At 38.4% G+C, this 270,920-nt stretch overlaps 1 protein-coding gene, 1 long non-coding RNA gene and 1 other non-coding gene across 3 annotated transcripts; 2 read left to right on the top strand and 1 right to left on the bottom strand.

Annotated features, from left to right (window-relative positions):
- Nucleotides 1-38,717: 38,717 nt before the first annotated feature.
- On the top strand, nucleotides 38,718-166,563 carry LOC145521995 (uncharacterized). Its single transcript, XR_014065827.1, has 3 exons — nucleotides 38,718-39,389; nucleotides 138,771-138,805; nucleotides 166,320-166,563. It is a non-coding gene; the product is annotated as an uncharacterized LOC145521995 (long non-coding RNA).
- TRNAA-UGC (transfer RNA alanine (anticodon UGC)) lies at nucleotides 56,243-56,314 on the bottom strand. The gene has a single exon. It is a non-coding gene; the product is annotated as a tRNA-Ala (tRNA).
- A 33,349-nt stretch (nucleotides 166,564-199,912) lies between the features above and the next one.
- HTR1B (5-hydroxytryptamine receptor 1B) lies at nucleotides 199,913-204,104 on the top strand. Its single transcript, XM_081529088.1, has one exon. It carries the CDS (start codon nucleotides 202,228-202,230, stop codon nucleotides 203,395-203,397), a length of 1,170 nt encoding a protein of 389 aa, XP_081385214.1. The 5' UTR covers nucleotides 199,913-202,227; the 3' UTR covers nucleotides 203,398-204,104.
- Nucleotides 204,105-270,920: the final 66,816 nt, after the last annotated feature.

Raw genomic sequence — 270,920 nt, 5'->3', positions numbered from 1 at the left:
AAGTGTTTGGTATATGGCTTACTCAGGTTGCCTTATCTGCTTCTGGAATATATAACTTGAAACTGTTGTGCCATGGGGCCTTGGAATGATTGAAAACCCTGTATTCATTTCTTGGTGACCCATGCTGGTTAGACTCCTATGAGGTGTTATGCAAAAACACTGGGCAAACAATGCAGAAATTGCTTTTAAGGACCTTGGTGTCTAGGGGAACACAGTTAACAACCATCACAGTGCCGCATTGCTTTAATGATAGCCAACACTGGTTGCCACGGGAAATATGGGAACAGACGCCAGACTTAGGGGGAGAGAATTAGCAGTGGCTTTTTAGAAGAGCTAAATGTCAAATGTGAATTCTGATAAGAGTAAAGCTACGCCAAGGGAGAATAAACACTGTTTTGGGGGAAAAGTGCCCAGTCCCAAATCCCAAGCCCAGTGGGGTCTGATGTATGTGACTGTGTATCAAATTATATCTATTAAAAGTGTGATAATATTATTCAGTTGTGTCCAATTCTTTGTGATCCCATGGACTATAGACCACCAGACTCCTCTGTCCATGGAATTCTCCAGGCAAGAATACTGGAGTGGGTTGCTATTTCCTCCTCCAGCGGATCTCCCTGACCCAGTGATCAAACCCAAGTCTCCTGCATTGCAGGCAGATTCTTTACCGTCTGAGCCACCAGGGAAGACCTAATTGTTAGCCCTGTGAAACAAAAACACTTTCCAGTTCATATCACTGATATATAACATCAAAATAAACTAAGCTGTGCTGGTAAATTAATAACACCTGAATATTCTTCTCCTTACCTACTACTTAACTCCCTGCTGGAGATGAAAAGTCATCTTCAGTTGTTTATTGTGAAAAGATCTTTAGCCTTTTGTAAGCTCTTCAGAAATTATAGTTTTCTTATTTGTTCTAATTCTTACCTGTCCTTTCAAGTTGTACTTTTCAGACCGAAAATCAGTAGCTTTTGTTCACAAATAATAATTCATTTTAAGAGTTCAAACTGAAGATCTGATGCTGTATTTTGAGATAACTAAGGCTCTTTGTCCTCAATGATTTCACTATTTGACAATCTTTTAGAAATGCTATCCTATTGAGGATTGGTTTTTATGCTATTCAATGCCTCAACCAGATAAACAAATTTTAAAACCCCAGCTGGAGGTGAGTGTTTGCCTTCCTGGCAGACTCATCAGAGGCTTATTGTCTTTATCCTTTTCTTACTCTAGCTTAAATCCATCCTCAAGCAAATCCTCTCCTTTTGTTCGTCTCCTGGTTTGCTGGGGCATATTAAGGGAACAGATGCAGCAACAGTGTTCAAATTTATTTGGGAGAGCTGAAACTTCATTTATAAATTGTTCTATGCTAACACTTCATAGAGTTGCCATGTCTTTGTGTATTAAGAAAAGAAGCCTCTGCCATCCATAATTGTTTCTTCCAGTTCTGAGAGACATGGGGTACCAGCCTTGGCTGTGATCTGTCATACATCTTTATTCGAGCATCTCTAGAGATGAAAGGAATAAAACACAGAAAATGTCCATTGAAATCTCTATGCATGTGTCTCAGAATTAAGGAGGAGTAAGAATATTCTGGAAACTACTTTAAACATCAGTTCAGTCTCTTTGCTACCCCATGGACTGCAGCATGCCAGGCTTCCCTGTCCATCACCAACTCCAGGAGCTTACTCAAACTCATGTCCATCAAGTCGATGATGTCATCCAACCTTCTCATCCTCTGTCTTCCCCTTCTCCTCCCACTTTCAATCTTTCCCAGAATGAGGGTCTTTTCCAATGAGTCAGTTCTTTGCATCAGGTGGGCAAAGTATTGGAGTTTCAGCTTCAGGATCAGTATTTCCAATGAATATTGGGAACTGATTTCCTTTAGGATGGACGGGTTGGATCTCCTTGCAGTCCAAGGTACTCGCAAGAATCTTCTCCAACACAACTGTTCAGAAACATCAATTCTTTGGCACTCAGCTTTCTTTATAGTCCAACTCTCACATCCATATATGACTACTGGAAAAACCATAGCTTTGACTAGACAGACTTGTTGGCAAAGTGACGTCTCTGCTTTTTAATATGCTGTCTAGGTTATTCATAGCTTTTCTTCCAAGGAGCAAGCATCTTTTAATTTCATGGCTGCAGACACCATCTGCAGTGATTTTGGAGCCCAGAAAAATAAAGTCCTTCAGTGTTTCCATTGTTTACCCATCTATTTGCCATGAAGTGGTGGGATGCCGTGATCTTAGTTTTCTGAATGTTGAGTTTTAAGCGAACTTTTTCACTTTCCTCTTTCACTTTCATCAAGAGGTTCTTTAGTTCTTCTTTGCTTTATGTTATAAGGGTGGTGTCATCTGCGTATCTGAGGTTACTGATATTTCTCCCGGCAAACTTGAATCCAGCATGTGCTTCATCCAGTCTAGCATTTCTCATGATGTACTCTGCATAGAAGTTAAATAAGCAGGATGACAATATACAGCCTTGACATACTCCTTTCCCTATTTGGAACCAGTCAGTTGTTCCATGTCCAGTTCTAACTGTCGCTTCTTGACCTGCATACAGATTTCTCAAGAGGCAGGTCAGGTGATCTGGTATTCCCATCTCTCTAAGAATTTTCCACAGTTTGCTATGATCTATTCAGTCAAAGGCTTTGGAATATCCAGTAAAGCAGATGTTTTTCTGGAATTCTCTTGGTTTTTCGATGATCCAGTGGATGTTGGCAATCTGATCTCCGGTTCATCTGGCTTTTCTAAATCCAGTTTGAACATCTGGAATATCATGGTTCACGTACTACTGAAGCCAGACTTGGAGAAATTTGAGCATTACTTTTCTAATGTGTGAGATGAGCGCAATTGTGCAGTAATTTGAGCATTCTTTGGCATTGCCTTTCTTTGGGATTGGAATGAAAACTGACTTCTTCCAGTCCTGTGGCCACTGCTAAGTTTTCCAAATTTGTTGGCATACTAAGTGCAGCACTTTCACAGTATCATGTTTTAGGATTTGAAATAGCTTCACTGGAATTCCATCATCTCCACTAGCTTTGTTCATTGTGATGGTTCCTAAGGCCCACTTGACTTCGCATTCCAGGATATCTGGCTCTAGGTGAGTGATCACACTTTAAACATCAAATCTATGCAAATATTATTATATCAAAGTGTTGCTTCAAAAAGGAGTACTATTTTTCAAAACATTCTAATTTCCACTTGAAATATTCTGAAGAAGCAAAATGGAGTGATTCCTGCTAGAGAGTAACAAAGACACTCGGGTGTTTTATAAAAAAAGGAGAAATAGCAGTGCAGATTGACGAGGTTGGTAAGAGAAAGTTATGATATTAACAAGTCTCTTATTCTTATGTTAATTCTTGTCCAAATGCATTTAAAATATGATTAACAGGAGAGAAATGTTTCAAGGGAACAGTAAGGGAATTATGGAAAATTCTTCTTCAAATTGGATCCTGCTTTAACCTTGAGGCACATAGCTCTTCTCTCCAATTAAGTGGTCATTTCTCTAAATGAGGTAAGAGTTTCTAAGGTACTGGAGCCTTTCAGCCCTGGTTAAAAATGCAAATTCTAGAATCAGACAATTTCAACTCAAATGCCAGCTTTGCCACTTGCTGACTCTGTCACCTTAAAAACTTAACTTTTCCAAGTATCTGCATAGCACAGGGAACTCAGCTCAGTGCTCCGTGGTGGCCACGGGGTGTGGGATGGGGAATGGAGTGGGAGGGAGGCTTAAGAGGGAGAGGCTATGTGTACACTTACAGCTGATTCACAGCTATAAGCAGAAACCAACACAATGTCATAAAGCAATTATCCTCCAATTCTTGTACAGCAGAAACCAATACAACATTCTAAAGCAATTGTTCTCCAATTAAAAATTTTTTTAAAAAAACTTAACTTTTCCAACTCTCAGTTTCATAATCTATACAATGAAGACGGCGATAGGTTTATCATGAAAATTAAAAGGTAGTAATTCACTTGAAGCATATAGAGTCTGGCACACAGAAAATGTCCCATATGTTAACTATTATTAACAGAAGCAGAAGATATTAAGAAGAGGTGGAAAGAACACACAGAAGAACTGCACAAAAAAGATCTTCACGACCCAGATAATCACGATGGTGTGATCACTCACCTAGAGGCAGATATCCTGGAATGTGAAGTCAAGTGGGCCTTAGAAAGCATCACTATGAACAAAGCTAGTGGAGGTGATGGAATTCCAGTTGAGCTATTTCAAATCCTGAAAGATGATGCTGTGAAAGTGCTGCACTCAATATGCCAGCAAATCTGGAAAACTCAGCAGTGGCCACAGGACTGGAAAAGGTCAGTTTTCATTCCAATCCCAAAGAAAGGCAATGCCAAAGAATGCTCAAACTACTGCACAATTGCACTCATCTCACACGCTAGTAAAGTATTGCTCAAAATTCTCCAAGCCAGGCCTCAACAATACGTGAACCGTGAACTTCCAGATGTTCAAGCTGGTTTTAGAAAAGGCAGAGGAACCAGAGATCAAATTGCCAACATCTACTGGATCATTGAAAAAGCAAGAGAGTTCCAGAAAAACATCTATTTCTGCTTTATTGACTATGTCAAAGCCTTTGACTGGGTGGATCACAATAAACTGTGGAAAATTGTGAAAGAGATGGGAATACCAGACCATCTGACCTGTCTCTTGAGAAACCTGTATGCAGGTCAGGAAGCAACAGTTAGAACTGGACATGGAACAACAGACTGGTTCCAAATAGGAAAAGGAGTACATCAAGGCTGTATAATGTCACCCTGCTTATTTAACTTCTATGCAGAGTACATCATGAGAAACGCTGAGCTGGAAGAAACACAGGCTGGAATCAAGATTGCCGGGAGAAATATCAATAACCTCAGATATGCAGATGACACCACCCTCATGGCAGAAAGTGAAGAAGAACTAAGGAGCCTCTTGATGAAAGTGAAAGAGGAGAGTGAAAAAGTTGGCTTAAAGCTCAATGTTCAGAAAACTAAGATTATGGCATCTGGTCCCATCACTTCATGGGAAATAGATGGGGAAACAGTGGAAACAGTGTCAGACTTTATTTTTTGGGGCTCCAAAATCACTGCTGATGGTGATTGCAGCCATGAAATTAAAAGACGCTTACTCCTTGGAAGGAAGGTTATGACCAACCTAGATAGCATATTGAAAAGCAGAGACATTACTCTGCCAACAAAGGTCTGTCTAGTCAAGGCTATGGTTTTTCCAGTGGGCATGTATGGATGTGAGAGTTGGACGGTGAAGAAAGCTGAGCGCCACAGAATTGATGCTTTTGAACTGTGGTGTTGGAGAAGACTCTTCAGAGTCCCTTGGACTGCAAGAAGATCCAACGCGTCCATCCTAAAGGAGATCAGTCCTGGGTGTTCATTGGAAGGACTGATGTTGAAGCTGAAACTCCAATACTCTGGCCATCTCATGCGAAGAGTTGACTCATTGGAAAAGACCCTAATGCTTGGAAGGATTGGGGGCAGGAGGAGAAGGGGACGACAGAGGATGAGATGGCTGGATGGCATCACCGACTCGGTGGACATGGGTTTGGGTAAACTCCAAGAGTTGGTGATGGACAGGGAGGCCTGGCGTGCTGCGATTCATGGGGTCGCAAAGAGTCGGACACGACTGAGCAACTGAATTGAACTGAATTAACAGAAAAGAGGATATTAATACCTTTACTATGCTCAAGACTGCCTACAGAGTGTCTATTAGAGCTGTGAGTGGCATGTAGTATGTATCAGGGCAAATGAATGTGAACCAGCAGAGATGGTATATAACAACATCCCTATTTTCAAACCATCTGTGATATTCAGCTTTTTTTCCCCTAGGCAATACAGTTGATTGTGATTTTTTGCTTATTATGTCCACAAGCCCAACTTATTTTAGAAGTTTGGATTTGAAATATTATTTCTAAATTTAGACCAGAACAATGGAAGAGAAATTAGGTATAAATGTTCTGTACTTCAAAAATTATCACCGGAGGCATATTATAACTATGAACAGAAAAATTGCTATATTAAAAATTCATAGCTCAACACATTAAGGTTTTATATTGTCTCAGTAGCTTGTCAATTTATTGAGTCAATCTCAAATTACAAAGATTGTTAAATAACTAGTCATTTTTAATATCAAAAATTGATAAGCTATAATTCACTCATTTGTAAATTAAGACAAAATATAAATAGTCAAAGAAAATATTTCCACTAAAATGTAAAAAGAGAAGACAAAATAAGTGTATGTTTTAGGGTAGTGCCATGCACATGGTAGGTGGTTAGTAAATGTTTGCTAAATTGAACTGAAATATACAAAATGAGGTTCAGAGTAGCCAAAGTAGATTGAAGAAGGAAGATTTAAGGGTGAGAGGCAGTTTGGCAAAACTTTAAAACTGGACATATAACCCTGGTCCTGTGGAGAGCATTGAATTTCTAATTAAATTTCTAATTTTGCAAAGAAAGTCAGATGCATTCAGCATGTGTTATTTTAACTTTTAAACAATTAACAGTGTACTTTTAATCCTGATTTTTAACCACTCCAGGTTTCCATTTTGCCTCATCTGTAAAACAGGATGACAATGATGTTCTGTGCTGCTGTAAACCCCTGAATCAGGAGCACCTGATGGGGTTTGTCAAGCACATCCCAGGGCCCCGATCAGCCCTCCTGAATTGAAATCTCAGGCTGGGCCTGGGAAGCTATCTTTTAAGAAGCTCCCCGTTTGGTTCTTAGGCAGTCTAAGCTCTGAGAGTCACTCGTCCTCGGAGTTTTTGTTAATGATGGAGTGAGGGAAGAAGCCAAAGCATCTTTTCCTCTTGGAACAGAATTCAGAGACCTAAATACTTTGTTAAAAATTAAAGAATAAAACAATAGGGACTTCCCTGGCAGACCAGTGGTTAGGATTCCAGCCTTCCAACGCAAGAGGCTCAGGTTCAGCACCTGGTCAGGGAACTAAGACCCCAGGTTCCTCATGGTGTGGTAAAAAATAAGTAAATAATAAAATAAATAAAACTTTAAAAAATTATAAAAATACCATCACAAAATGGAAGTAAAAATAAATAATAGTTTATAAACTATTGATTACTGCCTCCAGAATCAGGTAAAAAGCAAGGAGAAAGAATATTTTTTCATAGAACTAGTATATTACAGGCATAGAAGTTTATGGCTATTCCTTAAAATTCGGGTCTCTAATTACCCTACGTCCATGAATTTGCTATTGTGTCTGTATTTTTAGTTTTCAAGTTCATACAGAGCACTTGCTCTGTGGCCAGGTATTGTTATAAGCTTGTTACAAATTCTAACAGATTTAATCATCAAACAGCAGATATGCTGCTTGTTTTGATATAATATGAGTTTCCATTCCCAGAATATGTTCATATTGGCTTATCAAAAGAAAGAATAATAGAAAATTGCTTGTCTCACACAGTAGTCTGTCTTCAAAATAGGAATGTGAGCACAAAAATGCATTTCTGTTTGAATCAAAGCTTTTGGGTACTTGGCTGCCTTGTTACAGTAAAAGCGAAAAGACTTGCACACAAAATGATTCATTACCTGCAAAAAAGAAATCCAGAGATACAAGGGAAAATAATTCAGAAAGAATTCACTCCAGAATTCATTTTCTAGGAGAAATTAAAAAAAATTGCTGAGATGCTTTAGATAATTTAATGCTCCTGAATTTTCAATAATAAATGCTTTGAATAACGATTGTATCTGAATTTTTTCTTTTCTTTTCAGAATAGAATAAGCTACTCACTGGCTCTGCTCCAGGAAAAATAAAGGAGAGTCACTTTTGCTCAATGCAGCAAAAGCTTTGAATAAAGTTACAAAAATGCAGCACCTTTTTAGGGAGTCTGACTACTTCTGGGCAGTAGCAGAGGAGATGCTTGAAAGTGAAAAGAAAAACTTTATAGTTTTAAATTAAATCAAAAGATCTTTCTGTTGGCAAGTGTTTCCTCTCTCCTTGTAATAGAAATATGTTTGATTTTTCAGAGCTTTCAGTGTCTATGTCTATTATCTTTGTCCAAAAGACAGGCTTGGGTATAGTGTTCTAATAGATGTCTGAATTGAAGTCTGAAAATCAGGTGGATGTTTTCCCACCCTTTATTCTTTTTCTCCCCTTGCTAGTTCTACTGGTTCACAAATCATTTGACTCTTTTGATTCTCACTTTACAATCATCTTTATTCATTGATTCAACAAATTATAAACAATATATGGCAATACATTAGGTAGAGTAGGTAAAAAAATATGAAGTTTCATTCCTTCAAAGAGTTGATCCTTCAATACCCCCACACCTTCCACATTGCTTTAAATAAATTGGGTTGAAGCAGTCAGGTTCCATAAACACGATACCATATTCTAGTCCATGCTGCTTTTATTCCTAGCGCTAATACAGTGTGTAACTATGCCTTAGAGTTTCATATACCATGTCCACGCATTGAAATTCATTGCTTATCTAAATACCACCCTTATTTTGTGCACAGAAAATGTCTCTGCAAAGCAATCAGTACTCCTGACTTAACAACGTTTGAACTATCCTGAAAATGGCAAACTGCAACCCAATGTGTATTTCTTTGGAATTTTGACATGTAATCAATATATTGACAAAGTTTTTAGCCAACTAAACACATAATTATAAACACTTTTTATCTATGTTACCAGTCTGTCACTTCAGCTTATTTTCCATCAGTAAAAAGAATGCTATTTTAAAATTAACAATAGTAGCATTTAAAGGTTGGTTGTAGGAATTTAGGCTTTTAAGGGCTTCCCAGGTGGCTCAGTGGTAAAGAATCCATCTGCCAGTGCAGTAGACACTGGAGATGTGAGCTTGGTCCCTGGGTCAGGAAGATACCCTGTAAAAGGAAATGGCTCCTCACATCTGTATTCTTGTCTGGGAAATCCCATGGACAGAGGAGCCTGGAGGTCTCCAGTCCATGGGGTCACAAAGAGTCGGACACAACTGAGCGTACACGTGCACACACACACACACACACGGGAGGGTAATTCATTCTTTAAAACATTTTTGGGCAATATCTTTATTAGAAAAATAAAATTTTGAAAACAGACAGTGCCTAAAGTCTGTAAATCGTCATACATGTTTTAAACATCTGTTAGGTTACATAGCTTCCTTGGAATATAGACAGGGAAGAGTAAAAAATTTGTTATTACATGTTGGTTTGGTTTGTACTTCTGTAGCTCAGTAGCTTTTCACAGTATTTTCACCTCAAAACATAGAGAATGATTATTTGTGGCATGGATAAATAAGATGAATTATCCTGAACAGTGTCTAGAAAGCTAAGTATCATTGCATCATTTTAAAAAACTGATAATTTTTTACATTCTGTTATAGGAAATGAATATAACTTTTATAAGACTATACCCTTCATTCCTGCTATTATTAATAGAGCCAGTGTTTACTCTCTAATCCTTAGCTAGGAACCAAAACTATTCACCCCAGTCCTTTACCTTTAAGACAACCTAATATCTCCTCCCCTCCAGGTGGCGCTAGTGATAATGAACCCGTCTGCCAATGCCGGAGACCTGGGTTTGATCCCTAGGTCAGGAAGATCCCCTGGAGGAGGGCATGGCAACCCACTCCAATTCTTGCCTGGAGAATCCCCAAGGACAGAGGACCCTGGTGGGCTACAGTCCATAGCGTTGCACAGAGTCAGACACGACTGAAGGAACTGAGCACAAGAACAGGCAGATGAGCCCTGTTCCTTGTCCGCTCTCCCTGACAATCAGGAGGCCGGCCTGCTGTTCTGACAGTGACCGCCCCCACCACCACCCCCAACCTCTACTAACTATTCTCCCTTCATTCTCTCTCCTGTCTGGAAATTCTTTTACAACCTGCCCATGCACCACGATAAACAGGGTGTTTATAACTAGCGTGGATTTCGGAATTGCTTCAGTCAGCAGTTGAACAGTGTGTTTTAGGGAACAAGATTCTTTCCATCTCTCACTTCTCCCTTTCCTAATGCCGGCTTCAGGCAGAGTTTGTGGCTATAAGACTGCTCTCAGAAACAGTCAGTGCCATACAGTTTCTTATTCAAGGTCAGTGAAGGAGAAAGTTGACTTCCTCCGTTTAGGAATTCTACTCAGTACTTGGTGGTGACCTAAATGGAAAGGAAATCTTAAAAAGAGGGGATATATGTGTACATGACTGATTCACTTTGCTCTACAGCAGAAACTAACAGGACATTGTAAAGCAACTATACTCCAATAAAAATTAGTTTAAGTATTTTGTATATCAGTTTGTATGTAGTCTGCCCGAATACCTTTATGTATTTTAATAAGAAATCAGACACTGGATGGACCAGCAGGGTTTGGTACACTTAAAAAAAAATCATTTGGTCATGAAAAACAATAAAGAAGTTTCCCAGATTCCTTCAGAAACCTCCTATTTGTATCTGTACCTATGCATAGATTCTTCATTTAAATTTCACAACAATCCTATTAAATAGGCGCCATTCTCATTGCCGTCTTACAGATGCCTACCCCAAGGGGCTGAAACTAAAGCAATGCATTTTCTCTGGGAATTAATGTCACAAAATTAAGTGCAACAGTAGTACCAGTACCTGCTTAACTACGTGACAAGATGAAATAAGGGTTTTGAGGTCCACCCTAGATTTCAAAGGATTCTTTCCAGAAACCATTCCTATGGGGAAGCACATTCTTGTGTTCAAAAATGTTAGAGGAACCACGGACTGAAACCTCTTGCTCTGGTCAGGCATCATAGTAACCACTTGCATGCGTTATCTTAAACAGGAGTTCCTGTAAGGAATGTGGAAGTAACAAGCTATACTTACTAACCAGAAGAATTTAAGAAAGGTCAAAATCAGATGCCAGTCCATATGTCCTACTAACCTCCCAGAGTCCTTGCTGGAATCCATCTTGGCTGAGTGACTCACACACCATTAGGAAGTATCTGAATCAGAGTGATTGGCCAGAGACAATCCGGAAACCAGCCCAATTACCATAAAACCCCAGACTTCAAGCCATATAGCAGGGCAGGTCTCCTGGGTTCCCTTACCCTACTGCTCTCTGCCCAGGCACGTCTTCCCAATGAAATCTCTTGCTTTGTCAGCATGTGTGTCTCCTCAGACAATTCACTTCTGAGTGTTAGACAAGCGCCCATTCTCAGGCCCTGGAAGGGGTCCCCCTTCCTGCAACAAAAAGACTAACTAAAAAAAGCAAAAATATAGAATACACACCTCAAAGGTTGAGAGAGCCTGCTTCATAATTGAGTGCTAGGCTAGAGAGAGGAAAGAATAGTGTGATGCCAGAGGTACAAAACCAAACGTTAAGTTAAACTCCAATTTCCTTAAAAGCAGAGAAAGTACTTGGACTTCAGGAGATTATCTGGGTTGTTGCTGGTTGTATTTTGATGAATTATGGCTTATTAAATGATGAAAATTATTTGGGAAAATTTTCAAGTCTGCTTAATTTCAAATGTGCCTCAGTAGTGTTGAAATAGATTTCTAGACTTAAAATGGAGCCGTTCCAGCTGAGGTGTCTCATCAGTCTACTGAAACTTATATAACCTCCAAGCCACTGTAAATTCTCTACTTGACCAGAAACACAAAGTATCCGTACAACTGATCCCCAGATGCCAAGCCAACTCTGGGCTCTAAATTTATTTCCTTGCTTCTTATAACAAACAAGGATTTCTCTGTGGCCCCAGCCAATCAGATTCTTTTGATTAGGTGCTTCTTTTTCTTTGTTTATCCTGTAAGAGTTTCTTGCCTTCTACCCCATTCAGCAGATCTCTAAAAAGAGACTGTCTACTTCATGAAGTGTTAAATAAAGTTCATTTGTATCACCTAATTTATCTTTCTTTATTTTAACAGTAGGAATAAGTAAGTAGACACGAATAGTGTAAATGGGATACATCTGAGTGAAAAACAAAACTAGCAAATAAACTAATCACAAAAACTGAAGTGGGAGTACAATTAAAAACAAGAATGAAAAGGGGTTCCCTGGTGGCTCAGTGGTAAAGAATTTGCCTGCAATGCAGGAGGCACAGGTTCCATCCCTAGGTCAGGAAGATCCCCCCCAGGAGGAGGGCATGGCAGCCCACTTCAGTGTTCTTGCCTCAAGAATCCCATGGACTGAGGAGCCTGGGGAACTACAGTCTTTAGGGTCACAAAGAGTCAGAAATGACTGAAGTGACTTAGCACACAAGAATGAAAACAATGCAATAATTATGCAATCTGAAAGACTGAATGGGAATGAATTAAATGATGACTTTAATGGGAAAATTATTTTTATATACATATTTTAACCACCGTGAAGTTTGATAGCATACATGGCATGAAGAGAAATTTTTCAAAAATCAAAATGGTCACATTAAAATATGTGTGAAATTTTCCCAGCAATTACTTCTTGGACAAAGGGACAAATTTCAGAAGTTTCCTGAGGGAAAAGTAAATTTAGCCAAGTGAGATGAAAGAAAAATGATCAAAGGTTGCCCCTGATTTGCTTGTTTAAAGGCAGTAACAATAGTGGGTGGGAAAGATGAGATGAAAAACTGAGTAGAATCTTGTTTATTTTTTCATTTTTTCTTATGGACAGTGGGAAATGCAACCTGAAAAAAGCAGTCAAATCTATAAAGGTAGAATTAATGTGGGCCATGTACAACTGTGACTAAAACAAATCAAAGGGTAGAAGATTGTAAGCTTCAGTTTAAAAAAATTGGTTTAAAAATTTCTACTTAGAATATCAGCTGTCTCAAAATAAATATCAAGATTACATAATGGAAAGGATACTATATATGACTAAATAAAAGAAATTAAAGAGAAAAAAAGATGAAGATTGTTGGAAAGAGTTTTAAAATTGTGTCATAATTGAAATCAGAATATTTGAAATCAGAAGAGTTGGGACCACTGTTTGTTAAACTTGCTATTAATGATCTTTTTTTAACAACAAATTTTAAGTAGCCGATTTAAAAGTTTCTGTCACTGTAAACAGTTGCCGTTAAAAAAAATAACAACACTTCTTTTTTTGATAAAATCTTCTTTGAAAAAAATTATTCTTGTTTGTTTGCCAGCATAGTAGACTCTTTTTATGTTTAAAACAGTCAAATTACATACGTTATCAATGTTTTCTGCAGAAGGTATTTCTTAATTGATGGCTTCTAGTTTATGTTAAATCTTGTCTTCTTAACTAAAATTTCCAAAAAGCAGATAGCTATTCTATCATTTCAGATTGAAAGCAAACTACTAAATTCTTTAAAAAATATTTTTACAGGAGAATAGAAAGTCTGATCCGTGTTGTTTTATGAATTCTGCCCTTTTTGGTCAACTTTATTAAACTGATGGGGAAAAAATACTCTGACAACCCCTCTGGCAATGATTATGGATTTGATATGCTATATTAGTTGAATATTCCAATACTTCACACAAGTTATTAACAGTAGTCCAGAATGTAATATCCCTGAAGTATTGCTTCAGTGATTTTTCTCACATAAAAATTTTATGAACTTCAAAGTAAAACTGATACATTATTCACACTTTCTTTCCTCTTACTATAAGAATTTAGGGAGGAAATTGGAAAACATAATTTTGGATGTAGTATTTCAGTAGATAAAATTTGCAAAATCTGGCAATCCTAAATATTCAAATTATGATAATCAGTTACTTGTTTATAATGGTAATAATGATGTCATTAAAAATAGTCTATACTTTCACATTTTCCCCATTTGCATCTCACAAATCATTTTCTTACTTGTTTTACACATAGGAACCTGAAGTGCCAAATGATTTGTCGAAGGTCATTCATATATCTTCAAATTGAGCATCTTATGTTGTTTGCAAAAGGATCACCTAAGGATTATAATTAAAAACATTCTTCAATGGAAATGAAAGTCCCTAGTTTAATTAAATACACATATCCATATTTCCTCCTGGACAAATAATTTAGTTATCTCACCAAAGTGGCTCACTCTGATAGCAAGAGACAGGAGAATCAATTTCAATTTGCCATGTTCCTAAAAAGTTCCATGTGTAATGATATTTCCTAAATTAATGGAAGATGCCAAATTCAGACTTAAATGAAAGAAAGGAGGGAAAAGCACTAGACCATTCAGATATGACCTAAATCAAATCCCTTACGATTATACAGTGGAAGTTGAGAAATAGATTCAAGGGATTAGATCTGATAGACAGAGTGCCTGAAGAACTATGGACGGAGGTTCGTGACATTGTACAGGAGGATGATCAAGATCATCCCCAAGAAAAAGAAATGCAAAGAGGCAAAATGGTTGTCTGAGGAGGCCTTACAAATAACTGAGAAAAGAAGAGAAGGAAAGAGAAAAGGAAAAATATATCCATTTAAATGCAGAATTCCAAAGAATAGCAAGAAGAGATAAGAAAGCCTTTCTCAGTGATCAATGCAAAGGAATAGAGGAAAACAACAGAATGGAAAAGACCAAAGATCTCTTCAAGAAAGTTAGAGATACCAAGGGAACATTTCATGCAAAGATGGGCACAATAAAGGACAGAAATGGTATGGACTTGACAGAAGCTGAAGATATTAAGAAGAGGTGGAAAGAATACACAGAGAACTATACAGAAAAGATCTTCATGACCCAGATAATCAGGAAAGTGTGATCACTCACCTAGAGCCAGATATCCTGGAATGTGAAGTCAAGTGGGCCTTAGGAAGCATCACTACGAACAAAGCTAGTGGAGGTGATGGAATTCCAATTGAGCTATTTCAAATCCTAAAAGATAATTCTGTGAAAGTGCTGCACCCAATATGCTAGCAAATTTGGAACACTCAGCAGTGACCACAGGACTGGAAAAGGTCAGTTTTCATTCCAATCCCAAATAAAGGCAATGTCAAAGAATACTCAAACTACCACACAATAGCACTCATCTCACACGCTAGCAGAGTAACACTCAAAATTCTCCAAGCCAGACTTTAACAGTACATGAACTGTGAAATTCCAGATGTTCAAGCTGTATTTAGAAAAAGCAGAGGAGCCAGAGATTAGATTGCAGACCTCTGCTGAATCATAGGAAAAGCAAAAGAGTTCCAGAAAACATCTGCTTCTGCTTTATTGACTACACCATAGCCTTTGACTGTGTAGATCACAATAAACTGTAGAAAATTCTTAGAGAGATGGAAATACCAGACCACCTTACCTGCCTTCTGAGAAATCTGTATGCAGGTCAAGAAGCAACAGTTAGAACTGGACATGAAATGACAGGCTGGGTCTAAATTGGGAAAGGAGTATGTCAAGGCTGTATATTGTCATCCTGCTTATTTAACTTTTATGCAGAGTACATCAAGTGAAATGCCAGGCTGGATGAAGCAAAAGCTGGAATCAAGATTCGGGGAGAAATATCAATAACCTCATATACACAGATGACCCCACCCTTATGGCAGAAAGGGAAGAGGAATTGAGAAGCTTCTTGATGAAAGTGAAAGAAGAGAGTGAAAAAATTGGCTTAAAGCTCTACATTCAGAAAACTAAGATCATAATATCTAGTCCCACCACTTCATGTCAAATAGATGGGGAAACAGTGTAAACAGTGACAGACTTTATTTTCTTGGGCTCAAAAATCACTGCAGATGGTGACTGCAGCCATGAAATTAAAAGATGCTTACTACTTGGAAGAAAAGCTATGACCAACCTAGACAGCATATTAAAAAGCAGAGACACTACTTTGTCAACAAAGGACCATCCAGTCAAGGCTATGTTTTTTCCAGTAGTTAGGTATGGATGTGAGATTTGGACTATCAAGAAAGTTGAGGGCCAAAGAACTGATGCTTTTGAACTCGGGTGTTGGAGAAGACTCTTGAGAGTCCCTCGGACTGTAAGGAGAAACAACCAGTCAATTCTAAAGGAAATCAGTCCTGAATTTTCATTGGAAGGACTGATGTTGAAGCTGAAGTTCCAATACTTTGGCCACCTGATGCAAAGAACTGACTCATTTGAAAAGACCCTGATGCTGGGAAAGAATGAAGGCGGGAGGAGAAGGTTGGTGAGATGGTTGGATGGCATCACCAACTCGATGGAGATGAGTCTGGGCAAGCTCTCGAAGTTTGTGATGGACAGGGAAGCCTGGCATGCTGTAGTCCATGGGGTTGCAAAGAGTCAGACATGACTGAGTGACTGAACTGAAGTGAACTGAACTGACAATATTTCATCACATAGCGCCTATCAATTTTAGAATATTCTGTCTTGCCATTCTGCGATGCGGTGGGGGAGTAACTTAGCCCTTTGTACAGAAATTTTTCTTTAATCAGAGCTAGTTTTTAACATTAATTCTCCAAAAATATTAGGACATACACATTTGCTTTGATTCTCAAAATAATAGTTATATATTTCATATTTTTGCTTTTCATTTTTAATGTTAATATAATTGTCATTCAACATATTACTTTTGATCCAGTGATTCCACAGCTTAAGAAATAATCAAATATATTCATCATAGCATTTTTAAGAATATAAAAAATTCTACATGTATTACACTAGAAATAAATTCCAAGAGCCCATGTCATAGAATATTATTGCACTATTAAAAATAATTTCAGGTCTTTTTGTGATATGGAAAAATTCTTAGACTGCCATACTGTAGGTGAAAACCAGGGCTCCAAAGGGGATATATTAACATGACATGACCTAAACTGCCATAAAAAAGTATGTGCATAGAATAATATACTAGACCCTCTCCAGTGATAATAGTAAGTGATTTTTTTTTGAGTGGTGAGAATTGTGAATAATCATCACTTTATTCTCAGTCCTTATTGGATTTCCAAATTGTAATTGAGTGGGTATGCATTTCATTTATAACCAGAAGCAAACTACTTTTAAAAAATGACTATTGCTCTTGATGTAAATTTTTAAAAAGTAAATTAGTTTCTTTCTACTACTATTCATATTCAGCACCAGTCCTTCCTGTGACTACACATAATTTTAGTTCCTTCTGAATGTGGAAATGAGAGGCAATATCAAAGAAATCCATAATTATTGTTATTTCTGATAAGATCATTTCATACTTTAATGCTTCCTTAGCACTTTCAAAAAGCATGAGTCTTCATAAAGTCCATGAAACGCGGTATGGATGATATATGAAAGGAAAGAAATGTGTTTAGTATCAAGAGAATAAGAGTTCATGCCTTCCTGCCTGAGTTCCTTAAGTAGTTTAGTTTATACTATGAGTTTTATTTCAAGGCAGGAGTTTCTATTTTAAAATTCACATAAAATGTAAGAGATTTGAAGTTTGGGAAAGAAAGTCAGATACTGGAACAAAATGATACAAGATTGCACACAAGTAATTGGGTAAAATCTTTTATTCCTCCCTGCAAAGATATATTTTATGTTAATGTGGATGCACTGTGAATGTCAACTTGATATTCCTCCATTGCTGTATTAGTTTCTTGATGCTGCTTGATAAACTACCACATGTATAGTGACTTAACTCAACAGAAATTAACTTTCTCACAATCCTGGAGGCTGGAAGATTGAAATCTAGTTGTCTTCAGGGCCATGCTCCTTCTGAAGACTCTGAAGAATAATCCTAGCTTCAGTTCAGTTTTTCAGTCATGTCTGATTCTTTGTGACCCCATGGACTGCAGCACGCCAGGCTTCCCTGTCCATTGCCAGCTCCTGGAGCTTGCTCAAACTCATGTCCATCATGTCAGTGAGGCCATGCAACCATCTCATTCTCTGTCATCCCCTTTTCCTCCCACCTTCAATCTTTCCCAGCATCAGGAGCTTTTCCAAGGAGTCATTTCTTCGCATCTGGTGGCCAAAGTATTAGAGCTTCAGCTTCAACATCAGTCCTTCTAATGAATATTTAGGGTTGATTTCCTTTAGGTTTGACTTGTTTGATCTCCTTGCAGTCCAAGGGACTCTCAAGAGTTCAAAAGCATCAATTCTTCAGCACTCAGCTTTCTTTATTGTCCAACTCTCACATACATACATGACAACGGGAAAAACCACTGCTTTGACTGATGGACTTTTAGCAGCAAAGCAATTTCTCTGCTTTTTAATATGCTGTCTAGGTTGGTCATAGCTTTCTTCCAAGAAGCAAGCATGTTTTACTTTCATGGCTACAGTCACCATCTGCAGTGATTTTGGAGCCAAAGAAAATAAAGTCTGTCACTCTTTTCGTTGTTTGTCTATCTATTTGCCATGAAGTGATGGGACCAGATGCCGTGATCTTTGCTTTCTGAATGTTGAGTTTTAAGCCAACTTTTTCAACTCTTCTCTTTCACTTTCATCAAGAGGCTCTTTAGTTCTTCTCCACTTTCTGCCATAATGGTGGTGTCATCTGAAGTTATTGATATTTTCCCTCAATCTTGATTCCAGCTTGTGCTTCATCCAGCCTAACATTTTTCATGATGTACTCTGTATATAATTTAAATAATTAGGGTGAAAATATACAGCCTTGACATACTCCTTTCCCAATTTGGAACCAGTCTGTTATTCCATGTCCAGTTCTAACTGTTGCTTCTTGACCTGCATACAGATTTCTCAGGAGGCAGGTAGGGTGGTCTGGTATTCTCTTCTCTTGAAGAATTTTCCCGTTTGTTGTGATCCACACAGTCAAAGGCTTTGACATAGTCAGTGAAGCAGAAGTAGATATTTTTCTGGAACTCCCTTGCTTTTTCTATGATCCAGCGGATGTTGGCAGTTTGATCTCAGGTTCTTCTGCCATCTGGTTCCAGGCTCCAAATACCGTCTATTAAACCTTGTATTTTAGAATTGCGTGAGACTGGACATCAAACCATTTAACTATGCATTACTATGCATTCATTCTCTGGATAATATTATTAACCTCAAGATTTATCTACCAGCAAAAGATTCTCAGACTTAATGCATCTCCACTCTGTTTTCTGAGCTACAATTTCTTTTCCACCTGCTCATCAAGCATCTCTCTTTGGTGTCTCATCTTAAAATGAGCATGTTGAAAATTCATCCTAGAGTGCTCTATATCCCATTGCTGAGAAGTTTCCTCCTTTAATGTTTTCCATCTCAGAAATGGTTTTCACTCAGTTGCTGGCAGTTGGAATTGATCTCACTTAGTTGATGCTTTAATCGCATTTCTCCTGGTTTGCTGCTAAGTTTTGGTGGAGAAGAAGAAATCCCAAGGAGCCTAAAGTTCGGGGCCAGAGAGGCAAGAGAGTGGAGAATCAGAGGAGGGGAGGGAGGGTGTCTTAAGAAGAGATTCATCAGCTGTTTTAAATGGTACAACATTTCCTACAGTGAAAAATAATTTTTAAAAATTTCCTTTAAATGAAAAAATATGAAATCCAGCTGAGCTTTTAATGGAGATATCATAAAATGGATTGAGGCATAAAGTGAAAGTGAAAGTTGCTCAGTCCTTTCTGACTCTTTGTGACCCCATGGACTGTAGCCCATCAGGCTCCTCTGTCCATGGAATTCTCCAGACCAGAATACTGGAGTGGGTTGCCATGCACTCTTCCAGGGGATCTTCCCAACCCAGGGATCGAACCCAGGTCTCCAGTACTGCAGGTGGTTTGGTTATCATCTGAGCCACCAGGTAAGCTCCTGAAGCATAAACGGAGGGCAAAGAAGTGGAGAGGGATGACATCTAAGATCAATTCTTTGGAGAAACTTGGCTGTGAAGGCAAGTTGAAAGATAGGGTGATGGCTTTCTAAGAGGTGTGGGGTACAGGGATACATGTGTTGTTTATTTTTTATTGCTTTTAATTTAGAAGCAAGCATATTTAAATGTTCATAGGAAAGGATCCATAGAGCTATCAGAGGTGGATAGGAGGCAGGATACTTGATGGAACAAAAATCCTAAGAATGCAGATTGGGGTAGAATAAAAAAGTATATGACAGATTTGACCTTAGGAGGAAAGACTTGTACTTCTGAGATTGAAACAGAAAACTCCTTCCCCTGAAATAGTTGCAGGCACAGATAAATCTGTGCATGAAATGATGGGAAGGGGAGAAAATTTCTGATGTCTTCTGTCTATGTTGGGGATTGTGAAAGAAGGTCATCCACTGAAAGTGATTGGTAAGTGGTGGGGCATGATGTTTGCTGTGAGTGAAGAAGAAGAAAGATACCTTCCTTAGATTTTGGAAGAGTAAACTGATCAGAGAAGCATGGAAGGGTATCTGGCAGTTTGGGGGGCCAAACTGCAGCTGATAATCATGAATTCAGAGTAATAGCAACATTTACGTTTTTAAATATGTTGGTGTGACCTAGACGCTGATACATCACATGTGTGTTTTAAGGAAGTAGGAGAAGTGGCCTTGCAGAGGTGGTATAATAGCCTTGACAATGGGTACCGTTTTGCCATAAGGCCAAAGATACCAGTTGGGCCAGGGTACCAGTTTTGGACGGCAGTGACTCTTGCACACTCAATGCGTGTTCACCGCCTCAACTTGTTCTCAGCTTTCCCAGCTTGTTTACCTCCTTCCAAATGACATATTTTTCTGTTTAAACTAATTTAACCTGAGTCCCATTATGTAACACCAAGAGGTTTTGCCTGTCTCTACTTTGTTCCTTTATGGGCGGATTCATAATTAATTCTCACATGGCAATCTCAACCTTCCTCTTTTCCACCTTCTTGCAATATAGATTGCCAAATGAGATCGATCATGTCTCTACTTTAGCAAAATCGGTTTATGATGCAGATAATTCAGTAACGTAATTAAGAAATGTCATAATTTTTTAGTTCTCCCCTAATTTTACAGCAATTAGTTATTTTCAGCTTGTGACCATTTAATGAGATGATAAAATTTACAAGTGATAAATGAAGACTAAGTTCAACTGTTTTCCTTAACATGTATCAACAACTTCTAGAAAAATAATATATGAAAAACTTACTGTCCATTAGCTCAGTTTACAGAAGTAAATACACAGTACTGTTAACTACAGAACAAATCACATCCTGCTAATTAGCCTGATATATACAAAGTAAGGAGAAGGCAATGGCACCCCACTCCAGTACTCTTGCCTGGAAACTCCCATGGACGGAGGAGCCTGGTAGGCTGCAGTCCATGGGGTCGCCAAGAGTCGGACACGACTGAGTGACTTCACTTTCACTTTTCCCTTTCATGCACTGGAGAAGGAAATGGCAACCCACTCCAGTGTTCTTGCCTGGAGAATCCCAGGGACGGCGGAGCCTGGTGTACTGCCGTCTATGGGATCGCACAGAGTCGGATACGACTGAAGCGACTTAGCAGCATACAAAGTAAACACACTGTGCTTTTAACTGTAGTTATAATAGTTTAATAATGAAGTGTGACTATATAGCATTTCATCCCTTGAGTTTTTCCATACTGTAGGACTAAAACATTTTCAAAAATCCACTTTAAAAAATTTAGTGGTCATAGGAACATACTAAAAATCACTAACCTGGTCAGAGACAGATTTCTGGAAGTCTTTTGCAGAGGCCTAAAGAGTATTTCTGTTTCTATTAGTCTTATAATCTTACTCTGTTCCTTAAATCATTTCAGATATTTTTACGCTCCAATTATTTCTTTCCTGGATACATGCTAAAAGACTGTTAAGCAGAAATCTTCCTTTAAATATTCTCTTCTAGAGGCAACAGAGAGACCTAATTTCTGATTTTTTATAAGGCCATTGCTATAAGCCAAGCCAGAAGTAGTCAGCGTGCCGCACCATTTCCACCAATGACCTCAATATCAAGTGTTTGTGCTCTGTTACCTTAAGGACAACAAAATTACTGGGGTAATAATGATACTGATGCTACTTTTCATTAAGTACCCGCGAACCAAGAACTTTGCTTGCATTGTTTCATTTAATTCTACTTAACCCTCAAAGCAAACTTTTTTGGAGTTCAAGGGCAAAGAGAAGCCTGGTAGCACAACTCGTAAAGACTTCTGAGTAAGTGTTCATCATTCTAGTTCCATCCCTGGGAGTTCTTGAAGCTGCTTGGACCAGGCTCTGTTAGCCTGGGGAGGCTGCTGAGAAACGATGGGAAGTTCATTCAAGCCTGACTAAATATCACATATATAATTCCTGGGTTGATGAGGAGCATCTAGCTCAGGTAAAAAGGTTTTCAGCATGTCCCCAAGCAGGGCAGTTCATAGGATGACCCTAATTTTGTATATGTAAGGCTATACTTGTAAGAAAACACTGACCCCTGGGCCTCCAGCAGTTGTGGTGTTTCTTTACGTCCTCACTGCATTATCCACCCCATATGTGCATCCTCCCACCAGTTGGAACAGCACCACTTTGTTTCCCATCCTACCTCCAGGATGAAGATCTCCCTCTGCCCCAAATGCTGCTTATCTGCCAGGTATCTTCACCATACCACTACCTTCTGGATCTTTTAGATGAGGAGATTCTATTTGATGTGTCCAAGTGTTTTCTCAAATTAGATCTTTTCATTAATCTGAGCCTACTCTTAGCATGTGTATACAGAACGGTTACACAGAATTATCCCTCTGTTCATTGATTAAAGAAAAAAAAAAACTGGAAGGCAACATGATTGAATCAGCTGACACAGGCACCTAGCACTCAGACAAAGGTCTTGTGGTTTAAATTATATCACCCTATATGTCACTGTGACCTACGCGTGACATGACATTGGCTATGGGAACCTACTTTCTCACTGTTGAGGGATCAGGAGGGAATCACTCTAACTATACTTTGCAACTTAAAGTAACATTCATAGCCCTAAAGTAGTGGTTCTCAACCAGGGAAAATTTGGTCTCCTGGAGCACACTTGGCAATACTTTTAGTGGATATACTTTAGGGGGTGCTTCTGGAAACCAGGGGGTAAAAACCAGGAATGCTGCTAAATATCCTTAGTGCACAAGACAGTTTCTTACAACAAAGAATTATCTGATCTAAAATAACAATAATGCCACGTTTGAGAAACCCTGCCCTAAAGTTTTTGGTGTTCTGTAGAAATACAATACTTTGAATATTTGTGTGAAGTACTGACTATTTGTGAAACAAATGTGCTTTATCTCTGACAGCTCCTCATCTCCACATCAGACAGCTCTGGTGGAAGTGCTGTTTTTTTCTCATTTACTTATTTCTCCAGGACGATAGGATGACGTTCACTTAACAGTATTCACGTTCATGTATTGGGTGTTTATCGTTTAGCATTTATTGTTGCAAATATTTTTTAAAGCGACCATGATAAATATGTTTTTCAAACCTCTCCAAAACCATAAGTGGGAAAAAATTCTAATTCAGGTATTTTTAGTTTACAATCTATGGATTGTCGTCTGTTCCAAACACATAACAATAATGGATAGCATGTGAAAGAAAACAGCAACAATTCATTACTGTGTTTAAAATAAAATTAATACTTTTGTAGATCAGAAATGAGAGGAATCCTACAGAGATAAATGGACTGTTTTCTTAATGCTACAGAGCGAAGCAGAATAGAAGAATTCTAGCTTTATAGAAAAAAAAAAAGGAGATTAAAAAGGCTTCTGCCCCAAAAATAACAAAGAAGAACCTGAAAAATGTGGGCAAAGGACTTGAATAAATATTTCTCCAAATAAGATATATGAATGGTCAATAAGTGAATAAAAAGATGTTCACCATCATCAATCTTTAGGAAAATTCAAATTAAGACTGTAATTAGATACCACCTTACATCCATTAGGATAGCTATTACAAAAATAAAAACAAAATCAAATATTGGCAAAGATATGGAGGTGTTGCAACCTTTGTGCATTAAGAATATGAAATGTGGAATGTAAAATTGAAAAGCAGAATGATAGGAGTGTAAAGTCATGCAGCCACTGTGTGAAACAATAAGGTGACTCCTGAAAGAAATGAAACATAGAATTACCGTATGATGCAGCAACTCTTCTTCTGGTTTTATAGCCTCCACAATTGAAATCAGACTTAGGTGGTTGTAAATCCAAGTTCATAGCAGCATTATTCACAATAGTCAAAAAATGAAAGCAACTGAAGTGTCCATCAAATGGATGAAATAAACAAAATGTAGTATATACAATGGAATATTATTTTACCTTAAAAAGGAAGAAAATTCTAATATGTGCTTCAACATAGATGAATCTTGAATACTTGTCAGACTTGAATAAGACGGTCACAAAAGGACAAATATATGATTCCACTCGTATGTGTTATGTAGAATAGTCAAATTCATCAAGGCAAAAAGTAGGATGCTGGATGCCTGGGACAAGGGGAAGGAGGGAATGGGGAGTTATTGCCTAATGAGTACAGGGCTATAGTTTGGAAAAATGAAAAATTTCTGGTGATGAATGGTGGTGATGATTACACTACAATGTAATTATCTTTAATGCCGCTAAACAGTACATATACAAATCATTAAAATAGCACATTTTATGCTATGCATTAATACATTTTACCATGAAAAAAAGTTCCCAGTCCCAAACTGGAAACAACCAAAATGTCTATCAACAATCGAATGGATAAATAAATTGTGAAAAATTCATACAATGGAATACAACACAGCTATAATACAGCAGCATGAATAGATTCAGACATAATACTGAGTTAAAGAAGCCAAAGAGTTCACTATACTCTCATTTATGTGAAGTATAACTTCATATAAAACTAGTCTATGGTCATAGAAATCAGAATAAAGTTTACCTTTGTGGAGAACATTGACTGAGAAGGGGCAGTAGGGAAATTCCTCAGGCTGGAAGTTAGATGCATCTTGATCTGTATGGTAGTTGGCAGGGTGTCTACATATCTGTACTTTATTGTATATGTTATACCTAAATTTTAGTAGAAAGAAAAATTTCACCATGTAAGGCTGAACACCTAAGTCTGTCTCATTTTCTGAAAAGAGTTAGGTAACATTCTTTTACTTTGAAAAAAGGTTGGAAAGATCTACATTTGACTTTGCCTGATACTATAGAGTTGCTGGTATCAGAAGGTGGGACTGAAGCCAATATACAAAGATATAAGAGGATATTGATGCTACTTGAGGCCAGTCAGTTTCACTAACTCGGTGATATACAAGTAGAATTCCCAGTGTTACTGGAGTGATTGCCCTGCACTATCTATCCATCCATATATATATATATTGGTTGGTTTAGTCACTAGGTTGTGTCTGACTCTCTGTGGCACCAGGGACTGTAGCCCATCAGGCTCTTCTGCCCCTGGAATATTCCAGGTAAGGAGACTGGAGTGGGGCGGCATTTCCTACTCCAGGGGAATCTTCTTCCTTACCCAGCGATCAAGCCACGTCTCTTGTGTCTCCTGTATTGGCAGGCAGAATCTCTACCACTAGTGTCACCTGAGAAGCCCACATACATACGTGCGTATACACACATATTCTTTTCATTTGTGATTTATCACAGGATAGTGAATATATTTCCCTCTGCTATACAGTAGGATCTTGCTGTTTATCCATTCTACATATGATAATTTGCATCTGGTAATCCTGAACTCCCAATCCATCCTTCTGTGTTGTCAACCATAAAGCTGTTCTCTAGATCTATGAGTCTGTTTTGTAGATGTATCATATCTTAGATTTCATATATAAATAATATCATATGGTATTTGTTTTTCTCTTTCTGACTTATTTTACTTAGTAAGATAATCTCTTTGCTGCTGTTTAGTCCCTAAGTCATGTTGGACTCTTTGAGACTCCATGGACTGTAGCCTGCCAGACTCCTCTGTCCATGGGGTTTTCCAGGCAAGAATACTGGAGTGGGTTGCCATTTCTTTTCCCAGGGGGTCTTTCCAATCCAGGCATCTAACTTGCGTCTCCCAGGTCTCCTATATTAGCAGGTGGATTCTTCACCATCTGAACCACCAGGGAAGCCATCATTACCACTAGTAAAAAAAAAGCTGGAGTCTAAAAAGGATAAACAATATCTCTCACCAAAAAGAGGCTTTTTTCCTAGGTGTACTATGTACAACTTTACTCTTAGATATAACTTCTATAAAATTTCTTGTTTAAGTAAAACTTTAAAAACTTAACATTTTCATTGTCAGAGATAGAAAACATATTAATTAGAATTTTAATTTCTTTCACAATAATGCTTTTGGTTATCATTTTCTTCCAAGCAAACACAAAATGACTGCAAATTTATGTGCTCAGTATATTCAGCCTTCTCTTTGTGTTCTTTATTTTTTTAAGCACAATTATCTCGGGCAAAAATTTTGCTCACGTCTTCTCAATTCATAAAGTCTTCTCTTAGCATTAACTATGGCAACGAATAAATCATTTACATATAATATCTGATTTACAAATGCCTTTAAACTTTGTGGCTCAGCTGGTAAAGAATCTGCCTGCACTGCGGGAGACCTAGGTTTGATCCCTGGGTTGGGAAGATACCCTGGAGAAGGGAAAGGCTACCCACTTCAGTATCCTGGCCTGGAGAATTCCATGGGCTGTATAGTCCATGGGGTCGCAAAGAGTCGGACACAACTGAGCAACTTTCACTTTCAAACTTTTAATTTAAATTGAAATTTCATTAGGTAGTTGATTTCCGTGTTTCACTTTCAGATGGTGTCAACATATGGATCAAATAAAGAACACTTAGTGATTAATGGAGCTATTAATAAGGTATTATTCACCATTCAGTGATTAGACACATTCTTCTCAAGAATACGTTGGCACAAAACATTGTAGACTTCAAAAGGCTGTTTAGATTATGAGATATTTCAAGCTAGGAGCATTTGACGAGTTCACCCTTGTGGCAAAATTGGCTGTGACATGGTTCTCAATTTGTTATTAATAAGATAAGTAAACTGCATTGACGGGGGAGTCCAGAGACAGAAAGTATATTTCTCAGGATTCATTCCATTGTAAATAACAGAGAGCTAACTCAAACAAGTTAAATTAAAACCAAAACATGGGCTTCCCTGGTGGCCTGTGATGAAGAATCTGCCTGCCAATGCAGGAGACACGGGTTTGATCCCTGATCAGGAAGGATCCCACATGGCGTGGGGCAGCTGGGTTGTACGCCGTATCTATTGAGCCTGTGCTCTAGGGTCCATGCTTTGCAATGGGAGAAGTCACTGCGATGAGAAGCCCGCACACCACAACTAGAGATTACAGTCCTTGCTCACCTTGAAGCAACAGAAGACCCAGTACAGCCAAAAATAAATAAATAATAATTTTTTCAAAATCCCCAAATCTATTTTCTGACAAAACTAAAAGAAATCCAGAGTTCCAGGAGCTCAAATTATCCTCCCTCTCATTTTTCTTTCCTGGTTTTCATGTCTATTGTTAAATTGAAATACAGTTAATTCACAATGCCATGTTAGTTTTAGGTGTACGGCAAAGCAATTCAGCTATCCATATGTATTTATCTATTCTTTTTCAGGTTCTCTTCCCTTATAGGTTATAGTCTTTTTTTACAGTTTAGGTATGATTAGAACAACTTTCATCTCTATGACTCCCATAATGTGATGAGAAGAAAGCTTGATTATATTGGTCAGATCCTATATTACACCTCTGCACAGGTAATTCAGAAGAATAACAGGCATGTGCTAGAAGAGTAAAATAGAATCATGTAGAAGGTAAACACACTCAGTTGTTTGTGCTTCTGAGTGGTTAGGGCCGTGTATCTGTCTCCTATGGGCTTCCCAGGTGGTACATGGTAGAGAATCCACCTACCAATGGAGGAGACACAAGAGACATGGGTTTGATCCCTGGGTTGGGGATTTCCATGGGCAGAGTCCTGGCAGGCTACAGTCCAGGGGGTCGTATAGAGCTGGACACGAGTGAGTACAAACACACACACACCCACCCTCACATCTGTCTCCTGCAGGCTGACAAAACAGATTTTATTAACACCTTTGCTTTAGGCTACTTATAGACACACGCCCCCCTGTCTTAAGTTTCATGTTCTATATACAAAAAAATATTTTGTTTTTCTAAAACTGAAGCCTTCTGCTCTCTTAGTCCTTATAGATCTATGTAGCATTCTCACATACATCCCAAGTACACTAATTGGTAGAGAATATTATGAGAAGAGAATCACAGTTCTATCAAAGCTAGAATCTCAGCCTCATAGACCATGGAGATTTTTGACTACTCTGCCTTGAAAGTCTAGACAAGTCATAAAAGGAATGTAACAATGCCTTTTTTCTTAATATATTATCAACATCCTGTGTTATTATGGAACATGTGTGGAGAGTAGCCAGAGATATTTTATAATTAAATTTTTACAGCATTTGCATGATAATTCAGAAACAAAATCAAATATTTGTGCCATATCTGGTATATACTGGAAATTTGTTATTGTTCAGTTGCTGAGTCATGGCCCACTCTTTGTGACCCTGTGGACTGCAGCATACCAGGCTTCCTTATCCTTTACTATCTCTTGGAGTTCACTCAGATTCATGTCCATTGAGTAGGTGACGCTATCTAACCATCTCATTCTCTGCTGCCTTCTTCTCCTTTTGTCTTCAATCTTTCCCAGCATCAGGGTCTTTTCCAATAAGCTGGGAAATTTATGACAGGCTTTTTATAGAAGTTAATTGTTTTTGTAACCAATAAAGTTCTAAGAGTCTAAAAATTTTAGTGGTAACTCAGATGGATATAAAACTTGAGCAGAAGATCATTTAAAAGTTGAAAAGTTTTATACCTGCATATTTAATGAGAGAAAGGCTAAGTTATTTACCCTGAGTAAATGCTTCTAGTTGTAGTGACTTTTTAAACAAAAGAAAGTTTCTGACATAATAAATTGTGGGTTTGTATATGATCAAAGTGTTTAGTCTGATGGTCTTAGCTGTATGACTTGGGCAAGCCACTTAACTGCCAGGGTCCTCATTTTTCCGTGGGCAACTAGGATCTTATCATCTCTGCAAATCTCTGAAACTCTTAAATTCTAATATCTTAAAAATGAGAGTGTCGCTTTTTTAACCTGTCACTAGACAGAATTGGATTTAAATAGTTCTGATCAGATGGAGTATACCATGTTTAAAAACAAAAATGAAAAAGTGTGAAAAATGAGAAAAGCTTTTCCTGAACTTCTGGTAACTTTCATCATCTTGAGCTTGCACCCCAGGGGAGGGAAGAACTATAGATTGAATAGTTCCCAGACAAATTCATGCTGGCTGGCTCTGCCCCTCATCTTGGTATCCAAAAATTGAAATTATGTGATTTATGAACATAGTTTGAGCTCTCATATGCAGCTGAAACCAAACTAATGTCTGGAGAAGTAATGGCATTCTTTATCTTTGGGAGTTTCAGCCAGGGTTTTTTTCTTACATTTTTTATGGTGTAGAATTGAATCGTAAGTAGTGTACATATAGCTGTGTTGCGTTCTGTGCTTAGTCTCTCAGTCATATGTGGTTCTTTGTGACCCCATGGACTGTTGCCCGCCAGGCTCCGCTGTCCACGGGATTTCCCAGGCAAGAATGCTGGAGAGGGTTGCATTTCCTTCTCCAGCGGATCTCCCAACACACACCTGTTGCGCTTCCAGCATGGCAGACTGATTCTTTACCACTGCACCACCTGGGAAGCCTGATATGTGGATACATACAGCTGATTCACTTTGTTGTACAGCAAAAACTAACACAACATTGTAAAGCAAATTATATCTCATTTTTTTTAAAACGGGAACTGAACCAAACACAAAATTCAAGAGATTTTTCCTTTTCCTAAGGATTGATCAAATCTAGATTGACAATTCCTAGGACTTCCCGGTAACAAAATGAACTCTTCTGTGTTCCCATATAAGATGAAGTCTCATTTCTCAAATGTTTCCATGGATTCATGTAAGGCAAAATCACAGTGCAAGTAATAAAGGCAATTGATGTGATTTAGCATTGTTGGTGTCATTTTACCTCCAAATGGATAAAATTTGTGAGAAAAATCAAGTGAGAAAGAGAAAGGGCATCATCAACTCATATTCTATGCTTTGATTCTGGGATATTTTCCTTCTAAGGGATACTAAAGTCAAATGATAATTTATCCATAGAAATCTTTCAGGACTAAAAGCTTTATAGAATAGTACCAACACTAATAATTTTTCTAAACTTTACCACATTCTTCTAGAAAGTATTATGGACAGTTGCTACACAGTTGGTTGATTTAAGACTGGTTCTATACCTTTTATTCAATTTCTCCAGGGCTAAATTACATACTAAGCTATAGCTATAGGCAGGAAATTAACACAAAATTTACATATTTTATGTATTAATAATTATTAAATTTTGGAATGTATTTGAGGCACATTTGATATACTGTAAATGATTTGATTTTGTGATTACTTTCCCTCATTTTAAATAATGCAAAGGACAAGAGATAAAGTGTAGTATTTAACTTTCTATACCTGTACTATTTGACAACATGAATATTTTTTGTGGAGATCAGTCAGGAGAACTGATCAGTCAGGTTGCAATGTGATTTTCAATGATTGTGCTACTCATGTTAAATTTGCCTTTCAATTATTACTGCATTTAAAGATTTTTGATTGTCACAGTGATATAAAAATAATCAGAATGCTATCCATAGTCTTTATAAAATTGTCACAAACTTTAAAAATCAGATAGGATTGATAATCCAAAGTGACATAAATGTCAAGAAATTTCGGGTATACTTTGTTAAATGATTACCGCAGGTAATTAACACATCCATCACCTCACATAGTTGCCATCTTTCCTCCCACCATGGTTGATATTAGCACTATCCTAGGTTAAACCCTAATTATCTCCTGTTTTGCTCATTACAGAGACTTGCCCAACTGGTCCTCTTACCTCCAATATCTACAAAATGTGACCATATCATATTCATCTTTGCATCTCTTTGTAAACAATATCTAGTTTACATTATCCATTCTTTCATTCCCAGGATATTTAATTGAGCACTCGTGGTGTGGCATACACAATTTTAGGTGCTTGTAGTTAAATAGCAAGCAGGTTATAGGGCTAAAAAGTCACATGGGAATTGTATAAATGTTTATCATTCAGTTGTATTTGTCTGCTGTTGTGTAAGTCAGCCAGAACACTGTCTCTCCATAGCCCTGACACTGTGAAAGCTTTCCTTCTCTTTATCCTATACTTCACTTGCTATACTCCCTTATCAGTGATTCTGATTTAAAACTAGAATAACTATTGTTGATCTTGTCATTCAGAGAGATTTCTTAGAAATGAAATAAACTCCTGATCGAAAACTCTTCTAACAAAAGACAATTCCCCTGACCAAGGTGGAATATGACAATCATAAATTATAATGTGTAACTTGGATTAAGCGTTCCAATGAAGGAAAGGATTTTAATTTGTTTTGTTGACCTCCATATTCTGTGAATTTTAAATAGTGACTAGCATATAGTAATTACTCAACAAAAAGTTGTTTACCCTATACCCCAATAGAAAATAAAAAGTTTAAAAATAAAAACATAAGAACAAAAGTTGTTCACCAATTAATAGAATAATCATGTTCATATCCAAGAAAATTTTTATCAATGAAATATTACTTAGAGTGATTTTCTGTGTGGAAATAATATTAGTCTTGGGAACAAAAACGTACAACACAGAATGTAAAAGAAGCTGAAAAATTCAAAGTGATTTTACAATGAAAAAATTTCCAGGGATGGGAGGTGGACAACTTGGGCTCCAAGTGTTTTGCCATTAACTTGCAATAATATGACCTTTGACCATTTTAAACTTTGTGAACCTCAGTTCTCTCTTCTGTGAATTAGGGGTGTTAAAAGATACCTCTAAACTCTCTTCCAGTGTGTTAAATCTACAGGATTAATTGTTTAAAAGAAATGTTACCTCGTTGGAATTTCGTAAAACCTTATTTGATTCATTTTTAGACTAGTTCCATCAGTTGCTGGTCATTTTTTTTTTATATATTCTAAATGTATTAATGTCTCAGACTGGGATGCTGATGGTGAATGGGCAGGCAGTAATACAAACAATGCTATCAACTTACAGGAAAAATTGTTTCCACCAGATGAGGCTTTATCAGAAATGAAATAAAAAGCTAGGAGATCGGAAAGTAGTAAACACAATAGGATGATGAATTTTTTATCTTTGTCTTCTCTGATGTATTTGAATTCAGGTTGTGAATAGCAAGAAGCAGGTTAAATTGACATAGATTGATCTAGGAAGACTGAATTTCTTTCCTGAAATATTTATCATAGAATTTCACATTTCTGTGTGTGTGTGTGCTCAGTCATGTTCAACTCTTTGGGACCCCGAGGGCTGTAGCCTGCCAGGCTCTTTTGTCCATGGGATTTTCCAGGCAAGAATATTGGAACAGCTTGCCATTTCCTACTCTAGGAGATCTTCCTGACCCAGGGATGGAATTTGCATCTCTTGTGTCTCCTGCGTTAGGGGGGGAATCTTTACCTCTGCTGCACCTGGGAAGCCCTTCACATTTTTACCTGATATTAAATTTATGATCTATATTTTTAATAGTGATATGCCTTAGATCTATTACTTATGTTGGATTTAAATAGTTTCTAATAAATTTGCATAATTTGGTTAAACAATATATTTGATTAAATAACATTGAAAGAAACTATCAATATTTATCATTGATGGTTATTAATAGTTTCTTTCTGTGCCAAGCCCTCTTGAGAGTTAACAGTTATGTAAAACATTATAACACATAGCTCACTTTATCAAGGATTGCCATGGGACATGCTGCTCTTGTTATTTATCCAAATATACAGCTTTCCAGGGTTTTCAGTGGGAACTAAAATTCTTGGACAAAAGCAAATATTAACCATAGAGTCTGAATCAGGCAGACAAGCAACTTAAAGAGTAGATAGTTTTTTCAGATTGATCTTTCTTTTGCCCTCATCGAGAGTCAGTTACTGATGCCTGCCTAGGGTTCATGACATGAAATCTTTATCTTAAGAAATATTTATTAAAATAGATAGAAAATATTTAATATGTATTTTTATTATGTGATGCCTATAGTATAGCACCAGGTATTTTGTTATACCTACCCATAGTTTATCTAAATGTAAGTTTTTAGAGGACCTGATTCTGTCCTCTTTATAATGTTTTACATAACTGTTCATTCTCAAGAGGGCTTGGCACAGAAAGAAACTATTAATAACCATCAATGATAAATATTGATAGTTTCTTTCAATGTTATTTAATCAAATATATTGTTTTACCGAATTATGCAAATTTATTAGAAACTATTTGAATCCAACATAAGTAATAGATCTAAGGCATATACAGATCTAAGGCATATACAAATACTTAAGAATATCACAATGACTTGTGTTGGGCTAATTAACACTAGCCTAAAATTACTACTATACTTCAGACTAATTAATGAAAGGAGTGGAAGGACTTGTATAATTCTGCTAAGTCTTTTTAAAAAACTAAATGAAAAGTTTATATCCACAAAAGCTTGACCTCTTAGAAATTTCACAGCACTATTTTTTTGAGAAAAACATGTAATTTGTAAGTAACAACTATAGTAAAAATTAACTTTAAAACATAAGTTTAAATAATTCTAAGTTTAGTGTCTCATCATGAAGCTGTCTGCAGTGAATTTGCCAAACATCATCTCTGAACCTAGTCACCAGTGCCCAAATGCTCGATTATGACGTAAGTATGAAGTACTAATATTGCATGTTAATTTCTTAAGACATCTCCCTGATTATAGACTTACGTCATTTTCGACATTATGTCATCAAAATTTATATTAATATGTTGCACTTTTTAATCCAAATTCTTTAACTCCAGTCTTCTTGCCACAAAATTACCTCATTTAATACTAGTATTTTCTTCTCTGTTTATGCAGTTTCTCAAAGAATTCATCCAGTGCCAAGTCCTCAATTCTAACCTCTAAGCTAGTTATCATCAAATTCATTCAGTTATCAATCACATCAATGGATATTTGTTGAATGTCTTCTGACCTGTGACGGACTGTGCTGAATACTGTGGTGAGATTCTGTCTCCTCCTGGACTTTCTCTGCTCTCATTTTTTCATTCATTCTTTCATTCAACAAATATTTAATGGGCTGCTATTTGGTTTCAGGGAAGATACTAAGTGGGAGGAATGATAATTTCTCGGAAAAGAGAGAAACAGATGATTTCAAATTCATGAAGTAAGTGCTATTAAGATAAAGGTTTTTTACACAGGAAGTTGTGGAAGATTGATGGGTATGGGTGTTCAAGACAAGCTTCTTCATTCTCTACTGTCTGGTGTAGGACATACTCAAGCCAGTTGTCCTGGTTTGGGTTTCCCTAGACACTGACCCCGAGACAAGTGCTTTATTTGGGACACTCGAAGATGAACAGGGTATTAAGACAGGGAGGAGAAGGAAATCGATATAAAGTGTGTGTGACCAGACCAGGTACTATCAGCCTAGACTCAGTCCCTCTCAGGAACTATGAGGAAAAATTGTAATATGCAGGTTGGGGTGACCCACCTCCTTCCTCTCCCTCCTCCAGGGTGAAGAAGCTGGTTTTTATCCATCAACCTCCTGCTCATCCTAGTTTGCTTCTGAGGACCCTGACTCTGTCATTTCCTTATGCATGATTGAATGTGTGCCTCCGGATAAATACAACTTTAGATCTGTAAGTGCAGATAAGCATTAAGCAGCCTTCATTGTGTGTAAATGAATGTTGCAGACATAGGCACAGGGTGGCAGCATCATCTGTTAAGTTAGTATTTGAACAGAAGGAGTTAACACAGGAAATTAAAGACTAACTTTTCAGAACTGCTAAAAGGACAAACAGGAAAAGGCGAGGAGAGGTCAAATCTAGCAAATACAAGACGCCACTTGGACCCCTAGGGCTAGAGGAACACAGGGATGATTGTCTGAGCCCAGGAGCCAGCATTGTGTCCCAGAAGTTGGAACCACTGAGGGAACACAGCAGCTGCTGGAGATGATGACTGAAGAGGAAGAGATAAGGATATTCTGATTTTGTGCACGCTCCTGTTCTCCAGCATCTAGCCAGTACTTTCCATTGACCAAACCCACCTAAGAAGACTTAGTCAAAGAAGCGTAGCAGTGTGGCTTGAGGGATCGAGCCCTGTAACACACAGTAGAACAGAGAAGGGCAGGGGACAGACCCGAGAGCCAGCAGGCAAGTAGCTAGCATCTTTAGGATGTTGTCTAAGCAGAGTTTTCCGGATTTCCCCCTCCTAATTTTATTTTGCACCATTTGCCGCAAATCATCTCTATTGCCTTGAAGGTAGTCTCTTTCTTAATCCAAAAAGAACCATATATTCAAGTTGTTTTCCCCATCTACAATCTTCCTTTCTACATTCTAACCATCTTCCGAAGTCCAGGTTGTGTCCTTCCCCACCTATTGCAACTAGCAAAGATGATGTACCCTTCTGTGAGATGTGTGTGTGTGTGTGTGTGTGTGTGTGTGTGTGTGAGAGAGAGAGAGAGAGAGAGAGAGAGAGAGAGAGAGAGACATTAGTCCATGCTGCTGGCATTGGCTCCTATTTATTTAATGTTTTGCTTGCCCCTTTCCACGTCCCTGGAGACTTCAGTTCAGTTCAGTTGCTCAGTCGTGTCCAATTCTTTGCGGCACCATGAACCGCAGCACGACAGGCCTCCCTGTCCATCACCAACTCCCGGAGTCCACCCAAACCCATGTCCACTGAGTCGGTGATGCCATGCAACCATCTCATCCTCTGTCATCCCCTTCTCCTCCTGCCCTCTATCTTTCCCAGGATCAGGGTCCTTTCAAATGAGTCAGCTCTTCCCATCAGGTGGCCAAAGTATTGGAGTTTCAGCTTCAACATCAGTCCTTCCAATGAACACCCAGGATTGATCTTCTTTAGGATGGACTGGTTGGATCTCCTTGCAGTCCAAGGGACTCTCAAGAGTCTTCTCCAACACCACAGTTCAAAAGCATCAATTCTTCGGCGCTCAGCTTTCTTCACCGTCCAACTCTCACATCCACACATGACCACTGGAAAAACCATAGCCTTGACTAGACGGACCTTTGTTGACAAAGTAATGTCTCTGCTTTTTAATATGGTGTCTAGGTTGGTCATAGCTTTTCTTCCAAGGAGTATGTGTCTTTTAGTCTCATGGCTGCAATCACCATCAGCAGTGATTTTGGAGCCCAAAAAATTAAAGTCAGCCACTGTTTCCACTGTTTCTCCATCTATTTGCCATGAAGTGATGGGACCAGATGACATGATCTTAGTTTTCTGAACGTTGAGCTTTAAACCAACTTTTTCACTCTCCTCTTTCACTTTCATCAAGAGGCTCTTTAGTTCTTCTTCCCTTTCTGCCATAAGGGTGGTGTCATCTGCATATCTGAGGCTATTCATATTTCTCCCGGCAATCTTGATTCCAGCTTGTGCTTCCTCCAGTGCAGCGTTTCTCATAATGTACTCTGCATACAAGTTAAATCAGCAGGGTGACAATATACAGACTTGACATACTCTTTTTCCTATTTGGAACCAGTCTGTTGTTCCATGTCCAGTTCTAACTTGCTTCCTGACCTGCATACAGGTTTCTCAAGAGGCAGGTCAGTTGCTTTGGTATTCCCATCTCTTTAAGAATTTTCCATAGTTTATTGTGATCCGCACAGTCAAAGGCTTTCGGATAGGCAATAAAGTGGAAATAGATGTTTTTCTGGAACTCTCTTGCTTTTTCGATGATCCATTGGATGTTGGTAGTTTGATCTCTGGTTCTTCTGCCTTTTCAAAACCAGCTTGAACATCTGGAAGTTCACAGTTCACGTATTGCTGAAGCCTGGCTTGGAGAATTTTAAGCATTACTTTACCAGCGTGTGAGATGAGTAGAGACCTGTAAAAATTAAGATGACAGTATACTGTTTGATGGGACTTCCAGGTGGCTCAGTGGTAAAGAGTCTGCCTGCAATGCAGGAGCCGCAGGAGACACAGGTTCGATCCCTGGGTCGGGAGGATCCCCTGGAGGAGGAAAAGGCAACCTACTCCAATATTTTTGCCTGGAGAATCCCATAGACAGAGGAGCCTGTCGGGCTACGATCTATAGGGTCTCAGTGAGTTGGACACGGGAAAAGTGACTTCGCAGCAGCCGCAGCAGCCTACTATTTGTTAGGAAAGCAAAGATAGCACCGCTGACCATTTTCTCCTGGAAACAAGGATCATCTACGCCGATATGACAGTTTCTCTGTCATCAGGGAACTGTAACCTTAATCATAAGTATATTACTTCTGTTTTGTGATCCTGGTTAGCTGCTGTGGATCTACACATTGTGCCTCCATTCCTGTTAGTGGGATGTAGACCAGGGGAAAGAAGATCTGTCAGATCCCTTCAAGGCTGTTATACACCAGATCCACCTACTGCCACATAGTTACCTGGTCACACCTGTATGCCAGAGAGTCTGGAATATTGCTTATTGCACAAAGTCCAGTTATGTTTTGGTGGGTCCTTTAAGAAAAAATGCCAAGATGGGATGAGCCATGCAAAATCTTTACCAAGGGGAATGCCCATGAAGGCTAAAGAAGAGAGAGGGCTGGAGAAGGCAGGGAAAGCTTTCAGTCAGGATTGGTGTAGGCCTGTCATCTGTGAAAGGGAAGGCACTGGATATAGAGACCTCTGCAAAGACTTCCAAGCAAAGAGGTGTTATGTTGGGCAGGAACTGCCTAGCTTCAGGGCCCCCACCACGCTAGCTCCTCCTAGCTGTTTGCCTCAGGAATGGAGACATGAGGTCACGTCGCCAGGTGGTTATGACAGGTAACCTGCTTCTCTGTAGAATCTTCACAGGACCCTTCCCCACACTTCTTTCCTACTCTGTTGGCCTCCGATGCAATATTACCTACACTGGGGCAGAGTATTATATGCACGTGATTCTGAGTGATTCACTCACCTTAACTGTCACTCGGTAGATTTCTCATTTTTTCTTCATGATCTGAGCAAAGCCACACCTGCGCACATGAAGATTTTTAGAAACAACAAAATTATGAGTTCCAATGTTTCTTTGAAACCTAATAATCATTTTCTAAGAGATGAGATTGTGTCAGTTTTTAACGGACTTCACTGGGGCTTCCCAGGTGGTGCTAGTGGTAAAGAAGATGCCTGCCAATACAGGAGACGCAAGAGACGGGGGTTCAATCCCTGGGTCAGGAAGATCCCAAGGAGAAGGGCATGGCAACACACTCCAGTATTCTTGCCTGGAGAATCCCATGGACAGAGGAACCTGGTGGGCTACAGTCCATAGTGTCATGACTGAAGTGCTCAGCACACATGCAGTGGAATTCCATTAAAGAAGATGATGATGGGGTGTCCTGAACACTGCTAAAAGCAGCATAAAATAACGGGCTCATAAAATTCAGAGCTGAGGAGGAGAACGCAAAGAGAGGAAATCTATTTCCACTTCTCCTATTAGGTGACAGATGAGGAAAAAGTTACCTCAATTCACCCAAACATGGAGGCATGATCAGGCCAGGTCCCAGGTATCCTGACTTCCCAATGTAGCCTGTGCTCTGCTTGGCCTCTGCACTTCTAAAAGAGGCGCCTTTTGTATAGGTTTCTTTAAATGTTGAGCTAGTCATTTTGTTTTTATTTGGCTACAGCACATGGCATGTGGGATTTTATTTCCCTGACCAGGGATTGAACCCACACCCCCTGCATTGAAAGTACCAAGTCTTAACCACTGAACCACCAGGGAAGTCCCTGTGTAGGGTTTTATCACCAAACTTTGCTAACTAATGAATTCTCTTTGGAGGTCCTATCCTACGAAAGAAACTGAAAAGAAACAAAATGATTTGGGATTTGAAATGTCAGGCCAAAGGGGCTATTTTCCTGGAAAATGAGAGGCTTTGTTATACCCATTAAGCATCATAATTGGGGACTGATGGTCATAATGCCTTGTGCTCTGGTGAACCTAATCAACAGAATCTGTAAAATATCAGTCCATTCACTGTTTACCCTAGGAGGTGCTTTTGGAGAAATGTTAGGCTTTCATATTAGTTGGAACAAATTACACATAATGAGTTTCTCTAAATGGTCTGATGCTCAATACTGTCAAATCTTCGCAGTCCAGATTGGGAGCATCACTCTCTTGGGTCTAAAGATACAAACAGCTTCATCTTCTCCAAGTTGTCCAGCTGAGGTGTACGAGGATTGCCGCATGCATCACAAGTGATAGGGGTTTGCTACTCTTTCTCCCATTATTGTTAAGCAGAAAATAAACCACAAGGATAACACTTGGCCCAGGATTACGTACATCTTCATTTTCTCACCTTTGAGAATTGAGGTGCATTTTCAACAAGTTTACAGCCTCACAAGACGTTAACACAACCCTTTGGTTGCAGTCATGCCTCCAGGCGCAATGCTCTCAGACCACTAACAGTGCATTAAATCTCTCTCCGCCCCTGCCAGCCTCCATGATCAAGGCTATTACAGGGAAGCTATTTGAAGAGGTTGCGGTGATTCTCAGTGTCAATAACAAGGAGACAAGGCTGAGGGCTGCATTCAATACTGACACGGTGTCTTGTTTTGCAACAAAAGCCTACAACTTTCTTCTTTGTTTTGGACCCTGATGTCTTCTAATCAGAGAAGGATCTTCAACAAAGAGAAGGTAACTGGTCTAATTAGGTAACAATCAGTGCATTATATAAACTCCAGCAACAAGATAAAAACCAATTGGATCAGGGATGTGCTACTTTCTTCTGACTTTTCTGCTCTGTTTCCCAATTATACTTATAAAAAAGTACCCAGGTTATTATAGTATCTTTTATCAAATAACAAGAGTTTAACTGCAAGTTATAGAATATTCAGATAGAGTGACTCATTCCATAAGAACATTATTATCTTATATAGTAAGAAGTCTGGAAATAGGGGGATACAGGATTTATATAGGGTTTCAATGACATCATCAAGACTTAAGGATCTTTCTATTTCTCCAATACTATGCTAATGGTCATTATTGTTGGTCAGATACCATGTTGATTGGTTATTAAACAAACACAAACCTCTGATTCACAGTGGATTAAATGTCAGCTTAAACTTTGTGAAAAATAATGAAGCTAACATTTTTTGACCTTATCCTAAGAAAGGAAGAAACTCTTTCAGAAGTCACACAAATTTTTGAAAATCATAAAAATATTAATATAACTGCATTAAAATTATTCTATATTCAATATCTTTTAATAACCTGTAATGGAAAAAATCTGAAAAATTTATATGTACATAACTGAATTACTTTGCTGTACACTTGAAACTAAGAAAATACTGAAAATCAACTGTACTTCAATAAATAAAAAGAATTAAAGTATTCTGCTAGTAAAATTATTGTAAAACTATGTGCCACAAACTAAAAATTATTTATAACATGAATAGCTAACACAGGAATAAATTCAGATATATATATATATTAAGTATAATGTCTGTGAGCTAGTAAGAAAAATACAAACTTTACAATAGGAAATGAGTAAAAGATATAATCAGGCATTTTAAAGCAGAGGCAAAAATGGTGCTTAATCATACAAGAAAGATATTCAACTTATTTAGTAATTAGGTAATTTAGCAATTAAAACTATAGCTGCTATGATATTAATATTTTGTTCCCCCTCAAATTACTATGTTGGAGCCCTAACTCCCAACTTGAGAATATTTAGAGAAGAAAGGTTTGAGAGGTAACCAAGGTTAGGTTAGCTTATGAGAATGGGCTTTCATGATAAAAGAAATTAGTGGTCTTCTAAGAGGAGGAAGAGAGAGAGATTCCTTCTCTTGCCGTGTGAGTACATGGTGAGAAGTTGGCCATTGCTAAAGCAGGTAGAGCTCTTATCAGAACCCGACCATGCCAGCACTCTGATCTCTAGACTTCAGGATTGTGAGAAAATAAATTTCTGTTTTAAGCAGCTGTTGAGCTATACCCCACAGGCCTACAAGGCCTGTACTTGCCCAGTTTCAATACTAAAGAAGGGCTCAGAGTTAGCAGCAGAGACATCAATGGTTTAATGGAAGGGGTGATCTTATGCACCTGAATCAAGGTCTTGGAGGGACATCTCTCCATGCGCAGTGGATGGCAGGCAGGACACGGTGGCTGTTGGTTCATCATTTACGAGGGAAACCAGAAGAAGGGCACACCCCTCATGGCTCTTTTGATAAGCAGAATGGAGCATTTTGATCTAAAGTTAGAACAGTCACTAACTAGGGAGGAGACAAGTATACAGGAAGGTCAGTCATGTGAGTAGGATGGGGGTGAAGCAGGCACTCCTATGGGTTATGTGCAGAAAGGAAGAGAACAGCCACCTTGAGTGGTCTGACCATAGAGCTGCCAAGTGCATGGTAATGTGTTACAGCAGCCCAGGCTGGCCAAGGAAAAAGTATACATCAGATTGTCAGTTTTTAAAAATCAGATCATATCATGTGTGTTAGCCAATCTGTAGACTGAAAGAACTCTCATCCGCGTCCAGTTTTGGGGAAACAGTGTGGTGTCTCTGAGAAAAACTAAACATGCAAATATGCTACATTTTACTCCTAGAAACAAATCTACCCAAGGAAACACTTCCAAATGTGCACTAGGGGACAAGCACATAAATATATAAAATAGTGCTGTCCACAATGGCCAAAAAAACTAGAAAGAGCCTGAATTTTTCTCAACAGCAAAATGGATAAACATATCATGATACATTTATACACAAGAACAACATACTACACTGAAAATAAAGTATAACTTATCAGTCAACAGAATGAATGTCAAAAAAGATAATGTGAAATTTCACAATTCTTACAAAGAATTTTTACAATATGATGTCATCTATTCAAGGTTCAAAAAAACAGGGAAAACAATTATATTTTAATCACCATTATGGAGGCAAAATTTACATACAATATATTGCATATATTTTAAGTGTAAAATCTCATAGGTATTGTCATATGCATACGTCTATGAATCATCACCACAATGAAGACAGAGAAGATATTTATCACTCTCCAAAATTTCCTTCTGTCCCTTGTAATCCTCCTTCTCATCTCCTTCTGTGCCATGTCCTCACATTCCTAAGTCACCAGGGATCTGCTTTTTATTTCTATCTACTAGCTTGCCTTTTCATACAAATAAAATAATACAGTGTGACTAATTTTTATGTCTATTTTCTTTCACTTGGCATAATTATTTTGAAATAATTGTGCAGTTGTGTCTGACTCTTTGCAAACCCATGGGCTGTAGCCCACCAGGCTCCTCTGTCCATAGGATTCTCCAGGCAAGAATGATAGTGTAGATAGCCATTCCATTCTCCAGGAGATCTTCCCAATCCAGGAACTGAATTTACATCTCTTATGTCTCCTCCATATATATGTATATGTATATTCAGTTCAGTTAAGTTGTTCAGTTGTGTCAAACTCTTTGTGACCCCATGGACTGCAGCATGCCAGGACTTCAACACAATATCCGCATTGTTTATTCCTATTTTGCTAACTAGCATTCCATTATAAGGATACACCACAATTTATTTTATTCATTTACCTGTTAACTGCCATTTTGATTGTTCCAGGCTTTGGTCATTGCAAATAAAGTTGCTCTGAAAATTTCTGTAAAGTATTTGTAAGCACATGTATTCCCTTTTATCCTCAAGTAAAGTAGCTGAATGTATGCTAGGTATATGCTTAACTATTAAAGATACTGCCAAATTATTTTCCAAAAAAGGTTGTACCATTTTATATTTCTCCCTGGAGTAGGAAATGGCAACCCACTCCAGTATTCTTGCCTGAAAAATTCCACAGACAGAAGAGCCTGGTGGGCTGGAGTCCATAGTGTCGCAAAGAGTCAGACATAACTGAGTGACTGAGCGTGAACACATTTTATTAATGTATTTCTACCAGAAGAATATGAGCATTCTATTTTTTCACATCTCCCCAAAACCTGCTGTATGTAGCTGTTGATGTTGTTGGAAATGGCAGGATTTCATTTTCCTTATGGTTAAATAATATTTTATATTATTATATTTAATATTATTTATATTTATATTATTTATACACACATACATATATACATATATGCAGACAATATCACTCTAATGGCAGAAAGTGAAGAGGAACTAAAGAGCCTCTTGATGAGGGTGAAGGAGGAAAGTGAAAGAGCCGGCTTAAGACTAAATATTAAAAAAACTAAGATCATAGCATCTGGCTCCATTACTGCATGGCAAATAGAAGAGGAAAAGGTGGAAGTAGTGACAAATTTCCTATTCTTGGCTCCAAAATCACTGAGGATGGTGACTGCAGCCATGAAATCAGAAGACACCACAGTTTCTTCTTGGCAGGAAAGTGATAACAAACCAAGGCAGTGATTTGAAAAGCAGAGCCATTACTCTGCCGACAAAGGTCCACATAGTTTGGGCTATGGTCTTCCCAGTGGTCATGTATGGTTGTGAGAGCTAGACCGTAAAGAAAGCAGAATGCCCAAGAATTGACGCCTTTGAACTATGTTGCTGGAGAAGATTCCAGATGGGAAAACAGTGGAAACAGTGACAGATTTTATTTATTTGGGCTCCAAAATCACTGCAGATGGTGACCGCAGCCATGAAATTAAAAGACGCGTGCTCCTTAGAAGGAAAGTTGTGACCAACCTAGGCAGCTTATTAAAAAGCAGAGACATGACTTTGCTGACGAAGGTCTATTTTGTCAAAGCAGTGGTTTTTCCAGCAGTCATGTGTGGATGTGAGAGGTGGTCTATGAAGAAAGCTGAGCACCGAAGTATTGATGCTTTTGAACTGTGGTGTTGGAGAAGACTCTTGAGAGTCCCTTGGACTGCAAGGAGATCCAACCAGTCCATCCTAAAGGAGATCAGTCCTGGGTGTTCATCGGAAGGACTGATGCTGAAGCTGAAGCTCCAATACTTTGGCCACCTAATGCGAACAACTGACTCATTGGAAAAGTCCCTGAACCCTGGAAAGATTGAAGGCAGGAGGAGAAGGGGACGACAGAGAGTGAGATGGTTGGATGGCCATCACTGACTCAATGGACATGAGTTGGAGTCAACTCCAGGAGTTGGTGATGGACAGGGAAGCCTGATGTGCTGCAGTCCATGGGGTCACAAAGAGTTGGACATGAATGAGTGACTTAACTGAAGTGAATATATATATATGGAGGAGACATAAGAGGTGTGAATTCAGTCCTTGGGTTGGGAAGATCTCCTGGAGAATGGAATGGCTACCTACACAAACATTCTTGCCTGGAGAATCCCATGGACAGAGGAGCCTGGTGGGCTACTGCCCATGAGTTTGTGAAGAGTCAGACACAACTTCAGTGACTGAGCATGCATGCATGTCTTTTTTATCCTTTCATCCATTGGTGAACATGCAGATTTCTTCCATATCTTAGCTATTGTAAATAATGCAGCAATGAACACAGAGGTGCATTTATCTTTTTTAATTAGTGTTTTTCTTCAGGGATAGAACTGTCAGACCATATGGTAGTTTATTTTATTGTAGTTTTAATTTGCATTACCTAATTTTTATAGTGACTGATGATATTGAGTATTTTTTCATATGATTAGTTGCCATCTGTATACCTTTTCTGGTGAAATATCTGAATTTTTGCTCACTTTTGAGTTAAGTGTTTTTTTTTTCTTATTATTATTGAGTTATAAGAGTTCTTTACATATTTTGGATACAAGTTCTTTATCAGATACAAGTTTAGTAAATATTTATTCTTCACCTATGGGCTTGTTTTTTAAATTTTTTTGATAGTGTCTTTTAAGGAGTTGAAGCTTTTGATAAAGCCCAATTTATCAATTAGTTCTTACGGATTATGCTTTTGGTATTCTATATGAGAAGCCTTTTTCAAACTTCAGGTCACAAAGACTTCCTCGTATGTTTTCTTCTTTAACTTTTATAGTTTTATTGTTAAGTTTATGAACCATTTTGGATTTTTTAATATGATATGCGGTATGGATCCAAGCTCATATTTCTTTTGGCATCTGGACATCCGATTGTTCCAGCACTATTTGTTGAAATGATTTTCCTTTTTCCACTAAATTACCTTTGCTTCTGTTGTTCAGTCACTCAGTCATGTCCAGCTCTTTGTGACCTCATGGACTGTGGCGCACGAGACTTCCCTGTGCTTCAACATCTCCTGGAGCTTGCTCAAACTTATGCCTTTGAGTCGGTGATGCCATCCAACTATCTTGTCCTCTGTCATCCTCTTCTCCTGCCCTCAATTTTTCCCAGTATCATCTTTTCTAAGTGAGTAGGCTCTTCGCATCAGGTGGCCAAAGTATTGGAGCTTCAGCGTCAGCATCAATCCTTCTAGTGATAATTCAGGATTGATTTCCCTTAGGATTGACTGGTTTGATCTCTTTGAAGTCCAAGGGACTCTCAGTCTTCTCCAACACCACAGTTCAAAAGCATCAATTCTTTGGTTTTCAGCTTTCCTTATGGTCCAACTCTAACATCCATACGTGACCACTGGAATCTTTGTAAAAAAAAATTGGTCCTCCCTACTTGTATGAGTTTATTTCAGGATTGTCCAATTGATATACTATTTCTTAGCCTCAGACTCGCTTCTTATATACTTTGCTGTGTGATGCTGGGGCTATGACTCTGCAAATATTTCTGCTTTGCTGACTTCTTCTCTGTTAGGCTGACGTTAGAGGGCACTAGACGGAGACTGGGAGGCAGACGGGAAAAATTGAAGCTTACTGTTAGGTACTCTTTTCCTGTCAGCATCTCTAGCAAATAGTTCTTTCTATAATTGATTCTACAATTTCTTTCTATAATTGATTCTATTCCCCCCCCCCCACACACACTTGCAGACTAGTCTCAGAGTTTCCAGCACTTGGGCAGTGACTCCTCCTCCAATATCTAAATCCAGCTCTCCTCCCAATCACCTGAGTTCTGATAACCTAAACTCTTCTCTTTGTTCCTCTAAGACATGGGGCTGGAGGCTACCTTTTGTGTTTTCTCTCATTGTTACCCGACTGTTCCCATGTTGCTTGTAGTCTCCCAGTTTCCTGCAGTTAACAATTCTCTGTATCGAATGCACTATCTTAAAATAGTTGGAGTGGTTTTGGTTTTGCTGACTTGATTCTATCAGTGTTTCATTCACATTCATTTTATTTTTCTGGAAAATATGATAGTTTCAAAGGGGAAAAGATATATGAAGTCCATCACACAACCTTTCTTACTTTTTGTTTAATCAGGTGATTTGTTATAATAAAAGCAAGTCTTAGGCTAAATTCCGCTACACACTCCAAATCCCTTTTTGACCAGCAGGAATAAAAAGCGTCACCAATTTTGGAAGCCAGTGAAGTCCCAGTTCCTACCCTTTTAAGTACTTGACAAGAACACTTTGTAAGGCAAAATTCATAAAGGCAGATACAACATATTATAATGGCAGAGTCCTGCTAATCTTCTGGTCACTTCAGATGAGAAGATCTTCCAAAACTACTTTCACACAGTTCTGAAGCCTAAATTATGGAATAAGCTTTAGTTCTAAGGACTGTGGGCTGACTAGACTCATGTAGCATTTCCATGCCATGTTTAAAAGGCCAGTCTTCACATCTTGAACAACATGTTTCACAAAGTATTATTTTTAACAAGCATGCTGGTACTTTTTAGAGATAACGGTAGTGAAGACAGTTACAGTAAGTACTCTGAAATGTGGGCACCTGATTAGAATCTTTTCAATTCTTATTATTCATACATAGATTTAGGGTATTTTGAGTGATGACTAACTACCCCTGGAGTGTAATAAAGAATACATACACCTGCCCACATAGTATTTCTTGATAACGGAGTGTTACATTGTAAATTATAGTCAGCATAACACAGAGCCTGGTTCATATCCTGGAAGAAGAGAATTCTTTCTCTGAGCTCTTTGCTTTTCTTTCCATAAATATTACTGGGGTTCTAGTACCTCGACCAATGATATGTGCCTCAAACCTAAATCTGTTAAGTAGATTTATAAATATTTTATGGTAGGTTCCTAAAATTTAACATTATTGAATTACACAAAGAAGGTTAAAATTTTATTTGTGACTTTTGTGTTTATGTAAAAGTTTTCTTATTTCCCCCAGGACAATTCTGCTTGATTTTTATTGTCTTAGTGTATTATTGATAACAATTCTTTTCATACCACTCTGGCTAATAATCAGGTTTGGAGAACATAATATTTGATAATTCTAGTAAATAGAGTAATGAAATGAATCATGTTCATTTTCACTGTCAACATGCTAAATTAGTTGTGTGAACACATACAATGCAATGCTCTGTAGTTTTCTAACAATGTTCTTTATTAAGGTTGGAGGGTAGATTGTTATTTAAATCATTTTCCAGAATTGCTTTAGATTTTGTTACCTTCTCTTCCTAACCCTCTACATGGATGTATGAGTTACATGTATGAATTGAAAATATTTTTTCTGTGCATATTGGGGTATGTAATTAAAATGAAAAATGAAAATTTGATGAGAAAAGTATTTTAGAGAAAAGTGAAACATCCATTTATTATTAGATTATAGATGAGAATTTTCAATCAGGAAATGTAAATTTCTAAGGAGTTATTTAGTGTAACTTACTGCATTAGTCTTAATTATACAAAATGAGGAATCATATTTACATAGAAATTTGAAAGTCTACTGCAGTGCTGTTGAAAGCATTAGTACACAACTAAAACCGCTGGCTTTTAACTGACTTGATCAAAGCCATTTAAAGGAATACAAAATAAAGTATAAAGAACCAGAGAATCACTTAAAAGTTCAAACAGTAGGAAAGAAGTGTGTGTGTTCTAAGCACCTTGAAACTACAATAATTAGTCTTGAGTTAACAGCTGAGCCCAAAACTGAACCTGAACCTGAGACAAGATGACTGTACCTGACTTCTGTGAAAAAAATCATACTCATAAAAAGCTTCTACAATGAAAATTTTCTCCAGTATTTGCATACAAGAGAGACTGGAAATCTTTCCAGTGTGCATTAGCTTTAGATATAGAGCTCTTGAATTTCTTAAAGGTGCTTGAGAGAAAATTTTTTGTAGAAGCTCTAAAGAGGATTTGAAAATAACCCCAAGAGATGGAGTTATATGTTCTTGGGATTCAATTGAAGATCATACCTGATAAATCTAGACTTGTCAGGATAATGGATCTGGAAATATTAAATCTGACACAACTTCCAGTTCTTACTCTCTGTTCTTTCTTGCATAGGGCAGATGAAGAATAATCTACAATCCCTTTCCTTTTATCTTAATTATAACGGTAACAGGCCATTCTGCTTATCTTGCTTCATCAGGCCAGCCTTGCAGATGGTAGGTTTTTGTCTAATTCTCAGCTCTGGGCCAGTAAAGTTCATGGATGACAAAAGGTTTTGATTACCCCTATTCACTGAAGAACTATTTACTGTACAATAACCCTATAATTGAAATTTAAAGAGCTTTACTTTGTCTAGCCTTATGAAGATAAAGCTTAGAGAAGTGATTTAATTTGATTCTTCACTCTATTCAATAACAGTGGTTTTTAGTTCCATTAAAGGTCAGGGCAAAAGGTATGGAAAAAGAACAAGATAAATGTAGGGTAGATGTTAGAAATTTTGCATTTTGATTTGGAATTAATTAGGGTATATTTGCCAGATATTTGCTATTCTGAAGCTATTTAAGCAAAGGATATCCATAAATCATTTTCCTGGGAAGGCTGGAGTGCAATCTTTGCTGGACCAGCGTAGTGCTATGCTTAGTTGCTCAGTCATGTCCAACTCTTTGCAACTCCATGGACTGTAGCACCAGGTTCCTCTGTCCATGGGGATTCTCCAGGCAAGAATACTAGATGGGTTGCCATGTCCTCCTCCAGGGGATCTTTCCAGCTAAGAGATTGAGCCTAGGTCTCCCTCATCGCAGGTGGATTCTTTTCCATCTGAGCCACCAGGGAAGCCCATGAATACTGGAGTGGGTGATCTTCCTGACCCAGGAATTGAACCGAGGTCTCCTGTATTGCAGGTGGATTCTTTACCAGCTGAGTTACCAGGGAAGCCTGGATCAGGGAAGCAGTGGATAAATAATAAATAAAGATATTCTTCTGAATTTGAGTATGTCCTTCATCTCTATCTGGGCTTCCTTGGTGGCTCAGACGGTAAAGAATCTGCCTGCAATGCAGGAGACCGGGGTTCAATCACTGGGTCTGGAAAATCCCCTGGAGAAGAGAATAGCAACCAACTCCATTTTTCTTGCTTGAAGAATTCAATTGACAGAGGAGCCTGGTGAGCTCCAGTCCATGGCGCAACAAAGAGTCAGACTGTCTATCATCAAAATTTATCGTTTATATTTTTTATAATTGTAAGTGTACTTATTAAGTTTAAATGTATAAAACTTACCTAGCAATCAGTAAGAACATCTTTAAGAAATCTAATTCTTCAAATGATATATTTGAAGCTTCATACTAGCCTGAATTTTTAGATGCTGTATGGCTGAGGATGTGAGTGAGTAAATGTATATGTGTTTTGAAAGCACATCAAGAAAATCCTGTTTCATTTAGCTAAGTAGCAACAAAATCTAAAAACAACAACAATGTCCTTTTTTATGCTGGTGAGGAAACTTAGAGGGGTTCAGGCAGTGTAAGTAATGTAAGGAAATTATTCTTTCAAACTTGATTCACTAATTTATCTATCTGATGACTCTCTCAGTGGGTCAGATTTTAATCTGGAAGGTGATAATGACTCATTTCTCCACCAGTTTAAATCTTTACTGTTTCAGTCAGTTCAGTCTCTCAGTCATGTCTGACTCTGCAACCCCATGAATCACAGCACACCAGGCCTCTCTGTCCATCACGAACTCCTGGAGTTTACCCAAACTCATGTCCATCGAGTCGGTGATGCCATCAGACATTTCATCCTCTGTCATCCCCTTCTCCTCCTGCCCCAATCCTTCCCAGCATCAGGGTCTTTTCCAATGAGTCAACTCTTTGCAGCAGGTGGACAAAGTATTGGAGTTTCAGCTTCAACATCAGTCCTTCCAATGAACACCCAGGACTGATCTCCTTTAGGATGGACTGGTTGGATCTCCTTGCAGTCCAAGGGACTCTCAAGAGTCTTCTCCAACACCACAGTTCAAAACCATCAATTATTTGGTGCTCAGCTTTCTTCACCGTCCAACTCTCACATCCATACATGACCACTGGAAAAACCATAGCCTTGACTAGACGGACCTTTGTTGGCAAAGGAATGTCTCTGCTTTTTAATATGGTGTCTAGGTTGGTCATAACTTTCCTTCCAAGGAGTAAGCATCTTTCAATTTCTTGGCTGCAGTCACCATCTACAGTGATTTTGGAGCCCCCCAAAATAAAGTCTGACACTGTTTCCCGATATATTTCCTAAGAAGTGATGGGATTGGATGCCATGATCTTAGTTTTCTGAATGTTGAGCTTTAAGCCAACTTTTTCACTCTCCTCTTTCACTTTCATCAAGAGGCTCTTTAGTTCTTTTTCACTTTCTGCCATAAGGGTGGTGTCATCTGCATAGCTGAGATTATTGATATTTCTCCTGGCAATCTTGATTCCAGCTTGTGCTTCTTCCAGCCCAGCATTTCTCATGATGTACTCTGCATATAAGTTAAATAAGTAGGGTGACAATATAAAGCCTTGATGTACTCCTTTTCCTATTTGGAACCAGTCTGTTGTTCCATGTCCAGTTCTAACTGTTGCTTCCTGACCTGCATACAGGTTTCTCAAGAGGCAGGTCAGGTGGTCTGGTATTCCCATCTCTTTCAGAATCTTCCACAGTTTATTGTAATCCACATAGTCAAAGGCTTTGCTTTACTGTGTGGCAGAAACTAATAAAAGATCTTTTGCCATTATAAGGATGTTTAATGTGGCCATTAAAAACTCAGCTCCCTCAGTGCCTGCCTCTAGCAAATACTCTTTCCAAGTATTAAAAGTAGGCACATTTATTTAGTTTTGTCTAGTGAGTCTCATATTTAACTTACAATTTCATTGCTCATATTTTGCCTTCAGTTGTAAGCACAAAAACATTTCACGTGCTACATTACCACATTCAATTGAGTCATTGTGCTAGAATATCAGCAATGTGCTAGCTACTATGGTCATGTAATTGCTCAAAAATACTTAGTTATTAGAGTTTCTTTAACATAAAAAAGATAATTTTTGTTGCTTTATTTCAAATAGCCTTACCAGCATCCTGTTTCAGTATAGTCTATGAATGATGTTATTAAAAAGCAAATTCCAGATGGTGCAGTGGTAAAGAGTTCCCTGCCAATGCAGGAGATGCAAGAGATGCAGTTTTGAACCCTGGTTTGGGAACATCCTCTGGAGTAGGAAAAGGCATCCCCCTCCAGTATTCTTGCCTAGAAAATTCCATGGACAGAGGAACCTGGCGGGATACAGTCCATGGGGCCGCAAAGAGGCGGACACAACTGAGCACAATCACAGCACAGCATGTAGATTACATGCATGTTATTAGATTAATAACAGGGCACAAATGAACATATATTATATATTTTTGTAATAAATCTAGAAGTAAATGGGTGTTCTTGACTTTTCTGAACTGTTCTAGAAAATGAATCAAACCCAGATTGACTTTTAGTCAGTCTGTCAGAAGAACAGGTAACAACGTGGACCTGGGACCAGCACCTGAAGTGGAAGAAGGTTTTGTGGAACTGAGCCCTTTACTGTAGACTCTGACTCTATCTTAGGGTAAGCAGTGTCAGAACTGAGTGGATTCTGGGACTCCCTGTGGGTGTCTGAGAATTGCTGTTGGTGTGGGAAAGCCTATACACACACACACACACACATTACACAGTTTCATACACACATTGGGGTTGGTTCTCGGAGCTCTTTTACAAGGCTCGTGGAGCCATTTCAGATCCTCTGAGGAATCCAGAAAGATACGGAACATGACATGTGAACTGGTCTAGGTGAAACCTCAAAGCATTTTTTATTTAAAAACGCTAGACCACATAAACATCTATATCTACACCGATGTTCTCCTATTTTATATACAATTAAATGTAGTATCACTCCCTAAACTTAAATATATGAAGTCAGTCCATCAGTCCTTAAGCAGGTATTAATAGAATATACTTATTTTAGGAAAGATGATGGGAGTAACTGGCAAAGTTACTCTTAAACAAAGTTACTACAGAACTTTAGACACTAACTATGAGCTTTCTAACATCCCCAAAGTTAGTGTGACCTTAGAGCTTCTACAGGGAAACTTTATCAATTCATCTCCAATAAACCTTCTCCCCTGTAGCTGTATACAGTCTCTTCATATGGAAGGAAAGCTCTACTCAGCTCATTTTCACACTGGGAGAGAAACAATTGAGGTAAAAGCAATAGTCTTATCCCAAGGGCAGGACTAGTCTATTGATTACAATAGAGAAATGAAATCATTAGCAGAATTTTTTGTTTGGTTGGATCTATGACATTAGTATTGAAAGCTTAAAAATTTATATTGAAATATACTACTAATGCACTTGCTCTGAAAACAGAAAATAAAAGCATAATCTCTGTTTACAAATAAGGACAGTATTAGTCTAGATTTAAGTATATAATTCAAATACATAGAATTTGCCACCACTTGCTTTTCAGTGCAGACTTCTGTTTGTTTGACAGAGGTATGAGCAATCTGCAGTTTAACATGGATAATTAAAGTTTTTAATGTTCTGTTAATATTATCTAAAGCTGTGATTGCCCAATCAATCAATTATTTTTAGGTAAAAAGAAGTCAGCTTCCATTTCCAAATGAAAGAGAAGCTAAATTTGCTCTATAAAAGCAAAAGAGGGGGAAAAAGTAATAATTAAAAATAAAGTACTGATGGGTTTGGTCCCTTAAACTGAATTACTGTTAGAATTAAAGATTAGAAAAGAATATACATGGTATTCCCTTTGCCTAGAATTCTCTCCTAGGACTCCTTCGATGGTAAAATCTGATCAAATCGTAAGGTGCAGATTAAGAATAAATTCTTCCGTGAAATTTTCCTGACATTTACTAGCTAGAAAAAGTACACAACCTAAAAGTTGAGAATTATGTTTTATCTGATGGACAAAACTGAGCTCTTCAGCCTGGAGGACAACCTCTCAGATCGCTCTGAGGGACTGCTCCCAAGAGGTAAGGGAGGAGCCACGATATATAAAACTTTTGCAACTAAAAACCTGGTAATCAGAACACCAAAAGATTACTGCTCAATGTTCTGTAATAACCTAAATGGGAAAAGAATTTGAAAAAGAATAGATACATGTACATGTATTAAACAAGAAAACCAGATATTTCAAGTTAAAGGCTTTTGTACCTTTCTGGGTATGGGAAGATGCAAGAATCTGGGCTCATTGAAATCAATCCTTGCATATGCACTGTAACTACCTTGGGCCAGTATCCTGTTTTTCTGCACCCTGAATATCCTCAGGGCGCACAGGTGAGGGTAGCTGCAGTGGTTGCTGGCTTCAGTGCATCCTTTGTTTACTGATGAGGCAGGCAACATTGTCAATCACACAGTCAGTTAGATACTTTCCTTTGTGCTCATAAATCCAGATTGGACTCAGATGGAGTTCAGATGTATCAGATAGTATCTGGTAAAGTTTGAGGCATGGATAGGGATGGAAGAGCAGGTTAGATTAAACATTTCAGGCTGTGTATTAGTTTCCCAGGGCTACCTTAAAATATTGTAAACTGGGTGGATCAGAACAACAGAAATAGGTTCTGTCACAGTTTAGGGCCTAGTTGTTCAAAATCAAGGTGTCAGCAGAGCCACATTCTCTCTGAGATTCTGGATAAATCCTTTCTTGAGTCTTCCCAGCTTGTGGTGGTGGCTGGCAATCCTTAGCATTCCTTGGCTTGCAGCCTCATCACTCCTATCTCTGCCTCTGTCTGTTGTTACAGGGCCTGCTCACTGCATATGCCTGTCTCTTCACAAAGCAGCCTTCTCCTGTGTCTTCACATCTATCTTAAAAGGACACCAGCTATTGGGGAATAAAGGTTCACCCTATTCAGTGTGTGCCACATGCGTGCTAAGTCACTTCAGTTGTGTCTGATGGCCTGTAGCCCGTCAGGCTCCTCTGTTCATGGGATTCTCCAGGCAAGAATACTGGAGTGGGTTTCCATGCCCTCCTGCATGAGATCTTCTTGACCCTGGGATTGAACCCATGTGTCTTATATATCCTGCATTGGCAGGTGGGCTGGTATCATCCGGGAAACCCCTATTCAGTATGATCTCAGCTTTAAAAATTTTATCTGCACCAACTTTATTTCTAAAGAAGGTCAAACTCTGAAGTACTTCAATATATCCTTTGGAGGACACAATTCATCCCATAACAAGCAGAAAGGAAAGGGTATATTTTGTTGGGGACCCTGTGTCAAAACTTGGATCGGTTGTTGTCCATCTCACATGTTGGCCCTTTAGCTTAGCTTTTGGATTTGTTTCTGAGCTCGGTGAGGAGAAGGCCTGTAAGCAGACATGGGAGGGGAAATTCAGGTGAGAATGGATATCTGTGCATCATAGGGATGGACCTGAGAGTCTAGGGAAACCAGGATGGCTAAGGATCTCAGGCCAGGTTCCAAAGAGAAGACAGCTGGACAGAGAGAGCAACACTGAAATCTGCAGATGGCCCCTTGCAGTATTCAGCTGAACACTAATCAGTTCATGTGTATTAGGAAACTGTCTAAGGCTGGAGAAAGAACCACCCGGATTACAGATAACAATGCATTAGGACAAATGTTAAAGGTCGTCCTTCAGGCAAGGAAAATGGTGACCCATGGGAATACAGATCTGCACAAAGGAACAAGGGGCTCTGAAAATGGTGATTCCAGCAGTAAATATATAAAGACTTTACAATTACTGTTCAAATCTGTTTAAAATATAATTTCTTAAACACAAATATTCAAAATGGGTGGAGTTTTCTGCTAGAGAAAGCAGTTATTAAGGACTCTGCTTTTCTTTAAAGTTTTTATTGGAATTTGTTGGTTTACACTGTTGTGTTAGTTTTAGGTATACAGCAAAGTGCATCAGTTATAAATATACATATATTCACTCCTTTTTAAGATTCTTTTCCCATTCAGGGCATTACAGAGTAGAGCTCTCGGCACTATTGCTTGTAAGAGGGTAGTTCTGAGAAACTGGGGGGCTTATGGATGATAAAAAGTAGGTAAATCTTTATAGGAAGAGGGACTAAGAGCTTGCCAAAAGTTTGCTCCTGACAAGATAGGACTGTGGTCCCTGTCAAAGGGTTCTGAATCTTCCACTTCAACCTTGAAACATGTCCTGAGAGCTCTTTTAAACTCCTTCCTTGGACAGCTTTGGAAAACTGGGAATACTTCACTAATGTAAAGTAGCTTTTAGCTGTTCTCCCATAAGAGATCTTGTAGAACGATGTTTGTAAAGGACATTTGCTTAGGTGCCCTTATGGTGAACTCAATGACTTATGACTTATGAATGCTTATTCAAATAAATTTGATAGAGATATATGGCCTCAGAAAAGAATAGATAAGAAATCAGGAAAATGGAATTTCAAATCTATTTGAAACCTGATAACTGACATGAAAATGATATCAAGTTTGTCATCCAAGCAGATGTTTATTTTATGAAATCAATAACATTTAAAAATCTTTTTTAAAAAAGAGGAGGAAGGGGTAGGAGACAAAAGATGAAATCAAACTAAAATCAAGAAACAGAGTTCTAAGAGAGTAACAGTTTTTATTATAGACACCTTGAGTATGGTTTCAATCGTGCATTCCAATTTATGAGGTTGCCTTTCAATTAGAAACCTTGTTAATGAGAAATCAAACTATTTCTATTTCTTTTCTTATTTCTTGATTTGGCCTGAGAGTGTAGAGGACAATTTCATAACAGTTCTATAAGAAAAACAGTTTTAGAAATGTTCAACTTTTATTTCTGGGATTAATTTGGAGTTTATCAGTTTCAAAATCATACGAGTAGTACTGTATCCTGTATCATGGGTATGTGAATTGCAGCGAGAGTGTGGCAGTGAATGAGGCTGGGCAGATAATCGGAGTCAATGCACATAATCAGAGTCAGCGCACAAGGGCATGTGAACACTTGACTGTGCAGGTCCCTAGTTCATTCTTCAGCATTGGCACCAATGTGCCAATTGACCTGGAAGTAAAAGAATAAGTGTACTGCAGCTTTCTGGAGCAGTGCTTTTACTCAAAATCTGCTGGGATGAAGTGTTACATGCAAAAAGTTTAAAAGATTAATATTATAACAAATATTGTTCTTCTGCGGAGCATGATATTTATGGTAACGTTAAGGTTTAAGTACAGTGGATCTGGCAGCAGATGGTTAGGATGTATCATGGTGGCTGTTTACTCTTCTCTGCTTTTTACAATATTTTTGAGAAAGGTAATTTGGAAGTCTAGACTGAAGGGAAATGATCAAAATTTGTTTCTGTTTTATAAGAAGAGGATAATTTTTGTTGTACTGCTTAGCTTCAAGGGCATTGTCATGTTGAAAAATTTTAGCTGTGAGAGAAAAGCACAGATGGAGGTGCTGGGAATTGAACCCAGGGCCTTGTGCATGCAAAGCACATGCTCTACCACTGAGCTACACCCCCTGTCTCTGTGAGAGACTGTTAAGCAGCACCTTGTAAGCAATAACAAGACTCCTGAACTGTAAGGGAACGCAAAGCAGCAAACATGGTAAAATCAGAAGAAAAATATTCTGGAGGATAATGAACAATCTTCAGATTCAGGGAACAACGCCAGTGTTTTCTATTAGATTCCTCTGTTGTCACCTAGAACCCAGCTGCTTCTCTTGCTATAGGCTTCCGAGGTGTTAGAATCCTACCCGGGTGTTTTGGTTACTTTCCGAGTGTAAATATTAATTCTCTCTTGAGTACCTTCCTTTGGTTTCTTAGAGCTTTTCCTTCAACTACTCTTCCTGTCCAAGAGACAGACAGTTTCCCATTTCAACTGCTGAGCTTCACCTACCAAGCTCACCTGCTAGCTAACAACAAACAAACAAAAAACACCCCCCTAAACACTACTCTCTCAATCACTTCTGGAAAATATGCTCCAATTGCAGACTTGTCAAATTTTTGCTTCTATCATGGTCTTCAAATTAGACTTTATCTCATGAGCTGTTCATATGTCTGTATAACTTTCACTCTCTTGCTAGATCATAGCAACAAATGGCCAAATTTACAAAGCAAATAGTTTAAAAGGAATCCTCTATTTCCTGCATTGGCAGGTGGATTCTTTACTAGAATACTTGGGAATATACAACTTGGGAAGTGGGGATATACTTGGGAAGCCCCTATTCTCCCCTGTTTCTGTTTTTCCAAACAGGTCTTCCTCCTCCCCTACATGTGGGGGATTTTCTGATTTTTGTCACCATAGTATGGTTTTGCCTTTTTAAAACTTCACAGAAATAGAACCATTAGAAAGTGTACTCCTTCATGCTAGGCTTCTTGGGTGTATTAAAGATTCTTACCCATTGTTGGGCTTATCAGTAATCCATTTCTTTTTTCTTTTTTTTTTAAATTAGTTTATTTATCTATTTTTTAACTTTACCATATTGTATTTGTTTTGCCATACATTGACATGAATCTACTGAATCATAATCTATCTGTCCATTCACCTCTTGTGAGTATTTGAGTTTCTTTTATAGTCTTTGGATACTATGCTGCTGCTATGAACATTCTTGTACCATGTTCACAGAGACAAATCTCTTCACTGGGATTGAGTAAATAACTAGTAGTGGACTGTCTGAATCAAAGGGCAGGTGTATGTTGAATTTTATAAAGAAGGCCCAATAGTTTCCCAAACTGTTCTACATCTCTACACAACAATATGTGAAAGACCTACTGATTCCATATCCTTGTCAATACTTAGAACTGTCATTTACACATATTTTAGAATTGCACATATTTAAAAAGTAAAATTGATGTTTTGACACATGTCAACTATGACATTATCACTGTAATCAAGATAATGAGCATATTCATCCCACAAAGTTTCCTTGCGCCCTTTTGTAAGCCCACCTTGCCCCTCTCCTTCCCATCCCAACACTTGAAATTATTGATCTGCATTCTGTTACTAAGCGTTAGTGTGCATCTCATAGGATTTTGCACCATAGGATCATACAGTAAATATTGTTTTTTGTTTGGCTTATTTCACACAAAATAATTGTTCTGACATTGGTCTATGTAGTTGCTTATATCAATATTTTCTTCCCTCTTGTTGAGGAGAACTATCCCATTGTATATACTACATATAAAACACCTTTGTAAGTCTGTTCAACACTGTTTCCTTTATAAATGAAACTAGAATGAATATTCACATATAATTCTTCCTAGGGATGAATGCTTTACTTTTTTCTGTGTAAATATGTGGAAGTGGAATGACAGAGTCATATGATGTTTTATATCTAAATTTTTAATAACATTTTCTTACATTCCAAAGCAATTGTCCCATTTTACATTCCCACCAGAATCTTTTTTGAAAATCAATTGACAACATATGGTTTGAGTCTATTTCTGGATACTCTATTATAGTCCACGGATCTAACTTCCCTTATTTAAGCTAGTACCGCATGTTCTTAATTACTATAGCTTTAAAATAAGCCTTTTAAAAGGTACATATAAAAGATATATGTATACCTATGGCTGATTCATGTTGAGATTTGACAGAAAGCAACAAAATTCTGTAAAGCAATTACCTTTCAATTAAAAAATAAATAAATTAAAAAAATAAGCCTTAAATTCATGTAGTTTAAGTTCTTCGACTTTGTTCTTCTTCACAATTGTTTTGGCTACTAAAGATCCTCTGCATTTCTGTGTGAATTTACAAATGGCTTGGCAATGTCTACAAGAAGCCTGCTTATATGTTAACTAGTTCAGTTCAGTCTCTTAGTCGTGTGTGACTCTTTGTGACCCCATAGACTGCAGCACACCAGGCCTCCCTGTCCATCACCAACCCCCGGAGCTTGCTCAAACTCATGTCCATTGAGTCAGATATGCCATCCAACCATCTCATCCTCTGTTGTCCCCTTCTCCTCCTGCCTTCAATTTTTCCCACCATCAGGGTCTTTTTCAGGGAGTCAGTTCTTCGCATCAGGTGGCCAAAGTATTAGAATTGCAGCTTCAACATCAGTCCTTCCAATGAATATTCAGGACCAATTTCCTTTAGGATGGACTGGTTGGATCTCCTTGCAGTCCAAGGGACTCTCAAGAGTCTTCTCCAACACCACAGTTCAAAAGCATCAATTCTTCGGCGCTCAGCTTTCTTTTTGGTCCAACTCTCACATCCATACATGACCACTGGAAAAACCATAGCTTTGACTAGATGGACCTTTGTTGGCAAAGTAATGTCTCTGCTTTTTAATATGCTGTCTAGGTTGGTCATAGCTTTTCTTCCAAGGAGCAAGTGACTTAATTTCATGACTGCAGTCACCATCTGCAGTGATTTTGGAGCCCAAGAAAATAAACTCTGTCACTGTTTCCATTGTTTGTCCATCTATTTGCCATGAAGGGATGGGACTGGAAGACATGATCTTGGTTTTTTGAATGTTGACTTTTAAGCCAGCTTTTTCACTCTCCTCTTTCACTTTCATCAAGAGGCTCTTTAGTTCTTTTTCACTTTCTGCCATAAGGGTTGTATCATCTGCGTATCTGAGGTTATTGACATTTCTCTCCCAGTCTTGATGACAACATGTGCTTCATCCAGCCCAACATTTTGCATGATGTACTCTGCCTATAAGTTAAATAAGCAGGGTGACAATATACAGCCTTGATGAACTCCTTTCTCAGTTTGGAACCAGTCTGTTGTTCCATGTCTGGTTCTGTTTCTTCTTGACCTCCATACAGCTTTCTTAGGAGGCAGGTCAGGTGGTCTGGTATTCCCAACTCTTGAAGAATTTCCCACAGTTTGTTGTGATACACATAGTCAGAGGCTTTGCCGGAGATAATAAAGAAGAAGTAGATGTTTTTCTGGAACTCTCTTGCTTTTTCAATGATCCAACAGATGTTGGCAATTTGATCTCTTGTTCCTCTGCCTTTTCTAAATTCAGCTTGAACATCTGGAAGTTCACATTTCACAATCTGTTGACAACTGGCTTGGAGAATTTTGAGCATTATTTTGCTAACATGTGAGATGCGTGCAATAGTGCAGTAGTTTGAGTATTCTTTGGCATTTTGTTTCTTTGAGATTGGGATGAAAACTGACCTTCCCCAGTCCTGTGGCCACTCCTGACTTTTCCAAATTTGTTGGCATATTGAGTGCAGCACTTTCACAGCATCATCTTTTAGGATTTGAAATAACTCAACGGGAAATCCATCACCTCCACTAGCTTTGTTCGTAGTGATGCTTCCTAAGGCCCACTTGACTTCACATTTCAGGATGTCTGGCTCTAGGTGAATGATCACAACATCGTGGTTATCTGGGTCATGAAGATCTTTTTTGTATAGTTTTTCTGTGTATTCTTGCCACCTCTTCTTAATATCTTCTGCTTCCTTTAGGTCCATACCATTTCTGTCCTTTATTGTTACCTAAGATCATGTGTAATCTGTAGTTCAGCAGTAAAGAGTCTGCTTGCAGTGCAGAAGATGAGAGTTCAATCCCTGGGTCGGGAAGATTCCCTGGAGAAGGGAATGGCTACCCACTCCAGTATTCTTGCCTGGAGAAGTCCATGGACGAGAAGCCTGGCAGGCTACAACCCATGTGGTCGCAAAGAGTTGGACATGACTGAGCTACTAACAATTTCACTTCACTTTCAACGGCATGATATAGAGCATCTTTCTTGTGATTGTTTGCCATCTGTGTATCTTCTTGCCCATTTTGAAGTCAGATGTTTTCTTATAGCTGAGGTTTAAGAACGCATGTATTAGGTGACACTCTTTTATCAGATGTGTCTTTTGTAAACATTTTCTCCTATTCAGTCTCTAATTTGTCTTATTCTCTTGATAACAACCTTTGAACTTTGTGTTATTTTAATTTTGAGAGGCAATTGATCTTAAGTCTTTATGTCTTAAAATTTGAGACTTTTGGATATTCTCTAAGATTTTCTGTCATGTCATCTATAAACAGATTTACTGCATACTTTTTCTTTCCTCACTTCCTCTTTTCCGTCCTTCCTTCCTCCTCTCTTCCTTCTTTCTTTTCTTTTTTCCTTCCTTCCTTCCTCTCTCCATCCCTCCTTCAATTCTTCTTTCATCTTCCTTTCTTCCTTTCTTCCTTTTCTTCTTCCCTGGCTAACACTGCCATACAATTTCTAATACAAATTATGAGCACACATACACATTCTTGCCTTGATCTTATCTTAGGTGGAAAACAGTTTTCTGTGTTGAGTATGATATTATCTGTAGGTTTTTGGTAAATATACTTTACCATGTTAAGGGAGGTCTTTTTTATTTTTAGTTTTTAGAGAATTTTTATAGATGAATGTTGGATATTATCACAATCTTTTCCCTCACAAACTTAGATGGTAATATTTTTCTGCTAATGTGGCAAATTACATTGATTGAATATTGAGTGATAAACTAAACTTGCATTTTGGAGTCAAACCCCACTTGTAATACTACCCTTTTCTTATATTTCTGTATGTGTTTTATGAACATTTAGTTAACAATTTTTGTAGTTAGGTTTTGATCATTGAATATGGCTATAGTTTTTGTTTTTCCTTGCAGTGTCTTTGTCTAATTTGGTGTCAGGGTTATGCTAGCATCATAGAATGAGTTGGATAGTACTGCTGTTGTTCAATTTTTTCAAGAGTTTGTGTAGAATTAGTAATTCTTCCTTAAATCATTGGTATAATTCACAAGTGATACCAGATGAATCTGCAGTTTTCTTCCAGGTCATGTTCTTAATGCTAATTTAATGTATTTACAGATATAGGACTTTTGAAGTTATCTATTTCTTTCTGAGTTAGCTCTGTAGCTTTCAAGGAATAAGTAAATTTCATTAAGTCTTCTAATTTATTGACATAAAGCATTTCATAAAGTTAGTTATTATGTTTTTATCCAAAGGAGAATCTGCATTGTCATCCTGATGATTATTGATATTTGTGTCTGTCCTCTCTCTCCTGATCAGTCTGGTTAGAAGTCCATCAACTACATTGAGCTCCTCAAGAAACTAGCTTTTGGTTTCATCAAATTTCTCTGTTTTTTTTTTTTTAATTCCATTCTAATCTTTATTATTTCCACTATTTTGTTGGCTTTTGATATAATTTATACATCCTTTCCAATGATGAAATGACTCTCTTTGAATCAATTTTAACATTATAAGTATTTTTTTATTATTTTACTTTGAACTTATGTGTGCCTTGATATAGGGGTGGATTTATTCTGGGAAACGTATAATTGACTTTTCTTCTCTACACTCTGATAACCTCTGCATTTTAATTGAAGGATTTAGATAGTTTATTAATTTGATATTGTTCAGTCTCTAAGTCATGTCTGACTGTTTGCAACCCCATGAACAATAGCACTCCAGGCTTCCCTGTCCTTCACTATCTCCTGGAGCTTGTTCAAACTCATGTCCATTGAGTCGCTGATGCCGTCCAACCATCTCATCCTCTGTTGCCCTCTTCTCCTCCTGCCCTCAATCTTTCCCAGCAACAGGGTCTTTTCCAACGAGTTGGCTCTTTGAATCAGGTGGCCAAAGTGTTGGAGCTTCAGCTTCAGCACAAGGATTGATTTCCTTTAAGACTGACTAGTTTGATCTACATGCTGTTCAAGAGACTCTCGAGTCTTCCCCAGCACCACAGTTTGAAAGCATCAGTTCTTAGGTGCTCAGCCTTCTTTATGGTCCAACTCTTACATCCATACCTGACTATTGTAAAAATAGCTGTGACTATATGCAACTTTGTCAGCAAGGTGACGTCTCTGCTTTTAATTCACTGTAAGAGCAGAAATCTGCCATTTTGTTTTCTACTTTTTCCATCTCTGCTTTGATACATTCTTTCCCTTTTTAGACTTCTTTTGAATTAATTGAGTGCTTTTGTGATATCATTTTTATCCCTTTTGTTGACTTATTAATTTTCAAATGTTACTTTCAGATTTATAGCAAACACCTTTAATTTATCACCATCTACTTTCAAGCAATATTATACCATTTCACTTAATATGTAAAAAACTTAAGACATTATGCTTCTTTTACTAAGCTTCTGGTCTTTGTTCTATTCGTGTCATGTATTTAACTTCTGCATATGCTGTAAATCCCACGTTGCATTGCTATCAAATTTCCTTAAAAGAAATGTAAGTAATGAGAAAAAATTTTATATACAAAAACTTTTACTAGCTTCAAGCCTCTCCATTTCTTTGTCTCTATCCAAATACATATCTGGTATTATTTTCCTTCTGACTGAAGAATATGCATTAATATTTCTTGTAATTCAAGTCCACCAGTCTGAGGGTACGGTACTAGAAGGATGAGCTCCCAGAATGTTTGGTTTTGAAAATCATGGGGCTTAAGTTTGGGAGAGCACAAGAGGAAATAGAGACTCTGCTTTTAAATGGTGATGAAAAATCTCAGATACTACAAGTCCCAGCAGAGCTGTATAAATTTAGAAAAGGACCTGCGTCACACACTTGCTGATTTACACAGCCTTCCTGAGAGGCAGGAGGCATCTGGGACTCCTTCTAGGGAGGGAAACACTGGTAGCAGACTTTTGGGTGATATTGTTCTACCACGCTGATCCCATTTTGATCTACCGTGCTAGCCATTTTGATATCCTCCTTTTAGCCTATTAGTGCTGAAGGCTTTCTCCACCTACTGGCAGGCTAGCATCAATTGCATGAGGTAGGACCTCACAGCAGCCATGCCAGCGGCCAGCCTTGTCTATCAGCACACCTACACTGGTTGACTCTCCCACAGCCTAAGGGTACATGCAGCCCATGGAGGGAACACCCTTGGAAAATTAAGCCCTACTGGCCAAAGGGGAGGGTGCTGCTGGATCTAATAGGATGTCTCATTCATAAGATCACTTATCCAAGTTCAGGAAGAGTTTTGTAGAAAAGCAAAAGCAAAAAAAATTCAGCACCACTGGTCAAGTTATACAGAAATGTTTAAAAGAACTCTTCTAAGTAGAAAAGAAAATATAACTAGAAATATGAAAATTATGGAAAAAAAGGTTGGTAAAGGCAAACATAAAGTAAGGGTAGTGGTGTGTGTGTGCTCAGAAGCTCAGTCATGTCAGACTCTTTGCAGCCCCTGGACTGTAGCTATCCAGACTCCTCTGTCCATGGAATTTCCCAGGCAAAAATACTGGAGTGGGTTGCTATTTCCTTCTCCAGGGGACCTTCCTGACCCAGGGATTGAGCCTGCCTCTTTTGTTTCTCTTGCACTGGTGAATTCTTTAGCACTGCACCACCTGGGAAGCCCAAAGGTAATAGACTAACTGCTTATAAAGCTACCAGGAAAGTTAAAACACAAAGGTAATAAAACCATCTCTATCCACAACAAGTATTTAAGAGATACATATACACACAAAAGATGTAAAATGTAACATCAAAAACATAAAACCTAGTGTGGGGACTAAAACTGTAAGGTTATCAAAATGTGTTTGAACTTTGGAAATCATCAAATTAAAATGAACAACATATCTGTGAACCTCATGATACCCACAAACCAATAACCTGTAATAAAGCATTATAAATATGCAAAAGAAAAGAGATAGGAATCCAAACATAACACAAAAGATAGTCAAGTTATAAGGGGACAGAACAAGAGAAAAAAGAAACAGAGAAGAACTATACAAACAATCAGAAAATAGTTTAAAATGACAATAAATACATGCATGCAGGCATACTCAGTCACTACAGTCGTGTCTGACTCTTTGTGACCCTATGAACTGTAGCCAGCCAGGCTCCTCTGTCCATGGAATTTTCTTGGCAAGAATACTGGAGTGGGTTGCCACACCCTCCTCCAGGGTATCTTCCAAATCCAGGGATTGAACCCATGTCTCCTGAGTTTCCCATATTTCAGGTGGATTCATTACCACTGAGTTACCAGGGAAGCACCTCAATAAGTACATATCTATCAATAATTACTTTAAAAGTAAGTGAAATAAATTTTCCAACCAAAGGATGGAGTGGTTGAATGGATTAAAAAATAAATATATGTGCTGCCTATAAGAGATTCATGTTAGATCTAAAGAAAAACAGCCTGAAATGAGCAAGTACAGGAAAGCATTCCATACAAATGCAAACAGAAAGAAAGCTGGGTATGAAATATATATATATATATCTCAGACATAACTTTGTTTAAAAACAAAAACTGTACAAAGAAGGACATTACATAATGATAAAACAATCAATCCAACAACAAGATATAACACTTGTAAGTATATATGCACCCAAGCACCTATACATATATATGCAAAGCAAACATTAACAAACATAAAGGGAGAAATTGACAGTAAAATAATTTTAATAGGAACTCTGATACTCCATTTACTTCAACGAACAGATCATCCAGAGAGAAGATCAATAAGAAAAATCAGGCTTTGAATGGCACAATAAAGCAGATTGACCTAATGTTCCAACCCCAAAGGGCAGAATATAGTTCCTTTTTAAGCACATATGGTATAGCCTTGGTGATATAGTGGTGAGCATAGCTGCCTTCAAAGTGCATATGCAACACTTTCTAGGATAGAACACGTGCTAGGCCACAAAGAAGTCTCAATCATTTTAAGAAAATTGAAATTATTCCATCATATTTTCTGATCAAAAAGGTATAAGACTGCAATAAGAAACTGCTAAAAAATACAGCATGCAACTAAACTACCAATGGATTACTGAAGAAATCAAAGAAAAAAAAATTTAAAAAACAGAATATAAATGAAAATGGAAATGCAACATGACAATATTTATATGATTCAGCAAAAACAGTTTTAAGAGGGAAATTTGTAGCAATACAGAGTACTTTAGGAAACAAGAAAAATGTTGAATAAACAATCTAAACTTTCACCAAAAGGGACTAAAAAAAGAATAAACAAAACCAAAGCTAGTACAAAGAAATTAATAATAAAGATCAGAGAAGAAATGAATAAAATAGAAACTAAAAGAAGAAAAGATTAATGACAGCAAGAGTTGGTGTTTTGAAAAGAAAAAAAATTTGATAAACTTTTAGTCAAACTCCTCATAAAAAGAAGAGAAGGCCCAAAGCAACACAAACAAAAATGAAAGAGGAGGAGTTAGGAGCAAGAACACACACAAAAAAGGATCAAAGCAATTACTGCAAACAACTGTTTGACCACAAGTTGAAAACCTAGAAAAACTGCATAAATGCCTAGAAATGAACAATATGCCAAGAATGAATCAGGAAGAAATAGAAAATGTGAATCAATCAATAACCAGTGATGAAACTGAGTCAGTAATCAAAAAGCTCCAAACAAATAAGTCCATGACCAGAGTGAATTCTACCAAATATTTAAAGAAGAGTTAACAATTTTCAAACTAATCAAAAAATTAAAGAGGAATGAATGTCTCCTAATTCATCTGTGAGGCCAGCATCAAGATAGAAAAATAAAACAAAGACACCACAGAAAAAGAAAATTCCAGGCCAATATCACCGATGAACATACTCGTAAAAATCTTAAACAGAATACTAGAACACCGAGTTCAACAATACATTAAAAAAATTCAAACATCATGACCAAGTTGAATTTATCCCAGGAATGTAAAGATGGTTCAATAAGTGCAAATAAATTAACAAGAATCACCAATGTAATGAAATGAAGAATTAAAATCTTATGATCACAGTAGAGACAGACAAATCATTTGACAAAATTCAAAATCCACTTAAAATAAAAGCTCTCAACAAAGTGGGTATAGAGGAAATATACCTCAACATAAAAGTCCATACATGACAACACATAGCAAATATCATATTCAATGGTGATAAACTGCAAGCATTTCCTCTAAGATTGATAAAGAGTAAAAGATTCTCACTATCGTCTCTTTTATCCAGCACAGTATTGAAAGCCCTACTCAGCACAATCAGACAAGAAAAATAAAAGGAATCAAAACTGGGAAAGAAGAAGCAAAACTGTTACTCTCTGCAAATGATGTGATACTACGTTTAGAAAATCTAAAGTTTCCACCAAAAAACTATTGCAACTAATAAATGATTTCAGGAAAGTTGCAGGATACATAGTTAACATACATAAATCTGTTATTTCTATACAGTAGCAATATATTATAGAAAAGAGAAATTAAGAAAACAATATCATTTATAATTGCACCAAAAAGTTAAAATATCTAGTAATAAATCTAGGAAGTGAAAGGAAGTGAAAGGAAAAGAAAAAGGAAGTGAAAACCCTTATCCTAAAAACTGTAAGATATTGATGAAAAAAGCTGAAGAGAACACAAACAAATATAGATAATACTGTAGTAATGGACTGAAAGAATGAACATTGTTAAAATGACTATTCTATCCAAGGCAATCTACAGATTGAATGCAATCCCTATCAAAACACCAATGGCATTTTTCACAGATTTAGAAAAAAAAATGATACTAAGATTTGTATGGAACAAGAAAACCCAATTAATCAAAGCAGTCTTGAGAAAGAAGAGCAAAGCTGGAGGTATCATGCTCCCTGATTTAAAATATACTACTAAGCAACAGTAATCAATATAGTATGCTACTGGCACAAAATCAAACACATAGATCAAAGACAAAATAGAGAGCCCAGCAATAAACCCATATTTATATAGTCAATTAATATGTGAAAAAGGAGGCACAAATATTCAGTGGGTGAAAGACAGCTTCTTCAATAAATGGTGTTGGGAATACTGGAGAGCTACATGCAAAACAAACACAGTAAATACAAAATAAATTCAAAATGGATTAAAGACTTAAATATAAAGTCTAAAACCATAAGACTCCTAAAAGAAAACATAGGCTAGTACATACTTTGATATCAATCTTAGCAGTATATTTTTGATCTGTCTCCTCAGGTAAAGGAAACAAGAGCAAAAATAGACAAATGGTACCCAATTAAGCCTAAAAGCTGCTGTACAGCAAAGGAAACCATCAACAAAAAAGAAAAGACATCCTACTGTATGGGAGAAAATATTTTCCACTGGTATGGCAGATAAAGGGTTAATATACAAAATATATAAACATAATACAATATATTAAAAAAAATCAATCTTGTTGTAAAATAGCCAGAAAACTTGAATAAATATTTTTCCAAAGAAGACATAGAGAAGACCATTAAACAAATAAAATGATGCTCAATCATCAGTTCAGTAGTTCAATTGTGTCTGACTCTTTGTGACCCCATGGACTGCAGCATGCCAGGCTTTCCCTGTCCATCACCAACTCCTGGAGCTTGCTCACACTCATGTCCATCGAGTTGGTGATGCCATTCAACCATCTCATCCTCTGTTGTCCCCTTCTCCTCCATCATCATTATCAGGGAAATACAAATCAAACCGATGAGATATGACCACAAACCTATCTGAATGGCTATCATCAAAAAGACAAGAAATAACAACTGTTGGCAAAGCTGAGGAGATAAAGGAATATTCCTGCACTGTTGCAAATTAATGTAGCCACTGGAAGATGGTATGGAGAATCCTCAATAAATTAAAAATAGAACCATAATACAATTTAGCAATTTTTCTTCTGAGTATTAACTGAGACAAAGCAAACAAAAAATAATTTGAAAGGCTATATGTGTTCCTATATTCACTGCAGCATTATTTACAACAACCAAGATATGGAAGCTTCTTAAGTGTCTATTGACAGATGAATGGATACAAAATTGGTACATATATGTATTTGTTGCTGTTGTTGTTTATTCGCTAGGCTAAGTTGTGTTCAACTCTTCACAACCCCATGGACTGTACCCCATCAGGCTCCTCTGTCCATGGGATTTCCCAGGCAAGAATACAGGAGTGGGTTGCCATTTCCTTCTTCAGGCTATCTTCCTGACCCAAGGATTGAAACTGTGTCTCCTTCTTGGCAGGCAGATTCTTTACCACTGAGCCACCTGGGAAGCCCATATATATGTATGCTGCTGCTGCTGCTGCTGCTAAGTCACCTCAGTCCTGTCCAACTCTGTGCGACCCCATAGATGGCAGCCCACCAGGCTCCCCCGTCCCTGGGATTCTCCAGGCAAGAACACTGGAGTGGGTTGTCATTTCCTTCCATATACTTACTATCAAATTGCCAACATCCGTTGGATCATAGAGAAAGCAAGAGAATTCCAGAAAAACATCTACTTCTGCTGCATTGACTACACTAAAGTCTTTAACTGTGTGGATCACAAAAAACCGTGGAAAATTTTTGAAGAGATAGGAATACCAGACCACCTTACCTCCTTGCCTCCTGAGAAATCTGTACGCAGGTCAAGAAGTAACAGTTAGAACTGGACATGGAACAACAGACTGGTCCCAAATTGGGAAAGGAGTGTGTCAAGAGTGTGTATTGTCACCCTGCATATTTAACTTACATGCAGAGTATATCATGGGAAAGGCTGGGCTGGAAGAAGCACAAACTGAAATTAAGACTGCTGGGAGAAATACCAGTAACCTCAGATAGGTAGATGGCACCAACTCTTATGGTAGGCAGCGAAGAGGACCTAAAGAGCCTCTTGATGAAGGTGAAAGAGGAGAGTGAAAAGTTGGTTTAAAACTCAACATTTAAAAACGAAGATCATGGCATCCAGTCCCATCTCTTCATGGCTTGTAGATGGGGAAACAATGGAAACAGCGACAGACTTGATTTTCTTGGGCTCCAAAATCACGGTGGACAGTGACTGCAGCCATGAAATTAAAAGGTGCTTGCTCCTTGAAAGGAAAGCTATGACAAATCGAGAAAGTGTATTAGAAAACAGAGACATTACTTGGCTGGCAAAGGTCTGTCTAGTCAAAGCTGTGGTTTTTTTTCAGTAGTCATGTATGGATGTGTGAGTTGGACCATAAAGAAGACTGAGCACTGAAGAATTGATGCTTAGAAAACAGAGACATTACTTGGCTGGCAAAGGTCTGTCTAGTCAAAGCTGTGGTTTTTTTTCAGTAGTCATGTATGGATGTGTGAGTTGGACCATAAAGAAGACTGAGCACTGAAGAATTGATGCTTTTGAACTTTGGTGTTGGAGAAGACCCTTGAGAATCCCTTGCACTGCAAGAGATCAAACCAGTGAATCTTAAAGGAAATCAAACCTGAATATTCATTGGAAGGACTGACACTGAAGCTGCAATACTTTGGCCACCTGATGCAAAGAGCCAACTCTTTGGAAAAGACCCTGATGCTGGGAAAGATTGAAGGCAAGAGGAAAAGTGGGCAGCAGAGGACGAAATGGTTGGATGGCATCACCGACTCAATGCACCTGAGTTTGAGCAAGCTCTAGGAGATGGTACAGGGCAGGGAAGCCTGGCGTGCTGCAATCATGGGGTCACAAAGAGTTGAACATGACTGAGTGACTGAACAGCAACAACTATAAAATATATGTAATGGAAGATTACTTAGCCATAAAACAAATAACACCTTGTCATTTGCTACAATAAGGATAGATCTTAGAATGTATCATGCTAAGCAAATGTATCAGATAGAGAAGACAAATACCATATTATTAACATCTATATGTGGATCTGAAAAGCAAAAAAGAGGAACAAGGAAACATAATAAAAACAGAGAAGGAAAGAAAGCTTAACAGATGGGACTGGGGTAGGGAGTGGTGAATGAAATAGATGAAGGAGATTAAATACATGTTTCCAGGCATAAAGTAAATAAGTCACAAGGATATGTAATATACAGCCTAAGGAGTATAGTCAATAGTATTGTAATAACTTTGTATGGGAACTGATGACTTACCATGATGAATTCATAATGTGTTTAAGAGTTTAATCACTATGCTGTACACATGAAATGAACATATATTGTATATTAGCTGCAATTTTAAAGAGTGTGAGATATCTACCATATCCCTCTAATATGTGAAATCTGAACCCCAAACTTTGTCTCCTTAGTTGAGGCAATAGGCAGTGATACTTCTGCTAAGCTCTTTGCGATTTTTAGTTGTTTTCTTCTTGGGCTAAGTTCAGTTTCCTTCTTACATGCACATTTCAAGAATCAGGCAAGGATTTAAGAAAATTTATATGCAGATTTTGGGCTCTCCTCTCAGTAGATCTTGCTTTCTGTGTTTTTTCCCTTCAATTTCCTGCCCTTCTGGCAGCTCAAAACACTTTAACATATGTTTTCTTGGGCCAATAAGACTGCTGTTGTTGGCTGAAATTTATCTGTCTTATGCTATATTAACTGAGGAGTCTCTTTAAGGATAAAGAAGCTTGAATACTCACATGATTTTCTTCTTTCAACTGTGGATTCCCCTGTTTTTCCATTTTTGACCAGCTACCATGAAATGCGGAAGTCTGAAGGCCAAAATCATCTAATAATCTATGAATATTACGAAAGGAAGGAATTTCCAGTAGAATGAGAGATCAAGTTTTACTTCAGTATCTGTCACATTGTGTTCGAGGTGAAATATCTGGACATTTATCAGTGCTGACTAAGAATTAAGTGATGTTAAGGAAAGAAAGCAATGCATTCCTTTTGTTTTGTTCTGTCTCTGAGAATACTCTGAATTCTATTTGCAGGAAGTTAGAATTTCCCCAATATCTACCAGTAAACAAAATATAAAGTAAAGTGGCAATAAAGATACAAAAATAATTATACTTTCATTTAAGGAATACTCTTTATCGTATTTGTAAGCAAAAGCAGTAGATTCCAAACATGTTTTATTTAAATGATCTTCTTTTTAGATAGTGATTTCTTTATGAATGGCTGGAACAGTCTGTTACTTTCAAGGCAAATAGCTTAAACACAAATGCATAAACCTTTATGTCCTGTTCATAGCATATGGTATTTTACTTAATCTTATTTTTCTTTCTTTCCTTTCCTTTTCCCCCTCACATAGTCGCAGAGATACAGTATAAGACAGGGTTTGTATATGCAAAGGAAAATATTAATTTTATTGAAGAGAAATTCAAGGGCTTTTATGCCTCCAATCAATCACTATGGTCTCCTGTTGATGTCTGAGCCTGAAACAGAAACTAGATACTATGTAGGGCACATTGTGAGCAAATGGTTAATATATAGGACAGCATGCGCGACACCATTTCTGGGTCTCTGTCAGGACAGTGGACTACAAAGTATATGATACTGGGGTGAGTTCAATGCAGTCCTCAGTCAACTGTTTCCAACGGGAAACTTTTTAAAAGAAGAAAAATACACAAAGAAATCAAGAGAGCAAAATAATCTCCTTCTAGAAAACATTTGTCAAAGAAAACATACCTCTAACTACATTCCTTTAATCAATTACTGAAAAATAGCAACCTGTGTGCCAACAAAGATTTAATGCAGAATACAGCCACAAATACTGCCTACTGTATAAACAAGCGTACCTTCCAATGAGGGTTTTCAGAGAACCTCACTTTCTGCCCCCTCTGAAGGACAGCAGATAAGAAGGAAAGGTCATGCTCTCCTTTTGAAGGACTATCTGCTCTCTTGCTACAGTGGGAAGAACTATTAAAATAAGTTTATCTCATATGAGAACCAAGTTTAATCAAATATTTGCATTTAAACATTTTCCCCTCTCTCTTTTAAGGACAATTTTTGGAGACCAGAGAAAAGGAAACTTCTTTGAAAAACATTTTTTAATAAACAAGTTAACATTTTTGTTCAACACATTTTATTATAACTTACATTTGTTTTGTACCAGGTTAGCCATCTTAGTGGGCTTCCCAGATGGTGCTAGTAGTTAAGAAGCCACCTGCCAATGCAGAAGACATGAGATGCAGGTTTGATCCCCGGGTCAGGAAGATCCCCTGAAGGAGGGCAGTATTCTTGTTTGGAGAATCCCATAGACAGAGGAGCCTGGCAGGCTACAGTGCATAGCACAGAGTTGGACATGACAGACGTAACTTAGCATTCATGCAGCCATCTTAGTGGCTGTAAAGATAAATAAAGCACAATTATTGCCTTCAAGCTATATGTGGTACCAGGTAGAATGCAACCCATATTATTTTAGATGCTATAAGAAATGTCTTTATAAGAGTCTATGTATATGTTATAGAAGGAGAGCTTAATTTTGGTTAGGAAACTAGAAGAAAATTCACCAAGGATGGAGCTTTTGGGATGAGACTGGATGGGATATTAGATTCGGTTCATAGGACGAGAAGAGAAAGGTCAAGTTACAGAGGCAGAAGGATGACAGGTGTACTCAGAAAGCAGCAAGTGAACTGGTCTTGCAAAGAAGCAGAAGCATAAGTTATAGGAGACTTCCACTAGAGGTTTAGTAGCACTCACCTCAAAATTGCTCTTGGCATGATGTCCCATTCCCCCAAACAGATTCAACTCCTCAACACATTGACTGAAACATGAAATTAAGTGAAGATTTACAAGGGGGACCCTTCCCTGGTGGCTCAGAGGGTAAAGTGTCTGCCTGCAGTGCAGGAGACCTGGGTTCAATCCCTGGGTCAGGAAGATCCCCTGGAGAAGGAAATGGCAACCCACTCCAATACTCTTGCCTGGAAAATTCCATGGACTGAGGAGCCTGGTAGGCTACAGTCCATGGGGTCACAATGAGTCAGACACAACTGGGTGACTTCCCTTTACAAGGGGAGGTGAGGAAGGGGGTTTCCCGTCACACAAATCAGAGAATGAGTCAAATTCCCCAACAGTAATTCTGGGTTTCACAACAGTTCTTCTCCACTTGTTGCTACCACCTCATCTCTCCCACACTCTTTCTCCTTTTGGATCAAGTTTCCAACAAGCCAGACAGTTTCTTCATCATTCTAGACCCTTGGTGACTTATTTTTCCACTTGAATTTCCTGTAGCTAGGCTAAACCATGGGACCCCATTATGCTCAGGCTGGCATGACCATTGCAGAAAGGGTAGAGCACAGTAACTTTATTTAATGGATACAAGGATGAGTCAGCTTTATTTATTTTATCTATGTGTGGCTTTGCTTATTTAATAATCTGCCTGACTGCAGATTGGCCAGGTTTTCCCCCATTCTATTCATCCTATAACTCTGGCCGTTACAGGACACGTGGTAGGACACGTGGTGGCCCTCAGCACTTGTGTATTCTCATGAAATGCATGTGTATCCAAGTGTGTCTAATGATTTGCTGGGGAGTTAGATAAATTATGGGGCTTCCCGGGTGGCACAGTGATTAACAATCTGCCTGCCAATGCAAGAGATGTAAGAGACTTGGGTTCGATCCTGGTTTGGGAAGGTCCCCTGGAGGAGGAAATGGCAACCCACTCCAGTATTCTTACCTGGAAAATTTCATGGACAGAGGATCCTGGCAGGCTACAGTCCATGAGGTCGCAAAGAGTCGGACACAACTGAGCATGCATGCACTGTACATAAATTATATTATATATAATAAATTATGTCGTGTTATGTTGCACTATATATCATGAAAACACCAGGGCATGTGATGTCCTGCTTTGAAGGAAGTATGTATTTCCCGATAGAAGAGCCATTATGGATTCCGAGGGTCACTGATACCATGCCATTGGTCTTGAACACTATCAACAAAGGCCACAACTTTATATGCTAACATTTGTTTAGAATATTCATCCATTACTAAGCATCACTTCCCTTCCTTCCAGCAGTTTGTTCCAAACTAAAGCATAAAATGTCACATTATTGATGTGGCATTATCAAGTTTCATCATGATTGACCTGATGTCACACTGTTTTGTAACAGAACTGGTTGCTGTCAATCAAAGTCTCTTACAGAAACCCGTTATAAACCGAGGGAACCATTTGTGCCGGCAAAGAACCATCTGGTACACTCTTCACTTTGAGGATGATCCTTGTGGTTATTTAAAATTCATTAAAGTCTAAATGTGGATTTCTGCTATATCGATGCCTTTGCTTGATCCTTGAAATGTTCAGCACTTTAGCAGTTCTTTGAGGTAGGTAAAAAATATTTGGGATTTTTCTTTACATGAAATTCACTTTTTTTTTAATGTAGGAGTTAGTTGAGCAGGCAACCCATACCAGAAAGACAAAAGCCCAGGAGACCTCCATAACTCTCTCCTGGAAAAGGGAAAACTCTTCTTGATGAGAATGAAAGAGAGAGAGAGACAGAGGAGAGACATAGGTAGAGACAAAGAGGGAGAGACTGAAATACAGAGTCGGAGACAGAGAGATCCTTTGACTAAACCACAAAAAAAGGAGAATACCCAGAAAAAGTGAAGAAAGGACTAATGCTGAAGCTCCGGGAAGCAAGCCGGGTTTCACTGAGTGCTCAGCTGTAATCTCGGTTGTGAAAACTGACCCCTGTCCTGCTGTGCCGCTTTCTGCCTGACACATCCTGGAGTTTCTACAGGAATTCTCTTCTCTGGGTTCCTCAAGGCTGCCATTTCTGCTGCTGTCACTCTGCCTTAAAGTGACCTTTTTGTGTCTGAGTCTTTGAAGTCAACTCTCAGAGAAAGTAGACAGAGCAGGGGGTAGAGTTTGGGGTGAATGTGATAGAAAATGGGGGTGTCTGTCCACTGATGCTTTTTCCTACTCCCTTACTAGACAAGAGGTCTTTGTTTGGATGGTTTGATTGTAGGGGAAAACTCTGCTTATTTCCATGAAAATAACAAGGAACGACTTCTCTTTTTCTCTCTTTGTCACTCTTTGGGGCTTCCCTGGTAGCTCAGCTGGTTAAGAATCTGCCTGCCATACAGAAGACCCTGGTTCGATTCCTGGGTCAGGAAGATCCCTTGGAGAAGGGATAGGCTACCCACTCCAATATTCTTGGGCTTTTCTGGTGGCTCAGCTGGTGAAGAATCTGCCTGCAGTGTGGGAGACTTGGGTTCGATCCCTGGGTTGGGAAGATCCTCTGGAGAAGGGAACAACTGCCCACTCCAGTATTCTGGCCTGGAGAATTCCATGAACTGTATAGTCCATGGGGTGAGTATCTTGAGTGTTTTCCCTGACTGAAATCCTTCTGCTTCCATGGATATAGACTGATTCTTCTTTCTCCTAATGGTACATTCTTGCATCCTAAAGAAAGTTTTCAGGATTGGTCTTGTACTATCTTTGCTTTTTCTCTTTTTGTTAAATCTTACCAATCTCATAACTGCAATAATGACTCCTACCCAGGTGGTGCTAGTGGTAAAGAACCAGCCTGCCAATGCAGGAGACATAAGAGAAATGGGTTCGATCCTTGGGTCAGGAAGATCCCCTGGAGAAGGGCATGGCAACCCATGCCAGTATTCTTGCCTGGAGAATCCTATGGACATAGGAACTTGGTGGGCTACAGTCCATTTGGTTGCAAAGAGTCAGACACTACTGAAATGACTTAGTATGCATGCAGGTACCTAAAAGGTTTGCTTAAGCCTTGAGCATGATCCTTTATGGGGTTTCCCAGGTGGTTCAGTGGTAAAGAATTCGCCTGCCTGTGTGCGAGGCACAAGAGTTATGGGTTTGATCCCTGGGTCAGGAAGATCCCCTTAAGTAGGAAATGGCAACCATCTTCAGTATTCTTTCCTGGAAAATTCCATGGAAGAGGAGCCTGGTGGGCTACAGTCCATGGGGTCACAAAGAGTCAGACACAACTTAGTGGACACACACACACACACACGTGCTTCTTTATGTAGAAATCAATGCTCATAATTTGTAATTTTCTAGTGCTCATTATGTAGGGTACAGCGAAAAAGTGGGTCATATTAAGAGTTATAGGGTAAACAATAAAAATAATAAATCTCAATTTTAGCTTCTTGATCCATGCTATTGTAGAATCTTTTCTTCTCTTCATATTGCTTATCCCTCTGGAAGGATAAGATTTTAATACTTAATTTTTCAATGAAACACGGTGTCCTAAAAGCTAGAGATGAAAAATATTCATCAAAATGTCACACATTCTGCGGCTGTTCCCACAGTTAAAGCATTTTAACACTTATTTAAGATTTTAAAAGTACAATTACTCGAGTAGGGAATTCCCTTGTGGTCCAGTGCTTAGGACTTGGTGCTCTCACTGACGGGGCCCTGGCCCTGGCTGGGGAACTAAGATCCCACAAGCTGTGTGGTGTGCCAAATATTTTTTCAATAAATAAATAAAAGAAGTTTTGAGTAAATGTGAGGCTTCAAGTTAATATTTCAGTTTTTTTATTACGTACACTGTAAAATCAAATCTTTATGGCACCTCACTCAATATTTCATCAAAGATTTAGTGACAGGTTTGATAAAAAATTGTAATACATTGGAAGGCAGAGAACAAATGACATGGTTTGTATCTCTCGCAGTTCCCCCCATTCTATAGACAAGAAAACAATACAGCACAAAACTTCAAGCTCACAGAGGTGAATGTGTGTTTGACTCTTTTCAGCCCGTGGACTATAGCCCGCCAGGCTCTTCTTGTTCAAAGTTATGCAGCCAGTAATGATGACTGGAGGACCAGAATCCCGAATCTAATCCCCCAATAGCTGTTTGTTTGATTATACAAAACACCCTTTTCTGGGTGTTTTCTCAAAGATTTTATCAGTATCTATGGCTCCCCTCTGTTCATCCGATTCTAATCTTCTCAGCTACTTTCCAAGCATTCCCTGAAGGAGGATAGGTAGACTCGAAAAGAAGAGGGGAAAATGGGAAGCCTGAGAAAACTTATCCCCAGATTAAAATGCTGCATAAGGGTCACTCTTCTTGAGAACCGCTTCCAGCACCTGTTCCTATAAATATGGCTGCATTTGATCCCTCTGTTACTTTTAAAACTATGTTTCTTAATTTTTGTGCATGTGGGTTCTAAGTCACTTCAGTCGTGTCTGACTCTGTGTGACCCTATGGACTGTAGTCCGCCAGGCTCCTCTGTCCATGGAATTTTCCTGGCAAGAATACTGGATTGAGTTGCCATTTCCTTCTCCAGGGTATTTTCCCAACCCAGGAATCAAACCTGTGTCTCCTGCATTGATGGGCAGGTTCTTTACTACTGGCCACCTGGCAAGCCCTTTTAATATTAAAAAATATGTATTTGATAATTATTTTTCTTTATATTTGCTACCTGGCTTTATTTATATTTACATAACTTATCACATTTTTAACTTTCAAAATTATGTGATCAAGGTCATTTTGCAACAAATTCACTCAACATAGTCAGATGTGCACTATCTGGACATGTTAATGATAAAGCCTACATGATTTCCATATGTGTCTTTTAATTGTTGCTTTCTTGTTTTTCTTTCCAAGGGCTCTGTTGCTTTAAAATCATTGTGGTCCCTTTTCTTATGAAAATTTTATTTTCCTTCTCCTTCCTTGAGTTATCATTAATCTCACCTTCCTTGTTGGATATTAACTGGCCTACTTTCCTTTAAGGAACTTCTTTTAAAAGATCTTGACACAATTCCATCCAAGCATCTCATATGACAATAGACCTCACAGTTTTTAACAGGCAAAGTATCCTAAGTCTTCTTAGAATGTTTTCTGCCTTTCTTCTACATTTCAAATACTTCTTTTCTCTTTTTTGAATGACAAATATTGTATGGAAATACAAAAAATCTCGAATAGCCAAAGCAATCTTGAGAAAGAAAAATGGAACTGGAGGAATCAACCTGCCTGACTTCAGGCTCTACTACAAAGCCACAGTCATCAAGACTGTATGGTACTGGCACAAAGACAGAAATATAGATCAATGGAACAAAATAGAAAGCCCAGAGATAAATCCACGCACCTATGGACACCTTATCTTTGACAAAGGAGGCAAGAATATACAATGGAGAAAAGACAATCTCTTTAACAAATGGTGCTGGGAAAACTGGTCAACCACTTGTAAAAGAATGAAACTAGAACACTTTCTAACACCATACACAAAAATAAACTCAAAATGGATTAAAGATCTAAATGTAAGACCAGAAACTATAAAACTACTAGAGGAAAACATAGGCAAAACACACTCTGACATAAACCATAGCAGGACCCTCTATGACCCACCTCCCAGAATATTGGAAACAAAAGCAAAAATAAACAAATGGGACCTAATTAAACTTAAAAGTTTTTGCACAACAAAGGAAACTATAAGCAAGGTGAAAAGACAGCCTTCAGAATGGGAGAACATAATACCAAACGAAGCAACAGACAAACAATTAATCTCAAAAATATACAAGCAACTCCTGCAGCTCAATTCCAGAAAAATAAACGACCCAATCAAAAAGTGGGCCAAAGAACTAAACAGACACTTCTCCAAAGAAGACAGACAGATGTCTAACATACACATGAAAAGATGCTCAACATCACTCATTATCAGAGACATGCAAATCAAAACCACAATGAGGTACCATTTCACGCCCGTCAGAATGGCTGCTATCCAAAAGACTACAAGCAATAAATGCTGGAGAAGGTGTGGAGAAAAGGGAACTCTCTTACACTGTTGGTGGGAATGCAAACTATGCAGCCACTATGGAGAACAGTGTGGAGATTCCTCAAAAAACTGGAAATAGAACTGCCATATGACCCAGCAATCCCACTGCTGGGCATACACACTGAGGAAACCAGACTTGAAAGAGACACGTGTACCCTGATGTTCATCGCAGCACTGTTTATAATAGCCAGGACATGGAAGCACCCTGGATGCCCATCAGCAGACAAATGGATAAGGAAGCTGTGGTACATATACACAATGGAATACTACACAGCCATTAAAAAGAATACATTCAAATCAGTTCTAATGCTGCTACTGCTACTGCTAAGTCGCTTCAGTCGTGTCCAACTCTGTGCGACCCCATAGACGGCAGCCCACCAGGCTCCGCAGTCCCTGGGATTCTCCAGGCAAGAATACTGGAGTGGGTTGCCATTTCCTTCTCCAGTGCATGAAAGGGAAAAGTGAAAGTGAAGTCGCTCAGTCGTGTCCAACTGTTAGCGACCCCATGGACTGTAGCCTACCAGGCTCCTCCATCCATGGAATTCTCCAGGCAAGAGTACTGGAGTGGGGTGCCATTGCCTTCTCCAGTTCTAATGAGGTGGATGAAATTGGAGCCTATTATACAGAGTGAAGTAAGCCAGAAAGAAAAACACCAATACAGTATACTAAGGCATATATATGGAATTTAGAAAGATGGTAACGATAACTCTGTATGTGAGACATCAAAAGAGACACAGATATATAGAACAGTCTTTTGGACTCTATGGGAGAGGGCGAGGGCGGGATGATATGGGAGAATGGCATTGAAGCATGTAAATTATCATATGTGAAACGAATTGCCAGTCCAGGTTCGATGCATGATACAGGGTGCTTGGGGCTGGTGCACCAGGATGACCCGGAGGGATGGGGTGGGGAGAGAGGTGGGAGGGGGTTCTGGAAGGGGAACACATGTACACACATGGTGGATTCATGTCAATGTATGGCAAAACAAATACAATATTGTAAAGTTAAAAAATAAAATTAAACAAACAAACAAAAACAAACAAACAAAAATAAATAAATGACAAATACTGTGGGGTTTCCCACAGTATTTTAGCAGAAAAAAAGTAGAAGCACTGAAAATAGTCCTTAGGAGTTCCTCTAGTTCAGGCTTTCATTTAGAGGCAGCACTGCTTCTACATTATGGACATTAAAACAGCTCACATCCTGTCTGACTCCTGTCCTGTTAGGAGAGCCACACTTCTCAGATCCAAGGCCACCTGGACCGCTGCAGGCCAGCGCAGCCGTTCCTCTCTGACATCAAGCAATGGCTCTCGGTGTTGACTGCTGATACCCAGCAAGGTTCCCAAGAGTAGAGAGAGGGTTCAGTCTAGTTCTCACATTGGGGATTAATGACCCTATGGTGCCTGTGTGATCAGACCTTCTCTGCATGATGTTCTGGCTCTTTGGTTTTGGAAGACCCTGGGAAAAGTACAGAGGAGGAGGAAGTTTATACCATGCCTTCCTCCACGAGCTTTAACAGCAGGTGCAGAGGTAGCTGTAACTGGGTGTTCCCCCTCATACCTTTAGAAGATAGTCTCTTCATCCTTTCACCTTGATATCATTGCAGATGTTGGTGCTTAACTTAGGTGATGTAAAAATGTATCCTAAGGAAGATGGTGAACTAAAAAGGAATTATTTATTTGGGGCCAATTCTCTGGGTTTTTTGACATTTTACTTCTTTGTTACTCTCTTTCTGTACTAAAGAGAGAAGAAGTGATGCTTCCGAGTTGTTGAGTGTGAGAAAAAGAAATACTAAAGTCTCTCAGTGACTTAACCCATTTATTGAGTTCCTGTTGTGTCATTTGTCCCTTTAGGCTTTAAAGATCAATTAATTAGATTAATGAGTGACTGTACTGTTCTTCCCCTGGAATGTTGTAATAGGAGCTAGTGATCTGATAAGGTCTACATGCTTCTACTTGGAAGGATGTTGAACAAAACAAGAGGTCAGCTTAGGCACAGGATAATAATTGGTTATTAACTTAAAATGCTAAAGGGTTCATCATGTTTAATTACCATTTTATAGTTGAACTTGCTAATTATTGTATTGTACTGTAATGCATTGTACATTTTTTTCTCAATTAAAAAAAAAAGAATTGGTTTTAGTTAGTTCTTTTTTGCCCCATCCTCCTTTTCAAGCAGTAACTGCTAGTCTAATTTTACACAACCAAAAGATTGCTTGTCTATCAACTTGCCATTGCTAACAATGGATTCAAACACAAACTGCCTGAACAGATCTCCAACAACATATCTGAATATTTTTGAACTGCAAATTAGTGTAGGATTTTAAATGATTTCACCAGGATCTTCAGCACTGAGAAATCTTCTCAGTCAAACAAGGGCATGTCTGGACTACAAGAAGGTGGAATCACAGAGGAGTGAAAGGACTAGGGTGTCATTTAGTGGATGCCCATCCTGAGGTAAATTATGAGACATTAAATGAGTCTTGGACAACCTCAAGTGTTAAGAATTTAGGGCATAATTCAACATTAAGGCAAAAGAGAGAAAAAAAGAGACTTCAGGGCTGTTAAGGAGTGTGAGAAAAAGAGAAACTAAAGTCATTCAGTGAGTTAACCCATTTATTGAGGTCCTGTTGTCTTCTGGGAGAGCGTCATTTCCTCCTTACCCAGTCTTGGCAGACAAACAAAATGTAATGGAGGCCTTAATGTTGAGCAAAACAGAAGATAAAAGGCAATCTAATGGGGATAAATTTTCAATTCAATTTACAACATGTAGATTAAGTAATGAAAGAATATGGTAGCTGGGATATGTGTGTAAGATTATATTTTTAAAAAACTTAAAAAAATTTTATTTATTCATTTGGCTGCACAGGTCTTAGTTGCAGCATATGGGATCTTTATTTGCAGCATGTGGGATCTAGTTCCCTGGCCAGGGTTTGAACCCAGGCCCCCTGCACTGTGAGCACAGAGTCTTAGCCACTTAACCATCAGGAAAGCCCCTCTTAAAAAACTTTTGATAACAAAAAAATAGATTTTAGTAAGAAAGAGGCAGATTGTATGAAGTAACGTTTGCTTACAAAGATATTTTCACTTGAGTCACTGTTAGTGTGTTTAGGATTTTGATTTGAAAAAAGGCAGATAAAAATAGATATCTAGTTTTCTTAGTCGTATATGTATTGTTTTACTGTAACACAATATCACCACCTGAGGATAATGTGCCTTTGAGTCCAGATCAGTGATGATTTTTGCCAATGAGAAGTGAAGAAATTATTTTCTGAAAGCTGAAATAATATAGAGTCACTGACATTTTTGTATACATAAGTTCTCCTTTTCTGATTAAGCAGTGGGAAAAAGGACAATTGACATCAACCCCTTTTTCCTGATTTACTTTAGAAACGGCTAAAATTCCCAGTTAACATTTCATGGATTGAGTTGATTTTAGCCAGTTACTAGTTATATAGACCAGCTCTTCCCAATCTTTTCCCACACCTTTCTGGCATGATGAGGTATGAGAATGTCATGACCAGAGGTCAAATGCACAGTGTCTCCAATCCTGGGAACAAACCTTGGATATCCCAAGGGTTAGAGGATCAATGTGTCATCAGCTATGTATTATAGTCTTTTCAAGAATAAGAGCATCAAAGAGTTCTTACTGAGATCATGGCACACCTAGGCAAAGTTAGAGTTTTTCCAATGGACTTTCCCCTGACTTATTCTATTTGAAGCAGGGCTATATAACCCAAGTAATAAGTATAGAGCACGTATCCTTGATGCCAAATGATGACAAAGTTTTGGAAAGATAACTTGCCTCCCCTGGAATGCTGAAAGTGACATGATTATCCAATTGTTCTTGAGGCTATCATAAGCCATTTTTTTTTTTTAATTATTGGAGAATCGTTGACTTACAATGCTGTGTCAGTTTCAGGTGTACAGAAAAGTAAGCCAGACTGAGAAAGACAATATCATATGATATCACTTATATGCGGAATCTAACTAAAAATATATAAATGAATTTATTAATCCATTTTTAAAAAGCTCTTAAAGACTTTTTAATGATCTCAATATTTGGCCAGAGTATCATAGAGAGCCCACAAAGAATCTAGATTTGATGTTTTATTTTGTTGAGTATAAATATTACAAGGCATATTTTACTTCAGTAGTTCCCTAGAAAAAAAATCACTCTTGGACAGTTGTTATCAGACTGATTTTCAAAAAAGTAGCACAGAAATCAGAGAGGAAAGAACAAATGTTATAAGCAACTTTGGGGAACAGGTGGCATCTATAGGCGTGGCCTAGTACTAATTTGAGGGGAAAATATTTTCATATTCATATTTCAAATGGCAAGAAATAACTGCTAGAGGTAACATGACAACCTGGTACATATTAATACTAATGACTCAGACTGTTCTCTGAAAGAGGCTTGTTGAGTGCTGACTGTGTGAGTAAATCCAAGCAAGCAGAAATATACTTAAATACTTTTCTCTTATTTAAGCTAAAATAACCAAATGTCACAAGGCCTGGTACCTGAACTGTTATTTTGTTGAACACTAGTTTTATCTGGCCCTTAGTAAACCTTGGAAGTTGATAAACAGGAGCAAAGAGAAGAAACAAAATGAGGACAGAAAATTTTGAGTTTCAAGTTGTCCTTAGTTGTAACCCAATCGATAATTCTAATAATAAATAATATCAGTGTGAACTATTTCAGGTTGAAATCAGATATGCTGTGTACATTAAAAAAAGAGCTTTGATAACATAGGAATTATGTGTTGCTAGTAGAAGTAATAATTCAATCACCAAATAAAAGGTAGGTCATTTTATTTTCAGCAAATCCTCTGTATAGTAAACAAGGAGTCAGTAAATATTTTTTGTTTATGTTTAACAAGAAAATTGCTGATTTGTTCTATTATTTATATTAGAAAGTAAAGCTAACAAATGAACTTTCTTGCCTCTGGGAAATTTTATAAACATCAAGTGAATTCATAATTGATTTGATTTTACATAAGAAGTTCTTGCCTTTGGGGTTAAAAGAAAAAAAAAATTAAATTCCCCTGTCATTTACCAAGGTATAGATTTATAGAAGTTAATTGATCCTGTGATAATAGGAGGGCTAAATTATTTTATGGTTACCAATTTTATACTTTCATTGTGCCTTTTAAATGTTACTGCACAGTATAGTGGGATGAGAATTGCTTTTCTGTCAGAAAACTGGGTTTGAGTCTCAGCTTTATTCCTTTTTGACCTGACCTGACCTGAGCCCAGCTGTCAACCACCCTGCTGGATATTGGAGATACACAGACGATTAAGATGTGCTCCCTGACAGCCAGTGTTGTTATTTAGTCTGTAAGTCATGTTTGACTCTTTTATGACCCCATGGACTGTAGCCTGACAGATTCCTCTGTCCATGGGATTTCCCAGGCAAGAATACTGGAGTGGGATGCCATTCCCTTCTCTAGGGGATTTTGCTGACCCAGAGATCGAATCTATGTCTCCTGCTCGAGCAGGTGGATTTCTTACCACTGAGCCAATGCTCAAAATTCTCCAAGCCAGACTTCAACAGTACAAGAACCGTCAACTTCCAGTTGTTCAAACTGGATTTAGAAAAGGCAGAGAAACCAGAGATCAAATTGCTAACATCCACTGGATCATCGAAAAACCAAGGGAACACCAGAAAAACATCTGCTTTATTGATTATGCCAAAGCCTTTGACTGTGTAGATCACAACAAACTGTGGAAAATTCTTCAAGAGATGGGAATACTAGGCCACCTTACCTGCCTCCTGAGAAACCTGTATGCAGGTCAAGAAGCAATGGTTAGAACCGGATCTGGAACAACAGACTGGTTTCAAATTGGGAAAGGAGTACATCAAGGCTGTATATTGTCACCCTGCTTATTTAACTTATACATTGAGTACATCATGCAAAATGCCAGGCTGGATGAAGCACAGCTGGAATCAAGATTGGGAGAGAAATATCAATAACCTCAGATATGCAGATTATACCACCCTTATGGCAGAAAGTGAAGAAGAACTAAAGGGCCTCTTGATGAAAGCGAAAGACGAGAGTGAAAAAGTTGGCTTAAAACTCAACATTCTGAAAACGAAAAACATGGCATCCTGTCCCATCACTTCATGGCAAATAGATGGAGAAACAATGGAAACAGTGAGAGACTTTATTTTTTGGAGCTCCAAAATCACTGCAGATGGCGACTGTAGCCATGAAATTAAAAGATGCTTGCTCCTTGGAAGAAAAGTTATGACAAACCTAGACAGCATTTTAAAATGCAAAGACATTACTTTGCCAACAAAGGTCTGTCTAATCAAAGCTATGGTTTTTCCAGTAGTCATGTATGGATGTGAGAGTTGGACTACAAAGAAAGTTGAGCACTGAAGAATTGATGCTTTTGAACTGTGGTGTTGGAGAAGACTCTTGAGAGTCCCTTGGACTGCAAGGAGATCCAACCAGTCCATCCTAAAGGAGATCAGTCCTGGGTGTTCATTGGAAGGACTGATGTTGGAGCTGAAACTCCAGTACTTTGGCCACCTGATGCGAAGAACTGACTCATTTGAAAAGACCTTGATGCTGGGAAAGGTTGAAGGCAGGAGGAGAAGGGGACGACAGAGGGTGAGATCGTTGGATGGCATCATCGACTCGACTGACATGAGTTTGAGCAAGCTCCGGGAGTTGGTGATGGAGAGGGAAGCCTAGCGTGCTGCAATCTGTGGGTGGCAAAGAGTTGGACACGACTGAGTGACTGAACTGAACTGAGGCCCCAGGGAAGCCACATCCCTCTTTGACTACAGCTTTAATGAGAATGGCTCACACATATTTTACACCTCCACCACATCAATAGCTTGAGATTACAGGAATAGTATTATAAATATCTATAAACACACTGACAGACAAAATATAAGAACACTACTTGACAAAAAGAGTTCAAGGTAATGATCCAAGGTACTCAATAAACTTGGGAAGAAAATGGATGAACACACTGAAAATTTTAGGAAAGAGCTAGAAAATATAGAAGAACTAAACAATTGATGAACACAATAATTAAAGTGAAAAATATACTACAAGCAATCAATAGGAGGTTAAATAATGTAGAGGAATGGATTGCTGACTGGAAGGCAGAGTAGTGGAAATCACTCAAGAGGAAAAGAAAAAGGAAAAAAGAATTTCAAAAGATGAGGCTAGATTAGAGATCTATAGGTCAATGTAAGGCATACTAACATTCATCTTATAGGGGTCTCAGAGGAGAGAGAGAGAAAGGGGCAGAAAATTTATTTGAAATAGTAATAGCTGAAAACTTTCTTAACCCAGTTAAGGAAACAGACATCCAGGTCCAGGACAGGGTCTCAAGTAAGATGAAAATGAAACCAAAGAGGACCACACGAAGACATATTGCAACTAAAACACCAAAAATTAAAGATAAACAGAGAATTGCAAAAGCATCAAGGAGAAAGTTACTAGTTAAGTACAAGGGAACATCTCATAAGAAAATCAGCTGACCTTTCAGCAGAAATTTTACAGGCCAGAAGGGAGTGTTATGATATATTCCAAGTGCTGAGAGAAACAACCTACATCAAGGTTTCTTTAACAGCAAAGCCACTACTAAACTTTGAAGGGATAAAGAATTATACAGAGAAACAAAAATTAAGAGTTTAGCATCCTTAAATCAGGTTTATAAGAAACATTAAAGTGACTTCTTTAAGAAAAAAAAAGATCACAACTATAAACATTAAAATTCTGAAAGGAAAAATCTCGTTGGTAAAGCAAACATCTCATTGGTAAATGCCAACATCCGTTGGATCATGAAAAAAGCAAGAAATACCAGAAAAATATCTACCTCTGCTTTATTGATTACACCAAAGCCTTTGACTGTGTAAATCACAACAAACTGTGGAAAATTCTTCAAGAGATGGGAATACCAGACCACCTGACTTGCCTCCTGAGAAACCTGTATGCAGGTCAGGAAGCAACAGAACTGGACATGGAACAACAGACTGGTTCCAAATTGGGAAAGGAGTACATCAAAGCTGTATATTGTCACCCTGCTTATTTAACTTATATGCAGAGTACATCATGAGAAATGCTGGGCTGCAGGAAGCACAAGCCAAAATCAAGATTGCAGGGAGAAATATCAAAAACCTCAGATATGCAGATGACACCATCCCTATGGCAGAAAGCAAAGAGGAACTAAAAGGCCTCTTGATGAAAATGAAAGGGGAGAGTGAAAAAGCTGGCTTGAAACTCAAAATTCAAAAGTGGCCGTCTTGGCATCCGGTCCCATCACTTTGTGGCAAATAGATGGGGAAACAATGGAAACAGTGGGAGACTTTATTTTCTTGGGCTCCAAAATCACTGCAGATGGTGACTGCAGTCATGAAATTAAAAGACGCTTGTGCCTTGGAAGAAAAGCTATGAACAACCTAGACAGCATATTAAAAAGCAGAGACATTACTTTGCCGACAACAGTCCGTCTAGTGAAAGCTATGGTTTTTCCAGTAGTCATGTATGGGTGTGAGAGTTGGACTGTTAAGGAAGCTGGTGCCGAAGAATTGATGCTTTTGAACTGTGGTGTTGGAGAAGACTCTTGAGAGTCCCTCGGACTGAAAGGAGATCCACCCAGTCAATCCTAAAGGAAATCAAACCTGAATACTCATTGAAAGGACTGATGTTGAAGCTGAATCTCCAATACTTTGGCCACCTGATGCCAAGAACTGACTCCTTGGAAAAGACCCTGATTTTGGGGAAGACTGAAGGTGGGAGAAGGGGATGGATGTCAGATGAGGTGGTGGATACCATCACTGACTTGATGGACATGAGTTTGAGTAAGCTCCGGGAATTGATGATGGACATGGAGGCCTGATGTGCTGCAGTCAGTGGGGTTGCGAAGAGTCAGACATGACTGAGTGACTGAACTGAAAACAAACATGCAGCAATGATGGTAAATCAACCATGCATAAAACTATCGGGAAGGTTAAAGATAAAAGTAGTAACATCTATATAAACAGTAAGTATAGGGCTTCCCTGGTAGCTCAACTGGTAAAGAATCCACCTGCAATGCAGGAGACCTGGGTTCGATCCCTGGGTTGGGAAGATTCCCTGGAAGAGGGGATGGCAACCCACTCCAGTATTCTTGCCTGGAAAATCCCCTTGACCAGAGGAGCCTGGCGAGACACAGTCCATGGGGTTGCAAAGAGTGAAACATGACTGAGCGACTAAGAACAGCACAGCACAAACAAGGAATACACAAAACAGAAAGTGGTGGGATATTAGAAATACAGGAAAAAGAGAAGACAACATCCTAGATAAAACTGACCCTAAAACCTTGGATTAAAAAGGTTCCCAGGGATGAATAAGATAAATTTTAAGGTAATATACGAAGGTGTATCATGTTGTACATTTCACATTTTAGAGCACTATGATTGTAGAAAAGACAAAAATCAGAAGGAAAAAAGTTAACTCAAAAGAAATTAGAATCACATTACTATTTAGCAACATTATATCATGGGAGACATTTGAGTAATATTTTCAATATTCTGAGAAAAAATAAATTTGATTGCAGGATCAAATCATAGTGACACTTATCTTTTAAGTAAGAACAGAGAGCATTTATTATCTTTTTTAAAGAACTGATGGAAAGATGTGTTGCAGTAAAATGAAAAAAAAAGAATCAAAGATCGAGTATGTAGACATCAATTGCTTCTAGTCATTCATAGAAAATAATAGTTTAACTATGATTATTAAACATAAGGCTCATCAATATAATGAAAAAATACACATGGAAGATATTTTATATTTGTCTTATACCTTATTTATAACTAAAGGAAAAATAATCTAGCAAATAAAATATGATCAAATCTAAGACAATTTAGTGAAAACAACAAGAAGTTATAGAAAATAGAAATAAAAAATAAGGTATAATAAGTAAGGACAAAAAACCATACTAAAACTATATATCAGTGTATTTATTCTATGATTAAATGTCTCAAATCTTAGATTGTTGAACTAAAAAATTTCACCTAAAAATTGTTAACACAGGGAATTTTTTTAAAAAGGAGAAGTGTTCATTTAGCAAATGTTTAAAAACAATAATGAAACATCCAAAGAGTAGAAGAATATTATTATACTATTTAAGACAAAATGGATTTTAAGGTCAAACATCAAATAAAACAAAAGGAGCCATTTCATCTGAAAAAGTCAAAGTCACAGAAAAGATATAACAATTATGAACTTTGAGGCAACTAAGACATAACTTGGAAATATATATATTAGAAACTTCAAGAAGTACAGAAAAAATTAAGTCCTCATGGCATGCTGCAGTCCATGGGGTCACAAAGAGTTGGACATGACTGAGCAGCTGAACAGCAACAACATCTTCAGACTACTTCTCCTAAAAACAATTAGCACAGTTAAATTTGCTTAACATAAACGATAAATATACAGAGACTTTTGTTTCTACTACATTATTTTTTTAAATCCTTGAAATACCCACCACCTTTGATCATTTCTTTAGTCACAAAGAAGAATCTCAGTTAAACTTTCCTCAAAAAGAAGTTAAAATAAATTAATAATAAAAAAGTTCTCTAATCATAATATAGTACACCTTTTTCTTAAACATATGGGTTTATGAAATAGATATTTCAAAGAAGAAATAAGAATGAAAATTCGAAACAATATTTTGAATTAAATGAAAACGCAGTGTGGTATATCAAAATTTGTGGGATGGACCCAAATTATCCAAAAGAAATTTATAGCCTTCAACTCATATGTTAGAAAAAAAAAAATGTATAAAGCAAAGATTAATAATCCATCTCTAAAGGCTAGAAATATAACAGCTAATTAAATACAAAGAATGTAAAAGAAAGAGTAATTAAGGTAAGAGCAAATATGACTGAACTAGAAAATGAACTTCTATCATTTGAAAGTGAATTATTCCATGGCAGTGTGTTTACAGTGCTGTGCAACCACTTCCCTTATCTAGTTCCAGATTATTTTTATTCCCCTGAAAGGAAACCCTGTACACATTAAGCTACTGTTCCATGTTCTCCCCTCCCTCCACGATCTGCAATCTGCTTTATGTCTCCATGGACTTCCCTATTCAAGATATTTCATATAAGTGGAATCATACAAAAACGAGCATAAATTTCTATCGAAGATTAATTAAAAAGAAACACACATTACTATGTGTTACTGATCAACAAAAGACATGCTACTCAGAACAAAAGTGCAAAGGGATACAGATAACCAAAGAATAAAAAGGAAAAACAATGAACAATTTTATGAAACGCATTTGAAAATTTTGATAGAAAAAATTACTTTGAAAAATATTAAATATGTTACTAAACCTGATACAATGAGAAACAGAGAATATCAATAACTTGTTAACCAGCAAGACATTAAACCTTAAATTAAAAACTGTATTATAGGGCAAAATTCAAACTTTACTGATGACTTCAATGATAATAAATAAATATAAATAAAATATATCTTTAAAGAAATAGCATTATTTGAATGTATTAAACATAAATTAGAGATAATTACACATACATTAAACATAACATTACACAAAATTTTCCATAAAGTAGAAATAAAGGAAGCACTTTCATTTTTTTAATTAATTAATTTTTTATTGAAAGATAATTGCTTCACAGAATTTTGCTGTTTTCTGTCAAACCTCAGCATGAATCAGCCATAGGTATACATATATCCCCTCCTTTTTGAACCTCCTTCCCATCTCCCTCCCCACCCCACCTCTCAAGGTTAATACAGAGACCCTGTTTGAGTTTCCTGAGTCATACAGCAAACTCCTGTTTGCTATCTATTTTACATATGGTAACGTAAGTTTCCGTGTTACTCTTTCCATACATCCCACCCTCTCCTCCCCTCTCCCCATGTCCATACGTCTATTCTCTATGTCTGTGTCTCCCCTGTTGCCCTGTAAGTAAATTCTTCAGTACCATTTTTCTAGATTCCATATGTATATGTCAGAATATGATATTTATCTTTTTCATTCTGACTCACTTCAGAAAGTGAGTATAATAGCTATAATAGGTTCTAGGTTCATCCACCTCATTAGAACGGACTCAAATGCATTCCTTTTTATGGCTGAGTCATATTCCATTGTGTATATATACCACAACTTCTTTATCCATTCATCTGTCCATGGACATCTAGGTTGCTTCCAAGTTCTAAGTATTGTAAACAGTGCTGAAATGTACAATGGGATATGTGTGTCTCTTTCAATTTTTGTTTCCTCAGGGTATATGCCTAGGAGTGGATTTGCTGGGTCATATGGTGGTTTGAATCCTAGATTTTTAAGGAATCTCCATACTGTCTTCCATAGTGGCTGTATGAGTTTACATTCCTACCAACAGTGCAAGAGTGTTCTCTTTTCTCCACATCCTTTCCAGCATTTATTGTTTGTAGACTTTTTGATGAGAGCCATTCTGACCAGTGTGAGATGATATCTCATTGCAGTTTTGATTTGCATTTCTCTAATAATGAGTGATGTTGAGCATCTTTTCACATTTGTTAGCCATCTGTGTGTCTTCTTTGGAGAAATGTCTGTTTAGGTCTTTTTCCCACTTTTTGATTGGGTTGTTTGTTTTTCTGGTATTGAGTTGTATGAGCTGCTTGTATATTTTGGAAACTAATCCTTTGTCAGTTGTTTCATTTGCTATTATTTTCTCCTATTCTGAGGGTTTTCTTTTCACCTTGCTTATAGTTTCCTTTGCTGTGCAAAAGCTTTTAAGTTTAATCAGGTCCCACTTGTTTACTTTTGATTTTACTTCTGTTACTCTAAGAGGTGGGTCATCATAGAGAATCTTGCTTTGATTTACGTCGTCAAGTGTTCTGCCTATGTTTTTCTCTAAGAGTTTTATAGTTTCTGGGCTTACATTAGGCCTTTAATCCATTTCTGGTTTATCTTTGTGTATGGTGTTAGGAAGTGTTCTGATTTCATTATTTTACATGTACTAGTCCAGTCTTCCCAGCACCATTTATAGAAGAGGCTCTCTTTGTCCCATTGTATATTCTTGCCTCCTTTGTCAAAAATAAGTTACTCATAGGTGCATGGGTTTATTTCTGGGCTTTCTTTCTTGTTCCATTGGGAAATATTTCTGTTTTTGTGCCAGTACCATACTGTTTTGAGGACTGTGGATTTGTAGTATAATCTGAAGTCAAGAAGTTTGATTCATCCTGCTCCATTCTTCTTTCTCAAGACTGCTTTGGCTATTCTGGGTGTTATGTGTTTCCATATGAATTGTGAAATTGTTTGTTCTAGTTCTGTGAAGAATGCCATTGGTAATTTGATAGGGATCTCATTGACTCTGTAGATTGCATTTGGTAGTATAGTCATTTTCACAGTACTGATTCTTCCTACCCAGCAACACGGAATATCTCTCCATCTGTTTATGTCATCTTTGATTTCTTTCGTTAGTGTTTTATAATTTTCTGTGTACAGTTCTTCTGTTTCCTTAGGTACGTTTATTCCTATATATTTACTTATTTTTGCTGCAGTGGTGAATGGAAGTGATTCCTTAATTTCTCTTTCAGATTCTTCATTGTTAGTATATAGAAATGCAAGTGATTTCTGTGTATTGATTTTGTATCCTGCAACTTTGCTAAATTCACTGATTAGCTCTAGTAATTTTCTGGTACTAAAAATTACTGGAAGGAGAGTTGGAACCTCTCCTTAATTTCTAATTTTGTTGATTTGATTCTTTTCTTTTTTTTTTCTTGATGAGACTGGCTAAAAGTTTGTCAATTTTGTTTATTTTCTCAAAGAACCAGCTTTTAGTTTTATTAATCTTTACTATTGTTCCTTTCATTTCTTTTTCATTTATTTCTGCTTGGATCATTATGATTTCTTTCCTTCTACTAATTTTGGGGTTTTTTTCCTTCTTTTTCAGTTGTTTCAGTTGTTTTGTCTATTCTATGTTTTTCTTGTTTCTTGGTTTAGGATTGTATTGCTATAAACTTCCCTCTTAGAACTGCTTTTGCTGTATCCCATAGGTTTTGAGTTGTGATTTCATTGTCATTTTTTTCTAGAAATTTTTTGATTTCCAATTTTGATTTCTTCAGTAACCTGTTGGTTATTTAGAATTATGTTGTTTACTCTCCATGTGTTTGTGTTTTTTACAGTTTTTTTTCTTGTAATTGATATCTAGTCTGATAGCGTTGTGGTCAGAGAAGATGCTTGATACGATTTCAATTTTCTTAAATTTACTGAGATTTGATTTGTGACCCAAGATGTGGTCTATCCTGGAGAATGTTCCATGTGCACTTGAGAAGAAGGTGTATTCTTCTGCATTTGGATGGAATGTCCTGAAGATATCAATGAGATCTGTCTCATCTAATGTATCATTTAAGACGTGTTTCCTTATTAATTTTCTGCTTTGATGATCCGTCCATTGGTGTAAGTGGGGTGTTAAAGTCTCTAACTGTTATAGTATTACTATCAATTTCTCCTTTTATGTCTGTGAGTGTTTGCCTTATGTACTGAGGTGCTCTCATGTTGTGTGCATAGATATTTACAATTGTTATGTCTTCCTCTTGGATTGACCTCTTGATCATTATGTAGTGTCCTTCCTTATCTCTTATAATATTCTTTATTATGATCTCTATTTTGTCTGATATGTAGATTGCTACTCCAGCTTTCTTTTGCTTCCCATTTGCATGGCACATATTTTTCCATCCTCTCACTTTCAGTCTATACGGTCTTGAGGTCTGAAGTGGGTTTCTTATAAACAGCATATATATGGGTCTTGTTTTTGTATCCGTTCAGCCAGTGTGTCTTTTGGTTGGAGCATTTAATCCATTTACATTTAAAGTAATTACTGATATATATGTTCCTATTGCCATTTTCTTAATTGTTTGGGGTTGATTTCATTGATCTTTTTCTTCTCTTGTATTTCTTGACTATATAAGTTCCTTTAACATTTATTGTAAAGCTTTTTTGGTGGTACTGAATTATTTTAACTTTTGCTTGCCTGAAAAGCTTTTTATTTCTCCATCAATTTTGAATGAGATCCTTTCTGGGTACAGTAATTTTGGTTGTAGGTTTTTCCCTTTCAGTACTTTAAATATATCCTGCCATTCCCTTCTGGCCTGCAGAGTTTCTGCTGAAAGATCAGCTGTTAAACAGATGGGGTGTCCCTTGTATGTTACTTGGTGATTTTAAAACCCTTGCTGCTTTTAATATTCTTTCTTTGTGTTTAGTCTTTGTTAGTTTGATTAGTATGTGTCTTGGTGTGTTTTTCCCTGCATTTATCCTGTATGGGATTCTTTGTGCCTCTTGGACTTGATTGACTCTTTCCTTTTCCATGTTGGGGAAATTTTCAACTATAATCTCTTCAAAACTTTTCTCATGTCCTTTCTTTTTCTCTTTTTCTTCTGGGACTCCTATAATTCAAATGTTGGTGTGTTTGATATTGTCTCAGATGTCTCTGAGACTATCCTCAGTTCTTGTCATTCTTTTTACTTTATTCTGCTCTTCAGAAGTTATTTCTATCATTTTATCTTCCAGCTCACTGATTCATTCTTCTGCTTCAGGTATTCCTTCTACAGTATTTTAATTTCAGTAATTGTCTTGTTTGTTTGTATGTTTATTGTTTAAGTCTTCTAGGTCTTTGTTAATTTATTCTTGCATTTTTTTCCATTTTGTTTTCAAGCTTTTGGTCATCTTTACTATCATTATTCTGAATTCTTTTTCAGGTAGTTTGCCTATTTCCTCTTCATTTATTTGGATTTCTGTGTTTCTAGTTTATTCCTTCATTTATGTGGTATTTCTATCCTTTCATTATTTTTTTTTAATTGTGTTTGAGATCTCCTTTGCCCAGGTTTCAAGTTTGAATTCTTTCTTCCTTTTGGTTTCTGCCCTTCTAAGTTTGGTCCAGTGGTTTGTGCAAGCTTCGTATAGAGTGAGATTTGTGCCGAGTTTTTGTTGTTGTTGTTGTTGTTCTTGTTTGTTTGTTTGTTTTTCCTCTGATGGGCAAGGCTGAGTGAAGTGATAATCCTGTCTGCTGATGATTTGGTTTGCATTTTTGTTTTCTTTGTTGTTTATATGGGGCATTCTGCACAGGGTGCTACTGGTGGTTGGGTGATGCTGGGTCTTGTATTCAAATGGTTTCCTTTGTGTGAGTTCTCACTATTTGGTACTCATTAGGGTTATTTTTCTGGTAGTCTAGGATCTTGCAGTCAGTGCTCCCACTCCAAAGGCTCAGGACTTGATTTCTCCCATGTGGATGAAGATCACTTAGAAAATACCAAGAACAGAGGTTTCAGCTCTGTCCTCCCTGTCCTTCTCCTTGCTAAGATGATGCCAAGACAACAAGGTCCTACTGCATAGCACAGGGAACTATATTCAATACCCTTGTCTTTCCAGATGGGTCTCTTATGTGCTCTGTTATACTCTCCACACTATTTCCTATATCACATATCAAAATAAATTAAAACAGAGTGAAAGAACTACAGGTAGCATAAAAGACACAGATTGAAAACTTCCAAGAATCTCTAAAATTTGGTTGGCTGGTTAAACCCAGTCTCATTCTCCTCACAGCTTAGCTCTTTCATGTTTCTGAGTTTCTATCAGTTCCTTAAATCATTTCTTTAACCTCCACCCCTTTGTCTTTCTTTTCTCTCCCCTTTACCTAGAATTCCTAACTCCTGCTCATCCTTTAAACCTCATTTATAAATGGCTTCCTTCTGACATGCAGAAGAAGAAAACATCCTTCCTGGCAATTATTTTAAGACAACACAGGTTTAATCATGTCCCTGCTTTCATTTCATGCTTTCTTGTAGTTCTATTTTGTTCTTCTAAGGAACTTTGTGTCTTTCATATTCTTTTGTTTTTCCTCACTTGTTACTATCATACATAGCTTTGTGAAATATTCACTAATTATGAGGTGCCATTCTTTTGTAAAATATGCTGGGTTACTTTTAGTCGTGTCTCTATACTCTGCAAAGTATTTCCTAATGCACTATCTTTCTGAATTTATTAGAAAATTCCCCATTCAAAACAGTCTCAGAAGAGAATCAAATGAAAATGATTCCCTATGTTTAACTATAGGTTTGTGTCAGGGGGTTAACTTTGTTAGTAAGCATGCAATGAATATGTTATATTACCTGTTATGTGTTTGGATTTTCTTTCTCAACTTTAATGGGTAAGTTTTCTGCAGAGCAGGAATTGATGACCTGTATTTCTATGGTTCTCATTTTCTCTGAAATTCAGTTTCTTTAGCTTTAAGATAATGAGTTTGGATTTCATAATATTTGTACTGACTTATACAGCTAGAAATCTAGAATTGTTCAGTGTTACAGAAAATTTATATTGCCCAATGGGACTTTAAACCCAGTTTTAAGAATACAGATTATCTATGAATATATATTTGATTGTACCACATGAATTATGGTATTTTCAAAATAATTTATTTGTCTCACTTGATTTTTTGGTGAAAGATACTGTAAACATACATGTTATGCATAAAAATACAGGGATTTCTAGTAACAGCAGGTAGATGTCAGCAAATGTTAAATGTGTCTCTGATATGGGCCATAGTTAATCTCTTTTGAAGGTACTTCATCTAGGACACTCATAAAGTTTGCTTCTTAACCATGAATCAGGGAAAATAAGAGGTAAGAGAAACCAAGTACTTGTGGTTAAAAGCAGGCTGACTCTCTAATGCAGTAAAAATAAAGCTTCAACATTATTTAACTGAATACTTTCCTTATGATTACTTATGAAGAAATTATCTCTATAATTTATGATAATGTCTGATAAATTAACTAGGTAGTGGTATGATAAAAGCGATGATTAAAGAATAAGTCACAAAATTATTTTATGAAAAATATTTTTGTAACTGAACAAAATGAGTATGAAATGGATCTTTGGGCAGAGTAAGGATTGTGATTTATTCATTGTTGCTGCTCAGTCACTAAGTTGTGTCCAACTTTTTGCAATTCCATGAACTGCAGCACTCCAGGCTTCCCTCCCTGTCCTTCACTATCTCCTGGAATTTACTCAAACTCATGTCCATTGAGTTAGTGGTGCCATCCAACCATTTCATGCTCTGTCACCCCCTTCTCTTCCTTCCCTCAATCTTTCCCAGTATCAGGTTTGGTTTTTTTCCAATGAGTTGGCTTTTCACTGGAGTTTCTGCTTCAGCATCAGTCCTTCCAATGAATATTCAGGGTTGATTTCCTTTAGGATTGGCTGGTTTGATCTCCTTGCTGTCCAAGGACTCTCAAGAGTCTCCACCAGCAACACAGTTTGAAAGCATCAGTTCGTACAGGATCCCATATGTGCAACTGTTGTTACTATCTCAAGAGATAAACTGAGGCTGCTATAATGGTTTTCATTACTTCTCATTCTGGAGAAAGAATTGTCTGTACTTGAGATTTGCTAATATAGAGCATCACTTCTGTCGACCTCCAAATAATATCTGTCTTCAGACTACAGCATAGCATGGTACAGCTGTTTTCTGGGGCTTCTTAAATGCAGAAAGGCCAGACACATCACTGAGAGCCTCACACAACCTTCAGGTCCTCCCAGGTGACATTCAACCAGCAAGTCAAGAATGTTCATCAATTTAGTAAAGCTATTTGACCAAATTTTCAGTGAAATTCTAATCCATGTATGTGATCATCATTATCGCTTTGGTTAAATATGAACTTGAATACCCCAAGCACAATCAGTGGCCTTTGTAGATTCTGCATGCTGCTGCCACTTTGTTCCACTTGCTTCTCTGCTACAAAAAAGCCTCCTTCAGAGGGAGGTACCTATTGTTCTCAGTGTTCCCAGTTTTCCTGTTTCTGAGGGTTCTTCCACTTTGTGGTTTCTGGCCAGTAGTGTTAGAGTAAATGTTTAACTACCGGCTCTATGAGGGGGTCAGGAGAACTCTGAGATGTAGCATTTGCCAGTTTTCATGGTGTAAATACTCTGCCATGGCCAATTTCAACCCAACAATGTGACATCACAGGCCTTGGGAGGAGATGCTCACAGTTGGCCATGAGAGCTGATACATGCTGGCTCCAGCACACAGCTGCTTTTAGCTGTTTCCTTTTTTAAACTGAAGCTTTGCATTTTTCTCCTTCATCCAATTAAAAATACTTACTGTCCTCATTAACAAAGCATTGGCCAGTACTTTGTGTTTATAGTTCCTTTTCCATCTTCTCCTAGTTCTCCTCCTCCATATCTCCCTTTTCGCCTCATTCTCTCACTCATTTTAGAATTTTAGGGGTCAGAGAATATTTAAGTGGCAACACCCATTATCTCAGTCAGGGGTATATATTTTCATCCATCACTGTTTATAAGCACAATATGTAATGTACTCTATTCCAAGATGGGTTTATTGCACATCCTGCCATCCTGTGCACACTACCACAGATGAACTCAAAGGAAACATGTGGATCAGAATATACTGCCTTGTGGTCCCCGCCCCCTGCCCCCCATATTTAAATAGGTGGTACCTTGCCCAGTACTTTCCCCATGTGGATATGAGCAAGGCAAGCTGAGCTACAGATAATCATGGAGCAATCCTCAAAGCCATTTAAGCAAATAGCATCTTACTACTCTTTTGCTCTTTGATGCTTTCTCTGATCTCTCTACTAGATCTTGGAGCAGGGATAGAGTGAGAAAGAAGTATCAGTTGGCCAGATCTATAGTTAATTCATTTACTTATTTTATTCTTTTCCCTTAATCCAGATAATCTAACCTTAGAGAGCCTTAGCTCACCAGAAAAAAAAAAAAAGTGCTGACATTGAAAATTCCATTCCATGTAATCTAATCAGTGGCAGATTCATAAAGTTTTGGTGCAGTCAGCTATGGGCAAAGGGAAAAGTGGGGTGACCAGAGAAGCAATAGAAATTTGTTGAAGTGTGAGGACCCATTGGAGGCTGCTGATCACGATTAATTTATAATGATACAAACCATTATTCATGCAGGCATGAATAAAGGTAGAGTGTGGGTAATAGAATTCATCCTGGTCGGTGCAATAGGGATCAGCCTGTAGGTGAGTTACTGTGAGGAAGCAGTAAACTTGAAGCAACTTTAAGTTATATAAACGTATCATCTCAAACTTCAGCGTTATTAATGTCATTATGACTAATAACACATTACCATGTCAGATAGCAACAAATGCTAATAAATAACTGTTACTAACAGCATATTTTTTGTGCTGTCTTGCCTCTCTGCTCCTGTATTCAGTGGGTTTTGATGAACATGGCTCAGCATTGCTCTACTAGACTGAAAAGTTGAATCTGAGTCTTCATACTCAGTACTGTTGGTCCTACGACACTATAGCATTTGTTTGTGAATTCATTTGCTTTACTTTCTTTCAATGTATTTGAAACTATAATATTTTCTTCCCTTCTTTGTTGATGGAACCAATAGAGCCATTGGCAGGCCAAATCTCTGTAATAAGTGTTTCATTTCCTTACTGTATGCATAAGCAGTTTGGAAGACCAAAGAGACTTGGCTATGATACATTTTCCCTTAATGAACATCACCAAGAAATCTCACAGACGTTCCTTTACATTTTAAATCCTGGAGACTTATGACGTAGTGATGAAAAGTTGTTTTAATTCTGTGTTGTTATTAAAGGCAAAGGATGAGGCCATCTAACCTGACTTTATCATCATCAACATCAGCATCACACTAGGGCAGAGAGTAAAGGCAGAAAGTTAATTAGGTTTAAAGTTAGCTAAGGGAGTAGGAAGATTCTGTGTACAGCACAATGGCTCCCACTCAGTTTATCCTCATACTGAAGTTTTAGGGCTTAAAAAGGACAGCAATGTAGGAAGAGTGAAAGATCTAAAAAGCAAGGAAGAGCGCTAGGGTACACTGCTTTGAGGCATATGGTGAGCAATTAAAGTTGAAGAAAAGAGCACACACACCAGACTGTCTGAGTCAACATTTGGGGGTAAATTTTGTAAATAACAGCAACACAGCAATGTGTGAGGGTCTCCCTTGTCCGATACACCATGGTGCGGCACAAAGAAATCTAGCAGTGCTGAATGTCAGACTCTGGGAGACATGTCTGGTTTGGGCTACATGATGGAGAAGCATCACATCTCCCCTGGTGTGATCATGGCTTGAGATCCAATATCAGGACGACCACAGAATCCTGGCTTCTTTTCCTATTCTGCCTGCACACCTCTCTTGGTTGCAGTGTACAAGCTCCAATCCTGGGATGGTCAGAAGGCTGATTTCCAAGGTGTACGTTCTGGTGGACCGGTAGCTCCCAGTCCTGATGCACACATCAGCACCAGTCCTGATCCATCATCTCAGCACAAGACCAGAGTGGACTTAATTTGAGCCCTTGGTTGTAGCTGGTTCTTTGGTGCTCTGCGGGTGCTCTCCAGCTCAGACAGGGGAGAATAAATCTTACCAGGTTGATTCTTACCTCTACCCCCAGCCCACACAACACAAGAGAAACTCAGGGTGCTTTTCTTCCTTTTGAAGTCTCCGTAAAAATATAATGATGCCCAGAATATTCATAGCAGCCTGAGTGTCTAGTTTAATTAGCTTGTGTCCAAAGATATTGTCTTTGCTGGATATTAGTACCATTGGCTGGCTTACTAGAATCTTTGATGGCCACAGGGCTGTCAAAACAAATAACTGGAAGATTTGAAAGTAGAAGCTTTGTGGGAACAGGATTGAAGTTTGGCTAGTGAGAGAACAGTGATAGGATAGAAGTGATGGTGGTTTTCTGTTCTTTTTAGCAGTATTTGTTTAAATAAATAATGCACATGAATTCTTTGATTAATAAGTTTTCAAAGTTAGAAAATAAGAAAAATTCAGTTTGATAAATATGGAGAACAAAAAGCAGTTCTAATGGGGGTACTAACATAGAATAGTCCAGGAGAGAAACTAAAGTGATTGTGAGATTAAGGGCTTTATCTACTGAAGCTAAGTTGCTTCAGTCATTTCTGACTCTTTGCAGCCCACCAGGCTCCTCTGTCTGTGGGACCTCTGTCTGTGGGATTCTCCAAGCAAAAATACTGCAGTGCATTGCCATGCCCTCCTCCAGGGGATCTTCCATACCCAGGGATTGAACCCTTATCTTTTATGTCTCCTGCATTGACAGGCAGGTTCTTTACTGTTAGTGCCACCTAGGTTATTATAAACAGACCACACAGCTGTGCTGTTAGTGCAGCTGACCTTGACTTTATTAATAAATTTAACCTGTAAGGAAACCTGCCAAGCCTATAGCTGCAGGCATTCATCTCTCTTGACTCTCTTCAGGAGCAAGCATTAAACATCAAGTGAGACTTGTGTCAGCTTCCTGGCTCCCCGAGGGGCCCAGGTTTCCACCACTCCGACGTTGTCCAGGATAAAATACTGAGGAAAAAAGAATTCATTCTGACGGATTTGCCATTTGGCTGTAAAAGGCACTCATTCTTCTGGATTTTCAGACCTGTTGGGCTGTCTTATCCAAGCCATGAAGGCCACAGCTGTGAGCAATCATTCGAGAGTGACCTCAGTTCTGTCAGGGGTCACTGCTTGCAAACAGTAAGAACAACCGATTTATTGGGGTAAATGTGTATGACTGGCAAATACCACCTATGTTTTGAAAGAAAGAGACAAAATTTTGACTGGGATAGTGAGCTTGTGACTGGAATCCTGGCTCTGGCTTGTCTTGCATTTCTACGAGGACGCTGTGAAGCACCTGTTATCTTTATTTTTGTATCTGGACATGGGACACAATAAGGAGATGCTGGGGGTCAGTCCAATCTCCTTCAATAAAGTCACTTTGATCAAATCACTTTGACCTCTCTGAATCAGAGTTTTGAAGTGGGGGCAAAAACACTTTACCTGGCCGATAGCATACTTTGAAACATAAAGTCCAGAAAGTGAAGAGTAAGAACAAAAAGAAAAATTCAAGTTTCTTTTTGTGCCACTTCATTCAATTTATTCTATTCTACTTGACCCTCTTGACTTTCAAGAGTGGCATCCTACAACCATCACAATGACACATACCCTTGGAATGAAGTATTGGTGGTGGTTTAGTCTCTAAGTTGTGTCTGACTCTTGCAAACCCATGGACAGTAGCCTGCCAGGCTCCTCTGTACATGGGCTTCTCCAAGCAAGAGTACTGGAGTGGGTTGCCATTTCCTTCTCCAGAGGATCTTCCTGACCCAGGAATTGAACCCAGGTCTCCTGCATTGCAGGCAGATTCTTTACCAACTGAGCTATGAGGGAAGCCCCATTAAGTATTAGGTGACACAATTTTAAGGTCAAAACACCTTCATGATTGGATTTTTTGTTGGCTGCTTTCAAGTTCAAAACTTCTAGTTCTAAGTGTTATGCACAGTAGTAGTCCCAAAGAATAAAAGAGAGAGAAAAGAAAGAAAAAAGGATCTTCTAGAGAATGAGCTAGAAAATCTATGTAATCTTTCCTGTTTATGCACTTTAATAGCAGCAAAAGGACCCCAGGCGTTGTGAAAGGAGAGCTACCATGCTATGCCCTCACTCTATGTGGGATAGTTGTTATTGTTTACTTGCTAAGTCGTGTTTGCCTCTTTTGTGACCCCATGGACTGTAGACTGCCAGGCTTCTCTGTCCATGGGAATTCTCAGGCAAGAATACTGGAGTGGGTTGCCATTTCCTTCTCCAGGGGATCTTCCCAGCCCAGGGATCAATCTGCATCTCTTGCATGGCAGGTGGATTCTTGACCACCGTGCCATCAGGGCAGACCTCTGGGACAGTTACTCATCTATTAATTCCCTAAATATTCAAGTGACTCCCAAGTACCAAGCATTGTGCTACATACTACAGATACAGAAATGTATAAGATGTATGCCTTCTCTCAAGGAGCTCACATCCCACCCAGTGAATCATTTCCAGAGAAGTTTATTTATTTAATTTAATTTTTATTTTATATTGGAATGTATTACAATTTTGTGTTAGTTTCACACGTATAACTAAGAGATTCATTTGTACCTATACTTATGTCAATCTGTTTCAGATTCTTTTCCTATATAGGTTATTTCAGAGTATTGAGTAGAATTCCCTTTGCTGTTTAGTAGGTCCTTGTTGATGATCAATTTTATGTACTGTAGGGTATGTATGTTAATCCCGCACTCCTAATTTATCCCTCTGTACCACCACACACACTTTTCCCCTTTGGTAATCATAAATTTATTTTCAAAGTCTGTCAGTCTGCTTCCGTTTTGTAGACAAGTTCATTTGTATCATTTTTGAGGTGATTTCACATAGGATAAGTGGTATCATATGCTATTTGTCTTTCTCTGTTTGACTTACTTCACTTAGTATGATCATCTCTTGGTCCACTCATGTTGCTGCTAACACAAGAAGTTTAGACCAGAGTCCTGTGTTTAAAACCTTCCAGCTCATTCCTGGGCTGTGCTCATGTTTCCCTGGCAAATCAAGCTTACCATGCTGTATCTTTCACAGGTTCATGGAGCGCCACTATTAGCTGAAATCCCTGTTAGGCATCAAAAGAGAAACTAGTGGAAAGAGTTAATCGGACCCTCCCCAACTAAACTGGAGTTATCAAGCACTCCAATTTAGACTTTTGGACTCCTTCTTCCACATTCTCATTCAAAACTGCTTTGGCCATTCGTGTAGTCTCAAGAGTAAATTCTGCCTGAATCACTTGATATAAAGTATGCTATTATTCATTCTCATGAAAGAGAAAGCGTACTTGAGTCAATGTAATGTAGAATCACATTACAGAACCATTAGTTTCAATCTTCTTTACTACAAAAGGTTTTTAAAGCTCCACTAAAAGTAATAAAATAAATTGCTGAGTTATACTTTCTTTCCAGCACTTATTGGTCAACATGCACTCGAACATCAGATAATTAACATAATCTTTTATTAAAACTTTTGCTATACATTTGCTATCTCTAGTCAAACACTGTGCTGGACATTCAGGATATATAGAGACCTCAATTGCATTCCCTGTTCTCAAGGGGTTTATTAGGAGAGGTGGAGAAGTAAATGTAATTTCCTGGAGAATGAGAGTCTGAGGAAATAGGAGCCTTTCTATGTGGACTATCATATTCATGCAATTTATGATCAATTAAAATTTAACCCATGGATGTCTTGGTAGTAATATCAAGCCCAACAGAACATATCTGGAAATGTTCCTGTCTTTTGAACCACTTCTACCTTGTGGCTGTAATATAGAGAACTTTTTCTCCCTGACAATTTATGTACATTTTTCAACCTAGTGGATTTTCTGTTAAAAATGGCCCTGGTTTGTGATAGACAAACATGCACATGTCTCTGTAAGAAATTCTTTCAGTGACTGTAGTGAAAACAACCCAATCCTATTTTATTCCTGGTTTGTTGTGCATTTCACTTATGCCGCTCCCTGGAATACAATGATATTCAGCCTGTTTTCTTTGAAAAGACTTGACATGCCACATCATTGTCCCTTCCTTGCAGGTTGAGGGACGTCCTTTTTTTCATTCTTTAGTGTCTTGTTTCTATTGGGTAAGGACTGCTGTATTCTTTGTATCTGTCAAATTCACATTGATTCAAAGAATACACATTTCTATGTTTCCCATTCTTGATTTGGTGTCTGCAGATAACATGAAAAGCAGTTTGATATTTTAGGTACATGGTAAAGCTCAGTGGCATGGTATTGTTGTTTAATTGCTAAGTCATGTCTGATTCTTTGCGACCCCATGGACTGTAGCCCACCAGGTTCCTCTGTCCATGGGATTTCCCAGGCAGGGATACTGGAGTGGGTCACTTTCCTTCTTCAGAGGATCTTCCTGACCCAGTCCCTGGGTCAGGAACTGACATCTCCTGCAGATTCTGTATTGCTGAGCCACAAGGGAAGTCCTCAGTGGCTTAGGTTTGAGTTAAAATGTTTTCTCTCTCCTTTCCGAATCATGCTCCTCTTGGCAGTCACTAAGAATTTGGTGAGGAAAAGATGCTGGCCAGCTCTGCAGCTGACTGGTACTTTGAACAGCTAGGGATGAAAAATGACAGTTCACTGATCTTTACTGTCTGCAACAGCTGAATCACTAGACAGGCCAAGTCCCCTTGAGGAAATGCAAGTTCTTCTCAGACATCCTTCTAACCCTTTTTCTACTTTGATATCAAGGATGCTTATATATTCTTACATATATCTCCCTTATATATTGTTACATATATCTCCCACTGATAGTCCTCAAGAAATAAAAATTGATATATGGATTTACATATATGTGTGTATTTTCTATATCAATTTATCTATGTACTTATGTATCTCTTTTCCAAATATATTTTTAGCACTTTAATTTAATCAAGGATTTCAGTAACATAAACATCATACAGAATAATAAAAATCCCCAGTTAAATAAAGCTAAATATATTTCTCTAGTATATATATGTATAAAATGTATGTATTTTCAGTTTTAATCTAGATATCTGTTGTATTGTACTGTGCTTACAATTAACAACATTGTTCACTATATTATTTCACCCTAAAAATTCTGGTAAGAGGCTAGACCTCATGTCAAGTGTTCTTATCACAATAAAATGAAAATTAAAAAGAAAATTATATATATAGAAATATTAGGAATTATTGTAGAATAAACATCAGGGCAACATATTTACTAGTTAGGATATTACACTGTCATGTTTTCAACTTCTTCTTTTTTTTTTTTTTATAAATTTATTTATTTTAGTTGGGGGCTAATTACTTTACAATATTGTAAGTTTTTGCCATACATTGACATGAATCAGCCATGGGTTTACATGTGTTCCCCTTCCTGGACCCCCCACCCACCTCCCTCCCCATCCCATCCCTCTGGGTCATCCCATTGCCCCGGCAGTGTTTTCAACTTCTTTCTGGGTTCATTACATTCCTATGTGATTTTAGGTCTGGCTCCCGGGCAGCCTCCAGTGCAAAGACTAACTGTAAGTTTGCTCTTTTTCAGATCACAAGGCTGTGACTGTGACAAGTAGCTGGTTATAAGAACGGAGTCACTCACAAGTGACAATGTGTCTCACAGGAAATCCATTTTGCTCCTGCTGCACTGAAATGTGACATTTTGATGACACCGCTCCTTGGGGTTCCAGGGTCATTAGCTCCAGCTTAGTGACTGCTACACTCCTAGCCCACATCTGTCACTTACCCAGGACATGGCCGTGACTTCCTTTAATGACCAGGTGTGGCAATGAAGTTTGAGTTTGATTATTTTATAGGTTCCCCCTTTGGTCCTTGCCCCACCGTCTGGCTCTTCCATTAGCCCCTTTGGTCCTCACCCCACCATCTGGCTCTTCCATTAGCCCCTTTGGTCCTCACCCCACCATCTGGCTCTTCCATTAGCCTGCCTTGAATTTCTGGGCCGTAAGTGGTGGCCTGTATCCCCCTGTCTGCAAGTCTGAGCTCTGACTGCTCACCCTAAGCCTGGCCTCCTTTGCAGCCACATTTGCACCACCTTCAAGGTCACTGGGATGACTCACAGATCCAGTTCCTCTTTCCTCTCCTGCTTCTTCCTACTTAGTCCCTCCCAGCAAAGCGCAGGCCACCTCTTTTGTGAGACTTGAGCCTCAGGTGTCAAGATCTGGTTTATTTTGCATTTAGAAGACTGTTTCTTAGTCTGAAAGAACTTTACATAGAGCTAAAGTCATGTATTACGATAATTTTGACAGCAGAGCCTTCTAGGAAACTTATTTTTAAAAAATGAAGTATCATTTTAATTAATGGATTTCATTTAGGTCTCATTTGTGTTTTGGACTTTATTGGAAAGTTCTAGAGTAGGAACAGCTTTTAGGTTAGGGTGATAGTTCCATTCTGCACATTGGCTATCTGTCCATTGGATTTTCATTCTAGCATCTGTTTCTTTTTTTATTTTACTGGACACTGGAGTCCATACAATAATAATACAGTGAATAAAGGTCAGAAGTAAAGGATGGGAAAAGTGAGATGGGATGAGATCAATTGAAAAAGCCGAATATGTCACTAATATTTAGATAAAACACATTTTTCAAGCCAGATTAATGTGCAATTTTTTTCTCTTTTGTCTTTATAATGTGACATTACTGGACTAAATCTCCAGAGGTAATTTCTTTAAGTTTCCATTTAAATTAAGTCTTTCTCTTTGTCATTCAAGGTAAAAATTTTGTCTAACATAGCTCTATCCTTTCCCTCTCCTTTCCTTTCTTCCTGGCTTGTAGGATCTTAGCTCCAGGAACAGGGATTAAATTGCTGGATTGGCGCCCCCTGCAGAAGTGTGGAGTCCTAACCACTGAACCACCAGGGAACTCCCCACAATTTGCTTATCTATACACTAGTCATAGTAAAGTACCCACCTGCCAATGCAGGAGATGTAAGAGATGCAGATTTGATCCCTGGATCGGGAAGATTCCCTGCAGGAGGGCCTAGCGACCCACTCTAGTATTCTTGCATGAAAGATCCCATGGACAGAGCAGTCTGGCAGGCTACTGTTCATAGGGTTGCAAAGAGTTGGACACAGCTGAAGCAACTTAGCATGCATGGACACATACGCTAGTTGATATGTATTTGGTTATCTTAAATTTAAGCTATTATAAAGCTTTTAGGAACATTTGTATGAAAGTCTAAGTGGACTTTTCATTTTTCTTGAATACATACCTAGGAGTGAAATTGTAACTGAAAATGGGGTCCAGTTTCTCACTGCTCAAAAGCCAATAAGAGGCAAGATTTGTGGAAAACAGTTTGCCTGGTTGCTGTTAACTGTCTAGGCAGAATAAACATTTTAGATTTGATTGATGAATCCTATAATGAAAAAATTTCAACCACTAGACTGATAGTTTCTTTTTTCTCAATAAGCATATATATATATATATATATACACTTCTGTTATATGTGGGTTCTGAGTAGCATGTAGAAGACTTTATACTTAAAATATTTTTTCTATATCAGAACATTTTCAAACTTTCTAGAATGCAATATTATGTTAAATTCCATCATATTTATTTTCCAAGGATGTTATTGGTGCACAATGTGATGAATGGAACTTAAAATAACAGAAATAACACTTCTTCAATGAAAAATAAATAAACAATATACTTTATTAAGAACAAACTACTGCAAACAGAATTTGTGCATTTCAGTTAAAATGGTTATAAATGTATTGGTTTTCATTATTTAGAAATATCTAGGGTCTATAAGATAAAACTAGATTTAATATTCAATAACTGGAGAAATGTTTTTAATAGGTAGTTAAAAATTAGAATATTTCCGTCAAGAACAGGGCCTCTGTTTTAATTCATTTTTATTATGTACATTACTCAGTGGAAAATATATTTTGTGCTCTGTAATAAAAATTTCTAGCTTTGCTGTCATTCTTTTTCATCTTTTATTGCATACTTTTAACAACCATCAGTTGACTCAGGAAAGAAAATGTAGCATTTTTGCTTGACTTATTATATTACCTCCAACCCAAATTCATTTTCTTGAATGATTTTTTTTGTTTGTTCTGATTTTTTAATTTAGTTTTTTGAGAGCCTAACCATGTTAGGCTCAGTAGAAGGTGCATAGATGCAGTTAAGAAAATTAATATTCTCAAATAATTCACAATTTTGGTCAAAATAATGCCAGCATTTTCTGTATATTAATAATCAAATTGATTTTAGTTTCACTTTGCATATTACATTTCTTTAACTCGTATTAAAGCTCTATTTTTATTGGGTTGATTCTGCTGTCAATTTTTTAAAAGAAAAATGGCATATGATCTGTGAATTATATCTACACATTCTAGTGAATATATCTATAATCTAATCATAAACTATTTATTTTGTCTTAATTACTCCCTGTTTGTTTCGCTTTTGAATGCAAATTCTAAACTAAAATTCTCTCATTAAAAGAAAAATATAAAAATAATTCTGATAATTCTGGAAGAGTCAACACATCTTGTTACAAGTTTTGAATTACAAAATTCAATTCATCAACTTTAGACTCTGATGTCTATAGCATAACCAGATAATAGTAACTATTATAAACAAAATTTATAATACTTTAATAGAATCATGTATTATAAAATTTCTTGAAAACAACCCAAGATATGAATTTAATAATAGATGTTTAAAGTCTAGTGTGGACTTTATCTAAAGTCAGTTCATAAAATATTACAGCCAAGTTGGTCCTTTGAAGTGATGTGATAGCTTGCATGATTATATGAAAAAATTAAGAAGAGTATTTTAAATTAATTTAGACTGAAATTAATGACCAGAATTTCCACTTAATCTTCAAAAGTTAACACACATCTGTACCATTTTACTTTCACACCCTTAATTGCTCCTGATGTTGTTGCTCACACGCTTATTGATCTGATATGTAGCCAAAGCAACTTGGACATATGTTTAGCATCATGGGATGGTTTAATTTTTTTCTTTGAAGGTTCAAGGAAATTGGTGGCAACTGCCTGTCAAGCTATACTGCCTTGATGTAGCTGCTTCCAAATTCTTGACTTGAAATTTTTGGCTATAGACACTGGCTTCCTGTTGGAAAGGATGGTTTCTGCATTCAGACTCCTGATTAATTTATACACTGCTTTATTCAGATGTCTTTTGAGCATTCTCATCTCACATGATCTAATCTCATTACTTCCAAATGAAATGAAAATATTCCTAACCCACTGAAAGTGTTAATGTGTAAAACACTGACTGTGAAACCTAGTATGTATGTACATTTAGGACCTCATTGAGTACTTGACTCAAAATAAATGAACCGCCCATCAATATAATTCTTCCCTACTAACCTATTACTAAGAAACTTCACAGTTATCTTGTGTCAGAAATACAGAGATGGTTTCATGGCTCCCAGGAACATTCTAGGACTCTGGTAACTCTTCAGGAATCACTGCCCTAACAGCTAAACGTATCTGTCATTGCTTTAAGTTGTACTGGCAAATTCATGGAGTGGTAGCTGTAATTGCTCCTCCCATTCCCACAGTTGTCTTAACTAACCAAACACAGCACTGTTTCTGACTGAGCCCAAAAAGAACCATGGAAGTCTCTGAAAACACAGTGTTCCAGAAGACACTACCAATCGATTTGAGTTGGCATGAGATTCGAAACCTATTTGCCATTCTTGTCTTAGTTTAGAAGAGTAAATGTTTTTGCAACCTTTGACACAGATTAGAACTTTGTGCATAAGGACACATAACTACTTTTACATTGATGTTTTTGAAAAGATTATGGATATAGATTATGACTATTGTTATATTACTCTGATAATATCAAAGATAAGCCCCTGGGAGGGGAGTTTTTGCCTAACTCAATACATTTCTAAGAAATAGAGAGGAATTGTTATTTTTAGCTATGTATTGAACCATTTTGTTTCAAGATGTACATCTTTTGATAATTTAAAAGTGTGTTTTATCGTGCTCATACTTTGGATTGTTAAGAATGTGAGCTGTCTTGGGGATATCTAAGCAGATGTACCCAAATCCCTACACTGCCACAAACTGTGTGACTAACTGTAAGTTGCCTCCTTCAGTTAATTAGTTGGAAGCTGATGGCAGTAGTTGCCTTGCCTCCAGTGAGGCAACCTTTCAGGATAAAACTGGCAGATGTTAGCATGGTTAATAGCAGACTTGTTTCTCTGCTTCTATTTACCAATTGTGAAGAATATTTGGATTCATTACTGTTGAGTTTTTACATAAGCAGCAACTAGGTTTTAAAGTGACATTGATTTCAAGGAGACCTACATGGCTAGGATAGTGTGCTTTCTCCAAAGAAGCAGGTCAAACATTGCCCTAACTGCCAAATCGTGAGATGCCAGGGGCAGATCACTGTGCTTCTGTAAGACTACCTATGGTCTTCCCAGGTGGTGCTATTGGTAAAGAACCAGCCTGCCAATGCAGGAGACATAAGAGGCTGGTTCAATGCCTAGATCAGGAAGATTCCCTGGAGAAGGGGGTATCTCTTCTGGATCTCTTCTCCAGATACTGGATTGCTTCTCCAGTATTCTGGCCTGGAGAATTCCATGGACTATAGTCCATGGGGTAGCAAAGAGTCAGACACTACGGAGAGACTTTCATTTTCACTTTAGCAGCAAAAGGTCGTGAGTGCTGCAATAGAAGGAACAGAAATGAAAAACATTCAAACATTCAAACATTGGTGCTTGTCAGGAGAAACATATATTTTCACAATTACTTTATTCAGTCACATATAAGAGCAAGTCTAAGATGCAGCCCACCTTATCTAATCACCTAGGACAGTACAATGGAAGTTAAGGCAGAGAAACTTAGCATGAGAATTTGGTGATATTTACAGATGCCAGATAAAATCTGGAACATTTCTTTGTTTTGGGTATTAGAAAAAGGCATTAGATGTAAAAGCAAGCCATAAATAGAAGGAAAGGGCATCTTAATATGATTTACAAGCAAATATTCTCCTTAACTATCAAGTTCCCCTAGCCTGCCATGAAGAATCAACTACTTTGGAAAAAATTACTTTTGACATATGGGAACAAAGAGGTTTCATGACTTCTGTGTCTTTGGCTTAATCATAAAACCTACCTCATAAACACGTTCACTATTGAAATAGTTTTCTAGCATGTTGCTATAGATTGTTGACTCAGGTTTTTTACTATTGCCATTGCGGTTGAACAATTGCTTAATTAAAAAACAGGTCATGTAGGACAGATAAAATTTGCTCATTCCACAAAGATGTTTGGAGCTTTTAATGACGTCCTATAGTTGCAATATAGTGCAAATTGGGATATATTTAATGCCACAGCTTGCCTATTTCATAGCAGACTGTTTACTCTGAAAGCAAATGTATGTATTTTTTTCACAGAAGCTCACGCATATGTCATGCTGAATATTTTTTCTTATTTTTTGTTTTTATCTCTCCATATTTTACTGAATTAACTGTGCTTCTATCACATCATCTTCAATATGTCCCAAAGTGAACTTATTTTCCATTTTGAACCACTCTCATCTCACTTCCCATCTCTGTCAATGGCGCAAGCATTTCTCTATTTTTCCACATTTGAAATTTTGTTATTTTCTTCCACTGGTAATTGTCTAGTGTCTCTCATTCTACTCCTAACATTCTTGCCTAGGTTTGAAACAACTTCCTTATTCTCTCATGTATTTGCTACTATCTGGTATATTACCTGTCTCTCCTAACTAGATTATAAACTCTCTGAGTGCCAGGATCTTGTGTGTGTTGCATATCTCTATTACAAGAACAAGAACAGTGCCTGGCACAGGAATATTTATCATTCAATAAATATGTGGTTAAGGAATAAATGAAAAGTAGGTCATCATTAGATGGTGAAATTTGAATTCTATTTTCCTGCATTTGGACTTTCCTGGTGGCTCAGATGACAAAGAATCCACCTGCAATGTGGGAGACCTGGCTTTGATCCCTGGATTGGGAAGACCTCCTGGAGGAGGGCATGGTAACCCCACTCCAGTATCCTTGCCTGGAGAATCCCCATGGACAGAGGAGCCTAGCGGGGTACAGTTCGTGGGGTTGCAAAGAGTCAGACACAGTTGAGTGACTAAACACACACTCCTGCATTCGCTAGCCATCAAATACAGTTTTCTCTTCTGTAGTTTCTCTGGTTGAGGTTCCAGTAGTTACTCATGGCCAACTGCAATCTGCAAATATTAAATGGAAAATTCCAGAAATAATATATAAATTTTAAGTTGTGTGCTATTTTGAGTAGCAAGATACAATCTCGCACTATCCACTAATCCCACATCCTGTCAGGGATCCTCAGTCTTCTCCATCATCTGTTCTTGACATCTAACCACGGACGGTGTTTTGGATCAATGGTCCAGAGTCACCCAAATCCTCGGAAACATCACCAGAAGGTCAAAAGTAGCCTAATTTACATCATAATGCCTACATCATCGATTCAGGCATTTTATCATCTCATGTCATCACACAAAGGCTGAGTACAGTAAAATAAGATATTTTGAGAAAGAGATCATATTCACATAACGTTTATCACAGTTGTTCTATTTTGTTGTTGTTCAGTCACCCAGGCATGTCCACTTCTTTGCAACCCCACGGACTGCAGCACTCCAGGCCTCCCTCTCCCTCACCATCACCCGGAGTTTGCCCAAGTCCATGTCCGCTGCATTGGTGATGCCATCCAGCCGGTTCATTCTCTGTCATCCTCTTCTCCTTCTGTCTTCAATCTTTCCCAGCATCAGAGTCTTTTCCAGTGAGTTGGCTGTTTACATCAGGTGACCAAAGTATTGGAGCTTCAGCATCAGTCCTTCCAATGAATATTCATGGTTAATTTCCTTTAAGATTGACTGGTTTGATCTCCTTGCAGTCCAAGGGACTCTCAAGAGTCTTCTCCAACACCACAGTTTGAAAGTGTCAGTTCTTCAGTGCTCTGCTTTCTTTATGGTCCAGCTATCATTGTTAGTGTTAGTCCATTACTGAGTCTAATTCATAAGCTAAACTTTATCATACCTATGTATGTATAGGAAAAAACATGGTATATATACGGTTTGATACTATCTACAGTTTCCAGCATCTGCTGGCTATCTTGGAATGTATCCCCTGTGGGTGAGGGGGGGACTATTTTATTACTTAAATACTGATTTATGTCATTCACTTTAGAAATCAAAATTCTTTCTATGATTCTAATCTTCTGCTAAATTAGATTTAAATATGTACACTTGTATTTGTGTATATATGTACACACATATTTCTCAGCTACCTTATAATTATGTCCTCATCCCACTTAGTCAACTTAATTTTCTATTGCTCCCCAACCATTTAAGAATCTACCTGCAGTGCTCGAGACTTGGCCTCAATCCTTACATCAGGAAGATCCCCTGGAGAAGGGAATGACTACCCACCCCCATATTCTTGCCTGGAAAATCCCACAGATGGAGGAGCCTGGCAGGCTACAGCCCATGGGGTCACAAAGAGTCAGACACAACTGAGCGACTAAAATTTCCACATTTATGATATTGCTTATGTGTAGAATCTATAAAAATGGTACAAATGGACATATTTACAAAATAGAAATAGACTCACAGGAATAGAAAACAAATTTATGATTACCAAAGGGGAAAGGGGTGGAGGAGGGATAAATTAGGAGGTTAGGGTTAACATATACACACTATTATATATAAAATAATCAACAAGGATCTACTGCATAGCACAGGGAACTCTTACTATCTTTTAATAACTCATAATGGGAAATAATCTAAAAAAGAATAACAACTGAATCACTTTGCTGTATACCTGAAGGAAACACAACTTGTAAATCAACTATATTTCAATGAAAACAAAAGAGAGAAAAAAATCACTAGTGTTCCCCACTGTCCAGAGAATGCATCATGTTTAGTACCCATTACCTGTATTCTTTTCCCCTTGGGTTAGAATCCTCTCCTTTCTGTTTAAGTTCTACAGTCTTCTGGACCCAACCCACTCACAGGGTAACTCTGTGAAGCCTGTTTGCACTATCACTGATTCCTTGTTGCTTCTGAACTTCTCTATAATACACACTCAGTATTGTATACACTTATGTAAATGTTAGTACTGGATTATATTACAACATATGCATTACTCACTTTAAAACAGTGTGCTCATATCATCTCCCATTAGATACAATTTCCTTTAGGCAATACCTGCTAGACTTCAAAAAAACAGTCCAAATTCTGAGCTGAGAAATGCTCAATAAATCACCAAGAGACAGATGTATAATACATAAAATATAATAAATATTTTTAGCCATTAGTGTTCTCTTACATTTCAAGTCTGTATATTAAAATACTGCTATATGCTTGTTTGTGGCTGGTTTCTTTCTGACCATGTACACAAAATGATTTGTTATTTTTGTTTTATTTTCTCAATATTTTTCCTCTTCCTTTAAGTTCAGAATCTTTTAACATTTTATTGTTCATCCACCAGGCACTTGACAAGATATTTTCAGGGATACCTTTGGCTTTTCTCATTTCTTTGACTCCTACAACAAATCACCTCCCAACTTCTAAATATAACTTCTACATTAGGAATCTGTGATAACTGTAATACAAAATATATTTGATCTTTATCCCCAATCTCCAGTAGAGTATGCTGTGTGTTTAGTCATTCAGTCGTGTCCGACTCTGCAACCCCATGGACTGTAGCCTTCCAGGCTCCTCTATCCATGAGGATTCTCCAGGCAAGAATACTGGAGAGGGTTGCATTTCCTTCTCCAGGGGATCTTCCCAATCCAGGGATCAAACCCAGGTCTCCCACATTGCAGGTGGATTCTCTACCAGCTGAGTCACCAGGGAAGCCCTTCTTGTATAGAGTTCCTTATAAAACATTTGGAATTTCCTGAGTGACAGAAAGAGCAGAATATTTTGCTACTTATAATAAATTCCTTTCAACCATATCTGAGTTTATGTTAATGAGGTGACTCTTGAAGGTAGGGACTGGTTGCTGGAGGAATCAGCCACAAGATTAGATTAGAGTGTTGGAAGTTTTAACTCCATTCCTGACCTCTGGGGAGGGGAGAGAGACTAAGGATTTTTTTTTTTAATTTGGAGTTTCTGCCCATATAATTAAATTAATTACAATTAATTTTTGGCCTCATCCCCTACACTGGAAAGCATGCGGGATCTTAGTTTCTTCACCAGAGATTGGACCTGCACCCTCTCCATTGGAAGGCAGATTCTTAACCCCTGGACCTCCAGGGAAGTCCTGGACCTGGGGCTTTAGTCATTCATCAATGGCCAGTGATTTAATCAGCCATACCTAAGTAATAAAATTAACACAAAAACTCTAAATAAAGAGGTTTGGAGAGTTATGGGGTTGGGAGAGTGGGATATCCCAAATTCCACAGAGACAGAGAGACTCCTGTGATTGGGACCCTTCTAGAACTTGCTCTGAGTACCTCTTCATCTGGTTACTTTTAGCCTTTATAATATCCTTTATAATAAACTGGTAATAGCAAATAAAGAGTTTCTCTGAGTTCTGTGAACCACCATAGCAAATTACCAAACCTGAGGAGGAAGTTATGGGAACTCTTGATTGAGACACAGCCAAGTTGGACAGAATGGTGGGTATCCTGGGGAGCCACCACATGCATCTGGCATCTGAAGTGGGGTGCGGTCTTGTGGGACTGAGCCCTTAACCACTACCTCCAGGTGGTTAGTGTCAGAATTACTTAACGTGACAGAAAAGGCCACACCTCTGCCTCAGAAGTGTTGCGTGTATAGCTATTTGTCTTTCTTTCTTTTCTTTCCTGTTCACAGTGCTAGTTCAGGCTTTATTATTATTTCTCACATGTTTTAAATTTCCTCAGTTGGAGTCCAGACTTCTAAGGTTGCAGAGGGCCTGTACTTTCTTCATATCTCCTGTCTCATCACCCTTTCAGATTGTTCTGCTCGCCAACAAAGACACCTCATTCGCAGACTATGACTTTTTGGTCAAACCACACATGCTTCTCCATCCTCTAGTTATCCCCTCTACTTAAAAAAAAATTATAGTGTATCTGGTTTAAGATGTAACTAAAACATAATCTCCTCTGGGAAGTTTTCCCAGATACTTTTTGAATCAGAGTGCAATACATGTTGCTGTTTCTTTCATAGCCAGGATTCACAGGTCCAGGAATCAAACAATGGAAATGAGAGTGGCATCACTTAATGGTATGACCCTTAGGTTCTGCGACTTTATGATCTTCTGGCCTAGAGGTCTTAGTCCCCGAGGGAGAAATGCTTCTACTGGGACACAAAACAAAGATGCTGTTGAACTGAAAATTAAGACTGCCTGCTGGACACTTCAGATTCCTCATCTCTGAATCAATAAACATGGAAGAGAGATAGAGTATTAGTTGGGGTGACTGATCCTGACTACCAAGCGGAAATTGGGCTACCGTTCCATAATTGAGGTAAGGAAGAATATGTCTGGAATATAGGAAATCCTTTAGGGCATTACTTAGCATTAGCACAATTGTGATCAAGGTCAGTGGAAAACTACAACAACCTAATCCAGGCAAGATGAACGTGGGTAGAGTGATCTTGTCTGGATTGGACTACTGCAATTTTTCAGACTGTCCTGCACCATTTCTTCTTAAAGGCTTTGGTGATCAGTTTCACAGTGTCTATCTTGGAGAAAATTTTGTTTTAGAAGTTTTTAGCAACCGCCAATCACTGTAGATGGTGATGACAGCCACAAAATTAAAAGACACTTGCTCCTTGGAAGAAAAGCTGTGACAAACTTAGATAGTGTATTAAAAAGCAGACATCACTTTGCTGACAAAGGTCCATATAGTCAAAGCTGTGGTTTTTCCAGTACTCATATACGGATGAGTTGGACCATAAAGAAAGCTGAGCCCCGAAGAATTGCTGCTTTTGAGCTGTGGTGTTGGAGAAGACTCTTGAGAGTCCCTTGGACTGCAAGGAGATCAATCCTAAAGGAAATCAACCCTGAATATTCATTGGAAGGTCAGAGGGTGAAGCTGAAGATTCGATACTTTGGCCACGTGATGCAAAGAGGTGACTCACTAGAAAAGACCCTGGAAAAGACTGAGAGCAGGAGGAGAAGGGGATGACAGAGGATGCTTGGAGGGCATCACCGACTCAATGGACATGAATTTGAGCAAACGCCGCTAGATACTAAAGGACAGGGAAGCCTGGCATGCTGCAGTTCATAGGGTGGCAAAGACTGGGACACAACTGAGTGACTGAACAACAAGACAACAATAGCCGAAACAGGGAATAAAATTACTTATTAGAAGAAGGGATCTTTTTGCCTGCAGGAATCCTGCTTGTCCATAGGGTGTTTCAGTATCTAAGAAAAATCATTTTAGGCTAAATGTGAAATGGGATGTAAATAATTTTCTGCTTTTCTGTGGGCCTTATTTACTTTATAAAATTTTTTATTCTAAAAAATATTAGTAATCATCCAGACCCTTCAGGATTGAAGTTACAGGTCACCCAGCAGGTAAAAAAACCATGATCAGCTGAGGTTCTTGCTCAAGGTCAAGAAAATACAGAATGGGTAGTAGAGAAATGTCATTGCAAATGCCAGCTACAACTATGTGATTGGTTACAGAAAAAAGAACTGAAATTGTCATGAGTATTTCTTCCTTATTTTGTAGTGAATACATGGGTGTGTATATATGGCACTGAGCAGCATGCTATGGTCCTTCCCACACCATGTCCTCCGCCTACATTTTGTCTTTAGAAAAACTTTAGCCAGAGAATAAGTTTAATCATTTAAGTGAGAAAATGCAAAAGCAAAGGAAAACCGTCAAACTAGACAAAATAATGATACTTCAGTCATAAAGCAAAGTCAAGGACTTTAGCTCCTCCTCAAGTGCTATAGATAATATTCTGAGCCATATCTTTTGAGCTGTCTTATTGCTGTTCAGTCACTAAATCATGTCCAACTCTGTGACCCCATGAACTGCAGCACGCCAGGCTTCCCTGTCCTTCACTATCTCCCTGAGTTTGCTCAAACTCATGTCCACTGAGGTGATGATTCCATTCAACCATCTCATCCGTTGCTCCCTTCTCCTTCTGCCATCTTGTAGATACTAAAACATCTGTCCAGCAGAAGAAGTTAACTACATGATGACCAGACAGTAGCCATGACATAGTGTGTTAGTTGCACAGTCGTGTCCAACTCTGTCCATGGACTTCTTCAGGCAAGGATACTGGAGAGGGCTGCCATTCCCCTCTCCAAGTGATCTTCACAACCCAGGGATCAAACCTGCATTGCAGGCAGATTCTTTACTGTCTGAGCCACCAGGGAAGCCCAGCCATGACTAAGCTGCCGCAATGAGAGTTGGCCTCAAAGAAATGGGAACAAAATGATTTTGGAACTGAAGACGAACTGTACTGAAGACAATCAAGATGACAGTGATCAGATCACTGCATGGCCAATTTCAAGATAATGTCAGAGCTGACTGTATTGTTTCTGCATTTAACCCCATCCCTTAGTCTATAGCGGCTCTTGCCCACTGAGGGAGAGTTGACAGTTGGATAGAAGTCTGTCCTCCCTGCCAGTTTCCAGCCTCCAAAATAAAGCAAAAGTTCCTTCCCACTGACCTTATCTTTTTATTGGCTTTTGGGTTAGGAGCAGTTGGGCCTTATTTATACTAACATATATATACATATACTGGACTTACCAGGTGACACAAGCGGTAAAGAACCTGCCTGCCAATGCAGAAGACTTAGGAGATGCGGGTTCAGTCCTGGGTTGGGAAGATGCTCTGGAGAAGGGCATGGCAACCCACTCCAATATTTCTTGCCTGGAGAATCCTATGGACAGAGGAGCCTGGTAGGTTATAGTCCATAGGTTCCCAGGAGTTGGACAAGGCTGAAGTGACTCAGCACGCATGTGTACATATATTATGAAGAAGGAAATGGCAACCTGCTCCAGTATTCTTGCCTGGATAATTCCATGGACAGAGGAACCTGGCAGGCTGAAGTCCATGGGGTTGCAAAGAGTTGGACAGAACTGGGTGACTGACACAGACATATGTTAAGCAAATATCTTTGTTTTTCTTTCCTCTCAATCTCTTATGTAACTTAAGATGTATTGACTTTTTATTAAAATATGGTTAATTTTGCTTCATGGCATTTAAGTGCCAGGATATCAGGAGAAGAGTAAATGTCATTCAAAGACTTTACCTCCTCTTACAGACAAGGGATTGGTGTGCTTTCAGCTGTGCACTGTAGAGTTACACATTAGGTGGGATTAAGACCTTGCTATTGTCTCTATTGGATGTTAACTGTGGCTTAAGGAGATGTGTATAGCTGTAAAATTGACAAGGGGTGGACTTATGATAGTTAATTTTGTGTGTCAGCTGGGCTAAGGAATGTCCAGATAGCTGATAAAATGCTATTTTGGGTGTATCTTCAAAGGCGGTTCCAGAAAAGAATAACATTATCATTGGTGAACTGAGTAAAGCAGATGGCCATCCTCAAAAGTAGATAAGAGTCATCCAATCCACTGAATGCCCAAAATAGAACAAAGGGAGAGGGGAAAAGAAGCAAATTTTACTCTCTTTCTGCTTGAGCTGAAATATTCCTTTTCTGTGCTCAGACACCAGCTCCTTTGGTTTTGTGTCTCCGATCAGATTTGTACCATCAGCCCCTCTCACTGAAGCACACCACTGGCTTTCCCAGTTCTCCAGCTTATGGAGAGTAAAGCAGGGGACTTCATGGCTTTCATAACCACATGAGCCAATTCACATTAATGTAGATAGAACAAACCTCTCCCTCTCTTTTATACACACACACACACACACGCACACACATATATATATAATGGTCATATATATGGCTTCCTAGGTGGTGTTGGTAAAGAATCCACCTGCCAAAGCAGTTAGACCTAAGAGACCACTAGGGTGTGATCCCTGGGTTGGGAAGATCCCCTGGAGGAGGGCGTGGCAATCCACTCCAGTGTTCTTGTTTAGAGAATCCCATGGACAGAGGAGCCTGGCAGGCTACAGCCCATGGGGTTACGAAGAATCAGACACAACTGAAATGGCTAAGCATGCATGCATGTGTGTGCATGCATACACACACACACACACACACACACATACATTTTGTTTCTTTGGAGAACCCTAATACACCTTTATATTCTACCTCTTGTTCCATTCTTCCTTTCATCGTTCACATTACTTTATTGTATTAATATTACAACTCTTGTCATGTTTTATTATAGTTGATTGTTTACTTCTTTTTCTCTCTCCCAACAGGACTCTGTCCTCCTGGAGTCCACTGGAACTTAATTTTGCTAATTTTAGCAAAATTATTTGGATCACCACAGTGTCAGTATTTGGAAGACTGACTCTGCAGGGACCCTTTTTATTGTCTCACTTGCTTGATATCACTGGCTGTTCTTTCTAAATTCTAGCTCAGGCCTCTACTTGTGATGATAATAGTGTGTGTTATAATTCATAGGGAGCAACAAGTTAATCATGTGTTCTTTTCAATTTCTGTTCAGCGTTCACAAAACTGCACCCTTTCCCCAGTTCCAGAAGTCTTCTTCTCCACCAGTTCCTGCCATTGTCTGTATTTCATGATGCCTCACAAATTCGACATCATCACAAATCCCTCATCTGTGAGGCATCCCTGAAACTATGTAGCAGCAAGGAAAGCAGCAGCTAAATTTGATCTTCATTGGGACCCCGAGGCTGCTCTTCAAAATTAGCACGACCTCATCTAACAGTAAAAACCACCGACAGTTTATGGGAAGATAAGGAAATCCCACCAGTAATAGTAAGTTATAATTATCAATTTTCAATATCTATTCACTTTTCTTCCTTTTTTATTAGTTTTATTGGAGTATAGTTGTTTTATGGTATTGTGGTAGTTTCTGTTCAACAAGGTGAATCAGCTACATGTTTCCATATATCACCTCTGTCTGGAAATTGTGGCCTGTTTACCTCGCTGCAGAGCATTGAGGAGAGTTCCCTGAGCTGTATGGTAGATTCTCATTGGTTATATCTAGTATCAATAGTCTGTACATGTCAATCCCAATCTTCCAATTCATCCCACCCCCATTTCAGTTCTCCATATCAGTTCATAAATATCAATATTCTCCACCAAATAGCATGTTCCAAATACAGTTAGCGTAGGAAAGTTTCTGTTTTCTACTGTATCTTTCTGGCAAAGCAGACGTTAACTGAGAGCTTCATGGAGCTTCTTGCTAACATTCTTACTAACTTTCTTCTCGTAGACCTCGTTCTGCTCCAATACGAGTCCTTCCTCTGCTTCCTTAATGAGGAAAGTCTCTCCATCTTGGCCCTTCTTTTATTTTTTTTTTTTATTATTTTTTTTTTCCTTTTTCCAAATTTATATTTATTATACATTTTAAACCTTGGGTCATGGAGTAGATCTTACACACAAAAGGACGAACAGTGGACCCAAGGTATTCCTCCACTCAGTTTGCAGAATGGTGGCCCTGGGGCCAATTTGATCTCTCTCTTTTTTTTTTTTTTAATAAATTTATTTATTTTAGTTGGGGGCTAATTACTTTACAATATTGTAATAGTTTTTGCCATACATTGACATGAATCAGCCATGGGTTTACATGTGTTCCCCTTCCTGGACCCCCCACCCACCTCCCTCCCCATCCCATCCTTCTGGGTCATCCCATTGCCCCGGCCCTGAGCCCTTGTCTCATGCATCTAACATGGAATGGTGTTCTGTTTCACATATGGTAATATACATGTTTCAATGCTATTCTCCCAGAACGTCCCACCCTTCTTTTAAATCTGTTATTTCAGGGAGTGATGGGTCTTCACTTGCTTTCCTACCTCTCTTCAAAAAGGAGTGTCGTGCTCTTTACCGTCAGAATTCTGGGTTCAGGAAGGTAATGCTGGAAACTCTTCCAGCCTAGTGTGACTCAGTTCTTTGCTGTGTTCACTGAGGGTGTCTCTCATCCTTTTCTTGGGTGGCCACTGTGAGAGTAATACCGTAAGGAATCTTACAGTGCTTTGTAAACTCTTCAGCAGGATTTCTCAACCTTGTCACTACTGGCGTTTGGGGCTGGATAATTCTTGTGCATTACAGGGTGTTCAGCAGTGAAAGGGAACAGCAGGGCATGCAGCCCCAAAACATGCCCCTTGGGTGCAGTGATCATTTTGAGCTGTAGGTGCTTGTCAAACAGCAAATGTGGCAGAGGCTTTCTTGGAATTCCCTTTATCTGGCGAAAGACATTTTCTCCAAAAGGAGCTCAATTGTCAAAAATTCCCTTCCAGGGGGTTTCATTAACCAGAGAAGATTGACTCATCACAGTAGGGGAGACTAGTAATTGATGCCACACCCAGGGAAACTTAGTCACAATCTAACATATCTCATGTTTTCTTGAAATGGCTCATTTATCTATCCTGAAAATCACTTACTCCCCGGAAGAGGCCAAAATTGGCTGTTAGGGGGATTCCTGCTAAAGTAGTGTTTAATCCTGAATTCTAAAGGCACTTTTTGAGTTACTCATTTTTTTCTAGATATCTCCCTTGTACATATGTTAATGCACTTCGGTTTGCTTTCCACATTAATCTGTCTATTATTATAGGGGTCTCACCTAGAAGACGGAGAAGGCAATGGCAACCCACTCCAGTCCTCTTGCCTGGAATATCCCATGGCTGGAGGAGCCTGGTAGGCTGCAGTCCATGGGGTCACTAGGAGTTGTACACGACTGAGCGACTTCACTTTCACTTTTCACTTTCATGCCTTGGAGAAGGAAATGGCAACCCACTCCAGAACTCTTGCCTGGAGAATCCCAGGGATGGGGGAGCCTGGTGGGCGGCCGTCTCTGGGGTCGCACAGAGTCGGACACGACTGAAGCGACTTAGCAGCAGCAGCAGCAGCACCTAGAAGATCAGAGGGTGTGGAGACCATCATTTTTTTTCCCTACAGCAGCATCCCTGGCCTCTACCTACTAGGTGTCATTAGCATTGCATGCTAAGTCACTTCAGTCCTGTCTGACTCTTTCCGACCCTATTTACAGTAGTCCACCAGACTCGTCTGTCCATGGGATTCTCCAGACAAGAATACTGGAGTGGGTTGCCATGCCCTTCTCCAAGGGATCTTCCTGACCCAGGGATCGAACCCACATCTCTTGTGTTTCCTGCATCTGCAGGTGGGTTCTTTACCACAAGTGCCACCTGAGAAGCATGTTATTAGCATTATCACCTCCTTTATGTGTGAAGAACAAAAGTCTCTGGACATTGCCAAATGTTCCCTTGGGGCAAAATTATCCCTGTTGAGAACCTGCTCTAGGAGGATCCATTCTTACCCTCCTCCTAGTATACTCTCCTTCCAAAGTATAGAAACATTTTCCCTCCTGGTTATATAGGCAAGGTAACTCCTTCCTTCAGCCTTCCTCAGAGATGGAGCAGGGGAACAGAGCATGCGCAAACCCAGCCCCTTCTGAGCATTTTCTTTATGGGCTACTGAACATTCTCAGCAAAAACTCTCAGCAGAATATTGCATTCAAACCCCTGCTTAGAGACTTGACCGAACCTTAAAAGGGCTTCTAACAGCCTAAGGGTGCAGCCTTGGAACAATCCAGCCAGCCCCTTTTTGAGTTTTTAATCTGGCACAGTGCAGAGCTGTCAGAAAAATTTACTGTTTGTTCTACTTAATACCTGAGCTAGACTGTGTTCTCCTCCTCTTAAAGCATTTATGAAAAGGGCTTACAGCTGTGAATCTTTTTTCTATGTAGCTCCCACAATTCAAGAGCATCTTGTGTCTTTTTTGAGAGCCTAAAAGCCATTTCTTTGAGATGGAATTATCCAGAAGGCTGGGGTCTCCGTCTTTCAGATAGAATCCTGATGTCCTTTAGTCGTCAACTGACAGACATAGCTAACTCATTTGGCATGGGCACTGACTGACCCTGGGTAACTCTTCAGTTCCCGACTCTGCTGTAGTCTATCCATCCCTCCTGCTGACTTCCTTTTCTCCTTTAAAATACCAGTCACCTCTAAACAAATCCAAGTTGCATTTATTTCAAGCTGGACCTCCTTAGCACTTTAGGGTCTGAATTTGTTTCTCTTGGATACCTTACACAACTGCCTATTTGTCTCATCACTGATTTATTCTACCTAATCTCTTTTGGTGCTAACAGTGTGTTTGCCTCAATGCATTACAAACCTTTCAGGGAAGTTTAACATTTAAAGAGATTATGCTGAGTTCATAGTAATTTTAACTCAAAGAATGATTTTCTCTGGTAGGAATTTTAAGCCTAATGGGAAAGTGGATAAAAGAGAGTTTGGGGGCATTTAAGAAGTTTTTAATAAGTCTCTTCAACTCTTCCCACACTGTTGTATCTATTGAGTTGGCCAAAAAGTTTATTCAGGTTTGTTATCTTAGGGAAAGACCCAGACGGAATTTTTGGCCAACCCAATATTTTATTGTCAACTCAATGTTTTATTGAATTTTTAATCTAGGCAAGAAATGCTATTTCCAAGGAACTCCTGATTTGCCTTTAAGAGGAAGTACACTTTTTATCAGACTAAAACTCTTGCCAAAATATTTGGAAAATAAGTACTGTTATTGGGGGGCAGAGTAACTATTATTCTTTTTCTTTCATAGTGTATAGTCAACAGAAGTTTTATTAAAGTAGGATTATCTGAACATCAGAAAATATATCTAAACAAGCATAATTATGAAGATTTTGTATTTCAATGTAATTGTGTAAGAATTTACAGGCAATATAGATACTGCCAAAAACAAGAAATTGCTTCAAAGGTGCCACCAACTGTTTTGATTGTAAATTACAATTTAGGGACTTTATCATGTATTACATAGGCCATTAAATATTATCACATTTTTTTCACTGCTCTCAAATACTGTTGTTCAAGGAAACCAACTTCATCCATTTGCTCCTGGTTTCTAGTAAATTTCCAGGCTTAACAGAATGAAACCCATGTTTCACTTTGTTTATTTTAAGTGATGTCCAACAAGTAACAAGATGCTCAGTTAAGAGTTTCATATTTTGGAATACATATTTAAGGAATACTTGAAACCATTTCTTAAGGAATTTATTAACAGGAGGGAAAGAAACCGATATATGAGTCACAAAAATATGTATATTAAGTTCAATTGAATAGAAAGGAATATTCTTATAGTTTGAAAATAACTAATATTCATCAATAAAATCCTTTTTCAAAGTGTGAATTTTGAGCAGAAATTCAGAGGCAAGCAGAGGTATATACATGTGTTTTATCCTGGGCCAGCAGGTGGATGAGTTTGAGATACGTGATCAGAGGTATTGATATATATTTAAGCTGGAGGGCAACAGATAGCTTTAGGAGAATAGGAGTTTCAGAAATGAAAAAATGATATTGAAAATGACATTAGCTAGAGGAAATAATTCTGTGCATTTAGAAGCTATGTCCGGGAAGAAAGGAATAAGGAATACTGGACATGTACCATTTTGATGTCCACAAAGAACTTTCTGTTGGATATCAGGAAACTTTTAAATGAATCTGAGAGTATAAACAAAGGCTAAGAAAAAAAAATCACTGTTTCTTTCAAGCATGTTGCAAAAACAGTTATCTGCTGTAAATACTGTACTTAACTGATGAAAATCAATTAATTTTTAAAATAATTCCTGTAAAAGCAAAAATATATTTCATAATTACAGTTATTAATTTTTATGGGCTTTATTTTAATGGCTAACTTGTTGGCCAGGTTCATAGAAAAACTGAAATCTTATCTAAAGTGAGATATGTTTTGAGCCATTTGTTTGATTCTGTAAATCATTTCATGAAGAAAGTACAGTTTCATTCTAACATAAACTGTTTCTTTCTCTGCAGGTTAGTATTTGGTAGGCTCATTCAGTACCAAATAGTTAATATAAATGGTAGTATAGCTGCTTTAGAGCTAACCTCTGTAACTAATAAAATCAAAATCATTAAATTTTTCTTACTCTATGTGTATGAAGCACATCAACAGTTGAATGTATCAATTTAAGTTCAAAGGATCCTAACACTAGCTTTTAATTATTTCTTATTTTATTTATTATTTTGTACCCCTGAAACTAACACAACATTATATGTCAATTATGCCATGATGAAAAAAATAACGAATGAAATCAAACAATAAAAAAGGTTTTAAGTCTTTGGCGATTGAAAAATAATTCATGGTATTCAAAATACAATGCTATTTCCAAGCCTAACTGCATGCTTACTGATCTTTTAATGAAAATGTGAATTTCAAGCACATCTGATATATAATAAATATATGAAAATTTCATCTGTCCACAATTTTGTGTATTACATTAATAAGACTTACCCAAAACACTATTGTTTGTTTAACAACTATGAAAGAGAAAAACAAACAAAGAACACACCTATTTAGACCTTTACAAGATCATTTTAAAATTCTTATAGAATTTTAAGTGGAAAATTCTTAAAGAGCTGGGAATATCAGACCACCTGACCCGCCTCCTGAGAAACCTGTGTGCAGGTCAAGAAGCAACAGTTGGTTGCTTCTTGCAACTAACTATACTACCAGAAGTGGACATGGAACAACAGACTGGTTCCAAATCAGGAAAGGAGTATGTCAAGGCTGTATATTGTCACCCTGCTTATTTAACTTGTACACAGAGTACATCATGCAAAATGCCCAGCTGGATGAAGCACAAGGTGGAATCAATATTGGGGGAGAAATATCAATAACCTCAGATGTGCAGATGGCACCACCCTTATGGCAGAAAGCAAAGAAGAACTAAAGAGCCTCTTGATGAAAGTGAAAGGAAAGAGTGAAAAAGTTGGCTTAAAACTCAACATTCAGAAAACTAATATCATGGCATCTGGTCCCATCACTTCATGGCAAATAGATGGGGAAACAATGGAAATAGTGACAGATTTTATATTTTTAGTTTCCAAAAATCACTGCAGATGATGACTGCAGCCATGAAATTAAAAGACACTTGCCCCTTGGAAGAAAAGCTATGACCAACCTAGACAGCATATTAAAAAGCAGAGACATTGCTTTGCCAACAAAGGTCTGTCTAGTTAAGGCTGTGGTTTTTCCAGTAGTCACGTATGGATGGAGAGTTGGTCTATAAAGAAAGCTGAGCACTGAAGACTTGATGCTTTTAAACTGTGGTGTTGGAGAAGTCTCTTGAGAGTCCCTTGGACTGCAAGGAGATCCAACCAGTCAATACTAAAGGAGATCAGTCCTGAATATTCATTGGAAGGACTGATGTTGAAGCTGAAACTCCAATACTTTGGCCACTTGATGTGAAGAACTGACTCATTGAAAAAGACCCTGATGCTGGAAAAGATTGAAGGTGGGAGAAAAAGGGGATGACAGAGGATGAGATGGTTGGATGGCATCTCTGACTTGATGGACATGAGTTTGAGCAAGCTCTGGGAGTTAGTGATGGACAGGGAAGCCTGGCGTGCTGAAGTCCATGGGGTTGCAAAGAGTCGGACACAACTGAGCAACTGAACTGAACTGAACTGAAGCTGAAGATTCCTTACTGAATTTCATTCCAGTTAAAATGTCTCTAAAATTAACTAAATATAATCATCGTCCATTTCTCTGCCTGTCCCTCCTTTTCCCCTACTTCTCCCCTCTTTCCCCCACAGACTTAGTTGGCTAGATGTTGAGATAAAACAATTTTCTAAAGATTTAACAACAGTAAAACTTAGCTTGGAAGTGGAGATAAACTTTAGTGGAGATAAAAAATAGAGAAAAACCCCCAAGAAGAAAAGAATATTCTATAGATGAATACAAATAGTATAAAAAGTCATTATCTAGGAGGATACACCAGGTTGTAGTTTCATATACAAAGAACCAGATATAAGTTTGGAATTGGGTTAATATTTCTGATTTTTATCAGAAAATAAACTGTATAAATTTAGTAGTTCTGTGTTAGATATGTAGTATATAATATATTGTATATATAACATGATATCTACCTATAATTCATGATTGTCTATAAAAACTTAATTTTACAAAATAATTTTGTCTTCTTCAAATATTTTGGAGACATCACCTTCAGATTTTAGGAAAATTAAAATAGTGTACTCTGAAAATGATGCATATTTTTTCTTGATTTTGTGAAATGTATCAAAATCACAAATAGCTGTCAGTTTATGTACTTTATTGATGTTTCTTGAAATGTACCAGATGAAGATGTTAGTTTAAGAGAAAGGGAAAGAAATCTTTTATAGCATTGTAATTATGCTACTAAGTGTTTTGCTAAATGTAACAGCCTATCTTAGAGACACACGAGAAAAAGTGCAATTAAATAGATGTAGCCATAGTCTAGACTTAAGAAGTCCTTGTTTTCAGCGTTTTTTACTTAAATTACAAATTTTGAGGAGTCATAACAACTGGGAGCTTTCCATTTTTAAACTAAACTCAAAGCAAGATTAAATATTTGATCTAGCAGAGCCTCTCCTACCCAAGTCTCAGATATTCAAGCTGTACATAAAAAAAGGAAATAGAAAATAAGTTGTGAGAGTGATATGCATCAAAGTTACTGACTCTTCTTTCTGATTAGAAGATTTATTATCTTCTTTTGATGGAATTACTTTGTGTAGCATCCTTTATACCAAATCCTGATTCATCCCAAGAATGGATTAAAGCTGACTTCTGAATATTTGGTATTCCTGTTTTCTACAATGCTCTTAGTCCTCTTACTTTAGATACAAAGACCTTCCTCTCTTTCACGGATGGAGAGGAGCTGTAATATATTTAGATGGTTGAGACAAAGTCTGAGATACATGAGCACACTTGGAAAGTTACAGTGGCTTTATATTCTGGAGAGCTTATTCAGGCACTGCCAAGGGCAAGGATTTGGTGTTGCATGTGTGGCTATGGTCCAACTCTTTTCTCAGATACCTTTTATGTGTCTCTGCTCTGTTTGGATGTAAACATTTTGAATAATCAGATATAGAGATGTGTCCAAAGATATATCTGTTGCCTGTAAGAGAAAAGTGTTAAATTTGTTTGGCATCAAAAAAGAAAAAACAAAACCAAAATATGTGTGTGTGTGTGTGTAGTCATGACATTTATCTTTGCCTTAAGCAGCCCATTGATACTGAAAGAAGTTAAATTTGTTCCAACTTTCTCCTAATTGAATCCCTAATAATTCATTCAAGTTAATTTCTATTTCAATAAGGCTGAGGTTTTGTTGGTTTTGATTTGTAACCGAGTTACAAATATCATTGTTGTCATTCTTGCCTTACACAACTCCTCTCAGTTAAAACACTCTCCATTCTTTTTGCACTTACGTTTTCAAGTACATCTTAAACTTCTTCTGTGAGGCCACCACTGAATACCCTAGCCTCCACTGACATCTCTTCTCTCCAGGTCTTATGGTGCATGCCATGACGTTTGACTTTGAGTCACCTTTACACATCCTCTGTTAGCTTACTGGTGTCATTGACCATGCTTTCTGCCCCATGCTTCTTGGCATCCCCTCAATGGTGCTCTATAAATACAGCTGGTTAATTGATAGAAGTGCAAGGGCAGATGGCTTCCCCCTCATTTACAAGCACAATAACACCGGGAATCATTATCACCTCAATGTTCCATGAAGATCAAAGAATTAAGACGAGAATACTCTCAGATCCACTACACAAAGAACCTACCTTTACATCTCTTAAAAAAAAAAAATTGAAGCACAGCATTCTATAGGTTTAATTAATCTTAGGCATAATTTATGTAAATATATAAATCATTGAAATCAATCAACATAAATATATTTTAAATGTTGTCCAGTGCTAAAGCCATTGCTTCTCCTTTTCATCATCTTAGTTCCCATTTTAAAACTATATTTAGCATGTTGTTTTTATTAAATTTGGAATTATGCCTTTTTCCCTTTTGTTCGATGAATAGTCAAAGGAAAACATTGGAAAATTATAAAAATCTCATGATGCGACACTTTTTTAAAGGCTTGTTGTTTGATTAATTATTAAATAACTATTATCTCCTTCCTAAGAGGCAACACATCCTACCCTATCAGAAATTCTGAGACTTTTGGCACACATTTATTTGCAGAGAAATAAGTTGTGCTTATTTTGGGAACGGGTGTGCATATATTTATTTTTCTAGGATAGAACTTGATAGATGAATTGAACTTTAGACTTGGGGAGCAGAGACTTAAAATATATTACTTAATATTTACAACTGAACAAACTTCCTTCAAAAAACATCCTTAGTAAGTTGTTTGGCTCTTTCAGGTTTTGTTTACTCTGTTCTATTTAACTGATCCGATTAGAAACACTCTTTTTATAGTGGGGATATTCATTTTGAATCTTTAAGTTAGAATCCTGGTGAACCAAAATAGGCTTTAGATATTGTCACTGTACAAGGACAAAGAGAGAAAGCAGGCTATGATACTTACTGTCAAAACCCCTGGGATTAAAAGTCTCAAATCTTGAAACAAAAGAGAACAAACATTCATTAGCACAGAAGTGAGGAATCTGGGTGGGCAGATGGCTTACTTAAAAGTCAGAGGTGTTGATATTTCTGTATTCTGTGATGGACCACTGACTGATGTTTAATACAGAGGAAGGTTGTTGTTGTTATTTAGTCGCTAAGTCATGTCCAAGACTCTTTTTGTGACCCCCCTGGACTATATCCCACCAGGCTCCCCTGTCCTTGGGATTTTCCAGGCAAGGATACTGGAGTGGGTTGCCATTTCCTTCTTGGGGGGGATCTTCTTGACCCAGGCATCTAACTCGTGTCTCCTGCATTGCATGTGTATTCTTTACCACTGAGCCACCAGGCAAGCCTTACAGAGGAAGATGCTTGGTCTTATTTTGCTTTGAATCAGCCCAAAGGAAACTTTGGCAATGTAAATATGAAACAGGGCTCAGTTCTGCATTATTTCTTCATTGTATATTCTTCCTCTGGGTACTCTCACCTATAATTGTAGTTTCAAATAGAATCCACATGCAGAAGTCTCATTCATTTCTATTGCTAGCTCAGATTTCTTCCTTTAGTATACATCCATTACACTGCCAAGCTGCTTAATACATATGTTCTTGAATATTTCAAAGGCATCTCAAACTCAACACGTCATAATCAACTTAGGATCTTACCCAACATTTTCCTCTAGGAGAAGGGAGGCAATGCCTTCTCACTCAGTAAATTCCATTGTCCATTTGCATAAGTCAGAAACCCAACGTTTACCTCTCTCTCCTTCAACTCAGTATCCAAATTTTTAATCAAATTCTGTCATTTTTATCCTACAAATATACTATGAACCCATATCCTTACCTCTAACTCATCCTCACCAACCAATCCCAAACCATTATCATCTACAAACCTGAAATTGTTCGTAATATCCTATGTGGTCTTTTTGCCTCCACTTTCATATCTCTCCTATACTTCCACTTCAGAGCAGCCAGAACGGATGCTAGGATGTTAGGAAAAATCTGATCGTATTACCATATATTTAAAAATCATTTGTAACAGTATATTTTCACATCTGCATTATACCTGTTGGTCCTTGACCTTTTGGGCCACTTGAGATACTCATAACTTCATGTCTCCAGACTGGGTGCCCAGGTGATGATGGCACGTGAAGAAAGGGAAAGAAGGATTCATCTTCCTGGATGATGTTGACAAGAGAGGACCCCTAGGAAATCGATGCCATTCTTAGTCTAGGTTGTAAGAAAGTGTTATATCAACTGAGGAAACTTAAATTGATAAAATTTATAGTGAGTGGATAATGATTAAGTATTCTCCAGCTGGGTAGATTAGGAGGACACAGAGATCACCTCCCCTACAAACACATCAAAAATGCATCTGCATGTGGAACAATTCACACTGAAATCTTCTGGATACTGGGAGAAAGACTCTAGTACAACCAGAAAAGATACACATGAAACTGGGTAGGAAGGGAAGAGATGTGTATTTTCTATCTGTTGTAATGGGCTTGAAATAGAAATGAAAGAGAAATAGTGAAAACTATGGCAATAAGATATTTCTTCACAACTTGCTGTCTCCGCTGAACTGATGTTTGCTTTACTTGTGATGTCTCCCTGTTGTCCTGTGGAAGAAAAGGAAACTCCTCCATATGGCGATGGAAACCCCTCTTGGGTCTGGTTTCCCTCCAGCCTCACCACCCATCACCGTCCCCATTACTTCACTGCTCCAAACACATTGGACTTCCTTTGGTTAACCACCCTGGCCCAGTTTTCATCACTGAAGGGCCCGTGCATTTGTCTTCTCTGCCTAAAGGAACCCTTATCCCTCTGGCACATCTTGGTTAAAGCAACAATGCCCCGGGAGGTGCCTCCTCTGTCTTGTTTAACCAAATCAAACACCCTTATAATATTATAACAGAGAATGGCTCTTAGGGTACAATATACTTCTCCTTGGCAATGGTGGCTTCAGTAGTTGCATTTTACATTTTTGCTCACTTGAATTTTTGAATAATATCTCTGTGCTTCAAAGAGTCAGGGCTCTACGCATGCATGGATCATGTCTATTTCACTTCCACTTTTGCCCTCAAAAGCACAAGCACTAACCTGGCATACAATGAATCCTCGCTGAATGTCTATTGACTGGATCAGTGAAAGGGGTCATAGGACTTTATGGAAAGGAGACAATTGCCGTAAGGAAATAATGAAAACTCATACACTAGTGGGGAGTGTCAGATGTTGGGCTACAGTGGATCAAGCTTATAAAGGAGGATGTGAGATGCCTTTGTCCTTCAGAGGAATCCCAGTCATTTATACCAATTTTCCAGAAAATTCCGTATTCTATCCTCACCTTCAGGATATCTTGGCTCTTGAATTTTGCACCTGAACTGCTCCAAGACCCTTATCCTGTTCATATGTGAGCATCAGTCATTGCACTGAGACTGTGGTTCTTGTTCTGTGGCCTTCCCTGCTTAAGCACCGAGGGTCCCCCGTACCCTGGCCCCCCTGGCTCTGGTTTCACCTTCCCACCTCTGTCCCAGGGCTGCCGTCCCTTCATTCCTGAGATAAGTTAGGAGCACAGGTGTCTGTGAATTATTATGGCAATTTTTCTAAGGGGAAATTAAGAATGGATTTGAGTTCCATTGTAACACTTGTGGGACAAGGCAGTGATGGAGGTTGGCACCACTGTGTTTTCATATGGAGACTTTTAGGTGAGGTTCATGTAAATTTCAAGTCAGACTGTTAAATGCAAAGTGCTCTGAAGTTTGTCCAAAATCCTCAACAAAAACAACCATACTGAGGGAACTGTTCATATTAGATAAAGTAGCTTATTAATATTCAATGGCTAATGATGTTTCTGGTGTCTTCTAGTGATGTTTCTGGTTATGAAATATTTTGAAGTATTAAGACTAAACTAGAAATAAAGCATAAGCAATAAGCCGATGATGGATGTCATTGCAGAGAAGAAGGAAAAGGACTGTGGGGAAAATGGACAAGGGTGATGATACAAACACATGACTAAGTAGTACATGGCCTCCAATTAGCAAGATATTGTGACAATTAAGACTTTCTAAATTTGATTTAAAGTCAAACTTCTAAAAATATTCTGGTATTTTTGAGAGAGATCTCTGAAGAAAAACCCAGTGGAGCAGGAAGTATGACACTTCTTTTATCTAATTTCTTTTGATAAGGATGCTCTGAATGACAGCTGCAGTGTCATGGAATTCCCACATCCCCAACACCACCTGGTGGCTCAACTGCAGTGCGGGAGACCTGGGTTCAAGCTCTGGGTTGGGAAGATCCCTTGGAGAAGGGAAAGGCTACCCACTCTCAGTATTCTGGCCTGGAGAGTTCCATGGACAGAGGAGCCTGGCAGGCTACTGTCCATGGGTTTGCAGAGTCGGACACTGCTAAGTGACTAACATACACACACAATACTGCCTGTGGCCCCCTCAACACTGCCCCCCTTCCGATATGGCCTGAAGTTTCAGTTTCAGGTTTATTTAAAAGATAAATGAAGAGATGGAGATTGTCTTCAGTCAGAAACAATAGATGAGGGAAATACAGCCCCAAACACAGAAGGAAATGAGAACAGTAGAGGCTCAACTGGACTTCATTTATCACTCACTGCTGAGGCTCCAGAGGAAAGAATACACTGACATTTGCTGCCACTTCTTTTCTGAGGGTATATTGCACTTTGTTGCAAGAGTGGCTCTCCCAAGGATCCAGGGCCTGGGGCAATACACACCCTCTGTCAAAATGTTATCTTCATTCTCGTCAGATAATCCTTCATTTCAGAAGTCCTATTTGGTTAGGAAGTGAGTGAGGTCTTGGGGTCAACGAAACCAATCTTGCAGTTACTGATACCATTAAATTACTCTCCTGATGGTGCTGAGTATTTGAATTAATATGACCCAGCAATCCCACTACTGAGCATGTACCCCGAGAAAACCATCATTCAAAAAGACACATGTATCCCAATGTTCATTACAGCAATATTTATAATAGCCAGGGCATGGAAGCAACCTAGATGTCCATCGACAGGTGAATGGATAAAGAAGATGTGGTATGCATATACAATGTAATAGTAGTCAGCCATAAAAAGGAATGAATTTGCATCAGTTCTAGTGAGGTGGATGAACCTCACTAGAGCCTATTATACAGAGTGGAGTAAGTCAGAAAGAGGAAAAAACATCATATATTAACACACATATCTAGAATCTAGAAAAATGGTATACTGATGAACTTATTTGTAGGACAAGATAGAGAGATGCAGACATAGAGAACAGATTTGTGGACCCAGCGGAGGAAGGAGAGGGTGGGACGAATTGAGAGTAGACTGAAACATACACATTACCATCTGCCAAACAGATAGCTAGTGGGAGGTTGCTGCCTAACACAGGGAGCTCAGCGCAGTGCTCTGTGATGACCTAAGAAGGGTGAGTGCGGTGGAGGGGGGCAGAGGGGCTCAAGAGGGAGGGGACATATGCATACTTAGAGCTGATTCACAGTGTTGTGTGGCAGAAACCAACATAACGTTGTAAAGCAATTATCCTCCAATTAAAAATAAAGAAACCAGAGCCCACCATTGTAACATAACTATTGTGTGTATAAATTTTTTGTCCAAACTCAATAATTCATTTCAGAAAATGAGAATTTAATGAAGGGAAACTGAGCCGGTTTTAGTGATGTGGATGAACCTACAGTCTGTCATGCAGAGTGAAGCAAGGGTCACAAAGTATTGGACATGGCTGAGCAACTAACACTACGCTACCACCCAGGCTGTTTCAGGTTATTATACAGAAAAAAACTAACACAGCATTATAAAACAATTATATTCCATGAAAAAAAAAGCCTTATGTCTTTTAACGCATGCTGAGTATTGCAAACAATATAATTTAGCTTGTATCTGGCCCATTTCTTGGCCTGGAGACCTTCTAGGACCCTTTCTGCCTCCATTTGCTTTATTGGCCCAAATTTCAGTCTCTGTGTAGAGGCCAGTAGCTCAGCACACAATCAATGAATCTGGGCCTGATGGAGAGAAAGGCAGCCTCTACCAAAGTGTGATCTAAGAATACTGCAAAGACTTTCTTATCCATTTGGGGCCTTCAGAGTCATTGACTCTCTCCTTTTGGTCAGAAACCACAGTTTTGTGGACAGGCAGCTGAAGAAAGTGTTGGGGGGAAGTCATAGCCCTACATCAAACTTTTTAAACCACTACCGCTTTCTGCTAAATGGCCTCATGCCCACATTCTTGCATCTTGATGTTATCATTGGTTTCCCTTTCTCAGCTTCCCTATTTCCTACATCCTCATTTCATTTAACTTATAACAGATCTATGATAGCAGAGAAAGGTTCGAAATAGGAAATGTGAATTACAAGAGTTAGAAATGTTGAAGCCATTATCCAGGAGAAAGGATTAAGAGAAGCATGCTATCTGCCACCACTTCTATGACCTTGTGTTTGCAGGGCTTCCTCGATTTTAAAAAGCACTTAATAGATCTCATCATGTTAAACTTCCAGATTGGCTCTAAAAGAATATATTACCCACTAAGAATGGCATTTTACTCAGGTTTTGCACTTTATTTCTCTCCTGGTGGTCCTTCTACTTTGTTCCTTGCATATAGGCAGATACATTATAGTATATCAAATGACATGATAATTTACAGGTCATGTGAATGAATGGATCATTTTTAAAGGAAGATTATAATCTCACTATTGTCTCCCCAGAGGATGTGGTCCACAGCTGGGCACCCAGTTACTATCCACAAATATATGGTGTCCTTCACCATAGCACTAAGCTAGGGCTACTTGCATAAACTATCAGTAGTTAGGACATAATGGGAGCCAAGTTCTCCATTGAGTGCAAACTGCAGAAGATATTTTAGGATGTTTCACGGTGATGTCAATGTGTATGAAAAGCCATCAATGAGAAAGCTATACATTTTTCAACACTTTCCACCTCTCAGCACCCAGCAATAGGCTCAATCTGCTCATTAAGATGGCCAAAGGCTTTTGCTCTTTGCCTTATCTCCTTCTCCATCCATCTTGATTGGCAACAAGCCCTTGTTCTTCTTATCCTCAAGGCACATGGTATAGCCCTTTTTTAAAATGAAGTTGTTCAAGCACACGTGTGGGGTAGGGATTTAAGCCTCCTGGAGATGTTTCCTCTGTGGAAAATGTTGAAAAAATATATCCGTGGGCTAAATTTTCTTGGCCCACGAGACCAGTTACGTTTGAAAGGACAATACTTCAGCTATTCCTCTTCTGCACACATGAATGCTTCTCTTTTTTGAAGCCATGATTTACATCATTTTTGTTGGAATAGTCATTTTCTACTTGTTAACCTCCCAGACCATGTACCTTGTGGGTTTGTGTATGTGATGCTTAGAATAGTTCCTGAACATCAGTTCCCAATAATTATTTGTCCAGTTCTGGACTGAACTGGAGGACTGGTGGTGGTATAGACAGGGGAAGCAGATTACACTGGTGGGAGACAGTGTGGGGTGCGGTGGATTGGGACACGATCATTCTAATGCTTGTGTAGGACATCTTTTTAGAAGAATTTAGTGGGCAGTTTGTGATATGGACCTGGAACTTGAAAGATACGTGTCACTAAGACAGGGATCATCATCTCATAGCTGCTCGGAAGTGTGTTAAATCACTCTGCAGCAGCGGAGAATGTGAACTGGTGGCATTTTTCAGAAGCTTGCAGGAGAACCCACACCTGGCCCTCGAAACAGTTTCCGGAGTCTACAGTTATCACTGCAATCAAACTGGTGTGGAAGCATGGAGAATTTTCCAGTGACGTGCGGGGTTTGAGCTGTTTTCCTTGATAAAGCAATAATTAATTCTATCTGTAATAGCTGTAAACTCATTTCCTGGTTCAAATCATAGATGAAAGGCCTTGAGGAAACCAGCAAGAAAAACGTTAAAGAGGGAACGGGACATTAAGCTCAGTGTCAAGAGTTTGGCAGGATAATTCTGCATCAGAATCTTAGATCTGCTGACTAGGTCTCACATGACAACCAAAAATATTTGAGAAACACAAACTATTTTATTACAACTTCTTTGATTCATAGTAGAATGATTGCACTAAAAAGATTGATGTCAAGGAGTGGTCCTTAGTAGCCTACCACAGAGCTCTATTTTCAGCTACCTTGCTCAAAGATTTCTATCAGGAGCTCAAATGAAGACGCTGACGGACACAACCCACTCATTGGTGACATCAGACTTGGTAGCAGAGATATTAATAGTCAATTAATGGCAAAGTTAAAACCCCACATCTTTTTTTGTTTTCATTTTAGAAACAAACATTCTGTGTTGCATATTGAACACACTTAAGAAGTGCTTTTTTTTTTTAAGTACAGTTGATTTACAATGTTTTGTTAGTTTCTGGTGTATGGCAAACTGATTCAGTTATTGGAATTCTTTTCCATTATAGGTTATTACAAGGTAATGAATACAGTTCCCTGTGCTATACAGTAGGACCTTGTTATTTATTTTATATAAAGTAGAGCTGTTAATCCCAAACTCAAAATTAAATGTTTCTCTCACCCTTTCCCCTTTGGTAACTGTTAGTTTGCTTTCTATGTCTGTGAATCTGTTTTGTCATAAGTTCATTTGAATCATTTTCTTAGATTCCACATGTAAATGATAGCACATGATATTTGTCTTTCTCTATCTGACTTACTTCATTTAGCACAATAATCTCCAGGTCCATCCATGTTGCTGCAAAAGGCATTATTTCATTATTTTTAATAGCTTTGTAATATTCCATTGTTTATATACCCATAACTTCTTTATCTGTTCATCTGTTGGTGGGCACTTAGGCTGCTTCCGTGTCTTGGCTATTGTCAATATTATGCTGCTATGAAGATTGGAGTACATGTATCTTTCAAATTAGGTTTTTCATCTTTTCCAGATATATGCGCAGAAGTGAGATTGGTGGATCATATGGTAACTTTATTTTTAGTTTTTTTTTAAAACTTCCACATTGCACTAATTTACACTCCCAAGAGTGTAGGAGGGTTCCCTTTTCTCCACACTCTCTCCAGCATTGGTTATTTGTAGACATTTTGATGATGACCGTTCATCAAAGTGTGAAGTGAGTGACAACTCATTGTGATTTTGATTTGCATTTCTTTAACTAAGAGTAAAGAAGAAAGAGTCCAGTTAGGATAGCCAAACATTACTCTCTTTTCACAGTAACCGAGGTCTATTTTTTCCCCCCAAGGAGAACAAATATTGCCTTTTATTCAATAATGATCACATCCGTAATAACCCATGATCATTATTAAATAGATACACTAGGTAAACACTTAAAGAGAGACTGCTGATTTTTTTAAATTCATTTATGGCTTCCCTGGTGGCTCAGTGGTAAAGAATCTGCCTGCCAATGCAGGAGACACAAGTTCAATCCCTGGTCCAGGGAGATCCCATATGCTATGGAGCAACTAAATCTGCGTGTCGTAACTACTGAACCTGTGCTCTAGAGCCCTGGAGACACAGCTACTGAGCCCATGTGCCACAACTACTGAAGCCTGTGCACCCTAGAGCCCATACACTGCAACAAGAGAAGCCACTGCAGAGAAGCCTGTGAACCATAACTAGAGAGCAGTGCCTCTCCATAACTAGGAAAAAAGCCTGTGCAGCAGCAAAGACCCAGCATAGCCAACAATAAACAAATAAACATTTTTAAAAATTTATTTACTTATATTTTTTTGCCATTTCTGTATGCAGACCTGTATTTTGGCTTGTTTTATGTTTTACTTTAATGCAAGTCTTTGGATCCATATTCACCTTTGATTTCTTAAGCAACTGTACCAGTCCTAGATAGCTATCTTAGATAGATATCCCAAATTCCCTCATTAAAAGAGAAAAAATAACCTCTTTTTCAAAGTATTGTAGCTGGATTTTATGTCATATGTGTTGATTCCTAATTGGCAGATATGATTTAGGTCACCTAATCTTTATAGCAACCCACAGAGGTAGGTTTTATTATAAGTTTCATTCTTAAGCTAAGAAAATTAAGCTGTATGGGCTTCCCGGGTCCCCCTGCCAATGTAGGAGATGTAGGTTGCAGTTTCAATCCCTGGGCCAGGAAGATCCCCTGGAGGAGGAAATGGTAAACCACTCAAGTACTCTTGCCTGGAAAATTCCACGGACAGAGGAGCATAGCAGGCTGTAGTGCCTGGGGTCACAAAAGTTGGATACGACTGAGCAACTGAGCACAGAACAGCACGTGTAACTTGCTTTAAGTCATGTAGAAAGTAAGTGGGAAAACCTTCATTTGAACTCAGTTCTGCCTGTTTCCAGAGCTCGTGCCTGCCCTTCACCACTGGAGAATGGTGTCTGCCCTGGGGGTAAAGAGCAGGAGCTGTGGAGTCAAGATGTAGCCAACTCCACTGTGGACTAGCTGTGTGACAAGTTTCCTCTACTGGACACTCCATCTCCCCATACTGCAGCCACTAATCCCGCCTTGCTCACTTAGCCAGTTAATGAATGTTTGTTGTGAATTCTGCAACAAGCTAGGCAAAGGATAGACAGCAGCAAACAGAACATTAGAGGTTTTCTTTTCTGCCTTCATAGAACTTACATTCACTGGGAAGTGACAGGTGGACTAAACAGCATATCAGATGATAAGAAGCCTAGTGTGTGTGTGCGCATGTGTGTCCTAAGTCTCTTTAGTCATGTCAAATTCTTTGCAACCCCATGGACTGTAGCCCACCAGGTTCCTCTGTCCATGGGATTCTCCAGGTAAGAATACTGGAGTGTGTTGTCATGTCCTACTCCAGGGAATCTTCTGGTTAGATCTTTGAGATGCATCTAACCAAGCATCTTAAATCTTCTCCATTGGCAGGAGAGTTCTTTACCATTAGCACCACCAGGGAAGCCCGAGTGGGAATGTTAAATCTGGGAAAGGTAGGAGAGAGATAAGCAGCGCCGGTATGATTTCCATCCTAAAATATTATCCTCAGGAAACTCCTTGCCAAGACTGAGACATTTGAGCAGACAGCAGATAGGGATGGGGGAGTGAGCCTGACAGATATTTGAGTGAAGGGATGTCCAATCAGAGACCATGAAAACAAAGCCATGAGGCAGGCATGTCTCAAGAATGAGTAGGGTGATGTGACTTGCTGTAGGCAAGGGAGAGAGAAACAGGGCATGAGGCAAAGAGGCCATGAGGGATCTTGTCAGTCTTGTAGACTATCTTCCAAACTTAACTTGACTCTGAGTGAGGACACAGGAGTGTTCTGAGCAGAGGAACAAGGGGATCTTTCTTATCTAAAAGAAAAATAGGCTATTCTATTGTGATAAACTGTAGGGTTAGCAAAAACAGAAAAAAGTAGAAGGCTAAGAAGTCATTGTAATCATCTAGTTGAGAGAAGGTGGCCCAGCATGGTTGCAACAGAGAGGGAAAGCGGTAAATTCTACATGTATTTCCAAGGTAGTATCAACAGGATATGCTGATATATTGGATAAAAGGTATGAGAGAAAGAAAGGAATCAGTGATGGCTCCAAGGTTTCTGGGCTTGAGCATCTAAGTATCTAAAAGAATGAGTTGCCATTTAACTGAGTTGGGGAAGGGTAATGTTTGGGCGTATCATGGGCTTGGTTTTGGACAAGCTGAGATTGAGATGCTCACTAGGCATTTAGGAGACAACATTAAGTAAGGGTTGGGTTTAAGAGTCTGGCATTCACAGGCGAGCTCTGTGCTGCAGGTATAGAAAATTGGGAGTCCTCCATGTACGGATGGTGTTTACAGACAGGAGACCAGCTGAAATCACCAAGAGAGTAAGTGTAGATAAGAAAGAGAGAATGCTCTGGAACCACGTGAACTGAGCGTTTTGAGGAGGGAGGGATCAGCAGTATGAAGTGTTGATAGGACCTGTGAGATGATTATTGAGAACTCACTAACGGGTTCTGGTGACTGCAAGGCCTTGGTGACTTGACAAGAGGGGTGGAGTGATGGAGGTGAAAGCCTTTGTCAGATGTGCTGCCCCGCCCCTATTTCTCAAAGAAAAAGAGAGAGAATCAAGGAATTGGAATCCACAAGTATCTATAAATAACTTTCTAGATATTAGATATCAGGGAAAGTTGAGAAATAAAGCAATAGCTAGAGTTATCTATGGTCAAAAGATCTTTTGTTTGCTTTTAAATGAGAGAAATTTCAGAATATTTGTATGCTGTTGAGAATAATTTAATAGTACGGAAAATTTAAGATTTAGTTCTGATGGTTCACTCTGATAATATATGTAAAGCATTTAGCACAACACATAAAATACTCCATAGATACTCAGTATTAGTATTATTCTCTCTTATTATATCCCCCAAACTGTTGTAGCATAGCTGGTTATGGCATTGTATTGAAACTATCTTTGTGGATCCCCTCAGTTCTTCTTTATTATAGACGATTCAGTTTTTACTCAATGTTCTTAAAATTGCTTATAAAAAAGTTTTATTTATTGCTTAACTTAATTTGAATTTTCTTCATTTATATCATCCCTTCTACAAAATATAATAATTCCCAGTCCCTACCGCAATCATTTCATGGTATATACTCCACCTATACATCTAGAGGTGAATTTTTTCAGGTTGATAAATCTCATCATTTTGGTCAGCTGGTGGTCACCTTGAAACCATGTTAGCTGCAAGTCTGGGACACATGAATTCTGACTGAAATTCTCTATATAAACTGGGCTTGGCTGATATAGGGACCCAAGGAAATATAGATAATTGGAATACTGTGCTAACTCTATTTGTTATAGGATAGAACTTTCTAGATTGAGACTTGTAAAAAGCAGATGCATTTTTTACTACAAAACACTATGATGAACATAGATGCAAAAATCCTCAGCAAAATTCTAGCAAACAGAATCCAATAACATATTAAAAAATCATACATCATGATCAAGTTGACTTTATCCCAGGGATGCAAGGATTCTTGAATATTCACAAATCAATGTTATGCACCATATTAACAAATTGAAAGATAAAAAGCATATGGTTATCTCAGTAGATGCAGAGAAAACCTTTGACAAAATTCAACACGCATTTATGATAAAAAAAGAAAAACTCTCCAGAAAGCAGGCATAGAAGGAACATACTTTCAACATAATGAAAGCCACATATGACAAGCCCAGAGGAAACATTATCCTCAGTGGTGAAAAACTGAAAGCATTTCCTCTAAAATCAGGAACAAGACAAGGGTGCTCACTCACCATTACTATTCGACATAATTTTAGAAGTCTTAACCACAGCAATCAGAGAAGAAAAAGAAATAAAAGGAGTCCAGATTGGAAAAGAAGAAGCAAAACTCTCACTGTTTGCAGATGACATAATACTCTACATAGAAAACCCTAAAGACACCACCAGAAAATTACTAGGCTAATCAATGAATATAGTAAAATTGGAGGATATAAAATGAATACATATAAATCCCTTGTATTCCTATACACTAACAATGAGAAAACAGAAAGAGAAATTAAGGAAACAATCTCATTCACCATTGCAGTGAAAAGAATAAAATACTTAGGAGTAAATTTACCTAAAGAAATAAAAGACCTATATGTAGAAAATTATAAAACACTGATGAAAGAAATCAAATATGACACAAATAGATGGAGAAATATACTATGTTCATGGACTGGATGAATCAATATAGTGAAAATGAGTATACCACCCAAAGCAATCTATAGATTCAAAACAAACCCTATCAAGCAACCAACGGTAGTTTTCACAGAACTATAAGAAATAATTTTACAATTTGTATGGAAACACAAAAATACCTCAACTAGTCAAAGCAATCTTGAGAAAGAAGAATGGAAAAGGAGGAATCAACCTGACTGACTTCAGATTATACTACAAAGCTACAGTCATCAAGAGAGTATGGTACTGGCATAAAGACAGAAATACAGATCAGTGGAACAAAATAGAAAGCCCAGAGATAAATCCACGCACCTATGGACACCTTATCTTTGACAAAGGAGGCAAGAATATACAATGGAGAAAAGACAATCTCTTTAACAAATGGTTCTGGGAAAACTGGTCAACCACTTGTAAAATAATGAAACTAGAACACTTTCTAACACCATACACAAAAATAAACTCAAAATGGATTAAAGATCTAAACATAAGACCAGAAACTACAAAACTCTTAGAGGAAACATAGGCAGAACACTCTCTGACATAAATCACAGCAAGATCCTCTGTAACCCACTTCCCAGAGTAATGGAGATAAAAACAAAAATAAGCAAATGGGACCTAACTAAACTTAAAAGCTTTTTCACACTGAGGGAAACTATAAGCAAGTTGAAAAAGCAGCCTTCAGAATGGGAGCAAATAATAGCAAACAAAATAACTGACAAAGAATTAACCCTATATGCGAGACAGAATAAGAGACACAGATGCATAGAACAATTTTATGGACTCTGAGGGAGAAGGTCAGGGTGGGATGTTCTGGGAGGATAGCATTGAAACATGTATATTACCATATGTGAAACAGAACACCATTCCATGTTCGATGCATGAGACAAGGGCTCAGGGCTGGGGCAATGGGATGACCCAGAGGGATGGGATGGGGAGGGAGGTGGGTGGGGGGTCCAGGAAGGGGAACACATGTAAACCCATGGCTGATTCATGTCAATGTATGGCAAAAACTACTACAATATTGTAAAGTAATTAGCCCCCAACTAAAATAAATAAATTTATAAAAAAAAAAAAAGAATTAATCTCCAAAATATGAAAGCAGCTCATGCAGCTCAATTCCAGAAAAATAAATGACCCAATCATAAAGGGAGCCAAAGAACTAAACAGATATTTCTCTGAAGAAAACATACCGATGGCTAACAAACACATGAAAAAATGCTCAACATCACTCATTATCAGAGAAATGCAAAGCAAAACCACAATGAGGTACCATCTCACGCTGGTCAGAATGGCTACCATCAAACAGTCTACAAAGAATAAATGCTGGAGAGGGTGTGGAGAAAAGGGAACCCTCTTACACCGTTGGTGGGAATGCAAACTAGTACAGCCACTATAGGGAACAGTGTGGAGATTCCTTAAAAAACTGGAAATAGAACTTCCATACAACCCAGCAATCCCACTGCTGGGCATACACACCGAGGAAATCAGAATTGAAAAAGACACATGTACCCCGATGTTCATTGCAGCACTATTTATAATAGCCTGGAAGCAGCCTTGATGTCCATCAGCAGACGAATGGATAAGGAGGTGGTGGTACATATACACAATGGAATATTACTCAGCCGTTGAAAAGAATACATTTGAGTCAGTTCTAATGAGGTGGATGAAACTGGAGCCTATTATACAGAGTGAAGTAAGTCTGAAAGAGAAACACCAATACAGTATACTAATGCATATATATGGAATTTAGAAAGACGGTAAAGATGCCCCTATATGCAAGACAGTAAAAGAGACACAGATGTAAAGAATAGACTTTTGGACTCTGTGGGAGAAGATGAGGGTGGGATGATTTGATAAAATAGCACAGAAACATGTATATTAACATATGCAAAATAGATGACCAGTGCAAGTTTGATGAATGAAGCAGGGCACTCAAAGTCAATGTACTGGGACAACCCAGAGGGATGGGATGGGGAGGGAAATGGGTAGGGGATTTAGGATGGGGCACACATGTACACCCATGGCTGATTCCTGTCGATGTATGGCAAAACCCACCACAATATTGCAAAGTAATTAGCTTCCAATTAAAATAAATTAATTTTTAAAAAGCTGTGTTACTTATTATAGTATTCAAAGTACTTTCTTATTAGGAAACTTTACTGGAAAGAATTTCACAGTATGTACTGCAGAAAATGAAATGCATTATGAATCTAATTCTATTTGTCAGATCTAAGAATGCAGCAGAGTTGAGTATACTTAAAGTAATAAAAAACAGCGAAGAACTAGTATTTCTAGCTTCTTCTTTGACTTAGTTCATTCTTTGGTGATGGTTTAGTAGCTAAGTCATATCTGAAGCTTTTGTGACCCCATGGACTGTAGTCCACCAGGCTCCTCTGTCCCTGGGATTTCCAGGCAAGAATACTGGAGTGGGTTGCCATTTCCTTCTCCAGGGGGTCTTCCCGACCCAGGAATCAAACCTGTGTCTCCTGCATCGCAGGTAGATTCTTTACCAACTGAGCTATGAGGGAGTTCATAATATATTTTAAGGAGGCAGAAATAGTGGGTCTGTCTGTTAGTCACTCAGTTGTGTCTAACTCTTTGCGACCCCATGGACTGTAGCCCTCCAGGCTCCTCTGTCCATGGAATTCTCCAGGCAAGAATACTGGAGTGGGTTGCCATTTCCTTTTCCAGGGGATCTTCCTCAATCAGGGACTGAACTTGGTTCTCCTGTGTTGCTGCATTACTAATTCCCTCAAAACCTTGCAGCATAAAAATAATAAATATTGATTATTCCACACAATTTCTGTGGGTCAGAATCCAGGAATGGATTTGCTCAGTAGTTCTGGTTTGGGCCCCTCATGAAGCTGCAGTGGTCTGAGGGCTTGACTGGGTCTGAAGGGTTTTGTTCCTAACCTGGCTCACTCACGTTCCTGTCAAATTAGTGCTAGCTTTGGCCAGAGACCTCAGTTCCTTGTCCTGAGAATTTATTTATAGGGTTGTGTGAGCATCCTTACCACATGGTAGGTGACAGGCTATACAGCAATCTAAGAGAATGAGCAATAACATGACTTTGGAAGTCACACTCAGTCATTTCTATTCATTACACAGATCAGCCTACTCAGTTAGGGAGGGGGACATTAAATACCAGGACACGAAAATCTTGGAGACCCATGTTGGATGCTGGCTACAGTGTTGCTCCTCAGGGGGCTGTAAGGGCCATGATGAGACTCAGATCAGTTGAAATTGAGTCATGGCTGAAGTTTCTATCCTTGCATATAATGTATTTTATCTGCCTCTATTTTTATTGTTACAATTAATGCCCAGAATTTGACATGGGTTTCTGACCATGAGTTTTTTTTGAGTATTCAAATAGCATACATATGGATGTTGGAAGTATCCAGCAAATGTGGATGTATTATGAAAAATACATAATACAATGTATTATGTATTAATGACATAATACAATGAAAAACACAAAATCTGTTTGACTTTCTGTTAAAGAAAAAATAACAAATGATGTAGACAGAGCATCACACATGGGTTTAAGTCTTTGCAGATGGTTAATTTTGTTGATTTCGGGCAAGCAGTTCTCATATCTAAAGCAGGAATGATCATGACAATAATATAAATATCAATTCCATAGTATTATCTTGAGAATTAAATGCATGTAAATGTAAGAAAGCACTACAAATCCATAAAGCATCATAAATATTGCAATTCCGAGTGCTTTTTGGTAAGTGGTACTTTATATCACATGTCCTTAACCCAAGTTTGCTTTTAACTGCATGGACAACAATGGCAAATATTACTACTAACTACTACAAATAATACATTTTAAAAAGGAAAAAGAAATGCATTAGATGAAGCAGAGGATAGGAATGGAGCATTGAGAGGAGTCCATCCAGGTCACAGGCAATAACGGGCTGCAGTATCTGTAGAGAATACAAAAACAGTAATAAATCAGACAAAAAGTCAAAGTGTTTTTCAAGATGACCACACGCTGGTAATTCTCGGTAATGTCGATGGTAAAATGCTCTTCTCTGCAGAGCAGATTGATGTCTCCACTCCCTTCTTCTTCCTGTGCTTCAGATTGCTGAGGTTACTTTTCAAATCCAATCATAATCTGTAAGCTGGGTGTGTCATGTTGGTAGGTCAAACATTTAAATGTGGGTGGGTGTGGGGTAGGCAGCTGTGTGAAGTCTCAGTTTCAGTATATAAGTGACTTTGAGAAATAAACAATCACTCTTTACATCAAACACAGTAGAGGCTCCTTGAATAGTCCCAGAGCAGCTCTGAGAGAGATACAAGCAAATTCTTGAGGGGCATTAGTATCCCAAGTAGTCCTCTAAAGTTTTTAGGTACTTCAGCATCCTTGTGGCAAATAATGTGTAAGTCAATGCATTTATATCCAAGAGTGTAATTGCATGCGTGCATGCTCAGTTAACAAGTTGTATCCAACTCTTTGCAACCCTATGAATTGTAGCCCACCGACTCTTCTGTCTATGGGCTTCTCCATGCAAGAATATTGGAGTTGGTTGCCATTTCCTCCTCCAGAGGATCTTCCCCACCCAGGGATTGAACCAAGATCTGCATTAGCAGGAGGATTCTTTTATCACTGAGTCATCTGGGAAGCCCAAAGATCATAACTGACTTGCTCAAAAAGCAGAGCTATAGTTGATAAGAGGGAATCTCCGAGCTCTAATTTGAGATACGGAGTTTCACTGGGCATTATCAATTTTTCATCAGAATAAGGTTAGCTGTAGTATTGCACACATTCTTTTATTTTCTCTTTCTATTTTAGCTTAATTTACTATGTTTTCGAAGGAATCAATTGCTTTACTCACCTTTCCACGTGGCATTCTTTTCTGGATTTTAAGTAGTCCTAAAATGGACATTGATGTACAGTATTTTCAATATTCACCCTTCAATAGAAATGAAAGCATTGAGGTGTTTGGCAATTTGTTCTCGAATGTAATCAATCGTTGTCCTCAGAATACATCTCCCAGGAAAGTATAGTACTAATCAGTGCTTTTTCTCTTCTGTGACAAGGAAATAAGAAAGAACAAACATGAGCTGATTATATAGAATGTGTTTTCACAACTTCTCCTGTTAAGGAAGTCATGACTAAATCTGGTTGATTTTTTTTTTCCCCACTCTAGTCTATATTGAAAATGTCATCACTAATAAATTAAAGTGTGTTTATTTTAATGTATTTCAAGCTCACAAAACAATTAATGTGCTCAATCATTTTCCAAACATTAGTGATTTGGGGGGAGGTTTGCTATATCTTTTCTTTTTGATATGTCCTAGGCCTATCAGTCTTATAATAATTTACTTGTTGTTGAAGTCTCTCATGTTCTTTAGAATTTTTTTATTACTATGCCAAATATATAATTGATTTATCCTGGTGGCTCAGGTGGTAAATCATATGCCTGCAATACAGGAGATGTAGGTTTGATCCCTAGATTGGGAGGATCCCCTAGAGAAGGGAATGACAATCCACTCCAGTATTCTGGCCTGGAGAATTCCATGGACCATGGAGCCTTGTGGGATACATATCATAAAGTCACAAAGAGTCAGACACTTTCACTATGCCATGTAAGAGAATCAGCCTCATTACCAATCAAGATAAACTTTTGATTAATGAAATATTTACAAATGAAGAGAGTATAAAATTCACTTTAATAGAATAATTTATTGATAAAAATAGCTTTCATAGTTGTGTGTATTGAATTTGCACAAAATGAGTAAAACCTAGGAGAAAAAACTTAGTGAGGTCCACAGAGTAAGAAGAGTTATTCTTATAGGTTAATGGAAAACAATTTAGAGGGATGAACTTTAAGAGTATATCAGAATACATGTTAAGAAAACAATTAACTTATAACACCAAATTTATAAAGTATAATTGGAATCTGTCATTGATATGCAGAGAGAGAGAGCTATTAAAAAGAATTTCCCCTGAGAATCTGATGTGAAAGTTTTTTGAGATTATCAAATGCTTTCAAAGTTGTCCACATTAGGCCTGGGTTTCTAGTGATAGGCAAAGGCATAAACTCCCAGATACAGATTAGAAAGACATGCTTTTAGGTCTGAGTAAAGGGAAAAGCATTTTGTTTCTCCTTTCTTCTCACACTAGGCTGACAGTGTGACTTCATTTCTGGTCACTGAATGTGTGGTTTTTTTCCTACACCAAGCAGTTCTATGACACCAGCTGGGTGTTCTACAAATTTATCTCGGTTCTGACACTATCTCCCTGGAGAAATAATAGCAAGGGGTTCCCCAGGGGAAGGGCTCAGTCCTACAAGACTGCTCCCTTCACTCAGATGCCAATCAGGCTCATGTCATTACCTGTGCTTCTGACTGTAAGGCTATAAAGTTTCCTATGACTACCTCCTAGGATTTTATTAATTTGCTATAGCAGGTCACAGAGTTAAAAAACACATATTACTTACTAGATAACTGGTTTATTATAAAAGTATATAACTCAGAAACAGTTAGATGGAAGAGATGCACAGGGTAAACTCTCTGAACTCCTCCTCTTTGGGTTTTATTTTATTTATTCATTTATTTTTTACTGAGGCCTAATCACAGGGGAAGACCTTATTTTCTTCTGCTCCAAAATCACTGCAGATGGTGACTACAGCCATGAAAACGAAAGACACTTGCTCTTTGGAAGAAAAGCTGTGACAAACCTAGACAACATATTAAACAGCAGAGACATTACTTTGCCAACAAAGCTCCGTATAGTCAAAGCTATGGTTTTTCCAGTGGTCATGTATGGATGTGAGAGTTGGACCATAAAGAAGGCTGAGCACCAAAGAATTGATGCTTTTGAACTGTGGTGTTGGAAAAGACTCTTGAGAGTCCCTTGGGCTGCAAGGAGATCCAACCAATCAACCCTAAAGGAGATCAGTCCTGAATATTCATTGGAAAGACTGACATTGAAACTAAAGCTTCAATACTTTGGCCACCTGATGTGAAGAACTGACTCATTTGAAAAGACCCTGATGCTGGGAAAGATTGAAGGCAGGAGGAAAAGGAGAGACAGAGGATGAGATGGTTGGATGGCATCACTGACTCGATGGACATGAGTTTGAGCAAGCTCCGGGAGTCGGTGATGGACAGGAAGGCCTCGTGTGCTGCAGTTCATGGGATTGCAAAGAGTTAGACACTGCTGAGCGACTGAACTGAACTTAATCACAGGGGTCATGATTGATTGCATCATTGGCCATTGATTGATTCACCTCCTAGGAGGTGGATGGTGTGGGTCTGAAAGTTCTCTAATTATAGGACTGTTTCTCAACCTTAGGGCTTCCCAGGGGGCTCAGTGGTAAAGAATTTGCCTGCCAATTCGGGAGACACAGGAGACACAAGATTGATCCCTGGGTTGGGTAGATCCCCTGGAGGAGGAAATGGAAACCCACACCAGCAGTCATGTATGGATGTGAGAGCTGGACCGTAAAGGTAGAATGCCAAAGAATTGATGCTTTTGAACTGTGGTGTTGGAGAAGACTCTTAAGATCCCTTGGACTGCAAGGAGATCAAAGCAGTCAATCTTAAAGGAAATCGACCCTGAATATTCATTGGAAGGACTAATGCTGAAGCTCCAATACTTCGGCCATGTGATGCTAAGAGCTGACTCATTGGAAAAGACCCTGATGCTGGGAAAGACTGAAGGCAGGAGAAGGGGATGATAGAGGATGAGATGGTTGGATGGCATCATTCAATGGACATGAACTCAGGCAAACTCCATGAGATGGTGAGGGACACAGAACCTGGTGTGCTGCAGTTCATGGCGTTGCAAAGAGTTGGACATAACTTGGAGACTGAACAATAACTATACATTATAACCTATATTATATGTTATAATATATAATATAACATTAACATATATTAACTATATGTATATATTATATATTATAATAGATTATATTTATTAGATATATACAATATATTACATATATATGAATATAATTATAAATATAATCATATATAGTATACAAAATTATATTTATATATATAATTACTATATGTAACTATGTAATATAAATAACTATATACAAGGGCTTCCCTGATGGCTCAGTGGGTAAAGAATCCACCTGGAATGCAGGAGATACTAGAGACACAGATTTGATCCTTGAATCTGGTAGATCCCCTGGAGGAGGACATGGTAACCCACTCCAGTACTCTTGCCTGGAGAATCCCATGGACAGAAGAGCCTGGTGGGCTACAGTCTATAGGCTTGCAAAGTCATACATGACTGAGTGACTGTCACTTGTAGGTAACTACATATGATATAAAATCTGTAAATAGTTTATTTCTATAAAATATTTATTTTGTATCAAATATATAGCATATATCTATATCACTATATTATATATCAGATATCATATGTTACACATATCATATTTATGATAAATAATATTTATATGATATATTTTAACATATAATATTTATTAAAATTATATAAAATATATATTAGTAATGTTAATGTATGTGATATGCATTCATGAAATTAATATATAACATATAAAACACTAATTTTATTTATTAATATATGATATTAATATATTATGTATAAATATTATATTATATTATGTATATTATGTATAAACATTATATATTATGTATAAATATTATGTATTTATACATATATATTATGTATAAATATTATATATATATAGCTGAATCACTGTGCTGTATACCTGAAACTAACATGGCATTGTAAACCAGGTATAATTCAATAAAAAAAGGAATAAACATGAAGCAAAAAGAAAAAAAACAGGAATTAAGAAAAAGAGTTGATGAGTTCTACGGTGGAATTCAAAGTGAAGACATTCTAGGTGGAAGAAGAGGCATTAGTATTATACTTGCTAGCAAATCTAGTTTTCATTAAGTAGAACCTTTTTACAGTTATAAAGAATGTGTAATATTAAATCTACTCCTGTAGAATTGTTTACCCGACAGTACCATGTTGTTAAATATAAACAGGGTTTTACAGCAATTCTCTGGCGTATTTCATCTTGCATGACTGAAACTTGGTACTCATTCAACTGCAGCTCCTCATGTCTACCTCCTCCCAGCCTCTAGAGAGCGCTGTGCTACTTTCTGTCTCTATGAGTTTGACTTCTTTAAAAACCTCATACAAGTGGAATCATGCAGTATTTATATACTTTTGTAATTGTTTTATTTCACTTAGCAGAATATCTGCAAGTCTCATCCAAGTTGTAGCATATGGCAGGATTTTATTCTTTGGTGGAATAATAGTCCGTTGTACAGTATGTATATACAATGGCTCCAATACTTTGGTCACCTAATTGAAGAACTGAATCATTAGAAAAGACTCTGATGCTGGAAAGATTGAGGGCAGGAGGAGAAGGGGACGACACAGGATAAGACGGTTGGATGGCATCACTGACTCAATGGACATGAGTTTGAGCAAACTCTAGGAAATAGTGAAGAACTGGGAAGATGGGTGTGCTGCAGTCCATGGGGTCCCAAAGAGTAGGTCATGACTGAGCAACTGAACAACAACAATGTATATACCACATTTTCTTTATCCATCACCCACTGTTGGACATTTAGTTTTTTAGATCAAGAGCTACTCTACATAAATACTATTCAGAATCAATGCGTATGAAGTTATCATTTAATTTAATATGATTCAATATACTACACAGAAACTAACAGAATATACTATACAGAAACTAAAAGAATTTTAATATGAAGTCAAAAGCAATAAAGTGTAGACTTGGAGCACATTGCTCCATGGAAAACTTAATGTTTCTTTCTCATTAGTTAACAGTTTTTTAACCAGCAAACTTTGCTGCACATTACAGTCATCAAGGGAACTTATAGAAAGACCAGTGCCAAGGATGGCCCTTAGCCAGGCAACGATATGCTTTCATATCCTAAACTGATTTCAAAACCTACCTATGTTTGTGAACCACTTGAGGAGGGAATTTCTTTTATTTAGGGCATTTTTTTTTATGTTCTATTAGTGGATGTAGGATGAACAGAGATTCCATGTAACCAATTAGGATTTTCAGAGAATTATTCTTTTCTTCATCTCGCTGTTCCAGACGGTGTATAGCCAGACAGTCATCCACTTTTCTTTAGACAAGACAATGTAAGAAGGAGACATAACACATGTAGCTCTGGGCTATATTTGCCTACCATTGTTGCCCTTCACTTTCCTCCTGGGAAACCAGAGCAATTGTAATAACAGTAAGTAAAAGTATTGAGCCCAAGGAATGCAGTACAATTAAATTAGCTGTTAGTTTTTAACAGACACTATACATGTAGATATCTTCCTCATTTTACAGATGAGGAAACAGGTACAAAGAGGTAAAGGCAGTTAAGGCGGTGGAACAACTGTTCTATATTGCTACCTGGCCTTAGACGCTGGGCTGGTAACCACTATGCAACACTGCCTTTTAATTGAAACAAGAGTTTACTTTCTTTTTTTTTTTTTTCTTTGCCTTGGCTTAGCCAAAGAAGTATGCTGTTTAGCATGACATAAGGCACTTAACTTACCTCACCTTTCATATAACTTTATGGACTTTTCAAATCCCATTAACCATGCATCATGGCACATTGTCATTAAACTTGCAAATTGCCTTAGTCCAACAGCTTAGAGTATTCACACTGATCTTTTATTCCTTTATTACACTTGCCCATAATTTCTAAATCATTTTAAAGAGCATTCAACAAAGCAGTTAAGGAATCTGGAATCATGTCAGGACAGGGTCCTGGTGCTTTCCCTTCCCTCATTTGACCATTTGTGTTGACGCAACTGGTTCCATTCACAAGCCACAGGCTCCAGGGATTATTGCTTCTCTACAGTGAACTGGTCTTTGTTGTACAGTGTATTCTTCATTATCTCATTTCTTCTTCCTGTGTCTGGCATCTTATTCATATTCTTACATAAACACAAGTTCCTAAACTTTGCTCTACAGAACATTATTTTAGCAAGATTATGACAGGGCTTCCATGAAAAAGAACTAGCTTTTTCTTGGAACCATACTAGCCATGGTTGGGTAATAATGGCTTTCCGAAGATGGAAAGTTGAAAAGTCCTTGAAATCTGTGAACATGTCAACTTACCTGGCTAAAGGGATTTTGCACACAGGTGAAGAGATTATTTTGGATAAGCTTAAGGGACGACAGAGGATAAGATGGTTGCATGGCATTACCAACTCAATGGACACAAGTTTGGGTAAACTCTGGGAATTGGTGATGGACAGGGAGGCCTGGTGTGCTGCAGTCCATGGGGTCTCAAAGAGTCAGACATGACTGACTGACTGAACTGAACTGATATTTTGGATAATCAATATAATAATGTGTTCAGATAAGAGAGGGACAGGAGGACCAGAGCCTGAGATGTGACAATGGAAGCAGAGGGACATAGAGAAAACTTGGAAGATGCTATTTTGCTGGCTTTGAAGATGGATGGTTGGGCCATAAGCCAAGGAAAGCAGGTGGCCTCTAGAAGCTAGAAAAGGCAGCACATGGATTTTCCCTTCGAGTCTCCTGAAGGAGCATGCTGCTCCTGACACATTCTAGACCCCAGAACTGTAAAGAATAGCTTGTATCATTCTAAGCTGTGAGGTTTGTGATAATTGATTACAGTGCCAATAGGAAACGAAAGCAATGATCAAATAAGTTTAGGAAATGTGAAATGCTTTATTCTCTTTTAGGAAATCCACAGTGTGTATTAATGCAAAATGTCAATGATAAATACTGAAGTATAGTAGAATTGCAATAGTTTCTTCTTAGGAAAAGTAATCTTCTTTGACAGAGGGATTTGTTTGTGAATATTTGGTTAGGTTTTTTTTTTTTTTTTTTTCTTTAAATTAGAGCCTTGTCCAAGCCCAGTGAATTCAAGGTATTGTTAACTCATTCTATCAGATGGACTGAGTTGTGAGAAGCAGCTTGAGCACTGTGCTGATGGGATACAGACATTCAGTGTGGCTCTTCCACTCACTTGATGAATTTCATTCATTGTATTGTCTCTGTGTTTTCTGTTCATGTAAAATGGTGGCCGCTTAGATATAGTCTTATTGTTTGCTTGTATCATTACTCACTTTGGTTGGATGATCCTTTGCAGATGGTTTTTATTTGCTAAAATGTCTGAGCATTTATTTTTCATTTTATGACAGCAAGAGTTTAAAATAAAAATGTGTTTTAAAGAATTCTATATTGTGAATTATGCTCTGAAATTTGTTTTCTAATAAGCACTATAATTTGTATTTTAAGAAAAAAAGATATTTTGACATATCAATTAAAATTTTTGAGTTTTCTTAACAACCTTTTAGAGCATTGCCAATGTCATGTAAATGGAATTTATGATTTTTTGCACTGATTTGACACATACTAATTGGAGAAGAAACCAACATATAGGTCATGTGTTTTTTAAAACATTTGTTCTTGAAATCAATTTCTGGCTAGATTTATAGTTTTACTTCTTGTTTTTGAAAAATGACCTTCCTTGAGTCATTAAAATACATCTTTTCCTTGTTTGTTGTGGGTTTCTTTTAGATGACATGCTGGAATTGAATTTGTTTCTTTGGTATTCCAAATAGTTCTCACTTTGGGGTATCTCATTATAGAACTGGAAATACTACAAAAATAAAAGGAACATAAATAATCCAGAACAAATACAAATTCTTCCCATTTATTCAAAAAAGATTAACTTTCTATTTTAAGCCAGGTGCGTAACAAGGTACTGATGATATACAAATATCTTCCCTGCTTTCAAGATGTTTACAGTAATGTTTTTTAAAAATTCTGGTTTTCTTCATCTTTCTTGACTTTTACATAGAAACCTCAGGGATTTGTGTTAACTAAAAGGATGAAATCTCTGACTGTAAGGAATTTTTCACCATTAAAAACGGTGACTGAAGTACACAGTGGAGTTTGGGGTTTTAAAGTTCTTTGATGCTTGAAAGATTCTCTTGACGGAGGCCATTATCACATGGTCAATTCCTCGTATGAAAATTTGAGACACTAGAACCTCTCTGACCATCTTATGTATTTGTGACTAGCAAAAGATATGCTGTTTATGGTAAGCCTTGGCTAGGGTCGATGGTTTGTCTCAGGACATGACTTTGTTGACAGGACTAATTTCTCTGTCGTAGTAATTCTCCAAGTGTAGTCATTGGAGCAGCAACACATTACCTGGAACTTGCTACATATGCAAACTATCTGGTCCCACCCAAGATCTGCTGGATCAGAATCATAGTGCTTTAAGGAATTAGACTGTTAAATATACCCAGCTTTGCTCTGAGCCCAAACAGAGCTCTTTTAATGATTTTTGACTCAGATATCTATATCAGGGGACTTGGTCCAAAAACTTATTTACTAACATATTTCACCTGCCAAAAAGTTCACATTTTCATTTCTGATGCTCAAGATAGTTGTAGCTGTTTTTAATATTTGAAATGAGAAAAAAAAAAAACCCAAACATTTAATTCTCGATAGATTCTATTGTATAATACCTTTGCTCTGCTTAATGTTCTAAATTTTTGCTAAAATATCACATAGCATTATTTTAGAGGAGGACAGCTTCATGAATTTTACTACATATATAAATAAAGAAGCATGTATTGTTCTATTCTGCCACTATTTTATGTATAATGTCTTATTTAGTTACCAAATCCTATGGACAGAGGAACCTGGTGAGTTATAGTCCATGGGGTTGCAAAAATGTACGACATGACTTAATGACTAAATGACAAAAAATTATCCCACTTTGTATGTGGCTCAGGTAAACTACCTATCACTATGTAGTGCAGACATAACTCAAAGATAGAGCTGTTTAATTCCAAGAGAAGAGGTTTTACAATTATGTCCTGCTGCCTCCCAAACAGAACTGTCTCTGAAGCTTCTCCTAGTATTCCTAACATGTTACATTTTTATCTTATGTTTTGAGGCCAAAGTTCAATGCTTTTTATTTTCTAAATAAAATTTGGAGACAAATCCTCTGACCAAAGATTTTATAGGTAAATTCAGAATACTCTGTGATAACAGAGTTAGACATTTGACTAACAAGGACTTCCTAATTCTTTTCATAGGAAAATATAACAATTGTAATAAGTTTTTATAAGAAAGTAAAAATTTTTAAAAGATAACATCTGACTAAACACATTACAAAAAAAATGCCAAAACCCAAATTTAAAGATAGTAACTAGGAATCAAACTGTTTTAAATAATATGCCTTAATGAAGTAGAATTTTCTTCAATAATTCCAAGATAGTTCAACAACATTAAATCTTTTAAAGTAATTATTCGTATTAATAATACATAGAAAATTAAACATATACTAAGTATAAAATAGACAGTTGTTTGGTAAAACTCAGCATCTACTCCTGGCTTGAAGAAATTTGTAAAAGAGAATTTGCAAAAAAGGTACTTATCCTGTTGAGTCAACTCCACGATCAATTCTGTGTGCTTGCTGAGTTGCTCAGTCATGTCCAACTCTATTGTGACCCAAAGGACTGTAGCCCACCAGGCTTCTCTGTCCATGGAATTCTCCAGGCAAGATTGCTGAAGTGGGTTGCCATTCCCTCCTCCAGGGGATCTTCCTGACCTAGGGATCAAACCTGAATCTCTTATGTCTCCTGCAGTGGCAGGAGAATTCTTTTACCAATGAGTCCCCTGGGAAGCCCATGCTTAATGGTAACCGATATAAATTTTCTCATGTATGAGATACATCAACCTTTTAACAATCATACTGCCTGACTCTGTAATTTCACTACGGAAATTTTTTTAGAGAATTATTGTATAAAGATGTATGTATGAGATACTGTTTATGATGTGACCATAAGACAGTAAAACAGGTTTCTAAAGTTGGAATTGATGTGATCATTTCTCCTTCTGACAGGCAAGTGTTTTACAGCCATGAAACATAATGACTGACGGCTCCAGTTAAAGTTGTTGAATTGAACACACACTTATCTTTTCTACTTTATGAGATGCTATTGAAATGACAGTACAGAAATAAAGCAAACTTTATAAATACAAGTATAAAGAGAGTAGGGGATGAAAAATATATGAAAAACAGATTTCCATGAGTTTTCGAGTGAGAGAAGGTGGACGGAAAAATGATAACTGTGCTGGTATAGTGGAGTGAGGGGGAAGCCACTCTTTCTGCAGAGACTCTTCTGAGTAGTGAACATGCTCACCTGACGGAATCCTGAGAGGCATCAGGGGCCACAGAACTCAGGGGTGTTGTTGGAGCTGAAGGGTGATTTAAACATTTGCACACAGAGTGATTAGACCTCCATTTTCCCTCTTAACTTGCCTCATTCCACCTCCCCGATCCACTTGCCAATAGCAGATTCAGAAAGACCTCTTTCTAGAGAAATTGTATGAGAGGAGTTTTTTACTCAACGGCATCCAAAAAAAAAAAAAAACAGGGTAGAAGTGAGGCACCATACAGGGGGGTTAGTGAAAATGTGGGAAGTGACGGTTTGTGTAGTTTACTCCTTAGATGCCATTGTGCAGGCCCAGGCCCATCATGCTAAGAGTGGATAGTTCCTCTCTGATCCATCCTAGAGAATAAAGTTCTAGATATTTAGACGTGTGAGCCACTGATGAAAAAGTGGTCACAACCCTATTACAGTAAATCTGTTATATGTGAACCTCCAAGTTATGGACTTTCAAAGATGAGAACATGCATTTGCATGTACAGTCACGTAAGTTAGTTCACGTGTCTGACGTACATTGTCACATGCGTGCATCCTCTACAAATGATTGTGCTTTTGTGTACTTTACCATACAGTACTGTATAGGGTAAAGCAGTACAGTATCTTTATTTCAAGCCCAGGACGTCCGGAAGCAAGCGTAAGAGCAGCAGTGATGCAGTTGGTACTGCTAAGAGGTGCCAAGAATTGGTGATGTGCAGAAAGGATGAAGAGAGACAGAGGGAGAAAAAGCAACTGAAGATTGGAAGAGATTCACGACACAGGAAGTGCAGGGGGTTTTCTTTATCTGAGGAGGGACTGTTAGTTTTTGAAGGACAGGACCCGAAGGTAGAGCGGTACGTGAAGGTTGTAGCAGTTGTTCAGAATGCAATCCCGTGCTACTGTGTCATCTATGACGAGAAAACAGAGCTACTCCCCAGACATCACTGGATGGTTTTTTCAAGCGGGTAGATAGAATGGAATCCAGCAAGGAACTGATACCTGTGCCTTCAATGTCAGGTGTGAGTGAAACTGCAGCTTGCCCTCTGTCTCCTGTTGCTCTGGACCCTTCAGTTTTACTATCTCCCATCTTCTTTCCCTTCTCCAGTCAGTAACTCTTGCAGTTCACTCGATGCCAGCCTCTGTGTCTGTACTACTGTACTTTTCAAGGTACTGTATTATAAGATTCAAATTTTTTCTTTATTTTTTGTTTGTTTTTTTACAAGTTATTTGTATGAAAAGTACTATAAAAATTTATTACATTTGTGAGCATCCTCAGGTGTGTCTGACTCTTTGCAGCCCCACTGATGATCTCCCACGAGGCTCCTCTGTCCATGAGATTTCCCAGGCAAAAATACTGGACTGGGTTGCCATTTCCTTTTCCAATAAGGTTTTCTTATCATCCCTCAAAAAGGTGATCTTTACTCTCTATTTTATTTCCAGTATTTTGGGACTCCTTCACCATGGTGCCAGGGCTGGCTGAGAGGCCTAATTTTTCTAATAAATCAAAGAAGATCCCAGTAAACAGGCTGGGTGACCACTGTCAGCATGGGGGAGTTTATACTATGGGGACCCCTGTCAAATATCAACTGCTGTGATTTGAGAATCAGTTCTAGCTTGAAGCATTTTTCCTCTTTATAGCACATGTACACAAGCGGTGACTCTGATACAGATTCTTCTTTAATCTATCTCCTGTTACAGGCCAGTGTAGGTTTATTGACTTATTTGTGTTTTGTTTTTCTTTTATTCTTCAGTAGTGAACCTCTGGGCACAGTGACTTGAGAAACAATATAAACTTATTTTAAAAGCATAGAATCAAAACTTTCACCAGGAATGCAATGGTGTTTTAGTTATTATTTGGGATTTGCTACCATAAAAAAAAGCATTTACCCCACCTCTCGAGAATTGAAGGATTGGAAACAAGCTGACTTTTGTTGAAAATCCTTCTTTCCAATTTCTGTAGTAATAAACAAGGACAGTTTTTAAAATTCAGTTCATTAAGATGTGTTTACTTTGTCTTATCAAGGAAATTTTCATTCTTTTGTTTCATCTTTTTAAAATTGTAACTTAAGTGCCTCATCCTTCCTCTCGATTCAAAAATATATATTGAGCACCAAATATATGTGTTTACTCTTCACCTCCTCCTTAAAGTGAGGGATATAGTGGTGATCAAACCTGTAGCTTTATATTCCAAAGACACACAGTTTCATGATGAAGTCAAATATAAAAGCAATGCACATGCAGGAAAATTCTACAATAGTGACACAGGAACTGAACTGGGGAAGGAGCCATTAGTTCAGTCTGTGGTGTCCTGCAATTAGAAACTCTCAAGGGAGAGATGAGGCTTGCTGTAGCTTTCAAAGGTGAGGATGGTGTTCTATGGCCAGGTTTTGAGAGCTTTTAAAGGGCCTGTTAAGTGGAGGGCAGGGCATAAACAAGCCAAGGGGAAAGTGGTTTTTTAAGTGGCAGGTGGTTAATAAAATCGACTTCACATTGAACTAGAGAAGCCAAATAAAGCAGTTGGTTTGAAAGATAAGAGAAACAGGCAAAGATCAGGTAGTGTGAACAAATTCAAAAGTATGGTAGAAGAGGGCTGACCATTTTTTTCTATGTGATGATGAATTTTATTTTTGTTTGTTTGTTTTTATTTGTTCATAGCTATAAAATCTGATGAAAGTCCTCTTAGAAATATTATTCTAATTCTGGTATTATGTGAAGCAAAGGCATTATACATTCATTTTTCTAGCAAAGGGAAGCTTTTTCTAGGCAAAAGAAAGTAACCTAGTTTGCTATAGTTTAAAAGATATACTATTTCTGTTCAGTCGCTCAGTCATATCTGACTCTTTGTGACCCCATGGAGTGCAGCGTGCCAGGCTTCTCTGTTCTTCATCTCTTGGAGCTTGCTCAAACTCATGTCCACTGAGTCAGTGATGCCATCCAACCATCTCATCCTCTGTCATCCCCTTCTCCTCCTGCCCTCAATCTTTCCAAGTATCAGTGTCTTTTCCACTGAGATGGCTCTTTGCATCAGGTGGCCAAAGGATTGGTGCTCTAGCATCAATCCTTCCAATGAATATTCATGATTGATTTCCCTCAGGATTGATTGGTTTGATCATCTTGCTGTCCAAGGGACTATCAAGAGTCTTCTCCAGCACCAAATTTCGGCAGTATCTGCTTTGCTAACTGCTAACCTAGAAAATGGGAACTTAAATATTCAAATTGAGTGCTTGTTTGTGAAGCCCACTTCTTTTCTCTCTTCCTTCGTCTCCCTCTCTCTCTCTTTTACACACACACACAAACACACTGTGGTAGGCAGAGTAATTCCACCCCCTCCCAGATGCTTACATCCTAATTGTCAGAACCTTTAAATATATTGCCTTAAAGGGCAAAAAGGATTTTGCAGATATAACGAAATTAAATTAATTAAATTGAAATTAATTAATTAAATTAAAAGCCTTATCCAGATGGGCCTCACAGGGGTGCTTAAATAGAAGATAGGTCAGGCAACAAGTCAGAGAAACAGAGAGACCGAGATTTGAAGAAGTTATACTGATGTGTTTCAGGATGGAGAAAGAAGTCACTGGCCAAGGAGTGAAGACAGCCTCTAGAAACATATTCTCTAAAACCTCCAGAAGGAAAGCAACCCTGCCCACACCTGGATTCCTCTAATATTATAAAAAAATGAATTTTTATTTTATGAAGTCACTGAGTGGTGGTAATTTATTGGAGCAGTAACAGGAAGCTAACATCAATACTCATTTCAAAGAAAAGTACTCACAGGAGCAAAACTCTATCTTTCCTATTCATCAGTTTACTTTCTGATTCAGAGCTCCTAATCAGTCTGATAAAGAAAAGATAATCTAGTTATTTTTATGTCAGATGAGCTAAATTTAGTAGCTTACCATGCCTTTGTTCTCCTGCCTCTGCAAGCCACTGGCTCTGACACTGACTCAAGGTGAAGGAGGGTCTTTTTGACAAATCTCCCTGGTCCTAGGCTCTGGGGAAGAGGATATGAGTGACCTCACCCCTGCCGAGCTTCCCAGAGGTATAGAATCATCATCTGGGGAATTTTAAATGATGTTGATGGTCGATTTCTAATCCTCCAATACCCACAGAGGTGTCCCGTGTCTTGTCTCTCCTGGGGCTTTATGCCCCAAGTAGCTCAGGTAGCTCTAGGGGTTGTGCTGGCAGCCCCTCCCAGCCCTCCAACCTTTTGTCCAAGGTGTAGAAAATGTTTGTGTGTTCTTTAGTTCCTTCATGCTGACTGTTAGGCTCTCATTGAGCACTCTTGGCTCCTCACCCTGTGATCTGTCCTTGTTCTAGGCCCCTGTGGTGAAGGGGGACATCAGCAGGTTTGCCCTCAGATCAGTTCAGGGAGGGCAGGAGAAGGCCTTCAAATGTCTTATCCTTCAAAATTATTCAAGAACATTTTGTTACTGCTTCCTACTCTCTCTGAGACAGGAAGATAGCAGGTCAGGGAGATAGACCCACTTCCAAGCTGATGGCTTAACCTCCCATTCTCCATTCATTTCCTAGCTCATGAGGTCTTTATCTATTCAGAGAGAGGATCATGCTAGGGAAGAACCACGAAAAAATTGTTTTGCTAAATTGCAGCTACTTAAAAAAAAATCTTCATTCTTATTTGAATGTTTGAAAAAGTGAGAGTGAAAGACACTCAGTCCTGTCCGACTCTTTGTGACCCCATGGACTACACAGTCCATGGAATTCTCCAGGCCAGAATACTGGAGTGGGTAGCCTTTCCCTTCTCCAGGGGATCTTCCCAACCCAGGGATCAAACCCAGGTCTCCTGCATTGCAGGTGGATTCTTTACCAGCTGAGCCACTAGGGAAGCAATATCTTATTAGTTTAATATCTTATTATTATTAAGATCCCACTTAGACTTATTAATACCTTATTATTATTAAGGGAATATCTTATTAGTTTAGACCTTGCCTTTTGAACTATAAAACTAAGAGTTGATATTTTTGTTCCTAGACTCTAATCTGCTAACTAATTCTGGGACAAATAGAGGTTCCAAGACGCACATTATAATGGGGTGATTCCAGGGCTAGAAAAGAAAGAATAAGTTCTTCCAGGGGGAAAACGGAGAATGTCTTATATTCTTGTTTTGTCACAAGTAGAGAAAGAAACTGAGGCTCAGAGATATTAATCAAGTTGGATTTGCAGAGTGAAGCCTCAATCTTGTATCTCTTTAAATTCAATCCCCAGATTGTTTAGGAGACAGACAACTGGTGCCTCCTCAGGAAGTCATTAAACATCATCTGGCCTCAGTTCTTCACCTTTAAAGTGGAAAGCTTGGACTAGATGAATTCTGGGCTCACTGTGACAGGGACAGAGTAAAGTGACAAAGTAGGTGATTAAACAGTTGAACCCACTAGGGAATTGTAAGTAAAGAAAAGAAGTATGGGAGATCTCTGTAAGTTAATGATCACTCAAGAGAGCAGGTTTTTATTTTTGTTCAATTAATTTCAATCATACAATTAATGAATGTGGGTATAAATAGATACTTTATCTGAAAAAGTGAAGAATGTTGAAATGCCACACCAATTGCTGTGCATGAGAGGGAATGGAGATACATCTTTTGGCATCCCATTGCTGCTGTTTGGTTTCTAAGTCATATCTGAATTTTTGTGACCGCATTAACCACAGCATGCCAGGGTTCTCTGTCCTTCACGATCTCCCTGAGTTTGCTCAAATTCATGTCCGTTGAGTCAGTGATGCCGTCCGACTATTTCATCCTCTGTCACTCCCTTCTCCTCTTGCCCTCAATCTTTCCCAGCATCAGGGTCTTTTCCAATGAGTCAGCTCATCCCATCAAAGTATTGGAGCTTCAGCTTCAGCATCAGTCCTTCCAATGAATATTCAGGGTTGATTTCATTTAGGATTGACTGGTTTGATCTCCTTGCTGTCTAAGGGACTATCAAGAGTGTTCTCCAGCACCACAGTTTGAAAACATCAATTCTTTGGCCCTCGGTCTTCTTTATGGTTCAGCTCTCACATCCATACATGACTACTAGAAAAACCACAGATTTAACTATATGGACCTTTGTTGGCAAAATGATGTCTCTACTTTTTAATACACTGTCTAGTTTTGTCATAGCTATTCTTCCAAGGAGCAAGCGTCTTCTAATTTCAAGGCTACAGTCACGTCTTCATTGATTTTGTAGCCCAAGAAAATGATATCTTATACTGCTTCCATGCTTTCCCCATCTATTTGCCATGAAGTGATAGGACCAGATGCCATGATCTTAGTTTTTTGATGTTGAGTTTTAAGCCAGCTTTTTCACTCTTCTCTTTCATGTTCATCAAGAGCCTCTTTGGTTCCTCTTCATTTCATATCATTAAAGTGGTGTCATCTACATATCTTTGGTTGTTGGTATTTCTCCCGGCAATCTTGATTCCAGCTTGTGATTCATAGAGCATACTAAAAAATTTGTTATTTACTACTCCTCTGCACATCAACAGTTCTGGCTAATGCTATTCTGCATATTCTTCAATAAAATCTAAGTTTAGAACTCATTTTTTTTTTTTTTTAGAACTCATTTTTTAAAAAAACTCTTTAGTTTAAGGAACTTAATCTAAACCTTCTAGTTCTACAAATTCAATTAAAATTCAAAAAGCATTTATTAAGAAGACTGTGAGAAGTAAAAAAATTATTAATAAGACCTAAGCTCTTCCTTCAAGGTGCTTACAGTCTGGATGAGGAGTAAGACAAAAACATCAAAACACCTTGACTAAAGTCAAGGTTGGATAAAATATGTGCTATAAGAGAGGCAAAAGTGCTAGCATGGGCCAGAGAGAGAGGGGTTTTCTAAGGAAGGGATATGTCTGCAGAAAATTAGAGGAAGAGGCATTTGAGATGGGCAAATGCACTGATGGGCAGACAGCACAGTTATGTTGGGAAAACTTGAGTTGTCAAGTTGTTCATTTTATTTTTTGGTCACAACATGTGGCATCTTAGTTCTCTGACCAGGGATTGAACCTATGCCCCTGGCAGTAGAAGTGTGGAGTCTTAACCACTGGACCACCAGGGAAGTCACTTGAATGGGCCAGTTGGTACTCAGTGTCTAAATATCAGATTATGCCATTTGTGAAAACAGAAAATTCCCATGGTCAGGAGTTCCCATCAATATGCCACCACTAAGCATTTGTTGAGCATGAACTTGAGCATGACAGATTGGGAGAAGTTACTTTGTTCATCTTTCCTTTGTCAAACTTCCATGGAATAAAGTGTTCACCTTCTCCTTTACCAAGGCACAAAGGCAGGGAAGAATGATTTTTAATCAGTGAGAATTTGAATATATTATTACATTTTGTTAATAAATGTTTTTCCATATTCATTAAATACTGAAAAAAAAAAGAAAGCAGATTTTTTAAATGACAAAATAAAACAGGCTAGCTTAGCAACAAAATCATGCAACAGCAGCATGGGACACGCCTCCAAACAATAAAACAGTGGTGGTATGAGACCCATATCCTGCCCAATGAGCTCAGTAAGTTGATGACCCCTACAACATCTTTTCTGCACACATAAAAAACGATAATTTATGAAAGGTGACATTTCAAAGTGAAAGACCTTCACTGGGCTAAGACCTGACTGAAATCATTTTTCCATAGTGCCATGACAGTCCTGGCTTGACCATGTAGAAAAAAGAAAACTCCCCCATTCAACATGAGAAGGAGCTGATGGTGGAAGTGTGATGTCTACTCAAGAATGAAGAAGAAGGTGGTCTTTTCCACCTCCCCATTTTCCTTTAATTATAAAACTGTAGTCTGCTAAGTTCTGAGGGCTGGTACCCTCTCCCCTGACCACTTGTAAACCTCACAAGCATCCTATTCTAATAAACTATCCCTGACCTATCATTTTGCCTCTCTCTGAATTCTTTCTGAGCTGAGACATAAAGGACCAGGGCTCTTTGGAAGGCCTCAAAACACCACCTAGTGGCTTCAATTATAGCTCTAAATGTACTTCTTAGGTTGAAAAAATTCAGAGACCCCAGGTGAGAGAGAAAGTATATGGGTATTGTTGTCTCCAAATGAGCTCATAAGCCTTCCTTTAAGGGTGTGCATGTGGATTCTGCCTCATATTGCAGAATTTTAAGTATGAATTGGACCAAAGTAAATATTTTAGTTATGAAAAATCAGTGGCACTAGGACCTCCAGCTACTGATAGACATTCAGATGATTTTATGTTCATGTGAATGATATTTCCAATTTTTATTCTTTATAGTTAAGCCTTGGTGACTCACATACTCCAGCAACTATTTTTTTAATCAAATGAATCTATTAAATGAGATACACTTTAATTATTATTATTATTCTTGATGCAACCTAATTATTACTTGGCTCCATTTTAATAATACAATCTGTGCACTTGGCATTAAAATCTTTTGAATAATATCATTAACTTTGACTCTTCTCAGTTGATTATTTCCCCAAGAGCTTGATCTTAAAGTTCTTTTCCAGTATCTAAACTACAGCTCAAGTTGTTTGCATTCCTCTATCTTAACTGCATGATTTATACCCAGCCACATACTAACAGTTTGAGTTAGTTCCAGGCAATCAAATGTGAGAACTCTGATTTATTATGTACACCTGTCTAGAAACAACCCGCCATTGTTTCAGAAGAAGTCTTGCTACAAATTTTTCCCCAGCTCATTCTGCAACTTGAACTGCAGTAACATTTATCAAAAAAAAAAAAAAATTAGAAATCGCTCTGATGCACCCCCTGGGGCACCCATTCTTTGGAGGATTCTGCCTGCAAGTGACAATGCCCTCCACCCAGCATGTGGAATAATAATATTCACACTCAAGTGACTCGTTCATCCTTTTACTAGGGAGAAACAAAGCCAAAAACAAACAGGTTTTTTAAAGGAGATTTTTCTCCATGCTGTTCTGTTATACTTTATATTTAGGTACTTACTGAAAGTCCCTAATTCAGCTAAGTTTTTATTAATCAGCTAAATGATAAAAACACCTACTTGAACCTGAAAACTGTACTGTACTTAATACACTGGAGAAGTACCGTAAAATGCTGTCCTTGAATACATTGGAGAAATCTATTTTATAAGCTGAATTACGATCTAAAAGCAGAGAAACTTATGCTTGGGTTAAAGAATAGACCAACGATTTTTCAAGTCTGTTCATTTTTAGAAAAGGGGAAACTGATGAGATTCAAAATATTGGGTGACAGCAATAACCATATCTTGCTTTGGGGCAAAAATGAAGACAGAGTTAGTGAAGAAAGATGAATTTAATAGGTAAGTGCTCTAACATTGTAAAATGGAGATCTGTTTTCATGTGGAAGTGATGGAAATGATATTAGATAACAGAAACAATAAGAGATATCAGAAAAAGACAAGGTAGCAAGTGTTTTAGGACAGCAATGGATGATGTGGAAGTAGAAAAGAGAAAACTTTATTTAAAAATGAGATGGAGAAAAATCTAAGTATTGGAGAAAATGCTAAGTATTGAATGAAGTCTGAAGACTGATTAAATACAAAGAGATACATGGTGCATTAGTATGAGATCTTAAAAAATGAATTACTTGTTGCTAGATACTGAAAAATCTGCCTCTGACCTCTTAAACATTTAACATTCCACATCATCAAGGTTCACACATTGATACATTCAATATAAAGCTTCCTTGTAGAGAAAAGAGAAAAAGTCATACTTACTGATGGCCTACCATGCGAAATAGTTTGAAGAAGTCGAATGACTTGGTCTTACACCCAGATCTGTCAACACTGCCACACGCCAGAGCCTTGAAATTCACAATACCACGTCTTCCCAGGAGGGGATTCGAGAACAGAAAAAGGCCTTCTGTATCAACAGGTACAATATAAAGAAACATTTTCCAATTTTACTACTTAGATGAGCAGACTTCTCCAGAGATCCAAGCGATAAATAGTTTAGGATTTGCAATCCTTACATTCTCATGGCAACTACTCAGCTCTGCAGCTGTTGCTACAGCTGCACACACAAAAGCAGCTGTACACAATCTGTGAATAAATGGACATAGTTGTGTGCTTCCCAGGTGGCACTAGTGGTAAAGAACCCACCAGCCAATGCAGGAGGTTAAGAGATGCGAGATCGAACTTGCATGGATCAGGAAGATCCCCTGGAGGAGGGCATGGCAACCCGCTCCAGTATTCTTGCCTAGAGAATCCCATGGACAGAGGAGACTGATGGGTTACAGTCCATAGGGTCACAAAGAGTTGGATGTGACTGAAGTGCCTTAGCATACACATGCACGTGTTCCCAAAAACTTTACACAACGGGCAACAGGCTCAATTCGACTATGGGTTACAATGTGTCCGGTGATATAGTTCATTGGTAGATGTGATAATGATTTTGAGGGCCCTTGTCAGGCTTCTCACTGGCCTGTGTCTTCTCAAAAAGAGGAAGTGAAGAGTAATACTAGTGATTAAAATGGAAGGAATTTAAAATAGAATAATTAAGTAGTGGTGCCTAAGCCTTATAATAAGGAAACAACATCTCAAATTCTTCCTTCTCCTTAGAGTAGAATATACATACATGTTCTTGGGAAATATACATACATATTCTTGTGCATAAGCCAGAGCATCTAAAAAAACTTCAAAATAAAATTAAAAACTTCTTAAAACACGCCTCCCTCAAAGTGAGTTCAGAGTGATTTCTCCTGGTTATACACGTCACCTTAATATAAAAAAATTCTTCTGAAAAAGACAGTGACTCCTGAGGAAGTCAAGTGATCAGAGACTGCCAGGGCAGCGCCATGCACAGGAGATGCTATCAATCCTCACTAACTCTGTAGAAAGGAAGATTTAGAAAGTGTCTGTGAGGCTAAGCCAAACAAATGGACTTGAAGGGATCACAAATCTTGTGATGATAGAAATTGAAAATGTTAACTTCACACGTTATTGGGAAATGGCGCATAAAGCATAGTTCTAGTGAAAACTAGTATCTTATCACTGAAAAGATAAAAAAAAAGAAAAAAAAAAAACCTGGAAAAGACCAAGGCTCATTTCGTATTCAGAAAGCCAGTGGAGGGTAAAAGTTAGAACTAGAAAGGATGCCAAGACCCCAGTCTTCCAGGCATCTGACCAGAGAACTTATTACATAAAGAGACACAGGGGCCAGCCCAAAGGGATAAAATAAAGGAAACTGCATTTGTTAAGTTCTTACTAAATGCCAGGCACTTGTAAGTATTTTAAATTTGTTGTCTCCTTTGATCTTTTCAACAATCCTTGGAAATTATAGGTATTATTGTCATCACTTTACTGACAAGGGCAAAGAATAGGAGATGCTAAGTCATTGTCCACTGTCACTTTGGGAGACCTAAGGTTTGGATCTCAGTCCATATCTATCTGAACTTTTCCAGTGGGACATGCTGAGGAAAGAAAAGCTACAATATCAAACCCTTGTGTAAATCCACATCAACGCTAAATGAAAATGTCTATAGAGGTTGAACAGAAAGCATCCATTTTGTAGTTCAGCAGCAAGATGGGATTTTATTGATATATTATAGTCAGAAATACTGGTTACTACTAAAATTAGCACATGACATGGAGGCATTTTGTGGAATATGATGAAAATATTAGTAATATCTTCAGCTATGTCATAAACAGAGCACAATCAACAGACAATCCAATAAGAAGAAATGCATCCACAATTGCAAAACAAATATTAAAAATAATCTTATTGAAAATAATGGACTGATTTTGAAAAAAAGTGTTAAGAACGTTCTACTCCATTCTTGAAGAAAATGTTGTAAAGGCATTGGGTCAGTTTCTGTATAGTTTTGTGCAATATTAGTAGAAATTTGAGGAAAACAGTTATTCTTAACTACCTAGGAAATGACAATATATTTTTTTATCTCTATCTGTATAACTTCTGATTGGTTTGGTGATATAGTTGAAGGATTGAGAGGTTGCTATATATTTTATTTTGCTACTAACACATTTTAGTTAGTATCTGCAAGTTAATACTAAGAAGAAAAAGTACAACATAATTATTTTCTTAATTAGTTTAATGTACCTTTCACGGTTTGTGTTTGATCCCTGGGTTGGAAAGATCATCTGGAGGAAGAAATGGCAACCCACTCCATTATTCTTGCCAGATAATCCCATGGACAGAGGAGCCTGAGAGGCTACAGTCCATGAGATCGTGAAGAATAGGACACAACTGAGCATGCGTGCAAGCACTTTTCACAGTTCATCCCCAGTACGCCTCACCCCACTTCTAGGGGATGGATGATGGTGCAGATTCTAATGATCAGCTCTCAATTATTCAGGGCATTCATTTATCATCCTGTAAGATGAAGAGAAAGAGAATAGAACTAAATTTTCAGGTCCTTAGTTACCATTTCATACTATGCTGTATATACATGTCCCTCTACATCCTGGACAGACAAAAGTACTACTTCACACTTAAGGTATTCTTTTTAGATTTTTTTTACAGTGTAACCTTTCAAATAATATAAGCAAATTTAATTTTCCTCCTTGCAAAATAGTATGTAATGGAATTAGATGCTTCTCCCCTGTTGATTATCATTTTAGTACAGCCTGTACTAAGATTGGGTCTTGTCTAGTGGCTCATATGGTAAAGAATCCAGCTGCAATGCAGGAGACCAGGGTTCAATTCCTGGGTCAATAATATCCCCTGGAGAAGGGAATGACTACCTACCCCAATATTCTTTGCCTGGAAAATTTCAAGGATAGAGGAGCCTGATGGGCTATAGTCTATGGGGTCTCAAAGAGTTGGACATGACTGAGCAACTAACACACATGCGTACCTGAAGTTATTCTAATTGCTCTTAGAAACTGAGGGCTGAGCACATTGCAGAATGCCTGAGGGGCATGGTGCCTACGGATTACTCTAGTGAGATTTGCAAAGTTTAAAATCAAGAAGAGGACTAGAGTCTTCTGACTGCTGGTTGGCTTCTCTAAAGTCTTGTTCAATCACTGATTCGAGATTTAGACATTTGTGGCAACAGAGCAATGAAGAGAACAGCTGCATATATTGGAAAGCCATAGAGTAAAGGGATCTGTAGGCTTTACACATTCAGTCTGGAGTCCTGCTTTGTTTACTGGATTTGACACAGTCAGTCCTAGGCTTTCAGAGACACGTGAGCCTACAACCTTTGCATCCCTCGCCATGTCCCCAAGAGTGCTAGGAGAGCGTGTTTGACAGTCCATGCAGTTCTGCTGAGACCTGAGGGGTGAATATTAAAAAGAAGCAGACCATGCAGTGGTGATAGAAGTGGTGGGACTGCAGCCTCTGAACTATCTGGCCACTCGTACAGCCAGAGAAGGTGATGCCCCGGCCTATGCATTTGGTCAAGTTCTGAAGTAAATGCCAAATCATTTTTGGCAAATAAAATGCCAAATTATTTTTTTAAATCACATCAGTCACCAGCCTGCATCTTTCCTCCCACCACATGCTATTGTACCCCATTCACAATCAGCCCTTATAAATGACTTATGTGGCAATATGTAGAACAAGTTAACCTGGACTCACAGCTAAAAGCTAGTGACTCCTGGTGACCTTGAAAGTACCCCATTTTACAAAAGTGAAAACAAATATCTTATATTAACACATATATGTGGAATCTTAAACAATGGTATAGATGATCTTATCTGCAAAGTGGAAACAGAGACACAGACATAGAGAACAAATGTATGGATACTAAGGGGCGCGTGTGGGATGAGGTGAGAGATTGGGGTTGACATATATACACTATTGATGCGGGCCTGCTTCCATGCTAAGCTGCTTCAATGTGTCCGACTCTTTGCAACCCTATAGACTCTAGCCCACTAGACTCCTCTGCCCAAGGGATTCTCCAGTGAAGAATACTGGAGCGGATTTCCGAGCCCTCCTCTAGGGGATCTTCCTGATCCAGGGATCAAACCTACATCTCTTAATCTTCTGCACTGGCACGCGGTTTCTTTATCACTAGTGCCTCTTGGGAAACCCATACACTATTGATACCATGTATAAAAATAGATAACTAATAAGAACCTACTGCATAGCACAGGGAATTCTACTCCATGCTCTGCTATGACCTAAATGGGAAGGAAATCAAAAAAAAAGAGGGGATATATGCATACATAGAGCTGGTTCACTTTGCTGTACAGTAGAAACTAATGCAACATTGTAAAACAGTTATACTCCAGTAAAAATTTAAAAACAATCAGATGAAAAATTAGTACCCCCATTTTCAGGGAGGAGGGAAGAAGTTTAGTTCTGTAAGAGCTGATTGGCCTTGAGAGATTTATCACAACAGGTAAGTGTGATAGCACCTGCTGCAGGAGCAAGGAAGCCCTTAATCTGGGGTGCCCTGGGCTGCAGCAGCCCACAGATTACCTAGGCTCATGGATCTAGATTCTGAGGCAAAGCTGAAAGCAAAGGTCAAGGTAAAAGTGAAGGAAGAGAAGGAGAAGGAGGAGCAGGAGTTAAGGGAGAAGAAGAGAAGAAGGAGGAGGAGAAAGTGTGAAGGAAGTCAACCTCTGTGGCTCACTAGAACAGATCAATGCCTACATTGTGTGACGCCTTTTCTCTGCACAGTCTACAGTTTCAGGTGTCATGGAACAGCATCAAGGAAGACTGGAAGATGGCGTGTGAACTAGGTAGGAACCCAGATCAAACTAGTGTCAGTCCCGGCCAGGCTTATCCCAAAGCCCTGGGTTCTAAGTGAGCCAGGACTGAGTTCTCCTGGGGAAAGTCTTTGCCACTGTAGGAGCCAAATGTAAAGAATATCAAGACTTGAGTCTGTTACAGGACATCTACAGGAAAGGAACACAGAGTTATAGATCACATAGTATGAGTATGAAAAAGATGGTACCCATCTTGGATACCCATGGTTTGGATTTTTTACTGTAAATATTTCAGGACAATTAAAAAGGTAATATAAATATATAAATATAATATAAATATTAAAGATAGAGAAGAAGAAGAGGGTGACAGAAGATGAGATGGTTGGATGGCATCACAGATTCAATGGACATGAACTTGAGCAAACGCCAGGAGATGGTGAGGGACAGGGAGGCATGTCATGCTGCAGTCTATGGTGTTGTAAAGAGTCAGACACAACTTGGGGACTGAATAGCAACAAATAAAGATAATACCAAGGATGATAATCATCAGGACAACTGACATTTATGTGTGTACCTTCCAGGTGTATTTTACCTATATTAACTCGTTTAATCCTCCCAACAAAGCCATGAGAAGGGCTCTATTTTTCTCATGCATTTTATAAATGCAAACTAGATGGATTAACTTTGAAAACAGTAACCCTATCCCATGAGTAGGCAACAGGAGCTGCCTTTCCTCTTGCTGTCTGTACAGCCCCTGCTCGACCCATCTCTGTTTTGCTACTCACATGACTGACCTTCTCTCTTAATCAGAGTCTAATCAGGAAAGGCCTGTGTACTTGCTCTTGGCCCCAGCCAGTGAGTGTTCTAATCTTTAGATCAGAATGGTTCCATCACGATAGCTTATCAAAGGGGCGGGGTGAGGGGTTTGCTTCTCTGCTGGTTTCCATGGTAACCAGTGAGCTAACCTGACATCAGTTCCCCCTACAACTGGTAATCTTCCTCTCCCCTCCCATCATAGGACTGCTGCCATGTCCTGCCTGCTGTCCTTTGCACAGTGTGGAGTGTCACTCTAGGACCTTGCTTCACACGTGCAAGATCCCCCATCCATTAACCACTGATGAATCTGTCACTGACTCTGAGTTCTTTCTTCTGTCTTGAGACTGGGCAAGTACAGGGTGTGCAGGCCTGCTGGGTACAGTCCAACACATATACTTAACAAATTTAACACCTAGGCATTCTGAAAAGAGTACAAATTGCTTAAGGAAACTTCATTCCTAGTTTTTCAGGTTTTCACCAATGACAATGACAAGTTAGTTTCTCCCCAGAATTTAGATTTCTACAATCCCTTCTTAGATCCAAGAGACTTGAGCAAAAGCAGTTCTGAAGAACAGTTCGTCATTGTCAGTCTCGATTAGGAATTATTTTCCTGAAGTCCATACACCATAGGCTAACTTTCAAATTCTAAACATTTTCTGTGTTGATAAAGAAGTGCATTTTATTCAGGAGAGGGATTCACAGTTTTTACCAGATTTTCAAAGAGACTGATCATTTTGGCAAGAGTTAAAAACCACTGGGCTAAAGCTCCTTTCATCTCTAACTCTAGGACTGCTAAAGAGCTATTCCTGGGGGACAAAAGGGTAAAAGGCTGTGTGTGTGTGTGTGTGTGTGTGTGTGTGTGTGTGTGTGTGTGTGTGTGTGTACATGGGTAGGTAACCAGACAGAACTTTATAAGACCCTTCATGGATGAACCTTCGAGACTTGCCCTTTCCAAACTCCAGTTACACTGATTGCAATACCATGAATGCCCCAAGTTTTCTTTTGTTCAAAGTCTTTGTACATGCTGTCTACACAACCGGAAACACCATTTCCTCTTGTCCACATTCCCTTATTCCTCCCTTTACCCTAATAGTCACTAGTCTTGATGATGCTAGTTTGGAGGTTACTCTTTCCGGAAAACCTTTTCTCATACAATCTATCCTGAAGTCAATGCTCTTCAAATATGCTCCGATAACACCTTTATTAATTATTCCTTCAGTAAGCCATTCATTTACCGAACATTTATTAATCATGGTCATTCTATGTTAAAAAAGAGTTCTAAGAAATATTCTGGGAGTTGGGGATGGCAGTAAATACATCCTCCCCTCACCAAATTCACATCTACTTAGAACCTCAGAATGTGACCTTATTTGGATACATGGTCATCGCAGATATAATTAGTAAGGTCTGACTGGATAAGGATCTTAAATCCCATGGCTGGGATCTTTATAAGAGGAGAGAATGTGCAGTTACAGACAAGGAAGAAATCCACATAAATGAACATTGGAGTTATACTGCTTCAAGCCAAGGAATATGTGGAGAAGCTAGAAGACTCCAGGAAGGACTCTTCTCTAGAGACTTCAGAGGGATTATAGCCCTTCATCTTCTTGAGTTCAGAGTTTCGGCCTAGAAAACTGTGAGAGAAAAATAATTCTGCTTTTTAAAGCTTCTTAGTTGGAGGTAAATCGTCAAAGCAGCCCAGGGAAACTAAGTCAGGGATACGATAGTTAACGAGATACACAGGGTTTCTATCTTCAGATAGTTACGCCCACATGTGTAGGAGCTTATCCTACAGTACCACTGGCATCTGCCTCAGGCAGCACCAGGCAAGATCATGAAGGTCAGATTGCCTGGCTCATCAGTGTATCTTCAACTTGAGTCTTGTTCACATGAAAAGAAGCTGGGAAAAGTACTTGCTGGGTGAAGGGATTTGAAAATGATCAGAAGACACAACCAATTTTGTGAGCACTACAGCTCATATAGTAAGAAAATAATATTAGCAGACCAAGTGGGTAGTGGAGATCATTCTTTGGAACAGAGTGGAAAAGAGAAAGAACAAAAATGAAAGTGACTTTCAGAGAGATGGAAGAAGTGTTAAAATGTGGCCTCAGATGGAAGGAAATAAAGATAAGCCAGCCTCTTAAGGAGAGTCTGACACTTAGGCAGGCGCTCCATGGTGAGTGAGACAAGCACCCATGAGCACCTGAGGTTTCCTGGAGGTGAACAGCATCAACACATTCAACCTAAATATCCATCAACAGAGGAATGGACAAGGAAGATGTGGTACATATATACAATGAAAGATTAGTCATTAATAAGAATGAAATCATGCCATTTGCAGCAACATGGATGGACCTAGAGATTATCGTACTAGGTGAAGTAAATCATAAAGAGAAACACAAATAACACACAATATCATTTATGTGTGAAATCTAAAAAAATGATACAAATGAACTTACTTACAAACCAGAAACCAACTCACAGACATAGAAAACAAACTTACGGCTACCAAAGGGGAAAGGTGAGGGGGGGAATAAATTAGGAATTTGGGAATAACATATACATACTACTATACACAAAATAGATAAACTACAGAGGCTACTATATAATACAAGAAACCATACTCAATATTTTGTAATAACCTATAACAGAAAAGAAGTTGAAAAAGAATGTATATGTGTGGATGTATGCATCACTGAGATATTTTGCTGTTACACTTAAAATGAACACAACATTGTAAATCAGCTATACTTCAAAAAAAATTAATTACTTAAAAAGACACACAGTCAGGGGTGTCCACATCCTCAGGGAGATGGGGATACTCAGCTGCCATCACTGCTACTGTCATTTTGTTGATCATACAGCACAATTAACAAATATTTCTAATTTGTTGATTGTCAGAGTAGACAGCTTCCTTTAACCAAATATTAGCCTTAACAAAATGTTGCCAATATCATCCTAATTCATGAATTTTCGAATTCTCCACTTGGCATGTAGAATTACGGGGCATTAATAATGAAAGAGAGTTTAATGATAATTTGGTGGAGGTAGCTCTTTTTACAGTGAAAGAAAATGACACCCAGCAATGCTACTGACTTCAGTATCATTAATGAATGTTTTCGTTTATTTATTATGCCTGCATGAAATTCATGCTACAGGAACATATGTGTAAGTACAGATATAATCTCAGGGATATGAAATGGGGGTCAGGGCTGTCCCTCCAGGGGTCTGTTGCATCTTGCATTGAGCTAGTTCTGACCCGGAAGTGGTCCTTTTTTAGAGTATGTGCTCAGTCAAGCCAAATGAACAGACTATGAATATGATGGAAAAGGAGAAGTGGTGAAAGAGTGAAAATAAAGCTCAGGCTGTAGTAAAAGGGTAAAGTGTCGAGAGTTGGCTACTTATTACATGTAAAAGTTTCTTGAAAACTTGATTATTACCAAAGTAGTCACCTCTGATTCATGTTTCTGTTGTAATACTCAATTAATTCTGAAGGACTGTATCTGCTCCAATTTGCATAGTGAATGGTTTTAAAAACCAAAGTCACATAGAGTGGAATTAAAAATATTTTTAAAAAACTTAGTGAATAATTTTATTCATAGTTTAAGGAGACCAGATTAAAGGCAGGCTTTAAATCCAATGATGAAAAGATGAGAGAGAAAATTGCAACCATTTTAATTCTAAGCTTTCTTTTCTTAAGTTTAGGTAAAGCTGTTAATAAAGAAGGCAGTATAGTGTGAATGATGCTATGAAAAGGGGAACAGGTAAAAAAGTTCTCCACATAAATTGAGCAGTTTCTAATGTGGGAAAATTTTTCTTCATAGAGAGCATAAGCAAACATATTTCTAAGAAAAGCCAAAGGAGAAAATATTTGTACATTGTGTTTAGAATATGAGAGTGATGAACTTCCATTACATTTCCAACAAAACAATATCACCAGCAAACTTTTTAACTTTTGCCATTATTTTTTGTTCTATAACATTTAACCTAATATTTCTCTGTAACTGATGTTTGCTTTTTTCCCCCCTCTTAAGCATTGATAGTATATCAGACACATCAAATGTTTGTTTTATTTTAGTTTAATGATCTGATGCACTTATTTTTTTCTCTTTGAGTCACAAAGAGTATATTTTTGTATCCATTTTATATAAAACACTATATATTTTTTGTAAAAAAATGAACTTTTGTATTTCTGCTGAATTTGAATACATTAAAGCCTTCTAGTAAACACTGTTACATGAAACATAGACAAAAATCAGAAATCACTGGTCAGGAATCTCCTTGAAACCAAGAGACTAGCATTAGAAGGAGAGGAGATTTTTGGTATTTTTGTTTATTTGTTTTTAATACCAATGAGGATTTATACTTAAAGATATTACTAGCAACTACTTAATATGTATCCATATTTCTAGTCAAAAAGTGAGCTATTCAATCTTGCTGAAAGTCAGTCCTCCTGATCACTTGAAATTGAAAACTCTTCAACTACAAAGTGACAGAGTATAAGAGTAAAATTATTGTAATCACAAAGGAGAGTTGTCACACCTAGTGAAAGAACTTTTCCTATTGGAAAACCAACTGATGACTTTTCAAATATGGTCCTGACCTGTTCTGAAGAAAACATATTTTTCAGAGAAGGAAGCATGAAACACTTTGCCCATGTTAATTTTGAACTATACTATTAAAAACAAGACAGATCTCAAATATTGAGTTAAATGTCTGGATGGGCCAAGAAGAGATAATCTTTTGTGTTCTATGCTGCTGCTGCTGCTTAGTCGCTTCAGCCGTGTCCGACTCTGTGCGACCCCATAGACGGCAGCCCGCCAGGCTCCCCCATCCCTGGGATTCTCCAGGCAAGAACACTGGAGTGGGTTGCCATTTCCTTTTTCAGTGCATGAATGGGAAAAGTGAAAGTGAAGTCGCTCAGTTGTGTCCGACTCTTAGCGAGCCCATGGACTGCAGCCTACCAGGCTCCTCTGTCCATGGGATTTTCCAGGCAAGAGTACTGGAGTGGGGTGCTATCAACATTTTTAAAGTTGCTTCTTCTACATAAGGTCTCAAAAATAAAAATTCTTAAGTATTTATTCAAACCACTTCAGCGTTTTTAAGTGAACTCAAGTCTAGGAAAATTTTCAAATTAAAGTAGGAAGTGCTTGGTTTTGGCAGGGTTTTTTTTTTTTTTTTTCAGTACTAAAAAAAGAAATTCCAGTTGATAGCATTCTTGGCTAGTGTCTAGAGAAGGCTGAGATTTCCAGATGATGAATAATGCTATTGCATTGCCTTCAGCCCAAATTTCCAAGATTTCAGTTCATGTAGATTTTGGGTTGCCACAAGTTTCTTTCCGGGTAGAAAGTAATAAATGCAATTGACAATGCTGGCATTTCTTAGAGAAAAATTGATAATAGTAAACAAATTAAAACTTAAAATTAGCATAGTACTCAGATACATTTTATCACACAATTTGAAGAGAACAGAACTAATTTCCCTGATCTGGGACCTGATCTTTTATATCTGTTGCTGTATAAGCATGTGTTAGTCGCTCAGTTGACTCTGCGATCCCATGGACTGTAGCCCATCAGACTTCTTTGTCTATGGAATTCTCCAGGCAAGAATACTGGAGTGGGTAGCCATTCCTTTCTCCAGGGATCGAACCCAGGTCTCCTGCACTTCAGGCAGATTCTTTACCCTCTGAGCCACCACCGAAAGCCCCGTTGTTGTGTGAGGGTCCTTAATAAATATTTGCTTAATCAAAAACAGGGAGAATACATCTGCCAACATAAGCTTGTAATTTCCTCTAAAGTAAAACAATTGCCCAGTATGTTTACCTTTACAACTACAGGGAAGCAATACTTTGGTGAAGAACCTACTCATTAGACAAGACCCTGATGCTGGGAAAGAGTGAGGGCAGGAAGAGAAGTGGACGACAGAGGATGAGATGGTTGGATGGGATCATCGACTTAATGGACATGAATTTGAGAAACCTTCAGAAGATAGTGAAGAACAGGACGGACTGGTGTGCTGCAGTCCATGGGGTTGCAAAGAGTCGGACAAGACTGAGGGACTGAACAACAACAAATAGGGAAACAAATTTTCATAATATTAAAATATGCATTTTTATTTAAAGAAGGAAAATTTTCAGTCACTCAGCAGTCTCTCAGTCATGTCTGACTCTTTGCAACCCCATGGACTGCAGCACGCCAGACTTCCCTGTCCATCACCAACTCCCAGAGCTTGCTCAGACTCATGTCCATTGAGTTGGTAATGCCATCCAAATATCTCATTCTCTGTCATCCCCTTCTCCTTCTTCCTGAAATCTTTCCCAGTATCAGGGTCTTTTCCAATGAGTCAGTTCTTCACATCAGGTGGCCAAAGTATTGGAGTTTCAGCTTCAGCATCAGTCCTTCCAATGAATATTCAGGGTTGATTTCCCTTAGGATCGGCTGGTTTGACCTCCTTGCAATCCAAGGGACTCTCAAGAGTCTTCTCCAACACCACAGTTCAAAAGCATCAATTCTTCAGTGCTTAGCTTTCTTTATAGTCTGACTCTCACATCTATACATGACACCTCTTTGACAATACAGACCTTTGTCAGCAAAGTAATGTCTGTTTTTTAATATGCTGTCTAGGTTGGTCATAGTTTTTCTTCCAAGGAGCAAGCACCTTTTAATTACATGACTGCAGTCACCATCTGCAGTGATTTTGAAGCCCAAAAAAATAGTCTCTCATGGTTTCCATTGTTTTCCCATCTATTTGCATGAAGTGATGGGACCGGATGCCATGATCTTAGTTTTTTGAATGTTGAGTTTTTTTTTGTTTGTTTTTTTTTTTTTTTTTAATAAATATTATTGAATGTTGAGTTTTAAGCCAACTTTTTCACTCTCCGCTTTCACTTTCATCAAGAGGCTCTTTAGTTCTTCTTCTCTTTCTGCCATAAGGGTGATGTCATCTGCATATCTGAGATTATTGATAATTCTCCTTGCAATCTTGATTCCAGTTTGTGCTTCATCTGGTCTGGCATTTCGCATGATGTATTCTGCATATAAGTTTAAGACTGGCTTGGAGGATTTTGAGTATTACTTTGCTAGAGTGTGATATGAGTGCAATTGTGCGGTAGTTTGAACATTCTTTGGCATTGCCTTTCTTTGGGATTGGAATGAAAACTAACCTTTTCCAGTCCTGTGGCCACTGCTCAGTTTTCCAAATTTGCTGGCATGTTGAGTGCAGCACTTTAACAGCATCATCTTTCCAGATTTGAAATAGCTCAGTTGGAATTCCATCACCTTCACTAGCTTTGTTCATTGTGATGCTTCCTCAGATCCACTTGACTTCATGTTCCGGATGTCTAGCTCTAGGTGAGTGATCACACACCATCGTGATTATCTGGGTCATGAAGATCTTTTTTGTATTGTCCTTCTGTGTATTCTTGCCACCTCTTCTTAATATCTTCTGCTTCTGCTAAGTCCATACCATTTCTGTCTTTATTGTGCCCATCTTTGCATGAAATGTTCCCTTGGTATCTCTAATTTTCTTGGAGAGATCGCTAGTCTTTCTCATTCTATTGTTTTCCTCAATTTCTTTGCATTGATCACCGAGGAAGGCTTTCTCATCTCTCCTTGCTATTCTTTGGAACTCTTCATTCAAATGAGTATACCTTTCCTTATCCCCTTTGCCTTTTGCTTCTCTTCTTTCTTCAGCTATTTATAACACCTCAGACAACCATTTTGCATTTTTGCATTTCCTTTTCTTGAGGATAGTCTTGATAACTGCCTCCTCTACAATGTCAAGAACCTTGGTCCATAGTTTTTCAGGCCCTCTGTCTATCAGATCTAATCCCTTGAATCTATTTGTCTGTTCCACTGACTAATCATAAGGGATTTGATTTAGGTCATACCTGAATGGTCTAGTGATTTTCCTTGCTTTCTTCAATTTAAGTCTGAATTTTACAATAAGGAGTTCATGATCTGAGCCACAGTCAGCTCCCAGTCTTTTTTTGCTGACTGTATAGAGCTTCTCCATCTTTGTCTGCCAATAATATAATCAATCTGATTTTGGTATTGACCATCTGGTGATGTCCATGTGTAGAGTCTTCTCTTGTGTTGCTGGAAGAGGGTGCTTGCTATGACCAGTGTGTTCTCTTGACAAAACTCTATTAACCTTTGCCCTGCTTCACTTTGTACTTCAAGGCCAAACTTGCCTGTTAATCCAGGTATCTCTTGACTTCCTACGTTACATTCCAGTCCCCTATGATGAAAAGGACATCTTTTTTGGTGTTAGTTCTAGAATGTCTTATAGGTCTTCAAAGAACTGTTCAACTTCAGATTCTTCAGCATTACTGGTTGGGGCATAGACTTGGATTACTGTGATATTGAATGGTTTGCCTTGGAAACAAACAGAGATCATTCTGTCGTTTTTGAGTTTGCATGCAAGTGCTGCATTTTGGACTCTTTTGTTGACTATTAGGGCTACTCCATTTCTTCTATTCTTGATCACAGTAGTAGATACAATGGTCATCTGAATTAAATTCACCCATTGCAGTCCATTTATTTCACTGATTCCTAAAATGTTGATGTTCATTTTTGCCATCTCCTGTTTGATCACTTCCAATTTACACTGAAGGAAATTGGAAGGAAGGAAATTGAAAAGAAGGACAATTCTAGATTATATTAAAAGGACATATTTAGCTATGTGATTAAATTAAACATATAAGTTCAAAATTAACCATCTTTTAAAATTATTGTTGATTTGCTAGTAATGGTTAAACAACATTAATTTAGCAATTTAACTTAACATATACATTTTAGAATATGCTGAATTCTAAGGCCTTAATGACTGGCTGCTCAGAAAATATTCAGAGACTAAAGGAAAATGTTTAAGTAGTTATCTCTTAGAAAAGGCTTGTGAAAAGGGTTAGCATTCTGATTAGCATGCTTGCAATAGGGTACCCAAAGCATTTTTATGACTGGACCATAATAATATTGTACTTACTAACAGTCCACATTACATATTAGGTAAGTTGGGAACTGTGTTTGGCTGCTAGTTTAGAGTCCGGAAATAGCAGTGACCTACTAAAGTCGAAGAAGTCTGGAGGAAGGGAGTTCAGCACTGAAAGGGCAGTTTCACGGAATAAACTGCCACCTATGCTCTTTCAGTCTCTCTGCTTCAGCTTTAGTATAGCATGAGATGTCCGTGCTCAAGCTCCCTCAGTCTTCAAGATGGTGTCAAGAACCCACGTCTCAGTTACCAAACAGAATTTCCCAGAAGTCCCACCCAAGAACTTCTCTTGTTTTCCTACAAAAGAGATGAGAATGTGGCAATGGAGATGCAGACATAGAGAACAGACTTGTGGACACAGCAGGGGAGGGAAAAGGTGGGAAGACTTGAGAGAGTAGCAGAGAAACGTGTGTGCATGAGTGCCTGCTAAGTCCCTGCAGTCGTGTCCAACTCTCTGCCACCCAATGGACTGCACATCAGGCTCCTCTGTCCCTGGGATTCTCCAGGCCAGAATACTGGAGTAGGTTGCCATGCCTTCCTCCAAGGGATCTTTCCAACCCAGGGATTGAACCCACGTCTCTTATGTCTCCTGCATTGGCAGGTGGGTTCTTCACCATTAGAACCACCTGGGAAGCCCAGCATTGAAACATACACATTACCATATGCAAACTAGATAGCCAGTGGGAATTTGCTATATGACACAGGGAACCCAAAGGCAGTGTTTTGAGCCAAACTACAGGGGTGGGATGGGGAGGGAGGGGGGAGGGAGTTTAAGAAGGAGCAGACATATGTATACCTATGGCTGATTCATGTTGATATATGGAAGATATTGTAAAGTAATTATTCTCCAATTAAAATAAAATTTAAAAAAATGAAAATGTACTTTTGTTTTTTTTAAGCTGGGCATATCAACCAAGTTTTCTCTTACCAAAGAAAAAGGGAGAATGGATATATGTAGAAAATCATCAGATACTATCTAATAAGTTAAATATCCATAAGGCCAACTATAAGCCAAATACTTTAATTTTTTTTTTTTTTTTTCAGTATCATTCTACTTTCTCTGTTCAGGGAACAAATAGATGCTATTACTGAGTGGGTGCATAATTCAGTCTAAACTGGAGAATTGGCATAACATATCTGACTCTTTGTGTCCCCATGGACTGTAGCCCACCAGGCTCCTCTCTGTTCATGGGATTTTCCAGGCAAGAATACTGGAGTGGGTTGTCATTTCCTTCTCCAGAGGATCTTCCCAACTCAGGGATTGAACTCAGGCCTCCCACATTGCAGGCAGACACTTTACCATCTGAGCCACCAGGGATTTCCCAATGATATATTTAAATAAGCCCAAATACATTTCAATGAATTCTGAAAAGGCTTTAGCCTTATGTGGAAACATTAACAACAATACTCAGAAAATGACAAAGGAAATTTGTGATGATAGATGAAAAATATTATATTTAAAATGCCTTCATAAAGATCTTCATACTAGCAATTATGAATTTTGTGCCCTTGGTTGGGCTTCCCTCATAGCTCAGTTGGTAAAGAATCCACCTGCAATGCAGGAGATCCCAGTTCGATTCCTGGGTTGGGAAGATCCCCTGAAGAAAGGACAGGCTACCCACTCCAGTATTCTTGGGCTTCCCTTGTGGCTCAGCTGGTAAAGAATCCACCTGCAATGTGGGAGACCTGGGTTCAATCCCTGGGTTGATAAGATCCCCTGGAGAAGGGAAAGACTACCAACTCCAGTATTCTGGCCCGGAGAATTCCACGGACTGTATAGTCCATGTGGTTGCAAAGAAACATGACTGACGACTTCCACTTTCACTTTCAAATGCCCTTGGCTGGAATAGCTGTTGTTGACTCATGATACAAATATTTACTGAATTTTCTACTTGGCTCTGAATCCATGACTTCTATCTTCACACAACCACAGGGCATTAGAATTTCTGCTCTATTTTGTAAGTAAATGTTGACTTTGACAATTAGTAAAGTTCTGTTTATATTTAAGCCATTTTATAAAAACAGCAAAATTGTCAAGAATTTATTAAGTGCTCCTTGGAGGAAAAGGCTTTATACAAAAATGATTATTATCGGATGTAAGACTGAACAGATGTAAAATATTTTATTGAGATATGACATTCCAGTATTGATACAATGTTGTTCTGATTTTAAGCACAGTGTTTAGAAATTCTGAATAAGCTGATATTTTGTTCCTGAGAAGCAATCATTTTTTTTTATTGAAATATAATTGCTTTACAGTGTTGTGTTAGCTTCTGCTGTACAAAAAATGAATCAGTTATTTGTGTACATATATCCTTTTCCTCTTGAGCCTCTCTCTCACAGCCTCGAGGTCATCACAGAACACTGAGCTGAGCTTCCTGTTCTATACAGCAGCTTCTTGCTAGCTATCTATTTTACACACGGTAGTGTGTGTATATGTCAATTCTACTCTCTCAATTCATCCCATCTGCTCCTTTGTATTCAATATGAGCATGAAATTACAGTGAAATTTTATAGTGTTTAAATCAGTCCATTCTTTCCAGAAATATTTCTAAGCTGCAAATTTTATAGGTTATAATATATAGATGATAAGCTACAATTACTAAATATAATTTTAGATGCACAGCAAAAGTCTTTGTTGAAATACAAAGAGCCCGCCAGGCTCGTCTGTCCATGGGATTCTCCAGGCAAAAATACTGGAGTGGTTAGCCATTCTCTTTTCCAGGGGATCTTCCCAAACCAGGGATTGAACCCAGTCTCTGGTACGGCAAGCAGATTCTTTACCGTCTGGGCTCATCAGGGGAGCCTTATGTTTTTCAAGTTTGGGTCTAAGTTCAACTTAATTTTGCTCAAGTTACATCCATAAGCTTGGTATAATTGCCAGATAAGGAGGAAACATTTTTTTATACCTTTGAAGAGCTTACAAATCAAGTACACCCACATAATCTGTACATAAACTCTCTTTATTTAAACAGGGTTTCAGTTATATTCTGACATGCAGATTGTACCATAGGCATCTTTATATCTAAGAGATAGAGGGGAATTTCAATAACTATTAAAACCGACTAATTTGTTTAACTTGTACACAAAATGTATATTCAGTTCAGTTCAGTTCAGTCGCTCAGTCATGTCCAACTCTTTGCGACCCCATGGACTGCAGCACGCCAGGCCTCCTTGTCCATCACCAACTCCCAGAGTTTACTCAAACTCATGTCCATCGAGTTGGTGATGCCATCCAACCATCTCATCCTCTGTCGTCCCCTTCTCCTCCTGCTTCAATCTTTCCCAGCATCAGGATCTTTTCCAGTGAGTCAGCAATTCACATCAGGTGGCCAAAATATTGGAATTTCAGCTTCAGCATCAGTTCTTCCAATGAATATTCAGGACTGATTTCCTTTAAGATTGACTGGTTGGATCTCTTTGCTGTCCAAGGGACTGTCAAGAGTCTTCTCCAACACCACGGTTCAAAAGCATCAATTCTTCGGCCCTCAGCTTTCTTTATAGTGCAACTCTCACATCCATACATGACTACTGGAGAAACCATAGCCTTGAATAGATGGACCTTTGTTGGCAAAGTAATGTCTCTGCATTTTAATATGCTGTCTAGGTTGGTCATAACCTTTCTTCCAAGGAGTAAGTGTCTTTTAATTTCATGGCTGCAGTCACCATCTGCAGTGATTTTGGAGCACCCAAAAATAAAGTCTGTCACTGATTCCACTGTTTCCCCATCTATTTGCCCTGAAGTGATGAGACCAGATGCCATGATATTGGTTTTCTGAATGTTGAGCTTTAAGCCAATTTTTTCACTCTCTTCTTTCACTTTCATAATATGCATATTATGTAATATTAAATAAATTCCAGGGATTAGGATTGTGTAACAATGCTATTACTGCATTGCTATAAGGTACTTAAAGATATATTCTAAAAATAAAAATTTTAATTATCAAAAAGAATAGAAATTCATACTTAACTTGAAATGAAAACAACAATTCAAAAGAGAATAATAAAATGACAATCATTGGAATCCCTCTAACCCAAAGAATAACAAGGAGTAACATTTTGGTACATTTCCCTCCAAACTTTTCAGATAAATATAGCTTTGATTTTCTTAAAGTGTATAATTTCTTGCATATCTAAGACTGTAATCATGTTCCCTTTAATAGCAATATTGAAAAGCATTTCACCTGGGTATAGAAATCCATTTGTGTAAACTTTATTCTGTCAAAACTCTGCAGACAGTACTTCATCACCAGACAGTGATAAACATTTATCTGTGCTCCTCTTGTTGAAGGTTATCTTTTTTATTATTATTATTTACTGCATCAATTCTTTCAGGATTTAAAATATATATATATATATATATAAATAAATATATATATAAATAAAACAAATAATTGAACATAATAGACTATATTTATATGTATGTCTTTTCTTATTATTTGATCCAGAATTTGTAACTGCATTTAATAAATGAGCTATTCGATAAGTAAACATTTTCTTCAGTGCCGTAAAGTTTTCTTCATTTATATCATTGACTATCGCATGTCTTCTGGTTTCTTTCTCCAGAATCCTCATTGATGTCTATCATCTTTATCTCTTTCTTTTCTCTCCCTTGTGATTGAAGCTGGACTTAAAGGCAGAGGAACCAGAGATCAAATTAACAACATCCACTGGATCATAGAAAAATCAAGAGAATTGCAGAAAAACATCTATGTCTACTTCATTGACTATGCTAAAGCCTTTGACTTTGTGGATCACAACAAACTGTGGAAAATTCTCCAAGAGATAGGAATACCAGACCACCTGATCTGCCTCCTGAGAAATCTGTATGCAGGTCAAGAAGCAACAGATAGAACCAGACATGGAACAATGGACTGGATCCAAATTGGGAAAGGAGTACATTAAGGCTGTATATTGTCACCCTGCTTATTTAACTTATATGCCTAGTACATCATGCAAAATGCCAGACTGGATAAAGCACAAGCTAGAATCAAGATTGCTGGGAAAAATATCAAAAACCTCAGATATGCAGAAGATACCACCTTATGGCAGAAAGTGAAGAGGAACTAAAGAGCCTCCTGATGAGAGTGAAAAAGTTGGCTTAAAAATCAACATTCAGTAAGCAAAGATCATGACATCCAGTCCCATCACTTTATGGCAAATAGATGGGGAAACAATGGAAACAGTGACAGACTTTATTTTCTTGGGCTCTAAAATCATTGCAGATGGTGACTGCAGCCTTGAAACTGAAAGATGCTTGCTCCTTGGAACGAAAGCTGTGACCAACCTAGGCAGCATATTAAAATGCAGAGGCATTACTTTGCTGACAAAAGTCCATCTATTCAAAGTTATGGTTTTTCTGGTAGTCATATATGGATGTGAGAGCTGGACCATGATGAAAGCTGAGTACCAAAGAACTGATATTTTTGAACTGTGGTGTTGGAGAAGACTCTTGAGAGTCCCTTGGACTGCAAGGAGATCCAACCAGTCCATCCTAAAGGAAATCAACCCTGGATACTCATTGGAAGGAGTGATGCTGAAGCTGAAGGTCCAATACTTTGGCCACCTGATGCGAATTTCTGACTCATTGGAAAAGATCCTGATGCTGGGAAAGATTGAAGGCAGGAGCAGCAGGAGATGACAGAGGATGAGATGGTTGGAAACCATCACTGACTCTATGGACATAAGTTTGAGCAAGCCCTGGGAGCTGGTGATGGACAGGGAGGCCTGGCGTGCTGTAGTTCATGGGGTCGCAAAGAGTTGGACAGGACTGAGTGACTGAACTGAACTGAAATATGTTGTAGCATTGCTTCTTTTTCTTAATTAATTCTAGAATGGACTTGAATACTGATATTTTAAGACTTCTTTGCATTCTTGTCTCATTCAAAAGCTTGTTGGAACTCTGACTTCATATTAAATTGTTTCTCCATTGATCTCCTTAGTTTCATGCCCTACCACATTGTTTTGGATGTATCTAGCAATTCTCAAATTTTCTTCTTTTTCTGGTTAAAAAACTTTCTATGCACTATTTTATTAGTTTTTAAACATTTTATTTTATATTGGACTATAGCCAATTAAAAATGTTGTGATAGTTTCAGGTGCACAGCAAAGGGACTCAGCTAGACATATACATATATCCATTCTCCCCCAAACCTCCCTCCCATTCGGGTGCCACGTAACATTGGGCAGAGTTCCCTGTGATGTACAGTAGGAGTTTGAGTGTTTAGAGCAACAGTTCTTTTTTTCTCGTATTATAGTTATTGAAATTGTCTTCAATTTGTTATTTCCCAATTCTCATAAGTCAAATTAGCAGAATTACACACAAAAAATTAATTCACAAATTCGATCTAAATCCTCTTAATATGTAATATTCATTCTGGCTCTTGTGGCAGGTAAAGAATGACATTTTTAATCTTTGTCAAACTTCTGAGATGGACATGATATCACTTATAGGTTTTAAATGTATATGACTAGAATACGCACTATTACTATTTGTGAAGTATTTTGATTTTTTCACACAAAATGGACTATATAAATACCGATTATAATGAATATGCAGGAAAGGCTGATAATCTGAAGACCCAGATAGTCATACAAGCTGTTAAACATACTGAATTCACTGTATTTTATCAAGCCTAAGAAGAACATTTTCTTCCATATTTGAACATCTCTGAAATGGGCTGTATTGCATAATTATTGATGGAGCTTGTGATGTGATTGTCACTCACGATATTTTCTTACACATCTTGAGGGAAAAGCTACAGAATATTGCTTTGTAGAAAAATAGCAGAGATCACAGTGGGATATACTCACAAAAACGTTGTGTTACTCATGCTCTGGGTGACACAGATAATGATGTGTGAGAAAACATGAAAATTGATGCCTATGTTGAAAATGACTCAGAAGACTGAGATTCTCAACCTAAATAATTTATGAATATGCCTTAACCAATTAATTTTGTTTTTTATGTATGCAAAAAAGTGGTATAGAATTTAAAATCTACATTTTCATATGTCTGAAAAGCTCTTTCAATGGGGTAACATAAAATTCTAATTAATGAGAAAGGATTGTGAATTTAATCAGTGGCAACTTTTTTTTTTAAGTCGTACATAAAATAATGGTTCTTTTTACCACTGACGACTTCTTAGATTGCGTGAAATGTAGCATACTTCCACATTGGTTGGTAGTTCTTATTTAGGAGTTCTCTTTCCTGCCACAGACACTAAGACTTCTCCTCTAGGATCCCTGAGATCTTTCCACAGTGCAGCAATGGACCTTCAAAATCCTGCTCTAGCATGATTGCCTTTTCTGATTAAATGAAGTCATTTCCTCCTGTGAATGAACCTGAGACATTTTACAAACTATATTCATATTTGGCTGTGCAAGTTATTAGTTGTGGCACACAGGATCTTCATTGTATCATACGGAATCTTTCGTTGCAGCGTATGGACTCTCTAGTTGTGGCATGCGGGCTCAATAGTTGCAGCAAGAAGGCTTCAGCAGTTGTGGTACACGGGCTCTGGAACACAGGCCTAGTTGCTCTGCAGCACTGGGGATCTTAGTTCCCTGACCAGGGGTCAAACCTGCATCCTCTGCATTGCAAGGCTGATTTTTAACCACTGGACCACCAGGGGAGTCCCTGAACCTGAGACTTTTAATAAGGAACATTGAAATGTCTAACATCCATGGTGTTTGAAAATCAACTAATAGACAGCAATACAAAATCAGAGCTTTCCAAAAAGCATGTTGTATTATGAAGTGTGCAGGGGCAGAGATTCCTTCACCCTCAGGTGGCCATGTGGCAGAGCAACTGAAGCTCTATTAAGCGTTAAACTAGATAAAAAAGTAATAGCGTCTTGTTCTCCCCCAGATGTTTAAAATGAAATGAAAATTCATCCAGGCATTCTGTTGTAAACTCAATAACTTGAAATTAATTTAAAGTTAATGAAACATTCCTTCGAAAAGAAGTTTGCAAAAGGGATTTAAGGCACCTAGGAATTTGTAATCTTTAAGTCCTTGTTCAGTGAAACAAAAATTTTAATGCACACATTTGCACACAAAGGCAAATATGACAACAACAATAATGAAAACACCTTGCAAAACCATCCAGGAAAAAAAGTACGTCCTTCCATAGGGAAACAAAGAGACCAAGACATGATGAAAATATAATCTGGCAAGAGTAGAAAATTGAATATAGAACACAAATTTGATAGTAAAGTAAAATTTTCCAATAAGAGAAATCATCACTTTAATCTAGAATTTCCCATTCAAGGTTGATAAAAAGAACATTTCAGAGGGGCTGATCCAATCAAATAATCTTTACTGTGTAGGAAGTACTAATCAAAAAAGGTGTTTAGCTGTTTCCATTACCCTTGTGTTAGAAATCAGTCTTTATGAATCTACTGAGGAATCTGGAGAACTTGTATGAAGAAGTGATAGAACACAGCTTTGTCCTCAAACTTGATGAGGAGAGCAGAGAGAGAGTTGGCCACTGGCAAATCCTTGAAGCAAATCATGGATATAAGGTAACTGGTATTAAGGAAAATATGAGTTAGCCATTCTTAGGAATATGTTTTTTCCCCTAAGCAAATTCAGTAATTGCATTAAAAATGAAAATGTGTCCTAGTTCATTTTTTGTAGCCAAATTGATTTTAAATTTATGTAAATTGAGATATGCAGAATAATGAAAAATAGAATGTAAAAACATTATTGCCTATTGGATGACATGGCCATAGAGTAGCTGCCTGTTATCACAGAAGAGATACCAGGTACACAGTCATATTACTGTCCACCAACAGCAAAACCTCACTTGCAAATATGGTCAAATTTTAAAATCTCACCTTTAGTTTCACAGTAGAGTGCAATTATCATGCAATGGCACATGCAAATAAAAGAAAATATTTAATCATTTTGTACATTTAAGTAATTGCAAATCTGCAGATCCAAACTCTGTGGGTTCTCAGGTAAACATGGAAAATTATAATTTTAGCAAAAAAAAAAATCATTTGTATCATTATGTTCCTCTATCAATTTTTTTTTTCTGTTCATTACTTCGTGTACTCAAAGTGTATTTGAGGAGAGGCTGCCATAAAACCTGTTCCATCTCTATTTTCTTTCTGCTGGCAAAGGCCATCTGAGGTCTGCAGAGGAGAGGTAAGGAAAGGCAACACAGATTCATTCATTGCACATTGACTAGGAGTCATTAAATCAAAGCATTCACATTTTCTCTAAATTATCGTTGGCAAAGCCGGTGATGTACTTTTGTGCTATATTAGCAGTACCAATGGAAACTTCATTTTGTTGTTAAATTAGAATATGAGATGCTAAGGGCTGAATGCTTTCTGCACTAAATCCTACATAATTCCTTTTAATTTATTTCACTATTCACCTATCTATCTATCTCTTCCTTCTAATAGTGTATAGTATTGCATTACATGCACAGCCTTATACATATATTTTCAGACAAAATCTAAAGAGTAGCTAACGAAAATTCATTAAAAAATCCTCCCTCTTTTTTGCACTTATTTTAACATATTAAATTTATTTCTTAATGGTTCATACTTCCACATGGCTCAAAGATCATAATTACACAAAACATATTCATTAAGATGTCTCATGGCTACCCTGATCCATCATCCTAAATCCTTTGGTCCTCTCATAGGTAAAAAATTAAACATTTTTTAGAAACAATTTCAGAATTATAGAAGAGTTACAAAAATATTACATTTAATTCCTACATTCCCTCACCCAGTTTCCCCTTATGTTAACACCTAACAATCAGGGAACATTTACCAAAACTGAGAAATTATGTGACATGTCTTCTTTGTCTCCTAACTCTACAGCACATTTTTGATTTATTTTATCAAAGTATACTTAATTGACAATGTTGTGTTAATTTCTGCTCTATAGCAAATTGATTCAGTTATATATTCTTCTTCATACTCTTTTCCGCTGTGGTTTATAACAGAATATTAAATATAGTTTTCCAAGCTACACAGTAAGACCTTGCTATTTATCCATTCTATGTAAATATAATAGTTTGCATATGCTAATCCCAAACTCCCAATCCATCCCTTCCCGCATCCTCCTTTCCCCTTGGTAACCACAAGTCTGTTCTCTACGTTTTGTAGATAAGTTCATTTGTATCATGTTTTAGGTTCCACATGTAAGTGATATCATAAACTATTTGTCTTTTTCTGACTTTCTTCACTTAATATGATAATCTTTAGGTCCATGCTGCAAAATGGCATATTTCATTCTTTTTTATAACTGTGTAGTATTCCATTTTGTATTTGTACCACATCTTCTTTATCCATTCATGTGTTGATGGACTTTTAGGTTGTGGTCATTGTAAATAGTTGCTGCAGTGAATATTGGAGTGCATGGATATTTTTGAATTATGTGTAATTTTGTCTAGATATATGCCCAGGAGTGGAATTGCTGGATCATATGTTAATTCTATTTTTAGTTTTCTGAAGACCCTCCATGCTGTTTTCATAGTGGCTGCACAAATTTACAGTCCCATCAACAATGTAGAGGGGTTTCTTTTTTGCGTGCCCTCTTATGACAGTTATTTTAAAGTCCTTTCCTGCTAGCTCTAATATCTGGATTGTGCATGGATTTACTTCTACTGTTTTGATTTTCTAGTTATTATTCCTGGTCACATTTTTATTATCACTGTGCATATATCATTTTAATATTGTAATCAGATATTTTATATATAAATGGATTCTAGAGGGTCCGGATGATATGATTTTGCCCAGAGAGCATTCAGTCTTTCCTAAGTTAAGCAGAATGCATGGGGAACTGACTACACTGATCAGTCAGACTTTGAACTGAGTCCATGCTGATTTGTAACTAGACTTAGTCCATCTATGATACATCCTGTTCCCTGAGCCTTGCCATCCTGGCCTTCTGCTTGAGGGCTGGAAGGTCTGGGTCTCTTCTGAATCCTCAATCTATGTCTATTGTAGGCCTCCTCCCTCAGGAGAGTTTTTCTTCTAGGCACACCAAACGGGTGGATTTCAATTTGCCTGTTAGAATTTTCCTACTCACCTCCTTGGTCTCCTGTTTTATTGCAACACATAGCAAAAGTCCCCAAAGACCACTGGTCATACATTTGGGGCACTTCTAGACTCAAAGGTGTCATACTGGCCCCAATGACTATCAAAAGCTTTGCTTCTCTTTCTCAGTAGAATCCCTCTCCCTGGACCAAGTCTAAACTACAGCCTGTGTCTAGAACCACAGATGCCTCAAGGAAATATAACAGAAATCATTACCTGCTCTAGGCAACACATTTTCTTCCCTGGGATTCTAGTTTGTCTAATTCTTCTTGCTTCCACCACATTTCAGTCTTTCCAGTTGTTGCTTTCAGAATGTCAGCCTATCATGGTATACATTTTATTCAGTAGTAGAATCCATTTATCAATATTTCTGAACTTGGAAGGAATTCAAATTAGTTTCTATAAGACGATTGAAGCTGTAAAATGTAATCCTCAGAAATTATTAGCGACTGTGTTTTCAACATTGTGGAGAAAGTCTATCTACAGTGAAACAGATGAAAAAAAAGTCAACACAGACAAGAACCAACAGAAAAAGGAGTCCTGCTGGTGTCTGGAGTGTGGATTGTTCCTAAGGCTTGGCTGCATTCCTTCCTGGTCCAAGGTGGCTGGTGGCTCGATTCCTCTTTCAATTTTTGAGGGCCCAGCTCTCCTTGAAATAAGTTCTCTCTTTTGATTTAGTTGCGATTTAACTGGTTTTACATCACTTGTAGTAAGTGCCTGAATTAATACTATATTTCATACTATTAAATGTTAACACAAATTATGTTTTTATTGTCATTATTTAAACTTTTTATTCTTTAAAGTTTACCCTATGATCTCTCGACTATTTTGCAATAATGATAATAGCTGTGACATCATAATGCTTTCAATATGCTTACATGACATAGTTTCTCATCCTTTTCTAATGTGATGCTTCTAATTTTCAGGGGCCTTGGAACTCACATAGCCAAACATGTTTGAAGTGTCTGTAAAGCAAGAAGAAATAAGATTTGATATAGATAACACACTTATGGTTATCAGGGGTAAAGGGTGGAAGGAGGGATACACTGGGAGGTTGGGATTGATATATACACACCTTTATATATAAAACAGTTGACTAATAAAGACCTAAAGTATAGCACAGGGAACTCTTCTCAAAACTTTATAATGGCCCAGATGGGAAAAGAATCTAAAAAAGAGTGGATATACGTGTGTGTGTAACTAATTCACTTTGCTGTATAGCAGAAAATAACACAACATTGTAAATCAACTATACTCCAATAACAATTTAAAAATAAAAAGTAAAATAAAGAAAAGAAGTAAGATCCTCCTCATGGGAGGAGCTCTTCCATGCATAAGGGGCAGAATTTTCAGTCCTTTGAAATCTAGATTCATTTTGTGTACCATTCCTGATTTAGGCAAGTTCTTATTAGATCAACTTGCCAAACTGCTGATTTCTAGTTGAAAAGATCTCTTTTAAAGAAGGGAAGGGAAGTCGCTCAGTCGTGTCCGACTCTTTGCGACCCCGTGGACTGTAGCCTACCAGGCTCCTCCGTCCATGGGATTCTCCAGGCAAGAATACTGGAGTGGTTTGCCATTTCCTTCTCCAGGGGATCTTCCCGACCCAGGGATCGAACCCAGGTCTCCCGCATTGGAGGCAGACGCTTTAACCTCTGAGCCACCAGGGAAGTCCTGTTTTAAAGAACTTTTATCTGAATAATTTTCTCTCAAGGAAAAGACCTCTATTTTTTTAAGTCCTTGACCCACTGGTGGAAAACAAAAAAGACAATCGTATTCAACGGAGAGGAGTAAAAGAAAAGCAATTCAATTTTTAAGGTTATTTTTCTGATATTTACATTAACATGGTTAAAAATAGAGAACAGTATTTAGCATTTCTTCTAAACAAATTTTAATTTATTGTGTTTTTTATTTAGTGCATATGTGTGTCAGGCTTTGGAAGAAATGATAAGGATGAGGAGACAGAGAAGAAGAATGAAGAAGAGAGGAAAAAAAAAAAGGTAATCCTGAAGGTAACTAAATGGGACCAGAAAAGAAGTTAAATTGTTTGGGTTGTGGATTTCAAAATATGTAGTATGTGATCACCTATCAGTGCTACTTAAGAATTGATGATCAGCTGGCTCAACAGAACCATGGTGCACAGTTCTCTACCTGATTTTTATCATCACCATCACCACCTCCAAAAAAAATATATAGGTTCCTAACCAATATTTGGAGAGTTAAGTAGCTATGAACATTGATGTCACTTCAGAGGTGGGATGGGCTAAAGCCACAGGCAAGATGGTCAAAAGGGCTGCCAGTGCTGAGTAGCCTGGCTGATTTGGTCTAGACAATTGGCAAAGAGGTGGACCTTGAAATGAAGAGAGGCTAGTTCTACCACCAGCTGTCCAGCATTGGCAGAGTTCCTTAAATTCTCCAAGTTCAGCTTCCTTGGGCCAAAAATGAGGATGAAAATGTCAGCTCCTAGTGTCGTTATAAGAATTAAATGAGAGAATGTATGTGAACTGTGTAGCATAAGGTTTAGATAGTATATAGTCCTCAATGAAGTATAATGCTGTTATTTGTTAAGTACAGGTGAAGAAGCAATAAAATAGCTTGGTTTGTCTTTTTTCAAATCTGGAGTGAATCACAGAGTGATGCAATATTTCCTAGTCTGAATATAAGGCAAAAGGCAATTTTTATTGCTTCTTTCCTTAAGCCAGTGGACAGTTTCCCTGTTAAATCTCTGATTTCACTTTTTAGGAGAGACTTCATCCTGAACAGAACAGCCTACTGGCGGCGGCAGGTTGTTCCTAAATTTAGTGAATTCATTGGCATTGTTCTTCTATCCAAAGATTTCTTATTATTGCTAAAACCTATTCTTTGTCCCCCCCAAAAAAGAGAAAACGAAATCAGCTCTCCTCTCCCCCACGCAACCATGCTTATATAACTTGAAGCTTTACGTTGGACATTTTCTTCAGCCATGTCATACCTGATTGAGATCTAAGTTGGGAGCTGGCTCTTCTACTAGTTTGAACTGGGCTAACTTGGAACTAGCAGTAATCTACCTGTTGTGGGTATCTGTTGGAACTAGCAAGGTAGTTGTAACTAGAGACGCAGGAATTAGAACACGTCTATCACTAGGTCAGGAAGATCCTCTGGAGAAGGAAATGGCAACCCACTCCAATATTCTTGCCTGGAGAATTCCATGGATAAATGAGCCTGGTGGGCCACAGTCCATGGGGTCACAAAGAGTCAGACACAACCAAGCAACTACCACACAAACAAGTTATATATATGTACTCTGATTTTTGTCTGCATTCTTCTTTAAATATACAGATAACTTATACACTGTTTATATTCATACACAAACACATACCAAGTTACTAATTCTCAGGGATTAATTTATGCCAGCCTGGCACTTTGAGAATAAAGCACTCAGTTTTATTCTTTGTCTTAAAAATCCCTTACTGAGCACCCAACATATAAGGACCATGACACAAAAACCAAATCAAAAGCCCAATGTTGTGTCAATAATATGGAGCCTCAAAAGGTCTGGCAGCAAAAGTTGTATGTATACATCTGTATGTGTGTATGTGTTCATTTATCAGAACATTTCCCTAGTTGCAAGTAAGACATAAGGAAGACTTGTACTTTCATTGCTATGGGTATTCTCCTTAAGGAATAGTTACTGGATGAAATATAAGAGGAACCTAGAAATGGGTTGTACAGAGCTCCTGGTCTCCTGCTGCCCATTCCCTGGGTGGAAGCAGGGGAAACAAAACAAAACAAAACAACAAGAACCCTCCCTTCCCCCTCCCTCAAATCAAAACCAGGCAAACAAACAAACAAACAAACAAACAGTGGCCACAGACAGAGGAAGCAAGATCTGCAAGAAGTAGCTTGCCAGGTCCCCATATTTTGTGCTTAGGGACTGGTTGTGGATTTTTCAAATGGAGCAAAGCTCTCCTTAGAGCTTGAGAATTTCTGTTTTTGTTTTTGTTTTTTTCCTGCAAAGCAAAGGTAAATTTACAAGTTCTTTGCTCTTGTGCCCTGGAGCTAAAGTCTTTTTCTGGGAAATGCCTGAAGGAGTCTGGGCATGTTGGAAACGCACAGACCCTCGGGCGGGCTGGCTTCCAGCCAAACCAGAGTTGCTGTGCACTGCAGCAAGTTCTACGGAGGGTGTGGAGGTGGGGCGGGCTTCTCTTCCCCGCGTTGGGTCTAGTTAGCCCTGCGCCACGACCCTGGAGGAAGGCGCCTGGCGTTTCGCAGCAGCATAGGCGCGGTGTCGGAAGGGCGTTTCTCTGGTCTCTCATCAGCTCACGTCTGCGGTCAGGCGGGCTTCCTGTCTGATTGCGGGCGTCGCTGTGGTTCCAGCATTATCCTCCACCTTCCCAGCTTCTGCTGAAAGGTCACCTGCGTGGAGTTGATGAGGGGAGCACGTTGATTCGCAATTTTAGTCCCAGGTGGCCAAACAGAAGGTCCGTTCCACCTAACTAACCTTTGCTGCACTCTTTGTACCCCAACGCTATTCCCTCCGCGGCGCTCCAGCTGTGTCGGCTGCATTTCTCTCAAACTTGAAGGGACGTTGCCCAGAGCGGCTGGGGACTACAGGGCCGCCAGGGGACCTTCCTCTGCAGGGGCGACCCACGTAGAAGCGATTTTTAAAGATCCTGGCCTCTGGCATGTTTCACAAACATGCGCCCATGTGCAAATATCTATATATTATATGTTTGTAAGCGCAAAAAAAAAAAAAGGGAGTGAAACGAGGGAGCCCTGTTATGAAACGTAGTCCTGCACTAAACTCTGCCAAAATACCATCTATGTGATGGCTGGGTGTGTTCACGCAATTCTTAACCAAATGGGGGAAAAAAAACAAACTCCGCCCAGTGGCGGCAGATTGCATTCAGGGTCCGGGACTCGCTAAGCAGCGAAAACCTGGCTGCAGAAAGCCACAGGTCCCCCACTTCGCCAAAGTCAAGCCCGAGGAAGAGCAATTAAGTTGCAAAAGGAAAGGCTGCTTGTAGCCTCTAACATGCCTCTTTGATTTCTTTCTCCTTGAATCCCTTCAGCAGTTCCGTTGATTCTTAGTTCCTTAGTTCTCTATAACCTTAGCCCGCTCCCCTAATACGTATCTGTCCTACCGCCCCCAATCCCCCGCCCCATCACACACACACACACACACACACACACACACACACACACACACACGCGCGCGCGCGCGCGCGCGCGCGCACACACACACTTTTGCTCCATCCTGACCAACGCCCCCACCTAGTGGTTTAGGTTTGCCTGCTTCTCCTTCCTTTGCTGCGGTTTCTAAGAGAGCGTTGCAGTTTGCAAAATAATTAACTCGTTAGGGGCCTAGGGGCCGGACATGGGTGTGTGGGGTGGAAGGATGGGCAATACCCCTTGAAATGCAGTGCAAATGAAGCTTAAATTTACCCGAGCGGTGCTGGGAGCTAGGGGAAAGGAGAGAGGAAAGAGAAGGTTGTGCCTTTATGCCCAGCTTGGCTGCTGCAGCCTAGACTGCAGCCAGAGGATGACTTTGGAGAGTTTCCACCTAAAGAAGTACCCTCGCTCTCAATACATGCACATGTTTCACTTTCTTCATAACAATTAACGCTACATGAAAGTATGTTAATTACATACTGTTTATGTTATTACTGAGGCCTATCTGCCTCTTCTAGAATGTAAACTGCTTGAAAACTGGGTCGGAATCTACCCCACTGGTCTTTATACCCCAGATTTCTAGAAGAATCCCCAGCACAGAGCAGGCACTCTATTTTTTTTTTTTTTTTTTTTTTTGCCTTCTGGTTGTTTTCCTAGAGACGCCTGAATCAACGGAACTTAGGAACTTAGATTAGGGTTGTATCACCTTGGGGAAAAAAAAAAAAGTTCTTTCAGAGGATCTCAGTGAGTTCTAAACCGAATGGATGGGCCAGATAATGTCTGGCTCCAAATTGAAGAATTCTCTTTAAAATACGCTGACATTTATCCCGAGAAGTTCAATTATAAGATCGCTTTTTTTGAATGCACTCTAACTGCCAAACACGGAGCTAGGCGCTTGGAACTCGCAGTAGCGATCACTCAGCTCCCACGGCTGAAAATACGGTGGCCCTTTCCTGGTGCTTTTCTCTGAATGTTCTCGGACTTGTACTTCTACTCGACCTGGGTTTCTGTGAGGGCTGGAGGAGGGACGGTATACAGAGCACCTGCTCCGGGTCATGGTATCTAGGTACTAGTACTTCTTGGCGCCACACGTGGCTGATACTCCGATGTATTTGTTGAAACCCAAGGAGACGCAGGGATAGTGCTGGTGGTCTTGGTCCCAGAGCCTGCTTTTTTTTTTCTTTCTCGAATTCTGATGACCTCCCGAGGTACTGCAAACTGTTTTCCAGAGGCACCCATCAGCCGCGTGGGTGGAGTGGGAAGGTGGAGCGGTCAGTTTAATTTCAGTGTGGTTCTGTTTGTGATACTTTTACATTTTTGCAGTTTTTTTTTTCTTCCCTCCCTCCTCTCTGCTTTCCTGTTGACTCACAGTTGAAGGGGTGGGGTTACCCTGAAAGCACAGATTTCTACAATCAGATATGAAAAATTAGTTTGCATTGTACCAAGGGTTTCTGACTTGAATCCCGAAGTATAAAATGCAGGATGGGCCATTTCCTTCTAAGGCGATATTACTGGCGCCTCCTTCTAACTTGGGTGTGGCCCGCGAGGATGGATAAAATTCCCGAACGGAGAGGTCAGAGCCTGGGACTGGCTCTTCCTAGCGCTAGGCCGGGCCTAGGGGTTCCGAGGAGTTGCTGCGGTAGGTGGGAGTCTCGTAAGGGATCTGATGAGGAGCCTAGTAAGGCGGTGCGCGTGCCCGCGGCTGAGGGTGCGAGTCTAACCGGAGGGGCCGGCAGCAAGTTGGGAAGAAGAGAGAGGCAAGCACAGGGCGCCCTCACCCCTATTCCGGCCAGAACTGCGGTGCCAGGGCGGGGGTTGTTTGGATCGAGAAAGGGGCCAGGGGGTGGAAAGTGGAGAAGAAGGCAGTAGGACCCGGCGGGAGCTTCCTTGGCGGGGAGGGAACCGGGCGGGGAGGATAGGAGGGAGGGAGAGAGAAAAAGGGAAGGTGATGGGGCGCGGGCGTCGGCACTCGCCGAGCTGCACGAGTCGCGCGGCTCTGGCGGACCGGCCCTGGACTCTATAAAAGGAGCCCATCCGCTCCGCCACTCACGCGCTCCTCCTGGACTGGCGTCCGCGCGTCCCTCCAGCTCCCCCCAGACACCTGCCCCTTCCCCGTGAGCCCTGGGCGCCAGGTTCCCCAGACCTGTGCGCCCAGTTGCCAGGCTCCGCGCGGTGCCCAGGGGGCCGAGGTGGCGCGCCGGCCGCGAGGTGCGAGCTGCCGCAGCCCGAGCCGACGAGTCCCTCCTCTGGCGACCCCCAGTCTCCGCGGGGCATCTCGCCGGAGCGGCCAGCGCGTGAAAAAAGAAGGGAGGGCAGAGCTCCGGCGCGAGGCGCGGCGCCGTGCGGTGTCCAGATTTCACCCCAGCCAGCTCGGGCGGCTGCAGCCGCCGCAGGAAACTGCCCCAGCCTGGGGAGGAGGGCGGGAATGCAAGACCCGGACTGCTCGCTGGCCTGCAAGCTCTGGTCTCGACAGCTAGCAAACTCCTGCGGGTCGAGTCTGCAGAACCTGGAGCGCCCGGGTTAGGAGACGCTCAGCCCCGAGCAGTTGGGGTAAGAGATCCCACCTTGCCAATGCTCCCTCCCCAAACCAAACCAAACTCTCCACCTCTAGACGCCCCGGTGGGAGCCGGAGGGGAGTGTGGTTCTTTGAACCAGTCATTGACAGCCCGGGGCTGAGACGGGGCTTAGCCGGGAGCGGCTGGAGACGGGGCGGCAGCGCCGCGCGCACTGGAGTTGCGGGGGACGGGCCAGCCAGCCTCGCCCTTGACCTCTCGCTTGATTTGGGAACCTGGGTGGAGGCGTAATTGAGGAACTCTCTGCGGAACGGACTAGCTCCCGGGGAGACTGCGGTCTCCTCCGTGGTCCTCTCGTCCTCATCCTCCTCGTGCGCTCCATGCCCCAGAGCTGCGCTCCGGGGCCCCGGCGAGGAAAGACATGGAGGCAGTGGCCGCTCAGTGTCCCCAGCCGCCGTCCGCGAGTTCCCAGACTGGGCTTTCTCAAGCCAACCTCTCCGCTGGTCCCTCCCGCAACTGCAGCGCCGCCGAGGAGTACATTTACCAGGACTTCATCGCCCTGCCCTGGAAAGTAGTCGTGGTCCTGCTGCTGGCGCTCTTCACCTTGGCCACCACGCTCTCCAACGCCTTTGTGATCGCCACTGTGTACCGGACGCGGAAGCTGCATACCCCGGCCAACTACCTGATCGCCTCCTTGGCGGTCACCGACCTGCTCGTGTCCATCCTGGTGATGCCCATCAGCACCGTGTACACTGTCGCGGGCCGCTGGACGCTGGGCCAGGTGGTCTGCGACTTCTGGCTGTCGTCGGACATCACCTGTTGCACAGCCTCCATCCTGCACCTCTGTGTCATCGCCTTGGACCGCTACTGGGCCATCACGGACGCCGTGGAGTACTCGGCGAAGAGGACTCCCAAGAGGGCGGCGGTCATGATCGCGCTCGTGTGGGTCTTCTCCATCTGCATCTCGCTGCCGCCTTTCTTTTGGAGGCAGGCCAAAGCCGAGGCGATGTCGAACTGCGTGGTGAACACCGACCACGTCCTGTACACCGTCTACTCCACGGTGGGCGCTTTCTACTTCCCCACCCTGCTCCTTATCGCCCTCTATGGCCGCATCTACGTGGAAGCCCGCTCCCGGATTTTGAAACAGACGCCCAACAGAACCGGCAAGCGTCTGACCCGAGCCCAGCTAATTACCGACTCCCCCGGGTCCACGTCTTCGGTCACCTCGATTAACTCGCGGGCTCCGGAGGTACCCAGCGAATCCGGGTCTCCCGTGTACGTGAACCAAGTCAAAGTGCGCGTCTCCGACGCCCTGCTGGAGAAGAAGAAACTCATGGCCGCTAGGGAGCGCAAAGCCACCAAGACCCTGGGGATCATTTTGGGCGCGTTCATCGTGTGCTGGCTGCCCTTCTTCATCATCTCCCTGACCATCCCGATCTGCACGTCCTGCTGGTTCCACCAGGCCATCTTTGACTTCTTCACGTGGCTGGGCTATCTCAACTCCCTCATCAACCCCATCATCTACACCATGTCCAACGAGGACTTCAAACAAGCTTTCCATAAACTGATAGGCTTCAAGTGCACGAACTGACTTGTTAATCACAGTGGCGTCGCCTAAGCGCCCTTCAGGGGACCACGCTGTGTCTGGTTCCACAGGTAGGTCGACACTTACTTACTTCTTTCACTGTTACTCGGTCGGAACGAGGCTGTCTCTTTTGAGCAAGGGCTGTGGATCCTGAGAAAACCAGGACAGCCCAAAGAGAGCTCTAAAGGAGAATTGTTCAAACAAACGATAGAGCTGCCTGGCTGAGGAGAAGGCTCACTTCCTCCCTGCAAACCCGTTCCAGCACTGACCCTTCAGCAGCGCATTGAAAGGGGGCTGCAACTTTTAGAAAACCAACGATGGAGAAGGGAGCCCTGCGCTGCTTTGGTATCATGGACGAGGCCCTCTAGAACGAGAGGTCTTTGTAGTTCTTGTCTGGAGCCTGTCTGAGACAGAGCTACATACAAGCTGACAGTACTTGAACTGGACACTAACACCCTGTCTTTCGCGGAGAACTCTGTGTTACAGCTTCCTTTAGGAACAGTTACTTTGGCATCCTTCAATCTTCATTTAGTTTTTGTTTATTTAAAACTTGGTTGGAGAAATTTGCGGATTCGGTTTGGCTTGGATAGCACAGAGAAACCTTGAAGAGTTAACAGCAAAATTCTGACGTTAAATCTCTATTTTTATTATAATTGAAACTATATGGGATGGGTGGGTGAAAACGGGAGATGGGGGCTATTAAATGGAAAACCAACACCTATGGGTTGTTTGTTTTCTGCAGATTTATAATTTTTTAATTTGTATGTAGTGATTGTCAAACCACACTCCTAACAACTCAGACAAAATGTTGTGTGCTAGTGCCAAAGTCTGCAGATTATTTCTTTTTCCTTCTAATTTCATGTACCTGTCATTTTACATATTCAAATCCCCAGAAATGGGGTATATGATGGGTGACTCAGCCCAAACTGCTGCTATATTTCTTATTAATGCCACTGATGAGACTGATGAGTATGATATATATATATATATGTATGTGTATATATATATATATATATATATATAATTTGCAAGATAAGTATTTTTAATCCCAATCGAGTGAGCCATGGAATTGAGTGAGATGAGATAGGAATAGTTCTTATACAATTAAGGAATGGGTGGCAACAGGAAGATATATATTTTGACTTGTAAAAAAATCTTAAATGCATGAGACTTTTTTCTGCTAGTCATTTGCACTCTCCTTCCCATCCGTAATTCCTTTGTGTGCTAACATGAAAAGTAACTAAGAGAACTAGCTCCTTTCTCCAAAAGTCTTCAAAATAATAAAACTCCTAAAACCTATGTTAAAGATAAAAACCTGCTTCTTTTCCCTTGCTATTGAAGTCTGAGTAGGAACAAAATTATTAGAAAGACAATAAGGGTTTTCAAAAAGTTTAGAGAAGCTAAAATTGAACCTGTTTCCTTGTGACTCATGGAACCAACCCTCAGACTTACTGGGCAACCAGAAACTAACAAGCTTTTGAACCTTGGAAATTTGTCATTGACCTGATACTTCTATGAATATAATATCCATAGTGCTTTAAATTTATCTCTGTTTCAAATTTCAAAAATACTTAGTTGTTATCTCAAATTCACTCTGAGGACTCCCTAGTACAGGGCAAGATTACACACTAAAAGATGAAAAATGCATGCTCTAAATAAAATGGAGTAGCCCCAAAGGACTACCTGCAGGAAAACGAATGTGTCTGTGGAACATTTATTATGGCAAAGGAGATTCACACTTTATTCTTTAGAGAGCTTCTGCAGTTGATACCTTTTGTTTGCAGGAGCAAGTTGTCTTTGTAAAATGAATTCAATCCCTGCTTGAAGCTTCCCAGTCCAGACTGTCAGACAATAGATGTATTGAGCTGAGGTACACTGCTTCCCTGCTGTGCAGATCTTTACTCTGGCATGATGACTGTTGAAAATGTCCTATTCAAAGGTTTACACGTAAACTAAGTACAAAAGAAAATTTTGATCAACACTGACACCTGTCACTGGAGTAAGAGAAAATTTTAGGCATTAGATAATCCTATATTTTTGCTGTATCCCCAACGTCTCTATTTGTTTTGTGTGACATTTCTCCTATGGAGAGATCTAGCTTACTACCGAGAGGACTGTGCATACAGCACATAATTTATTTTTATGTTACTGTTTGTCTTTTGATTAGGCATTTTCTTGGGCCTAAGAAGCAATTAAGCCAACTTCTAGGGGCCTGAGAGAACAAAATTAATTGAAACCAATATCCACTTAGAAATGATTTCTTTATCGGGCATCTGCAATGATTTTGTCTTCATATTAACAAAATGTGGTCAATTTAGTCAAACGGGATGTTTGATATTTATAGATGACCTACCTAAATTTTTGCTTGACTCCTTTGCTGAATTGACTGGATTGGAGGCATACTGTATGAAGTAGAAGCTTGCAAACCCTTGTAGTTATAAGAAATCTAGACTCCTCATCCAGCATTGCACATGGTTATGCAAAGTGTATTATTCATCCCAGGGGTATGTAGTTAAGACTGTTCAGCTTCTTTTCAGTTACTGCTGCCTATAGCATAGATTGTTTCATAAACTAGACATATGACTTTTTGCAGAACATTATATGGGAGATGGAAATATTTAACTTACATAGAAATGAAAATATATTTTCATTGGCTGTGGTAACAAATAACATTTTCCATATTGTTGAATTGCACAAATTTTCACAAAAATATATGAATGTAAACTCATCCCCAAATGCCAATATTGTCTTGTGTTTCTAGGAATTTTAGAGTTTCCTTTTTAAAAATGGACACTGTACCTATGAATGAATGATTATTGACTTCAACAAATTTCCTACAGAACAATATTCTTCACTCTTCCTGTCTATTATCTTAATTTTATCTTCTTGATCCAGGAAACACTGAGTGGACTATAATTTACTCAAACAGCAAAATCTCAGATTATGTGCATTTGATGGAGTTACTGTGACTGCAAATTGCCTTTTCCACCTTTCAAAAATGTGTAATTGAAAGTGAAATTTAGGAAAATAATGAAATAAAAGTCCTTTTGTGTTCTACAATGCATTGGGGAGTAATTCTATGATTATGGAACGATTGCTTCATTGGGTTCTGGGTTGCATTTAGGAGCTTGAGCCTTCAAGAGAGACTCATTGATGATGAATGATACTGCGGAGGACTGGCAAGTATGGCTACAATGTGTGGGATTTAGTTTATACCTGTAGGAAGACTTTAAAAGGAATTAGACACAGTCTGCAAAGAGTTTAAGTCAATTCTCCATGATCCCAGGTGCTTTCCAGATCAGCATTCTTAGAAGGAATGTTTAGTCTTTAGGCTGGAGAACGAGATTCCAAGGCAGTACATGGAACTTCAAATACAGAAAACAGAAAAGGAGAAGCTGAGTTAGAAGCAGGCTTGGAGGGGGGAGACCTAAGAGGAGGAGACCAAGCATCAGAATACAGACAGAAAATAAAACATTTGGAATCAGAAAGCTCTAGGTTTGAATTGCAAATAGAGCATGTTATTGCTGTGTGGTTCTCCTCAAATGCAGCCTACATGCGATTTGTTGCAAAGGCTTAGAGCCTATACACAGAGTATTTATCAAGATCCCTGACACTTTTTATCACTCAGCAGATGCTACTTCCTCTCTAGCAGTTATTTTGTCATTGCCTTTTTTGTGGAGGCAGGACACCTGCAGCAGAGAAAACCTTGACGGCTTTTTGAGAGAGGTTGGACTGGAGAAAATCAAGCTAGCTCAAACGGAAGAAATGTGCCTAAACTAGAAGAAACTGAGGCTTGGAACTTTACACACTGATCTTCTGGGCTGGCAATGCACAGCCCAGAGACCAAAAGAGAGAAGGAGAGATGGTTTGTGGTGGCTCTCCTGGCCAAGAGGAAATTGCCAAATATTTCATTTCCTGCAGCATCCTCTCATTGATTTTTAAACCCTCTTTCCTCTTTCTTGTCTAGAGATTTCCAATTGTTTCCTAGTGTCCGAAGGCCCTCACCACATTCATGTCTTCTCTCAGCGTCTCATTTTCCACTTCTCTGCTTTTTTTTCACTTGTGCAAAGCCGTGATAACCAATGATAAAGTACTGATCTCATACGGTTCTTATTTTAGCTGTGATGGACTGATTAGGCATTCCTGGGTTTTTATATTATAACCAAAGGAAATTTTTGGCCTAAATGAATTAAAAAAAAAAAAGCTTTCAACGTGGGGCATCTACTTGAGTTTTCAAATGAGAAGAGGCTGGTAGGAAAAGGATGTGAGAAATGATGGCTCCAAATCTTTTCTCAAAAAAAAAAAACCCAAAAAACAACCCTGTGCTTGAACCGTCCACCAGGGGGCAGAGCGCCTCTGAGTTGTGCGGAGGCCGCAGGTGCTCAGCACTCACCATCAGACTCCCTCTGTTTGGTCACTGCAAATGATATCAGCTTCCCTAGGCTCTGTGAACATGGAGATCCATGAACCATGGGAGGTGGGGTTTATCAGTTATTTTAAAATAGAAGCTTTTTCAGAGCTGCAAATTCAGGCAGAGGATCCCTATAATTCAACTAAAGGTTTTCTTCATATTTACAAACTTATTTTCTTATTCTCTACTTGCCCTAAAAAAATGCTACTTCAGTGTTTTAAAACATTGTGACCTTTGATTATTGTGCCATCGAGTGAAGTCAGAGATTAGAATATAAAGAATTTACATACAAAATAGAGAGAGCTACTTACTTACTTAAACTTATCTTTTGTCATGATTTTTCACATCATAGTTTTCTTTTCAAAATGTCATTGGCTTGAAGTTAATAGATCCATAGTTCAAAGGTAGAACACTATCATTTACCATTTAAAGAGAACATTGCTTTTTTTTTTTTTTTTTTGCACAGAAATAAGGTATTTATATGTCAGTTTTTCCCAGGAGGCAGACTTTCAAGTCTGTGTAATTTTGGCATTTACTTTAAAAACAGGCATATATAAATGTGAGTACAATCTTATGTATCACAAAATAAATTTCTGTGTCAGAAAACTGACCATATATAATGAGAAAGCCAGTGAGGTTATATCATTTGCCATTTTCCTTAACTGTACTCCCTACATTTTCACTGTCCCCAGCAGGGAGTTTTCTATGTGCCGTTTCACACATCTGTCAGTTAAATAAGACTTTCAAAGTCAACATTCACATCTTAGGATTAAATTAGGATTTCCAGTGCTTTCTGAGAGAGACCTAGTCCCTAGAGTTGGGCCAGCTGGCAGAGAGATTGTCTCAATACTATTCCTAGTATAGTGTGTAAAAGAAAATGTCCATTTCTTCTTATTTGCACATGTTTCAAAAGATAGGAGGAGGGAAACAAAAAGATAGAAACTCGTTTCAAAACACCAAATAGGAAATCTATATAACAAAAATGATCTTATAATATTTCTGGTACCTAAAGTGAACAGATGGTGATATAGGGAGCCATTTATGGCCAATGCTTAAAAGAATCTACACATGGCTTGTTTAAATGATGCACAAAGGCATGACTCACATCCTCCTTGACGCTGTGAGAACATTCCACACATTAGCCTCCGACTGGTCATCTCACGTTGGATAACCGATTGAGATTTCGGGATATCTCTTGCTCACAAATGTGGTGGTAGGACTACAGTGATAAAGCAGCCCACAAAAGGTAGGTTACTTGGCCCAGAGGCGGTGCCCAGGGTACTTTTGTCAACACACCTGGTTGTCTCTTGTAACACTTAGATGCTTGTGCTTACTCTCAGTCGTGTCTGACTCTTTGCAACGCTATGGACTGTAGCCTGCCAGGCTCTTCTGTCCAGCGGATTCTTCAGGCAAGAGTACTGGAATGGGTTGCCATTTCCTCCACCAAGGAATCTTCCCGACCCAGGGATTGAACCCGCGTCTCTTGCGTCTCCTCATGTGCTAATCCAGTTTGGGAAAGTGAGTATAGATTCACAGATTGCCCTGTGACTTGCCAGCCCATTCTTGGCTCGTTGAATATTCCCAATGAGTTCAACACTAGGCTGGTCTACTTTTGTGGAGAAGCACTTGTGTCGTTCTTCACCTTTTTACCCCAATCTTGCCCAGCTTTAAGGTCCTGGACTTCACTGTCTTTTCTCCTTTTTTTCTCAGAAGCTTTCTCACAGAGTATAGCATGTTGGGATAATCACACATGGGGAGTTTAAAACTGGTTGGCCTGAAGGCCCCTAACACTTGGTTGATTTAAAATGCAAGAGCAAGTGTGTGAAATCAGAAAAACGAGTTTAAATGCATTTTTGGCAACCACGAGCAAGTTCCTCTATAAATGTAATCTAACATACCTTTATGTTTGCAGGTAAAAGTTGAATGGGATAATGCAATTGTTTTCACCCTTTGCTCCATTTATCAGGAGAGCTTTAAAAAGAACTTTGTTCAGACCCTGTCTCAGACTAATTAAATTATGTTATCTGGAGTAAGGCCTGATAGTTTTATTTAAAACATTTTCTCTGGGTAATTCTAATGTGTGACCAAGGTGAGCTCCACTGAGAATATGTATACACAGCTCTTAGAGCCATGTTTGCACATGCAGGATCTTTGGGTGTGAAGGGGGTCCCTGAATAATATGGAAAGTCAAGTAGATTTGGCCTTTCACAGTTGTGCTTCTTGAAACTTAATGCTCATATGAATCACCTGGGGACTTGGTTAAAGTGCAGATTCTGATTCAGTAGGTCTATGGAGCAGCCTGAGACGATGCGTTTCCAACAAGTGGTCAGGAAACACCAATGATGTTCATCCATGGACCACACTTTGAGTACAACAGCTTAGTGACAGAGTATCTATTGTTTCCTAAAGATGGATACATATATGTGTGCATACACACACACACACACACGCATCAATGTAAAACTTACAGATGAGAAAATGTATTTTTTTAAAGTACAATACATTATGTTTTCTTGACTTGTTTACATTGCATTCATGTCTCAGCTTCAGAAGTTGTGAAATACTTCCTCTTCCATGCTTTCCTCCAGATGCTTCAAATCTTGTCTACCCTAAACCAAGCAGCTTACTTCTGGATCTAAATCAGCGAAGCATGACTCTCAGATTCAGTCCTCTGTTTTTACATCACTTCCAAATAAGGGCTTTGTCTTTGGTTGAAAAAACGGTTAATTAAAAATACAAGGCAAATGATAAAACAACAATTAAAAGAAAGAAATAACAATTGTGAGCATATGGGAGGCAGCACAATTTCCTTGTAATCTGTTTCACTTAGTAAACCCACTTGGATTCCCTCTGTTAATGCACACAAACACACACACACACACACACACACACCACACACACTTACAGCCAAGAAACACACCATGCCCCCTGACCTCTTTCAAGGGAATTGGTATGGATAAAAATGTACATTTAAACTGTTGGATTTAGCAGTATTAAATATAAATGCTTTGACTGTGATGAGTAATACAGGCAGGAGGTATTTCCCTTTTATGGAAAGTTACTGAGAAATACATATGTCAAAAACTTGGGTACTTGAGACGTATGCCTATTTTTACATAGAGTCAAATTTCTGAGTGAAAAGTGAATTTATGCAAGTAATAGGATGTTTTCAGGTGTTAGAGTTTTTTCTCATTATATAGATAAAACTTCTAAATTAATACTATATTTTCTCTGTTTTTTAATTGGATGTATTATTAGCAAAGCTCTTTTTTGTTGAGAGTTTCCATTCTTTTCCTCTCCTGTCTCTGTCTCCACCTTCCTCCCACCCCCAGAATCCTAAAACGTTACCACAAACAACAAAGCCCAGTAAATTCTGGAGACAGAAACTTCATAGTCACAAAACTGACTTAAAACCAAAACACTTGGACTAGATATAAAAGAAAAAATCGCTTTCATCAAGTAGCTACAATAGTGAGTGTGCAGGGCTGTAGAATCGCCTCTGTTATGGATAAAAAATATACATATAAATTGGAGAAAATTCTGCTCAAAATAGTTTATGCCTTCTGTGTTTGATTATCCCTGATGGCTCAGATGGTAAAGAATCTGCCTGCAACGCAAGACACCCAGGTTCAATCCCTGGGTCGGGAAGATCCCCTGGAGAAGGGAATGGCTATCCACGCCAGTATTTTTCCTGGAAATTCCATGGACAGAGAAGCCAGGTGGGCAATAGTCCATGGGGCATAAAGAGTCAGACATGACTGAGTGACTCACACATACACACATACATCCATTTTTAGTTGAGACAAAAATCTATGACATAGAAACTTTGGTAAATTTGGAATTAGAATTCAGATCTGGGCTGACCTTGGTTCAAAGTTCAGGTTTATTACTGGCCAGTTCTCTAACCTTTACCTAACTGAACGTTCATTTCTTCGAGTATTAATGTAGGATCACAGCTCAATGATGAGGACTAAACAAGCTGCCATGTGGCAGGGCTCAGTCCAGAGAGTGCTTAAAATGTGGTAGCTGTTGACTAGATTCCCTCTGTTCAGACAAGATGAGCCAGGTGTCTATCCAGAGACCACGGAATTTTGAGGCAGAAAAACTGCTTAAACTTCTGTTTTTGTTCCTTATTAGTATGCAATTTGGATCATGCTATTCAATTTCTGTAAATGTCAGTTTTCCTATACCTAAAATAGGGTTAATATGTCCCTCTTGAAAAGATCTTAAGAAGATGGTATTACATAATAATGCAGACATCTGAGACGGTTCTTGGAGCAATGTGATTGTCAGGGGAACTTAGTATTTCCTCTGTTTGCTTCCTTTTCTGTCTTTAGGAGCTAGGATCTGATATTATTTGCTATTCTTCCACGTTAATAAAATCCCTTTTATTGTTAAAAGTGAGATCTGGACAGATTTTTGGTTTGGAACCTGTTTTATTGATACTATCTCAAAATCAATTGTATGCTGAGATTCAAGAGGTTCTAGAAAACATACCCTGTTTCCTGCCCAATGTTCATCTATTAAGGGCTCACTTCCTTTATTTTAAAATATAAATACTTCTTGAAGTTTTGTCATATTCAATTAGCCGTGAGTCCTTTACACCATAATGTAAATAAATTTCTGAGTGCCATGGATGGTTGGAGCCCAGAACATTAAAATAATGTGACTTTTGAATATTAGAGGATAAGAAAAGACTAATTTTGAACTGTGACTCAAATAGTTCTAGATAGACAAAAATGAGCAGCAACATGTCACAAGTAGTCATGTAAGAGCCCCAGGGAAGAGTGAAATTTAAGAGATTATTTAAAATAAAACTTACCTTTTTAAGATAGTTTTCATTAACAGTATGCTTGCATTTTGTACTGTATATTTCTGTAAGATTTTTGATTATTTTAAATACCACAAGCATTCAAGTGTGCTGGAAGAAAAAATAATTTGGGGTGGTAAATACGTCACTGTACTCAGCTAGAAAAATGCAGCCAAGCACAGACAAGCTCCCTTGCTGTGCATTTTAATGTTCACTGTGGGTTTCTCCACACTAAAGGTGGCCGGCCAGAGTGTATTTCTAAGAGGAAATACTCTAGCAGACACATAGAGTGTGCTTTCCTGGCCTCGTGTAGGTACAGTCCCAAGTATCCCAAGTATATACTGAGTAGCTATTTGTCCACAATAACCCAAACCACTGTCCAGAGCCAATGAAATAATTTTGAAGGTCACTTAGTCTGCATTTAATCAAGTCTGTTTTCATCTTTGACTGCCCGTGTTACTCAGTGGTATTCATAAAACACAGATATTTGCTATAGCAACAGCCACAAGCTAACACTGCAGGGCAGATGGACTGGCCAGATTATTTTCATTCACAAAGGAGAGCCCTCCCCTGCCTTTATGAAAAGAGGTCTATGACCTATTTTAGATCAAAAGAAGGACCCAAAACAAGGCAGGTAGGAGGGGCAGAGAGAAAATATAATCAAGGTAGCTGACCCACAAACAAGAAGATAATCATAATTGGCACAGATTATCCCCAAGGAATGAGGGTTAGGGGTCTAATATCAGCTCTCCAGACAGGGGGTCCTGCATCCAGGAAGACAAAACCCCAGAATGTCTGGCTTTGAAGGCCAGTGGGCGTGCATATGGAAATCCAGAGGGCTGTAGGACAGAGAGAGTCAGCTCCTGAAAGGGCATACATGAAAATCTCACATGCTCTGAGTTCCAGGGCAGAGGCAGCACTTTAAAGGGACCTGAGTCAGACACATTTGTTAATCTCAGAGAGGAAGGAGGCCACTGGGACACCCACTGGAGACAGAGATGCCGGCGGCAGCAAATTTAGGATGCTCATCCTAACAGAAGGACATTCCATTTTAGCGTCCTTCCTCTGCTAGTTAGTACCAGGGGATTACCTACCTACCAGCAAGCCAACGACCCTCCTGGGACCCCTGGGTCAGCAGCCAGTCATACCAGAACCTGGGCCCACCTTTCAGCTTGCTGGCATCAGCTCCAGGACCCACCAGTCCCTCAGGAAGCTGTCCCAGGATCCAGCCCCCACCTACCAATGGGCTAGCAGCCATTGAATAGGGCAGGTCCTGAAAGCCAGCTAGCCAGTGGCTAGCACATGCAGAGTAGTTGGCTCTCCCACTATAGAAAGGTGCATGCAGTCCAGACAGAGGGCACCCCTGGAAGATATAACTCTAGTGACTAACGGGAAGTGAGGTTCTGGGCCCCACAGAACAGCTTCTACCTATGGCCACTTCTCCAAGATTAGGAAATGTAACTTATCTACCAAATACATTGAAATAAAAGAAAAGAATTACACAAAATGAGGTGACAGAGGAATATGTTCAAAACAGAAGAATAAGACAAAACTCCAGATGAAGAACTAAGTAAAGTAGAGATAAGCAATCTATCCAATAAAGAGTTGAAGGTAATGATCATAAAGATGTACAATGAACTCAGGGAAGAATTGATGAACACAGTGTGAAGTTTAACAAAGATATAGAAACTATAAAGAAGAACCAAACAGCTGAAGAATACATTAGCCAAAATTAAAAATGCACTAGAAGGAAGCAGTAGTAAGTCAGATGATGCCAAGAAATGGATCGTTAAAGACAGAGTAGTGATAACTACTCAAGCATGAAAAGAAAAAATTATTTTTAAAAAATAAAGGTAATTTAAGAGACTTCTAGGACAATATCAAGCATATTAACATTCACAATCTAGAGGTCCCAGTACAAGAGAGAGAAAGAGGTGGCGAACTTATTTGAAGATATAATAGTTGGAAACATACTTAATCTGAGAAAGGAAACATTATCTATGCCTGAGAAGCATGGAGGGTCCCAAGCAAGATGAACCCATAGTTCACACTAAGATACATTATAATCAAAATGGCAAAAATTAAATATAAAGGGAAAATCTTAAAAGGATTAAGAGAAAAATAACTAGTTACATACAAGGAATTCCCAAAAGACAGTTAGTCAATTTTAAGGAGACATCTCCATGCCAGAATGGTGTAGCACAAAGTATTCTAAGTGAAAAAAGAAAAACCAAATCTACAAACAAGAATATTCTATCCAGCAAGGCTATTATTCAGACTGGAAGGGCAGATAAAGGATTTTATAGGCTAGAAAAATATACAAGAGTTCAGTACCACTAAGCTGGCATTATAAGAAATGTTCAAAGAATTTTTCTTAGCTGAGAAACCCACAATTAGAAATATGAAAATTCCAAAAAGAAACCTCATAAATAAAGGCAAGTATATAGTAAAGTAGTAGATCAACCACTCATAAAGCTATTAATCAGAGGGAGGTTATAAGACAAAAATAGTAAAATCATCTATATCCACAGTAAGTAGAGGGATACACCAAACAAAAAATGTGAAATGATGTCAAAACATTAAGAAGGGATATAATAAAAATGAAGGGTACTTAGAATGTTTATGAACTTAAGAGATCATCAACTTAAAATAATCACATATATATGTATATATACATATATATAAGTTATTATACATGAACCTCATGGCAACCCTCAATCAAAACTATTTAATAGATAGACGTAATACAAAGAAAAGAATCCAAACATAAGGCAAAACACACAGCAAGTCATTAGGGGAGAAAGCAAAATAAGAAGAAAGGAACAGAAAAGAACTATAAAGTCAAGCAAAAATCAATGAACAAAATGGCAATAAGTATATACCTATCAATAATTATTTTTAATATGAATGGACTAATGCTCTAATCAAAAGATAGAGTGGCTGAGTTGATTAAAACAACAACAACAACAACAACTAATATATATGATGCTTACAAGAGACTCACTTCAGATCTAAAGACACACACAGACCAAGAGTGAGAGGATGAAAAAGTATTCATGTAAATAGAAATTAGAAAAACAAACCCAAAAAACTAGGGTAATGATACTTCTATCAGACAAAACAGATTATTTTCAAGATTTGAACACAGTTTATTGGGAAAAGTTCATAGGGAAAACTGCAGCTCCTCATTTGTATAACTTATAAAAATAATACTTTGGTATATAAAATGAATTGGCTTTATATATCAAATTATTATGTAAGTACAAATGGCAAAAACATCCATATATTTGCCATTCAGATAAATTTCACATTTCTGACTTCTCCTGTGGCAAGTCACGCATCAGGTTTAAAAAATCTCTTTGCCAAGGGGAACCAGGTTTTTAACTAAGTTTATGCTTACAGTTACAATCTATCAGAATTTGTGTCTATAGAGCCTACTCAAAACTAAGATGAAAAATTCAAGGCATATCTTCTCTTTAGTCTCTTTTAATATAACTTTTGTGATAGAAACCAGCCACTAATGCTTTACTGAACAGTCTTATCATACCAATCAGTCAAGATGAATTAGATCAGTCCATCTTCCAATCTCATCTACATATATATATATATATGTATACACAAAACAGTACTCATTTATTAGTATAGAATTTTCCCTTATCCCACTATAAACCACTTTAAAAGAAAACCTTATCTTAAAGTTTTACTACTTAAGGAGGCCTTAATATTTTGCAATAGGCTTTGGTCATGAAAAATATACTCTTCTCAATGCCATATCAACTTAACATGCTCAGAAAAAGAATCAATTATTAATGTTACTAATTAGAAACTCACAAATAAAACATATTTAAGAAATAATTTTGCTTCTTTAAGTGGCTGGAGGCTTGAAAAATATTTATTTTTTTCAGTTCTTTCAGCATAGTGTATCACTAACAATTTCTTACTAATATCCTCCTCTTTTTTTAGTGCTTAATAGACTCAGTCCATTCCATCTAGGAAAAACAATCTCTGAAGCCTTCTTATCTTTACCTTATAAAGTGGTATGATTAATACTCATATTCTTGTACAAATGTAGTATAACTTGCATAGACAGTTTTAAGAAAAAATTGGCAAATTATAGATAATTAGTTAAAAGATATCTTATTTAGCTCTACAAAACATGTAAAATATGAATATAAAATCACAGCACCATTTAAGAAACATTTTCTTTTAAATTATTTTAGCATTTTGAATAATTGTATGAACATTGTCATAAAAGCTCAAATTTTTTCTGAGGAAAACAACTTGTTTGTAATCCATCTCAGGAGCAGTGATTTTCTTCTGCTTATTTCCCATCTTTGGTGGACGTAAAGCAATACCTCGGCTTGGCCTTTTTGCCACCCTGCTGACACTCACAGGTGTCTCTCCAGTGGGGTCTGGCCACCATGCAGTCCTCTCTTTTGAAGTCCACTGTCGTGATATTGTCCTATGGCTTGGCCTGTTATATATATTTATATATATAACACACATATATGTGTGTGTGTATACACACACACACACACACACACACACACACACACACACAAATATATATGTTACATTCCATCCCAAAGCAGCATAATACACATTCTTTTCAAGGGCACCTGGAACATTCTCCAGGATAGATCACATGCTAGGCCACAAAGCATGTCTCAGTAAATTTAAGAAGACTGGAATCATAGCAAGCATCCTTTCTGACCTCAACAGCATAAGACCAGATATCAACAACAAGAAAAAAGTGGAAAAAGCAAACACGTGGAATCAAAACAATATGCTGCTAAACAACCAGTGAGTCACTGAAGAATCAAAAAGAAATTTTTAAAAAATGCCTTGAGATAAATAAAAATGGAAACACAATGTTCAAAAATCTATAGAGTTATCAAAAGCAGCTCTAAGAGGAAAACTATAGTGAAACAAGCCTACCTCAGGAAACAAGCAAAATCTTAGACAAATATTTAAATTTATACCTAAAATAAACAAGAAAAGAATGAATAAAACAAAACCTAAAGTTAGTAGAAGAAAGAAAGTTAAATTGATCAGAGTGGAAATAAAGAGACTAAATAAACAGAAGAAGGAACCATTGAAATTAAGAACTGATTCTTTGACAATATGAACAAAATTAATAAAACTTTAGACAGAGTCGTCAAGAAAAGGGAGCACCCAAATAAATAAAAGCAGAAATGAAAGAGAAGTTATAACTGACAGTACAGAAATACGAAGGATAAAAGATACCACTACAAATAATTAATGCCTATAAGTTGAACAACCTAGGAAAATGGATGAATTCCTAGAAACACACAATTTCCCAAGACTGAATAAAGAAGAAATGAAGAATATAAATAGAATGATTACCAGCAATTATGTTGAATCAATAATCAGATGTTTGCTAACAAACAAAAGTCCAGGGACAAAGGGCTTCACAAGTAAATTCTGCCCAAACATTTAAAGAAGAGTTTACAATTCTTCTTCTTAAATTGTTCTAGAAAATTAGAGAAGAATTGCCTCCAAACTAATTCTACAAAGGCAGCATCACCCTGATACAGAAACAGATAAGGCACCAAAAAAAGACAAGCAAACAAAAATAGACCAATATCACTGATGAATATTGATGCAAAAATCAACAAAATATTAGCAAACCAAATTTAACAACACATGAAAAGGCTCATACACTATGATCAGGTGGAATTTATTCCAGAGATCCAAGGGTGATTCAATATTCACAAATCAATTAATTCAATACACTAGAATAACCAAAGGAAGGATAAAAATCACATAATAATCTCAATAAATGCAGCAAAAGCTTTTGACAGAATTCCACATCCATTTATGATGAAATATCAAAAAAGTGAGTAACGAGGGAACATATCTCAACATAAAAAAGGCCACATATCATGAACCCACAGCTAGCATCATGTTCAATGTTGAAAAGCTGAAAGCATTTTCTGTAAGATCAGGAAGAAAATAAGGATGTCCATTCTCATCACTTGTTTTCAGCATAGTACTGAATGTTTGTTCTAGCCACAGTAATCAGACACAAAAAATATGATAAGAAATCCTAATTGGAAAGGAATACATAAAACATCACTGTTTGCAGATAACATGATACTGTATATAGAAAATCTTAAAGACACCACCAAAAAACTATTAAAACAATAAAAATTTCAGTAAAGTTGCAATATACAAGATTAATATATAGAAATTGGTTGTATGTCTTTACACTAACAATGATTACATAGAGACATTTAGAAAACAATCCCATTTATAGTAGCATCAACAGAATAAAATACATAAGAGTAAATTTAACCAAGGAAGTGAGAGACCTGTGCTTTGAAAACTATAAGACATTGTCAAAACAAATGAAAATTGACACAAATGGAAGCACATACTGTGTTATGGATTGGAAGAATTAGTATTATTAAAATGACCATAAGCAATCTACAGATTCAATACAATCCCTATCAAAATACTAATTAAGTAGAACAAATACTTCTAAAATTTTTATGGGAACACAAAAGACCCCAAATAGCCAAAGCAATCTTGAGAAAGAACAAAGCTAGAGGTATCATGCTCCCTGATTTAAAACAATACTCCAAAGCTATAGTAAATTAAAACAGTATGGTGGTGGCATAAAACAAACACAGAAATCAATAGGACATAATTAAGAGACTAGAAATGAACCACACATGTATAAGTAATTAATTTATGACAAAGAATGCAATAATACATATTGGGGAAAAGAGAGATTTTTACATAAATGGTGTTGGGAAAACTGAAAAGCTACATGCAAAAGAATCAAACTGGACTACTTTCTCACACTATATACAGAAACAAACCAAAAATGGATTAACAACTTAAATGTAAGGCCTAAATCCATAAAACTCCCAGAAGAAGACATTGGCAGTATGTGATTTAATAATTGTGTTAACAATACTTTTTTGGATATGTCTCTTCTGGTAAGGAAAAAAAAAAAAACTACGTAAATGAGACTTCACTAAGCTAAAAAAATATTTGTACAGCAAAGGAAACTATCAACAAATCAACAAGGCCACTGACTGAATGGAAGAAGATATCAGCAAGTGAAATAGCTGATAAGAAATTAATATCCAAATATGTAAAGAAATAATACTACTCAATATCAAAAAGCCAAACAACCCTATTAAAAATGGGCTGGGGACCTGAATAGACATTTTTTTATAAAGAAGACAGACAGCTTGCCAACAGCCACATGAAAAGATGTTCAACATCACTCATCATAAGGGAAATGCAAATCAAAGCCACAATGAACTACAACCTCACAAAAAAGACATTAGATGGTTATCAACAAAAAGACAAGAAATAACAAGTGTTGGCAGAAATATGGAGAAAAGGGTGACCTTGTATACTGTTAGTCAAAATGTAAATTTGTATGACCACAATGGAAAATAGTATAGAGTTTACTCAAAAAAGTAAAACTATCATATAATCCAGCAATTCCACTTTTGGGCATCTTTCTGAAGAAAACAAAAACACTAAATTGACAAGATATATTCACCCTTATTTTCAGGGCTTTCCAGGTGGTTCAGTGGTAAAGAATTCACCTGCTAAGCAGGAGTTTGATCCCTGGGTTGGGAAGATCTCCTGGAGAAGCAAACAGCAACCCACTCTACTATTCTTGCCTGGGAAATCCCATTGACAGAGAAGTATGGCAGGCTGCAGTCCATGGGGTCCCAAAAGAGTTGGACAGGACTTAACAACTAAACAAAAACAATTCACCCTTATGTTCATTGCAGTATTACTTCAGTTCAGTTAGTTCAGTTCAGTCACTGCTAAGTTGTGTCCAACGCTTTGTGACCCCACGGACTGCAGCATGCCGGGCTTCCCTGTCCATCACCAACTCTCAGAGCTTGCTCAAAGTCATGTCTATCGAGTCTGTGATGCCATCCAACCATCTCATCTGTCCTCTCCTTCTCCTGCCTTCAGTCTTTCCCAGCATCAGGGTCTTTTCAAATGAGTCAACTCTTTGCATCAGGTGGCCACAGTATTGGAGTTTCAGCTTCAGCATCAGTCCTTCCAATGAATATTCAGGACCAGTTTCCTTTAGGATGAACTGGTTGTATCTCCTTGCAGTCCAAGACACTCTTAAGAATCTTCTCCAACACCACAGTTCAAAAGCATCAGTTCTTTGGCACTCAGCTTTCTTTATGGTCCAATTCTGACAACAGTACATGACTACTGGAAAAATCATAGCTTTGACTAGATGGACCTTTGTTGGCAAAGTAATGTCTCTGCTTTTTAATATGCTGTCTAGGTTGGTCATAGCTTTTCTTCCAAGGAGCAAGGGTCATTTAATTTCATGGCCGCAGTCACCATCTGTAGTGATTTTGGAGCACAAGAAAGCAAAATCTGTCACTGTTTCCATTGTTTCTCCATTTATTTGCCATGAAGTTATGGGATAGGATGCCATGATCTTAGTTTTTTGAATGTTGAGTTTTAAGCCAGCTTTTTCACTCTCCTCTTTCACTTTCATCAAGAGGTTCTCTAACTCCTCTGACATAAGGGTGGTGTCATCTGGATATCTGAGCTTATTTTTATTTCTCCCGGCAATCTTGTTTCTAGCTTGCACTTCATCTAGCCCAGCATTTTGTATGATGTACTCTGTATATAAGCTAAATAAGCAGGGTGACAATATACAGCCTTGAAATACTCCTTTCCCAATTTTGAACTAGTCTGTTTTTCCAGTATTACTTACAATAGCCAAAATATGGAAGCAACCTATGTCCACTGATAAAAAGGTTGTATGTGTGTGTATATATACATATATTAACATTTTTATTGGATTCTTTATGAGACCCCTCAGAAAGTTAAGAATAATTGTTAATGAAGAGCAAGACAATATAGGGTTATTGAAAAATGTGATTGAAATGCCAATCCCCTTCTCCTCATCCTTTAAGTCCCAGTTCACTTGCCTTTACCTTTGAGAAACTGCTTTGATTCTTCCAGTTGGAGATATTTTTCTTACATTTATGCTGTGTTTGCAGTATTTCTACAACATGCCATGAAGATGCTGCTGCTGCATGTCCACAGATGGGTTTTCAGGACTGTTCAACAGCATCTAAGGAGAGTATAATGTGAACTTGATCTGTACATTGTTCCTTTCTTGGAGGATTCAGTATTCATCATGAATTCTAGGGCCTGGCCCCATGCTTCACACTTTGCAGGAACTACTTAAGTGATCAGTAAGTGAATGCGTGAGGAATGAATACATGAATTAATGTTTCACCTTGCAGGGTAATGCCTTGAAAAATATTTTTTCCACCACATGGTTTCCTAAAAGTCTTTTAGTTAAAAGCAGAGAATCTGCCTATCTCTTCTTAATAAGATACTGCGAGATGCTGAATCATCAAAAAAACCCTACACGCTATTACTTACTCAAGAAGAAAAATGTACTAACACGTTCTAAGAAGATTTTCGGCATCAAAGGTCACAATGAAAAGTCATGGTACTTTAAGTGCCCAATGTTTAGCACCAGGAAGCAAAGTTAACCTCATTTTCTCCTCTTTCTGCACCATTGCACTTCCATTGTCATTAAATGTTTTAAATACAAATTTCCACACGTTGGGCCTTCATGGGATCATTATTTTCCATCTTGAAATGCCTACTGCACTTTTGCACAGGGTGGTGAAGGAAGATTTTTCTGAAGGTATGAGGTTATGATGAACTAAATGAGCCTACAGGGAAGGAAGCCTAAGGTGGTCAGGAGGGACGGCTGGCAGGAGCCAGGTCGGGAGAGCTGGTCCTCCCAGAAGGAAGGCATTATTCTGGCTCTTGGCTGCTCATTGCTTCCCACTGAGTCTCTGACATTCAGTGGGAGTTGTGGTGAGGAAGGCCCTGGTGGGAATCTTGGCTGCAGCCATATGGATTGAAAATTCATGGGTCCAGAGGTAGAAACAGTAAAATTTTACAGGCATACTACCTCATTCTGGCCCAAAAGATAGAGGTTCCTGATCCCTGTTCTTTGTAATATAGTCCTTACATTCTTTCAGATCTGAGTGACAAACATAAGTACCCCAAGTATCTTTCTTTACTCATCCGCAAAATAAACAATTTCTAAATTAGAATATAAAATTGCCATTTGTTAGGCACACTGATGTCAACAAAGGCCAAGCTTTCATGAAAGATTAGGATATTCTTTCCAAATAATTTAGGCATTAATACAATAACGACAACAACAGACTTTGGTAGCCTAAATAATTAATTAAAATGTGTGGTTTGCATTGATTGAATTCATGGGATAAGTGCACATTTCTCTTCTTTCTGCTCTCATGGACCCACAGCACAGTCTTTGAACAGATGTTAAATGATGGGAAATTTTTGTTTATTGTGTAATTCAATAGCCCAGCATTAGAGCTGATTATTAGGTGATTGTAAGATGCAGTGACAAGGAAAATTACAAGTTTCTTGTGCTGACTGGCACAAACAATGGGATTCATTACTGTTGATTCTCAATTATACAGAAGTGTGAAGTTGCTGTGCAAGTATCAAGCTGAAGTTTTTCTTCTTAAGGGGAAACAATGAGCAGGGGGAAAAGAAAATGATTTTGACAGAAGATTACATTTATTGTGACAAGTTTTATCACTCCAATATCACGTTCGTTTCTTGGGGCTGAGTGAGGAGAAGAAAAGAGAGTACAGAGGTGAGAACCAATAAGAAAAGCAGTGCGTTGGGAGCAGCAATATTTCCGATCATTTATCATTGACACTCCCAAATGAGTGTTTAAGAATTAAATTATCTTGTCATTTCCCTAAGGACTGAAGTTATGAGTAATGGAAAAAGAAACCAAACTCACATCCTCTTCTCTGTAAAATCAACCTGCTACCTAAGCAAGTGAAGTCCACATGTTGGCTGGTTCTAATTAAATACAGGATTGTTTCATTACTTCTTAAGCTCCCTGTCACATATATCGGTTCTCACTGAAAACATCAGAAGAGATTGCCACCTGGAGTGTCTGGTTTGGAATACTGCTCTGTGTAAACAATATGCATACCATTTCTAAATACATGGGTATCCTGATAAACAATGGATTTATTTTGGTACCAAGAGACATTGTTCTTGGAATTGTGGATATATAAAAATCTCAATTTCTCCATTACAATACAAGTGCCAGAATTTCTTCAGTACTAAGTAAGGCACTATGCTGATGGTTTTATATACATCATCTTACTGAATCTCAAGAACACTGGAATGGTATTGTTGTTTATTGACAGTCCCATTTCCAGCTGTACCTCCTCATGTACCTGATGCCCAGATATAGTAAAAGTCCTAGTCCTTGGAATACAGATGCCATTTTCCTGGTCCACATATTTGTTACTGCCTCTATTGATATTGCCTGGAGAATCCCATGGATGGAGGAGCCTGGTAGGCTACAGTCCATGGGGTCGCTAAGAGTTGGACACGACGGAGCGACTTCACTTGCACTTTTCCATTTCGCGCACTGGAGAGGGAAATGGCAACCAACTCCAGTGTTCTTGCCTGGAGAATCCCGGGGACAGCAGAACCTGGTGGGCTGCCGTCTATGGGGTCGCACAGACTCAGACACGACTGAAGCGACGTAGCAGCAGCAGCAGCTATTGATATTGGACCTGGGAATGTCTACTCATCTTCTAAGATGCAGCTCAAACTGCAATTTTTCTGCTTGGTGCTCTTATGCAGAACTGATTACTGATTCCCTTTGCTCTCATACCAACTTACAAAAGGTCTCTGATTCCATTATATTGTATTTTTACTAACACGTCTATATCTTTAAGTGGATTTAACATTTTTAAGGACATGGATTATTATTTATTCATCTTTATAACTCCACGGATTTAGCAGAGGTTCTAAGCTATAAAAGAAACTCTATAAAAGTTCACTAAATTGTTAAATGGTTATGGTTAATTTCATAGATTTACTAATGTTTCTGCGTTAGCATCTAGGTTTATCCTGAGAAGTGACACTTTTTTGTATCTGTATTATTCCTGATAATTTGTTGTTTAGTCACCAACTTGTTTTGACTCTTTGCAACACTATGGAATATGGCCTGACAGTCTCTTCTGTCCACGGGATTTTCCTGGCAAGAATCTTGAAATGGGTTGCCATTTCCTACTCTAGGGGATCTTCTTGACCCAGGGATCGAACCCGCCTCTGCTGTGCCTCCTGCATTGGCAGGAGGATACTTTACCACTGAGCCACCTGGGAAGCATTCCTCATTATAAGTATGCTTAAATATTTTGTATGTTTCTGGGAGAAAAAAGGTTTTATTTTGTGCATGTGAAGGGGGAATTCTTTAACAAACTAATTAAAAAGGCACATGCTCCTGTTAAGTGGACACTTACTCTTCACATTGTCCCACTTCCACAAAGACTTGATGAGAATTTCCAGATTTAAAGAACTTCACAGTATCAATATGAGAAGCTGTGTGGCATGCAGGGAAAACAGAATTTAGAACTCAGAGACATGGCTTTGAGTCATAAAATTTCCCTTGAGTAAATGAGTGACTCTGGGGAACTCAATTTTGTTTAGCATCTATATTTATTTACAGAATCCTTATAAGATTTGAGAAGAAGTACTTCCTGAGTCATTGCTTTTCCAGTTGCTGGGTACACAGAAGTGAATCAAACTGCCCAATCCCTGTAGTCATGGAGCTGACATTCTGGAGGGGGATTGAGACAATAGTCAAGTAAATACAAAACAGGAAGTAGTAGTAGTACTGGGAAGAAACCTGAATGGTACACAGCAGTGTGCTCTTTCAGTGAGGACTGCCAAGGAAGCCCTCTTTAATAAGGGACATTTGAAAAGAAACTGTAGGGGAATGAGAGTGTGGGCCAAACTGGTATGTATGGGAAAGAGAGCTCAGGCCAATGAAGTCAGCTGTTATCATTCTTTGAATATTTGCTTTGGATGTCCCCAAACTTGGAAGACATATTAGTAATGACAATGGTCTCAATGGAAGCAAGTGTGCACAAAAAAAGAAACTATTCCCAGACATTTTCCCACTTCAGAGCACCCTTCCCATAGACTTGCTGGCCTCACTGGGTTGCTGCCACTGAAATTCAATTCACTTGCCTTTCCCCAGTAATGTTAGACTGTCCAATTGATAACACATTTATATGTTCCCATGTGTACTTTTGGAGTAGGAAATGGCAATCCACTCCAGTATCCTTGCTTGGAAAATTCCATGGACAGAGGAGCTTGGCAGGCTACAGTCTATGGGTTGCAAAGAGTCTGACACAACTGAGCACACAAACACATTATTTGTACTTAAAAAAATTAATTTAGAGCTCAAATTTGCTTTCATAGTTTCTTGAAGTCTGTGCCTTTTTCCTATAAATATTGGCTAAACTGATGAATGTTTTGTACATATATTGAGAGAAGCAATGAGAAAAGTAAATGCATAGACAGTTGATACTAAAAATTAGCTTTGAGAACTCCTTAGCAGTGCAATGGTGAGGACTCCACACCTTCACTGCCTAGGGCGTGGGTTTAATCCCTGGGAAGGTAAGATCCCACAAGCCTTCTGATGCAGTCAGATAAATAAAATTATCTTTGATCTTCTAAGATGGTGGAGTAGAAGGACATGCTCTCATCTTCTCCTACAAGAACTCAAAAATTGCTACTTGCTGCTGAACAACCATCAACAAGAGAATGTTGGATCCCACTACAAAAAGATACTCCACTTCCAAGGGCAAAGGATAGCCTCAACAAGATAGTAGGAGGGGCCAAATCGTGTTTAGAATAAAACCCCATACCCGCCAGACCCTTAGAGGGCTCAAACAAAACTTTCTGTGCACCAGGACCCAGAGACCCCACAGAGACTGAGTCAGACCTACCTTTGAGTGTTTCAGTGTCTCCTGTGGAGGCATGGGTCATCAGTGGCCTGCTGCAGGGACAGGGGCTCTGGCTGCAACACACCTGGGAGGCACCACGTGTGGCGTAAATCTTCTTGGAGGAGTTCGCCATTAGCTGCATCATAGAACCACTGGGCAGACGCCCATAAAACTGAAGAAAAATTATACCAAAGAAGTTCTTGCACTGTTACGAAAGTTCTAGGACCTACAGCAGATTTCCCAACCTGGGGATCTGGCAAACTGACTGATCTGGCAAATTCCCCGGGGAATTTGACTTTGGAGGTCAGTGGGATTTGATTACAGAACTTCCACATGAGTTGGAAACAGACTCTTGGAAGGCACAGACAAAATCTTGTGTACACCAGGAGTCAGGAGAAAGGAGCAGGACCCCACAAGAGACTGAGCCAGACTTGCCTGTGAGTGTCCAGGAGTCTCCAGCTGAGGTGTGGGTTGATAGTAGCTTACCATGGGGTAAGGGGCACTTAATACAATAGTGCTGGCATAAGTTCTTTTGAAGAAGGTCACCATTACTGCCATTACCCCTACCATAGTTTGGCCTCAAGCCAAACAACAGGGAGGGAATACAGCCACACCCATCAACAGGAAATTGGATTAAAGATTTACTTAGCAAGACTCTTCCCATCAGAACAAGACCCAGATTCCCCCACAGCCAGTCCCTCCCCTAAGGAAGGTTCCACAAACCTCTTATGTTAATCCATAAGAGGGCAGACAGAATGAAAACCACAGTCACAGAAAACTAACCAAACTGATCACACGGATCACAGCCTTGTCTAACTCAATGAAACTATGAGCCATGCCCTGTAGGGCCACCCAAGATAGAGAGGTCATAGTGGAGAGTTCTGACAAAACATGGTTCACTGGAGAAAGCAATGGCAAGCCACTTCAGTATTCTTGCCTTGAGAACCCTATAAACAGTATGAAAAGACAAAAAAGATAGGACACTGAAAGATGAATTCCCCAGGCCAGTTGGTGCCCAATATGCTACTCGAAAAGAGTGGAGAAATACTCCAGAGAGAATGAAGAGATGGAGCCAAAGCAAAAACAACACCCAGTTGTGGATGTGACTGGTGATGGAAGCAAAGTCCAATGCTGTAAAGAACAATATTGCATAGGAACCTTGAATGTTGGGTCCATGAATCAAGACAAATTGGAAGTAGTCAAACAGGAGATGGCAAGAGTGAACATTGACATTTTAGGGATCAGTGAACTAAAACGGGCCAGAATGGACAGATTTAATTCAGATGACTATTATATCTATTCCTGTGGGGAAGAATCCCTAAGAAGAAATGGATTAGCTCTCATAGTCAACAAAAGTCCAAAATGCAATACTTGGATGCAATCTCAAAAATGACAGAATGATCTTTGTTTGTTTCCAAGGTAAACAATTCAATATCATGGTAATCCAAGTCTATGCCCCAACCAATAATGCCAAAGAAGCTGAAGTTGAATGGTTCTATGCAGACCTACAAGACTTTCTAGAGCTAACACCAAAAAAGATGTCCTTTTCATCATAGGGGACTGGAATGCAAAAGCAGGAAGTCAAGAGATACCTGCAGTAACAGGCAAATTTGGCCTTGCAGTACAAAATGTAGCAGGGCAAAGGATAACAGAGTTTTTCCAAGAAAACATATGGTTCATAGCAAACATCCTCTTCCAACAACACAAGAGACGCCTCTACACATGGACATTACCAGACGGTCAATAACAAAATTAGATTGATTATATTATTTGCAGCCAAAGATGAAGAAGCTCTATACAGTCAGCAAAAACAAGACCAAAAGCTGACTGTCACTCAGATCATGAACTTCTTATTGCAAAATTAGGACTTAAATTGAAGAAAATAGGGATAACCACTAGAACATTCAGGTATGACCTAAATCAAATCCCTTATGATTATGCAGTGGAACTGACAAATAGATTCAAGGGATTAGATCTGATAGACAGATTGCCTGAATAACTACGAACTGAGGTTTGTGACATTGTACAGGAGTCAGTGATCAAAATCATTCCCAAGAAAAAGAAATGCAAAAAGGTAAATGGTTGTCTGAGGAGGTGTTACAAATAGCTGAGAAAAGAAGCAAAGCAAAAAGCAAAGGAGAAAAGGCAAGATATGTCTATCTGAATGCAGAGTTCCAAAGACTAGAAAGAAGAGAAAGAAAGCCTTCCTCAGTGATCAGTGGAAAGAAATAGAGGAAAACAATAGAAAGAGACTATAGATCTCTTCTAGAAAATTAGAGAATCCAAGGAAATATTTCATGCAAAGATGGACACAATAAAGGACTGAAACAGTATGGACGTAAACTGAAGCAAGAGATATTAAGAAGAGATGGCAAGAATACACAGAAGAAGTATACAAGAAAGATTTTAATGACCCAGATAATCGTGATATCCCTCACCTAGAGTCAGACATCCTGGAATTCAAAATGAAGTTGGCCTTAGGAACCATCACTGCAAAGAAAGCTAGTGGAGGTAATGGAATTCCAACTGAGCTATTTCAAATCCTAAAAGATGATGGTATGTAAATGCTACACTCAATATGCCAGCATATTTGGAACACTTGGCAGTGGCCACAGGACAGGAAAAAAGTCAGTTTTCATTCCAATCCCAAAGAAAGGCAATGCCAAAGAATGTTCAAACTACTGCACAATTGCATCCATCTCACACGCTACCAATGTAATGCTCAACATTCTCTAGGTTAGGTTTCAACAGTACATGACCCAAGAACTTCCAGATGTTCAAGCTGGATTTAGAAAAGGCAGAGGAACCAGAGGTTAAATTGCCAACATTTGTTGGAAAAAGCAAGAAAGTTCCAGAAAAACATCAACTTCTGCTTTATTGACTATGCCAAAGCCTTTGACTATGTGGATCACAACAAACTGTGGAAAATTCTTCAAGAGATGGAAATACCAGACCACCTGATCTGCCTCTTGAGAAATCTGTATGCAGGTCAAGAAGCAACAGTTAGGACTGGACATGGAACAACAGACTGCTTCCAAATTAGGAAAAGAGTATGTCAAGGCTGTATATTGTCACCCTGCTCGTTTAACTTATATGCAGAGTACATCATGGGAAATCCCAGACTGGATGAAGCACAAGGTGGAATCAAGATTTCTGGGAGAAATATTAATAAGCTCAGATACGCAGATGACACCACCTAACATCAGAAAGTGAAGAGGAACTAAAGAGCCACTTGAAGAAAGTTAAAGAGGAGAGTGGAAAAGGCTAGCATAAAGCTCAGTGTTCAAAAAATGAAGATCATGGCATCCTGTCTCATCACTTCATGCCAAATAAATGGAGAAACAATGGAACAGTGACAAAGTTTATTTTCTTGGGCTCTAAAATCACTGCAGATGGTAACTGCAGACATGAAATTAAAAGATGCTTGCTCGTTGGAAGAAAAGCTTTGACAAAGCGAGACAGCGTATTAAAAAGCAGAGACATTACTTTGCTAACAAAGGTCCATCTAGTCAAGGCTATGGTTTTTCCAGTAGTCATGTGTGGATGTGAGAGTTGGACCATAAGGAAAGCTGAGGGCCAAAGAACTGATACTTTTGAACTGTGGTGTTGCAAAAAACTCTTGAGAGTCCCTTGGACTGTAAGGAGATCCAACCAGTCAATTCTACAGGAAATCAGTCCTGAATATTCATTGGAAGGACTGATGCTGAAGCTGAAGCTCCAATATCCTGGCCACCTGATGTGAAGAACTGACTCATTTGAAAAGACCCTGATGCTGGGAAAGATCGAAGGCAGGAGAAGAAGGGGACAACAGAAGGTAAGATGGTTGGGTGGCATCACCAAGTCAATGGACATGAGTTTGAACAAGCTCTAGGAGATGGTGAGAGACAGGAAAGCCTGGAGCACTGCAGTCCATGGGGTCACAAAGAGCTGGACACAACCGAGTGACTGAACTGAACTGAACTTGATGCATAAAGTTTAGATACATAGAAAAATGGCCCTTTAACAAAGCAGATAATTGCAGTTTTGAAGGTGAATAACCTCAGAGTATGTTTAATATTTGATTGGCCTAAGTTACCAACTTTTACTTTTCTCTGTTGTAGCAGATGAATAAAAAAGCAGAGATTTCCATCATAGTAGTACTATGCACATTGACACTTACTGATTTCCATTAGTTTCTGGTGGGTGGCATTTTACTTTTGCTCCATTAATAAATTGCGCTTAGGTACTGCATGTGCATTTTTATCGAGGCCCCTCATTTGCTCTTGACTGATTCCAAAAATTCTTTTGAGTTTTGCAATTTGCATTTCTCTTGTTCTTTGTTTTCTTTTTTGGGAAATGTACAACTAGTACCACCCAAGTCTATTTCCCAAGGAACACTAAAGCACAGAAAAGCAGATTCTGTTTCAATTTGTGGAGGTTATTTAAGGGATCTCTTTGTTTTTCCTGTGTCTGAAGTCCTAAAGAACAATGCTTTGCATATGCTGAAACCACAGGACTGCAAATCAGAAAGAGATTCATTTTGGCACCTGGGTAAAATTGGTGTGAACAAGTGAATTGTTTTTCTGAGTGTTATTTTCATGACCAGCACTTCACAGTGGTCCAGTTTCCCTAAATCCACAGAGAAGAGAAATAACATTAAAGTAAAATTTTAATAAAGTAGAAGTCATTAAATTTGAATACCTGCCCTAATTCCAAGGTTATGTAATCTAAAATTTTTTGGTGTTGTGTTCTTTCATAAATGATTGGAGATAGTCCATGGTCATTGTAATTGATTTTATGTCTAGAATAATGATCATTTATTTTTTAAAATAAGCAATAGATTAACACAGTTCAAAGTGTAAAAAACAAATATACACCTTTCTACAACCTCCTCCTATTTGCTACAGTTTGCCCACCCTACATATATTCAAGTGCTCACTGTCACTGTTAAACTTCTGGAGCTCCTTTATGAACATGCAAGCAAAAGCAAATATATCATTTTCATTTCCCTCCACCTTTTTCCACAAAACAGTATCATAGTATAAACATAATTCCTCATATTGTCATTTTGAAGTTTATTTTGATAAGTGTATGTAAAATAATAATCAAATATATTTGTATTTATATGACAATATATAAACAATTATCAATGCACTGAAAGTAGCAAAACATGTACAAGAAGGTCCCTTGTTCCATTCATCTAGTTTACCCAGTGGTAAGATTGTGCTGTTCTGTGCTGTGGTTAGTCTCTCAGTCATGTCCGACTTGAACTGTAGCCCACTAGGTACCTCTGTCCATATGGATGCTTCAGGCAAGAATACTGGAGTGGGTTGCTGCACCCTCCTCCAGGGGATCTTCCTAACCCAGGGATTCAACCTGGGTCTCCTGCATTGCAGGCAGATTCTTTACCAGCTGAGCTACAGGGAAGCCCCATTAACATGTTGCATAGCTATTAATACAGTACAATATCGAAGCCAGGAAAATGCTGCTGCTGCTGCTGCTGCTGCTGCTGCTAAGTCGCTTCAGTAGTGTCCGACTCTGTGCGACCCCATAGATGGCAGCCCACCAGGCTCCCCCGTCCCTGGAATCCTCCAGGCAAGAGCACTGGAGGGGGTTGCCATTTTCTTCTCCAATGCATGAAAGCGAAAAGTGAAAGTGAAGTCGCTCAGTCGTGTCCGACTCTTGGTGACCCCATGGACTGCAGCCTACCAGGCTCCTCCGTCCATGGGATTTTCCAGGCAAGAGTACTGGAGTGGGGTGCCATTGCCTTCTCCACCAGGAAAATGACATTAGTATAATTTACAGGACCTGTTTAGATTTCATCAGTTTTACACGTATTTGTGTAAAATTAGTGAAATATGGAAATCATTAATTTGTTCTCCATCTGTAAAATATTATTTTGAAAATGTTATATGTGTGGAAATGTTATATATGTGTTATATATGTAAGTCATATATACCTTTGAGATAGGCTTTTTCACTCAGCATTATCACCTTCAGATTCATCCAAGGCATGCACGCACCAATAGTTAATTCCTTCTGACTGCTTTGTTTTCCACATTAAAGATGGCCCATTTTTTTTTTTTTAACCATTCATCTATTGAAGGACACTTGGGATGTTTCTAACTTTTGGCTGTTACAAATGTAAATGTGCTATGGACATCATGAACATTTATATTAATGGAAGTTTTCATTTCTCTGGGCTAATACCCAAGAGTATATCAATAGGTCAAGTGACAGGTGTACATTTAGGTTTATGAGAAACTGCCAAACTATTTTCCAGAATGGATGTACAATTTCACATCCATATCACAGTGTATGAGTGCCAGAATTTAGTGTTATAACTTTTAGTTATTCTAATAGATATGTAGTAATATCTAGTGTTTTTAATTTGAATTTCTCTACTGGCTAGTGATGTTAGCATGTAATTTTTTGCCACGTGTATGTTGTTTTTGATCTCTTCAAGAAAATTAGAGATAACAAGGGAACATTTCATGCAAAGATAGGCATAATAAAGGACAGAAATGGTATAGACCTAACAGAAGCAGAGATATTAAGAAGAGGTGGCAAGAATTCACAGAAGAACTATACAAAAAAAGATCTTAATGACCCAGATAATCACAATGGTGTGATCACTCACCTAGATCCAGATATCCTGGAGTCTGAAGTCAAGCGGGCCTTAGAAAGCATCAATATGAACAAAGCTAGTGGAGGTGATGGAATTCCAGTTGAGCTATTTCAAATCCTAAAAGATGATGCTGTTAAAATACCGTGCTCAATATGCTAGACAATTTGGAAAACTCAGCAATGACCACAGGACTGGAAAGGGTCAGTTTTCATTCCAATCCCAAAGAAGGCAATGCCAAAGAATACTCAAACTACCAAAAAATTTCATTCATCTCACATGCTAGCAAAGTAATGCTCAAAATTTTCCAAGCAAGGCTTCAGCAGTATGTGAACCAAGAACTTCCAGATGTTGAAATTGGATTTAGAAAAGGCAAAGGAACAAGAGATCAAATCTCCAACATCCGTTGAATCATAGAAAAAGCAAGAGAGTTCCAGAAAAATATCTACTTCTACTTTACTGACTACACCAAATAGTAGTGTGGATCCACTTTGACTGTGTAGATCACAACAAACTGGAAAATTCTGAAAGGGGTGGGAATACCAGTCCACCTTACCTGCCTCCTGAAAAATCTGTATGCAGGTCAAGAAGCAACAGTTGGAACTGAACATGGAACAACAGACTGGTTGCAAATTGGGGAAGGGGTTCCTCAAGGCTCTATGTTGTCACCCTGCTTGTTAAACTTATATGAAGTGTACATCATGTGAAATTCCAGACTGGATGAAGCACAAGCTGGAATCAATAACCTCAGATATATAGACAATACCACCCTTATGGCAGAAAATGAAGAGTAACTAAAGAGTCTCTTGGTGAAAGTGAAAGAGGACAGTGAAAAAGCTGGCTTAAAACTCAGCATTCAAAATACTAAGATTATGGCATCCGGTCCTATCACTTCATGGCAAATAGATGGGGAAACAATGGAAACAGTGACAGAGTTTATTTTCTTGTGCTCTGAAATCACTGCAGATGGTGACTGCAACCATAAAATTAAAAGACACTTGCTCCTTGGGAGAAAAGCTATGACAAACCTAGACAGCATATTAAAGAAGTAGAGACATTACTTTGCTGACAAAGTCCATCTAATCAAAGCCATGGTTTTTGTGGTCATGTATGGATGTGAGAGTTGGACCATAAAGAAAGCTGAGGGGTGAAGAACTGCTGCTTTTGAACTGTGGTGTTGGAGAAGACTCTTGAGAGTCCCTTGGACAGCAAGGAGACCAACCAGTCAATCCTAAAGGAAATCAGTCCTGAATATTCATTGGAAGGACTGATGCTGAAGCTGAAACTTCAATACTTTGGCCACATGACACGAAGAACTGACTCATTTGAAAAGACCCTGATGCTGGGAAAGACTGAAGGAAGGAGGAGACGGGGACAACAGAAGATGAGAAGGTTGGATGACATCACTGACTCAATGGACATGAGTTTGAGCAGGCTCCAGGAGTTGGTGATGGACAGGGAAGCCTGGCGTGCTGCAGTCCGTGGGGTCACAAAGAGTTGGACATGACTAAGCGACTGAACTGAACAGATAGCATGAATCTTAATTTAGTGAAGAGAAAACAGTCAGCTGTACTAAAATATCAGTTTTTACTTATCAACTTAGCCAAGTTCAAAAGTTCTATAGTTCTGTAAGGTGTAGGAAAAGAGATCCTACTACATTGCTGGTAGGTGTCTAGGCAGCTACAACATCTGTGAAAGACCACTTGGCAATATTTCTTCTTGCTGGGAAGTGTGTATTTCTGGTCTTTGACAAGGATTTTGCTTTGCTTTAGCGATTATACATTTACAATATCGTCCACATATTCTAATGCACACTTTGTTCTCAAATCTATAAATCTGCTACTCTGCACCCTAATCTATCTCATGTGTCTTCTTCTTCCCCTTCCCTCACCCTTTCCTTTTCCTCTGTAACCCAGTGTTACTCACTGTAAGTATTTTTGAGTATCTACCTCTGTCATAGCTTCTCCTTGACCTCCCTATATTTACTTTCCACCCTAGTCCACTCTGATCTCTGTCCCGGAGGAGGCTGACATGTGTGGACCAATAGATCCCTTGCTGCCTGGTCTCCAGTTTGGTTCAGCAGGAGGGAGAAGAGTGAAGTCAGGTCCCTTTTGAAAGATTGCTCCGGACTGCTGTGCTCTGAGATTTTTCGAGGTAGCCTTCTTTATAGAACTGTCTTCTTTAGGTTCTAATAACGTCTACTTGTCCTCATATTTTTGGGTCCTCCAATGTTAACAGCTCTGCTATTAATATTATCACAGTGCACACACTTTTGAACATATTCTCTTTATAAGATTTTCTTGAAAGACTCTAATTTTAATGTGCAGCTTGTTTCATGCTGAGTCCCTGAATAATTCAACTATTACTTATTTGTATTTAGATCTACCATATCTTATCTGCAATTCTGATATATAAGAAATTCTAAAGAGCAATGTTTTTTTTTTTTGTAAATTTGTCACAAATTTGCTTCTTGGCAAAACGTGAGGAAAACACTTTAGAGTCTTTTTTTCTGTGAGTTAGAATGAATAATCATATGTTTCATTACAGGCATATTTTTTAAAGTTGGTTTTAACTATCTTTTAACTATGAAGAATATTGAATATACACAGATGTATAATAACGTAATAAACCCACATGCGTCAACTAAGCAGTCCCAACATCTATCTGTTCATAACTAATCTGGTTCCATTTAGACCATAGTTAATTTTTTCCCAGGGCCCTGTCAGGAGACAGAAACCGTACAGTAAATAAAATAGGGAAATTTTAATGTAAAGAACTATTTACTATTTATAAGACATTGGAATAGTCAGGAGTACACATTTTGTAGTAATTAAAGGGAAGGGAATGGCTAAGGCATTTTTTAATACTTTACACTCTAAAAATATTTTTGTTGTAACAGAGAAGACAAACATGGCCCTGCAAATCACTCTGACAAAACTATGCAGTTTTTATGGAACTTCTCAATTTTTGTTTTTCTGAGCTAATTTGTGTGAAGAAGGGCTTCTGCCAACAGTTCTGCTAGCTCTGATTCCTATATGTGCTGTATGAAGACAATGTACTATTTCAAGGTAAGCCTCTCACCTACAGGAAGTGAACTTTTGTTGATGTTAGTGGTGGCTCAGCTGGTAAAGAATCCACCTGCAATGCGGGAGACCTGGGTTTGATTCCTGGGTTGGGAAGATCCTCTGGAGAAGGGAATGACTACCCACTCGAGTATTCTGGCCTGGAGAATTCCATGGACTCTATAGTCCATGGGGTTGCAAAGAGTTGGACACGACTGAGTGACTTCCACTTTCACCTTTCACTTTCAAAGTTTTATTGGTACTTCATCTTCATGTATTTCCATTCTTCTTTTCCCTTTCTGTTTAACATCAGAAGCTATAATTAGCTTGGCATATGCATATTACAAGTGATTATATTGTTGTTCAGTCTCTAAGTTATGTCCAACTCTTTTGCGACCCCACGGACTACTAGCCTGCCAAGCTCCTTTGTCCATAGGATTTTCCAGGGCAAAATTTTGGAGTGGATTGCCATTTCCTTCTCCAGAGGATCCTCCTGACCCAGCGATTGAACTTGTATCTCCTGCATTGGCAGGTGGATTCTTTACCACTGAGTCACCTGGGAAGCCCATAGGAGATTACATTTATCTCTTTATTTTTCAGAAAACAAAGTTTGGGTTTTTGTGCTTTTCCCTCCCTGCAGCTTTTCTAACAATTTTCAGCATAAATAGAGAAGAGAATTGTTCATTTTATTTTTAATGTCCATACTCAGCAAGTGAAAAATTTGGCAATGTTATATTGCTACTTCCCTCTCTTTTGCTAACTCTCTTTCTGTCTTTCAAAACTGAATAATAGAAATGTGAAGACTAGAGAACCAGTTGTGTTGTGAACAAATACAAATTTTGGAGAAACAGAAATCTGAATTACAATCCTGCTTTATTACTTACTGTTTGTGCAACTTACTGTATTGCTCAAATTATTATTACTGAGTCACAGCTTCCTCAGATATAAAATATGGACCACAACAACCATTTTATAGGATAGTTACAAAGAGCACATAAGGAAAGTTGTGCCCAGTATTTGCCCTCTCAGATGGTCAAAATTTCTGAATGTTCTCCTGCTGTCAAGGAGGGCTTCCCAGATGGAACTAGAGGTAAAGAACTTGCCTGCCAATAAAGGAGATGTAAGAGAGGTGGGTTTGATCCTTGGGTCAGGAAGGTCCCCTGGAGGAGGAAATGGCAATTCACTCCAGTATTCTTGCTTGGAGAATCCCATGGACAAAGGACCCTGGCAGACGGCAGTCCACAGGGTCACACAGAGTCGGACATAACTGAAGTGACTTAACATGCATGCTGTCAAGGACCCTGCTGAACTTTTTAGCAAGTGCTTAAGTAGTATAAAAAATCTTTTTAAAAGAACTTAATTCATCCATGTAATTGATTTTAATATCTTAAAGAGTCGTGCCTCTTGGTATGGGGGAGATCAGTATGTAAATTAATGTAAATTGTTACAATCTTTAGGAAAGTAGAGATTCTGATTTTTAAGGGAAACATAAACATGAATCTGAAACTATTATTCTTGTGTTAAAAGTCACACCAAGAGGAGAGAACAAGATGGCAGAGGAGTAGGTGGATGTGGAGTACATATTTCTCCATGGATACATCAGGAATACAGCTTCAGATACAGAAGTGCATGCAGAACACCAGCTGAGAGCAGACAGGAGTACCTGACCAGTGGAAAAGAATATATAGAACCACAGAAAACTCTGGAGGGCCGAGGAACTAGGGGGAAAAACAGGGGTGTTAGTAGGACTGGACCTGCCCTTGGCAGGTGGGGGATTGAAGCAGAGGTCTGATCCCCACATCAGGGCAACTGTCTGAGTCAGAGGAGAAACCTGTAAGGCTGAGAGTGAAACAACTGGTCTGTGGCAGCCTAAAGGGAATGGGAATCAGATAGCGCTTGCCGCAGCCATACATACCCCAGACAGGGACTCAGGTCCCCTGGAAGGTGCAGTGGCTGGAGCTGGAGTTTAGGGATTGTGGAGCAGTCACGGGGGAGAGCTGCTGTTGGCTGCGGAAAGATGGATCAAGGGGATATGAAGGGGAGATCGTGGTGGGCAGCCGAGGAAGCAAGGCGATACTGCTGAGTCACTTGTAGGGGTTGAAGCCATAACCATAGCCTCTCTCTCCCCACCACGCGAGCATTGGCAGCTGAACAATAGAGAGACTGGCCCATCAAACGCCTGTTGCACTGGACTACAGAGTAGGACTCCTACCCAGGGTGCTCCTTTAAGTGCCTGACACAAGGATATACTGAGTAGGACTCCAGATTCACTGAACAACAGAGAAGGACCCCAGGCAAGGGAGCCCTCTAAGTGCCTGAACGGGCAGAGCTACAGAGAAAGACTGGCCGAAGAGGCCTTCTGATAGCCAGCTACGAGAGGCTCGAAAACAGACTCAGATAGGGCCATAACTCCTGGGATGGAGGCAGTCCGTGTCCCTGCACACTTGGCGCCACCTGGGTCCCTGCAAGCCAAGCAGCCGCTCCACCTTCACAAGCAACTCTCACTGGGGCAGAGCTGCCACAGGCAAAAAAAGGCTTGTGCCTATGCACACAGGCGGGGTCACATTGATAGTGTCCAACTCTTTGTGACCCTGTAGACTGTAGCCTGCCAGGTTTCTCTGTCAGGGAGGGGGGATCTCCAGGCAAGAATATTGGAACATATTGGCCAATACTTGTTGCCATACCCTTCTAGAGCACTATATTTCCTGCTGCCCTAGTTGACAACTCCCCTGAGAACCTGGTACTGCCAGAACCCCTGTGACCCAAGCAGCTGCACCACCTCCACACCTGGCCTTCACAAAGGCAAACCCAAACCCTCCAGGGCAGCCTCAGGAGCAAACCCCAGTAGACAACCCATGTGCAGAGGTGGAAATAAAACCACAATTGAAACCCAGGGGCAGTGTGGCTAAGGAATAACACCCAAAACCCTCCCACTGGCTGTACAAGCTGCACATTCAATCCACATGATCAACTAGGCAGACTCTGTATTTATGGAATATGTAAAAGGTCATTGAGAGCTCCCACAAAAGAAAACATGCTAGTTCTGAAAGCTGTGGACATTGGAAGCAAAACACAGAGGATTAGGACTAGATTAGAATCTGAGCTGCCCCCACAGGAGGTCCAGAGGTCAACACAGTGTTGGAGGGCATCATAAGGAAGTAAGGTGGACTGTGAATCCCAGTGAGGGAAAGGACTCTGACAGAGGTGACTCAAGATGAGAAAAACATTTATTATTCTTATGTTTTGACTTGTTCTGTAGATTCTTTTGGATTTTTCCCCTTTTTCTCCCCTCTGTTGTAGTTGTCGATTTTAATGGCAATATGAAATCTAATTAAGTTGTTGAGTTTTTTTTTTTTCTCAGTCACATTTTTTATTGTTGTTATAGACCTCTGCCTCTATGTTGGGCTTTTGCAGTTCTGGGGAGTTTTCCTTTTTTTTTCTCTCTTTTTTATAATTTAACTTTTAATTTTTTAAACCAATTATATTTTTTCCTACATTTATTCCTTTTTTTGCCTTTCCTACTGTCCTTTCCCCCTTGCAGTTAATCTTTAATGTATATAAATCTTCATCTACCTCTATTTAACTTTGTATATCTATTCTTTCTTTCTTTCCTTTACCTCAACATATTTGTTAGTTTTGTTTTCATTGCTTTATTTCCCACTTGGCACCTTGCTTTAGTTTTGTTTTCCATTTTGTGCTTTAGTTAGTTTTGTTCTTAACTGGCAAATATAATTTTTGATTTCCTATGTTTGCTGGGTCAATCTATTGTACTTTATTTTTGTTGGAATTTTTTGACCTTGCTTATGGGTGTACATGTATATGTATATATTCCATTATTTTAATTATTACTTGCCTGATTTTGCAACTGCCATTTGTCTGGGGTTTATCATTGGTTTCTCATTTTTGTGTATTTGTTTTACTCTCACTTAATGCCATAACAAACCACATGTGGAATTTTCATTCCTGACCAGAGATCAAGCCCTGAGCATTTGGAGTGGGAGCATTGTCTCCACGACCCTAGACTACCAGAGAACTAAACCTAGGGGGTATCAAACAGTGAGAACTCACACAAAGGAAACCAACTGAATACAAGACCCAGCATCACCCAACAACCAGTAGCACCCTGTGCAGGACGCTTCATATAAACAACAAACAAAACAAAAATACAAGCCCAATCATCAGCAGACAGGATTACCACCTCACTCAGCCTTGCCCATCAGAGGACAAACAAACAAGCAAGCCAACAAAAACTCAGCACAAATCTCACCCTATATGAAGCTTACACAAAAGGCTGGACCAACTTTAGGAGGGCAGAAACCAAAATGAGGAAAGAAGTCAACCTTGAAGCCTGGGAAAAGGAGACCTCAAACACAGTAAGTTGAAGAAAAATAATGAAAAGGCAGAGAAATACTACATGAATGAAGGAACAAACTAAAAACACAGAAGTCTAAATAAATGAAGAGGAAATAGGCAAAGTATCTGAAAAATCATTCAGAATAATGATGCTAAAGATGATGAAAAAGCTTGAAAACAAAATGGAGAAAATGCAAGAATTGCTTAACTAAGACCTAGAATAATTAAAGAATAAACATGCAGAGACAAACAACACAATTACTGAAATTAAAACTACTCTAGAAGAAATCAATAGCAGAATGTCTGAGGCAGAAGGATGAATCAGTGAACAGGAAGATAAAACGGTGGAAATAACTTCTGAAGAGCAGAATAAAGTACAAAGAATGACAAGAGCTGAGGATAGTCTCAGAGACCTCTGGGACAATATCAAACACACCAGCATTCAAATTACTGGGGTCCCAGAAGAAGAATAGAAAAAGAAAGGACATGAGAAAAGCTTTGGAGAGATTATAGTTGAAAATTTCCCCAATATGGAAAAGGAAAGAGTCAATCAAGCCCAAGAGGCACAAAGAGTTCCATACAGGATTAACACAAGGAGAAACACACCAAGACACATACTAATCAAACCAACAAAGACTAAACACAAAGAAGAATATTAAAAGCAACAAGAGAGAGCAATAAGTAACATACAAGGGAAACCCCATCTGCTTAACAGCTGATCTTTCAGCAGAAACTCTACAGGCCAGAAGGGAATGGCAGGATATATTTAAAGTACTGAAAGGGAAAAATCTACAACCAAGATTACTGTACCCGGCAAGGATCTCATTCAGAACTGATGAAGAAATAAAAAGCTTTCCAGATAAGCAAAAGTCAAAAGAATTCAGTACGACCAAACCAGCTTTACAACAAATGTTAAAGGGACTTACATAGTCAAGAAATACAAGAGAAGGAAAAAGATCTACAAAATCAACCCCAAACAATTAAGAAAATGGCAATAGGAACATATATATCAATAATTGCTTTAAATGTAAATGTATTAAATGTTCCAGCCAAAAGACATAGACTGGCTGAATGGATACAAAAACAAGACCCATATAAATGCTGTCTACAAGAAACCCACTTCAGACCTAAAGACACATATAGATCAAAAGTGGGAGAATGGAAAAATATATTCCATGCAAATGGGAAGCAAAAGAAAGCTGGAGTAGCAATCCTCATATCGGACAAAATAGACCTTAAAATAAAGAAGATTATAAGAGATAACAAAGGACACTACATAATAATCAAGGGATCAATCCAAGAGGAAGACATAGCAATTGGACATATCTATGCACCCAACCTAGGAGCACTCAGTACATAAGACAAACACTGACAGACATAAAAGGAAAAATTGACAGTAACACAATAATAGCAGGTGACTTTAACACCCCACTCACACCAATGGATAGATCATCAAAACAGAAAATAAGGAAACACAAGTCTTAAATAATATATTAGATGAGATGATCTCATTGATATATTCAGGACATTCCATCCAAATGCAGAAGAATACACCTCATGTGCACATGGAACATTTTCCAGGATAGACCACATATTGGGTTACAAATCAAATCTCAGTAAATTTAAGAAAATTGAAATCATATTAAGCATCTTCTCTGACCACAATACGGAGACTGGATATCAATTACAAGAAAAAAAACTCTAAGAAACACAAACGCATGGGGATTAAACAACACATTTCTAAATAATCAGCAGGTTACTGAAGAAATCCAAAGGGAAATAAAAAAATTTCTAGAAGCAAATGACAATGAAAACACAACTCAAAACCTATGGGATGCAGCAAAAGCAGTTCTAAGAGGGAAGTTTATGGCAATACAACCCTACCTAAAGTAACAAGAAAAACATCGAATAGACAACCTAACTTTACACCTAAAGTTCTTTGGAAAAAAAACAAAAAGACCTCAAAATTAGTGGAAGGAAAGAAATCATAAAGATTCAAGCAGAAATAAATGAAAAAGAAATGAAAGAAACAATGATAAAGATTAATAAAACTAAAAGCTGGTTTTTTGAGATGATAAACAAAATTGGCAAACTTTTAGCCAGACTCATCAGGAAAAAAAGAGAGAAGAATCAAATCAAAAAAATTAGAAAGAAAAAAGGAGAGGTTACAACAGACAATGCAGAAATACCAAGGAATATAAGAGACTATAATGAACAACTATATAGCAATAAAATGGATAACCTGGGAGAAATGGACAGATTCTTAGAAAAGTTTAATCTTCCAAGACTGAACCATGAAGAAGTAGAAATTGTGAACAACCCAATTACAAACATTGAAATTGAAGCTGTGATCAACAGCCTCTCAAAAAACAAAAGCCCAGGACCTGATAGCTTCACAGAAGAATTCTACCAAATATTTAGAGCAGAGCTAATGCCTATCCTTCTAAAACTCTTTCCAAAAATTGCAGAGGAACACTTCCAACCTGATTCTACGAAGCCACCATCACCCTGATACCAAAACCAGACAAAGACAACTCAAAAAAAGAAAACTACAGGCCAATATCACTGATGAACATAGAGGCAAAAATCCTCAACAGAATTTTAGCAAACAGAAATCAGCAGCACATCAAAAAGGTCATACACCACGATCAAGATCAAGTTTGGTTTATTCCAGGAAGGCAAGGATTCTTCAATATATGCAAATCAATCAATGTGATACACCATATTAACAAATTGAAAGGTAAAAACCATATGATAATAGATGCAGGAAAAGCCTTTGACAAATTCAGCACCTGTTTATGATTAAAACCTTTTAAAAGTGGTCATAGAAGGAACCTACCTCAGTATAGTAAAGGCCATATATTATAAGCCTACAGCAAACATTCTCAATGTTGAAAATCTGAAAGCATTTCCCCTAAGATCAGGAACATTAAAAAGGTGCACAATTTTCCCACTATTATTCAACGTAGTTCTGAAAGTCCTAGCTACCGCAATCAGAGAAGAAAATGAAATAAAAGGAATCCAGATTGGAAAAGAAGAATTAAAGCTCTAACTGTTTGCAGATGACATGATACTGTCCATAGAAAACCCTAAAGATAGTATCAGAAAATTACTAGAGCTAATCAGTGAATTTAGCAAAGATGCAGGATACAAAATCAATACACAGAAATCACTTGCATTTCTATATACTAACAATGAAAAATCAGAAAGAGAAATTAAGAAATCAATCCCATTCAGCATAGTAACAAAAATAATAAAATATCTAGGAATAAACTTACCTACGGGGACAGAAGAACTGTACACAGAAGATTATAAGACACTAAAGAAAGAAATCAAAGATGACACAAACAGATGGAGATCTATTTCATGTTCCTGGGTAGGGAAGAATCTATATTGTGAAAATGACTATACTACCAAACACAATCTACAGATTCAGTGAGATCCCTATCAAATTACCAATGGCATTTTTCACAGAACTAGAGCAAAGAATTTCACAATTCATATGGAAACACAAAAGAACTTGAATAGCCAAAGCAGTCTTGTGAAAGAAGAATGGAGCTGGAGGAATCAAACTTCCTGACTTCACATTATACTACAAAGCTACAGTCATAAAGACAGTATGGTACTGGCACAAAAACAGAAATATAGACCAATAGAACAAGATAAAAAGCCCAGAAATAAACCCATGACCCTATGCATATCTTATTTTTGACAAAGGATGCAAGAATATACAATGGGGCAAAGAGAGCCTCTTCAATAAATGATGCTGTGAAAACTGAACAGCTACATGTAAAAGAATGAAATTAGAACACTTCTTAACAACATACACAAAGATAAACTCAAAATGGATTAAAGACCTAAATGTAAGACCAGAAACTATAAAACTCTTAGAGGAAAACATAGGCAGAACACTTGATGGCATAAATCAAAGCAAGATCCTCTATGACCCACCTTCTAGAGTAACGGAAATCAAAACAAAAGTAAGCATGTGGGACTTGATTAAACTTAAAAGCTATTTCACAACAAAGGAAACTATAAGCAAGGTGCAAAGGCAACTCTCAGAATGAAGAAAATAATAGGAAATTAAATAAGTGACAAAGAATTAATTTCCAAAATATACAAGCAGCTCATACAACTCAATATCAGAAAAACAAACAACTCAATCAAAAAGTGGGAAAAAGACCTAAACAGATATTTCCCCAAAGAAGACATACAGATGGCTAACAAACAGATGAAATGAGCTCAACATCTCTTATTATTAGAGAAATGCAAATCAAAACCACAATGAGATATCACCTCACACCAGTCAGAATGGTCATCATAAAAATGTCTACAAACAATGCTGGAGAAGGTGTGGAGAAAAGGGAACGCTCTTGCTCTATTGGTGGGAATGAAAATTGATATACCCACTATGGTAGGTGGTATGGAGATTCCTTAAAAAACTAGGAATAAAACCACTGTCTGACCCAGCAATCCTACTCCTAGCCATATACCTTGAGGAAACCAAAATTGAAAAATACACATGTATCCCACTGTTCATTGTAGCACTATTTACAATAGCTAGAACATGGAAGCAGCCTAGATGTCCATCGACAGATGAGTGGATAAAGAAGTGGTGGTACATATACACAATGGAATATTACTGAGCCATAAAAAGGAGCACCTTTGAGTCAGTTCTAATGAGGTGGATGAGCCTAAAATGTATTATGCCGAGTGAAGTGAGTCAGAAAGAGAAAGATAAATATTGTATTCTAAAACACATATATTGAATCTACATAATGGTACTGAAGAATTTATTTGTAGGACAGCAATGGAGAAACAGACATAGAGAATAGACTTATGGACATGGGGAGAGGGGAGGAGAGGGTGAGATGTATGGAAAGAGTAACACAGATACTTACATTACCATATATAAAATAGATAGCCAACAGGAATTTGCTGTATTGTTCAGGAAACTCAAACAGGGTCTCTGTATCAACCTAGAGGGATGGGATGGGGAGGGAAATGGGAGGGAGGTTCAAAAGGGAGGGGATATATGCATACCTATGGCCGATTCATGCTGAGGTTTGATAGAAAACCACAAAATTCTGTAAAGCAGCTATCCTTCAATTAAAAAATAAATTTAAAAAATTACACCAAAGTAAAAATTTATAGTTTAAAAAATAAACTACCTGCCTTTCAAAAGCATGATTAGGATTGCACTGCCTTCAGCTAATAGTAAACATCATGAAATCAGGTAAAACTATCACTATCATCTTCTCTTCTTTTATTTGTGAAAAATGCAAGTGGTCTTCACAGATTGCTGAGAAGATATTCTGCTGCCTCTAGATGTTTGTAACTTTATGTATTGTATTTGTGTGGTGCTTAATGGTTTCTGAGATTGTGAAGTATAATATACAGATTTTTATGACAGTTTATTTTATGAAACTATAGTTTTCATATTTCAAGGCAGGGTTTAAAAAAAACGAGTGAGACAAGAAGCAAGAATGCTTAAAGGAAGGATGGTTGAGAATAAGGTCAGCGGTTTCCTGGAACCTTGCACAGAATACACATCTGTCTCATTTCCTTTTCATCACATGCATATACACACACATTTGATACTGTACACTAACATAGGTGCTTAAAAGGAAGATAGAGGTGTATTTTCCCATCTGTGAAATATTAAATTCATTATATGTATAATGTATTGCTTGTTTTCCTTGTATTCTAAATACATACATTGCTTGTCCACTGGTAATTCAGTGCAGGGTGAAGCAAACATTTTTATTTGTTTTTAGGATACAAATATCTCTTATACATAAGTGCTATTTATATTTTAATTATAAAAGGGCATTTGAAAGATAATGTTGCTTTTCTGAAGGGACTCTGGCTAGTTTCTCACAAATAACTGGATAAAGTCCAGCTAAAATACTTCATTAACTTCAGAGAATAATGTTCTTTCATATTAAATGTTGTGTATTTTCACTTTGCTACAACTTAAAAAATTCATGGACCACATTATTTCACTTCAAAATTAAACCACATCTCTACTTAGAAACCATAAGTATCAAAACATGAAAATATGAGAACCTTGATTTCATGGAGATTAAGTGGATACATTTAAGCTATGAATCATTATCACAGTGATGTTTGGTTTTTGTAAACATATATTTTCTAAAGAGTTTTATGAAAATACTGCTTTTCTTCTGTAATCACCTCATTTATCATGTAGAAAGAAAACATGGAAATTAAAATGAAAATGTCTTGAATGTAAGACCTATTAGATGATAATTCCAAAAGAAAAATTTGGAAATAATTCTGATTCAAAGTGGACTTTAATAATTTAAAAATATAAATTCAATTCAACTTATATGCTTATTTTTGAAAATTAACATTTGAAATCTAGTGATATATTTTTCATTATATATCCTTAAAATATCTTTTGCTTTTCTGAAACACTTGGGTTTTGTTTGGAACAACACTGAATATTCAAATAGAAAATTTTATCCCAACTCTTATATTAAATTATTTTAAATTCAATTGTTGAGTATGCATACTACAGATGTTACTACCATAGTATAGATATTGATTTCCTGATTTACCTGGTTGACTAAAAAAAAAAAAAAGCACAAAAAACTCACAACCTCATTGTGAGTTAAGGTTTTATTTGGGACAAAATAAGGACTATAGCCCAAGAGACAGCATCTCAGATAACCCTGAGAAACTGATCTGAAGAGGTAGCAGGGAAAGTCAGTATATATGTGATTTTCGTGAATGGGGGATACCTGAAATTAAACACATATTTTTGCAGAATATTACTGGTAATAATGAGGAACAGATGTCTCTGTTAATAAACTTAGTGCTTTTCTAGATATGAGAAGATGCAATAATTCAGACAAATGAAATCTTCTCCTGAAAATATCTAATTATCTGAAAACTTGTTCTGCCAGTTTTTTCCAGAGAACAGGGTATCTCATTCTGGAGTTCCACCCTGAACTCCTTTCAGAGTGTGCTGAAAATCAGCAGCTACAGTGGCTAGTGACTTAATAAGATCCCAAGAGAATAAGTGACTTGTCCTGAATTCTCCTGCTGTTAGTACTATGATTTCTCTATGGGATAACCATAATAAAACTTCAGAATAATACAACTAGCAAATATTCCTCACTGATAGTGTCTCAGTTAAGTTTGGTTCAGTCATTCAGTCGTGTTGGACTCTTTGTGACCTCATGAACCGCAGCATGCCAGGCCTCCCTGTCCATCACCAACTCCCAGAGTCTATCCCAACCCATGTCCACCCAACCATCTCTTCCTCTGTTGTCCCCTTCTCCTCCTGCCCTCAATCTTTCCCAGCATCAGGGTCTTTTCAAATGAGTCAGCTCTTTGCATCAGGTGGTCAAAGTATTGGAGTTTCAGCTTCAGCATCATCCTTCCAATGAACACTCAGGACTGATCTCCTTTAGGATGGACTGGTTGGATCTCCTTGCAGTCCAAGGGACTCTCAAAAGTCTTCTCCAACACCACAGTTCAAAAGCATCGATTCTTCGGCGCTCAGCTTTCTTCACCGTCCAACTCTCACATCCATACATGACCACTGGAAAAACCATAGCCTTGACTAGACAGACCTTTGTTGACAAAGTAATGTCTCTGCCTTTTAATATGCTGTCTAGGTTAGTCATAACTTTCCTTCCAAGGAGTAAGTGTCTTTTAATTTCATGGCTGCAATCACCATCTGCAGTGATTTTGGAGCCCAGAAAAATAAAGTCTGACACTGTTTCCACTATTTCCCCATCTATTTTCCATGAAGTGATGAGACCAGATGCCATGATCTTAGTTTTCTGAATGTTGAGCTTTAAGCCAACTTTTTCACTCTCCTCTTTCACTTTCATCAAGAGGCTCTTTAGTTCTTCTTCACTTTCTGCCATAAGGGTGGTGTCATCTGCATATCTGAGGTTATTGATATTTCTCCCAGCAATCTTGATTCCAGCTTGTGCTTCTTCCAGCCCAGCATTTCTCATGATGTACTCTGCATAGAAGTTAAATAAGCAGGGTGACAATATACAGCCTTGACGTACTCCTTTCCCTATTTGGAACCAGTCCGTTGTTCCATGTCCAGTTCTAACTGTTGCTTCCTGACCTGCATACAGGTTTCTCAAGAGGCAGGTCAGGTGGTCTGGTATTCCCCTCTCTTTCAGAATTTTCCACAGTTTATTGTGATCCACAAAGTCAAAGTCTTTGGCATAGTCAATAAAGCAGCAATAGATGTTTTTCTGGAACTCTCTTGCTTTTTCGATGATCCAGTGGAAGTTGGCAATTTGATCTCTGGTTCCTCTGCCTTTCCTAAAATCAGCTTGAACATCTGGAAGTTCACCATTCGCGTATTGCTGAAGCCTGGCTTGGAGAATTTTGAGAGTGTCTTTCATTCTTGCTAAGTTAAATGGGAAGGTAACTGATGAGTCAGCATAATTTTATTTCAACCGTTTAGTCTTCTCAAGGCAATTTTGGCCTATATTCATATTTCTTTACATTGGGTAAAAATAGAGGAGGAGTTATATTCATTTTTGGAATCCCATTTATTTCCTCAGAAGGAAGTTTTGCGTTAAATATGGAGCTCTTTGTCCTTTTCTTTTGTAGTACACTTTTCACACTTTCCATGTTTTTCCTGCCGTGGTGTATTTCACCTTAGGGACCTGCTGCCTCTTGCAAACATCTGAATACCACTTGATCATAGACAATGTCCTTTCATAGTTATCTCTTGATGTTTGAAAGAGTGTGTGAAATGGATACTATTGAACTATAGAGAAACCTGACTTACCTGGTTATAAAATTAATAGAACTTGATCACAAATCATATGGACCTCAGATATTATCCTCAATTCCTGCACACTATGCAGATTCTTTGAGGAAAATCCCTGTATAACTTTTGCCAAAGAAACTACCTGCAGTTGCTCAGTTAGAGATGAGAAAGTGAGGAATGGAACATAAGGGGCAACAAATGTTAAATTCATCTGAGTAATTAAGAATGCATTCCTTAATTGACAAACTTACAAAAAATTAAAAAAATATGGAAAGCTGCTGTGGTAATCTGACATCACTGAAAACCTCTAAATAAAGAATGAAGAAAACCAGCATTAATTGAATACTTTGATGTGTTGGTCTCAGTGAAAAGTGCTTGTAATACTAATGCATAGATGATCTATTGCTTTCTGTATCTGAACTTTCTCTTTTGGAAATGGTCCTTATCCTCCTTTCAGATAATAGGTCCCTATCTCCTTTCTCCCTCTGGAAAAAATGGATACATATATTGTAATTGTTGCAACCATGTTATCAACTGACCCAACTTCTGATCACTCTTGATTCATTGGGGAGGTGGGCACCAAAAACTGGGGCAATGAGTTTTTTCTTATTTTGAACTTGAAAGTAAAAGAGTCAGGTACTAAGGCAACAATACTCAAGATGTGTACAAAACTGTTTTCTGCCATGTTCAGTTCAGTTCAGTTCAGTTCAGTCGCTCAATCGTGTCTGACTCTTTGTGACCCCATAGACTGCAGAACGCCAGGCCTCCCTGTCCATCACCAACTCCCAGAGTTTACTCAAACTCATGTCCATTGAGTTGGTGATGCCATCCAACCATCTGATCCTCTGTCTTCTCCCTCTCCTCCCACCTTCAATCTTTCCCATCAACAGGGTCTTTTCAAATGAGTCAGTTCTTCACGTCAGATGGCCGAAGTATTGGAGTTTCAGCTTCAGCATCAGTCCTTCCAATGAATATTCAGGACTGATTTCCTTTAGGTTGAACTGGTTAGATCTCCTTGCAGTCCAAGGGCTTCTCAAAAGTCTTCTCCAACACCACAGTTCAAAAGCATCAATTCTTCGGCACTGAGTTTTCTTTATAGTCCAGTTCTCATATGCCATGGATGGAAGAGCCTGATAGACTGCAGTTCGCGGGGTCGCTAAGAGGCAGACACGACTGAGCAACTTCACTTTTCACCTTCATGTATTGGAGAAGGAAATGGCAACCCACTCCAGTGTTCTTGCCTGGAGAATCCCAGGGACATGGGAGCCTGGTGGGCTGCCGTCTACGGGATCGCACAGAGTTGGACATGACCGAAGTGACTTAGCAGCAGCAGCATATCCATACATGATGACTGGAAAAACCATAGCTTTGACTAGATGGAGCTTTGTTGGCAAGTAATGTCTCTGCTTTTTAATAAGGTGTCTAGGTTGGTCATAACTTTTCTACCGAAGAGCAAGTGTCTTTTAATTTCACGGCTGCAGTCACCATCTGCAGTGATTTTGGAGCCCCAAAAAATAGTCTGTCACTGTTTCCATTGCTTCCCCATCTATTTTCCATGAAGTGTTGGGACCAAATGTCATGATCTTAGTTTTCTGAATGTTGAGTTTTAAGCCAACTTTTTCACTCTCCTCTTTCACTTTCATCAAGAGGCTCTTTAGTTCTTCTTCGCTTTCTGCCTTAAGGGTGGTGTTGTCTGCACATCTGAGGTTATTGATATTTCTCCCGGCAATCTTGATTCCAGCTTGTGCTTCATTCAGCCCAGCATTTCTCATGATGTACTCTGCATAGAAGTGAAATCGGCAGGGTGACAATATACAGCCTTGACGCACTCCTTTCTGATTTAGAACCAGTCTGTTGTTCCATTTACAGTTCTAAGTGTTGCTTTCTGAGCTGCATACAGATTTCTCAGGAGGCAAGTAAAGTGGTCTGGTATTTCCGTCTCTTCAAGAATTTTCCACAGTTTGTTATGGTCCACACAGTCAAAGGCTTTGGCATAGTCAATAAAGCAGAAGTAGATGTTTCTCTGGAACTCTCTTGCTTTTTCTATGATCCAGCAGATGTTGGCAATTTGATTTCTGGTTCCTCTGCCTTTGCTAAATCCAGCTTGGATATCTGGAAGTTAACAGTTCACATACTGTTGAAGCCTGGCTTGAAGAATTTTGAGCATTACTTTGCTAGCGTGAGAGATGAGTGCAATTGTGTGGTAGTTTGAGCATTCTTTGGCATTGCCTTTCTTTCAAATTGGAATGAAAACTGACCTTTTCCATTCCTCGGCCATTGCTGAGTTTTCCAAATTTGCTGGCATATTGAGTGCAGCACTTTCACAGCATCATCTTTTAGGATTTGAAATAGCTCAACTGGAATTCCATCTCCTCCACTAGCTTTGTTGATAGTGATGCTTCCTACAGCCCACTTGACTTTTCATTCCAGGATGTCTTTCTGTCATGAGGACCAGGAAAAGTATGTAAGACTCATATGAAAAGATAATATATTAGCCAAATAAAGATGGGAAGTAGAATAAATCATTATAGAAATGAAATAAACACATACCTTTCTATAGTACAATTCTCTCAGTAAGATTACATTGCTATAACAGAATACCGTAAACTAGGTGGTTTAAACAACATAAATTTATTTCTCACGTATCTAGGGGATGGAGAGTCCAAAAGAGGGTATTATCAGACCAAGACATATAATTAAAATGGCAAAAGTTAAAGAGAAGAGCAAATCCTAAAGGCAACAACGGCAAGCAGAGAGTCAAAAAAAAAAAAAAGGTCAGATGATTTTTCTATAGAAACTTTGTAGGCCAGAAGAGAGAGACATATAATTAAAGTGGTGAAATAGAAACTTGCATCCTAGGATATCTTACCAAATAAAATTATTTATAATTTAAAGAGATAAAAAGCTTCTCAGACAAGCAAAAGCTAAGACTTCATCAATACTAAACCTACCATAAAAGAAATGTTAAAAGTTCTTCTCTAAATGGGAAAGAAAAAGCTATAATGCAAAGTAAAAATCTATAGGAAAGGAAGAATTCCTCAAGGAAAGACAAATATATTCTAAGGGCTGAGGAACAAATGGTTAAATAAGCTACTACAAACATTAAGAGACAAAAACTTGTAAAATCAATTATTACTAAAATAAGCACTGAAGGAATAAACATAAAGTTCCAAAATATGACATCAAAGCACAAAATGTGATAGAAGAGAGGTAAAAAAATGTAGGTCTTTCAGATTGTGTTTGAAGTGAAATGACTACCAGTTTAAAACAAGTAGATATAGTTATAGGTCAATATATATGAATTCCATGGTAACAACAAATCAAAAATGTTCAGTAGGTAGACAAGTCCTAGAAAGAAAGGAACACAACCATACCACTAAAGAAAAATGATCAAACCACAAAGGAAGACACTAAAAGAAAAAAATGACACAGAAGAACTCTAAAAGAGAAAAAAAAAAAAACAGAAAGCAAGTAATAAAATGGCAATAAGTACATACCTATTAATAATCACTTTAAACATCAATGGAATAAATGCTCAAATCAAAAGACATAGGGTGGATAAAAAAGCCCATCTATATTCTGCTTACAAGAAGACCTACTGTAGAGCTAAAGACACACAAAGACTGAAAGTGAGAGGATGGAAAATTATATTTTGTGAAAACGGAAATGACAAGAAGGATCAGCCCTTTGTGTATATTCCTGAGTGTGGCAGTAGGAGTGAACTCAAGTAGACAGGGAACATATGCAGGACATAGGACAAGGTCTGTGGACAAGAGAGAAACTGGCCCACAATCTTGAGTTGTAGTACCACCTTCAGGAAAATAAAATAGAAGTTTCTAGCAGCCAGCCATCCTGGTGCATCAGAAGACATACAAGTTTAAGGTTTATGCCACAAGAGGGAGCAAGAAGCATGGAGCAGGTGTATCCCTATGAGGGTGCAGAAGAAAGTCAGGGACTATACATCAGGAGTAAGGGAAAGTAACTCTTACTTGAAAGGAGCTGGTAAGGATTAAAGGAGGTGACTGCTGCTTCTTATGTGACATCATCAAAGCCAAGCTCCATGGAACATGAAAAATCAAGGAAACACCATGTCACCAAAAGATCATAATATTCCATCAGTAACCAAGCCCAATGACATGGAGATCTGTAATTTAACCCATAAGGAATTTAAAATAGCTGTTTTGTGGAAACTCAATTATGTAAAGGAAAACACAGAAACACAACTCAGCAAAATCAGGAAAACACTACAAGAACAAAATGAGAAATTTAATAAAGAGACAGAAGTAGAAATAACTGAATAAAAATTTTGAAGCTAAAGAATTCAAGGAATGAAATAAAGAATACAACAGAAAGCATCAACAGTGAAATGTTGAAGTTCATGAAGGTAATGGATCATCTCATTATCTCAAACCAAAATAATCTTCTCCAAATATATATCATAATGAAAATATCAAAGTTCAAAGACTGAAAGAATCCTAAAAGCAGCAAAAGAATAACAGTTTATAAGCTACAAAGCCACCCCTATTGGCCTGTCAGCAGATTTCTCAGCAGAAACCTTGTTAGTTGAGAGAATAGAACGGTATATTCAGATTGCTGAAATGAAAAAAAAAAAAAAGTGCCAGCCAAGGATACTTTATCTGGAAGGATTATTCTTCAGATATAAAGGAGAAAACAAATCTTTTTTAAACAGATTAAAAATAGATACAAATTCTTTACCACTAACGCTATCTTATGAGAAACTCTAAAAGAAGTTCTTCAAGCTGATATAGAAAGACCCTAATTAATAAGATTAAAGCATATGAAAGTATACAGTATACTGGTAAGGGTAAATATAAAGTATGCCATAGAAAACTCTAATCTGTAATATGATTATGTGTTAACCTCTTAACTATAGTATGCAGATTAAAAGAAAAGAATATTAAAGTTAACTATAGCTGCTATAAATTTCTAATAAATACAAAATATAAAATGAGGTAAATTGTGTCATTAACAACATAAAGGGGTTGTAATATGGCTGAGTTTTTGTATATGATCATGGTTAAGTTTCTATAAAGCATAAAATAGACTGTTATATCTAAAATTTTTTTATGTATACCTTATGGTAGCCAGAAGGCAAAAGCGTACAATATATTAACAACAGGAAAAGAGAAGGGACACATATATGTGGGCTTCCCCAGTGGCTCAGTGGTAAAGAATCTGCCTACAGTGTAGGAGATGCCAGAGTTCGATCCCTGCATTGGAAAGATCCCCTGGAGGAGGGCACAGCAACCCACTCCAGTATTCTTGCCTGGAGAATTCCACGGATGGAGAAGACTGGTGGGCTATAGTCCATAGAGTCACAAAGAGTTGGACACGACCGAAGCGACCGAGCATGTATGCACATGTATATGTATGGCTGAATCCCCTCACTGTTCACCTGAAACCACCACAATATTGTTAATCAGCTATACCACAATACAAAATAAAAAGTTTAAAATCTGGAAAAAAAGAGAAGGGATCAGAACATACTATCACAGAAAATCACCACTCCACCACTGTATGCAGCAGGAGAGAAAAAAGGAACAATATAACTATAAAACAGCCAGAAAGCAATTAATAAGCTGATGTTATTAAGTTCTTACACATCAATGATTACTTGAAATGTAAAGGACTGAATTCTTCAATCAAAAAACATCAAATGGCTAGGTAGAATAAAAAATAAGACTCAAATACATGCTACTTATAAGAGACTCACTCCAGTTTTAAGGACACACATAGGTTCAAAGTGAAGTAATAAAAAGCATATTCCATGCAACTGGAAACCCAGAAAAGTGAAATAGCTATACTTATTTCAAACAAGAGTAGACTTTAACCTGAAAAAGGTAACAGGTGACAAGAAGGCCTTTATATAATAATAAAAGGATCAATTCATTAAGAAGATACAACAATTTGAAATACTTATGCACCTAACATCAGAGTACCTAATATATTAAGAAAATGTTGATAGGTCTAAAAGAAGACATAAAAACACAGAAATAGTAGGGAAATAAATATCCCACTTAGAAGCAATAGATAGTTAATCCAGACAGAAGTCACAAGGAAACTGCACTTGAACCATTCTTTAGAGCAAACTGACCTAATAGATATATAGAACATTCCATCCAACAGCAGCAGAACACTTATCTCCCCTAGTCCACACAGAACATTCTCTGGGACAGATCATATTATGGGCCACAAAAAAGGTCTTAGTAAATTTAATAAGATTAAAATCATACGAAGTATTTTTTTCTTCTGACCACATGGTATGAAACTAGAAATCAACAGGAGAAAATCTGGAAAACTTACAAACATATGGGGGTTAAACAACATGTTCCTGACAACCAATCAGTCAAAGAAGAAATAAAAAAGGAAATAATAATATCTGGAAATAAATGAATATGCAAATACAACATATCAAAACCTATGACATTCTGCAAAAATAATTCTTAGATGAAAGTTTACAAGTGATAAATACATATATTAAGATAATAGATCTTAAATAAACAACCCAAATTTACAATGCAAAGAATGAGAAAAAAAGAAAAATTTAAGCTCAAAGTTAACAAAAGTAAGACAATAAAGATGGAATGAAATAAAAAAAATAAATGATAAGAAAACAATAAAGATCAGTGAAACAAAAAGCAGCTTTTGTAAAAAGATATACAAACTTGACAACAATTTAGTTAGCCTAGGAAAAATGTCTTAATAAATAGAATCAGAAGTTAAAGATGAGATATTACAATTAATATCACATAAATATATTGAATCATAAGATTCTACCCTGCATACTTACAGGCCAAAGTGTTGCATGGTCTAGAAGAAATAGATACATTTCTAGAAACATACAAATTGCCAAGGGTGAATCAGAAAGAAATATAAAAATATGAATAGACCAATTACTAGTAAGCAGATTTAATCAGAATCATAAGCTTCCCCCAAAGAAAAGCCCAGAAACAGTGAGTTTTACCAAATATTTAAAGAATTATTACCGATTCTCCTCAAATTCTTCCAAAAAACCTCTTCAGTTCCCTCTTCAGGGAACACCCATAAACTCATTTTACAAGGCCAATAGTATCATGATACCAAAGCCAGATAAGGACACTACAAGAAAAGAATATTATGGACTGAAATTTCTCATAAATATAGGTACAAAAGTGCCTAGTAAAATATTACCCAAACCAAGTCAAGTGGGATTTATCTCTGAAATTCAAGCATGGTTCAACATATACAAATCAATAAATGTTATATACCACGTAAAAAATGAAAGCCATATGATTATCAATAGGTACAGAAAAGCATTTAACAAAATACAACATAATTTTATAACAAAAACCCTCAACAAATGGGTTGCAGAAGGAACATGTGCTGTGCTTAATCACTCAGTTGTGTCTGACTTTTTGTGACCCCATGGACTGTAGCCTGCCAGGCTCCTCTGTCCATGGGTATTCTCCAGGTAAAAATATTGGAGTGGGTTGCCATCCCCTCTTCCATGGGATCTGCCCAACCCAGGGATCAAATCCAGATCTCCCACATTGCAGGCGGATTCTTTACTGTCTGAGCCACCAGGGAGGCTGAAGACTATTGGAGTGGGTAGCCTATCCCTTCTCCAGGGGATCTTCCAAACCCAGGAATTGAACCAGAGTTTCCTGCATTGCAGGTGGATTCTTTACCATCTGAGCTACCAGCGAAGCCCACAGAAGGAACATACCTCAACATAATAAAGACCATATGAAACATCATACTCAGTGTGAAAGTTTTAGAGCTCTTCCTCTAAGATCAGGAACAAGACAAACTTTTATTCAACATAGTCCTGGAATTGCTAGCCAGAATAATCTGGCAAAAAAAGGAAATAAAAGGCATCAAAAAAGGAACAGTAAAATTATCTTTATATACATATGATATGATCTTTTATTAAAAAATCCTAAGGATTTCACCAAAAAACTATTGAAACTAATCAAGGAATTGAGTAAAATTGCAAGATATAAAACCAACAAACTGAAATCAGTACATATCAGCAACAAAATATCAGAAAAAATAAAAACAATACGATTCATAAAATCATCAAAATCAATATAATACTTAGGAATAAATTTAAGCAAAAAATGGAAAGTCTGAAAACTGAAAACTACAAGATTTTGATGAAAGAAAATGAATAAGACACACAAATAGGAAAAAAAGTAATGAAAATGCTCAATGATATTGGTCTTATCAATGATTTTTTTTAATATGACACCAAAAGCACAAGCAATAAAAGCAAAAATCAAATAGTGGGACTATATGAAAGAAAAACATTTTGCACATTAAAAAAATAATAATAAAAGAAATGTATAAACCTATTTAATGGAAGAAAATATTTGCAAAATATATATCTGAAAAAGGGTTAGTGTATAAAATATATAAAGAAATCATATAATTTAATACCAACAATAAAAAGAAACAACCCAAGTGAAAAATGGACGGAGGAACAAAATAGCCATTTTTCAAAAGAAGACATCCAAACCGGTACAAAAAAGTGCCAGTAGGGAAATACAGGTGTGAAAAGGTGCTCAGCAAGTAGGAAAAGGTGTTCAACAGGGAAATCGCAATAAGTTATCACACCATACCTATTAGAATGGCTCTTACCAAGAAGACAAGAAATAGCAACACTGGTGCGGATGTGGAGAAAACGGGAACTGCGCACTGTTGGTGGGAGTATAAATTGGTTTAGTCACTTTGGAAAACAGTATGGAAGTTACTAAAAAAATAAAAATAGGGCCACTTATTTTACTTACCTGGGTAGTTCAGTCAAATGGAGGGTACCACCAGACTTGCAAATCCTACAGAAAAAAATCTAAGAAAAATAGTAATACTGGCGGACAATTTTCTGAGGCAAAGTAATAAACTGTATTCATTGTGTTTTCATTGTTGTGAAGATAATATAAGTGAAAACCATGCCAAACTTGAGAACCTCTGCTGAAAAGAACAGTTCCATCTTAAGCCTGATGGTTGCCATCTGGGTTGGTAGGTCTAATATTGGGCTCCCCTGGTGGCTCAGAGGACACAGAGTCCACCTGCAATGCTGGAGGCCGATTTTGATCCCTGAGTTCGGAAGATCCTCTGGAGGAGGAAATGGCAACCCACTCCAGTATTCTTGCCTGGAGTCCATGAGGTCGCAAAGGGTTGGACACGACTGAGTGACTAAGCACACACATGGGCCAACAATGACCAGATATTTCACATTTTCAATAAAAGCTGGAAATTGCAATTGGTTCGTGCCATCTATTTTTATACATTGAAAAATAATGCCAAATCTGAAAAGGAAAACATTCTGTGGGTCAAATTTTGTGCTGTCTGCCAAATGAAACATGTCAGCCCATTTACAAAATTTATGTAAGAGTGTCCAGACTCTGTTTCCTAATCTATTCTGTTAACTCACTGTGACCTCCACCCCTAAAAAATGCCTACATCTAAAGTATGAGTCAAGAGTTAATAACACTAAAAAGCCATTTATCGCATGGCTATTAGATGCCAGGCCCTATGCTAAATGCTGAGTACCTGGTCCTATTTAATCTTCACAACTATCATTGCTTCAGTGAGGAAATTGAAAATCAAAGTTAAATAATTTAGCTCAGGTTCAGTAGACGAAAAAAGATAACTGAGTAAAACATCTACACCACAAGGACATTCATTAGTAGTCATCCTTATGATATGACTTGTCCTGGTGACAAGGATATTGTTAGGGAAGCCTGGTGTGCTGCTGTCCATGGGGTCACAAAGAGTTGGACAACTGAGCCACTGAACTGAACTGAACTTATGATATGACTTGTCCTGGTGACAAGGATATTGTGTTTCACCCCAAATCACCCAGGTAGTTAGTATCACATTTCTTCCCTTCCAAATTAGGCCTTTCTCATCAAACAGAATTGCCTTGAGTTTTAAAGTGTCTTGCTTCTTAATTCAGTTATTTATAAAAGCAATAAGGCATTTCTTACTGTGTCCTTCTATCTTTATATAATCAGTTTGTCAGCCATGCACGAAGCAATTTTCTCAAGAAAGTGAATGGAAGAAATTCTGCAGTCACATGCTTCTCAGGAGATCCTTCCTTGATAAAACAGTTTCATGAGTACATATTGGTTTTTCTCATGTATTTCCTAAATCTTCTGTTTATACTAACAGGTATATTTTTTTCTTGTGCTTCAAAGATTTAAGAGGAAAATATTTGGTTACTCACATATTTCCCCAAATACTTCACCAAATACCTCACAAATCTTAGAAAATATGTTTCTAAGGCTTTATGAAGGAATATAACTTCTTTACCAGAGACTGGTTAGCCAAAGTTTGAGTCTCTTGGTAATAACATATTAAAAATCACATTTTAAAAAAGTTAAATGCCACCTTTAAAATTTTTTTTTACTATTTTCCTCTTAAAAATGTTAAGATATCATTTCTAAGGCCACTTATCTCCACAATTATCTCTTCATAATGTGCATCTTGAGATGTGATTTAATATTTCTTTACTATAAAGTCATAAATAGTAATGTTTACCTAAGGGCTCTGGACTTTACCTTGGTTAAAAGTTCATTTGTGGAATCAGATTTAATGGTGTGAAAACTGGAATTCTATGTTGTCATACAATTTGTGTGTGAGATTTCATGTCACTTACTTTACTAGTGTTTATATAGCATTTATTGTTGCTCTGAATATGCTAGATATTGGGTCCTGAATATTTCAAGCTCACAGTTTTTGTTGTTGTTGGTACAGTTGTTAATACTTCAGGCTGTATTGCTATTCATAATTACAGGTGTGATTGCTTTTCTCAAAACATCTAATTTTTAAAATAAAGGCAAGTACTTTCTGGCTATAGAACATAAGCCATATATAATTTATTATATAAATTTTCTTTTAAGAATTGTTTGGAAAAACACATTCTGTTTGCACATTTTGACAATATTACCATTTTTTTTTGTTTGTTTTTAAAATTGAGCTTTGTAGAAGCAGCTATGCCTCTCTGAGTACTTTCCTGTATGAAACACGATATCAAAGAAAGTTATACCTTTCTAAATACAAATAGGCCACTTTTATCACAAATTATATCCCAGAGCCTTAGTAACCAATAAGTCTTGGATAAGAAATATGGCCCCATTCAGAGCTGAGAATAATTAATTATTTGGAATATTGTTTTATGAAATCCAGGCAATAGATTTGAATCTTTGGTGACCCAATTAATACTTTTATGTTGAAATATTACAGGTTTTCGTCTTAATTTGTGCCAAATATAATTTATCTTTGGCAAACAGGATTGAGTGAAATCATATGTGAAAATGCATCAGTAATTTTTGTCTTAAACTCATAGAGTTATAGAAAATAATTGGAAGTCTTTTAACTTAATCTCACAGACCTTAAGGAATTTCCTTTTTAACACTCTTGGCTAATGCTCACCACTGTCCTCATCAACTCTTCTATAATGGGGTGGTTCCTTCTCAGAGGAAACCTGTTCAATTATTCTCATAGAATTCTTCCTGATATTGAACCTAACAGTGCTTCTCTACCATGTCATTGTAAGTGCAACTCTTCTGGTATTTCCCCCTTCTTTACATGACTGTCTTTCAAGTATTTAAAGACAATTAACCCTCACCTTCCAGTGAGAAAACATCAACCCCAGGACCTCCTGTACCCGGCCCCATCTACCAGCCTGCCAACACCAGTTCTGGGATGCATAGATGATACAGCAGAGAACTAGGATCTGGCTCCACCCACGTAGGGCAGAATCTGACCCGAGGACGAATGGATGAATCCAAGTCCTGAGATCCCTTGGACCCTGGTCTAACCCACCAGCCTGTGGACATCAGTCTCAGGACTACCACAGCCCTACAATCAGCCATGTCAGGATCCAGCCCATCCACCAGCAGTCCCAGGGGGCCCTGTGGGCTCTGGCCCCACACATCCGAGGGCAGACACACCAACTCTGGGGCTCCCAGGGACCTACAGCTTGAGAGAGACCCTGGGATCCAATTCTGCCCACCAGTTAGCCTGCACTAGCCCTGAGACCCCCAGAATCCTGCAGCCAGAAACCCAGGGACCCAGCCCCGCCCACAAGTGGACAGGTCCTGTGTCTCATAAGGTGTCTCAGAGCTCATGTTGGGCTGCTGGTGAGCAGGGCCCAGACTCAAAGGGTCTCAGGTCAGGTGCTGTCCTGCTGGTGAGTGGGATTGAAGTTCTGGTTCAAGAGCTGGTGTCTGCCTACTAGTGGCGTTGCGGGGGGCAGAGTCCAGGATTTCTAGAGCTGGCTTCAGCCCTGGTGGCGGGGCCAAGACCCTAGAGAGATCCTGGGACTAGTTCTAGCTCACTGTTGGGTGGAACAAGGTCCTTAAGTCTCTGGCTACAGGGTCTGGGGTTCCATAGTTAATATTTTGGCCAGCTGGTCCTTCTATTTATCCCACAAATAAAAAATCTACACACAGAAAATAAAAGAATCTAAGCTACGACTCCAAACTACTCTACCTTGCAACTGGTACTTTTGAGCCCATGCACCCAACTTTTTATTTCAATTGTATTTTTTGTTTTGCAATATCCATTTTGTTCTCTTTATAGCTTCTATCTCTTACCAGAGACTGTTTCTTGCTGAGGCTTTCTTTCTTTCTCTTCGTTTTCTTCGCTCATGATGTAATTTAAAATTTGTCAGATAATTCTATCATCTCTGTCTCTTGCTATTGGTATCTTTTGGTGACTTTTAAATTCATTTTCAATATCTTCTGTTTCTTGGTATGATGAGTGATTTTTTTTTTTTCATGACGCGGGCATTTTCATATTAGGAGACATTAGAACTTGTTTAGAACTTTTATTTCAACTAGCTTTCTTTGATACCACTCCAGTAGGGGAAAGGGAGGGGAGTATTACCTCATTATTAACCAGTGAAGATAGAAGTTTAGGTTTCCTAGTGGCCCCAGTCGACATCCAGAAGAGAGTGCTCCTTCTTATTGTCAGGTAGGAGTGTGAGTTCTGGCTTACCAATGGGCCTCCACTGACATCATGGTGAGTGTTCTTTTTAACCATTGGGAGATATTGCAAGTCCCTTCTCTCCACTAGGCCTCCTCAGACACCAGCTCAGCAAAAAGGAGGAATCATATGAAAGCTAGGCTTCCCATGTGGTCTTTACTGATGGTGAGAAATATAAGTTCCACCTTCCTACACCGCCTTCTCTACATCACTTAGTGGAAATGTTTTTGTTCATCCTCAGAGATTCACAAGGGTGGTAATCTAGAATCTCCATTTTCATGTCTGCAGGTGGAGAGACTTTTCCGTAGTGTTTGGCTGAAGTAGAGTGGTGATGGTCTGAAAGTTTTTTGACTTACGAGGCTGCTCTTTTCTCGGTTCTGCTCCTTCCCCGGTTCTCTGATTAAAGGCTTTTGTTGGTTCCTTTTTTCTTTACTTGTTGGCATGTCTGATTTGCAATTTGCAGTATTCTTCAGCTCCAAGTTTGTGATATGTGAGGCAAAAATCAAATCTAGAGAAGTCATCACCATATTGTACCTCAAACGTCCCTAGACAGTCTGCCTTCTCTTCACCTTTCAGAATCTTGTATTTGTCTTATATATAATGTCCAAAGATTTTAGTAATACTTAGTGATGGAATTGGACAAAATAAAACTACTCTATCTTCTCATAAGTAGAAATCCTGGTTGTAGTTTCCTGTACAATATAGATTTTCTCCTTCCTAGAATAACTTCATTTTTATTTGGTGAAGCAATATGCCAAGTTAAAAATATTCACCTTCTTTGCCTTTGAGGATGGCCATGTGATCAAGTTTTGGTCCACAAAAGAACAGCTAAGGTCTACTGGATACGACTTCTAGAAAGGCTATTGTTCTAGTAAAAATGGAAGATGGAGGGGCACACTTCTTTTCTCCTTCGTCTTTCTCTCCTTCTTTCTGACTAAAATGGAGACATGATAGCTGAAATTAGGACAGTCATCTTATTCCCGTGAGAACAAAAGCTACCCATTATAACTGGCAAAGAAAGAAGCTAAAAGTAGCCTGAATCCTTCACCAACTCCTTGAGCAAAGACACCAGCCTTATGTTTCCTACTCAAAGAGTATTTGTTATGGAAAAAAATCCTATCAATTTAAGCGGTGCTAGTTGACTTTCTGTTTTGCTCACTAAACACGGTCCTAATAGGTAATCATTCTGTTCTCTTCCACCCAATTTGAAATTGAGTTATATTTTACTTCATCTTCAAAAATTCTGCTCAAGGCCACTTCTACTAGGATGACTTCCATGTTCTTAGCCTAAAACATATGCTTTGCTCCATTATGCCAGCACAAAGTAACCACCCCCATTCAGGCTTTATACAATTCTGTTTTAAAAAATGTATGATCCTGCCAACTTCAGTAGACAACTTCTTGAGAGCAGGAATTATACTTGCTTGATATTTATTAGCTGTTAGATAAATAGCTGTCAAAACTCAGATAAACAAAGTTTTCTAGATAGCACTAGAGCCATTGCAATTTGTCATTGTTGTTTGCAACTATTTTCCAAGTAATTAGCTTCAGAGACTATGGCTGTGTTGGCATATTTTACTTTTCTCAACACTCTTGGAAATAGCTGAGATACCAGACAAGAATAATTGCCAGAGTTACATCACATACATTTAATTAAAATAAAACATTAATGCATCTGTTCTTTATGAAATTGGCAAGCCCACTTCCTTTATGGTGCCAATTTTTGGGTATATATGTACTTTGTATCTAAAAAATAGTTCAAAGAACTTGAGGATGTGGGGGATCTTCCCATATAGTTTTCTCAATTTTCTGCCTCCCTAATGTTGTCATGCGATAAGCTGAGTTGTCCTTCTGGGATCCATCTTGGAATCACTATGTGCTTGCTGTTTATTTGCCTTGTGTGGTACTAGGATGCATTTATGACCACCCCAAATTCACAAATGGAGAAGGCACTGGCGATTCACTCCAGTACTCTTGCCTGGAGAATCCCATGGATGGAGGAGCCTGGTGGGCTGCAGTCCATGGGTCGCTAAGAGTCGGACAGGACTGAGCGACTTCACTTTCACTTTTCACTTTCATGCGTTGGAGAAGGAAATGGCAACCCACTCCAGTGTTCTTGCCTGGAGAGTCCCAGGGACAGGGGAGCCTGGTGGGCTGCCGTCTATGGGGTCACACAGAGTCAGACACGACTAAAGTGACCTTAGCAGCAGCAGCAGCAGCAAATTCACGATTTTGTTTGAAAAAGAATGAACTACTTTTCCTTTCTGCTGAAGTCATCATCTTCTACTACTGAAGTCTCCTTCTTAGCTCTCTTCTTTCTTAGCTCCTGGCTGAGTTCTTTTGAGAAATTAAAATGAATCCAAAGGAAATCTCAAATCTGGCAGCTCTCTAGAGAGAGAACCAATAACTCTCAGTGCCGGTGTCTTAGTATATCCTGAAGACAGGGTAAAGATGGGGAGTCTTCTGAAATGAAGCATGGAAGGGCTGAAGGAAAGGTCAGTCAGCTAATGTATGCTTCCTATTTTCTTGATTTGCATAGTGGATCTTTTTGCTGTTTGCATTTTTTTAAGAGGCATGGTATACATTCTAATGCATTGAAGAACTCTCTAGAGTAAACATATATTCATGTATTTTTTCAACAACGTAGAAGTAAAATTATAAATGCATAAACAGTATATACATATATATATCAGATATAAACATATTTCCTATCTACAATTATATAACAAGGAAATTGATTTTCACAATGACATTAGTGGATGTGTACAGTGTTATATATTTGAAAATTTTAAAAATGTCATATAAAAAAGCACAGCACTTTGACTATTAAAATGCGACATGATCTAGATATTCCAAATAAAATAAAATATATAATATAATCCAGGAAAAAGCATGGTGTGGTAAGAAATACTAGATACTATGTTACTAATGTTAGATACTATGATGCTAATCTTAGAAGATTGGTTCTAAGAAAAAACATAATTCTGAGTACCTACTTAATTCATAACTTCAATTTCTTAATCTGTAAAACAGAACAAATATTTGACATCAATAATTAATATGTATATTTAATGAATATTCTACCTTCATTATAGTTGTTGAAAGATAGCTAATATCAGGTAAACTAAATTGCTTTAGTACTGCCACAGTGTTACAAATGTAAGTTTTTCTTAACATAGTTAATAAAAATATACACAAGCCATAATTAGCACTAGAAAAAAGTAGAACTCAAGAAGTTTCAATTTGTTAGGTTGATCGTGGGATAGACTAACATTCTACATGTTAAAAGCTTAGCTTTCTGTGTTTATTTACCAAAACATTGCAATAGTGCTTTTTTTCCCCCTAAAAGATTACCTGAAATACAGTTATGATGCAACCAACAGCTACAGGAGATGTTCTATATGGTTAAGAAGTTAAAAAATATATAAGCACATTATTATAAGTCAAATAATAACAGAAAGCTAATAATGAGAAAGAGCTATTCCATGTTAGTCTCATCCTTCAGTTTTGAGTCAGCTGTTTTTGTAGATATGTTTTCAAATAATATTTTTCTAAGAATATTTCTTGGTTGATGATTTTTAGATTCTACCTTTTGATTTTGTATAGCAAAGATGAAGATTTAGCTCTTTGAAATCTTCTTACCACTCCCCTATTTCTCCCAACTTAACTTTCCAGAAATTGGAATTAAATCAATGATCATTGCTTTCATCATTATATTCATATAAATACTTCTTCCAGAGCCAAGGTAAGGCATAAATATGTGTTTTTTTTTATTGCTAATAGTTGCCCTAGCTTACACATTCACAGTTTGCTATCTCAATATTTTTAATTTATAAATTTAGCTTTGTAACTCTCCATTACCTTTCCATAATCTACTGTTCTCTAACAATTCCAACCTGTTACCTTGAGGGATAAAGAATCTGCTTGAAATGCAGGAGATGCAGGAGATGCAATTGTGATCCCTGGGTCGGGAAGATTCCCTGGAAGAGAGCATGGCAACCCACTCCAGTGTTCTTGACTGGAGAATCCCATGGACAGAGGAGCCTGGAAGGCTACAGTCCAAAGGGTCTCAAAGAAGCAGATACAACTGAAGTAACCGAGCACATGCAACTTGAGAAACTCCTTCACTGACTTCTTGATTTGATCTCATATTTCCTGAATCCCATCTTTCCCTTCCTTGACTCATGAATTTGCTAAAGAAGGTTTTTCAGGACTTCTCAAAAAATGTGTCATGGGAGGTAAGTGTTCAGAACCCTGGCAGACATGAAAATTCCTTGATGTGCTTCTATCCCGACATGTTATGAGGGTCTGGCTGTGTGAAGTTTTAGTTTGAAAAGCATTTTCCCTCAAAATTTTTAAGTACTTATTCCAGTGGCTTTTCACATGTGGTGCTGCTTATGAGAAATATCAGTCTTGCTTCTTTATTCACAACTTGTTTCTTTTAAATCTCTAGAGACTTTAGAATTGTTTATTTCCTATACTAAAATCTTATAATGATGTGTTCTCCTGTGAATCTGCTTTTACTCTCTGGCTAGGTTGTTGTTCGGTTGCTAAGTGGTGTTCAACTCTTACTCCATGGACTGTAGCCCACCAGGCTCCTCCATCCAAGGGATTTTTCAGACAAGAATACTAGAGTAGGTTACCATATTCTTCAAGGTATCTTCTTGACCCAGGGGTTGAACCTGAATCTCCTGTATTGGCAGGCAGATTCTTTACCACTGAGGCATCTGGGAAGGCCTGCTCGCTGGGTACTGTAGGTCAATTCTATTAGAAACGTGTATTTTTTACTTTAGGAAAATTCTTTTGCTTGCTTTCTTTAACTCTTTTTCTCTGAGTTTTTTTCTATTTCTTATAAAACTCTAATTTGTTGAATGTTGAATTTTCTAAATAATTTCCCTAAGTCTTGATTTTTGCTCCTGGTTTAGTTTTTTCTCTCTCTTCTCTCATCTCTGTTTCTATCTCTCTCTCTCTCTGAATATTCTATTTCTTTATCATTCTTTCAAACTTTCTATTGCAATTTGTTTAGCAATTATATTTTATGTTATAGTTATTTCTTGTTTTCTGATTTTTTTCCAAAGCATGGTAGGCAGATTTCTAAGATGGTTTCCAAGCTTCTTGGCCTCTCATATTCATACCTTATATAATTATCTTTTCTTGAGTGTGGAAGGAAACTATAAATATGATGGTATATTATTTCTTTGATTATATCACATTATATGAAAGAGTTTTGCACATGTAATTAAGATCACTAGTCACAGTGAAGAAGGCTGAGTGCCAAAGAATTGATAATTTCAAATTGTGGTACTGGAGAAGACTCTTGAGAGTCCCTGGGAGATCAAATCAATCCTAAAGAAAATCAACCGTGAATATTCATTGGAAGGACTGATGCTGAAGCTGAGGCTCCAATAGTTCGGCCACTTGATGCAAAGAGCCAACACATTGGAAAAGACCCTGATGCTGGGAAAGATTGAAGGCAAAAGGAGAAGGGTGCAGCAGAGGATGAGATAGTTAGAGAATATTATCAACTCAATGGACATGAATTTGAGCAAACTTTGGGAGATGGTGAAGGACAAGGAAACCTGCCATGCTGCAGTCCATGGGGTGGCAAAGAATTGGACATGACTTAGCAACTGAACAATCACAACAACAACGATCAATAGACCTTGTTAATTGAAAGGGTGATTATAATGAGTGAGCTTGAGATAATTAGTTAAATTCTTCAAAAGGGGGTTCAATAAACAGTGATAGAGGAAGTCAGAGAGCTGTACTCCTTGCTGGAGACAGGTAATATTCATGCTTCTGGGGGTCACCCTGGCAAGGAACTGATGGGTGGACTCTAGGCCATGAGAATAGTTCTGGGTTACGGCTCGCAAAAAGTGGGATCTCAGTCCTACAGCCAGGAAAGAAGTGATCTCTAACACCAAAATAAATTGGCTTGGAAGAGGAATTGAACCTCAAATGAGGTTGCAGCCATATAAGACTCTGAAAAGAAATGCTGTGAAATGATAAGTTTGTCATGTTTTAAGCCACAGGTTTGTGGTAATCTATTAGGTAGCAATAGAAAACTAAAAACTTGTTCTTGTTTTGTGGATGGAATATTTTTCTCACCACCTCTTGCCCTGAGGATTCTAATAACAATTTCTTTTGTTACCTCCCTTACTTTTATTTGTTCTTTTATTATTTTAGACACTTTCTTGAGTTAAAAGCATTCCTCAAACGGTGATTCCTGTTAGTGTTTATACTTCAGTGTGAGACCCTAAGAAGGGGATCAGGCATCTGAGGGAAGACCTGTGACAATGTTCTATTTATATATCATGGTCAGGTAAGTGGGGATCTTTTCTCTCAGCTGATTTCATTTCTCCAATAGAGAAATATTTTATATTCTGGCCAAGTCCTTAATTCCTGGCTGTTAGAGTTCTGCTTGTGAGATGAGTGAGGAAGTCTGAGAGTCTGACAGACGTATCAGCTGTGAATTCCTACTTTCAGTCCTAAGCGCCTTTCTACTATGACCACCTGAAGTTTAAAAATTCCAGCCCAAAATGCTTCAGATTCACCTCACCTAAAGGGTAAAATTTTGGATGCCATTGTTCTGTGTGTCTATATGGTCACCTTAAATATTGGCTTGTGACAAATCTCCTTTGCAATGGGAGGTCTCAAAGCTGCCATCTGCTGTACATGTGACTGGCCTCTGAGAACTTCTTAAGTCTAAACCATATATTGGTTGTCCTCAATTTCAGCTGAACAAACTACCATTTTTAAGGATGGAAATTAAGAATGAACATACTAGTAAACGTAGCTTGATGTGGAGATTTTCCAATATATTTTTAGGTATGCATGTGTACATGTTAAGTTGCTTCAGTCGTGTCTTACTCTTTGCGACCCTATGGATTGTAGCCCACCAGGCTCCTCTATGGGATTCTCCAAGCAAGAATACTGGAGTAGGTAGCCTTGCCCTCCTCCAGGGAATCTTCCTGACCCAGGAATCAAACTCACATCTCTTACTTCTCTTGCATTGACAGGCAGGTTCTTTACCACTAGTGCCACCTGGGAGCCCCATTTTTTATGAATATGGATGTATAAACTAGTGTTTACATCACAAAATCATTTGAATTGAGGGAGGAGAGCTAAAACTAATTTTTTTATGTTTGGAATATAGATTTGAAAATATGGATTATTTTATACACTCGTTGTTTTGAGAGTAGGTGCAAAAATCATGACTGACATTGCAGAGAATCAGTTGTCACAACTCCGCTCCTCTTCAGCTGTTGTCTAGCTGAAGGCAACTGAGTATTTACCTCAAGGCTCCTTCACCAGCAGCAGCCAAATGTTTGTCACCAACTATTTCATCTCTTCCACTGCTCACCACCCCCACCCGCCCAAATGGCATCATTTCTTATGCAATAACAGTGAAGATGCTCTGCTTATGGAAACTCTCCTATCAAGTCAGATAAATATCTCCATGTAGGCAGCTCAGATTAATCAGCTCCCAGGTAGGGTTAAGGAGATGCTTAGTTATAAAATAAATGTTAGGCATCGTCTCTGCCTTCTGGGTGAGGCAGAGGAAGAACAAAAATGTTAAATTCATAAAAGTGTTCTAATTATTTGGAAAGAAGCTATGGCTCTCCATTAAGAAATCATGAATAGGTAAAAAGAATAAATTCATGGGAGCTATTTTAAGAAAGATTTAAATATCAGAGGTGTGAAAGACTCTTCATGCCTTTAACCCCAAATGCTAAGAAAATCTACAGTAATATAAGCATATGCATGTAAACATATGTAGGTTAAACTATTGCTAGTGTCATATGAATTGCTTAGAGTTATATAAAGAGTAATAAGGTTTTAATGTGAAAAGATGCCATGGAAAATGGTGAAATTGGAGCAGTTTAATAATGTGCGTGCATGCGTGCGTGATAATTCATTTCAGTTATGTCTGACTCTGTGACCCTATGCACTGTCGCCGGCAGGCTGCTCTGACCATGGGATTCTCCAGGCAACAATACTGGAGTGAGTTGCCATGCCCTCCTCTAGGGGATGTATTATTGCCATGTTTCTTGTGTCTGAAGATAGATCTATGTCTTCATAACAGCAAATAAAGAGAAGGATTTGGATTTACATCCGAAAATTCCAGAGGATAAGGAAAACTCTGAAAATGATTTTTTCAAAGTTGACACATAACTCATTCTTATTTTCAAAGAGATTTCAAACATTGAGGAACTATTCATCAAGATAGTATTTGAATTGTCGATTCCTGGGTCGGGAAGATCCACTGGAGAAGGGATATGCTACCCACTCCAGCATTCTTGGGCTTCCCTTGTGGCTCAGCTGGTAAAGAATCCGCCTGCAATGTGGAAGACCTGGGTTTGATCCCTCGGTTGGGAAGATCCCCTGGAGAAGGGAAAGGCTACTCACTCCAGTATTCTGGCTTGGAGAATTCCATGGACTGTATAGTCCATGGCATCGCAAAGAGTCGGATACGACTGAGCAAATTTCACTTGCTGTGAAAAAGCTTGCTGTCACTTATTTCAGCTATGTCTCTGGATTTTTGGAAATGTAATACAGAATTCATATGTCGCTTTTTTGTAGTGAGGCAGAAAATAATAATAATTAGTATTAGTATTAGTAATAACAGCAGTTGTGATTGCAGAGAGTAAGATCAGTAAAAGAAGCA

The sequence above is a fragment of the Giraffa tippelskirchi genome, chromosome 9 (assembly GCF_054371585.1).
Source record: "Giraffa tippelskirchi isolate mGirTip1 chromosome 9, T2T-mGirTip1v1.2.pri, whole genome shotgun sequence".
Taxonomy (NCBI): domain Eukaryota; kingdom Metazoa; phylum Chordata; class Mammalia; order Artiodactyla; family Giraffidae; genus Giraffa; species Giraffa tippelskirchi.
Note: the sequence above shows the minus strand (reverse complement) of the source record. Positions and strands in the feature narration are given on the sequence as shown.

Coding starts and splice junctions, on each gene's coding strand:
- HTR1B (XM_081529088.1), top strand. CDS start 202,228: ATGGAGGCAGTGGCCGCTCAGTGTCCCCAGCCGCCGTCCGCGAGTTCC.